Genomic DNA, 285,584 nt, shown 5'->3' on the forward strand with positions numbered 1-285,584 from the left:
TGCTTCCATTGTGGTGGATGCTTTCTGGTGGAGGTTAGCATTTGATATAAAAATTTTTATACTTTGTACCCATTCCCATCTGCCCATCCACTTGCCTCTACTCCAGAACTCTTTTCTCCAGTCACTCAGAATTTTCCTCCTAACCCCTTGACCAGCCTATCAGGCCATTCTTTACTGTCCATGATTTTGTATATATTTTCACCTTGGACCATTTCTCCTTCCACACAAGTGAATGATCAGGTGTGCCAGGTGAGGCTCCTGCCATTGTAAAGATTTTCTCTCACCACTGTCTTTCAAAGTCAATCCTGAATGGGACTGTAATGAAGTCTCCATCTATTTTCAGTTTTCCCGCACATTCAGAGCCAATCCATTTGTGAACCAAGCTCAGGTTTTTTCCTCTTGGTTCAGCTGTTCATGTGGGACCCTCCATATGACCATGAGGTGTAAGCTAAAGGAGGAACATTGGTGCAACCAAGGAAGGCAAATAGGAGTCTGAACTACTTCCCAATGCAACTTACACATGCTCTCTTGTCTTGCATGAGCTTGATCCCGGGCGTATCTTTTCCATCTTATAAGGGACTTCTGCTGGGCGGTTCTGTGCCTGGTCTCTACTATTTCAGGGACCCATTATCACTATTGCTATTTCTGAGCCACTCTCTGTGACTGCCTCTCCGACGATCAGCCCTAATCTGCAGAGGAGGACCACACTGAATTTCTTAGTGACATGGGTGCCCCTCTCCCCACAGTATTTCTTTTTTCTTTTTTTTTTTTAAATATTTATTTGGCTGCATCAGGTCTTAGTTGCCGCACGTAGGATCTTCCCGGCATGCAGGATCTTTCGTTGTGGCCAGCAGGCTCTAGTTGTGGCGCATGAGCTGCAGGGTGCGCAGGCTCAGTAGTTGCGGCACGCGGGCTTAGTTGCCCCGCGGCATGTGGGATCTTAGTTCCCCGACCAGGGATCGAACCCGCCTCTCCTGCACTGGAAGGCTGATTCTTAACCACTGGACCACCAGGGAAGTCCCCGCACAGTATTTCTAATGGCCTTTGTGAACGGTGTGTCCTATAGGTTTTCCTGTGGAATATTATTCTCTGATCGATCTTCTGGTCCCACATATATCTATGCATCCCAACCTGTCCAATTCCCTGAGGCTTTAAATGATTTTTTCCACTGCCTGCCAGGGCAACTCATGCATTTCAAATTCACTTAGCGTGGGTCATTGCTTTCTCCAGGTTTTTAAAGCCACCCTACCTGTGAGTTTCTCTCATCCCTTTGGGTCCTTGCCAGGGTGTTAAATCGTGTATTCTGATATAGTGTCCCTAAGTCAGTAAACTCTTGCTTGTACAGGAGTTAATCAAGCACACTCAAAAATCCAGTCCTTTGGCTTCTACTAGTATATCCTAGCTAATCCTTGCAGGTCCTTTAGGGTACGATCTCTTCTTCCCTTATTATTTCCAACATGTGTCCAGTTGTAGTAGGTTGGGATTTCACCCCAGTTATTGATCAGCCAAGTGAGGAGATGGGGACAGATTCTGAGGTGGGGCGCTGGTTGACTTGCAGGGGAGAGATCTCTGCAGTGTCTTTCTCATGGGGAAGTACTAACTCAGAATAGAGCCTCATGCAGGAAATGCTAAGTCTTCATAGGGAGGGGTAGGTAGCCTCTGCAGTCTCTGAGGGTTCAGGGTAGTCTACAGAGCCAAAGTCTTTTGGGGAAATCCATGCTTATCCCATATTTTAGTGTCCTGTATTTTCTAGCCAGAGCCCTGGTCTTAGCACAACAGACTTGCCTTGGCTGTGTGTTCAATAGTCTTTGAAATTTGGCTATGCTGAATTTGCTCCACAGCTGTGTCTGTTCTCTAACTGCAGGAGATAACATCTCTTTATAAGCTGTCAAAGATGTCCTTTGACTCATATGCTTAGTTTTTAAGTGTTAACTGCCTTCGGTTTCTCATTACCCCTTTGTATCCCTTAATAACCAGCCAATTCCATTGTCCTTGTATGCATTGTTCACTCTCAAACGCCTGAATTATTGCACTGGCCAGAGAAGTCTTCTCCATCAGAACACTGTCCTGTGTCAGCACTGGTAAAAGTTTAGTGAATAAGCTGTCACTTTGTGCCAGGGACTATCCATGCCACTGGGGCATGGGGGTCCTCATTTGCAGCTGGGCAATGTGTAACCTAGTCCTGAAAGTCCATTTTGCTATCTGCTGTCATGGATGGACCACTCTCAGGATCAACTGACTGAGTTTGGATTCTCCGGGAAGAAGATGTCAAGTCCAAGTTGGCAATGAAAGAGATTCATGAGAGTGACTCTGTGAATTATAAAGGGAGAGGCAACAGGGACAGGCAGGTAAAAAGAGGGAGAAGAGAGATGAATTAAATAGGAAGGACTAAATCTCACTCAGCATAAGGACTGCTGGTAGAGGGGTCCCATGTTGGGAGATGACCAGCCCCTTGCACACATGCCATGCTCAGTCATTGGCTTGGGGCTGCCAGGCAGAGTATGGCAAATACTGAAGATGTTGTAGCTGGAGGCTGTCTGCTAATTTCACTCCTTGTGCTGATTGGCAGATCCAAGTGGCACACCTCTACGGCTACCATACTACGTCAGTTATTTACATATAAACTAAGGTGGTAGGTTGATAATGACTTGCAATGATATGTCCACCTCCTAATCCCAGGAACTTGTGAATATTTCCTGATTTGGAAAAAAAGAGTCTTTACAGATATGGTTAAGTTAAGGATCTTAAGATGAGATTATCCAGGTGGATCCTAAATGCCATCACAAGGGTCCTTATTAGAGAGAGGAATATCACACACACACACACACACACACACACACACACACACACAAGGGAAGGTGATGTGAAGACAGGCAGATATTGGAGTAATGTGGCCAAGGAATGCCAGCAGCCATCAAAGCTGGAAGAGACAAGGAAAGAATTCTCCCCCAGAACTCCCAGAGGGAGTACAACCCTACGGACACCTTGATTTCACACTTTGGGCCCCTAGAATTGTGAGAGAATAAATTTCTGATGTTTTAAGCCACAAGTTTGTGGTTGTCTGTTGCAGCAGCCTCAGGAAACTAATGCACCAGGTTTATAATTTCTTTTTTAATGTAATTTTTTATTGAGATATAATTCACATACCATAAAATTTCCCCTTTAAAAATGTATAATTGAGTGATTTATAGTATCCTATCATCACAAAGTTGTACAACTTTTACCACTATCTAATTTCAGAACATTTTCATCACCCCCGAAAGAAACCCAAACTTGTTAGCAGCAACTCCCCAGTTCCCTTTACCCCAGTCCTTAGCAATCACTCATCTACTTTATGTCTCTTAATAGATTTGCCTGCTCTGAACCCTTCATATAAATGGAATCTTACAGCGCGTGGCCTTTAGATCTGGCTTCTTTCGCTTAGCATAATGTTTTCAAGGTTCATCCTTGTAGCAAGCATCAGTACTTCATTTCTTTTTATGGCCAAATAACATTCCACTGTATGGATATACCACATTTTGCTTATCCATTCACCAGTGATGGGCATTTGGGTACAAATTCTTGAAACCAAATTTCTATAGGAGAAAATTTTCTATTAGAAACTTACATTACCTGATGTCAGTTTGAATCAGCCTTCCTCTCAGTATTTTGAATAAATTTGAAATATATATTGAGGATAATATTTGAAATAAATATTGAGGATACTCAGACAATTCCAAGTCTAAGTATCCTCAATATTTCTACAGATCCTTAAGTAGGGGGTGTGATGAAGGCTTGAATTTTCAGTCATCTGCCTCCTATATTCTACATTGGCTGAATTTTTGTTCTTTGTTCTAAATATTGAAGCTGATTCTTTATCTCTGCATTGATGTGATGCCAAACTTGAAACTTAACTTCTTTCCTTTTCCTCTATATCAATTCTGACTTTAGTTGCAAATGACAAAAAAACTGAACTCAAAGGACTGGGTTTTACATTTTGTAACATTAAAATCCATTGGTCTATTTTGCATTTTGAATGAATCTTTTACCCATGCTTGATTTTGTAACATACAATGCATTGGTCATTTGGAAAATGCCATTTCACTGAGATATGCAGATATTTCAAATGTTGACCTGTTTCATTATATAATATCAAAAAATTATTTATGTTACTGCCAATTTCATCAGAAAGGTCTTTAAGTATTGGTAAACTGTTAAGTTCACAGTGTTGGATACAGTTTTCTAAAATCCTAATTTTCACTTGAAAGCTTTCATTTTATTATTGGCAACAGTATTGTCAGCTGTTTTCCGTGAAGTTAAAGGTTCATTTTGTTTATTTTCAGTAAAACGTCTGCCAGATACCCAAATCTGAATAAGCATACCTTGCCCATTTGTTGTTTTTTCAAATAAAATGGGGTTACCGGAAAAAGTCCAGTTCGCAAATCAACTACACAAATGCTCTTCCTGGAGACTATTTTACTTTAGTACACAGTTGTTCTCTTTTATTTAATTTAATTTTTTTTATTGAGGTATAGTTGATTTACAATATTACAGAGTTTTAGGTGTAATACACAGGAGTTCTTTGTGTACTTACCATTTCATCTTACAGAATATTTAAAAGACATGTACCTAACTGCCCAGATAGAATAAAATTAATTATTTTTACTGATTCATCTAGGGCATTCTTAAATGAAACTGTTTGGTTTTTTTTTCTCAATAAGTACATTTTGGTAAAGAATATAATGACCACTAGCACAGTTCGGCACCGCAATCTTGATATGTACTTAGGTGCCAGCACTTTCAGTCACTATTGTTTTGTGCTATCAACAGAAATGTTAACATGGTGGGGCAAAACCCTCAAATGATGTCTTAGTAATATTATAAAATTAAATTTTTATCTCATGACCCCCTGAAAGGGTGTCCCAGATATCCAATGGTCCTTGGGTCATGCTGTGAGAACTGCTGCCTTAGAGCATCTTTTTCTGAATGCAATACTGCTAGGAGCTTTAAGCCCCCCATCATCTCAGCTTAAGGAGCCTTGATAGTGGAGGTAGAGGCCTGCAAACTTCACAATTTTGCAATGAAGTTAGGTGTGAGACAAAGAAGGTTTGACTTGTTTAATCTACCAGTTATCTGTTTATCATCTGGCTTGTTTGCTTATTTATTTATATCACTTGGTTCACATGGTTTATATTATAAGCTACAGCAGTGAATTTTAAATCAATAAAATTTTATAAGTATTTTTATGGTATGATATAGATTGATGAGATACAATAATCTTTCAGCTTGACAAATGAAGCTGTTCAGCTTCTACAGAGCTCTAAGTGGTCCAAAGATAAAAGTCACTTATAAGAGCCAAGAACAGGGGCAGAAATCAATTCTGATATCTCAAGTTGGCAAAATCCATTGTCATGTTCCAAAATTAATTACACCAGAATCTAAGAGGATGGCGTTTTCAATATGAATTTTGTTTCTATGAATTGTTGTTCAAAATGGATAACATTTATTGATTAGTAACTTCACAGAACACAGAAGATTCTATGTTTTTTTAAACGTATGTTCAATTCAGTCCAGTTTCAGGTTAAGCATCAATAAGGTCAAAAAGCTGTTATGTGGGTGCGGAGTTATACTATAAAATGTTTATTATGGTCATGAAGCTACACAAAAGGGGAATTTCGGTGTGTCTTCCAGTGCTCTGAAAGGGCTTGCTTTATTCTAGTAGTAGCCAGTTAGAAGAAACTAGAATTCTACAGATATTACTACTTTCAGGGAACCAAGATGTGGTACGTAGTTGCCTTAAGAGAGAAATTGGAAGGTTTGACGAAATATCTGCCAAGGTTTCTTCTAGATAAAGTGCTTAAAATCTCCTTGTCAGGGAATTTATTTGAAACAGTAATCCTCAGAGTGGTGATACAGTTCATTCATTAAGACAACACATATTTATTTTTTTAAATTGAGGGCCTACTATATTCCGGGTACAGTGTACTTGATCTGATAGAAAATTATGAATATATGTCAAATCTGAGTGTTGGAATTAACCAAATGTTTGCCAATAGTTCAGTAGTTAGTGATATGATACAGGAAAGTGGAAACATGGTACAAGGTTGAATGCCCACACAGTCTTCCACTCCCTATTTATCTATTTTCACTCTTAGTAACCTGCACTTTATCCTCTTTTAGTCTTTCACCCTCTGAGTGGGTCCCAGGCGTTACACATCTCCTTCCTTCCCACTTCATTAATTTATCCAACAAATAGTTACTAGTCATTGCTTGTGTGTCAGGTTCTCTGCTAAGCACTAAGGATGCAACCATGAACAAGGCATATGGGTCCATTTGGCACTTACAGTCTAGTTGAGGAGACAAAAATTAGACAAATAGTTGCATAACTAAAAAGTACAGTTGTGATAAGTCTTACAAAGGAAAAACAGAGAGGGCCATGAATGTGTACAGCAGATCTGACCTAGTTTTGTGGGTTGGGACTTATATTCTGTCTTGTGTATAGTCAGGCAGCCAGAGTCACCAAGATGATGACCAACTGTGCAAATCCAAGGACCAGGGGATATATGGAGCCATGTTATGGTGACCAGGTTTACCTGGGACTGAGAGCCTTTCTGGTACATGAGTCTGTTAGTGTAAACCCAGGTAAACCCTGATCACCCTAAGCTACCCCCATTCCAGTATATTTTCTATCAGTGGAAAGCCAAAGTCTTCTTTGGAATTGATGGACCTTAAAGATAGTGCCTGGTAGTGATACAGAATTTCCCCTCCTTGCCATTTAAAGGGGGTGGGATGCAAAAGGATAGATTGGAAAATGTATGAACTTGGTCACAGCAGGTGAGTCCCAAGGGCAGGTCTCTGCCAGTGCTGAACATTGTTCGATGTTGCACTGGAAATTTCCAGCGGTTCCAAGCTCAGTAAGTCTTCTTCAATTACAGAGGGAGGTGCGATTAAGTGATTTTACTATGGTTACAGAGCTAGTTGAGAAAATTGGTGATGCAGGTCTGGTTTCCATGGGAACAGACTCTGAGATGACGATGCTGTTGCCAGTGATTTATTAGAGCTTGCTCTTGGGAGTGAGGAAAGCAGGACTGGGGAGAGAGAGGTTGAATTGTGATGCAGCTGTTATCATAGGCAAGCTTTAGCCAGGAAACTCTAAAGCAGGGATGGACCTTCAGAGATGTGTGGATTGAGGCAAGAGGTCTGGGTCCATGAGTCATTGTACGTAGGTTGACCCTGGGAGGAAGCATAACCTTTTGACTGAGGGTATTTTCTTTCATTCAGCTGAGGCAGTGAGTACTTAGCTCTGAACACGGGACCTGGGTGGCACATAGTCTAGACACCAGGTCTTTGGTTTCAGTTCAATATTTCCATGATACCATGTGTCACCACTTATCAAGAATTGCTTGTAGACATCTTTTGGCTGTTGACTTAGCATGTAATCAAAAAAATTTCCTGGCTTCAGAAAGATGCTGATCATAAAGATGTAAAATCATAAAGTTGTTAATAATGAATGAGTCTGTAGATGCAAATGGGATATAATTACAGTGTCGTGCTTTCACTGAAAAGACACTGATTATTTCAGGTGGAAGGTGACTTTTAAAATGTAAACTGTGATGTACCCATGAGGAAATAATCAAACATTTTTATAATGCCAGCATCTACCAAGACAAATGTCATGTGAGATGACATTTTCCTGCTAGCTTAGAAAGTATTCTGTGGACATCTAAGAAATTTCAACACAAAGTTAACAGAAAGAATTGGGAAAATGTGTCTAAAAACTTAATTTTAAAAGATTCACATGAATTCTTTTTATTAAGTAGTAAATGTCTAAGTCAAGTTTTCAGACTTCAATTTTTTGCTATATATCAATATAGCATTAAGTAAAAAATAAACAAATATCACCATGTTTTATTATATAAAATTAGTCCTTTTAGAGTTGAGTCAATTACAAACAAAAGATAGATAATTGCTTTTTTGCCTCTAAATCTGATACAGTGAAATTGCAGAATAGCAGCCTTTAAACATGGCTACATATTAGAATCACCAGGGGAACATAAAAAAAATGCTCAGGCCCCACCCCAGACATCATGAATTAGAATCTTGATGTGGGCCTTATATATAGCTTATATTTTGGCCAGGCTCTGAAAGTAATTCCTGTGTAGTTAACCGGGCATGGTCCAGTGCCCTGCATTACTTTTAGGAAGTACTGACTGTGAGTACAGCTTCAGTTGTGGGCTGTGTTTTGCTGTAGCTGACTTTTTTTTTTATTGTGGTAAAATACATATAACATAAAATTTACCACTTGAGCCAATTTTAAGTGTACAGTTCAGAAGCATTAAGTAAATTCACATGGTTGTGCAGACACCACCATCCATCTGCAGAAATTTTTCATCTTCCCCAACTGAAACATTGTACCCATTAAACAGTAACTCTCATTCTCTCCTATCCCCAGCCCCTGGCAACCACAATTCTATTTCCTGTCTCTGTGAATTTGACTATTCTAGGAACCTCATACAACTGGAATCATACAGTATTTGTCCTTTTGTGACTGGCGTATTTCACTCAGCATAATGTCTTCAAGGTTCATCCATCTTGTAGCATGTGTCAGAATTTTCTTTCTTTTTAAGGCTAAGTAATATTCTGTTGAATGTATATACCACATTGTAGATGGATACTTGGGTTGCTTCCACCTTTTGGCTATTGTGAATAATGCTGCTTGAAGATGGTGTACAGGACTTCCCTGGTGGCTCAGTGGTTAAGAATCTGCCTGCCAATGCAGGGGACATGGGTTTGATCCCTGCTCCAGGAAGATCCCACATGCTGAGGAGCAACTAAGCTTGTGTGCCACAACTACTGAGCCTGTGCTCTAGAGCCGCGAGCCACAACTACTGAGCCCACGTGCCACAGATACTGAAGCCCGCGTGCCTAGAGCCCGCGCACCGCAACGAAGAGTAGCCCCTGCTCGCCGCAACTAGAGAAAGCCCGCGCAGCAGCAAAGACCCAGTGCAGCCATAAAAAAAGAAGAATGGTGGACAAATATCTGTTTGAGTCCTTGCTTTCAGTTCTTTTGGGTATATACCCAGAAGTGGAATTGCTGGATCATATGCTAATTCTATTTTTAATTTTTTGAGGGATCTCCATAACATTTTCCTCAGCAGTTGCATCATTTTACCCAGCAATGAGTGAATTTTTCCACATTCTCACTTGTTATTTTCTGATTTTTTGATGATAGACATCCTAATGGGTATAAAGTCGTATCTCATTGTGGTTTTTGTTTTGTTTTTGGCCACACCATGTGGCTTGTGGGATCTTACTCCCTTGACCAGGGATTGAACCCAGGCCATGGCAGTGAAAGCGCCGGGTCCTAACCACTGCAACCACTGGACCACCAGGGAACTACTTCATCGTGGTTTTGATTTACATTTCCCTACATGATTTCTATATGAATTGTGATGTAGAGCATCTTTTCAAGGGCTTATTGGTCATTTGTATATTTTTTCTTGGACAAATATCTATTCAAGTCCATTGCCCATGTTTTTCCCTAGCTTTATTGAAGTATGATTGACATATTAAAAATGTATATACAACACGATATTTTGAAACACATATACATTGTGAAATGATTACCACAATCAAGCTAATTAACATATCCATCACTTCACATAGTTCTCATTTTTGTGTGTGTGTGTGGTTAGAACATTTGAGTTTTACTCTCCGCAAATTTCAAGTACAGATCTTCCTCGACTTACAATGGGGTTAAGTCTGGATTGTAAATTGAATGTCAGTATATGCAGTATATATAGCATATGTCAGTATCTCCTAAAGAGCCACGTATTTAACAATGTGCATACACTCTTGGGTTAGTCACTTGTCAGAATCCACAGTCCTAGTCACAGAATTAACCCAGGCAATATTGGCAAACCCCAGTCACAATAAAAAAAAAAAAGGATATCTAGGCAGGAGTGTAACAAGATGGTCTGACAGTCGGGACTAGGCATAAGTAGAAATATTTGCATTTTCCCAGAGACCTTCCAGAGAATGATGTAAATTAATGGAAGGGTTATAATAGTGAGGATTTCAGGTCCTATGCCAAGCTGGAAGTGCAAAAATTTAGGGGCAAATGGACCTTTCAGTATCTCTCAAATCACACCATATAGGTAGGTGACTGCTAGTTTTGACTTTATGAACAATTGGTTCCAAATCTGAACACGCAGTGTCTTACTGGGAGTTAGACTACTTCTTCCTTTATGAGGTACTTTGGAGCCTGTGTTGAAGAGTTCATTGTGCTGGAGTAAAGCCAGTGAATTGGCAGGTGAATAGAATTCTGCTTCACATCCAAGACCCATTTTCTCTGACTAATCTCCTCCCCACCCTCCCCTTTCTCTCCACCCCCTTTCCCCCTTGCTCTCAGGTCTGCCGGAACTATTTCCAGAATTCATTGTTCAGGCCAACTCGTTTTGACATAACTGGCAGGTTGACTCATGTGAATAGTTAAATTAATCATGGGTTAAAAGCCTGTCATTATGGTACCGCATTAGAGCTATCATAACTCCAATGTTGTCTTTTGCACTAATTTTCCTCCCCTGTCCTCAGCGTAACATCTCATTTTCAGTTTAAATGAGAGGGCCCTGAAACTGTCTTTTCTGTCTTGCTCACTATTCTGGTTTAATTCACTATCTTCATTGCTGAGCTAATTGGAGTTGGAATATTATTTCCTCCATTTTAGAAGAGACAGAAAGTGGCTAGACTATGATTCAGAATTGAATAAGATAGTTTCTGCAGGGTGTACCTATTTTACAGTAAACACAATTATCGTAAAAATCTTTTGGGCATATAAACTGTTCTGATCCTGGTTGCATCACAGGTCTCCAGAGCTCAAAGGAGATTGGTTTTGATTTAGTTGAGACCAAACTATTTTAGAACACAGTAATTTGGTCACATTGAAGAGCTTTTTAGTAGTTATTTAGTAGCTATCCCCTTCTCTGGAAATAAAATAAACTGAAAATCTGATGGATATATAAGATGAGATATATAAGATGGATATATAAGTGGGACTTATGTTTATTCATCTTTGAATGCGTAGTAGGTAAGTATTCACTAAATATATAGCTGATTTAAAGGTTTTTCCCTTATTTATCTCCCTTCATTTATCAGTCACCTACATATATGGTGTGATTTAAGAGTTACTGAAAGGTCCATTTGATCCCCAATTTTTGCCATGCCAGTTTGACATGGTCCTGAAAATGCTCATTGTGATAACCATCCCATTAAATCGTAGTTCTCTGGAAAGTTTATGAGAATATGCAAATATTAGTATTTTCTCTTGATACTTTCTGCCATTTATCGCCCTAGTAAAATTGCTCACATTCCTTCCTTCCTTCCTTCCTTCCTTCCTTCCTTCCTTCCTTCCTTCCTTCCTTCCTTTTGCTGAGGTGGGTCTTAGTTGAGACACACGGGATCTTCGTTGCCACGTGTGGGATCTTTAGTTGTGACATGCGGGCTCTTTTTTTTTTTTTTTTTTTTTTTTTTAATTTTATTTATTTATGGCTGTGTTGGGTCTTCGTTTCTGTGCGAGGGCTTTCTCTAATTGCGGCAAGTGGGGGCCACTCTTCATCGCCGTGCGCGGGCCTCTCACCATCGCGGCCTCTCCTGTTGCGGAGCACAGGCTCCAGACGCGCAGGCTCAGTAATTGTGGCTCACGGACTTAGTTACTCCGTGGCATGTGGGATCTTCCCAGACCAGGGCTCGAACCCGTGTCCCCTGCATTGGCAGGCGGATTCTCAACCACTGCGCCACCAGGGAAGCCCGACATGCGGGCTCTTAATTGCAGCATGTGGGATCTAGTTCCCAGACCAGGGATGGAACCTGGGCCCCCTGCATTGGGAGCGTGGAGTGTTAACTGCTGGACCACCAGAGAAGTCCCTGACCACTATTCTTGCTGCTCTCACTTTACCCATTCAAACCTTTCATATCTCCTTCCAAAGAACTTCTATAGCATATTGTCTCTTTAACCAGATGGTGGTTGTCTCTACGTCTGGTATGATCCCCATCAACCTTGAAGTAGGATTTAGTTATTTTTCACATTTCCCCAAAGAAAAAGAAAATCAGTGGCTTTTTTTAAGGAGTCTTCCAAGATTCAGTTTTTTTGAGGTGCTTTTCTAATAGATCCACTTGATACTTCTGCTTGTACCTCATTGATTAGAACTTAGTTACAGGCCATACCTATCTGCAAGGAAGGCTGGGAAATGTAGTCTTTGTTTCAGGCAGCAATGTGCTTGAGTAAATGTTGGAGTCTCGGCCAAAGAAAAGGGTGGGAATAGCTATTTGAATGCAACGAGCTGTCTCTGCCCTGTGCCTCTGTACCATCTTTGGGGTATTCCCTCTCACATGGTCTGCCTGGGAAATTTACTGCTTGGGATGGCTTGCTGAGCAGAAGACCGTATAACACGTAAATCTTCAGATGCCACATGGAAACAAAAAACCAGCTGGAGTCCCAGTCTTTCAATATGCTCTGCCTCCATGGGGAATTTTCCTGTTCCGTTCTTTCCTGCTTGCCATGTGAGGCCCCTGCCATCACCTCATATGCCTGTGATGCTTGATTTCTTTCTGTTTCCCGGCCTTATACTCTGCTTCTTGCTCTTCAAAGACATGCTTTGTTTTCCCACCATTGGCTTGTCCTCAGCTCTCTCTGTCTTATATTCCCCACAGTTACTTTGAAATTAGCAACTCCAAAATAATTTTAGTCTTGGTGATGAGGGGTGAGGAATGGAGACAGTAGGCAGGGATGTATGTGGCGATATTTTTAGGTCTTCTCCCAGAGTTACCTCCTCCACCATATCTGTTGTTTTTGTTGTTGTTGTTTTTGTTTTTCTGTAAGAATCTCTCTTTAGTCACGGAACTTGACTTCAACTCTGCCTAACAGCAGAGCCAGGCGTTACCCATAATTATCATTAGTTACAGTTCAATGAATGAATGAACCCCCTTTTACTTTCTTTTTTTAAAAAAATTAATTAATTAATTTTTGGCTGCGTTGGGTCTTCATTGCTGCACGCGGGCTTTCTCTAATTGCGGCGAGCGGGGGCTGCTTTTCCTTGCGCTGTGCGGGCTTCTCATCGCGGTGGCTTCTCTTGTTGCGGAGCACGGGCTCTAGGCACACGGGCTTCAGTAGTTGTGGCACTCGGGCTCAGTAACTGTGGCTCACAGGCTCAGTTGTTGTGGCTTGCGGGCTCTAGAGCGTAGGCTCAGTAGTTGTGGCTCACGGGCTTAGTTGCTCCGCAGCATGTGGGATCTTCCTGGACCAGGGATCAAACCCACGTCCCCTGCATTGGCAGGTGGATTCTAAACCACTGCGCCACCAGGGAAGTCCCCCCTTTTACTTTCTAGCATAAATTATTTCAGACTAGTTGGTGTTTTTGACTTTCCCTTCCCTTTCATTTTCCATGAGCAATCCCACTAGCTTATGGAATCTTTCCTGCTTTTGTCATCTTTTCTCTTCCTACTTTCCCACCCATCTGTGTCCATTCTTTCAATCAAATTCTTACCCGATTCATGAATTGTAGCTCAGTAACAACTGAACACTCCATGCTGTCTTCCCTATCTGTCCACTTTGATCTCTTTCATATGAGAATACTTTTAACATTGGCAGTTTGTTTCACACACTCAAACACTTGACTCCATACCATCTTGTATCATTTTTCTAGTTATTTCATGAGCATAACTAGCTCCCCAATTGAATTGTAAGATTTTAGAGAGTAGGGACTATGTGGTTTTTAAAAATCTATCTACCTATCTACCTATCTTTTATCTATCTTCTATCCATCTATCTGTCTGAATTCTGCTCAATATCTAAGGTAGTACTGGAAAGATAGTTGGCATTATATAAATATTGGTCACCTTGACAAAAGAACAGAGTGCATATGACTGATTTGTGAATGCAAATCAGGGAGCAGGGAAACATTTTTTTCTTTTTAGGGAAACACTTTTGCTGCAGTCCATGATGGGCCTGCTGACATTCCCAAATAGTTGGAAAAAGTTCACATGGAATCTTGCTTGTCATCAGCAGAACTTTCGAGACCTAAGTGAACTTTCCTCACGACTCTAAGAAGAGGAAAATGTAACTATATTTAAAATAGTGTTTTCTATTCAACAGCCAGACTAATTTTTACCTGTGTTTTTTGGAATCAAATGTATCCTTGAGAATTCAAAGAGAGACTCACAGGCTTTGAGAAGAAGACTCCCATTGGCTTCTAATGTCTGGTCAGAGAGGTAAAAATTGTGAGGCATGCTTTCTCATAAAACATCCAATATTGTGAGACTATGATTTTCATGAGATAATTTAAATGGGCTCTAAGATGTAGAACTACGAAATATTCTACATTTAAATGAAAGTGTTGTTCTATTCCCTCCCCACATCCACATCAAGGTTGCCTCTATCATGTTTCTGAATGCTCCTGAAGTCCCATTATTTGAAAAAAAATCAGTCTCACTTTCCCATAACAGAATGCTTATAGAGAGTTCAAAATGTTTCAGTAGGAGTGTGAGAATGAGGAATTGCCTAGTAAGAGTGACAATCAAAGAAGCTTGATTACAATCACAAGATTTTGAGTACTGATCTATCCTAAAGATTTTTATCTACTGTTGACTTCTCAGAATGTTCCTGGATTACTAAATATTATGAGTCACTTCTCTTGGTTTTACATTTCTTTTACATTTGTCTCCACAAATCTGTTATTCTTAAAAATGCCAACATGGACCTCAGCTGCATATCTCAAATGTATTCTTTCATTTGTCACACAGTATCACTTTGTTCTTTTTTTTTTAAATTAATTAATTAATTTATGGCTGTGTTGTGTCTTCGTTTCTGTGCGAGGGCTTTCTCTAGTTGTGGCAAGTGGGGGCCATTCTTCATGGCGGTGCGCGGGCCTCTCACTATCGCGGCCTCTCTTGTTGCGGAGCACAGGCTCCAGACGCGCAGGCTCAGTAATTGTGGCTCACGGGCCCAGTTGCTCCGCGGCATGTGGGATCTTCCCAGACCAGGGCTCGAACCCGTGTCCCCTGCATTGGCAGGCGGACCCTTAACCACTGCGCCACGAGGGAAGCCCCATCACTTTGTTCTTGTTAATACTTTAAGATAACCATTGAGTGTTCGTCTCAGTCATCTTTGGCACTTTGACTGCGAACAGGTTGTGAGAGCTCATAATCAGTCACTGTCATCACTGTTGTGAATGCAGTGAACATATTCCTGAGGGTTAAGGGGGGAAATCTAATCTGCATAATGATAGAAGAAATGTCATTGTCCATAAAAAGCCACCAGCACTTCTGTTCTCAAGGAGACTCATTAAGGGTTTGGGAATTAATTAAGGTTTGGGGTTTGTGGCGAGGGAGGCACCGCACGTTGTCATATAAAAGTCTTCTGATCCAACCTTAAGGACACATGTCTCTATTTGCTTGAGAAAATAACCTGGAAGAGTCAGATTACACTTTAATGAGCTATATGGAAGTGGTCCATATAGAAGGACCATAATCCTGGTGATGAGATCACCTTTAGCCGTCGTGATAGACACAGCAAAGGCAATATCAGCAGCAATGGATGAGAGTGGCAGCTGTTGTGGAAATTGCACCTGCTATTCACCACTACACTGTGGTAGAGTGGGGAGGCTACGGTGCTGGTGCTACAGAAGCAGCAGAGACTCTGCCTGGCCAATGGAGAAGATCAGAAGCACTTAAGGACCCTGTACATTTACTTGTCATGAGACACTCTGGGGTCTTCTTCATTGGCTCAGAATTTCCAAAATGTTCCAGAGTATTGAGAAGGAATAAGACTGATTCACCATTTCCTAATGTCAGTGATAATAATCCTAATGATTAGAGAGCTTACAGTGTGCCAGGAGCTGTTCTAAGGGCTTCACATATATATTAACTCATCCCGATTGCCAACCCCTCCCCATTAACCCCCCAAAGAAACCTATTGGCCACTGCCAGTCTCTCGAGACTGGGAGGGGCTGAGGACTGTGTGGGGAGCAGAGACCTGTCTTGGAGAACAAGCATGTAGATTAGGTCTTTCTTCCTCTGAACCTACTCCTGCTAAATTTTGAAAATTGCTAAGAAAACTATTTTTTGTTCAGTTCTTCTCTCTTTATCCTAAATTAGGAAGTAATTTTCATTTGGAAATGCATTTCTGGGTCCCAGCGGAGAGCAAGTAGGATAACAGAGTAGTGCTGGGCAGTTACGGCTTATATGACACATGATTTATGCATCAGTGGTTTCCAGAAGAGTGACAGGCTTAGACAAGGACCATAAAAGGAAATGACAAATTATGCTTCTAGGACTATATGCAGAGTTTTCAATAGTAGCTGACCATTTCTGCTTCTTTTCCTGTCTTAGAAAAAAGCTTTTTTTTTTTTTTAAACATCTTTATTGAAGTATAATTGCTTCACAATGGTGTGTTAGTTTCTGCTTTATAACAAAGTGAATCAGCTACACATATACACACGTTCCCATATCTCCTCCCTCCCGCATCTCCCTCCCTCCCACCCTCCCCATCCCCGCCCCCCCCAGGCGGTCACAAAGCACTGAGCTGATCTCCCTGTGCTATGCGGCTGCTTCCCACTAGCTATCTATTTTACATTTGGTAGTGTATATATGTCCATGACACTCTCTCACCCTGTCACATCTCACCCCTCCCCCTCCCCATATCCTCAAGTCCATTCTCTAGTATGTCTGTGTCTTTATTCCCATCTTGCCACTAGGTTCTTCATGACCTTTTTTTTTTTTTGAAAACAGCTTTTTTTAAGTGAAGGTTTCCCCACAGGCTACTGGGCGATTATCCATTGTTATCTGGTAAAGTGTGACCCTTAGTATACTTTGGCAAGCAAAGCAATTTTTGTATTTCACTATTTTGGCACAATATAGAGCATTATCTCCCTGGTATTTGACAGTCAAAAGAATAGTCAAAAACCTTATTCTTCAATGTAATTAAAACCAGAGTTGGTATTAGCGGAAAGCCAACTAACAGTCTGCAGAAAATTATCTGAAGAAATTGATTATATTCTTGAAGGTGCCCAACACTCCATGGCTTTTGGTGTATCCTTAAATGAGACTGAAAATTCTAAGTGTGTGGAGCAGATTCCGTTGTAAAAATAAGCATTTCCGATTTTAATGAAAAGCATCACATATGCAAGAACCAATTGAGACAGATACCTAAGAGATGGATAAATAGAGTAACCGCTAAGATTTATCCTGAAAAATTGTTTTTTCATGTTGTCCCCATGAAAAGCTTTGATTTTTTTTTAATCTTTAGAAAAATTTCCATAGATATAAAGGATAAACAAAATTAGGTAAAACTACATGAAATAAATATTCTTCACCTTTTTTGATGATTATTATCATTTTGATGATTTTTTGATGATGATGATCTTTTTTGGTTAAAATTGTTGCTGTCGTGGTTAGAGTTTATATATCCGAGACTTGAGGTTTAGATCAATATACTTTGTGTACTGGAATTTAAAATGCAAGTTTTACTGTCTTTAAAATAGAAATTTAAGTTCTAGTTATTTGTAAATGGACAATTTAAAATGACTTATAAAAATTATCTTTCTTAGTGAAGTAAAAGGGAACTCTAGTGCTGTAGTGACTATTTTTGGGTTCTAAAGTAATCCTGAGGGAAATTTATTCTGAAGACATTAAAGCTCTCTAGAACATGGGAGAATCAGCATGAAAATTAGAAGTAGGAGAGTGAGCATGGCTTATTTTTGCAATTAGAAATGAAGAAAGGAAAGTGTTTTAATTGTTTTTAAAAAACAAAAGCTTGATTATGAAAAATATCTCATTATTTGTATGCTTCTTGATACTCTGATATCCACGTAGATGGCATTTCTGCACAATGTAATTTTATGTGGATAGAAAACATCCTCAAGGGTCCTCAGATGCTGCAGTAATTTTCAACCAAATCTAGCAGACACTACGTGATGTCACAATTGTGGTAGAGAGGGGAATACTGCTCTAGGCTCCCTTCAACTTCGTGATATATTCATGGTGATTTTAAGGCCAATATGGACCTTGCTTCTATCCTGGTTGTCTGGTGACTGAGTCCACTTAGTAAAAAAAACCTTCCCTCTAGTTTTTACCAGGCCCCTACCATCTACACCTGGACTACCAAAACCCCACCTAACCAGGCCTAGACATGAAGCCGGACACGTTTCTAAAATGCAGATCTGATCGTGTCATTTCTCTTTTAAAAGCCATTCCCATCCAGTCTCCTGGGGAAGATGCAAGTTGGTACATGTCTTTTGGAAAAGTGGTGCCAATATTTCTCAAGAATTTGAGAAATTCACAATTTGTTATATTTGAGAAATATAACAAATATACCTGTCTTGTGACTCGGCAGTTCTATTTCGCAGTGCCCATCCTCAGCAGGTAGTCCTAAGCAAGGTGCTTTGAATACAGAGATGTTTAATGCAGCATTATTTAAGATAATAAAAATTGGAAACAAACAATGTACATATACATAGTTAAGTAGCCCATGGTATACCCAGTCAATGAAATATTTTTCAGCAACTAAAAATACCTAATTACACTATTTTATAGCATAGGAAAGTACCTATGCAACAAAGCTTAGTAAACATGTTAAAATACAAAACTGTATCAAAATCTAAAAACATAAAATACAGAAAAAGAGTTGAAACCTTCCCTTTCTTCCTCCCATCTCCACCCCACCCCCTGCCCCGGGTGAGGTAGGGAAGGCTAATAAACCTTATATTGCGTTCTACTACTGACAAAAGCTAGTCTTGGAGATGCCCTGCCTAAGAAAATGATTTGATATAATACAAAAGCAAGAAGGGTTTTCAATACTTTCCAATTTCTTTGTGGAGCCAGATGTGGCCATCAGAGATAGGTGGCTCTGATGCTTAAAAAAGATGCAGAAATTACAGACCTGGGAAGGGTTTGTGAGCGGGAGACTAGCAGACAGTTGTGGGGTGTTGAGGTTGACATTGTTGCGTATAATAAGGTAAAACATTATCTTTGATGTATGTGGAGGCCTTGTTAACTCACATTTAGGAAACTGTTTCTCTAAACCCTTGGTCTGAACTGAGACTGAGCTCTGAGAATTATCTTTGTCTCTGTGTGTGTGTGTGCATTTGATTCAGTGGTTATCTGCTGAATCTGTCAGGAAGGAAGATGCATATCTTTAGCTTATAATGGTAGAGACCCCTTTCGACCTCTCCAGGAATATTATTCTAGTCTGAGAAACTCAGAACTCTGGGAGATGCTCCACTGAGGGTGTGTCGCGTGGATTGCCTAAGAGGAAGAAGGCAGAGGCAGGGATCTGGGTCTGCACACAGACAGGTTTGGTGGTGACGGCTCTTCTACCCTGGACTATTAGAACAGTCACCTCTGGTGCCTGGTTTGCATTTTGCTTTGCTCTGCGGTTCCCTTCCATTACCTCCAGTCTTCCAGAAAGCCTGTTATTCTTTCAGCCTTGTGTGGTACTGTGGAAGGGAGATTAAGGAGCAGGTCAGTAAAAGCACCATGGGTCCCTTCCCACCTCACCCCTCCGACGAACTCAGTGGCACAAATAGTAGCATTGTCCTGGGAAGGACACTAGATGTGAGTTCCAGGCACTGGCGGGTAGAGGAATGGGCCATGGCCAGAGCAGGGCTGGGGGTGGGGTAGTACTATTACTTAGGGATACGGGGCTGCCAAAGGGGTGGTTCCAAAGTGTACGGAGACCATTAGCTTCTTTGCCAAAGAAACTAAACAGAGGTTCTGCTCCAGGTTGCTCTGGCACCACCTGGGAGCTCTCAAAGTCTACTGATTCCTGGGCCTCGCCTCATAATAATTGAATCTGAATCCCTGGAGATGGGGTCTGGGCATCAGTATTTTGTAAGAGCTCCCCAGGTGATTCTGATGTGCAGCCAGGTTGAAACCACTGCCTTGGAGATGGTGATCAGGAAAGGGAGAGGCTCACCTGGGTAAGATATATACAAATCTCGACAGCAATATTGCAAAAACCTGAAGCATATTAAAAAGTCTGGGAGAAAATACAGTCAATTTTCAAAACGGTAGTTACGTTCCATAAAGTCTGGAAACACTGAATTAGCAAATACTGAATCATTGCTCCTAGGGGAAATATATTCATGTATATATGTCTCTCACATAGATCATAATCTTAAATACTAAAAAGAAGTCATCATGGTAGAAAACCATGAGGTTCAGGGCTGTTAAGTGACTTGCCTGAGACCATCTCATCAGTCACAGGAACCAGAGTTGAGATTCAAGTCCTGTCCAGGTGATCCTGGAGCCGGAGCTTCTTTCGCTACACCACACTGCCCCCTACCGGCTCCATCTTCTGGCCACTTCTGCACGAGAGCTGAACCAGAAGGGAGCGTGTGCCTTTCCTCATCTGGAAACCAGTGCAGGTCCAATAGGCCACTCAAAATTTTCAGCGCTGTGTGCATGTCCACACGTATTGATTTTGGAGTTCCAAATAAATTTTAGGGAGTAGGTGCATTTGCAAATTTGGAATCTGCTAATAATGAACATCAACTGTAAATAATATTACCAGCAATTATATTTGGATATAAGATATAATTAAATGCCTTTTTCTTTCTCATTTTTCTAAAATCCCTTTAATGTGTATGTATAAATTTTATAAGGAAAAAATGTAAAAAACAAACTAAAAATCTTTTCCACTGCATCCCTCTGTCTATAGACCTATTTCTTCCCAAAGTGTGGCCTTGGCCTATTCACATCAGAATCACTTTGAGTGGTAATTGAAAAGATTGAATCCTATCCCATCCCTTCCCAAACTGCTAAACTAGAATCTCTAAGGAACCCAAGAATCTGCATTTGACAAATTTCCCCAGATCACTCTTATGTACACTAATGTGAAAAACATTTGCTTTTGCAATCTCTGAAGAGTGAGGATGAAATAAGGGTATTTCAGATAAGGAGGCTGAAAGAATTTACTTCTCACAAACCATTGCTGAAAGAACTACTGAAAGACATACTTCACTCTAAGAAAAGATTGAAACCTCAAAGGAAGGATTGGGATGCAAGAGGCAATGGTGAGCAAAACAATTGGTAAGCACGTGGTAAACCTGAATAATTGCCTATAGCAGACAAAATAAAACGAATGAAAGGGGAGGAAAATTAAAATGAGGTGAAATTAAGTTAAAAGACAACCATAACATAGAAAAAGAGGTTGTGTAATAGGTGTTAAAGCATGCTGAAACTTCGTAGAGTTTGGAAGAGGAAAGGAGATACTGATTAAACATTTTTTGGAGGTACAGGAGCATGACCTAAGGAGAATAAAAGAATAAAAATATAAAGTATAATTTTGAAATTAGTAGGAAAAAAGGAATTTAAAAACTGGAATAACCAAAAAAAGGAAGAAAGAAGAAGAAACAAAGAAGCAGAGGCAGGAGGAAAGAATGTTTCAAGAGAATGTGTGAGCAATGGCATAGGAGTGGAGAAGAGGCGTCACTGTCAGGTAAGTTTGATTTTACTCTACTTACATGCTAATAACTTAGCCTAGTATGGTTTTTTAAAATAAATTTGTTTATTTATTTATTTTTGGCTGTGTTGGGTCTTTGTTGCTGTGAGCAGGCTTTATCTAGTTGCGGCAAGCTGGGGCTACTCTTTCGTTGTGGTGTGCAGGCTTCTCATTGTGGTGGCTTCTCTTGTTGTGGAGCATGGGCTCTAGGAGCGCGGGCTTCAGTAGTTGTGGCACGTGGGCTCAGTAGTTGTGGCTTGAGGGCTCTAGAGCACAGGCTCAGTAGTTGTGGCGTGCGAGCTTAGTTGCTCCACGGCATGTGGGATCTTCCCGGACCAGGGCCCGAACCTGTGTCCCCTGCATTGGCAGGCGGAATCTTAACCACTGTGCCACCAGAGAAGTCCTATTATGGCTTCATGGGTGTTGGTAGAAGACACAAGATTCCTGGGTAAGATACAAAGGACAATATTACTCACAGCCTGGCTAATAGCGTAAGAATCAATCAGCATTATTTGTGTCAGTTCCCTTATTTCCTAAGCCCCATGACAGTGACACAGAGGGTCCAGGTGCATGTTTGCACATGTAGTGGGTTGTATTACAAGAGAGAAACACTGAGCTTGGCAACCTGTTGTTTTATAGCAAGCAGTAAGCAAGTCTGCTCTTTGTCCCAGAGGAAGACATTGCCTCATCTACAAAGGTTCTATATAATCCTGAGAAATGGTCCTGGTAAAGGTCAGTTAGGGCTTTGCATTCTTGGCACACTCAGTAAGACATGTAGGAACACGAGAGACCCATGGAGGAGTATCTCCCAGCATACAGAAGTGAGAATCTGTGAGTAAATTGTTTTGCTGGGTCATATGGTGCATTGGACTGGGAAGGAGGAAGAGGAGTGGAAAAGGAGTAGGGAGATGTAATTTAAAACCCCAGAGCTAAGGGCCTTTTATGGTCGTTTGGGCTGCTATAATAAAATCCATAGACTGGGTGACTGAAGTAACAAACATTTATCTCTCACAGTCCTGGAAGCTGGGAAGTCCAAGATCAAGGTGTCAGCTGGGTTTTTATAGCATCTTAATACAGAACAATAAACTTTTAGAGTAGTGACAAAACAAAGGAAAAGCACGTTGGGCTTCTAGGAGATGGCAAATTGTGGAAAGGTAAATATATAAAGGAAACTAATGGAAAATGTGTTGTTTTTAGCAAGGTTTGTTCTGCAGGTTTCTCTGGCGCCATCTCTGGGCTGATAAGCATCTAGTGCTGTCTCCGATGATTTGAGAATCGATCTGCCCTTCCTGGTACAGAGGGGGAGGCCAGAAAGTTTTTCTTGTGTCTGGTTGTGGTTTCTTCTTTCTATCTTTAGTTGTGGAAGATCTTTCCTGGTAGGTTCTGGTTTTTTTCACTGATGGTTGTTCTGTAAATAGTTGTAATTTTGGTGTGCCCATGAAAGGAGGTGAGCTCAGGGTCTTTCTACTCCGCTATCTTGGCCCATCTCTTAAGTGCAAATCTTTTAAATTGGACTTAACCTGTTTATATCCCATGTCAATTTTTCCTTTTGGGGAGACATATCTCTAAGAGCTCTTTGTAAATGAAGAAAATTAGCCCTTTGCTACATATGCTATAAATATTTTCCTGAATTGCCCTCCCACTTTGATTGAGGTATAGTTTAATTGGGGTACAATACTATACAAGTATCAGGTGTACAACATAGTGTTTCACAATTTTTAAAAGTTATATTTCATTTATAGTTACAAGATATTGGCTATGTTCCCTGTGTTGTACTATTTCCTGTGTTGTATATATCTTTGCAGCTTTTTTTTTTTTTCAAATGGGTCAGTTATTTAATTAGGTTCTTTGTAAGAAGTTTAGAACACTGCTTTGTGAGGATAAATTCCATTTGTGAGAGCAGATACAGAGCGGAGGTAGCCCTGGAGCTGAGGAACAGCTTTGATTCTTCGCAGAATTTGTGAGTCCGCAGCTTCCTGATCCACCTTGCTCTGCTCTGTAACCTCGTGGTTCTCTCTCTCTGTGTCGAAGATCTCACCTTCCTGGTGCCTGAGCTTACGCAGCTTCTTTTTAAAAAAAAATTTTTTTTTTAAACATTTTTTTTTTTTTTTTGAAAATATTTATTTATTTATTTATTTATTTATTTATTTATGGCTGTGTTGGGTCTTCGTTTCTGTGCGAGGGCTTTCTCTAGTTGTGGCAAGCGGGGGCCACTCTTCATCGCGGTGCGCGGGCCTCTCACTATCGTGGCCTCTCTTGTTGCGGAGCACAGGCTCCAGATGCGCAGGCTCAGTAATTGTGGCTCACGGGCCTAGTTGCTCCGTGGCATGTGGGATCCTCCCAGACCAGGGCTCGAACCCGTGTCCCCTGCATTGGCAGGCGGATTCTCAACCACTGCGCCACCAGGGAAGCCCTTAAACATTTTTATTGGAGTATAATTGCTTTACAATGGTGTGTTAGTTTCTGCTGTATCAAAAAGTGAATCAGCTATACATATACATATATCCCCATATCCCCTCCCTCTTGCGTCTCCCTCCCTCCCACCCTCCCTATCCCACCCCTCTAGGTGGACACAAAGCACCGAGCTGATCTCCCTGTGCTATGTGGCTGCTTCCCATTAGCTACCTATTTTACATTTGGTAGTGTATATATGTCCATGCCACTCTCTCACCTCGTCCCAGCTTACCCTTCCCCCTCCCCATGTCCTCAAGTCCATTCTCTACATCTGCATCTTTATTCCTGTCCTGCCTCTAGATTCTTCAGAACCATTTTTTTTTTTTTAGATTCCATATGTATGTGTTAGCATACGGTATTTGTTTTTCTCTTTCTGACTTACTTCACTCTGTATGACAGACTCTAGGTCCATCCACCTCACTACAAATAACTCAATTTCGTTTCTTTTTATGGCTGAGTAATATTCCATTGTATATATGTGCCACATCTTCTTTATCCATTCATCTGTCGATGGACGCTTAGGTGGCTTCCACGTCCTGGCTATTGTAAATAGAGCTACGCAGCTTCTTTTTGAAGTAAGCATCAGTGAGATGTTCCGGGTTTTTCATACCACTGATATCAATTTTGATGGAGGTGGCAATGACAAATTTCTGGTGTGTTCTACGCCGAGGAACTCAATTGAGGGACAGAGACCCAGTCACAAGTAGCAAGCCACTGCTCAGCTGCTTCAGGCAAATGACCCTCTTGCCTCTGTGGCGCCCAGGGAGGACGATGAGAATGGTCCCAGGAGTGATGCTAGCGCAGTTTTCTCACGTGCTTACTGAAGGGTTTTTTGCCGACTCAACAGCTTTCGAGGGCACGTCTTCAGTAGGATAATACCTAGGCATTTTGCAAAATTTAACCACTCGGGTACCACCATTCTTGACACCACCAACTGGTTTTGTGACAGTAGCAAGAACTGCCACCTTCTTTTTCTTTTTCTTTTCAACCTTGGCTTTAGCTGCTGAATACTTCCTCTTGTACAAGGCCTTTCTAGAATACATAGCCGATCGGGAATGTCTGCCAATTCCTCTGACCGGGACAGGGTTTCGGCTTCAGCGGGGCTTCCCCTTCTTAAACTTCTTCACCTTTTTAACCTTGCCACCAGCATCAGCCTTCTTGGCTTCAGGTTTTTTCTCCTTAGTATCTGGCTTCTCAGCTTTTTCACCCGCCATCTTGAAAGATGGGATAGAGCTCCTTGTAGCTCATTTATTTTATACATAGTAGTTGTACCTCCTCTTAACCCCCTACCTCTTTCTTGCCCCTCCCCCCTTCCCACTCCCCACTGAGTTGCCCTTTGTTTGTTGAATTGTTTGTGGCCTTGGAGAAATGTTTAATTTCTTCTTCTTTTTAAAAATGTAGTCAAATGTGTTAGTAGCTATTCAGTAGGTACTTATACCTGGAGAAACAAGAAGAAGGTGGGAGCCTGAGCCTCCACTTCCTTGAACAACAGAGTAGGAGCCAGGAGAGGGGACCTTAGGGTTTGAGATGTGGGAGTTGGGTTGAGGGACAGACCAGCCAAAGGGAGGTGAGTTAGGAAACTTGTAGGATAACCATGTGGTTGGGTCACTCAGGAAATATGACTAAGGGCTCTGGAATCAGCCTTTGTGGGTTCAAATCCCAGGACTAATATTACAGAACGACTTTGGCGGGGGGCAGGTAATGAGCCTCCTGTGCCTTAGTTTCTTCATGTAGAAATTATTAATATTTTATCTGAGGCTTAAATGAGATAAGGTCTGGCACAGTGCTTGGCAGACAGCGAGTGCTTCCTAGAAAAGAAATAAAGAGAACTTGGGTTAGCTTGTAGGAGGAATGGAAATGAATAGACATATGGAGAAACTCGTAGATTGTAGGTGAGTGAGCTTGAGAGGAATGAATGATCAACCCTCTTTCTGTGGTTAAAATCATGACCATATTACGAAAACAACAATCGAAGGCTGTGGCTTGGAGGTTCAACCTAGAGACTCTAGAACCAGAGAGCTTGTTCCAATTCCAGCCCTACCCCGTACTGGCTTTGTGACATTGGGCAAATCACTTATGTCTCTCTGCCTTGGTTTCTTCAACTAAAAGTGTGGAATAATAATTATACCTATCTTAGAGATGAAGAAATGAAAAGTGAGCTAAAATATGTAAAGCACCTAGAAAACTATCTGACACAGTGCATGTACCTAAAAAATAGTTATTATATTACTATTAATCATATTTTCACTGTATCAGGTGCATTTTTACTATCACCTCATTTGAGTTTTCTGAGATAATTGTTCCTTTCAATACGCATCCACCTATTGCCAAGATACTGTTCCTGATTTTACTAGGTCCTAAATTTTGGGGTTGACTTAAGTCTGCCCTTCCATCCTCTGGATCTTTGATATTCTCTGCTAAACTAATAATATTCTATGTTATTAATAGGTATTGATAACTTCATGTTATCTCTCTCAAATGACATTTGCATTTTAACAAGAATTTTCAAGGCCTTGACTCAAAGCAGTGAGTAAAGTGGTTATTTTAGGGATTCTGGCAGAGAGAAACAGTCCTTGGGCTGGGAGAGCTTTCCTAAATTCTAAATTTATATCAAGCCAGCAGCTGCCTACCCTGCTCACTCAGAATATGGAGTGGGGTTGTATTGGCGATCAGGGAGTGATTTAAATCAATTAACCAATACTTTTGTCACTAGTTATATGCCAGCAACTGTCTTAGGTAATGTGGGGAAGAATATAAAGATGAATAATCCTTGTTTCAAGGAATTTATAATCTAATTGAAGACATCAAGATGTAGAAAAATAAAAAAGATACTTATTCTCATTGCCAAGGTCAGAACAGACCTGAGAATGTTGCCTACTGATCAATATACTGGTGTGAAGTCTTGAGGGCCGGGTCAAACCAGGAAGAAGCTTATCTAGATAGGAGCTACTCATAAGATCGTTTTACTGCACAGCCATAGCAAGAGTAACTGCTTAGAAATGGAGCTGACTCTGCAGTCAGACCACTAAAGGGGGAGATACTGCATTGAGTTATGCACCGGAGGGAGAGTCTGGATGAAGCATTAACAGAGAGTGAGAGCCTGGAACAGGATGGGAGTACAGGGCAAGTGAAGGTGGAGGAACCATGTAACTTAGTGGGGACATCTTTCATATGAGTTCTGGCATGACTTGTGAGGTGAGGATGGCATTTTAAAGGAACAAAACTGGGATGAACAAATAATATCTTTCCTCATTTGTCAAATAAGGAAGATTGAAACACGTGAGTACTAAGGAATTGCCCAGCTCTAGTAGTCTATAAGTCAATCATTCTAGGACCAAACAAAAAGCAGCAATAAGTAGTATTCAAATCAGCTATATAGACCCCTGTTTCCAAATCATAGCCCATCAGAGTTCTTTTGTTCATTTGCTGTGAAATCTTTTAATTTTCTTACACTGTCTTGAATGTGTTAAGAAAATGTAGATTCTTAGTTCTCCAAAACTGAAGTGGTCTTCTTTACAAGACAGGAGAAAGAAGAAAAACAAACTTAGCTCAATTCAATGATTTAAACCTAAAGTTAAGCAGACTGAGACAAAATGATAGCGTCCGTTCTCTGTTTTTTCCATTGAGCACCAGATCAACTTTGATGTTCAGCATATTTTTCAATTATCCTTCTCTATTTTTAATAGATTAACAGCAAATCAGTTGCTTATTGTACAATTCTCTAACAAGGCCAAAAAAAAGTATTACTGAAAAGAAAAAGAAAGAACTAATGAATATTAAAAAAAAAAAACCATTTAACTAGTCTTTTTGGTCTTTGGTCTTTTAGTTTTTACCCCTCTTCTTCCCCCTTGCTTCACTCCAAGATGGTGTCTTGGTGTATTTGCTCATATAATCTTATGGTATTGAGTAGAGGGCGTCCTGTGTTCATAAACCTGTGTCTGCTGGCTCCTTAGTAATATCTGTCATACACCTGGTTGGTGCCAGGCCTGAATGCATGCCAGGGCGAAGCCGTTGCTTAGTGTAATTTGTGTTCTGGCCTCTCTGGTTTGATCAGGGCCAGTGGTTTCCCTGGCTGACTGGGTTCACCCCAGTCCTGACTAGTACTAGGGAAACCCCTTGAAGTCTGGTTATAACTCCCATTTGGCCCTGGTGCAACAACACTCTTCCCTCCCACTACACAGTCCACTTCTACCCTGACTAGTACTTTTTCTTCCAAACCCCCTTACCAGCTTTCAGCAATAACTGAATCCCATCTAGATCACGCCTCCCAAACCATGCTCACCACCTGATTTACTTTCAGAGTTTGGGTCTCTGGTGGGTGGTAGGGGGAACTGATAAGGTGATTGCATTCCAGATGTTCAACAGGAAGCAGAGCAAAAGTCTTCTGTCTGGGAAGGTCCCCAACTCATCTGGGTGTTTCTGAATCCCCCTTAGCTTCTTCACCCATTCAATCAATATATGTTAAGAACCTACTGTATGTTAGGCCCTCTGTTAGGTAATGGTGATATAATGGTGAACAAGATAGGGTCCCTGTCCTCTTGGTGCTTATAGAGTAATGGCAGGGGGGAGTACACATGATAAAGAACTCAACAAACACGTACATAAATGCAATTTTTTAAGCGCTATGAAAGAAACAAATAGGATTCTGTGTTCCAAATAATAAAGGAGACATTAAAAAACCCATTTTAGAAGGAGTTTGGTGACGATTTCTCTGATAAGACACTTAATCTGTTAATGATGAGAGACAGCCAACCATGTGAAGACGGGAAGAGAATGCAGGGCAAGGCACAGCAAATGCAAAAGCCCTAGATGGTAAAGAGCCTCCAGATGGGTTAGGAAATAATCCGCAGATATAAGATTTTCCTTCCATTCTTACAGAAAAGTGACATAATTTTCGGGGTATGATTAAGACTACAAACTAGAAACTTGCTGAGTTTTAAACAAGGCCCAGACTAAGGTAAGCAAGTGAGGCACTCACCTCAGGTACAAAATTTAAGGAAGCACCAAAAAACTAAATGGTCAAGATAAACATATTTTAAAACATCAAAATTAACGTAAAAGTCAATGATGAACAAAATATCAAATTTTAAATTAAATACAGAATCAGTATTACTGAATTTTCCTTTTGTCATAGGCTCCAATATGGCTTAGCACAGCTCTGGTATTACTATCATCTCCCAACAGAGATCATTTTACTTTTTCCTTTCCAGTTTGGATGCCTTTTATTTATTTTTCTTGCCTAATTGTTCTGGCTAGAACTTCCAGTATTATGCTGAATGGAACCAAGGAAAGTAGGTATCCTCTAACCTCTTAAAATTTAGAATTCGTAAAAGGAGATGATTGGAATGTCCATAAAGTTTGGAAGGACTGATCTTTATGAGTGCGTCATCAGTTTTGACTTGAGCTGGTTAATGGTGTTCTATTGTTATACACATATTCATTAACTTAATAAACATTTATTAACATATATGAAAAATTACTGCTAGGTTTTCCCTTTGTTAGATTTTTTTTCTTGTATCATCATCTTGATTATTCTTCTCAAATTCTTTTTCCAGTGGAAATTAGGAATGAATAAGGTAAAAGAGCTGCCATAAAAAATGTTTGAGAAGTGCCAATATAGCCCATAAATCAATGGCTGAATTGTTTTGGAAAGGCTTTATGGTAATTTAGGGTAGAAAGATGGTATCAAGATTTAAGCTGCTATTTGTTCACTTGTCACTTCGGGGAGGGATGACCTGGTCAGGGCTGTGGCCAGTAGGACTGAGACATGGAGTAGGGACTCCCAACCCAATTCTGTGATGAATCTGAAGTTAGGAATGTAAATAAAGCTGAAAAGTGTTGTGCAGGAATTCTGAGATTCAAGGGGTCATAAGGCAAGCTCTGGGGGTAGCCATGGCTGAAGGGAACTGGAAGCAGCTAGGACAGCCATGTTTGAAACAAGAGTCATGACTTCTGCGATCTCACACCCCCTGGGTATCAGTTGGAAGCCTTGACTAGGCTGCGTGCTGTAAGCATATTAAGGGTAGAACCAGACAGTATCACCCACTTAGTTATTCTCCTTCAAATCCATCTCAGCTATCGCCTTCCCTTGCTCCATCTTCGTGCCTTTGCTCAATTGTACTTAGAACGTCAAGTTATTGCAATCAGGCTATCTGCAGAAAGGGCGGGTAGACCTCCTGGTACATTCTTCACCGACTTCACCACCAGAAATCAGTTTGCTGCTAACTCCTCATTTTCTGGATTGTTGAACTACCTCCCCTGGGTAATCAGAAATCCTGAGGTATTCCCAGAGAGGAAGACTTTGGATATCGGTTGGTCAACTTCCAGGAGAAGCAAGATTCAAGACACATCACTCTCTTGATCTCGCCTGTCCATATTATAGCTATAATTAGCCTAGAAAGCCAGGGACTTTGCTGTTTTCTCCTGGAAACACAGCTGCAGTTGCTGCACCCTTGATTCTGAATGTTGTGCTGAGACTGAGGCCACCTGTCCCTATGTCTGTATTTTTTTCTCAAAGAGCTGAGTGATTGCCTTGAACAGCTGTGGGTATTTGCGTTTTATTTTTATAAGCCCTAAGCAACTGAGTGAAAAGCAAAGCCAATTATGTCATTGAGTCCTTTAATATGTATGAACAGAATAGCAGAAAACTGAGTTAGCCATGGCAAATACAAGGTTTACATAGAAGAAGAAACACTGAATTTTACTGGGAAATCAGTGAACAAAGAGGCAAAATGTTTGCTTTTTTGGGGAAAGACTATTTTTATTTTGTTTATGTTCATTTAGATAAACTATCTTTACACAAAATCTCTTTAAATCCTACAAACACTGAATTTATCAATACAAGATGGCAGAGGAAGCATGGTTGGAGGACATGTTGCACATAAGTCTAGCAAAGAGAATTAGGTTTTCATATGCAGTAACCCCTACAGATTTGTTTGTTCTTGGGACTGTTTAAAATAGCATTCCCTTTTTCTTTGAATTTTATGGAGTTTAAATGTTACTGCAAAGTTCAGTATCCCATCTGAAAACCTATTTGTAACATCATCGCAGTAAGTCAAGAATTTGGAGAGCTGGAGCCCGATTTCTGGCATTCATTTCAAATGCCAGCAGGCTTTTGGCCACTGACTATCTTTGGAGAGTCTTCAGGTTAGTGTAAGGGAGAAGGCAGTTTTACCTAGTATTGTGTAGCGTCTTATTTGGAATTACAAGTCTCTTGGATCTTTGGTGGCTACATTTTTAGCAGCAGTGATGGTGGTGAGTGGTGATGTTCTGGGAAGTTAAATAAGTGGACTTTCCTCATGGCGCAGAGGTTAAGAATCCGCCTGCCAATGCAGGGGACACAGGTTTGAGCTCTGGTCTGGGAAGATCCCACATGCCGCGGAGCAATTAAGCCCACGTGCCACAACTACTGAGCCTGCAGGCCACAGCTACCGAGCCCACATTCCACAACTACTGAAGCCCGTGAGCCTAGAGCCCGTGCTTGGCAACAAGAGAAGCCACCACAATGAGAAGCCCGGGCACCGCAACGAAGAGTAGCCCCCGCTCGCCGCAACTAGAGGAAGCCCGTGTGCGGCAACAAAGACCCAATGCCGCCAAAAATAAATAAATAAAAAATAAATAAATGAGTGGACTTTCTTATCTTGATATGAAAACTCATAAAAGCCTTTTACCTAAAATAATTGTTACCAAATTTGAGACATTTTGATCTTTTTCTCCTTATTTTCCTTCTAATTTTAAGGTGAATCCAGTTCATCTCAGTTATAGTTTTTTCTTCTTTGTTATGAAAATTCTACTTACTCTTGCTAAAATGACAGAAAATACAGAAAAACTAAAAATAAGAAAAATTTTATTCCAAAGGGCAAGTGTTTTAAGCATCTTTCTTAGTCCTGGCCCAATTTTGTGTGTGTGTGTGTGTGTGTGTGTGTGTGTTTTCATAATTGAGACTACATTGTGTATGTACACTTTGTATTCTTTAAAATATTGTGTCATAAGCTTTCTTCAGTATTATTAAAAATTTTATAAGCAATTTTACCACCTCCTCTTTTATTTCTCCTTCCCTACCCTTCCATTCTCTTTCTTAAAAAGTATTTGTTTTCTTACTTGTTTTTCTTTTTCCCTTCTTTCTTCATCAAAATGCCATTAAAGAAATGTTTGCTTTTGGACAAGATAGACTAAGGACTGGATTCTCCTTGGAGCCTATGAGGGGTTGGCAGTGTGAGTCCAGGGAGGCCACGGCAGTTGGAGTTCATGGGGCAAAGTACCAAAGAGATGACTCCTTAGAGCAATAAAGCTCTAAAGATCTGAAGAGCATATCCCTTTTGAGTTCTTTTTTAAAAAATCTTAATTAATTAATTAATTTATTTTTGGCTGTGTTGGGTCTTCATTGCTGCACGTGGGCTTTCTCTAGTTGCAGTGTGCGGGCTTTTCATTGCGGTGGCTTCTTTTGTTGTGGAGCATGGGCTCTAGGAGTGTGGGCTTCAGTAGTTGTGGCATGCAGCCTCAGTAGTTGTGGCTCACGGGCTCTAGAGCGCAGGCTCTGTAGTTGTGGCACACAGGCTTAATTGCTCCGCGGCATGTGGGATCATCCCGGACCAGGGCTCGAACCCTTCTCCCCTGCATTGGCAGGTGGATTCCTAACCACTGTGCCACCAGGGAAGCCCCCCCTCCCCTGCCCCTTTGAGTTTTCACCTGAGTACTGAGAAGCATATTTGTGTGAGGAAACTACTCAAGTTTGGGGAAAGAACTGCCTAAAAGGACTAGAAGGAAAAATCACTGGGATTCACATAGGGCTTAGAAGAGTTTGTATTCCCACCAGCCAGGGTGGATAGACCTTGTAAGTTATGGAAGTCAGAGAGTGTACTCAGAAGGGTAATGCTGTGCAGTGGTGGGACAAAATTAGCCCTAGATTAAAAGCTGTTCTGGTCTCACAGAAAGAAGTATAAAAGCAAGCCTTAAAAAAGTAAAACTGTTTCTAAATATCTTTACTCCAAGAACAAAGCTCAAGAATATTTGTAGAAATATGGAAAAAAACATCCAGCACCCAACAGGGTAAAATTAACAGTGTTTGTGATCCAATTAAAAAAATTACCAGATATACAAAGAAGTAGGAAAATGTGGACCACAATGGAAAAAAAGCAATCAATATAAATAGACTCAGAAACAGCATAGGTTATAGAATTAGTAGACAAGGACATCAAAAATGGATATTGTAATTATATTTCATATATTCAAGAAAGTAGATTAAAATTAAATACATTAAGTAGAGTCATGAAATATTTTTAAAAACTCAAAACAAACTTCCAAAGATTAAAAATATGTCTGAAATAAAAAAATATATTGGATGGAATTAATAGATTAGTTACTGCAGAAGGAAAGATTAGTGAATTCAAAAACATAGCAATAAAAACTATATAAAATGAAATGCAGAAAGAAAAAAGACTGAAGAAAGTGAACCCAGCTTCAGTGAACTTGGGACAAGTTCAAACAGCCTACTACACATATAACGGGAGATCCTAAAGGAGGTAAGTGGAAACAGAAAAATATTCAAATTCAAATAATGGCTAAAAGGTTTCCAAATTTGATGAAAACTCTAAATCCACAGATATGAGAAAAACTCCAAGAATAAGATACATGAAGAAAACTATACTAAGTCGCATCATAATCAAATTGCTTAATATCAGTGACAAAGAGAAAAATCATAAAAGCAAGCAGAGAAAAAAGACACATGGAAAGAAGAAAGATAAGAATAACCACAGACTTCTCAATGGAAACAATGCAAGTAAAAGAGACTTAACTAAATAAAGAGATACTATGTTCATGAATTAAAATACTAGATATTATTAAGATGCCAATTCTCCCTAAATTACAGTCTAGTATGAGTCCCAAAAGTTTTGTTTTTTTTTTTTGGTAGCAATTGACAATCCCATTTTCCAATTTATATGGAAATACAAAGGGCCTGGAATAACCAAACAACTCTGAAAAAGAAAAAAGAAAGTTTGGGAGCTTATACTGCTTCATTTCAAAACTTATTATAAAGATACTATAGTCAAGGCAGTGTGGTATCAGCATAGCATTGGAAAAATAGTAAAAATCTGCAAACAAAAGTGCCTCCATGGGAGTTTTGGGTACCAGGTAGGAGATTGTGAAACCCTGTCAGGTCAAGACCAAGGAGAGCTGTTTTGGCAAGACAAGCTCACAATCACGTGGCTGACTTGCTGTGGTCCCATCTACAGAAACAGAAAGCAATAGTAATTAAAACAGTATGATACTGGCATGAAAATAGACATGTAGAACAATAGAACAGAATCGAGAGCCCAGAAATAAACCCACACATTTACGGTCAACTAATATTTGACAAGGGAGCCAAGAATACTCAATGGGGAAAGGATAAGCTCTTCAATAAACAATGTTGGGAAAACTAGATATTCACATGCAGAAGAATGAAATTTGATTCCTGTCTTACACCACTCACAAAACTTAACTTGAAATTGGTTAAAGACTTAAGTGTAAGACCTGAAACTGTAAAACTCCTGGAAGAAAATATAGGGGAAAAGCTCCTTCATATTGGTCTTGGTAACAACTTTTTGGGTATGACACCAAAAACACAAGCAACAAAAGTAAAAATAAACAAGTAGGTCTACATCAAACTAAAAAACTTCTGCACAGCAAAAGTGTCAACAAAATGAAAATGTTACCTACAAGACGGGAGAAAGTATTTGCAAACCATGTATCTGATAAGATGTTCATATCCAAAATATATAAGCAGTTCATACAACTCAATAGGAAAAAACAAATAATCTGATTTAAAAATGGGTAGACATTTTCCCAAAGAAGGTATACAAAAAACCAACAGGTACATGAAAAGATGCTTGACATCACTAACTTTCAGGGAAATATAAATTAATAACATAATCAGCTATCACCTCATACCTGTTAGAATAGCTATTATCCAAAAAATAAAAGATAACAAGTAAGTATTGATGAGGTTGTGGAGAAATTAGAACTCTTGTCCATTGTTGGTGAGAACACAAATTAATACAGTGTGGAGTTTCCTAAAAAATTAAAATTAGAATTACTGTATGATCCAGCAATCTTACTTCTGGGTATAGATATGAAGGAAATGAAATCAGTATCTTGAAGAGATATCTGCACCCCCATGTTCATTGCAGAATTATTCACAATAGCCAAGACATAGAAACAACGTTAAGTATTCATCTACATGTGAATGGATAAAGGAAATGTGGGATATATACACACAATGGAATATTATTCAGCCATAAAAAAGGAAATCCTGCCATTCACAACAATATGGATGGAACTTGAGGACATTATCCTAAGTGAAGTAAGTCAGAGAAAGACAAATACTGTATGATCTCACCTATATGTGGAATCTAAAAAAGCCAAACTAATAGAAACAGAGAGTAATGTGGTGGTTGCTTGGGGGTAGGGCAAGCAACCATTGGAGGAAATGGAGATATTGGTCAAAGGGTAAAAACTTCCAGTTATAAGATACATAAGTGGGAATCTAATGTACAGCATGGTAGCTATATTTAATAATACTGTGTTATATACTTGAAAGTTGCTAAGTAGATCTTAAATGTTCTCAACACACAAACATACACACACACACACACATAACTGTAATTATGAGAGGTGTTGGAGGTGTTAACTAACCTTACTGTAGTAATCACTTCACCATATGTACACGTATCAAATCATCACTTTGTACACCCCAAGCTTTTACAATGTTATGTGTCAATTATATGAGATATGTCAATTATATCTCAGTAAAGTTGGATAAATAAACAAATAGGAAGGCTAGAAAAGTCTTCCTTTGAGTAGAAAGCCAATTACTAAAGGTAGAAGAATTGACGATATTAGAAAATCTCCATTTGGCAAAAATTAGAGTAATAATTAACATTAGTGGGTGTCAAAACTAGTAAGGGAAAGTGAGGTAAAGAATCAGATTTTACATAGTTATCTCTCCACAAAATATTTATCTATTGCAAAAGGGGAAAAACACAGCTTCACACTCTTCAGGATCTGGCAAATACTGTCTTAATCGTGTGAAGTTAACACCTCAACAATTAGCAGGGCTTTTGTACAGGTGAGATGGACCTCCTACCCGAAGTTGGTTCAGATGTCGAGACTGGTGATCTCACACACACACACACACACACACACACACACACACACACAAACACACATACCCCAAGAGGATAGAAAGAGGTTTATTACTCACATTTTGAGCCTTTTTGAAAGGAGTAGGGTAGGCTCCCAAGCATGTCTGAAAATGGCTTGCGAGAGCAGGAAGGGTGACTGGCTTTGGCTTTTATTGGGTTAAGGGGTGGAGCTACCAGTGAGGGTTCCCAGGCACAGGCAAGGGCTTGTATAGTTGGAACTTCTTATCTGAATCAAAGGAGGGAGCATCTGCACTTTCTTACCAGCTTGCCCAGATGTGGGGCAGCAGAAGGGAGAGGAATAAGACTTAAAAGCTTTTCTTTTTTCTTTTTAATTAATTTTTATTGGAGTATAGTTGATTTACAATGTTGTGTTAGTTTCTGCTGCACCGCAAAGTGAATCAGTTATACATATTAATATATCCACCCTTTTTAATATTTATTTATTTATATATTTTTGGCCACGCCGCGTGGCTTGCGGGATTTTAGTTCCCCGGCCAGGGATCGAACCTGTGCCCCTTGCGGTGGAAGTGCAGAGTCCTAACCACTAGACTGCCAGGGAAGTCCCTCCACTCTTTTTTTAGATTCTTTCCCCATGTAGGCTCTCTTCAGCCACTTGAGGAGAGCTCCCTGTGCTATACATTAGGTCCTTATTAGTTATCTATTTTATATATAGTAGTGTGTATATGTCAATCCCAATCTCCCAATTTGTCCCCTCCCCCTTGGTAACCATAAGTTTGTTTTCTACATCTGTGACTCTATTTCTGTTTTGTAAATAAGTTCATCTATACAATTTTTTTAGATTCCATATATAAGTGATATTATATATTTATCTTTCTCTATCTGACTTACCTCACTCAGTATGACAATCTCTAGGTCCATCCATGTTGCTGCAAATGGCATTATTTCATTCTTTTTTATGACTAATATTCCATTGTATATATGTACCACATCTTCTTTATCCATTCATCCATCGATGGACATTTAGGTTGCTTCCATGTCCTGGCTATTGTAAACAGTGCTGCAATGAACATTGGGGTGCATGTATCTCTTCGAATTATGGTTTTGTCCAAATATATGCCCAGGAGTGGGATTGCTGGATCATATGGCAACTCTATTTTTAGTTTTTTAAGGAGCCTCCATACTGTTCTCCATAATGGCTACACCAATTTACTTTCCCACCAACAGTGTAGGAGGGGTTATCAGCTTGCTTTCAAAAATAAGTTGTCCAATGTCTATTTTACTGTATGTAAATGCATCATTTTAGCATTGTAAACATCTTTGTTAATATGATAGACAAAAATATTACCTTGTTTAATTTTTATTTCTTTGATCTCTTTAGAGGGTGAAGTATTTGCAAATTTTGTTGCTCATTAGTGTTTCCTCTTTTGGAAATAATATTTATATCTTTTTATTGATTGAGGTAATAGTCTTTCTCTGAGAGTCTCATTTAAGTACTTTATCATAGTAGTTGCAGTATTTCCCGTTTGTGGTTTACCTTTTAATTTTGGTTATCTTACTCTTTAGGAGAAAGAACTTTTTTTTTTTTAAATGAGAAAATATGCTGCTGCAGCAAGAAGAATTGCCAAATTCAAGACTTGTTCTATATGTGGAAGGAGTTCGTAAGACAGAGCAGACAGGAAGTACTGCAAGCTTGGGCTCTGCGTTTTGTGTTCTTGAGGTATTTGGGCGTGAGGAATGTCTATCAAACTTAGTATGTTTTATTTTGTTCTTAATCATAGAACTAGATGCCTTCTTTTGAGGACTGCATTAGAGTAAATCACACACAGGCGTTATTTCTCTCCTTGGTCATAGAATATTTGGAAAATCTGATGCTAAGTTAATTGTAATGCAGCCCTAAAAACAAAAACTTGCTCAAAAAAATGAGTTCACATATAGTGCCGTGTGGGTTGGCAAAAAGAGAAAGGAAGGAATAGCAGATTGTACTATCTATTATTGAGAAAAATTCTGGGCTAACCCCAGTCATAAACACTGCAGTGTTCAATGTTTCAGGATAAGAACTCGTCACAAAATGATGTTATTTCAGAAAACGCTATAAAAAACACATCAAAAGAAGATAAATGGATTGCACACAGAGCCGAGAAATCCGTGACACCGCAAAAGCCTATTCCGCCCATCCAGGTTAGCAGAAGGCTTCAGCCACTTGGGGGAGCTCAAATCTCACTTCCCTCAGTTATTACTCCACCCGCAAAGAGGTTGATAGCAGACATTGGATTGGTCAAGTCCAAGAACACAGTTTAGGGCACCGTGCTCGGGCCTGGAACTTTCTCTATGGTGAAGTAGAGGGTAAATGCGGTTCCTGGTGGTAAATTTCTTTTTGGGTTCTCATATTGTAGGGTTTTCTTTGGTTGGCTTTTTAGGAAAACTGGTTTCCCCATACAGCTGGGGTGATTAAAGAGGGCTCTTCCTCTTTAATCAGAGACAGATGTGCTCTGTTGCCCCCTGGAAGGTCTTGGGGGACAATGGATGATTTCTAAGAACTAAGAAAAACTTTTCTTTCTTTTCTTTCTTTAATTGCAATTTGACCGGAATTGTCTTTTCTCTCCATCAGAGACAAACAATGGGGATAACTGCAGGCCAGGTAACATCTCTGGGTAATGAGACAGAACTGATTGTCCTGTGTTGGGAATTAGTTTCAAGGGCAAAGGAGGGCTCATCTCAGAAAAGAAAGAGCTTCTCTGTAGAGAATTTTGGGCTGGTAGTGCCGGCATTTGTGGACAGGAGAGTGTATTCACAATCCAAGGGTTTTGTTTTCCTTTGTATCTCCTTTTTCTCAATCTGGACTGAGATAAATCCTAATAATGGCATGGATTTTGGAGCACTAGAAGTGTCTGATAAACCAGAGCTATGAAATTCATCACTAAACAGATAAAGAGGGGTGAAAGTCCTCTCTCCTTCTTGTTACCTCTCTCCCTCCCTTCATTCATTCCTTCAAGCTAGAAAGTACCTGGGAGAAGGCTTCCTTCCTCCCTCCCTCCCTCCCTTCCTTCCTTCGTCCCTTTCTCCCTTCCCTTTGTTCATTCATTCTTCTTTTCCTTTTTGATGTGGTTCATCTAAGATGTATCAATAATTGCTTTTCTTCTTTAAAATTGATTTTTAGCTATATAAGTGGTTCTTGAATACATTCTCCTTTCAAAAACCTAGAACGCTAAAGCTGCTGTGAAGTCCTCTTGGAGCACTACCCCACTACCCCAATGCCATATCCCAAGCATTGTTATTAAAGGAGGCCTATAGCCAGATTGCCTTGGCTTAAGTTTAACTCTACCAATTAACTGGCTGTGCAACTTTAGGCAAGTTGCTCAACCTGTCTGTGCCTAAGTTTCCTTATCTGGAGAATGGAAATGTTATTAATTTCCATTCTCCAGATAACCTACCTCACAGGATGGTTTTAAGGATAAAATGTAATAATTTATGTAAAACACTTAAACACCATATCAGATTTAATAAGCTCTTAAAAATGTTTGTCATTATTACCCTGCTTTCCACTTGCGATGTGTACTTTTCCCCAGTTCCTGGAGGTAACCACTATTATGAGTTTTCAGAATATTGTTTTAGTATCGTGTGTGTGTGCGTGTTTAACAAATGGTGTCATATTATACATATTATTCTGTAGTTTGCCTTTTTAAATTAGCAATTATGTTTTGTGATTTATCCATGTTGATGCAAATAGATCTAGTATACTCCTTTTAACTGCTATATAATATACTATTGTGAATCTAATTTATTTAGCTATTTCCTGTTTGATAGACAGTTAAAATGTTACTAATTTTTATCTATTATAGACAGTGCTGCACTGAACCTTCATATAAATGTCTGTGCCGTATTGTGATAGAAATCTGTGTGTGGAACTTATGAGTTGTAGGGAATGTATAAACTGGTTGAACCAATTTATATTCCCACTAGTAATATCTGAAAGTACTCAATTCCTCTAAACCCTGCAAAAGCTCAATAAGGAAATCAACCATTTTTGGCAATCTAATGGAGAGAAATATTGTCATTATTGTTTTAATTTGTATTTCCATGGTTACTAGTGAGATCGAGCATCTTTTCATATGTTTATTGGCCATTTGTATTCTCTCTTCTGTGAATCGTCTGTTCATAACCTCTGTTTGCATTTCTATTATATCTTTAGTCTTTTTCTTATTAATCTGTAAGATAATCTTTTAAGTATGTGGCAAATACTTTCTCCTAATCAGGTTTGCTTATCTTTTAGCTTTGTTCATGGAGTCTTTGATCATATGGGCCTAAATTTGTTTGCAGTAATATGTAATTGCACAATTATTCTTGCGATTACCATTTTCATGCATTTAGGCTATAGGAGGAAATTGAAGCTCCGTAAGAGAAAACAAATTGTGTAGGAAGAACACATAGAGTGAGAAAGGGAGAAAGGTGAGAACCAAGGATTGCTCTAAAGAGCACCTTCATGTACAAGTGGTAAGTCTTGAGCATGGAGAGGAACAGGACTAGCTTTAAAAATACATTTTTGGGACTTCCCTGGTGGCGCAGTGGTTGAGAATCCGCCTGCCAATGCAGGGGACACGGGTTCGAGCTCTGGTCTGGGAAGATCCCACATGCCATGGAGCAACTAAGCCTGTGTGCCACAACTACTGAGCTTGCACTCTAGAGCCCATGAGCCATAACTACTGAGCCCTCGTAGCACAACTACTGAAGCCTGTGCACGTAGAGCCTGTGCTCTGCAACAAGAGAAGCCACTGCAGTGAGAAGCCTGCACACCTCAACGAAGAGTAGCCCCCGCTCACCACAACTAGAGAAAGCCCGTGTGCAGCATCAAAGACCCAATGCTGCCAAAAAACCAAAAAAATACATTTTTGTCTTGCAGTCCAATGGAAAGAGAACATAATGGAAACGATGTCATCAGACAAACAGTGTAATCCTACATGTTGTAGAGGAGGAATGAGACTAACTTTGGCATAGGTAGAAGTTTGGGGGAAAAAAAACCCCCCCAAAATCTGACTCTAACTGAGAGAAATAGGGATTCCTTAGGAGGGAATGGAAATGGAACGCAAGAGTAAGGAATTAGGTTGTGCTGCTGCAGAAAAAGAGGTAGAGAAAGCAGTATTTTTGTTGGCCTGAAAGAAAGCTAGAAAACCCATGGGACAAGACATATTGCTTTTTCCTATACCACTAAAGCCTTGAGAAATGTTACCAGTGGTAACTCCAGCTCAGAAGTACATCGATGGAAAGATTCTCCAGCTGGTACAAATGTGATAGCAGAAGGAAACATTAACCTAGGAAGTAGGATTGTTAGGACTAAAAAACTTTAGACGCCAGAGTCTAAAACAGCAACATCTTTGGCATAGATGCATCATAGGACCTGAAACAAACAGACATACGGCATCTGGTGGGAGACAGAGAAACAGACATGAGCAGGAAATTGGAACTATGGGAAGAATACACTGGGTGCTTGGAAATGTCTCTTGTAAATGGGCAAGAACTGTTATAAGAGAGAAGAACCTGTACTCTTAGATGGGGTTCAAACTCATTCCAGCATTTGGGCACCAGGAATAAGGGAATAAATATGAAAGCAACTTAAGAAATTTTCTATATGCAGAAGGAACACCAATAAGAAGAGAATCCTAGAAAGCACTGGGGATTGGTGGGACCCTCAGTGCAAATTTCTGAGTCATGCAATAAAAAGGACAGTTTACAGGAGTGATGGATTTTTCAATAAAATTTGGAATTTAGTATCACAATTAATCTCTTGATTGCATTTCTTCTGGGTTTAAGGTCATGGGGGGTGATGGAATGGACTCTGAAAAATTGCATGGATTATCCTGTCAATGCCTTTTTCTATTTTCCCTTTTCCTCTTTAGAATGTATCTGTGTTAGTCTTACAGTAAATATGCATTTGAGCATTATTCATTCCTCAGCTGACATGCCTGCTGCCTTTGATTAGATTATTCCCATGTCTTTGGAAGCAGGGCCTTCCTTAAGGAAACTGTGATATTCTTCGACTTCTGACTCCTGACCTACAGATTTATCTATAGCCACACCCTACTTTTTCTTTCCAGATTTCCCCATCAAGTGGTACTGTGAGTGTTTCCTTAAAAATTTCCCCTCTGCTCCAAACCTAAAAGACATAGCAATGGGGAAAAAAATCCAAACAATAACTAAACGTTTTCATGGGCCAGAAATGGAAACACTCGGCAGTAAGCCGGGACTGCAGCATAGGCCTGCTGGGCTATAGTTCCAGAAATAGACAGAGTTAGGAGGGTGACTACTGCAGTGGAATGAAAACCAAAGTGGTCCACATGTGGTAGGGCACCAGGGCCAGCATCACCGTGTAAAAGCCAAGGCTAGGTGGGCCTACCATGCCCATGAAAGGAGGTGGAAACGGCTCTGATCACTGCTTGAAGCTGTGGCTTTATAAAGCTGAGTTCCTGTGGGGGGCAGGAGGAAGTAGAGCAAGCCCAGCAGCAGGACTTGTTTAGCTCAGTAACTAGATCTAAAATAGCCCCATCATTCTGCACTTGGAGCTGTCCCTCCAGTGTAAGACCTGGTTCTGGACTTGGGTGGTGGGTCTCCCTGGGGGCTGAGTGGAGGCAACCACATAATTTATACATAGAGAGGCGTGGTCATAGAGAGAGAACATAAGACAAAACAACAACAAACCCAGTCCCACCTAAGATTAGCCTACCAACCCAAATATAAATTCACCATTATGAAAACTACCACTAAAAAAGTGAGTCAGTAAAATAATCAGATGGATTGACTCCTAGTGAAATGCAAACATATTGAATGATTTAAAAATATTAGGTTCCAGATCTTCAAAGAGATAAAGAACAAGAAATTACAAAACAGGAATAGGCAGATCTGAGTAAAGAACTGATAGATTACAAATAAAAAACAATTAGAAATTGTGAGAATGAAAATAAATTTAATGAAATAAAAAGTTTAATAGGGCAAACACTATACTAGACACAGTAAAAGAACATTCTAGTGAACTGGAATTAAATAATATTATAAATATTACATTTCCCCTCTTCCTCTGACAGTCTTGTACATGAAGGTGCTCTTTATGTTTTTTAATTAAAATTTTTTAAAAAATAAATTTATTTATGGCTGCGTTGTGTCTTCGTTGCTGCGCGTGGGCTTTCTCTAGTTGCAGCAAGAAGTGGCTACTCTTCGTTGCAGTGCGTGGGCTTCTCATTGCGGTGGCTTCTCTTGTTGCAGAGCACAGGCTCTAGGCGTGTGGGCTTTAGTAGTTGCGGCACGCGGGCTCAGTAATTGTAGGTCTCGGGCTCTAGAGCACAGGCTCAGTAGTTGTGGTGCACAGGCTTAGTTGCTCTGCAGCATGTGGTACCTTCCCGGACCAGGGTTCGAACCTGTGTGCCCTGCATTGGCAGGCGGATTCTTAACCACTGCACCACGAGGGAAGTCCGAAGGTGCTCTTTAGAGCGATCTTTGAGTCTCACTTTTCTCCTTTCTCGCCCTATGTGTTCTTCCTACACAACCTGTTTTCTCCTATGGCTTCAATTTCCTCCTATAGCCTAAAGGCATGAAAATGGTAGTCGCAAGAATAATTGTGCAATTATGTATAACTGCAAACGTGGCCGATGGTACTTGGATCACTGTAGCCTTTATTATTGGATAGTTTGCTAGAATAGTAAAGCTATTTTTCAGCCAATATAAAATATCTCACTTTCCACAGATCGGCTTCCAAAGTTTCTCCTAACTTCTCTGCCACAGGCACTATGATGAATAAGCTGCAGAGGCTCCAAGTATTCAGATGACATATAAGTTATAGAATTATTCTGACAGCTCACCTTCTCTTTTAGTGTGTTCCCTTCATAAAATTGATTTTGAATTTAAATAATTACCTGTAAGACTCTATTCTTTTTTTTTTTTTTAATTTTTTATTATTATTATTATTTATTTTATTTTATTTATTTATGGCTGTTGTTGGGTCTTCATTTCTGTGCGAGGGCTTTCTCTAGTTGTGGCAAGCGGGGACCACTCTTCATCGCCGTGTGCGGGTCCCTCACTATCGCGGCCTCTCGTTGCGGAGCACAGGTTCCAGACGCACAGGCTCAGCAATTGTGGCTCACGGGCCCAGTTGCTCCGTGGCATGTGGGATCTTCCCAGACCAGGGCTCGAACCCGTGTCCCCTGCATTGGCAGGCAGATTCTCAACCACTGCGCCACCAGGGAAGCCCCTAAGACTCTATTCTTAACTGACAGGAAGGTCATTTTTTTAAAAAATTAATTAATTAATTATTTTTGGCTGTGTTGGATCTTTGTTGCTACGCGCAGGCTTTCTCTAGTTGCAGGGGGTGGGGGCTACTCTTCGTTGCGGTGCGTGGGCTTCTCACTGCAGTGGCTTCTCTTTTTGTGGAGCACGGGCTCTAGGTGTTTGGGCTCAGTAGTTGCGGCACACGGGCTCAGTAGTTGTGACTCGTGGGCTCTAGAGCACAGGCTCAGTAGTTGCGGTGCACGGGCTTCGTTGCTCCGCGGCATGTGGGATCTTCCCGGCCCAGGGCTCGAACCCGTGTCCCCTGCATTGGCAGGCGGATTCTTAACCACAGCGCCACCAGGGAAGCCCCGAAGAAGGTCTTAATATGCATCTACTTGAATTAATCGCAGTTTTGGGGACTTCTAGGCTATAATAGTCTGATGACTAGGATGAGGAAGGTGTGGGAGATGCTTCTGGTTTCCTTCTCAATCTTCCTTCTCCCTCCTTCTTTGCTAACAGAGCCCTAATTTTATTCAGGGTGGCAATGTGCTCAGTCTTAAGCAAGAAGAATTCCCAAGTAGAACCCATGGTCCAAGAAGCCAGTTGTGACAATCCTGCTCTCTGCTTTGCCAGCCTCCCTCACCCTTCCTTGGGGATGACCATATGACCCAGTTCTAATAAATAAGATGTAAAAGGAAGTCTACGAAAAAGAGGAGCCATGTGGTTAGTGCTGCTCCTACCTCTTTCCTCTTGTCTTGAAATTAATGTTTGAAAAATGTGACAGCCATCTTGAGAATGAGGGCCAGCCCAGGAGAATCATAGAAATACCAGCCCTGTCACATTGAGCTGGGCGAGTGCCAGCAGTACCTACCATTGGACATTTTGTCATATAAGGAAAATTAGCTTTTATCAATGTACTTTAAGCCATATGCATTTCTTTTCTTTCTTTTTTTTTTTTTTAATTTATTTATTTATATATTTATTCCTGGCTGTGTTGTGTCCTCGTTTCTGTGCGAGGGCCCTCTCCAGCTGTGGCAAGCGGGGGCCACTCCTCATCGCGGTGCGCGGGCCTCTCACCATCGCGGCCTCTCTTGCTGCGGAGCACGGGCTCCAGACGCGCAGGCTCAGCAATCGTGGCCCACGGGCCTAGTTGCTCCGCGGCATGCGGGATCCTCCCAGACCCGGGCCCGAACCCGTGTGCCCTGCATTGGCAGGCAGACTCTCAACCACTGCGCCACCAGGGAAGCCCCATATGCATTTCTAATTGATACAGTGTGGAAATAAAATAGTTGGCTCCTTTAATCTATATTTTGAAAGACTAAAGTGACTAGGTCAATTCTAGGCTAAAGTAAAAGAAATACATGTTAACTGACCTGCACTAGATAAGAACATAGGCTTAAAGAAAAGAGAATAGGAAATATTTCCTTCACAACTCTTGTTAGAAGAGTTTTTCAATGAATATGCCAATCAATTTAAATATTTGAACCCCTATGATATCTAGATTGAGTTAAGTGAGTTTCTTAGCTGTTCAAACCACTGTATTTTACAGAAATGGGAGTAGCATATATAAGGACTAGAGAATCGAATGTGAACTGAGGGGCAATGTGTTGGCCATCTTTCTAGCCACTTATTACTGTCATCTATTGCCTTGCTTATTATTTTTATTTTGAAATAATTTCAAGTTTACAGAAATGTTGCAAGATTAGTACAAGGAACTTCCATATACCCTTTACTCAGTTTCACTAATTGTTAACATTTTCCCACATTTGCTTTATCATTCTCTCTGTTTATTTTTTATTTATTTATTTTTTGGATGCAAATGTATTTTATTTTATTTTATTATTTTTAATGGAAAGGCATTTTATTTTATTTTATTTTATTTTTTTTAAATTTTAAGCCTTGATTTTGGCCCTTGAGCTTCTTTTTTTTTTTTTTTTTATTGATTGATTGATTGATCGCTATGTTGGGTCTTCGTTTCTGTGCTAGGGCTTTCTCCAGTTGTGGCAAGTGGGGGCCACTCTTCATCACGGTGCGCGGGCCTCTCACCATCGCGGCCCCTCTTGTTGCGGAGCGCAGGCTCCAGACACGCAGGCTCAGTAATTGTGGCTCACGGGCCCAGCCGCTCCGCGGCATGTGGGATCTTCCCAGACCAGGGCTCGAACCCGTGTCCCCTGCATTAGCAGGCAGATTCTCAACCACTGCGCCACCAGGGAAGCCCCAGGCATTTTATTTTAAATATAGCAGTGTGTACATGTCAATCCCAAATTCCCAGTCTATCCCTCCCCTCCACCCTTCCCCGCTGGTAACCATAAATTCATCCTCTAAGTCTGTGAGCATCCTCTCTGTTTAGAAAGGTAGATATAGATGTAAATATTTTTTTCTGAGCTATTTGAGAATAAACTGTAGACCAGATGTTCCTTTACCCCTAAATTGTTCAGTGTATATTTCTAAAAAAGATGGAAATTCTTTTACATAACCATAGTACAATTATCAAAATCAGGAAATAACACTGATAGAATATTATTATCTAATAATAATATGGACCTTATTCTAATTTTGGCAATTACTCCAATAATGAGATAGATAGATAGTTAGATCTGTCTTTTGGTCCAGGATCAATTCAGGATTGCATATTGTTTTTAGTTGTCATGCACCTGCTAATTTTATAATTAAAAACATGCATGTGTCTATTTTCTTAGATGACTGTATATAGCAATCATAAAATAAGAAATGCCATATTGAGTCATACCTACTCTCAGTCAAGCTCATTATGTTGGTGGGAATGGATGGAGATGATTTGCAAGAGTATGGTTATTGTCCTTATTTTAAGTTTTAAATTTGCACTGAAGGACTTCCCTGGTGGTGCAGTGGTTAAGAATCCGCCTGCCAATGCAGGGGACACGGGTTTGATCCCTGGTCCGGGAAGATCCCACATGCTGTGGAGCAACTAAGCCTGTGCACCACAACTACTGAGCCTGCGCTCTAGAGCCTGTGAGCCACAACTACTGAGCCTGTGTGCCACAACTACTGAGCCTGCATTCTAGAGCCCGTGCTCCACAACAAGAGAAGCCACTGCAATGAGAAGCCCATGTACCACAATGAAGAGCAGCCCCCACTTGCCACAACTAGAGAAAGCCCATGTGCAGCAACGAAGACCCAATGCAGCCAAAAAAAGAAAAATTTGCATTGAAGGTTTAAACATATGTAGTTAAAGAGTCAAATAATTCCAGGGACTTACCTGGCGATCCAGTGGTTAAGACTTTGACTTCCAATGCAGGGGGTACAGGTTCTATCCCTGGTTGGGGAGCTAAGATCCCACATGCCTCATGGCCAAAAAACCAAAACATAAAACAGAAGCAATATTGTAACAAATTCAATAAAGACTTTAAAAAAAATGGTCCACATTAAAAAAAAAAACAAACGTAAAAAAAAGAGTCAAATAATTCCAAAATGTTTCTTATGAGAAAAAAAATAGCAGTCTCTACCTTGACTTTTTTATCTTCTCCATTTTTCGTTTCTCAGAAGCAAATATTTTAAAATATCTTAGCTGATTCTTTTGATATTTACCTTCATGTACCTAAATAACATGTTTATATTACTATATATTTTTAGGGGAGCTTATACAAAAATCTATTGATTTCCTGCTGTGGAAGATGCTATGGCAGATGAGAACATACCCTTCCCATATATCTGACCTCCTAATACAGTCATATCATAATTTTGTTTAGATTAATATTTGGAGTTAATGTTTTTATTGTTATAAAATGCTACTGATAGCTGATATTATATGACAACTTTTCCTTTTCTGCCCAAATTTGCTTTCCTTGGACTTAATAATTATCTTACTTTTTATGTTTGCTTATTTTTCTGTGTATATATCACTGATTCAAGGCCAAATTTCTCTAGCTGTCTTAATCTCTTTTTCTTATATTCAGCTGTATTTTGTCTTTTAACAATTTATCTTCTTGACAAAACCTCTCCCAGAGCCCTCTGACCTTCTTCAATGTGAACCAGTTGCCCCTCTCTATCTGGGACCATTGTCATCAGGCATCTCTCTTTATTGTCATTCTGAGGATTCTCATACCCTTTCTCCTTTGTTGCATCCCCATTTCCTCTGTTCCATGTCTTTCTCTTTCTTTCTTCTCTTTGTTTTCTGGCACTGTCAGTTTTTGAGATTTTTGACAGTTTTAATGTGTAAATTGAATCATGTCTTTGTCGTTTCCACTGCTGGCTTTAGATTCAGCTTTCCTTGTAATTTTCAAAGACTCGAGATACAACACATGCTACAACATGGATGAACCTTGAGGACATTATTCTAATGAAATAAGCCAGTCACAAATATCCTGTGATTCCACTTATATAAAATACCTAGAGTAGTCAAATTCATTGATATTTTATGGAAGGTAAAATGGTGGTTGCCATGAGCTGGGGAGAGGAAAGAATGGTAAATTATTGTTTAATAGGTATAGAGTTTCAGTTTCATAAGAAGAAAAGAGTTCTGTGTATTGATGGCAGTGAAGTTAGCATAACAACATAAATTAAAAAAAAATTTTTTTTTGGTCATGCTGGCATGCAGGATCCTAGTTCCCCGACTATGTGGGATCGAACCTGTGCCCCCTGCAGTAGAAGCGTGGAACCCTAACCACTGGACTGCCAGGTTATTCTCCAACAATGTGAATGTTTTTAATGCCACTGAAGTGTACACTTAAAAATGTTTAAGATAGAGCAAGATGGGGGATAGGAAGACTTCTATCATTCTCTCCCTCATGGACACACCAATTCAACACCACTACCTGGACCAATTCCCTTTGTGAGAGATCTAGAAATCAATTCAGAGGATTCTACTACCAAGGCAAGAGCAAAACCAGCTGTACTGAAGCTGGTAGGAGAATTTGAGGCTCCATTTTGCCATAATCCCTCCCTTTGGTACATGACTGGGAGGAAACCCCCAGCTCCCAGCTTCTCCCTGGAGAAGGAAAGAAAGGATTAGACTGAACGTCCAACATTCTGACCATGTACTGGTTTCTTCCTTGCCTGAATCTTAGTGCTGGTATGGAAAGACACTATGTTGGGAGCTATTAAAAGCAAAGGCAGCTCTTTGGATTAACATGCAAGCACTCACCATAGCCCTTCCTCCTGGCTCAGTACTGAGTTACAGGATGAAAATAATCTGAAATCTCAGCTTCTCCCTGGGGAGGGAAAGTGGTGGGCCATACATCCAAGATTCCAACTTTTTTGTAGTGCTGTCTGAGAGACTGATATCTGTCTCACCCACCTCAGAGCACTGGTGGGACTGGCATAATCTAGACTCCTGAAGGTGGTTGAGAACAAAGGCAAAGGCTTGGATTAGTACACAGTCACCCACCAGAGCTCCTCAAAGCAGAGTGAGCAGAAGAAAAGTCCCAAATACCACTTTCTCCCTGGGCAGGGAAAGGATTAGCAAAATGGCAATAACAAGTCCTAATCTACTGATAGTTACTTTAAATGTAAATGGATTAAATTCTCCAATCAAAAGACACAGAGTGGCTGAATAGGTAAAAAGACAAGATCTAACTATATGCTGTGTACAAGAGACACGCTTTAGATTTAAAGATACACATAGACTAAAAGTGAAGAGTAGACAAAGATATTCTATGCAAATGGTAACCAAAAGAGAGCAGGAGTGGTCATAATTACATCAGACAAAATATATTTTGTCAAAACTGTCACAAGAGACTAAGAAGGACATTACATGATTCAAGGGTCAATTCATGAAGAAGATGCAACAATATAAATATGTATATATCTAACATTACAGCACCTAAATATATAAAGCAAACATTGACAGAACTGAAGGGAGAAGTAGGCAGCAATACAATAATAGTAGGAGATTTTAATACAACACTTTCAATAATAGATAGAACATCCAGACAGAAACCAATAAGGAAACATTTGACTTGGACTGTACTTTAGACCAAATGGCCCTAACAGACATGTATAGAAATTTAACCCAACAGCCACAGGATATACATTCTTCTCAAGCACACACAGAACATTCTTCAGGATCGATCATATGTTGGGCCACAAAGCGAAGATACCCCTTCTACATTCCAAGTTACAGGTGACAGTTTTACTAATTGGTCTGCACATAATTAAGGCCACTTTTTCTCAGCTTCCAATAGCAAGTTCTTCAGTGTTCTTCAAGTCTTCACTAATTATCCCCTTGAAATCCTTCCATATTTTGCCTGCCACTGAATCCCAAAGCCAATGCCATATATTTTAGGTTTCTATTAGGGCAACATCCTACTTCTATGTACCAAATTCTGGTTTGGTCACCTATTGATATGTAACAAACTACCTCAAAACTTAGTCGCTTAAAATGACAACTATTTTATTATCTCTCATTGCTCTGTGTGTTGATTGGGAACACCTGGGCAGTTCTTCTACTGGCATTTTTTGTGGTCTTTCTCATGGCTGCAGTCAGATGGTAACTGGAATCCTTGGGCAGCTGGGACTCCCTCTCTGTGTAGTCTCAGACTCTTTTCTTCATGTGACCTCTCTATATCATCTTTCTAGTAGGGTAGCTGGACTTTCTTTCTTTCTTTCTTTCTTTCTTTCTTTCTTTCTTTCTTTCTTTCTTTTGGCTGCTCTGGGTCTTTGTTGTGGTATGTGGGCTTAGTTATGGTATGTGGGGGCTTAGTTGTGGTATGTGCGATCTTAGTTCCCCAACCAGGGATCGAACCCGGGACCCCTGCATTGGGAGCATGGAGTCTTAACCACTGGACTGCCAGGGAAGTCCCTGAACTTCTTATATTGGGTTTCTTGACTTCCCAAACTGAATGTTCCAAGAGAGAGAAAAGAGAAGCAGCCAATCCTCCTAAAGGCTAGAATTGGTATTGTGTCACTTCTGGCACATTTTATTGGAAATCTGGAGTTAGTGTAGGAGGGGACTATAAAGAAGGCATGGATACCATAGGCATGCACTTTGGCAGGTGTCTTTGAACACTAGCTACCACATAGTGTTGTGGTGAGATATTTACTATTTGAAAACAGCAAGAATGGGGTACTATTCCTTAATGAAAGACATGATTGTATTATGTTTTGCTCTAGTTCAGCTAGGAACCTTCCTACATATATTTAAGTATGTGTGTGTGTGCATGTGTGTGCGTGTGTGTGTGTGTGTGTGTGTGTGTGTAGATAGATATTTGAAAATTTGAAAATGCATGCAGTCACTGCTTTATGACAGATGATTTAGAGAACATTAACATTTTGTTAGGTGAAATGATATAGGGGAGAATGTGACATAATAAACACTTGACTGGAAGCCAAGGAATTCCTCATCTAAACTAAGAATTATGACAATACAGTAGTGTGACCTTGGACAAGCTCAAACTTTTCTGGATCTTAGTTTTCTCATCTGTAAGAACCCTTTCATGTTGGAAAGGGACTTTTCACTGATCTATATTGACATTAAACTAATGTTTTAGCACTATTTTAGGACTAATCATCTGTTGTACTCTTACATCTCTCAAGACTGAGCTGAAGTATTACATCCTCTGGGATGCCTTCACCCAGATCTAAATCACAACCTTTGTAGAATGATGTGAAGTTCTCAGATTTATGGCAGCCAAGTTATGCAAAAAAGTTTCAAATGTTGTATTCATAGAACAAGTGATTTGCTAAATCAAACAGCAATTCAAAGTATTTAGCAATGGGCTGAAAATATCAACTTTGTCATTTTTAGTTTCTGTTTTTCATCATGAATGTGAAAAATAGGTGAATTTCTCTGTGTAGATACCTCTTTTTATAGTTGCTTAAATTCATGTAATCATATCTTTTTTAGTCAGGGTAGACTAACTGCTAAAACAAACAATCCCAACATTTCAGTAGGAAATACATAATAAAACATATTAACATATGTTTTTTTAACATAATAAAAGTTTGGTTTTTGCTCATGCAATAATTCAACATAGGTGTTCCTGGACAAATAGTTCCTAGGCAGATCTCCTCTTTCAGTCCTTATGTTCTTGGGGGCTTCTTCATTCTATTGGCGGGTGAGGTGAGAGAGAGAGAGGATTGCGCATGAGAGATCTTTATGGTCCGTGTCTGGAAGTGATGTTCTTTTTTTCCGCCCGCATTCCATTGGCAGGAACTCAATCACATAGCTCCTCATAACTGCAGGGGAGGCTGGGAAATGTAGTTTTGCTATGTGCCCAGAAAAGAGAAAGATTCGATTGCTATGTGTTAGTTGGTGAGCAGCTAGCACCCTCTGTGCCAGTGTCCATCTTTCGTTATACTCCATAGGCCTCTGACATTTATTTATCTGTATGTGCTTTCTATTTTTTACCTTAATATTAGAGACGTGTGAGTAGAGGGAATAGAGAGAAGTGTTTGGATGGGTTTCAAAGGATCTTCTACTGTATCAATGAACCTTTGTGTTTATGGTAGAGTGACTGGGGTTATGGCCTCAGGGTGGGATGAGGAGAAGGAGGCTTCTTGGCGAATAGTTTCTCTGATTCACTAAATGCTCCATTGGAAAAAAAGTCTTAGTTTAAAACTGACAATTCATTACCAGCTAAAACGCTGCCTTATAGTAATTCCTTTAATTCCCAGCACATTAAAATCCAAAGTGATTGGCAGATTGTAGTCTGAAGAACAGAAAAAAAATAAATTTCACTGTTTGAATGATTTTGCATCTTGATAGCTCCCTTGGGTCCTTTCTGTTTTCACCCTAAATAGCCAGAGTCCTTAGAAACACAGAACTGCTCATTTTCTAGCCCACTAGAGGTAGTGCCAGCCAGTAGTTTGATGATTGGGCTTCCTGAGGCTCACACTGTCAGATTTATGAAGCGCAAGGAAGGTATTTCAGTAACGGGGCAAAATTCACTTCCAAGGAGGGGAAATGTCAGCCACGTTGCTAGTTCATGTCAACATAGATCAGTGGAAAGATAGTCTCCCTGACCATATGCAGAAGACTGTGTCCTTTTTTTGGCTAGCTCTCCACATCTGTCACTAATATAAATGAATCTTAGTAGAACATGTTGAAGATGAAAAAGACAAAAAGGAGACATCATATTTTTTATTGTCTTTATGTTAAACAGTGTCTTGTTTCTAGAAATGCTTTAAATTTGAAAACTGACTTAGCTGGAGTTGTTTGGGATGGAGAGGGTACAGAAAATGTCAAAATTTAACTGCCGTCCTCAAGTCTACCAGTGACTGCAGACTAGATTATGAAAACAGAATTGAATGGGGTCTTTTTCAAGCTTACAATGAGTCTGTTTTAGTCTCACTGATATTTTTGCCAAAGATTTTTTTCCTTGCATGCTAATTAGATCCTTCTCTGACTTAGCCTTACTTAATCTTCTACTTTGAAAACTCTTATCAAGTATTGCCTAATGGTTGCATTTAGAATGAAAAAATAAGGAACTTTATTGCTGTTATCAACATAAAACTAATGCCTACTACTAACTAGCTAGTTTGGGGGCAAGTTACTGAATTCTCTGGGACTTACTTTTTCTACCTCTGATACATGATGATTCTGAACTAAATATTCTCTGAGGTTCCTTTCAGTTGTAATGATCTGTGGCATTTCCGAATCTTCTGAGGTGAGAAGGAATATGGTGGACTATATTTTTCAGAGGGCCCAATTAATAGTTCCCCAGTTCTCTAACCAGATTCTGTACAAATCGAAAGAAGGCTGGAGGCCAAAACGTCACTCTATTCTGATGGAGGACTTCTGTCCTCTGTGGGTAGCTCAGTCCCAGTAGGAAAAAGGAAAGCTGATCTGCACATGCCCAGTTTATTCACCTCAAATGTACTCATCAGACAAATCACTTCTGTATCCCAGAGGTAGAGACAGGAAGGGACAGAGAGAAGCCAGGAGCAGAATGCAGTAGACTTCCACTCCCTTGGAAAGCAGCATCATTTCCTGCTAATGATATGTCAGAGCAGAAGATACAAACTGGGAGATATATGTCAGTAACTGGGGGTCAGATCATGGAGGCTCTTGAAATAAAAGGCAATAGGCTCGGTGCTTTGTGACCACCTAGAGGGGTGGGATGGGGAGGGTGGGAGGGAGGGAGATGCAAGAGGGAAGAGATATGGGAACATATGTATATGTATAACTGATTCACTTTGTTATAAAGCAGAAACTAACACACCATTGTAAAGCAATTATACTTCAATAAAGATGTTTAAAAAAAAAAGGCAATAGGGAGTCACTGTAGGTACTTGAGAAGGAGCAAGATGAAAACAATTTAAAGAAAAGCACAACTCAGTAACAAATTAAAAAAAAAGTTTGGAGAGCAAAGAGGGACTGGATGTTAGAAAAGAAAAGAAGTAATTAAGGCTTAGGCATTTTGTTTTTGGAAGACATACTTCAAGAATGAAAAAGAAATACAGGAACAGGCTTATCCTGTGTTGATCCAGAGGATAGAGTTATATAATCTAAAGTGGAAGTTATGCTAATATTGAAAATTTTGGTTCAGTATAAGGAAGAGCTCAGGATTAGAGGTGTTGAAATGTGTATTAGGCTATCAGTCAGGTTTTTCATAGGGAAAAAGTCACCACTGTGAGTCACGTCTGGTCAACTTTCATGTTTTCTTTGACTTCAGGCAGTGTTTTAAAACATTCGAATAAGCAGTTAATATTTAGTAATTTTAAAAAGTCACCAAAAGTCTGGATTTCAGGTTCTTCTTGAACTAGCACCACTGGACCTGCCTGAAGACAACAGTTGGACAGAGCTCTGTAAGGTCTTCCCCATTTAGACAAGGTATGTGCTTTACTGTTTGCCACAGTCCTCACCATTCCTTATTGTATGGCATCTACTTTTCTCATTACCTGCCTGGTCCCTATGTAGGCATTTGACTTTTCAACAATTGTTGTATTGGGAATTTCTACACTGAGAGGGAAAATGAATTCAATAGCTCTTGACTCACAGCTTCTCTGATTCCAAGTTCTTTGGCCATTTGTGTATAACTTAATCTCATTTTAAATAAGACCGGTTTCCTCCTGTGATGTGCTATTTTCATTATCATTTTTTCATCTCGTTATTTCATTTTCATTGTTCTGGTAATATTTATTTTTCCTTTAGAGCAACTATGTGAGGTTTTCAACTGGCATTAAGCATAAAAATAGGGAACAGGATCTGTAGATAGGCCTGAGCCCACGCAAGTAGGGATGTGGCCAAATTTGCTAGAGGCACTACTTCTCCCTCGCAGTGCTCCATCACTGAGAATGGGAGCTCCCCTGAATACTTGCTGTAGGTGCATTGTCCCAGCTTGCCCTCCCAAGTCACTATTTAACAAGGCCTCACAGCACCCTACATGGTTCCTGGTTGGTCTATTGGACTGCTAAGCATGGCTTAATTTTTGAGAAGTGATTCCAAAGCCATGACAGAGTGGTTATGTAGTCCATAGTCAGCACAAAGAAACCTGATCCACGAGGAAGTAGATAAGGCAGGGAATGATTCTAGAGAAGCTAGGAAAACATGCAAAGGCATGCAAAGGATGTCAGGGGATAGAAACAAGGGGAGGCCAGATGGTCAAGGGGGCATCAGTAGGGCAGAGGAGGGACTGACAGGAAAGGGACAGAACAAAGTGTGGGTGCATTACAGAGTGGGTGCAGGATAAACTTTGTCAAGTAGGGATTCTGATTACTGTTGTCACCTTTACGGATAATTTGGTACTGGGCTGGAGGTGGGTTAATTTTGTGTTTGCCTCATCTCGTTGACTGACCATGGCTTGTTATCTCATTTCTTTATAATTATTGACAGAGAGCTGATAAATTGATGAACACTTGATACTATGACAAAAGGAAAAGAAACCCTAGATACTAAGGAATATGTATATTAATAATGATAAAACCACTACAATACAACATATATATGCAGCACTTTACCTCATAGGGTGGCTTTTTTTTTTTTTTTTTAAATTATTTATTTATTTTTGGCTGTGTTGGGTCTTCGTTTCTGTGCGAGGGCTTTGTCTAGTTGTGGCAAGTGGGGGCCACTCTTCATCGCGGTGCGCGTGCCTCTCACTATCGCGGCCTCTCCTGTTGCAGAGCACAGGCTCCAGACGCGCAGGCTCAGCAATTGTGGCTCACGGGCCCAGTTGCTCCGCGGCATGTGGGATCTTCCCAGACCAGGGCTCGAACCCGTGTCCCCTGCATTGGCAGGCGGATTCCCAACCACTGCGCCACCAGGGAAGCCCCATAGGGTGGCTTTTCACTCACAAATGTTGCCCCATCTCTGGGATATGTCCCAGAAAATGAAATAGAGTATATATTCCTGAGTATCGCCAAACTAAAGCCCATGATCTGTCCCAAGGCTCATGCTACAATAAAGCCTCTTTTTCTTCCATGACATAAATATCAAATATCAGAGCCATATGTCAACCTGTTACTTCCCTTTAATAATTTATTTTTTTAATAAACATTATGTTGATGTTAGAGAAGAACTGGATTGTCAAACCTGCATCTTTATTTATTTATTTATTTATTTATTTTTTGGCCACACCACGCGGCATGTGAGATATTAATTCCCGGACCAGGGATCAAACCCGTGCCCCCTGAACTGGAAGCGTGGAATCTCAACTACTGGACCACCAGGGAAGTCCCCCTGCTTTAATAATTTATATCAACCACAAACATTTAACTAAGTGTAAATTCCAAAATATGATAATTGACAAGTTTGCAGTATGTTAGAGTTTATCTAGTGATTGCATGTATACGCCTTTTAAAATTCCTCATAACACTGTGATGAGACGTGACTTCCAATCATAAATTGCATGCTCCTGCCACTGTACTGTACTGCCTTTCTGCTGCTCTTAGCAGTTCCTGGTTTTTGCTAAAATGCATTTTCTGTAAGCCCTTCAATATAGCAAATCACCACAAAATCGATTGTGTACTCCCCAAAGAATAATGTTATAATTGAGGGCTGCCTTCTTCACTTAAAACATGAAATACCATATTAAATAAATCAAAGATTAACTACAGAATTTCCTCTTTAAAAGATAATAAAATTAAGTCCTATAAAATGGAAAGGAATGTCTATACGTGTTGATTACACAAGGGCTCAAATATAGCATAGTTTATATAAAGTTTGGAAAAATTCTAGCTCTCCTTTATCATAAATACCACCCACCTAAAGTGAATATGCTGGTTAAAGTAACCATCAATTAAGTGTGCAAGACAGACCTATGTATTTTAATGAAACAGAGTACAAAAATATTCAATGACAGGGTTTTAGGTTCTACATTGCAACTAACCTTTCAGAAACCAGCACTCGTGTAGTTTTAGTTTAGCATCAAAGACGAAAATCCATAATTATCTGAAAAGATTATTAAAAATACTCATATATATATGTGTGAGGCTGAATTTTTTCATATCCTTTAACCATAATAACAAATTAAATGCAGAAACAGACATGAAAATCCAACAATCTTCTCAAAAGACCGACAAGAATGCAACTTGCAAAAATATAAAATATAAAGAGATCCACTCTTCTCACTACACTAGTTTATTTTGGAAATAGTTATTTTTATAAAAATATACTATTTCTTTTGATATGTAATGGGTTATTAATATTATTCTAAATGAATAAATGAATATTTTTTAAAACTTAAAAAATGTAACCATCAGTTAAACATTTACTTAGTAATTATTTTCTTGTCATTTTAGATTTAGGAGAACTTTTGTGGTATTATTTTTATGATCTGCATCTTTCAAAAGTTGGGCAGAACAGATGGTTGTTGCATTCTGTTGCAGGTTGGGGTCTCTGGGAAGCAGACTCGAAGATGGAGTTTGGCATACAGGATGTTTTTTTATGGAAAAGCATTGGGATCAATGCCCTGTGGAAGGGTGGCGGGAGGAGGGAGGCAAAGGGAGAAGGAGAGCTGACCTAAGAGCTGCGTTGGCACACTCCACAGGGGGCTGTGGAGTGAAAATGGCTCATCAGAGTTTTACTGCGTTAGGGTAAATTATGGCTGCCAGATAAAATACAGGACACACAGTTAGATTTGAATTTCAGATTCAAATTCGAATGGGACATACTTCTACTAAAAGATTATTCATTGTTTATCTGAAATTCAAATTTAGCTGGCTGTCTTGTATTTTCATCTGCTACAGCTGGCAGTGCGAGCCAAAATGGGCAGGCTTTTATATCCCGGTCTGTTATTGCATGTGGATCACTCAGGGGATGGTGTGACCCTGAGCACCCCTGGGAATGGCATTACTCTCTGCTACTGAAGCAGTCCCTAAAAGGGCTGACATCTGAGGGCTGTCTGCTGACACCACTCCCAGCAGCTGGGGCAACAAGTCCTTTCTTAAGTGGCATCTGGGCAGCCCAGCTCCATGTCAGTTGCGCTACAGGCAGACCTCCGAGATATTGCCGTTAGGTTTTAGATCACCGCAATAAAGCGAATGTTGCAGTAAAGCGAGTCACACGAAGTTTTTGGTTTCGAGTGCATGCTACATCTATTTAAATTACAAAATGTTAAACAAAATTACAAAATGTTAAAAAGCACTAAAGCCCTCCCAGAACATTTAACTTTAACAGATATTACTGCGTACCTTTTAAAATAAAATGTTGTAAAAATACAGGCATACCTTGGAGATATTGTGGGTTCGGTTCCAGACCACCACAACAAAGCGAGTATTGCAGTAAAGCAAGTCACATGAAATTTTTGGCTTCCCGGTGCATATGAAAGTTATGTTTACACTACACTTCAGTCTATTAAGTGTACAAAAGCACTATGTCAAAAAAAACAAACAAACCCAACAACATACACACTTTAATTAAAAAATACTTTATTGCTAAAAAAATGCTAACCATCATATGAACCTTCAGCGAGTGGAAATCTTCTTGCTGGTGGAGACTTTTGCCTCGATGTTGATGGCTGCTGAATAATCAGGATGGTGGATGCTGAAGGCTGGGCTGGCTGTGGCAGTTTCTTAAAATAAGGCAATAATGAAGTGTGCCACATGGATGATCTCTTCTTTTCATGAACAATTTCTCTGTAGCGTGCAGTGCTGTTTGATGGCATTTTACCCACAGTGGAAATTCTTTCAACATTGGAGTCAATCCTCTCAAATCCTGCTACTGCTTTATCAACTAAGTGTATGTAATATTCTAAATCCTTTGTTGTCATTTCAACAATCTTCACAGCACCTTCACCAGGAGTAGATTCCATCTCAAGAAACCACTTTCTTTGCTCATCCATAAGAAACGACTTTTCATCCATTAAAGTTTTATCATGAGATGGCAGCAATTCAGTCACGTCTTTAGACTCCACTTCTAATTCTAGTTCTCTCGCTATTTCCACCACATCTGCAATTACTTCCTCCAATGAAGTCTTGAACCCCTCAAAGTCATCCTTACAGGTTATAATCAACTTCCTCCAAACCCCTGTTAATGTTAATATTTTGACCTCTTCCCAGGAATCGCCAATATTCTTAATAACATCTAGAATGGTGAATCTCTTCCAGAAGGATTTCAACTGACTTTGCCCAGATCCATCAGAGGAATCATTGTCTCTAGCAGCTATAGCTTTGTATTTCTCAAATAATAAGACTTGAAAGTATAAATTACTCCCTGATCCATGGGTTGCAGAATGGATGTTGTGTTAGCAGGTATGAAAACAACATTAATCTGTAACGTTGTACATCCCCCTAAGAGCTCTTGGTGACTAGGTACATTGCCAATGAGCTGTAAGGAATCTTTTTTTTCTGAGCAGTAGGTCTCAACGGTGGGCCTAAAATATTCAGTAAACCGTGTTGTAAACAGATGTGCTGTCATTCTTTGTTCTCTCATTTAGAGAGCACAAGCAGAGTAGATTTAGGATAATTCTTAAGGGACCTAGGATTTTTAGAATGGTAAATGGGCATTGGCTTCAGTTAAAGTCACCAGCTGCATTAGCCTCTAACAAACAAGAGAGACAGCCTGTCTTTTGAAGCCAAGCATTGACTTCTCCTCTCTAGCTATGGAAGTCCTAGATGGCATATTCTTCCAATATAAAGCTGTTTCATCTACATTGAAAATCTGTTGTTTAGTGTAGCCACCTTCATTAATTATCTTAGTTAGATCTTCTGGATAACTTGCTGCAGCTTCTACATCAACACTTTAAAAAAATTATTTATTTATTTATTTATTTACTTTGGGCTGTGTTGGGTCTTTGTTGCTGCATGTGGGCTTTCTCTAGTTGCGGCTAGTGGGGGCTACTCTTTGTTGCAGTGCATGGGCTTCTCATTGTGGTGACTTCTCTTGTTGAGGAGCACGGGCTCTAGGTGTGTGGGCTTCAGTAGTTGTGGCACGTGGGCTCAGTAGTTGTGGCTCACAGGCTCTAGAGCGCAGGCTCAGTAGTTGTGGCACATGGGCTTAGTTACTCCGAGGCACGCGGGATCTTCCCAGACCAGGACTCGAACCCGTGTCCCTTGCATTGGCAGGGGGATTCTTAACCACTGCACCACCAGGGAAGTCCCTACATCAGCACTTGCTGCTTCACCTTGCACTTTTATGTTATGGAGATGTCTTCTTCCCTTAAATCTTATGAACCAACCTCTGCTTGCTTCAAACTCTTCTTCTGCAGCTTCCTTACATCTCTCAGCTTTCACAGAATTGAAGAGAGTAAGAGCCTTGCTCTGGCTTAAAGAAATGTGTCTCGTTTGATCCTCTATCCAGACCACTCAAACTTTCTCTGTATCAGCAACAAGGGCTGTTTCACTTTCTTATCGTTCGTGTGCTCCTGGAGTAGCACTTTTCATTTCCTTCAAGAACTTTTCCTTTGCATCACAACTTGGCTAACTCTTTGGCACAAGTAGCTTAGCTCTCGGCTTATCTCAGCTTTCCATGTGCCTTCCTCATTAAACTTAATCATTTCTAGTTTTTGATTTAAAGTGAGAGATGTGCGCCTCTTCCTTTCACTTGAACAAGTGTTCAATGGGCTATAGTAGGATTATTAACTGCCCTAGTTTCAATATGTTGTGTCTCCGGGATTAAGGAGACCCAAGGAGACGGACAGAGATGGGAATGGCCAGTTGGTGGAGAGTCAGAACACACACAACATTTATTCAGTTCCCTATCTTATAAGGGCATGTTTTGTGGTACCCCCAAACAATTACGATAGTAACATCAAAGATCACTGATCATAGATAACCATAAAAAATATAATAATAATGGAAAAGTTTGAAATATTGTGAGAATTACCAAAACGTGGCACAGAGACAGGAAGTGAGCTAATGCTGGTGGAAAAATGGCGCTGATAACTTGCTTGATGCAGAGTTGCCACAAACTTTGAATTTGTAAAAAAAATGCCACATCTGTGAAGCACAATAAAGCAAAGTGCAATAAAATGAGGTATGCCTGTATCTTGTTGCTAGTGTTGTTGTTTTTAACATTTTGCCGTAGCAAACAGAAATACTCCTGGATCATGTCCAATTTATTTATAGGGCTTGTGCATCATAGTTTGGTGTAATTTTTTTAATAATTAATTAATTAATTTATTTATTTTTGGCTGTGTTGGGTCTTCGTTTCTGTGCGAGGGCTTTCTCTAGTTGTGGCGAGCAGGGGCCACTCTTCATCGCGGTGCGCGGGCCTCTCATTATCGCGGCCTCTCTTGTTGCAGAGCACAAGCTCCAGACGCGCAGGCTCAGTAGTTGTGGCTCACGGGCCTAGTTGCTCTGCAGCATGTGGGATCTTCCCAGACCAGGGCTCGAACCCGTGTCCCCTGCATTGGCAGGCAGACTCTCAACCACTGAGCCACCAGGGAAGCCCAGTTTGGTGTAATTTTGATCGTATTTTCTATTTGGTTATCAATATTGTTTTGTTGGCATTTTAAAATAAAGTTGTTTTGTTCAAGGACAGTCAACTCCACAGTCTGTTTCCCATGTTGGTGTGGAGTGTGTGTGTGTGTGTGTGTGTGTGTGTGTTATTGCCAGCTGTGATATGGATAATAAGCTACGTGTGCCGTGATATTTGAGAGTGGGATGTATAGCTATTTAGATATACAAATAGTTTAGATTAGTTTTTCCAAAACTTACTTGTTGATATTGAAATTCTTTTCTTAGTTTTTTTGGCCAGGTCACACAGCTTCAAAACATTTTGTTTACAGTTTATCTCAGTTCATCCAAACATTTTATTACATGGAAAAACTTCATGGTTTCTGCAAGGGCATTTTCAGCATGCAATCTATCTCTCAGATAATTTATCAGAATAACAAACACAAAGTCTTAGAATTGGAGTCTGGAGAAGGCTAGAGTTTATCTTCTTCTTCTAGAGAAGTGATTGTCTGTCTCTATCATTTGTTTTCTATCTCCAAGTCATGTCTATATCCATGACATGAATAGTCTAACACCATGACAATCTAACAGGAATAATATAGCTAGTTCAGTTTTAATGTATGTGCTGCAATATAGTAAATGACAAAATTGTGCAAAAGCAAATTATATGATTTAAGGAGCTATGTGTTAGTCGTTCTTTTTGCCTCAGAACAACAAAAGGATAAAAATATTTAATGAATGCTGATCAGGGTTTAAGCTTTCTTTGTTATGTCATTAGAAATCTGAACATGCTAATATGCTGGCAAAAGCTAATATTAATTGATAAAGGTAGATTAATAAATGTTGCTAGTTATAATTATAATTAAACTAAATTGAATAGGTGGCTATGTTGGTTAATTTAAAATTTAGAAAAAATTAAATTCTCTGGTAAGGGAGGATCTCGGCCCTCTCTTGTGGAATGCTATTTCAATGTAAGAAACAAATATCTGGACCATAATTAGGTTTTGCTTTGGAGTTATACAAATAATTGTATAGAATGGCTGTATTCAAAAGTCTGTAATGTGAAGTAAGGAACATAATTCAGAACATTTTGTGCATGAGTCAATGTGTCTGTGGTTTTAAACAGACAAAAATAAAATTAAAAATTCTATTTATAACCAAGTGCCATGATTTCAAAATGCTTTTGAAGAAAATTTCAGATCGTTTTAAGTGCTTTGTTTTGGGGCTGTGGCCAAATAAATTATACAGCATCAGTGTTTTTCAGCTCCAGTTTCAAACAAAATTAATTTCTAATTAAATGTGGAATGGGTAGAGGATTGAATTTTAGTAATTTTTTGGTGAATTTTATTACTACACTTGATAAATTGATAGGGTTTGTGAGTCATTATGTTGTGGTTGGGAGTTTATTCTTTGGAGTTAGGCAAACATGCTTCCTGACCCAGTCCTGCTTCATATGACCCTGGATAAATTATTTGACTTCTACAAGCCTCAGTTCCCTCATCAGCCAAAATGGAATAGTGGCTCCTTCATAGAACTGCATGAGGATTAAACGAGATCATTCAGGTAAAGTGCTTAACAGGGTATCTAGCACATCTTGCAGGTGCTGCATAAATAATCTTTTCTTCCTCCTCCTTCTCTTTGTTATTATTATTTCCTGTGTTCTTTTTTGTTTCTCACCAAATTTGGCACTACCTAAAACATGATTTAAGATGCTGCAGTTGTTGAATTCTTAGGATATACTGAGGGTATTACAAGAAACTCATTGGATGAGAAAATTGTCCCATGGAAATATTTGAGACACAAAAGACAAGAGAAGTAGGAGAACAATAGGTATTTTATTTGAATGAATTACCTCCAAAGATGTGTGGCACCTCTCCCCATAGTTATGCTGCCAAGCTATGGAACTGGGCTTAGAGGAACTGATGCTGTTGGGACCTAGACCTGGTAGCTATGTCCTTCTTTATCTTTACATAGCAATGTCAAGTGGAAGACCGGAAATGAATTACATTGCAGACTGACCAGGATTTTTGCAAGTCAATTTTTTAAAAACAAACTATTTACAAAGTACAATGGAAAGTACTGGAAAGCCTGGAAAAGGGGACTCTGAATCCAGTCCCAAGTCACCACAGATTGGTGTGACCTTGGGCAATAAGGTCTGCCTCTTTGTTTCTACAACAATGGGTTTGAACTCCTAGATGACTTCAAAGGTAACTTCTGGCTCAAATGTTTTCTAATGCTGTATTTTCTTAGATTTTGCAGCAGTTGTACTAAGCTAATTTTTTAAGCTTTCCTCGTTCAGGGTTAACTTGTTATAAAAGCAGAAATAGGGAAGAAGACATTGGGAACAGCGCAGGGCTTGAATTCAGGGTTCCAATTCGAGTTCTTCATGTCTTGTTCTGGTGTGTGATCTTGGGAAATCCCTCTACCTAGTGTATCTTAACTCTGCTTCACATTCAATTAAACTGGGAGGAATTGTAAAACACTGATGTTGGATTCCAGTCTTGAAGATTCTAAATACTCAGCCATCAATAGATTGTTAAAGCTTTCCAGGTGATTACAATGTGCAGCCAGGATTGAGGATCACTGCAAAAACCAGGGGGCCTTAGTGTCCTTGCATCCAAGATGGAGCTCCTAAAAAGAAAAGCAATAACTGTCTTCTCTGTGTGACAGAATTGAAGATCTAATAAAATAGATAAAAGCACTTTACGATGTGTAAACACATAGTAATGATTAAAGCAGGCTTTATTAAAGGGTTTAACTATTGTTATGCAAATGCTAGGGATTAGCACTAGTATATTAATTCTGCTGTTGGGATTCTAACCTTTTATATAAAATTTACTTGCAGTCTCTAAAAGTAGTTGAGGACTTCCTTCCCCAATTAGTACATAGCAATTTACTTCTGCAGAAACTCCAAGTGCTGCTCTGTGACCCAGAGAGGGTTTAATAATGACGTGTCACCTCAGTGATTATTCTCAATAAACACAATTCTTCCAAGTTTTGCATAGCATAGTTCATCCCCACAAGTCATCACGACATGCTTGTTTATCCCTTTGTACTACAGCTTGTAAGTGCACCAAACTGGGATAAACTAGCCGAATGTTTGCATAGTGGGGAGAAAAATCAACTGTTTTAAAAATGTATCCTGTTCCTACTTAACCTTCGTTTAACATAATATCCCTTAAGAACTAAATTTTACGTGTCTCCAGTGGTTATCTTTCTTCAGATATTTTCATGCTTTGACACTATGACACATTTTTGTCTGTTCAACTATTCTTTTAGAAATATGTCAGACTTCCCTGGTGGTGCAGTGGTTAAGAATCCTCCTGCCAATGCAGGGGACATGGGTTCGAGCCCTGGTCTGGGAAGATCCCACATGCTGCGGAGCAACTAAGCCCGTGCGCCACAACTATGAGCCTGCGCTCTAGAGCCCGCGAGCCACAACTACTGAGCCCGTGAGCCACAACTACTGAAGCCTGTGCACCTAGAGCCTGTGCTCCGCAACAAGAGAAGCCACTGCAATGAGAAGCCCGCGCACTGCAGTGAAGAGTAGCCGCCGCTTGCTGCAACTAGAGAAAGGCCGCGTGCAGCAACGAAGACCCAACGTGGCCAAAAAAAAAAAAAAAAAAAAAAAAGAAATATGTCTGTGACCATTGCAGTTTTGGTAATAAATACTTTTGCTTTGCCCAGTAGTGTTGAGTAAAGTCACACCTTGACTTCTGAAATTGGCCCACTGCGGTCTGTCTCTCAGAATGAGCAGGTGTATTTAACATAGACTTGCAGACTTATTTTTCATGAACTTCAAGGCTGCCTGCTCGGCTCTGTATACTGGCTGCCTTGCAGCCACTCTTCAGGACTGAGTTTGAGGAACACAAACGCAGGGCACTTATAGTGATGGGCTCCAGAAAGGGCTGTCACTGGGTGTGTTACTCCATCCTCTGACCTGTCATGACTGTAGCCTTCATTCAGCATCTCTCTGCTCACCAGAAAATACATCTTGGCAAAAAAGAAAAGTCTGGAATCTTTTCTGTATCTGTATTTTTTTGGTGAATGATTTCTGACATTTCCCTCCGTTGTCTAAGTCTGGAAATGATCTCGAAATGGAGGAATGCTTCTTTCTTTAGGAATCCCTTCAAGTGCTGAATGTTATGAAGAAATAAGCAATTACTGATTAAACAAATAGTAAAGTTCAGTGAAGAGCTAGCTCTTTTGCAGTTAGAGCTATGTATACTGTTGCACATGCTTTTCTACTCACAAGCATATTAATGCAGTTGATAAAAAAGTTTAACCTTAAGTCAATATAAATATATACATAGTTTAAAATGGTAGGTTGACAAACTAGGGCCTGCAGGCTGCATGATTTTTACATTTTTTTTAAGTGTTGTAAAAAAAATACCAAGAATATGCGTCAGAAACCATATGGCACATAAGGTCTAAAATATTTACTATATGACTCTTTAGAGAAAATGTTTGCTGACCGCAGAACAATGCGGAAAGTACAAATAATAGAGCTCACTTATTTTTGGCTTTTACCAGAAAGTACGCTGTCATTGTGTTGAGAAGCCGGAGCTGGGGGACTGAACTAAGAACATGCAGATTATGACCCACTGAAAGGTCGGGGCGGGGTGTGGGGCACAAGTCACCCACATGGGCAGGCAGGTAGCTCTCTCAGCATCCGAGATCCCACTTTGGCGAAGTGTAATCCCTAGGGTCATGTGGATTGATGGCACAGTTTCAATACACCCACACAAAGGAAGCAGAGTCACAAGATTTATTACTTACAGATCCCAGAAGCTGGGGGTGGGAGATAATGAGCTGCGGGAAGGGCAGTCCTCTGTCCCAGGTCACCAGTGAGCAGGAGATAAAGAGGGCAGCAAGCAGCTATCACTTCTAAGAAGGTTGGGGCGGAGGTCACTGACTTTTCACGGGCTTAACTCTAAGTAGCTATGTGAAGAGGTGCCCAGGAAAAGCACCATGCGCACTTAAGGCAGGAGTCCTGAAGTCAAGCCCTTATTCACATTGTTCAGACTCTGAGTGCGAGCAGGGTTATCATACTGTAAACTGCCTCTGCAGCAAGTCAGAGAAACAAAAGTTGTTTTTCTCATCACACTTTTTCCCTTGGAGGCATTAATTTTCACTTGTAAAATCGGTCTTCACAGCCAGTCTAAAAAGAGAATGAAGAACCTCCTCTAGCAGAGTCTGTAACGGAATTCTCTGCTCCCAGCCAGCTCTCTGGATGGAGCTGCCCTTGAATCAGAGCTGCCGCCCTTTGACCCTCGTTTGTGCAGTTGCTCTCACTCCCCAGACCTCTCCTCAGCATGATCGCCATCCACCAATTTGCTGCACACCTCCTTTGACCTTGGCTTTTTGGTCAAATGATTTTTCCATTCTAATTGCTGTTGTGAATCTACTTGGCTACATTGCCCTACTTTTTCACCTGCTTTCATCTTCCAAGGACCCTCTTCTGTGATCCTTTTTTCTACCTTCTCTCCCAGAATTTCAGCCCTGTTGAGGCAGATGCCTTCCAAATCTAATATTTCTACCCTTTTACTTGCTCTCGTGCAGGCCCAGTTTCCTCACTGGTTTCAAGGCAGGTCCGGTCTGCCCCCTGCAACAAATGATAGCAAAGAGAGGACTTCTGGTGTCTTCCCTCACTGGCCCAGCTGAACCACTTCTGGGAGTAGCACGGCTACCCTTTGTGGATGCTGTTTGCACACACCCTTCCTTGTGTTCACTTCGTATCCATATCGCTTGCTGTAATTTTCTTCCCATGGACCTTCTGGCCGCTTGCTTTCACCTACGACTACAGCAGTTTTTCGCATCTACTAAGTTCACCAGGCCACTCCAGTGGTCCCTGATGCTCTTGGGATCCAGCACACATGTCTAACCAGAGCTGTTACAGCACCCAAACTTCTGGTACATTCCTCCCTTCATTCCACTCCAGCTTGCTGAATCCCTCCCTCCTACCTGTGAGTGCCCCTCTACCCAATACGCATTTATCAAATGCTGACTCCATTCTGGGTACTATGCTAGGCTCTACAGATCAGGGATGAATGAGATGCAGCTTAAGTCTCAGTGTTTTTTGACAGGGGAAAGATGATATGCACAGACATGAATATAGAGCAAAGCAGTAGATGATGATGGACAAAATTACCAAATATTATAAGCACAGAGGAGACTATTTAGAACTAGACTCTCTAACAATAAACATTCCAAGCTACCTAATGAGACTATTACTGAATCAAACAAATTAACTGCTTAAAGAATATTTGATTCTGTTCTTAACCTCCCCTTAAATATATGGTTTAAGGGCCAAACTTCTAGTACATTCTTGTCTGAGTGATTTACTCCTTCTCTGACTCACTATCTCATTTACTAATACATTATCTAGGCTCCGGTCGAGTCTGTAAACATTAAAGTTCTGTAAATAAATGCAGTTTTTGGATTACAGTGCAAAAGAAAAACATCTTTTTTTTTTTTTTTGCAAATACTTCCGCTCCTTACTAGAAATGGAATTCAGTCCTTTTCCTGTTCCCCAAGTGCATGGGATGGTGACTGCTGACTTGTTGGTATGCAGGTGGTCTGGGTAACTCACAGCTTTATTTATTGGAAGAGGCTTTGAGAGGTTGGTTGTTACTCAATTGTAAGAGATGCCTTTTAAAGAACTTTGCCTCTGGGCATCTTTTGCCTTTCATTTCCTTTTCCCTTCTCATTCCTTGTCCACCTCATTTGCCCCCAAGCCCTTTTCCGGGATTATATCATTATATCAAATATAAATTGGGAAAACCTAGCCAGGACATGCTTGTCTAGAGGGAGACGCCCCCAAGAGCACTGAGCTGCAAGTAGGAACTATGGGGAGGTGGGCATGTTCACCAGTTTGCCCCATGTGCCTCCTGCTACTGGTACCACCGCTGGTCTATTCATTCATGACATATTTTGAGAGACTTCTCTGTGCCACAAACACCACGCTAGGTTCTAGGGATACAAACTGAGCCAAAAGGAAGACTGTTGCTGCCCACATTTGGGGGAGGTAGCATCAATGACAAGTTCACATGAATAAATGTGTGATAACAAATTGATATCCTAGCTCTGATAGAAAGAGGAAGAGCCAATATTAGTGTTTAATTCTCTAACAATTCTGAGATCTCTGGTCTCTGTGTGTGTGTGTCTGTCTCGTCTCTCTCGCTCCCCCTTCCCTCTGTTAACTGGGGGTGGAGAAGACAGCTAACAATACCAAGTCCTGTCATTGCTGTGGTGCATTATACCCACATCCTTTCTCTTTATTGTGAGATTCTTGATCCCCCAGAGTAGATGGTATTATCTCCATTTTAAATACACATAACGGAGAAAGACGACATTGTTATTACTCAGACTGTCATTGGGAGGGCGAACAAGTGAATGCTTGCATTATGGGAGTTCGGGGGCAGAAATATGCCACGGGCCCTGATTTGAAACTATCGTATTTAGTTGCTGCTCATCCACCCAATTCAGGGACTTTTTTTTTTTTCATTTTTTACAGCAGTGAGAGAAAAATCTTTCTTTCTCTGCACAAGTCAGGACCAGATCTCAAAATCTGCAATGTGCCCTCTCCGATGCACGCCCGCCCACCGGTTCGACAAATGCTGGATTTCCCATGATAGCTGCCACACACTCGGTTTCTCATCTCCCTATTTCTTCCCCGCCAGAATTTCTAAATCCTTCCGGAACACGTCCAGTCATCCTTTCTGAACTTTCGAGCTCCATCTGCTTTCCGCAAAGGCCCTGGGCACAAGCCTGGGTGACAGAGGCCCGGGCGACAGAGGCCGGGGCGACAGAGTCCAGGGCGGAGGGCCCAGCTTGGGGGATCCCTGCGCCTGAGCTCTGCAAGGCCGCTGGGCGTCATCTGGCCAGCGAGCCCGCCACGCGCCAACCAGCCCTCGTTCCCCGCGCTGCCGGCGAACTGAATGAGGAGCAGTGCTATTTTTACCTCCCCGGCTGCAATCCTTTATATATCAATATATTTGCAGGAAGGAAATAAATAAAGGATTCAGAGGGAAATGCTTGGCCTAAGTTTTACCCGAGAAGGTGGCGGTTGGAACAGGAGGGGGTATGTAAGGTCTGGGGTGGTGGAAAAGGCAGGCCGATTTCTCTGGCTGGCTGTTTCCTCCAGATCATTCTGTCCTGGAAATCCCCACACTCTTCTTTCTTCCCCTCTGGCTAATCCCTGACTGCCAGCTTCCTCTCTCCCCCGCCCCCAACTCTGGAGGTGCCACCGTCACCTCTGATGCTGCATCACTCTGCTCCTTTTTTTCCCCTCTCTCCTTTCTCTTCCACAATAAAGCATGCGCAGTGCGTCGCGTGCCAGGCAACAGCATCAGCATCAGGACGCGAAGCCGCGCTCGGGCGCGCTCTCGAGGGCGGGGCGCACGCCCGCGCCGCTCGCTCCCGCTCGCCGCCTCAGCATCCTCAGCCCCAGCGGCAGCCCCCGCAGTCACTGGAGCTGCCGCGCCCGCCGCAGGGAGGGAGGAGCGTCTGGGGAGGCTCCAAGTTGGCGGAGCGACTGGGACCCCCGGACTCTTCAGCAGCCACCCCGGGAGGGGCTGAGAGGCGAGCAGGGGAGGGGGCGCCGCCCAGCCCCTAGCCCCGAGCTCCGAGCCCCCTGTCCGCGGCCGCACCATGCGCGCCGAGCCGGCGTGACCGGCTCCGCCCGCAGCCTTCCCCGCAGCCTAGCCCGGCGCTCTCGCTGGCCACACCGAGCGGCGCCCGGGAGCTATGAGCCATGAAGCCACCCGGCAACAGCTCCAGGCGGCCGCCCGTGGAGGGCTGCAGCCTCCCCCGAGCCTCCAGCTGCTCCCTCGGCGGCCCCGCCGGCCCGGCGCCCATCCGCGCCCCGGCCCGCGCGCCGCCCTGCCGCCTGCTCCTCGTACTTCTCCTGCTGCCTCCGCTCGCCGCCTCATCCCGGCCCCGCGCCTGGCGGGCTGCTGCACCCAGCGGTGGGTATGGCCCAGGTGCCCTTTGCATTGCCTTGCCCACGGGGCCCTGCAGAGGAGAGCGAAGGGCACGCGGGTCCGTGCGCTCCGGACACGTCCAGGGCTCGGCCTTTCCGAGCCTCTCTCTGCCTGCCCACCTCTCTCATTCCCAAACCGGCGTTCATTCCAGTTCACTTTTTGAAGTCCATTTTTCTGTTGCATTCACTAAATTACTGCCGGTTCCACTGGAAGGTATTCAGTGGAGGCGGGGTCCCTAACTGATGTCTGTGCAACTTGGGGAAACCGGTGGTTGGGAAATGCAGCGAGGGAGCAAGTTTTTTCTTGGGTGGTGGAGCCTGAACGTGAGTGCGGGGGGATGTGATGAGAAGAGTGGTAATGTGTTTCCTCAGATTGCCTAGTGGGTTTATTCACTGCTGTTGGAATTAAGGTGGGGGAGGGAAACTTCGGGGATATAAACCTTTGGCTTGTAATTTCTCAAAATGCTTGTCATTATAATGAACAACGAAGATAATATGATGTTCAATACATTGATGATTGGACATCAGTGACAGCAGATAGCTGCCCATAGGCAGGAAAATAAGAAGAAATTGGAAAGCTGCCAGCATCTGCACCCCTCTATGGCAAAAGATTTTTGCTCATCTCAAAGTTAAAAGAAAAGGGAATTGTCCATTTTGTTAAATGAATCGGTTAACATTCCGTGTTCATGAGTTCAGCACTCAAGTTATCTGTGGAGCGTTCTTAGCTCTCAGGTGGGATACTCCTAGTCCCATTGAGCTTCTGTAGACTCCCAAGGGGGGCAGGTGAGGGGCAGAATCCCTGAGCATGATCGTTTAATGACCCTTCCTTCAAGTCCATTCCCCCTCAGCCCCACCACCATACTTAGAAGTATAGATTTAAGACTATAAACAGTACATTGTTGTATAAGCCTTATTGGCTGATAACCTATCCAGGCCATTTCACTGTTGCAATAACTTGCTTTCCTGTGTCTCTACGCCTTACCTGCTTAAAAGTAGAAAACTTTGTTTTTGCAATTAATGGAAAAATGCATTTTAGTACTTATGTATTTATAGGGTATGTGTGTGTTTGTGTATGTTTGTGTCCCCCACCACCCCCCAACCCCAGCTCTGCATTGGAATGAAACTGCAGAAAACAATTTGGGAGTCCTGGCAGATGAAGACAACACATTGCAACAGAATAGCAGCAGTAATAGCAGTTACAGCAATGCAATGCAGAAGGAAATCACACTGCCTTCAAGACTCGTATATTACATCAACCAAGACTCGGAAAGCCCTTACCATGTTCTTGACACGAAGGCAAGACACCAGCAAAAACATAACAAGGTAGGCAGGGTCTGGGTATGCAAAAGTGGCTGCCATGAAGAGTTAGTTGTCCTTTGATTTGATTTTCTGCCAGAATCTCATTTCACAAATGTTACTGCAGCATTTTATTAGGAAACCAATTAATATTATGATAAGGGAGAAACTGGAGGGAATTAACCTGGGATCTACTGGGATAGTGTTGCTGTTTGTCTTTCCTCTCTGACACTAAACTGGAATTGGAATTTTCTTATCGCCTTATAAGTTTAGCAGCTGAAATGTGGTCCATTTTTCTTGTAGGTGCATTGAACACTGAACAGTAGTTAAGCGAATATTTTGATGGTCCTGACTTCTATCTGTGAGGCTTTATGTAAGGGTGCAGTATTCTACGTCCCATGATGAAAACTGCTTTCAATCTGCGCCCAGAAAATTGCTATAAAAAGCTGTTGGGCTGCAGATTCCCCATCAGTCTTTCACTTAGAAATTGAGTGGTTAAGTTTAAACAACCTCTTTCTTTCTTTAGTTGGTCAGTAGGAAAAACATACTTTTTTTTGGTTATATTTTCAGTAGGTAAACAATATGACATTTTAAAAGATTATGATGAATATAAACAAACAATTTATATAATATAGAGACCAGTTTTGGTCAGCACAATCCTTCAAGACTTTATCTGCATTCATTGTGAGCAGTAGCTTTACTTGCAGATTGGTTCAGAAAGTGTCACTGATTTTTAAAAAGGCATTCAGTGGAAGATGAAGGTGCTTAATATCCAGAGAGTTCAAGGGATCTTTTTTTTCCTGCTTACTAGTCATTATTTGAGTTAATAAAATTTTGGACCCCAAGCAGATGTCCACAATGGGTTATCAGTGCCTTTTTCTTTATTAGGAGCAGAAAATAGAGTCCATATGTTAAATATTTTACTTTGGACTTGTAGGATAGGAAGAAAACTTTCCTCTACACTTCTAGGTTCTTCTGGCTGGTCCAAGAATTAAATTGACATGAGACAGATTAACAGGAGAAAATCAAATTAATTTCGTATGTATACATGTGAGGGTCAGAGGCCCCACATACCTGAGAGGTTCAGAGACAGAAAGGTAAAATGAGGCGTATATGCCATCCTGAGCTAAGGAATGGCATAGGGGCCTCGGGCTTCCAAGGACAGGAGGGTCATTCATAGGACAATAAAAAGAGCAGATGTTTGGTAATTAGATGTTTGCCCTGCCATATAGATAGGGCCACTTAGATAAAATTTACCTCTTGTAATAACTCTTTTCTAGGAAAAATCCTCAATTTAAGTTCTGCTGGGTAGTTAAGGGAGGGGCAGTAGTTTCTCTTGAACCTGCAGGGTCTTGATTGTGCCTTTAGTTCAAAATAATCCTCATGCAAAAATGACACACTTTGGGGGAGGCTCGTTCTGAACCCTTACAGATTATACCTGTTCAGTTGAGAAGAACAGTCATTGTCTAAACATCTAGAATTTAAGGAAAGTATCTATGGTTTGCATCATTGTTTTTATTAGTTTTCTAAAATATGGGTAAGTGGTAACAGTATTTATTTCTATTTTACAAATGGGGAGTTAGAAATTTAAGGCCTTCAGGTGACTTTCCCAGGATTGTAAAACAGCTGATGTAAAATTCAAGAGGCCTGAATATTTAATATTTACAAGTCAGGCTTCTGAGAAAATGCTTCCTTCATATCGGATGTTATTGGAGAACTTAACTTTGCTTCACGGTGCTGTGAAGTGGCTGCTACCCGCCTTGGCTGAGATGAAGGGAACTCTTTGCTCATGGCCCTTTTCTGATCTGCTCATATGTAACTTGACAGCTTGACTCCTGGATCCTGTCTACCCGTTTGTCTTGTTGATAGGAGGAGTGGGTGGTGTCTTTAAGGAAGAAGAATCCAAGGTCCTCTTGATAAAGGCATTGAGGCCCATTTTATGGTTTTTCTACTAATTAATAAGATCCTCTATGGTTAAGTGACAAGTTCTCAAATTCCAGTGCCTTTGCATAAGGTGCTGGAGGAAGGAAAAAAATGGCCTGAAAGCCTATTTCAAGGAATGCACAAACCCTCTCGAGTTGGGACTTGAAGGGAACTTTAGTGGAACTTCTCTAATAACTCAGCTGTCGGTGGCTATGGCTAACTCCTGTCTTCTAGTCTAACCTTATTTGGTTGCTTTGTTTGGTGGGACTTGGTTTGACTACAATATATCTGATTTTTATGATAGTAAGGTTGTTAAAACTTTACCCACCACTCATGTAGAGGAATAGATTTCTTAGTAGGGAGCAAATACTTGCTGTTGGAATGATTTTACCTCTCCACTTCCACCCCCCATAGTGGTTAGGTTTCTTTTATTTAAAAAAAAAATGTTTATGTAGAAATTATATTTGAAAACATTTTTCTTCTTTTCTTATTAGTTTGATTCAACAAGTATTTGTTGCACATTTCTCACGTGCAAAGTAGTATGCTGAATATTCAGAGATAAGAGATAAGGGGTACAAGGATGAACAAGACAAGGTCTGTCCTCCAGGAGACACAAGAATGAGATAAGCAAGATTCTAAAAAGTACTCTCATACAGGGATAAACAGTGTTCTTCCTGTATGGGTTCCCTGAAATTTCCCTCTGTGTTCTATGATTTCTCTTGCACTTCTGTTTTGAAGCATCTCTTGAACTAGTTGACAAAAAGTGTTGCATATGCTTTCTGCTGTATCTTTGGATGACTTGCCTAATCATAGTGATGGGAGATACTTCTCAATTCAGCTGCTTTCCAAATGTTTCAGTAAGAGAAAAAGTATGGAATTTCATTATTTTGCTTTTATAAAAGAAGTTTTGATTTTAATATCTGTGTATTAAGTACCTTTCTTTCTCCCCTGATTTCATTGCACCCAAGCACATTTTAATGAATGCCTTAGAAATGCTGAATCACTGTGCCGTTCTCCTGGAATCCTAGATTGGGGGGTAGAGGTGGAGAGGGAAATTCCCAGATATAGGTTATAGGGCAGAGCTCCATATTTATTTCGTAAGTATTTAAAGTTGAGCAGGCCTTACTACTTTACAGTTGTGAGACTTAAGATGTTTGTTAACTCTTTCAAAATTGGTAAGTTTAAAAGCAGACTGTGCAAAGCAGGCTGTAATACTAGTGTTTCTGAAAATCTTAAAGTTTTCTCTGTCAAAGATTGTTTAGGAATCTTTTTATCTCCAGGTAGGGTTATATATAACTTATTGTCCAAACTGTGACATTTTTTGAGAGTGAAAGTAGGCACGCTTAATAATTATGCCAGGATAATTGGCATAAACCTAGATGGTCCAGAGCAGACTGGGAACATGGTCATCTCAGATCTAAACAGTTATGTTCTTTGAGTTTTGGCACTTAACCCAATTCAGGTTTCTTTATAGACAGCTTTATTTTCTGATGATTTATTGTAATTTTTTTCTTACTAACTAGGAGGTTAATTTACCACCATGTAGAAGTAATAGGGTCTGAAATGGAAACATTTCGTTTTGCTTTGTTATCAAGACTTATCTTCTTCACCTGTAGAACTTTTACAAGCATAGATGGAATTTTATGATTACTAAACATAAGCATTTTATCAACCATTAATTCAATATTTTGATAAAATATACATTTAAAAAGAGGCAGAAACAATTTAGATTAATTAATTAATTCATTCATAGATAATCCTATGAGATCTATTCCTGAGAATGTTAACAAACCTGTGGAGGAAGAAAAATAATTTTTCTTCTACCCTTCCAGGTTCTTGGCTGAGACACACCCTGTAATAAAAGACAGGTTAACAGGAGAAAATTAGAAGTTTAATGACATGTATGCCTCCTGTGTACATGGGAGAGACTCAGGAAAGCTGAGTAACTTTGAGATGGCCCAGCCATCAGCTTAAATAACTGTCCAGCTAAAGACAAGATGTTGGGGAGCCAGTGATGGGAGGCTATCAGGAAAAGCACAGTAAATGAGGGTAAGGTTGTTACACAGATTTAAATCGTTGCCTTTTACGCTGATAATGTGTTTCTGGAGATTTTGGGTATCCTCCTCTTTCTGGTACAGAGAGGGAAACACCCTTACAAATGGAGATTTCTTATAAATATAAATGTCTCTTACAGAAGAGTAACTTCTGCTTGGTTTACAGAGCTGCTCCTGTGTCCACTGTTTCTTAAAAATAACAAGCCGAAAATAATGTTTATGCCAAAGAGGCATATTTTGGGATAGTATATTCTGCTCCCCTTCAAACCTTTTCCTGAAACTTGCCTTTAGTCAAAAATTACTTGCCTTGAATCCTACTTATTTAGATTCTCTTCTCTTGCAGTTGGGAAGGGATGGAAGAGGTGCATTATGTACAGCACAGGGTCTGGGGAAAGATGAAAGTCATCTCCTTGGACTTGAGATATGGCTCAGTCTTTTGTTACCTTCCCTACTGTGCTGGGGAGTTGGACCCGGTGTATTGAATTAAGAACATACAGATTATGGCCTGCTGAATGAGGTGGCACAAGCCACCCACACGGGTCGGCAAGTAGCACCCCCAGCATCCAAGCTTCCACTTTGGGGAAGTGAAAACCACTGGGTCGTTTTGATTGAAGACACAGTTTCAATACACCCACACAAAAGAAGCAGAGTCACAAGATTTATTATTCACAGATCCCAGAAAAGGTTGGGGGGCAATGAACGAAGAGAGGGTGGGGAAGGACAGTCCTTTGTCCCAGGTCACCAATAAGCAGAAGATAGAGAGGGGAGCAAGCATCTATCACTTATAAGGTGGTTGGGTCAGAGGTCGCTAACTTTTCACAGGCTTAACTCTAAGTGATTATTTTAAAAGGCATCTGGGGAAAGCAAAGAGGGACTTATGGTAGGAATCCCAAAGTGCAGTCCTTATCTAAATGTCCAGACTCTAGGTGTGAGCAGGGTTTCCAGTCTGTAAAATGTCTCGGCAGCAACTCAGAAAAACAAAAATTGTTTCTTTCATCACACCTATTCCCACCGCCCCAGGCTGAAGAGAGAGAAGAGAGAAGTTTTAAGTAAATTTAGATCACGATGATTATCATCACTTCCTACTCTGCTTCAGGACAAAGCTGGTTCCACGTTTCTTGACCATCCAGAAGCCAGCTGCCCCATTGCTCTTGGTGTGGATCAGCAGAAAGAAATACTGGGTCCTTAGAACTGGTTGTGTGACAACTATTAGTTTATTTGGTAATACAAACTTTGGTATTGGCCTCAGCGGCTTTCCCAAGTTTTCTAGGTCTTCCTAAGCAGTCATTACAGAATTGTAGTACGTAGAATTCAGGCTTGTAATGGTTTTCCTTGTAATGCCTGGCATATAGTAGGCTGTCAGTAAATATCTGTTGAATGAATCGATGGTTGAACACTCCTATGTTAGAAAGAGTGCAGTGCTTTCTGTGAAATTTCATATTGTAATCAAATTGACATTCAAAAGCGCCTTAAGTTACTGTTAAGCATTTTTGGCACTGTGACAGAGCGGCAGGAGAGAGAATTTTGGTCTCAAGTTATTCGCACTGCATAAATCACACTTACACTACCTAAAATCATGAGAATACCTGTATTAACAATTCTTAGATTATCCCTATCACTGTCACCTACCATTAACATGGATAATCACAAGCTGGCCACGTGGGAGATTTTGTCATTGCTACTGGTTAATTCTCAATGGTGGAGCCCAAGGTGTCCACTCATATAGTTTCCAGTCAATCAGATTTACATCTGTGAGGCGTTCAGTTCTGCTTGGCCAATACCTGTTTTGAATCAGGCACTGTGCTAGACCCTGGGAAGAGCGAGGAAGAGTAACTCTCAGTCCCGACCTTTGCTCGTGACTTGCTGGGCATCAGAAACAAGGCAGCTGGCGGTGTGTGTGTGGTTCCTGTCAGTGCATTGCTAGTTGTAGGAACAAAGGGCTGTGGGGACTCAGGAAAGTCAAAGAAAACCTCAGAGAGGAAGAAACAATGGAGCTGGCCCTAAAGAGCAACTAGGAGACAAGTTTTCGGGAGGTGGAAAGAGGATGGAGGGTGGAGGAGGTGGAGAGGGGCCCACAGTCAGCAGGCAAAGGCTCTGCCCTGCTGGAGATAGTGTGGTGAGTGTGAGAAGGGGAAACCCAAGTGTGGGAAATTTAAAAGAATTGGACATCATTGTTACATTCATGGTCAATTTTTAAAAAGCTCACTTGATTCCTCTAGAAATCCAACACATGTTTGTCAGATGTAGCAGTTGAGAGTTATAATTAGTGTCTTCAAAAAGGACAAACAGCTAGTAAGTGGCAGACAGAGTCAGGATTCGAACCCAGGTCTTTTTTAAAAAATAAATTTATTTATTTATTTATTTTTGGCTGAGTTGGGTCTTTGTTGTTGTGTGCGGGCTTTCTCTAGTTGCGGCGAGCGGGGGCTACTCTTCGTTGCGATGTGTGGGCTTCTCATTGCAGTGGCTTCTCTTGTTGTGGAGCACGGGCTCTAGGCCTGTGGGCTCAGTAGTTGTGGCTCATGGGCTCTAGAGCACAGGCTCAGTAGTTGTGGTGCACGGGCTTAGTTGCGCCGTGGCATGTGGGATCTTCCCTGCCCAGGGCTCGAACCAGTGTCCCCTGCATTTGCAGGTGGATTCTTAACCACTGTGCCACCAGGGAAGCTTACGAACCCAGGTCTTATCCTTTGCAAAGTCCAGGCTGGAGAGAGACTAGGGTGTGTAGGGTACGGCAGGCGGCGAAGGGGAAAGGCTGTGAAGACTGTGAAGAGATCAAGGGTTTGGATTTATTTTGTATCACATGGCTCACCTCCTGATGCGTCCGGAGGTGAGCCCGTGACTGGTTGAGCATTGAGTGCCAATTCTGTGGCTCCTCAGGGAGCTTACCTTCTAGTGGGAGGAGACAGACCATAAACACAAGAACAACAGCAGCACAAAGATTTCAGGTATTGACGAGCGCTCGAAGAAGATGAAATAGCGTACGTGGTGGAGAATGGTGGCTGGGATGGTTGCTCTTGAAGAATTGGAAGATGGGGCCTATGGTCTTGGGTGAGAGTAACCTACCTACTCTGGTTCCTCTTTAGATGGGGTGGGCGCGTGCTGTTTCAGTGGCCCCCACCTGCACTCCTTCTTGCCGAACGCCACCCGTCCTCATTTCTGTTACTCCCCCGGCTCTTGTAGGCATTTGAGTTTGGACCCTAGTCTTTGATTCTTCTCTCCCACAAAGTCTGGACTATTTTTGATCATTTCACCCAGCTGGATTGATTTGATGGCCGCCATGCTTTCCAGCAGTACGTCGTGCTGTCCGAGGTCTTGCTTTAGCCTGCATGTGTCCCTACGTAATATTTTCTGCTCTCTCTGCTCCTGGGTTGGCTCCTTCCTGCTAACTATATAACTACTTGTGTCATTCTGTCTTCACTTATTCTCAGGTTTTGTTAACAGATTGGGCCACTATCCTTCTCTCTATAGCCAGTCAAAAAATAACAAGAGCATTATTTGCTCAGTGGCTTTGCCTAGGGTTGGTGGCATCACGTGGGCTGAGGGTAAAGACAGGCAGGAAGAGAGCTGTCCTGGCTGCTCTGCTGACTTTTCTCAGTGGTAGTGCTATTTTCCCAGCCACCTAAGAGTGAACCTTGGGAGTCCTCGTTGACTCTTTTCTCTCCTTCATCTTCTGTCTATAAATAGTCACATATTAAGTCCTGACGTTTCTCCCAAATCCGTCCTTCCCTCCTCCTCTGTATTGTGTTCTTGTCATCGCCTCTTGTCTCTCTCTGTCTTTCTCTGTCAATCCATCAGTCCCACTGCTGACAGATTAATCTTCCTGGAACACTTAGTGCATCACGTGACTCCTTTTATCCACATGCAACAAGCATGATTTCAGCAGATGAATTTTCCTTGTGGAGTGAAGGGGAGAAAGTGAAATGCTCTGGAGGAGAGCTGTTGCCCCTGCCCCCCTTCTGAATACTACACATTTGCTGGTCCATTCTCCTTTCAGCATTTTTTCCAGGCCTGTTTACCCAGGTCAGTGCGTGGCAGGAGGTAATTTTATCTGGACAGTTCCACTGATATCTGTCCAAATTCTGGGGCTAGTTATGGAAAACCCTTGTGATCAGTAGCAGTAACCCAAACTGTCAGTAATATGTTCTCAGGCTTTTGTTTTAGGTTCAAATACTGTTAAATTCCTGTTTCAGAAGGTCCTTCCTCTCCATCTTTAGGATCTGAGTAATTAATTGCTCCTAGAGAATAAGTTTTCTGAATGAAAATATTTTATTCCTCTCAAATATGTATGTAATCATAAAGCTTTATTCACACGAAGTATTCAATTCACAAATGATGTGGGTATCCATAGTCTTATGAAAGACTCATTCATTCACATAATTCATTCATTCATAATCCACCTAGCATCTGAATTTTGCAATTTTACAAAGGAGTTTTTGTGTTTAGAATTTATATAAGTTCAGTACAATTTTAATCAAATCCAATGCTAGGAATTCTATTATAAAAGGGTAGATCCAGTTATTTTAGTTAGAATAATGAGAAGTTAAAAACAATTACATTCACTCACAGCAAATCAAGGTACAGTTTTTGCATTTCACAGAGTACGTGAGTGGTCCATCCTCCATCACCGGGTACCCAGTCTGGACAGAGCCAGACCTGTGAATTAGCTCCGTGCTCCAAATAAGGTTTTGTTATATTGTTGTCTTCTCTGGTTAAAGAGTAGACAGAGGCTACTTTCCTCATCTGGAACATTACAAATTAGTGAATTCGAACTCTATGTTCAAGTCTATTGTAAAAGCTGTTTATTTGTCAACAAGAACTACCTTAACGCTAAATGTTCTCAAAGCTTTCTATTTAGACATGGAATGGATAGAAATTCAAATAAGTCTCCTCTACTGATAGACACTAATTACAGAGAGTTAGGTTCAAACAAACCAATGAACAGAGAAGTGTAAATGGGAGCCTATAACCAGTGACTGTATTGCCCTTTAGCTTTGATCTATTATTATATAGTTGGGGACATTCATCTCTTTCTTATTTGCATGGCAGTGTCCACATGAGGGAGTCATTTTGGCACATTTTAAATCCTAGGTGGGAGGGGGAACAAGGTAATCACATGCCCTTGGACCACCTCCTTCTGCCCTCAGTGGGGCTAAAGATTAATTTTAGAAGTCAAATCGAAGCACACCTAGAGGCGTAGCATACAAAACATTTCGGAGCCATTCATTTTTGAGTATCTACTGAATTCTAATATCTGTTCCAGTGCTTCCTTTCCCTTATTGTGGATGTTCAAAAATTTGCTATATCAAGTTGTAGTCTGGATCACTTAATTGGGTGCTTTGTGCTGTCTTTTAATTGCAAACAGGCTTGTGAATACCATATACCATAATAGTTAATAGTTGTGTTGCAGATGGCCTCCATTAATAATATAAATCAGTCAACACTTAGAGGAGTCTTCCATCCTGCATGTGCCTCCTTGCCCTTTGCTTTTTCAGCTAAGAAGATAGAATGCATTAAACCAACCTGTACTCACTCAACAATACACTGGTAGTAACAAATACAACATTCACTGTGCAGTGAACCTAAACAGTTTTGTTGAGGCATTTTCATATCTATAATCTCACATGATCCTCACAGCAATAAAACAAGTTTATTTTTTATTAGATGATTATTATTTCTGTGTTCTAGATGATAAAACTAAGTCCAAAGAGGCCAGGTCAGTTGCTCTAGGTCTTGGGAATTATTGGCATGGCCAGAATGACCAGAGCCTTGGTCTGTAGACTTCCAGGCCCTCGTTCTCGTATCACAGCACATCTGGGGGTTGACTAGGGAAGTTTCTGACCCTTTTAGACACCTCTCCTCTTGATGATAAGGGCCTATGAATTAATCACACCATGGGGACACAGCCACATACACACCTCCCCTGATACTCCTCTGCAACCAGCTGGTTTTCTTGACTTTTTTTTTTCCTAAATGAATACACCAGATAAATAATCTTGTTTAAAATGCTGCCATTTTTACAGTGTTTTGCTTATCTTCTTACCTTTGCTGGTTGATCTTCCTTAACTTTCTTTTCCCTCTATCAGATTCCCCTTCTGCTTTATTTACTGAACAAGGGTATTCATGTTTGGTATTTCCAAATTATGTGTCAGACATTTGACCATTCTAGAAGAGTCTTTAAATTAAAAAAAAATATTTTCTAATATAGAAGTCTGTATGCAGCATGAAGAAATAGGTCTTCAGAACAAGCTGAATCTACTAAGAACTGGTTAATTTACCTTCTCTTTTTCACTAACACCCAACTTAAACTTTCTGCCAGCATGTGATAACCAGTGTTCCCACACAGACATGATATTATTTCAGGGCAAAGCAGGGAAATTGGTATTTTAATGATACAGTATAGGCATTTATTTGTGGGATAAATATGATTCACACTAGGCAGTTTAGAATGTCAGATTTTAGTTGATTTATCTTCAACTCCTTTCCCACATAGTGGGAGAAGAATGGATGGGGAGTCAAGGGTCAGGGGTCTGACAGATCTGCTAATAGCAGCTATTTAGACTTGGGCAAGTTACTTAGTCTTTCTGAGCTCCAGCTTTTTTTTTTTTTTTTTTAATCAATAACATGGACCTAATAATAGTGCCCGCCCCAGAGGCTGTGCTTGACCAAAATGGGATCATCCATGTAAAGTGGTTTGCACAGTGCCAGGCATGTAGGAAGTACTCAGTAAATGTTATCTGTTAACTACTGACTAGAGGCCTAGGGGATCCAAGCTGTGAACTGCTCTTTTATGAACAAGGGGTTGTTTTATTAGAAAAGAAGGTGGGTTTAGAAGTAATGGTGAGGACATTTGTGGGGAGAGGTGACTCTCAGAGTCTTCCTGGTTTTGTGGCTGCTGATGAACTTGACTGATTCACCTCAGGTGAGACTGGAGTGCTTATGCAGGAATAAATACTCAAGGATGTACTGAGATGCCTTGGAGGCTGCAACCCTCTAAACCACGTGGAAACAGCAGGGTGTATACATGGTATTTGTACTCTGTGAGGTAGAGGAGTTTTCCCTAAATCTTTGCCAATGATCAGTGCACTCAGGGCAGGCTTGGAATCAGGCATTTTGGCGAGTTGTAAGGTTTTCTCTGTCTAGCTAATTGCCAACGTGGGTATGGTGTGGCACCAAACACTATAAATAGGACACATTTGTATGATAATTTCCCCTAGAAATGTCCCAGTCGGACAGCCACCCATCTCTTCTCCCCCCAATTCGCCAAACAAAACAAAACCCAAGAAATACTTTCGGCTGCCACTGATAATTTTCTGGCTTTGGAATGGAGTGTAACAGTCATAAAATAATGACAAATAGAATAGTATGTAGTCCTCACAGCCAGAAACATTCAGCAGGGTAAAAACATCAGAAATACAATTCCGTTTTTATCGGGACACTGTGGTATTATTGAACAGGTTATGACCAAGACGTGAAATTTTGGGCTTTGCCTCTTAACTGCCTTAACCAAGGGGAGTTCATACACTGACTCCCCTTCTCTTATAAATCATGGCTAAAAATAGTTAGTGAACTCTTGTTAATTACTATGGTCTGCCCTGTACAATGTAGTGGACTTTCATCTCTCTAGAATGTTCAGACCATAGTTCGAGGCATTTATCTCTCCTGGGCAGCATAAAAGCAATCACTTGTTCCCTTCAGAACCAGTGGGACATTGGGATGATGCTGTCTTGTTATTTTTGGCTTTGCAACAGTGCATAAAACATTTTTTGGAAATAGTTAACTATTTTTGTTTCCCTTTCTAAAGAAATATATCTGTATTTTTTTTATTCTTTTATTTGGGACATTAATCCTTTTAAGATCTGCTGATGCACTTTAAGATTATTACCCGAATAGTATATTTATAAACTATCCTGTCTGTTTATCAGATCTTAAATTGTTTTTCCATTTTAGTTTTCTAGAATTTCTGGCTTTCCCCTGACATGTTTTTAACACCCTAATGTGTTACAAGTTTGGGAACTTATTTGATTAATTTGTGTGAAACACTTCTTTGTCATGTAACATTTAAAAATCTTGGTTCTTTCACAGAGAGCATCATCTCTCCCTTGATACCCAGACTATGTATCCAGCTATTTATCTTGTATCTCCACTTGGATATCTAATAGGCAACTCACACTTAATACATCCAAAACAGAACTTTTGATTCTAATATCTCCTACCCCAACCTGCCCCTTCCACGTTCTTCCCATTTGAGTAAATAGAAGATCCTTCTTCCAACTAAGCTCAAGAGACTTAACCCTTCTATTTCTTTTAAGCATTACCCCAAGCCATGAAATCTTATTGGTTCTCCCTTCAGAGCTGTTCAGAATCTGACCATTTCTCACTGTCTCCATTACTGCCAACCTGGTCTAATCTACCATTACCTCTCGCTTGTATTATTAAAATATCTTCCTACCTCTTATCCCTGCTTTTGTCCTATTCCTGTCAGTCTGGCTCTAGTCTGTTTTACACACTTCAGGCCAAGTGATTCTTTTAAATATTAACTGGGATCATGCCACTCTTCAGCTCAATAAGCTGCAAGAGCTTCCCATCTCACTCAGAGTGACTTTTTTTCTCTCCTAATCATAATGTAGTCACTGACGAAAACTAAACTACTGCTAGTTGTTAACTTGATAGCAGGAAGTGCTCTTTATGTTTGTGTGTTTAAACACACAACTTAGGAAAACTAATAAGATTTAAACATCACTTTCACTCATGGCTTAAAAATATTATAAAAAATAGGTTTACCTACTTTGTCCCATTCACATTTTAATTAAAATTTTTTGATTTTTCCTATTTTCAAACCATAGACCATACAATTAAAATGGAGTATTTTTTTATTGTAACAATAAAACACAAAACAAGAATAACACCCAAGCATATCTGTTGACCTTGTGACAAGTTCAAGATTACCTTGTACTGTGCAAAAATGCTTTTGATGTGTCAATGGCTTGTCAAAAGATGATTATTTATTTGAAAAAAGATAAATGATGCTTCTGAGGTCAGCAGACAATGGGCTGAACAAGAGAAGGGTTATGGCTGTTGTAGCAGTGCCACAGTTTTTACTTCCATGAAGAGCAGTGCTTTCTTTGCTAGCTGGGGAAATTGCTTGAGGCCAAAGAAGACAAGCTTCCTGGTGGGGACAGGAGTCTTCACAGAATTTTCGGAGGGAGCTCTTAATATCAGAGCTAAAGGAAACATTGTACTGTAACCATTGGATTTCACGGGGAGTGGATGATCACAGAAAGGTGGTTGTAAGCTGAAGCTCTGAGAAGAAAATTGCTCAAAAGGAGTATTTGGAGATGTTTTGCTGGAAGCTGAGATTTGCTAATTGTTAGATGAATAAAACAAATCTTATTTGTTTAAAATAATGTTTAAGAGAAAGAAGGATGAGTAGTTCAGTTTTTGCATGTTAATTCTTTTTATTGTGGTAAAATAGATATAACATAAAATTTACCATTTTAACCATTTAAGTGTACATTTCTGGGTATTAAGTATATTCACATTATTGTGCAGCTATCACCACTCTATCCATCTCCAGAATGCTTTTCATCTTCTCCAACTGAAACTGTACCTATTAAATATTTATTCCCCATTCCTCCCTCTCCCTGGCTTCTGGCAATCAACATTTTATTTTGTTGTCTCTGTGAATTTGACTATTTTAGATACCGAATATAACTAGAATCATAAAGTATTTGTCTTTTCTTGACTGGCTTATTTCACTTAGCATAATGGCTTCAGGGTTCATCCATGTTGTAGCATGTATCAAAATTTCTTTCCTTTTTAAGGCTGAATGATATTCCATTTTATGTATATGCCACATTTTGTTTACCCATTCATTTGTTGATGGATACTTGGGCTGTTCCACCTTTGGCTATTATGAATAATGCTGCTATGAACATGGATATATAAAATCTGTTTGAGTCTCTGCATTCAGTTCTTTTGGGTATATACCCAGAAGTGGAATTGCTGGATTATATGGTAATTCTATTCTTAATATTTTGAGGAATGACCATAACATTTTCCATAGTAGCTGCATTATTTTACATTCCCACCAGCAATGCACAAGAGTTCCAATTTCTCCACATTCATATCAACACTTTTTTTTTTTTTTAATAACAGCCATCCTAGTGGGTGTGAAATAGTATCTTATTATGGTTTTGATTTGCATTTTTCTGATGGTTAGTGACATTGAACACCTTTTCATTTGCTTTTTGGCCATTTGTATATCTTTCTTGGAGACATGTCCATTCAATTCTTTCCCCATTTTAAAATCAGGTTGTTTATTTTCTAGTTGAGTTTTAGGAGTTCTTTATATATTCTGAATATCAGTCCCTATCAGATATGTTTTTCTCTTATTCTGTGAGTTGATATTTTACTCTTAAAATTTAGTTCTTAATTTTGATGAAGTTCAACTTATCTATTTTTTTCTTCTGTTGCCTGTGCTTTTGGTGTCATAGCCAAGAAATCATTGCAAAATCCAGTGTCATTAAGCTTTTCCCCTATATTTTCTTCTAAGAGTTCTATAGTTTTAAAGCTTATGTTTAAGTGCTTGATTCACTTTTAATTAATTTTTGTATATGGTGTAAGGGTCCAGCTTCATTTTTTTTCATGTGGATATCCAGTTCTTCTTCCATCACCATTTGTTGAAAAGACTGTCCTTTTCCTGTTGAATGGTCTTGGCACCCTCATTGAAAATCATTTGACCATATATGCGAGGGTTTGTTTCTGGGCTCTTTAGTCCATTGGTCTTTATGTCTATCTTTATGTCAGTATCATACTGTTTTGATTACTGTAGCTTGGTAGTAAAATTTGAAATCAGGACGTGTGAGACCTCCACCTTTGTTCTTTTCCAAGATTGTTTTGACTATTCAGGGTCCCTTGAGATTCCATATGAATTTTAGGATGGATTTTTCAATTCATGCAAAAAATATCATTGGGATTTTAATTCAGGGATTGCACTGAATCTGTAGATTGCTTTGGGTAGTACTGACATCTTCCAGTCCATGAATATGGGGTGTCTTTCCATTTATTTGTGTTTTATTTAATTTCTTTTATCAATGTTTTAGAGTTTCAGAGTTCAAGTCTTTCACCTGCTTGGTTAAGTTTATTCCTAAGTACTTTTTCTTTTTGATGCTATTGTAAATAGAATTGCTGTCTTTATTTCCTTTTACGATTTTGCATTGTTAGTGTATAAAAATGAAACTAAGTTTTCTGTGTTGGTTTTTGTATCCTTCAACTTTGCTGAATTCATTTATTTGTTCTAATAGGATTTTTTTTTTAGTGGAATCTTTAGGGTTTCTTTATATAAGATCCTGTCATCTATAAACCGTGATAATTTTATGTCTTCCCCCCTACTCCCCCCCCCCCCCCCCAGTTTTCATGCCTTTTATTTCTTTTTCTTGCCTAATTGTTCCAGCTAGGACTTCCAGTACTATGTTGAGTAGAAGTGGCAAAAGTGGACATGTTTGTCTTGTTCCTGATCTTAGAGGAAAAGCTTTCAGTTTTTCTTAACTGAATATGATGTTAGCTGTGGGTTTTTCTTATATGGCTTTTATTATGTTGAGGTAGTTTCTTTCTAGTGCATGTTTTATCTCACAGGTTCCTTTAAAAGGGTACCAGAATATGTATGACTAGAATAATGAATTGGTTGCATATTAAGTGGGCAATTTTGGACAAGTCATTTACTCTCTGGATTTAACTTTCTTCATTTCAGAAATAATTAGATTGGGTTGATTTGGGGAATCTCAAACTTTTGTGTGCATGGGAACTACCTGGGGAAGTTGTTGAAAACATTTTGAGTTAGTAGGTCTGTATGGGGTCCAGTGGTTTGCATTTTTATATCTCAGGCTATTTTGATGTGGGTGAGTTTGTTCTCTCCCACCCTTTATTGATCCTAAAATTCTGTGAAATATCCTCCAATGAGAGGTGACTGGGCATTCATAAGAAGCAATGAAATATGGATACTGGTGGTTGAATTAGGGATTGTTTATTATTCCAAGCAATGCCTGCATTTTTGGAGTAGCTGCTTCCCGAGATTCTGGCATGTTGGAAAAAGACTAGGAATTATAAAGTGTAGACTCATTATTTGAAAGTGTGAGAAGAACAGCTGGCTACAGAAGTAGTTGGTGTGAGGTGATTCAGGGAGGAAAGAGCTTTTGGGAAACAGAGGCAGAAGAGGGCCTAGGGAGCAATTTTCCACAGAGAGGTTGCTAGTGGGGTCATAGTGCCCTTTGATTTATTAGCAAGAAGTCCTTGGTGGGATGGTTTCCGGTGGGGGAATTCCAAAGAACAGTGTTGGGAATTAGAGGGAAGAAATGTTACAATAGGTGAAAAACTGATGACCAATGTGCATATATAAACATGCACACCCTTATGGGTAAAATTAGTGTAAATATTTGTGCAAAATTAGTAGCTGCTTTACTATATTTATTTACATGGTCGACGAATTCAGAGTTCATCAAAAATAAAATGAAAAGTGTAAGCCTCTCTCCCATCATTCCCCAAAGGAATAAAAAAACTTTTATTTTTAGTTCTCTTAACGTTAAATAATTTATCTGCACTATTTTTAGATCCATCAACCTAAGACATTATCTTTTGTCTGCCTGTTACGAAATGTGAAGGATATATTATACTATGTTGTGCTCCTTCCTTTCTTCCCTCTATCTCTTGATTTTCATTTCTTATATATTTTAAATTTTCTGGTAGTTTTAGCAGGAATGTACAGTTAAAACAGACTTGGAGAGGGAGGGCATAGGTTTAGAATTATGTGGTAATTTGCTGTCTTCTACGTCTGGGGAGACCCGGAAGGACAGCTCAAACACACGTACCTCCCTTTGATGAGCTGCAAAGAGCTGCTGTCAGCATACAAGGCCGTGGAAGTGAGGGATGGAGAGAAATTTTATGAAGGAAAAAAATTGCATTCTTTCTTCTCTATTATTTTTTAAAGGTGAGAAGGGACCAGAGGATGAAGTATCTATTAGAATTTTGTTCTGGTTATAGTGGGAAACCACTGATGAGTTTTAAACAAGGCAATAACATTATACGATTTATATTTTAAGAAGATCATTCTGGCAGCTTTATAGATGGACTGCAGAGGGGCAAGAGTGGCAGCAAGGGGACCAGTTAAGAGATGCTCACAGTTGTCCAGGGCAGAGTCTGTGTGGCCCTGCACTAAGGTGGTAGCAGAGGAATTACAGGGAAGTAGTTGATTTGGGGTATATTTTAGGGGTGGAGCCTCCAGATTGTTGATGATGTGGTGGGGTGGGTGCGCTAGAAAAGGAGAGGAATCATGGCAGACAGAATGATGGCCTCCCAAAGATGTCCACATTCTAATCCCAGAAACTGTGAATATGGTACCTTATGTGGTGGTAAAAGGTGGTTCTGATCACCAGATTCTAATGTGTGGAGGAGGTTTCCCAAAGCAACAAGCAGTTCTCAGGACACCAGCAGGGTATCTGAGACTGCAACTCAGTTCTGACATTATTTACCTGGAGTTAGTGTCAGATCCCACAAGCTAAGGGCTCAGTCCTAAAGGACTGCCCCTCTCCCCCACACTTCAGATGCCAGTTGCAAACCCAGGTTATTACCTGTGCTTCTGACCGACTGGCTATAAATAAGAGGTTCCCATGACCTCCTCCTTGGGTTCGATTAATTTGATTAGAGCAACTCATAGAACTCAGAGAGACATTTTGCTTACTAGATCACTGGTTTATTATAAAAGCATACAACTCAGGAACAGCCAGACAGAAGAGATAAGAGGGCAAGGTATGGGGAAAGGGTGTGGAGCCTTTATGCCCTCTCCAAGCGCACCACTCTCCCCGAATCTCCGTGCGTTCACCAACCCAGAAGCTCTCTGAACCTCCTTTTTCTGTTGTTTTTATGGAACTTCATTGCATAGGACTGGTTGATGAAATCATTGTCCATTGAACCTCCAGCCTCTCTCCCTTCCCCAGAGGTCAAAGGGTGGAACTGAAAGTTCCAACTCTCCCTTCAAGGTTGGTTCCCCAGCAACCAGCCCCCATCCTTAGGTGCTTTCCAAAAGTCACCTCATTAACAAAAACTTAGTTGTGGTGAAAAAGGGCTTGTTATGAATAACAGGACACCTTTATGGCTCTGAAGTACTTTCAGGAACTAAGGACAGAGACCAAATATTATGACAAAAGATTCTCCTATTGCTCTTATTGCCCAGGAAATTCCCAGGGAGCTGTGAGCCAGGAACTGTGGATGAAGATCAAATATATATGAAAAAATATTTTGGTCATCTGACCAAATATACATATTTCTTATAAATCACAATATTTCACATGGCAGAATAGACTTTGTAGATGTGATTAAGTTAAGGATCTTGAGATAGGGAGTTTATCCTGGAATATTTGAGCGAGCAGTGTCATCACAGGGTCCTTACAGCAATGAGAGTCAGAGAAGGAGATGTCATGATGGAAACAGAGGTTGGAGAGATGCGAGGAAGGATTGTTACCGAGCCGGCTGCCCGACGTGTACAGAAGCCAGTACTATGGTGCTGGCTTTGGAGGAAAGAAAGAGCTTTATTGCGAGGTTAACCAGCAAGGGGACAGAAGGCAGCGCTCAAATCTGTCTCTCCCATCCAGGGTTCAGGGCAAAATTTAAGGGCGAACTTGGCAAAAGCTGATTGGCTAGTCTCAAATCAGTCCATCTGGAAGCCGATTTTCCTTATTGAAGGACTTCTCACTTTGTAAAGGGCTCCAGTGGCAACATTTCTATTCTTTGAGTTTTGCAAACTCAAGATTCTTGGTTCCGGGGTCATCCTGGAGCCGTGGGTTCCCATCTTGCACGTTCACATTGCTGTCTCTGTAAAATAACTACAGGTTTAAACAATCAACAACCTGTTTTAAGGAAGCAAAGCCAGTTTAAGCTGGTCAGTGTTTTATGTGCTGTTTCAATTTCCCCCTATTTCTTTATACATTCCTCAATCTTGAAGGAAATAGGGTGATATCACTCTAGGTGCTTCCTGCTGATTAGGAGCATGGATTTTTATAAGAGGAATGAAATTGTTTTGCACTTAATTGTAAATATTCACAAGTCCCACCTTGAACTCTTAAGTCTTAGGCAATCATCATGCGTGTAGGGAGGCCTTCTAAATATATGAGACAGACAACAAATACAAAATTTGATGAGTCCTGTGAAGGTGTCTACAAATACCAGCAAATATCTGTAATTTCACATGGCTTTGGGCATGACAGTCAAGTCTATTTGCCAACCATCTCCTGGTTCTGTCCCTCGGTTTTGCACCCCTTTTATTTTGGGGGCGGCCTGCTTTTTGGATTGTTTCTGGCCAGATCAGGCAATTTTGTATTACCCTTTCATTGGTCCTTTGCATTTGTGGACCAAAAATAAACTTCTGTAGCCAGTGATTGGTTAGGTCACGCCCCTAATGGTTTCCTTGATGTGGATGGATAATAACTCTTTCCGTTAAATGCTCAGGTATAAGCACTAGTCCCTGTTCATTATAAATCCAGCCTTCTTTGGTTGTTTGGTACTGATCATCTAAGTCTCAAGTCAGCATGAAATCCCGCTTCGTCTGCTTTCTCTAGATCCATTTCCCAATACTGAGGTTTAAACAGGGATAGGTCCACACTCGGAATGAGTGCTAGGGCCTTAGGATGGGGATTTTTGGTTCTGGCTGCCTGTTTTGTGCCCTGATCAGCCAAATTATTTCCTTTAGCTATATAACTATCAGTCTTTTGGAGGCCCAGGCAATGTAGTATGGCTACTTCTTCCATCATTATAACAGAGTCTAATCAGGCCAGTATCTCCTCTGCGTGTTTAACTTCTTTTCTTCCTGATGTTAGTGAGACCCCTCTCTTCCCATATGGCCCCATGAGCATGCACGACAGAGAAGGCATACTTAGAATCAGTATAAATAGTGACCTTTTATTTAGCCCCAAGGCACAGGGCTCTCTTGAGGGCTGTGAGCTCTGCCTCTTAGACAGATGTACCCGGAAGGAGGGCTTCCACTTCTAAGGCTTCCTGATGAGTTACTACTGCATACTCAGCCTTTTAGATCCCCTGGTCTATGAAGATTCTCCTGTCTGTAAACATTTCTATATCTGGATTTTCAGTCAGGTTGGGTCTGCTAGAATAGACTTCTTCAGTATTTGTGTACAGTCCACAAGCCACGGAATACAGGCAGCCTCTAGAAGCTGGTAAGGAAACAGATTTTCTCCTAGAGCCCCCCCAGAGAAACTGCCCTGCTGACACCTTCAGTTTAGGCTCTAGACTTTGATTTTGGACTTTTGACCTCCAGAAGTGTAAGAAAATTATTTGTATCGTCTTAAGTCACAAAATCATAGAAATTTGTTACAGCAGTAATAGGAAATTAATATAGGAGTCAAGAATGACAATAAGGCTTTTTCCTGGGGAATAGTGCTACTATTTCCCAATATGGGAAAGGCTGGGGAGGAAAGAAGGCTAAGAGAAAACTGAACCTGTCCCCTTCAAGTGGACAGTTGGTCATCATACAGATAAGTTGATGGGCGAGTTGGCCCTGGTCTCAGGGGCAGGTCAGGATACGATGGAAATGTGGGCGCCACCAACATATAAATGGTATTTAGAGACCTGGGGTTTACACCCCTGGAGAAAGCATATTACATTAGAATCATGGAAAGACAGCTTAGTAACTTCCAAACAGAGGCCACATACAGACTTATTCCCCCTCATTTCTTGCTGTTTAAATTACAGTTGTTTTCTTTTGAGTCACCAAATGACAGTTCAAAAGATAATAAGAACCTGCCACTTCGGAAGGAAAAAAAAACCCAACATTAAGCAACCTTTTAAAAGATCACATTTCTGGAGTGTGCAGATAGTTGCAGTATTTCTTTCTTCATTTTTTTTTTTTTTTGAAGAATACATATGGGCTCATTTAACAGATTTAAGCCTATAGTTTAATTTGGAGGGATTTTTATGGGTATAAATTTTTAAGAATTTGCCTCTTGTCAGGTGGATAACCTTTAACTTTTGAGAGAACCATACTCCCCTTTTCTGATGGTACTGGTTGCTTCATGTTGTTTTGTTTCAAGGGCTTTGGTGACAATTGACAGTGAGCTTTGAAATTAAGGTTAAATTTTGTGTAAAGGCAACACATCTAGAGGAATCTATATACATTCATATATCTCCTGAACAGATAGATCAAGGGTTCTCAACCATGGACAGTTTTACATTCCCCAGGGGACATTTAACAATGTCGGGAGATATTTTTGGATGTCGAGATGGGGATGGGATACTACTGGCATTTCGTGGGTAGAGGCCAGGGATGCTGTCAAACATACCACAGTGTACAGGACAGTCCCCAACACCGACCCACATCAAAGATGTACTCAGCCTAAAATGTCAGTAGTGCAGAGGTTGGCAGACCCTGTAATAGAACTTGTAAACCTACAGGTTAGGAAAATGGGAACTATTATCTTTCTGTCCCTTAACATATATGCTCTTCCTACATAAATCTGGTTGCACACTGAGCTGGCAGACTTTGTTTTGCTGCCCTGATGTAAGTACTACAACATTCTTGCAGATTCTATAATTTTTATTTTGTGAGGAACTGGCTAATTTAGTGTTAACTGGAATGGAAGGCACAAAGGAGGATTTGAAGTCAATTTAAATGGCTTTTTGGGGGGCTAAAATGAAAGTGTTAAATTTATTATAGTCATATTTTAGGAAAAAATTTCATATTCTGTAAGCAGTTTTTATTTTGGACTACTTATCAAGTAGTACTAACATTGTGCCCTTGCTAGTCATGACTAATTAAATACTGCCCTGATGTAGTTATTTGCTTATTTCAGGTAAAAAAAAAAGTCACTTGATATAACTATAATTGAAATAAAATAAAATTGTAAAAGTTGCTTTGCTTCTTATTCTTTGCCACTATTGAAATAGAAGCGTTGTGATTTTTAAAAAGTATGTTGAGGAAAAGTCTACTTCCTGTCATTTACTAACTTAAGTAGCAGCCCAAGAAACAGATGTAGGAATGAAGAGATTTGTACAATGATCTTGAGTCTTTTCATTCCTAGATTTTGCAATATGAACTTTAATTACTAAATTGGTTAGAGACTTTGAGAAACCTACATTATTTAGTAGGATGGGAGATATACCTTAATTTCTGCAATTTAAGATTAAACCCCTAAGTGTAAATTGGTGCAGCCACTACAGAACAGTATGGAGGTTCCTTTAAAAACGAAAAATAGTTACCATATGATCCTGCAATCCCACTCCTGGATTTGTATCCAAAGAAAACTGTAATTCGCAAAGATACATGCACCCCAATGTTCATAGCAGCACTATTTACAATAGCCAAGACATGGAAACAACCTAAGTGTCCATTGACAGATGAATGGATAGAGAAGATGTGGTACATATATACAGTGGAATATTAGCCATAGTAAAGAATGAAATAATGCCATTTGCAGCAACATGGATGGACCTAGAGATTATTATATTAAGTGAAGTAAGTCAGACAAAGACAAATATCATATAATATCACTTATATGTGAAATCTAAAAAATGCTATAAATGAACTTATTTACAAAACAGAAATAGACTCATAGACATAGAAAACAAACTTATGGTTTACCAGAGGGGATAGTGGGGGTTGGTGAGGGGGACATAAAGTATGAGTTTGGGATTAACATATACACACTACTATGTATAAAATAGATAAACAACAAGGACCTACTGTATAGCACAGGGAACTATATTCAATGTCTTGTAATAACCTATAATAGAAAAGAATCTGAAGAAGAATATATATATGTACACACACACATATATGATACATATAAATAACTGAATCACTTTGCTGTACACCTGAAGCTAACACAACTTTGTAAATTAGCTATACTTCGATTTAAAAAATGGTTAAAAATAAAAAAGAGAAATATTTAGAAGTTGTATGTTTTAATTTTCCAGGGGAATTAAGAAATTGAGAAAATGGGCTAAATGTTTCTTGTTAATAAAGAGAAGAAAAATCCAGTAAAAAAAAAGATTAGACCCCTAAGATGATAGATACAGTTAGAAAATTAAAATCATGAGGTGTATACCTTTAAAAATTCCTAAAATGAGGTATATGACAATGTATACCTAAAAGCAGTGACCAGTTTGAAATATTAAAAGTACTTAAGGTAGCACGACTTTCAGAATATGAAGATGACTTTTGGGAAATCAATGATAAGCATTGTATTGTTTCTTAGGAATGCTTAATATAGATACATTAATGCTTTTAACCCATGTGGTTTGTTAAAGAACTAACATCCTCATTTGCTAATCATTCTTTTGTAATTTTAACACATATATACAAGACATACGAAAATGATGTTCTTGGACTTGAATTTTTTTTTTTTTAACATCTTTACTGGAGTATTATTGCTTTACAATGGTGTGTTAGTTTCTGCTGTGTAACAAAGTGAATCAGCTATACATATACATACATCCCCATATACCCTCTCTCTTGTGTCTCCCTCCCACCCTCCCTATCCCACCCCTCTCGGTGGACACAAAGCACCGAGCTGATCTCCCTGTGCTATGTGGCTGCTTCCCACTAGCTATCTATTTTATATTTGGTAGTGTATATATGTCCATGCCACTCTCTCACTTCGTACCAGCTTACCCTTCCCCCTCCCCATGTCCTCAAGTCCATTCTCTATGTCTGCATCTTTATTCCTGTCCTGCCCCTAGGTTCTTCAGAACCATTATTATTATTATTATTTTTAGATTCCATATATATGTGTTAGCATAGGGTATTTATTTTTCTCTTTCTGACTTGCTTCACTCTGTATGACAGACTCTAGGTCCATCCACCTCACTACAAATAACTCAATTTCGTTTCTTTTTATGGCTGAGTAATATTCCATTGTATATATGTGCCACATCTTCTTTACCCGTTCATCTGTCAATGGATACTTATGTTGCTTCCATGTCTTGGCTATTGTAAATAGAGCTGCAAGGAACATTGTTTTACATGACTCTTTTTGAATTATGGTTTTCTCAGGGTATATGCCCAGTAGTGGGATTGCTGGGTCGTATGGTAGTTCTATTTTTAGTTTTTTGAGGAACCTCCATACTGTTCTCCATAGTGGCTGTATCAATTTGCATTCCCACCAACAGTGCAAGAGGGCTCCCTTTTCTCCACACCTTCTCCAGCATTTATTGTTTATAGATTTTTTGATGATGGCCATTCTGACCTGTGTGAGGTGATAACTCATTGTGGTTTTGATTTGCATTTCTCTAATGATTAGTGATGTTGAGCATCCTTTCATGTGTTTGTTGGCAACCTGTATATCTTCTTTGGAGAAATGTCTATTTAGGTCTTTGGCCCATTTTTGGATTTGTTTGTTTGTTTTTTTGATATTGAGCTGCATGAGCTGCTTGTATACTTTGGAGATTAATGCTTTGTCAGTTGCTTCGTTTGCCAATATTTTCTCCCATTCTGAGGGTTGTCTTTTCATCTTGTTTATGGTTTCCTTTGCTGTGCAAAAGCATGTAAGTTTCATTAGGTCCCATTTGTTTATTTTTGTTTTTATTTCCATTTCCCTAGGAGGTGGGTCAAAAAGGATCTTGCTGTGATTTATGTCATAGAGCATTCTGCCTGTGTTTTCCTCTAAGAGTATTATAGTGTCTGGCCTTACATTTAGGTCTTATTCCATTTTGAGTTTACTTTTGTGAATGGTGTTAGGGAGTGTTCTAATTTCATTCTTTTACATGTAGCTGTCCAGTTTTCCCAGCACCACTTATTGAAGAGGCTGTCTTTTCTCCATTGTATATACTTGCCTCCTTTATCAAAGATAAGGTGACCATATGTGCTTGGGTTTATCTCTGGGCTTTCTATCCTGTTCCATTGATCTATATTTCTGTTTTCGTGCCATATTGTCTTGATTACTGTAGCTTTGTAGTATAGTCTGAAGTCAGGGAGCCTGATTCCTCCAGCTCTGTTTTTCTTTCTCAAGATTGCTTTGGCTATTTGGGGTCTTTTGTATTTCCATACAAATTGTGAATTTTTTTTGTTCTAGTTCTGTGAAAAACACCATTGGTAGTATGATAGGGATTGCATTGAATGTGTCGATTGCTTTGGGTAGTGTAGTCATTTTCCCAATGTTGATTCTTCCAATCCAAGAACATGGTATATCTCTCCATCTGTTTGTGTCATCTTTAATTTCTTTCATCAGTGTCTTATAGTTTTCTGCATACAGGTCTTTTGTCTCCTTAGGTAGGTTTATTCCTAGGTATTTTATTCTTTTTGTTGCAGTGGTAAATGGGAGTGTTTCCTTAATTTCTCTTTCAGATTTTTCATCACTAGTGTATAGGAATGCAAGAGATTTCTGTGCATTAATTTTGTATCCTACTACTTTACCAAATTCATTGATTAGCTCTAGTAGTTTTCTGGTAGCATCTTTAAGATTCTCTATGTATAGTATCATGTCATCTGCAAACAGTGACAGTTTTAATTCTTCTTTTCCAATTTGGATTCCTTTTATTTCTTTTTCTTCTCTGACGGCTGTGGCTAACACTTCCAAAACTATGTTGAATAATAGTGGTGAGAGTGGGCAGCCTTGTCTTGTTCCTGATCTTAGTGGAAATGCTTTCAGTTTTTCACCATTGAGGACGATGTTGGCTGTGGATTTGTCATATATAGCCTTTATTATGTTGAGGTAAGTTCCCTCTATGCCTATTTTCTGGAGGGTTTTTATCATAAATGGGTATTGAATTTTGTTGAAAGCTTTTTCTGCATCTTTTGAGATGATCATATGGTTTTTCTCCTTCCATTTGTTAATATGGTGTATCACATTGATTGATTTGCATATATTGAAGAATCCTTGCATTCCTGGGATAAACCCCACTTGATCATGGTGTGTGATCCTTTTAATGTGCTGTTGGATTCTGTTTGCTAGTATTTTGTTGAGGATTTTTGCATCTATGTTCATCAGTGATATTGGCCTGTAGTTTTCTTTCTTTGTGACATCTTTGTCTGGTTTTGGTATCAGGGTGATGATGTCCTTGTAGAATGTGTTTGGGAGTGTTCCTCCCTCTGCTATATTTTGGAAGAGTTTGAGAAGGATAGGTGTTAACTCTTCTCTAAATGTTTGATGGAATTCACCTGTGAAGCCATCTGGTCCTGGACTTTTGTTTGTTGGAAGATTTTTAATCACTGTCTCAATTTCAGTGCTTGTAATTGGTCTGTTTATATTTTCTGTTTCTTCCTGGTTCAGTCTCGGAAGCTTGTGCTTTTCTAAGAATTTGTCCATTTCTTCCAGGTTGTCCATTTTATTGGCATACAGTTGCTTGTAGTAATCTCTCATGATCCTTTGTATTTCTGCAGTGTAAGCTGTTAATTCTCCTTTTTCATTTCTAATTCTATTGATATGAGTCTTCTCCCTTATTTTCTTGATGAGTCTGGCTAATGATTTATCAATTTTGTTTATCTTCTCAAAGAACAAGCTTTTAGTTTTATTTATCTTTGCTATTGTTTCCTTCATTTCTTTTTCATTTATTTCTGATCTGATCTTTATGATTTCTTTCCTTCTGCTAGCTTTGGGGGTTTTTTGTTCTTTCTCTAATTGCTTTAGGTGTAAGTTTAGGTTGTTTATTTGAGATGTTTCTTGTTTCTTGAGGTAGGACTGTATTGCTATAAACTTCCCTCTTAGAACTGTTTTTGCTGCATTCCATAGGTTTTGGGCCGTCGTGTTTTCATTGTCATTTGTTTCTAGGTATTTTTTGATTTCCTCTTTGATTTCTTCAGTGATCTCTTGGTTATTTAGTAGTGTATTGTTTAGCCTCCATGTGTTTGTATTTTTTACAGATTTTTTTCCTGTAATTGATATCTAGTTTTATAGCATTGTGGTCAGAAAAGATACTTGATACGATTTCAATTTTCTTAAATTTACCAAGGCTTGATTTGTGACCCCAAGATATGATCTATCCTGGAGAATGTTCCATGAGCACTTGAGAAGAAAGTGTAATCTGCTGTTTTCAGATGGAATGTCCTATAAATATCAATTAAGTCCATCCTGTTTAATGTATCATTTAAAGCTTGTGTTTCCTTATTTATTTTCATTTTGGATGATCTGTCCATTGGTGAAAGTGGGGTGTTAAAGTCCCCTACTATGATTTTATTACTGTCAATTTCCCCTTTTATGGCTGTTAGCATTTGCTTTATGTATTAAGGTGCTCCTATGTTGGGTGCATAAATATTTACAATTGTTATATCTTCTTCTTGGATTGATCCCTTGCTCATTATGTAGTGTCCTTCTTTGTCTCTTGTAATAGTCTTTATTTTAAAGTTTATTTTCTCTGATATGAGAATTGCTACTCCAGCTTTCTTTTGATTTCCATTTGCATGGAATATCTTTTTCCATCCCCTCACTTTCAGTCTGTATGTGTCCCTAGGTCTGAAGTGGGTCTCTTATAGACAGCACATGTCCGGGTCTTGTTTTTGTATCCATTCAGCCAGTCTGTGTCTTTTGGTGGGAGCATTTAATCCATTTACATTTAAGGTAGTTATCGTTATGTATGTTCCCATTACCATTTTCTTAATTGTTTTGAGTTTGTTATTGTAAGTCTTTTCCTTCTCTTGTGTTTCCTGCCTAGAGAAGTTCTTTTAGCATTTGTTGTAGAGCTTGTTTGGACGTGCTGAATTCTCTTAGGTTTTGCTTATCTGTAAATGTTTTAATTTCTCTGTCGAATCTGAATGATATCCTTGCTGGCTAGAGTAATCTTGGTTGTAGGTTATTCCCTTTCATCACTTTAAATATGTCCTGCAACTCCCTTCTGGCTTGCAGAGTTTCTGCTGAAAGATCAGCTGTTAACCTTATGGGGATTCTCTTGTATGTTAATTGTTGCTTTTCCCTTGCTGCTTTTAATACTTTTTCTTTGTATTTAATTTTTGATAGTTTGATTAATATATGCCTTGGCTTGTTTCTCCTTGGACTTATCCTGTATGGGACTCTCTGCGCTTCCTGGACTTGATTGACTATTTCCTTACCCATATTAGGGAAGCTTTCAACTATAATCTCTTCAAACATTTTCTCAGTCCCTTTTTTTTTCTATTCCTCTCCTGGGACCCCTATAATTCGAATGTTGGTGTGTTTAATATTGTCCCAGAGGTCTCTGAGATTGTTCTCAATTATTTTCATTCTTTTTTCTTTATTCTGCTGTGTGGTAGTTATTTCCACTATTTTATGTTCCAGGTCACTTATCCATTCTTCTCCCTTAGTTATTCTGCTATTGATTCCTTCTAGAGAATTTTTAATTTCATTTACTGTGTTGTTCATCATTGTTTGTTTGCTCTTTAGTTCTTCTAGGTCCTTGTTAAACGTTTCTTGTATTTTCTCCATTCTATTTCCAAAATTTTGGATCATCTTTACTATCATTACTCTCAATTGTTTTTCATGTTGACTGACTATTTCCTCTTCATTTGTTTGGTCTGGTGGGTTTGTACCTTGCTCCTTCATCTGCTGTGTATTTCTGTCTTCTCATTTTGCCTAACTTACCATGTTTTGGGGTCTCCGTTTCACAAGCTGCAAGTTCGTAGTTCCCGGTGTTTTTGGTGTCTGCTCCCAGTGGGTAAGGTTGGTTCAGTGGATTGTGTAGGCTTCCTGATGGAGGGGACTAGTGCCTGTGTTCTGGTGGATGAGGCTGGATCTTGTCTTTCTGGTGGGCAGGACCGTGTCCAGTGGTGTGCTTTGGGGTGTCTGTGAACTTATGATTTTAGGCAGCCTCTCTGCTAATGGGTGGGTTTGTGTTCCTGTCTTGCTAGTTGTTTGCCATGGGGTGTCCAGCACTGTAGCTTGCTGGTTGTTGAGTGGAGCTGGGTCTTAGTGTGGAGATGGACATCTCTGGGAGAGCTTTTGTCATCTGATGTTACGTGGGGCCGGGAGGTCTCTGGTGGACCAATGTCCTGAACTTGGCTGTCCCACCTCAGAGGCTCAGGCCTGACACTGGCCAGAGCACCAAGACCCTGTCAGCCACACGGCTCAGAAGAAAAGTGAGAAAAGAAAGAAAGAAAAGTGAGAAAAGAAAGAAAAGTGAGAAAAGAAAGAAAGAAAGAATATAAAATAAAGTTATTAAAATAGAAAAAAATTATTAAAAATAAAAAAATAAAAAGAGTAATAAAAAAAAAGAGAAAGAAACAAGAGAGCAACCAAACCAAAAAATAAATCCTCCAATGATAACAAGCACTAAAAACTATACTTAAAAAACCCAAAAACCCAAAAACCCAAAACCCAAAACCAAAAACAGACAGTCAGAACCCTAGGACAAATGGCCAAAGCAAAGCTATACAGACAAAATCATACAAAGAAGCGTACACATACACACTCACAAAAAGAGCAAAAGGAAAAAAAAGAAAAAAATATATATATAAAAAATTAAAAAAGGAGGAGAGCAACCAAATCAATAAACAAATCTACCAATGATAATAAGCTCTAAATACTAAACTAAGATAAACATAAAACCAGAAACAAATTAGATGCAGAAAGCAAACCCCAAGTCTACAGTTGATCCCAAAGTCCGCTGCCTCAATTTTGGGATGATTCGTTGTCTATTCAGGCATTCCACAGATGCAGGGTACATCAAGTTGATTGTGGAGATTTAGTCTGCTGCTCCTCATGCTCCTGGGAGAGATTTCCCTTTCTCTTCTTTGTTCGCACAGCTCCTGGGGTTCAGCTTTGGATTTGGCCCCGCTTCTGCGTGTAGGTCACCTGAGGGTGTGTGTTCCCTGCCCAGACAGGATGGGGTTAAAGGAGAAGCTGATTAGGGGGCTCTGGCTCACTCAGGCTGGTGGGGAGGGAGGGGTGCAGAATGCAGGGCGAGCCTGCGGTGGCAGAGGCTGATGTGATGTTGCAACAGCCTGAGGTGCGCCGTGGGTTCTCCCGGGGAAGTTGTCCCTGGATTACGGGACCCTGGCAGTGTGGGCTGCACAGGCTCCTAGAAGGGGAGGTGTGGAGAGTGACCTGTGCTCGCACACAGGCTTCTTGGTGGCTGCAGCAGCAGCGTTAGTGTCTCATGCCCATCTCTGGGGTCCGCGCTGATAGCCGCAGCTCATGCCTGTCTCTGGAGCTCGTTTAGACGGTGCTCTGAATCCCCTCTCCTCGCACACCCCGAAAAAATGGTCTCTTGACTCTTAGGCAGTTCCAGACTTTTTCCTGGACTCCTTCCCGGCAAGCTGTGGTGCACTAGGCCCTTCAGGCTGTGTTCACACCCCAGTCCTCTCCCTGGGATCTGACCAAAGCCGGAGCCTCAGCTCCCAGCCCCTGCCCGCCCCGGTGGGTGACCACAGAAGCTTCTCGGACTGGTGAGTGCTGGTTGGCACCGGATCCTCTGTGCGGGAACCTCTCCGCTTTGCCCTCCGCACCCCTGTTGCTGCGCTCTCCTCCGTGGCTCCGAAGCTTCCCCCCTCCGCCACCCACAGTCTCCGCCCGCGAAGGGACTTCCTAGTGTGTAGAAACTTTTCCTCCTTCACAGCTCCCTCCCAGATGCGCAGGTCCCGTCCCTATTCTTTTGTCTCTGTTTTTCCTTTTTTCTTTTGCCCTACCCAGGTACGTGGGGAGTTTCTTGCCTTTGGGAAGTCTGAGGTCTTCTGCCAGAGTTCAGTAGGTGTTCCGTAGGAGTTGTTCCACATGTAGATGTATTTCTGATGTATTTGTGGGGAGGAAGGTGAACTCCACGTTTTAATCCTCCGTCATCTTGAAGGCGCCCCCCGGACTTGAATTTTTTTGGAGAAATTTGTAGTGCATATTATACCTCTTGGGTTGCAAAGTGATATTGTTTTAGTAGAAAATGTTGTTGTAAACCCAGTGAGTGGGTTGCTTTGTACTGAGGTCTATAGTCCCCTTCTCTCCCTCCCCCTTTCTCCCCAGTTATCTTAGCTTTCTCATTTAAGCCCAAGTTATTTCAGACAATAAGTTATCTGCTGAATGATACTTTCCTCTTTAGTTCTTTTACTGGAATTTTTTTGTATCCCCAGCATTCATTCATTTATTCATTCATTCATATGCTCAATCATTTATTTAATCATCACTCAGTAAATGCTAATGAAAAGTTATATCTATATGCTTACATCTAACTGCTAAATCCACATATCTACTTGGATATATAATGTGCATATCAAACTTAATAGGTTTAAAACAGAAGTTCTGGTTTCCCACTGCCACTTTTTCCTCCTGCAGTGTTCCCCATCTCAATACATTGCTCGCTCCTTCTGGTTATTTAGGCTAAAAATTCTGGCGATTTCCTTGGTCCCCTTATTTCATTTATAACCAATATCTGATCTGTAAGCAACTCTGTTGACTCTGCTTTCACTGACTACCCAGAATCTGACCACTTCTCAGCAATTCCGCTGTTACTACCGAAGTCCAACCCACCATCAACTCCTGCCTGGATTATTGCAACAGCCTCTTAACTGGACTTTCTGCTTTCTCCCTTGGTCCCTCATCTTTAGTCTATTGTCAACGCAACAGCCTGAGTGAACTTTGAAAAATGGAAGGCAGATATGTCACTGTTCAGCTCAAAAACCTCAGTGACTTCCTATTTCATGAAGAGTAAAAAGCAGAGTTCTTACAGTGGCCTACAAGGTCCTATACATTTGACCCCCTGTTGCTTCCCTAACTTCAGTGCCTACAACACTCCCCTTGACTCACTCCACTTGACCCAAACTGGCCTTCTTGCAATTCTTTAACATACCAAGTATGCTCCTGCCTCAGAACTTTTGCAACCACTGTTCCCTCTGCCAGGAATTCTCTTTCCCCAGATATCCATGTGGCTTGTTCCTTCACCTCCCAATCTTTGCTCAAATGTCACCTTTTCAAAGAGTTCTTCTCTGTCCACTGTATTTAATATTATCACCTCTTTATACTATACACTCCCTTTGCCTCTTACTTACTTTATTCCTTTTACCTATAGCATTTATCACCATCCAACTTGCTTTAAAATTTATTTGTTGATTCTATTTCTCCCCACTGCCCCCTCAATACATACTAAAATGCAAACTCCAGAAAACCAAAGCTTCAGCTTGAAACATGGTAGACACAATAATTATTTGTTGAATGAGTAAATGATTTCATATGTGATGTAGAAGCCAATGAGGTCGCATATAATCTGAGGAAGTAGATGTATTTCGAAGTACTATTTTTATTTTTGTATGTCTTCAAGGTTCCATCTTATTATAAGTTCTCATTTGGAAATAAAAATGAGCTTTAATGAACCTAAAACATTCTGTAGACATAGTGAGATCTATCGTTTGCTTACTAAAATAGTCAGGATATTCTGCATAGCAGTCAGTATTCTAAATGCTAGTTTTAAAAATTATGTGACTACAGGCTGTGCAGTTGGCATTTTGAAGAATTCTATGGAAGAATTTTTCTAACATTTTTCTAACATATTAGAAAAAATGAGATCACATCAATATTAGCTTTTCCACATCTAACTTTGAATAAGGTATGTGTAGTGCACGTGATATTTAGTTGAGTAAAATTGTGTTACATGACAGTTGTGAGCCTCTATATCCGGGAACACACTTTAATGGTGTGACTTAGGAAGCCTAATGGCACCTGCATGTTTGTAAAATGGGAAAATCCATTTTTGGCGTGGCCCCCAGTTTGAAAGTTACTCTTTCCATCCAAAAGGGCAGAGTGCAACCGATCCATGGTCATAATTAAGATCAGAGCAAAGGACAGAGCCAGACACAGCTGAGAACCAGAAAACACAGAACTCTTTCTAATCCATAGATGTAGACAGAGCTGGGTTCCTGTGGACAAAAGGAGTTTCCACTCCAGTGACACAGAACTTGTGACCCACATCTTGCAGAGGGTAGTTAAGGGAAGCAGAGACCTCTTAGGAATACTGTTAGTCAAACAGCTGTGTATTTACCATGAATTCATAAGCAGAGCCTGAAACATTTCTTCAAATAGAAATAACAGAGCTGGTCTAGAGATCCCAGTACAAATCAGTTCTGGGTGAGAACGGTGTTAGATCCACCAGTGAAGATCAATAGAATCAAGGTGACTCAAGAGAAGAGAGATCTGGCCTGGACAGGTCTGCTTAACCTCCCTTGGTTATACATTTCCAGTTGTTTTTTAATGAGGGAGATCTGGAAATTAATATTTGAATTTACTCTATGTCATTTATGGTTTGCTGTATGTAACAATGCTTAAGTGAACTGTGTAATTACTGTATCATAGTTCTCATTTTGTATTTCAGACTCATTCATTCTTAACTAATCTGTATGTGGTCATCATAAAGATCCAAGTGAAAGAACCTTCTTTTGCTCTAGATAGATATTTGAGTTGACTTGAGTCCACTGGGCTGTTGTACGTAGCATTCCAAGGACCAGAGTGGGCAGGCCAAGAAAGTAGGGCTCATCATGGAGAGTTGCCTGTCAAAGGCTTTTTCCTTTCAGGAAAGTATTAAGGTTATGTAAGCAAATTAAAAAAACCTGTCGGGTAATGAGTCAACGCCATTAAGCATGGAGCTTGATGTTTTTTGTTTTCCAAACCTTATACCCTACTTCTGTTCTTTTATTTAAATTATTTAGTGGGTGTTCAATAATTCTGGCTAGAAAGACAGAATTTGTTCTTGCTTATGATGAAAGTGTCAGCAGTGAGAGACGCACTCCTTGGAGATGCACAGTTTGGTGATATAGAAACTGATGAGGAAAAAGAACAAGGTGAATCACACCTCAGCTACTAGATTAATGCATCAAATTAAATGTTACTATTCAGGAAAGACAGCAGAAAGAAACCGCTTCCATGGTAACTGTTGTCAGAGTTGTATTTTTACTCATCTTTCGGAAAATATATGAAAGCCAAATAATATAGCTCTAGTGATACTTGTAATGATTTACTCATTTTCAAATAGCAAGAGCTCTGAAGGCTTGATTTCATCTCTCTCTTGAGCTGGCATTGTCAGTTTAATATCCAGCCAACGTTAATCACTGAGGGTGAATGTATAGAAGACAGTTCATATAAATGTCCAAAGATGGTTTATCAGTGAAAGTGTATTGTTACAAAGTTCTCCTGGGTTGCCGAGTGATCACTAAGGAAGATCTTAGTGTGACTCCCTCCCCCACCCTCAATAATATTAGATGTAGCTTCTCTTCTTTGGCTGGTCATGAGGAATTTCACAAATACATTTTCAGTAGAGAGAACTCGTGATTTATTCACTGGACTATCTGTTTGGCTTATCAATGCGTATTTTCTCTCTTTCTCTTCAGTGTCTATCTTTTGTCTGTATCAGACTTTGAGAGCACTTCAAACTGAGGGGTAGGTAAGAAAAGGGAAGAAGATGAAATTGAATTCTCTTTAAAACTGGTTTATTTAGAAAAGAGCTCCGTAAAAGATTTGGTCAGAAATCAGAATTCAACCTGCTATCCTTTTTTCTGTATTATCAGATTGGATAATTGAATGTTGGCTTGATTTCTTTCAGAGCAGACGTTCTATGTTTCTTGGCTAGGCTGGCACAGAGAACAAGGTCATACAGTGACCTGCTTCCTTCACTGGGAGATGCTGATCTGCTGTGACCTGTGAGAAGACTCTGCTTTGCTGATGTTTTGGTGTTGTTTCTGTAATATGCATCTAGGCTAGGACTTCAGCTTCCTAGTTTAAGGTTAAAAGATAGATTAATTAACAAAATACCTCAGTATTTGTTGGACTTGTATGTGTTCACATGACTTACTGACCTCGTGCAATGCTTATTTTGTAATAAATTACCATTTGTTAATTCTCACAATTAAATTCTATAGTCCAAACTATAGTTTAACCCTCCAGACTGGAAGACGTCCTGTCTTTTACTTAAAGGCATGTTTCTTAAGTCTCTATTTGTTAGCAAACACTTGGAAACACTTTGAAATTTCATCCTATTAATTCAGTCCTAGAGCTATCTGAATTCTATCTTTTTTTTTTTTTTTAAGGATTTTCTTTTTAATCAATTAATTTATTTATTTTTGTCTGTATTGGGTCTTCGGTTCGTGCGAGGGCTTTCTCCAGTTGCGGCAAGCGGGGGCCACTCTTCATCGCGGTGCGGGGACCGCTCTTCATCGCGGTGCGCGGGCCTTTCTCCATCGCGGCCCCTCCCGTTGCGGGGCACAGGCTCCAGACGCGCAGGCTCAGCAATTGTGGCTCACGGGCCCAGCTGCTCCGTGGCATGTGGGATCTTCCGAGACCAGGGCTCGAACCCGTGTCCCCTGCATTAGCAGGCAGATTCTCAACCACTGCGCCACCAGGGAAGCCCTGAATTCTATCTTTAAATTCTGAGAAAGACCTCTCCAGCAAGCTTTTCTTAGCTCTCTCTAGCCCTCAGCATTCTCATTCCTCATATTTAAATGTACTTGCTACCCATACCGTACACTCGTTCATATTAAATTGAGTAATCAATCATGCTTAAATAATATGTGACATCTTTACAAATAATATTTACTATTATCATTTAATTGAAGTATTGTATTTCTCTTTGGTTTCTCATTTCATTTCTCTAACCAGATTATAAACTTTTTGATCTAAATACTAATTCTTCTATATCTGTATATCTGCCACAGTATCTCACCCAAGGTAGGGACTCAATGCAAGTTTGTTAATGGGTTAACCAAACCAATGCAAGTTTGTTAATCCTGTGAAATGGAACATGCTAGAAGTAAACATGATGATATTCTCTCCCACGAGCTACCTATTTAAATGCATCTTGGGAAGAACATTGAACAAATTACTTTAATTTGCAAAATTGCCTTCATGTAACATTTGCAGCTGTTCCACTTCTCAGGAAAATGATTCATATTATTTTAAAGACATGACAACTTGAACAAGGTCAAAGCATAATACCTAATGGTATTTAGCAATGCAAATATAAAATTTGCAAATTTTGCAGAGTCTAAATGCACATTGGATTTTCTAGGAGGTGCCCAGCTATATTGGGAGGGAGTTTTTAAGGTAGAGCTTGACTGATAACCTTTCCAAAACATTAATATAGTTTTCTTCTTCTGTTTTTCCCTTCCTCCTTTTACTTTACCCCCTCCTTTCTAAATTATTGAGCTCTTTCTATGTGGCCAACCTTTTCTAGGAACTTTTTGTTACTTTGTTATATAATTTAATCATCACATACATCCTGTTGGTAAGCTATTATTATTTATATTTTAATGACCAGGAAACATTGAGGTTTGGAGGTTTAAGGACTTCTGGCATGAACTTGGCACTTTCTCTCACTGAACCTCATCTTTCTTTCTTTGACGTGTGACCTTGGATAAAAATATCATTTAACCCCTCTGTGCCTTTTAAAAATGTTTTTCTTCTATAAGAGGATAATAAAAAAGTCTGCCTTACTAGCTATATGTTATTCTAGATAATTGAAATAAAACACAAGAAATATAGGGAATTATTATTTTTATTATATATGAGTCTTGATCACATTGGTGATCACCAATGTGCAAACTTAGAATAAGGGATTAGAACTAGATTATAATTTAAAATGTCCTATTGATATTTTCTTTTGCTCTTTAAGACTCCTAAAACATATTCCCATATTTGAGTTTTTGTATTACACAGAAAAAAGATCCACAAACTGGACTTTTATGTTTCTCTAGCTGTGGGATAGACCCAGATTGGTCATGTACAGAAAAGCCTGTATGAGCAAGAAAGTAACATATTTTCTCATTTATTTATTTATCTATTTTTGCTTACAAATCTCAGTTACACGGCTTTATTCAATAGAATATTAGATCAGTTCAGTTCTCAAGTTGTGATTTTATAAGACTTATGAGAAAATCTGTTGATAGTGGGATTGCTTGACATTTTCTTTTACATTTTGCTCCTTTCTCACTTTTTTTTTTTTTAATATTGGCGTATAGTTGATTTACAATGTTGTGTTAGCTTCAGGTGTACAACAAAGTGATTCAGTTATGCATATGTATATATCTATTCTTAAGAAAGTGGCGTATTTTCCTCAAACTGATTTCAATTTAAACTTGGTAGTTTATTTCTTATTGCAGTTTAATTATTTGGGTCACTGGATTCTGTGTCTCCTGTTTTTCTATGAAGAGAAAAACATACTATGCAACCAAGACTGAAGCAAGACTCCCTGGTGAAGGAACTCAACCCGTTCTTTCTTCAGCAACTCAACCCGTTACAACAAAGCATGCTTCTAGTATCTGATTAGCTGGTTCTCTTCCTTCCTTCTTAGTTGGGGAATTTCCAAAGCTGTCTTCTCTGAAATACCATAAAATGTCCTGGAACTCAGAAGAAGAAGGTCTTTGAAATTCTGTGAACTTTTCCCACTGTATTTGAAGAAAAAAGGGTGGAAACTCTTGAAGGATCTAGATCTATTGAAAAATCATTGAGAGTAGGGGAAAAAACCATGAGCAAAAAGATAAAGGGAGGGAAAAAATTTTCCTGAAAATGTTATAGTTTATGCACATGTGCACACACAGACACATACACCATATATGTTTGATATTTTAATGAACATAGAATAAACAATATTATCATAGCGATGAGGGAAATAAAAACAAGAAAAGAGACTTCCCATATATATGGACATATTTTTCTTTCTTTAAGTAAAAACATTGTGTATTTCATCATTTTAATGAAAATCTTTTAAAGTGTACAATACACCCTCCTGACTTCTTATATAGAGGACCCTCACTGTCATTGTGCACTTTCTAAGGAGGCAATGCTGGAAATAATACTAAACCAGGAGACCTTGCCCCGGGCTCCAGCTTCTTCTTCTACTCACCAGCCATGAGACTGTCCTGATCATTTCCCCTCTTTGGCCTCAGCTTCTTCATGTGCAAAATTCAGGCAAAATTTAGAAATATATTCTGCCCAGGTGCAACCCGCTTCCAGCTCCCTGTCTGTGAGCCAATATTGTTCTGCATTTCCTCCAATTAACTCTGATGATGTAAAAAGATTAAAATGCATCCCCCATGGCAGAATGGCACCTTGAAATTTTAACATCTGTGACTCCATAGTTTTGTGATTTCCTTCCAATTATGTGGGCCAAATTTGGTTAAGTGGGGAAAATTCTCTGATTTTTCTGACAAAAATAAGAAGAAAGAAGAATTTTTCTGCATTAAGATGTACTTTATAATGTGATGAGTATAATAATTACTTGATGGACATATTAATATTTTGCATATCTTTCTGTGATAAATATATTAGGGAACCTTATTTCCCAAAGTGATAGCCAAAAAAAAAAAAAAAAAAAAAAGGGACTTCCCTGGTGGCGTAGTGGTTAAGAATCCATCTGCCAGTTCAGGGGACACGGGTTAGATCCCTGGTCCGGGAAGATCCCACATGCCGCGGAGCAACTAAGCCGGTGTGCCACAACTGCTGAGCCTACGCTCTAGAGCCTGCGAGCCACAACTACTTAGCCCACGTGCCACAACTACTGAAGCCCGTGTGCATAGAGCCCGTGCTCCTCAATGAAGAGTAGCCTCCGCAATGAGAAGCCTGCACACTGCAACAAAGAGTAGCCCCCGCTAGCTGCAACTAGAGAAAGCCTGTGCGCAGCAACAAAGACCCAATGCAGCCAAAAAAAAAAAAAAAACAAGAAAAAATTTACCTACAGTCTCATTAGTAATCAACTGTTTACCTGTTTTACGTTTTCCATGATCCCTTCTGGCAGAGAAGACAGTTTTATTAATCTGGCTTCTAACTCTAATTATAGCATTTTTCTCTCTCAAGCACCTTCTTTCCTAGAAGCCCACAGCTCTCCTCTTTAGGAAGCAGAGCTTATATCATCCTCCTGGTGTCTGCTCAGGCTTGCTTGATACCTTCCAGGTCTTCTGCTCTCTGTCTGTAAAGCATTTTCTTGTCTTATTGCTATGCCACTCTGGATATGTTTCCCTTGTTACTTAAATGAGTGTCTCCCTAAATAAACTGAATATATCTTAGGAGCAGGGAAACTTCTTCTAAATTTTCCTCTGTTAACCCAAACCATGTACCTTATAGAGCATAGTAAAGTAAAATACATGCTCAGTGGATGTTGTGATTGATAGTGTAGACATCTCAATTCAAGTTGCTCATTTTCTACTGAAATATGAAATTCAGTCTTGTAATATTTTCTGAATTCTGAGAAAGTGTAAACTGTTCATTTTCCATATTCAGTTATGCACACACTCTGTAGAATTTACAACTCCTTACAAGTAGTAAAGAATACTAATTGAATACTTCTTATGTATTCATTTTTGCATGAAAACATATATATCCTGGAAATACCTGCTTTTTATTTCCATAAGTAGTCATCTTTTTCTCTTGTTTTCATGTCCATATTAATGTTAACTATTCTAGACTATAAGTCCCAAGAAAACATAACTGTGCCTTTCAGCTTATATAATGTACCTTACCCAAAGCCGAGCATTTATGATTGCTTAGTAGCATAACATTGCTGGATAAAATGCAAGGCCAATCTTAGGTGAGGAACCTAAAAGTCTTCTAAAGTTATTTAATATGATACCATGAGGTAAAAAAACAGAAAAACAAAAGCACACTGTTAGGATGTATAAATTGTTCTTCAGTGAAGGAGGTTTGTGTATGTAATTGAGTTTAGTTGTTTCTGTTTATAGAGCTCCTGTAATTTCCCTGTGCCAGATCCTGAGTCAAAAGAAAAATCTCAAAGTGCTTAGGCAACAGCTGTTCTCAGTCTTTCAGGGTGGTAATTCTGAGCCCAGGACTGTGCTTATTCTTGTCGTGAAATGACGCTCTTTGACTTTAAAACCCTGCATTCTTCCACAGTGCTATTACAGTGACAGGTCTTGTAAAAACATGTGTTAATCTTTAAGTCTGTTTAGCAGATAGCCCAATGGAGAAAATAGCCCATTATGACCTTACGTGTGGTTCATGAAGTCTTCTCTGAAGTAGTCCCGTGATTTTGTATCATTGAACACATTCCTAAATCTCGCTGTGCAGGTCCTTCTTTGTAAAGGAAGAGCAATACTCTTTGAGGTAGTCTTTGTGTTTTCAGTGGATTTCAGTGGTGCTGGTCAGTTAGTCAACTCTAAAATATTTAATAAACCATAAGTGATACGGCTGTATATTATAAAAACTTTCTACCCATCCTAGCCATTCTTCTAATTTTTCTATCATTTGGAAGAAGTGGGTTAATATGAAATAAAAATAAATAATATCAAAAAATGTAATTTGTAAAACAATAATGATGAGGACGCATTTTACCTGATTTGAAACATATTTAAAATTGACAATTATCAAAACTATATGCGTGGTATTTTGTTAAAGAAAAACGGATCAATTGATATGGAATAACATAGAGATACCAGAAGTTAAAACTTACTTTAATCATTTCTAGGACAGAGCAGAAATAACAGAATGGTAGGGAAATGTAACATTTGTCAGGTATTTATTTTGGTCTAGAGAAGAATCTGTCCTCTGTGTACAAGTGCAAAATGTATAGCAAAGGAAAGAGAAACGGAATGTAAGAAAAATAACATACATCACTGGATTGAAATTACTTAAAATGGATACAGATATTTTAGATGAATATACTAATTCCATTTGCTATCTATGCAAGGAAGATGAATGTTTAAGGAAATCTTAAATCATTTTATAGGAAAATGTGCTGCCTCTCAGCATTAAAGTGAATTCAAATATTAAAACAGTCTTCCCGATAAAGGTAACAAAATCAGATTTTTTTTTTTCCTATGGAGAAACAAGAATGCTGTTGATGACATTGCACTAATTGTTTCAGTTGTTGTGGAAAGTAATCTGTCAATATGTTTGAATCATAGTGTTGGTATTGATGATGATGATGATGATGATGATGATGATGACGATGTATGCCAGACACTGTGCTGAGTAAGTGGGGGACATTTAAAGGAAAGCTCTGTGTCTTGGCCACATGTGTATATATGTGAGCAGACACGTCATTGATCACGTCACACAAAGCCCCACAGTCTCCTGCCCACCTTTTCAGGTTCATTGTTTGACATTTCCTCCAAAAGCCATTTTTCTACAGGCCATATTCATTAAAAATTTTTTTAAAGTTTGTTTTCCATATTCATTTTTTACTCTATTTTTTACAGATGTTTCCTCCCAGGTCCTGAATGTCTTTTCTTCTCTTGGCAGGAAGATTCTTACTCATTTAAAAAAATTTTGTTCAAACCGCACCTTGTCACTGAAGCCTTGGTCCCTGTGGCCCCTTAGACACACGGAGGTTGGCAGCCCTGCCTGCTTCTCTGGAGGCCTCCACTTCCTTGAGGGTGGTGCTGTGTCCCAGCCATCTTTCTACACAGGGTGGGACTCAACGCGTGTGTGTGGAAGGAGTAAATAAAATAAGCAAAGGAAAATCCCAGTATTAATATTATTTGCCAGCCCTTTCACTGAATTCTGTTAAACTGAAGCTTGTCACATTGACTCGGTATAAACTTATTTCACAACGATCAAATTGTCTGACTCTGAGCAATTTCTCTAAAATGGAGTAAGCAGTTACTACTGGGCTATGTTATTTTGCAACAGGGTTTTCTTGGGGTTTGTACTTGTCTCATTGCTTATTTGCTGTAAAATGAGCCTTTTGCTGGGAGGTTCTTTACATCAATAACAGACATACAGAGATTTGCCTAAATTTGAATTCAAAACACTTTTCTTTGGAATACTCATTTGGAAGTTTTGCTTCATTTGTTTTGCTAAGTCATAATTTATGTGTAGTTTTTTGTTTTATGTGTAGTTACTCTTTTTACCACAATATATTCTTGTTTATAAAGATGCTCAAAGAAGTACATTTATCACCTCTTTTAGGTCAGGGTGCCATTAATGAACTCTTCTCTACTATTTAATATTCTTAAGAGAAATATGCCTAAGGACCTATCTTATTCTCAGGAAGTAAGGTTTTTTTTTTTTTTTAAACTTTTGGGACCCAGAGATGAAAAATTTCCCCTTGTACAAATTATTCATCAAATAAAAATTTTCATGCAAAAATTAATGCTTCAAGACACAGAATGAATTTAGATTAAAGACTCTGTGGTATTTATAGTAGATAAATAGAGGTTCTGCTACAGATGACAGAGACCATACCTGACAGGACAGAAATTTCTTTCTCTCTCAAGGAGTTGTCTGAATACAGGAAGCTCAGATCAAGGATTATGACCCTGTTCTACTGATACATGGTTGTTTGGGGTAGACATGGCGTCCCGTGGTATTAAGGATTGAGGTGCCTTCTCTCTCATTGCTCTGTATTTAAAATTTAATATGTTAATTTCCTTTTAATTTTATTTATTTATTACAGAGTGACTATCTGATCAGCAGTTATGCTTGACAAGAAGTAGAAGTCATGGTTTATTTATAGTATTTTATAAGTTTGGCATGGTAAAAGAGTCCTGATAATAAATATTTGGTTAATTAATTGAAAGTTCATGTATTTGGGGGAAGGGTTGTTAATGTACAACTGTTCGCAAAACCCTTGTGATATGAGTTGTGGAGCAAACCGTACAGGGTGGGAAGCAATCATACATCATTGTGGAGGGAGGGACAAATGCAGTGCTCCTGAAGTCCTGAGTTCGTTCCCAGCAGGCATGTGAAGGAAGCTTCCTGGAAAGTAATGGCGTTGGGCTGCCCTTGAAGGAGGAGTAAGATGTCGATAATGCGAAGTGGAGGAGAAAGGCAAAGAGGAGCATGGGGTGGCATTGAGGGGAGGGGGAGTGGAAAGTGTCTGGTTGCCATGCATGTAGCACTTCACATAAGACACCCACTGTACCTGAGGAACGAGGTCTGGAGGAAGGAGGTTTGTGTGTGTGTAGGGGGTAGGTGTTGCATGCATCCGTGTCCTTTTTTTTTTTTTTTTTTCCTGATTGGGTGACAAAAGAGAGTTTTATCTTGGATAATACTTTAACCAAACTTCATTGACTTGTTAATTTATGTTATGCAAGACGCTTCTGTGAGCTATACCAATCTTTAATACCTAGAACATATGATTCATGTTTAGATGAGATTATCTTTGTATTTGGATTAAATCACAATGAGGACAGTATTTGTAAATGTGTGACTTTCAAAGGGGGATATAAACTCTCGTTATCCATGAAGGGCCTGGTTTGAAGTGCTTTCTGAAGTTAATAGGTTGTGCAATCCCATTTTACCAGCACATTCTGCTGATACATCATTTAGAGAAAGTTCCAGTTCCTGATGAAGAGCAGAGCGCTGACATGAGTTTTCACTTAGGTGTGCAGAAAGAATCGGTTAGCTTTGTGCACAGAATAGGCTGAAATCAAGCTTTAATTAGTCAGACTTTTGCATAATTCATCATGGTCCCTTTGAAAGTCCAGTTGAATCTGCTCTTAATCTTTGTCACGATGGGTCCCTTTTAAAGGACTTTTATAGTTCCTTGCTGCACAGATATTTAGGTCTTCCAAGTAAGGCCATGACAATGCACCTGATCTCTTCTTAAAGAAATGAATTGTTACATAAGGATCCATAAAGAAATGAATCAGTCCATAAAATTTTCTTCTTATTAAATATCATTCTTGATATCAATATAATCAGCTTTAAAGATAGGAAAGTAAGCTAAGGTTCTTTCTGTCTTTTTGAATCCATAGGCTGTCCATCTGGCCCAGGCAAGCTTCCAGGTTGAAGCCTTCAGCTCCAAATTCATTCTTGACCTCACACTGAACAAGTAAGTATTTAGTTATGATCCTGTTAAGAAGTAAGTGCAATAAAACTCTACGTCATGATAATATTTTAGTCAAAATAATGTCTGTTGTGGAAGCAACTGATATTTTCTAGCTGATTATATGTCATATAGCACTTAAAGTATAAAAGTCTGAAGTTAGTTCTTTTAATAATAATAATGTCTTTTTATTCCTGAAAGAAGAGGCATTTAACATTTAATTTGTTAAAAATCTCAAATACAGTACTTAGATATTGTAATTTTAAATGGTACAAATATTTAAAGTAATGCTAGTTAATTAAGTGCTAGCTATAATCTTTACAATATATAGCAAGCATGATAAATTACTGACTCAAGTATAGTTAGACTTCAGTCTAGAAATTCCACTTTACCTTTCAGTATGCAATTCACACGACTTCTGTATGAAGAACAGAAGAACAGAAGAAAATGATGACTTGCAAATACCTATTTTGAGAAGGTTCTTTGCTTCGTAATTTGCTCTAATACAGTTTCTTAGAAATTTTGGTCCTGATGAAGATTTACCCGATTTTTCTCTGAGCATGTGTTTATGTTGATATTTAAATGCTATTTCCCAAGTTGGAACCAATTGCACAGATGTCTTTGTACAAAGCACGAACAAGAGCTGTTGCCTTAAGCAGGGCTCTTCAGCCTCGAATTGAGCCAGCAGTGAGCCTTTCTTTGGTGAAAGAGCTTTCCTGCATGGTTTTCTTTAGTTTAAGAAGCTCCAGTCAATATGTTAAACTCTCATCAGTATTTTGACCAAGACTGCATTTTTGCCAGAAAAATACCACGTAATGCTATCAGACACTATAATGTGGGTGACCACAGTCAATATCTGAGAAATTGCAGAAGACTATAAAGAACAACTATTAAATTTCTTGTGTGCCAAATTCTGTGAGCTCTGCAGAAAAAAAGATGCAGGGTCAGCTTGGGTGCTCCTTACTCAAGTGTAATTGCAGCTTTAAGTCAGAATGAATCAGCAGAACTCAGAATTTCCTGTGTTGAAGATATTGCAGGTTTTCCTCTTTGAGTCTGCTGAGCATTGGTTGAGTTCCTTTTCACCATGCTGAGTCAGCAGTGTGCCTGCAAAAGGGTCGTATGGGGGCATCCGGGGTACTTAGAGGTCTGGAGACACATCAGAAAATTATTTACCACTAATATTTAACACGCAGAGGAATCAAATTGAGCACCTACTATGAGCAGTCCTTGCTTTAAGGAGCTTGTAGTCTACTTGGGAGAGGTTAATAGATAAATGTGTAATTTTAGAGCAGTGTGAAATTGGTTGTGCTGGAGATAAACATGGAATGCTATGGTAGCACTAGAGAGGAAGCTCTCCAGGCTGGAGGAGTGTGAAAAGGCATCTTAGGAAAGGTGATGCTTGAGCTAAATCTTGGAGGGCAAGTGCTAGTGAGGAAGGGAAGTGTTGGGGATGGATGGGCGAGAGAGAGAGAGAGAGAAAATGGAGAACTGTGTTCTAGGCAGAGGAGAGAGTGTGTGCTAAGGAGGCGGGCCATGTAGCAGTGTGGCATGTTAAAGGGAGCATGAGTCTTTTGTTGAATTTCGTGGTAAATTACAAGGTTGAGGGAGGTGAGTCAGAAGAGGTAGGCCCAGGGACAGCTCAACTCAGGCAAGATCTTGTATGTCATGCTCAGTGCTGGGCTTTTATCCCCTAGACTGTGAAAAATGAAGTCAGCAGATAAACAGAAGTTCTGTTCTCAGGAAGTACTGAAAGGCATGGAGAGGGAATGCTTTTAAGAAGTCTTCGATTGATAAAAATCATTAGGATTGCTTTGATATGGGTGACAAGGCAGAAAGAAGAGTTAAAGTTAACAGGTACCTTGATTGCATAGCTGGGTGGAAGGTGGTATCCAGGTGAAATGGGCAGCACAGGGAAAAAACAGGTTAAATGGTGAAGAGAAAAGAATGTGAAATCAGAGTAGACATAATTGATTTGAGGAGCTTTGAGACATACATGAAGCCATGTCTAGGCAGTAAGTGGATATAACAGTCTAAAGCTCAGGGAAGAGGTGGGGGCTAGAGATAGTAGAGTTGAAAGTAGTTTCCATATGAATGTTAATGACAAACATGGTTGTGAATAAGACCATGTTCATTCAGGAAGGGTGGGTAAAATAAGGAGAGCATAAGCTGGGAAGATTGTTAAGGGTTGAGGAGAAGAAGAGGAGCCAATGCAGGGACAGAGAATGAGTGATCAGAGTAGTGGGAGGAGAATCAGGAGCATGATTGAATAGAGAGTTTCAAAACAGAAAGTTGTGATATATAGCCTCACATGAAGTAGACTGATCTAGTGAGATAATGGGCAAAGATTGCCTTTGTATTTACCTATTAAGTAATCACTGATGGTCTGAAGGCAGCAGTTTCCGTAAAGTTTGGGGCAGAAACCAGGTTACAGTGGGCTGGGAGTGATTGAGAGGAGATGGTTTGGAGACAGCATTACTCATTGGGTAAGTTTGGGTGAGAAGGAAAGAGAGCTAGAGCAGTAGCCAGAAGAAGACATTGGGGTCTAGGAAGGGGTTTTTAGGGATAACAGAGCAGGTGTTAGGCTGACAAATGGAGATGTTAAGAGTGAGAGATGAAGATACAGAAGAGAGGAGATAATTTATGGAGCAAGATCTGGGTGAAGATAGAAGGGAGTGAGAGCAAGAGCACAAGGGCAACTTAGTTTTGAACCAGGAGAGACAGTTCATTCCTAACTTGTATGAAGGTATTAGGGCATATGCAGGTCGAGATAAGTTTGCAGGAGAAGGGATGGAGTTCAGTGCATCTCTGAAGATTTCTTTCTTCTTGGAGACAGCATTATCTACCATTGGGATGGAGAAGGAGGGTGGGTTGGGGCTTGAGGAAAATGATGAAAGTTTAGGCTAACGCGGAGAGAAATGGGTGAGGAAGCTCACCAAGGTCATGTTAAAGAATTTATGAGCAATCTTCATTAGAAGTCATATATTATGTGTTGGTCTTTGTGTCATTGTACCTGATGGTGTTTTATTTTATTTTTTTAACCTGGAGTGCTCAGTAACTCCGTCACTGCACTGTGTGGGGGAGGAAGGTAGATTGTAGTGTGGAGCAGGGGTCATGTTTTCTGGTGGTGACTCAGAGGAAGAGCAGTGGAGACAGAGCTCTTTGAATACTGGTGAATAACTAGGGTAGTTTGCTATCAGGATCCAGTTTGGGTAAGAATGGAGATGAGGTCAAGAGGACCAGGAAAAAATGGAGGTCTCTGTAAGGACAAGTAAATGCAGTGAGAGGGAGACCATGAGACCTATAATCACATGGTATCTCCCCTGTTCAGAGCCCCGAGCCTTCTGAGCGCAGCGTGTGTGTGCAATACTCACATGACCTCCGGAGACAAGGGAACTGGGTAAGAGTGTGACAAGTGTTGGCCAGGGTGGGTCTCTAGTTTAAATAACTTTCGATGGCTGTGATTCACTAACTTTCAATGGCTGCTCCATTAGGATGAACGTAAAGAGTCAAGAGAATTTTTAAAATCAGTCATGGAGAAAGAGCTTCTGAGCAAAGAGGAATCTCATTTCCACCAAAGGGTGGTCGTTGCCACACTATTTACAACAATTTAAAATTGTTAAGGAGGGGAAGGGCAAAAGGTGTATGATAGGTATACGAGCTCAGTGAAGGAAAGAAAGCATTAAGGTGTTAACATAAACTAATCAAAGTGGTATCATCAGAATCTAAATGGTTAATGACCTCACCAGGGCTGGACTGCCAGCTTGTGAAGACTACCCTGATGTGAGTTCCTGGGAGGAGAGCTTTCTGAGTCTGTGCTTTCATGGACTGAACAAGTGAGACCTTGGCTTGCTGAGGCATCTTGTGGCAGAGGCGCGTGTTTTAATTTAGCCAACAAATATTGAGTGAGCATCTGCTCTATGCCTGCAATTGCTGTAGGTGCTGATGCTGCTGGGAGTGAAATAGACAAGTTCTCTGTCTCCCCTCATGGAGCTTTGTTCCAGGGGAAGAGACAGACAGTGAACCACTAAATAAAGACGAGCGCGTTGAAAAACATATAGCTGGGCTACGTGATGGAAAGAGACTTCAGCTGGGAGTGGCCAGTGTGGTTTAGATGTCACAGAAGCCAGAAGGTCTGTCTGAGGAGGGACATTGAGCTGAGACCTGATCATCCAAGATGAGACACCACATGAGGCTGGAAGGTGAGAAGGTTCCACTCAGCTGGGACTGTGAGACAGCAAGTGCTGAGGAGAACGTGGAATGTTCAAGAAGGACTGAGGCTGGTGTGACTGGAGTGCAGCAGGGGGCAGGGGATGGTGGGAGACTGAGGAGATGAGGTCAGAGAGGAAGCCGTGTAGCCAGACCGTGAAGGGCTGTTGTCCACGGGGAGGCATTTTGGTAGGACGCCACTGGAGGGCAGGAAGCACAGGCATCACACCATTGGGTTTACATTTTTTTTAGCCCAAAAAGTCCTAGTTGTGGCTTCAGAGGATCTTTTGTCATACTCCTTTCAGGATACTCCCCTTTTCAATTTTGTTTTGTTTTTTTCTCTAGAATGACCATTGTTCCAAGTTACATAAGGTTTAAAAAGGATTACTAGATTAACAATTCTTTTTTTTTTTTGGCTGTACCCCGTGGCATGTGGGATCTCCAGGGATCGAACCCATGCCCTCTGCAGTGGAAGCACAGATTCTTAACCACTGGACCGCCAGGGAAGTCCCCAGCAATTCTTAATGTGTATTGTTGATCCTTGGAAGCCCTCAGGGAGTCTGAAGATTGTCTCTCCGATATGTGTGATTGGAATTATGCCATATTACCTATAGTTAAATTTGCTGGTGTCTTCAGCAAATGTTAACTGGGAATAATTGTGATCAGAGTTACATAATGGTGGAGAGCATAGGTTCTGGAGTCAAACAGACCTGGGTTTGAATCTGGAGGCTGTCATTTACTAGCTGTGGGACCTTGGGCAAATTTCTTAACTTCTTTTTTAGTAATAGTTTGAGATACAATTCACACGCCATGAAATTCACTCCTTTAAAGTGTTCCCTTCAATGGTTTTTATTATATTCACAGAGTTGTGCAGTTATTACCACCATCTAATTCCAGAGCATTTTTGTTGCCCCAGAAAGAAACCCTGTATCTATAGCAGTCACACCCCCTCCTCCTCCCCTCCAAGCTTCTGGTAACCACTCATCTACTTTCTGTCGCTATGAATTTTCTTATGCTGGTATATAAATGGATTTATACAACTTGTGACCTTTTGTGATTGGCTTCTTTACGTAGTGTAATATTTTCAAGGTTCATTTATGTTGTAGGTTCATTTATGTTGTAGCTGAATAATATGCCATTGTATGGATATATTCTTAGCTTCCTAAGCTTTAGTTTCCTTCTTAAGCTATAGGTTGTTGTAAGGACTAACTAAGATAATGTGTGGTACTTATATATGTCTGCTAATTGGAAAGGCATGCTTCATGCTATGGACTGAATTCCCCCTAAAATTCCTGTGTTTAAGCCTTAACCCGCAATGTGACTGTATTTGGAGATAGAGCCTCTAAGGAGGTAATTAAGGTTAAATGAGGTCATATGGTGGAGCCTTGATCTGATAGGATTAGTGTTATTATAAGATAGACACCAGAGAGTTTGCTCCCTCTCTCTCTGCCACGTGAGGACACAGCAAGAAGGCAGCCATCTGCAAGCCAGGAAGAGAGCCCTCACCAGGAACTGAATCAGCCAGCATCTTGTTCTTGGATTTCTAGTCTCCAGAAGTATGAGAAATCGATTTCTGTTGTTTAACCACCCAGTTTATGGTATCTTTGTTCTGATTTTGGGGGGTATTTGATTTAAGATGAATATCTAGAAAATGCTGATTTAAAGAAATATATGCACACAGTAGTTTGCTCATGAAATGTAGTTCATGCAATGCTTTTGAAAGAAGAAAACAGCCACATTGATGTAGTTTCAGCTAGATTAAATAAAGACCCTGGCTTTCGTGCTGATTAGCATGGTTAATTCATTCTTTATTCAGCCAACTAACATTTATTGAGCATCTAGTTTGTGTGGTACTGTGCTGAGCAACCCAGGGAATTCAGAGCTGTGTAAAAGAATCCCTCCTCTCCAAGAGCCCATAGCAGAGAAAAGATATTAAAATATATACAAATTATAGTAAACATGATAGGAAGTGACTTGGGAAGCCTTGGTGTTGGAAGGTTTTATGGGGAAGATGAGATTTAATGTTTTTCTTAAAGGATGCTGTCTTGGTTTTGGTTCCCCTGGTAGCAGATCCTGAAGCAAGAATTCCAGGAAATACATTTAGGGAACTGAGGAGTGACAAGTGGAAGGGAAGGAAGCTAAAAATGGGTGATTTCCCACGTGCCCAACTGGGGCTCATTCCCAGTGATGAAACCCTGGGAGTCCATGGATTCATCCTCTAGAACATGCCAGAATATTATTGAACTGAGGGGTGAGGAAGCTTTGTTCACCAAGTGCCAGTCTGTTGTTGGTTGAGAGCTGTTTCTGGGGGCAATAACTTTTCAGTATGTCCCTCGTGCCTCCTCCTCTCAGGTAGAAAAAAGCCAGAAATCTTAGGTATTTCCAGTCACCTGCCTTCAGCGTGTTATGCTGAGGGCATGTGGGCAGGGCATGTTGGAGTCTGCTACAGATGCTTCGATTTGGGAAGATGTGGTAGGGAGAAAGGTGCATTTTACGTGGGGAAGTGGCAGAGCAAAGGTTTGAGAGCAGGAAAGCATCGAACCCCAGGTATGAGTGAAGACTAGTGAACCCCTTCTGTCAAAGAAACCTGAACCACCAATCAGCAGACGGAAGGCAAGCTTCCTGCTTGGAGTCACTGGATTCAGAGGGGGAATTTCAGTCTTGTTCTGTTGACTGTTTTTCCAGCTCTGCAAATTTGGAGATTTGAACTTAAAATTTGGTTTATAAGGAGAAGTGTGTGGAGGAGAGACAGGCCTCCTGCCCCATTTTCCTTTTGTGAATGAATAGGAGCAGGAGCTGTGGCTGGAGAAGAGTGAGGCAGATCCACCTGCAGTGCAGTCCGGGGCGGGCTTGTGAGTTGGCTTGACTCCTGACCTAAGGTTGGCTGGCCATACGTGTCAGTGCTGACCCCTTGCTTCTCTCCTGTTATCGGCCTATCAGTCTCACTGCTGGAACTCCTCTCACACATCTGGGCGAGGGAAGGCACTGGCTTTTCGGAATTCAGGCTTTTGGTCTCAAACTTGCTGCTGAGGCTGCCAGCTGAGGCATGTTTTCTGGGTTTGAGTCCAGAGGAGTTAGAAATGACGAGTAACCTTGCTTTCCATTTCAGAATTCTATGTCTTTAAGATGCTGCTAACTCATAGGGTAAATGCTTTATTTCCTAATTTCAGGGGTCTGTAGAAGGAAGGCTATCTACTGCAATAGTAATGACGGTAATAGATCCTGTGCTAAGCCCTTTACCCGTATTCTCCAATTTAAATCCTGTCACCAACCCTGCAAGGAAGATGTGATAATTTCCAGCAACCTGAGACCTGGTGACATTCAGTCACATGCTGGTGTGCAGCCTGGGCAGTCTGTCTGGAGTCTTCTTCTGTGGCTGCTTTGATCACAGCACTGGACTATACATTTACAAGGGAGCTGGGCATAATTCTAATGATTGCTCACCTGTTCACATTAGGTGAGGAAAAAAGAATATAACTATTTCAGTCAATTTTTAACAGTATAAAGAAAATGCAGAAGGTCCAGATAGGATTTAAAATAATCCTGTTGTTTTAAAAAAAAATTTATTAGGTAACATTGGTTTATAACATTATGTAAGTTACATGTGTACAACATTATATTTCTACTCATGTGTACACTACAGTGTGCTTACTACCCAAAATTTAGTTATCATTCATCAGTACAATTGATCCCCCTTACCCGTTTCACGCCTCCCCCCCTCATTCCTGCTCCTTCCTCTCTGGTAACCCCTACTCTGTTCTCTGTATCTATATGTTTGTTTTTGTTTGGTTTGGTTTATTTACTTAGTTAAGTTTGTTTTCAATATTCTACATATGAATGAAATCATATGGTATTTGTCTTTTTCCATCTGACTTATTTCACTTAGCATAATACCCTCAAGGTCCATCCATGTTGTCACAAACGGCAAGATTTCATCTTTCTTTTAAAAATATTTATTTATTTATTTATTTATTTATTTGGCTGCATCGTGTCTTAGTTGCGGCATGCAGGATCTTTGTTGCGGTGCGCGGGATCTTCATTGTGGCGCTCAGGCTTCTCTCTAGTTGTGGCATGTGAGCTCTCTAGTTGTGGTGTGTGGGCTCCAGAGCACGTGGGCTTAGTTGCCCTGCGGCATGTGGGATCTTAGTTTCCTGACCAGGGATTGAACCCACGTCCCGTGCTTTGGAAGGAGGATTCTTTTTTTTTTTTTTTTTTTAAAGAAATTCACGTTCTTTTATTTATTTATTTATGACTGTGTTGAGTCTTCGTTTCTGTGCGAGGGCTTTCTCTAGTTGCGGCAAGTGGGGACCAGTCTTCATCGCGGTGCGCGGGCCTCTCACCATCGCGGCCTCTCTTGTTGCGGAGCACAGGCTCCAGACGCGCAGGCTCAGTAATTGTGGCTCACGGGCCCACTTGCTCCGTGGCATGTGGGATCTTCCCAGACCAGGGCTCGAACCCGTGTCCCCTGCATTGGCAGGCAGATTCTCAACCACTGCGCCACCAGGGAAGCCCTGGAAGGAGGATTCTTAACCACTGGACCACCAGGGAAGTCCCAAGATTTCATCTTTTTTTTTATGACTAAGTAGTATTTCTTTGTATGTATATATACCACATGTTCTTTATGCATTCATCTGTTGATGAGCACTTAGGTTGTTCCAATATCTTGGTTACTGTAAATAATGCTGTAGTGAACATAGGGGTGCATATATCTTTTCAAATTAGTGTTTTCTTATTCTTTGGATAAATACCCAGAAGTAGAATAGCTGGATCATATGGTAGCTCTATTCTTAATTTTTTTAGGACTATCCAGACTGTTTTCCACAGTGTTTGCACCAATTTACACTCCCACCAACAGTATATGAGGGTTCCCTTTTCTCCACATCCTTGCCAACACTTGTTATTTCTTGCTTTTTTGATAATAGCCATTCTAACAGGCATGAAGTGATATCTCTTTGTGGTTTTTATTTGTGTTAATTAGTGACGTTGAACATCTTTTCATGTGCTTGTTGGCCATCTGTATGTCTTCTTTGGAAAAATGTCTATTTAGCTCCTCTGCCTATTTTTAAATTGGGTTGTTAGTTTTTTTGTTGTTGAGTTGTATGAGTTGTTTATGTATAAGGGCTATTAACCCCTTATCAAATATGTGATTTGCAAATATCTTTTCCCATTTGATAGGTGTCTTTTTGTCTGGTTAATAGTTTCTTTTGCTGTGCAGAAGCTTTTTAGTTTGATGTAGTCCCATTTGTTTATTTTTCCTTCTGTTTCCCTTGCCTGAGCAGACATATCCAGAAAGATATAACTAAGACTGATGTCAAAGAGTGTATTGCTTATGTTTTCTTCTAGGAATTTCATGGTTTCAGAAATTACGTTCAGGTCTTTAGTCCATTTTGAGTTGATTTTTGTATGTGGTGTGAGATAGTGGTCTAGTTTCATTTTTTTGCATGTGGCTGTCTAGTTTTCCCAACACCATTTATTGAAGAGATGATCCTTTCTCCGTTGTATGTTCTTTGCTCCTTTGTTGTAAATTGACCGTGTATGTGTGGGTCATCAATTCTGTTCCATTGACCTATGTATCTGTTTTCTGCCAATGCCATACTCTTTTGATTACTATAGCTTTGTAATATAGTTTGAAATAGATTGTTTTGGGTAAGATGAACATTTTAACATTGTTCATTCTTCCAGTCCATGAGCATGAAATATCTTTCCATTTATTTGTGTTTTCTTCAATTTCTTTCAACAGTGTCTTAATAGTTTCCAGAGTGCAGGTCTTTCACTTCCTTGGTTAAATGTATTACTACGTGTTTTATTCTTTTTGTTGTGATTGTAAATGGGCTTGTTTTTTAAAATTTCTCTTTCTTCTAGTTCATTGTTAGCATTAGAAATGCAAGAGATTTTTGTATATTGATTTTGTATCCTGCAACTTTACTGTATTCATTTATTATTTCTAATAGTTTTTTTTGTGGTGTCTTTAGGGTTTTCTATGTATACAATCATGTCATCTGCAAATAGTGACAGTTTTACTTCTTTCTTTCCAGTTTGAATTCCTCTTATTTCTTTTTCTTGCCTAATTGCTCTTGCTAGGACTTCCAATACTATGTTGAATAAGAGTGGTGAGAGTGGGCATCCTTGTCTTGTTCCTAATTTTAGAGGGATAGCTTTCAGTTTTTCATCATTGAGTATGATGTTAACTGTGGGTTTGTCATGTATGGGCTTTATTATGCTGAGGTGCACTCCCTCTATGCCCACTTTATTGAGAGTTTTGGGTGTTGAATCTTGTCATATACTTATTGGCCTGTAAATTTTTTGTGTGTTGTTCTTGTCTGGTTTTGTTATTAGGGTAATGTTGACCTCATAAAATGAGTTAGTAAACATTCTTTCCTCTTCAATTTTTGAGAAGAGTTTGGGAAGGCTAGGTATTAAATCTTCTTCAAATGTTTGGGAGAATTTACCTGTAAAGCCACCTGGTCCTGAACTTTTGTTTTTGGTTACTCTCTTAATCTCTTTACTAGTGATTGGTCTATTCAGATTTTCTATTTCTTCATGACTCAGTCTTGGAAGTTTATATGATTTTAAGAATTTGTCCATTTCTTCCAGGTTGTCCAATGTGTTGGTGTATGTAGATGTTTGTAATATTCTCTTATAATCCTTTGTATTTCTCTGGCATCCATTGTTATTTCTCCTTTCTCATTTCTGATTTTATTTATCAGAGCCTTCTCTCTTTTTTTCTTAGTGAGTCTAGTTAAAGGTTTGTCCATTTTGTTTACCTTTTCAAAGATCCAGCTCTTAGTTTCAATGATATTTTCTGTTCTCTTTTTAGTCTCTTATTTTATTTAATCCACTTTGATCTTTATTATTTCCTTCCTTCTGTTGACTTTAGACTTCATTTGCCCTTCTTTGTCTAGTTCCTTTAGGTATAAAGTTAGATTGTTTATTTGATATTTTTCTTGTTTCTGGAAAAAGGCGTGTATTGCTATAAGCTTCCCTCTTAGTAAAAATAATCCTGTTTGTTGAGCAGACCAGACCATCTGTTATGGGCCAAATTTTGTCCCCCCACCAAACTTATATGTTGAAGGCTTAACTTCCTAGTAACTCAGAATGTAACTGTATTTGGAGATAAGGACTTTAAAGAAGTAATTAAGTTACAATGAAATCTTTATGGTGGGCCCTAATCCCATATGACTGGTATCCTTTAAGAAGAGGAAATTTGGATACAGACTTGTGTGTGCACAGAGGAAAGACCATGTGAGGACATAGTGAGAAGGAAGCCATCTGCAAGTCGAGGAGAGAGGCCTCAAAATGAAACCAGTGTTGCCCAGACCTTGCTCTTAGACTTCTAGCCTGCAGAACTATGAGGAAATAAATTTCTGTTGTTCTTTGTTATGGCAGCCCTAGCAAACAAATACACCAGCCTCATCCATTTATTGCTTATTGCAGTGGGACAGTCAGCATTAAGCTGCGGCTTGTTAATGGGTAAGTCTGTTTGTTTCTGGTAGCTAATTCTGCTGCTATAATTTCAAAGTGTTGTTCTGAGAGATTATGGTCTCTTTTGCATTTATGTACTTCAGGGAGAGTAGAACTATTTACGCAATTTTGAAAAAGTTTCTGTGAGAATAAGGAACCTTAAGAGACACAGATCCCCAAAGTTGCTGTGAGTATTGATTGCCACTGTGCCATGTGCAATATGATGAAGATAAATATTGCTTTTCCTATGTCCTAGAGGCCCAGTAGTGTTCTAAGATTTGCAGTGCTGGCAGGAATGAGTTGCTGTGGGGTTTCTCTCCTTAAGTCATCCTTTCCTGTATATTTTAAAACATTTTGATTCCATAGTACAAGGTAGTTCTTTTTGCCTTACTTTCTCTGATCAGGTGAGTACCTATCAGTTCTCCCTTGGGCATTTCTGTTTGAAGAGTTAAACCTATATTGAATGCTTTGGATAATATCATTATCATTTGCTTTTGATGACCCATCTTTTAAGCTGCTAGACCAGGTCCTGAAACTCTTGAAAAGATTTAAAATAAGTGTTGCCTAAATGTTAGTAGGTTCTAATTCTATTTTTTAGGATGTGTGTCTGACCTACTTTCAAAATGGGTTGAGAATGACTTCCACAATTAAACATAATAGCAGAAGCATTAAAAGTAAAATCACAATTAAACCATTGGTATGTTTGTACTGATTCTTGATTTCCGTAGGTGGATGAGATCTAGTGTAAATGGTGAAGGACTGTGGATGTTTGCCCTCTACCTGCAGTAAGAGACTTCATTACCCTCTCCCCTTCTTGCCTGTTGACAATAATTATTATGGGTGAATGGGATCCAGGGAAATTAAACACCAGGCTGAGGAAATCATGAGGGCTATAGGAGCTAGATTTAAATTCTCTTAAGTTCTAAGAAATGAGAAGACTGTGATTGCCCAGAAATGAGGAGCTGTGGTGATAGCCTCTCACACAGAAAAGAAAAAAAAATAGGCATCTAAGAATTTCTAGCAGAATCAAAGGGATCTAATTGTCAATGGGATCACATGGCATTGTTTTTTTAATCTGGGATGTATTGAATTAAGAGACTATTACTTTAAAAAAATTTTATTTATTTTTGGTTGCGTTGGGTCTTCATTGCTGCGCGCTGGCTTTCTCTAGTTGCGGTGAGCAGGGGCTACTCTTCATTGTGGTGCGCGGGCTTCTTATTGCGGTGGCTTCTCTTGTGGAGCACGGGCTCTAGGCACGCGCGCTCAGCAGTTGTGGCTCACAGTCTTAGTTGCTCCACAGCATGTGAGATCTTCCTGGACCAGGGCTCGAACCCGTGTCCCCTGCATTGGCAAGTGGATTCTTAACCACTGCGCGACCAGGGAAGCCCAAGAGACTATTTCTTGACTGATGGATTAAAGGAAACCCTTTGCAGGTGTCCACCCCCATGCAGAATGTGGCCAAATTAAACTAGAACTTAGTTCATTCTTCAGACTACTTCTTGGTCTTTATGGTTACCGGGGTGGGTAGGATGGGGTGGGGGAGGGATAGACTGGGAGTTTGAGGTTGACATGTACACACTGCTATATTTAAAACAGATAACCAACAAGCATCTACTGTATAACAGAGAACTCTGCTCAATATTCTGTAATAACCTAAATGGGAAAAGAACTCAAGACAGACTAATGATTAATGAAGAATTACAGCAGAAGTTAATTTTGACAAAAAAATTGAAAAGCACAGAGGATTAGCTGTTATAAGGCATCTGAGATAAGTTAATTGCATAAGCTACTGATTTTAGATCTTACTTTTCTGACAGTTAAGTGGGAAAGGCCAGGTGCTGGGGTGTATAATTTCCATTATCTGATAAAGGAAGTTTATCTGTCTGTCTAGAGATATAAATGTTTTCCTATCAGGGAGAAATTTATCCCTTTGGTGCTGATGTAGCAGAACATTTGGTAGCATAATGGTTAATGTCTGCAACCATGATTTTGTGAATGACCAGAAAAGTTACATAAATGGACTTCTCATGTAGTAGCCAAGCATAACATACTTTCTAACCTCAGTGGATTGATGGATAGATTTCTATTGATTGAAGCCTTTTATGAACCATTTCAAGCACTTTTTTTCAGAAATGTTTATTGAGTACCTGCTAAGTCCCAGACAATGTTGTAGCTGCCAGAGAGAAACTCTTCCCTCAGGAAGCTTACAGAACAGTGGAGGAGAAAGACAATCCTACAGGCATCTCAATTACGTACAGTCTGAGAAGTGCCGTGGTGGGGAAAATTGAGGAAGCTTTTATCTCCCGTAGGAGGGGTGGCATTGAATAGGAAGCTAAAGTTTATGGAACTAAGTGTCTAAGCCCAGACCTAAAGTGTAAGAGTTGGCCAAAGGTTTGAGGGTTAGAGAGTGTGAGGGCCTGAAAGGTAGGCAAGAGAGATGAGGCAATAACTTACCCTGTATCAACAGCCCGTCCCTTGTATACAGCCCGTGAGCATTCCATATCAAACACTGACTCTGCAGGCTTGGAGAAATTGATAAAATCACACAGCAAGTTGGAGAAAAAATAGAAACTTTGTCATGGCAGGGTGGTATGTCTGGGGCAACTTTGTAAATACACACCTGAAAGTACCACCAATTGCTATGTTTTAAATTGTATCTTTTAAGCAATAGGATTTTTTTCTCCTATAGGAGCTGTGGGCAGGAAGGTTAATGAATTCTACATTCTTCTCATCACCTGCTTAAATTGTTTTTTGCTCTGAATAGACAGTAATTGCTGTTTTAGTACATCCAGCAGAATTTTGTCCCAACAAAGATGGTCCATGTTCCTCCCCATGTAACCTCCACAGAGGAAATGATGGACAAGGGAAGCATGGCTGACCTGCCGACAGGTTAGATTTCTTACAACCTGCTTCTGATATGATGGCTATTCTCTGTATAGTTTTCATAATTAATGGAATATTATTTCATGTACTCTATCCTGGCAGTTTATTTTATGCCATGTTCTGACTTTTAATTCATTAAATAGTCTTTTATCCTACTCTCAAAAAAAAAAAAAAGAATCCTGCAGTTAGTGACAGAACTGGCATCAGAATTCAGTCACCCACTGTCAAAGCCTTTGAGAGTTGAGATGTTTTTCAGCAATAAAGTAATCCCATTGAAGTTATGTTTCAAAAGCTCTACAAAGGTGAACCTTAGCTATAAATAAATAGAGACATAAATTTTATATCACTTGACTTTTTCATCTTGCTTCGCTTTCACTACTCCTATATTTTGCATAAATCTAGTCCCAAACAGTAATTTATTAAATTTCCTTTAAGTACTGTAAAATCTATATGAAGTAAGGGTTTGACATCAGATAAAAGAGCTCATTAAGATTCTTGGTCATCATCTGCTGCCAATAAGAATTATGTTGTTTTCTAGAACCAATTTTGTCGTGATTCATAGACTAGAATCATCATGTAGGATCATTTCCCCTAATCTTTTAAAATTACTGTAAGAGTAGAATCTCCAATATTAGAACCCAAACTATGGTTTATTATGATTTGTTTATAAAAGTGTTCTAAGTGGTCAGTTGTAACTCATCTTCCATGACGATAACCATGTGCTTTAGTATTTTGATTGTGTTTAAAGACAAAATCTATACAGGCTTTTTCATGTGACCATTCCTGCAAAAATTTCGTCTTTAATTCAATAAAAATGATTTTAAAATTAAATTATCTATCTTTCTTACAGGAATATTTTTCAAACAAGAGGCTGAAAATCTCTAATACATTGTAGAATGCACATTTCATTTCTTCTTCCTTTATTTTTTTGCCCAACACTTCATACGTGTAATAAATCAGACTAAACTATGTGACAAGAAGGATCTCACAGCATAAGGACAAGACTATGTCTCTTATAAATCGGTAGAATTTCTTAGAGACTTAATTGCATCTGAGGCTCTTCCTCATTGCTGTTAGTATTTATTCATTGAATGCTGACCGACCTGGTACTTGACCCTAAGGAGATGCTTTGCTCTTTAAAGCTATTCAGACAATGGTAAAGGGTTTCTTTATGTGACTACTGGCACTTGACCATCCTCCCCCTGCTCCATCCCTCTACACTGTCCTAGGTTAAGGGAAAATGAAGAAGAATAAGATGCAGTCTCCTTATGGAGCCCACAAACTAGGGTGGAATCAGGGAAAGCTACACAGAGGAGGGGATGGTTGAGCTGAATTTTGAAGGATGAGTAATTCAAAGATGAGTGGTTTAATATTTTTGGATGGGCAAGGGGGGCAGTAATTCTTTTGGGCACCCATTTATTTTTGCTGGCGAGTCAGTGTTTGATATGGAATGCTCACTGGATGTATACAAGTGATGGGCTGTTGATACAGGGTAGTTATTTTGCATTTTTTCCCCCACCAGTATCTCTACCTGATACAGCTTTAATAGTCAGGAGCAGTTTTATGGGCTGTGAAAATGAAGTATTGTTATTTTACTGAGGTTAAAAATTCATCTGTGCCCTTTTCTTTGGGGGAGGTTTAGTTAACCTTGTTCCCATGAAATCATTAATGTACTCGTGATGGAATGCAAACATTTAGTGACAGCAGTGCTTTCAGAAGTAAATAATACATCTACCTTTTTTCATCCAGCTTTTAATACCTGGGTTCTTTGTGCGCTTTTGATTTGGTGAACTATAAAAAATGAGCAAACTGCAATATACTATTAATTATTCTTTTTTCATAAGAGCAGTTTGAGGCAAGGTTTCCAGGTCTGAGGATTAAAGGCGTCAAACTGTTTCTACACCCGGCACCATGAGCAAGACGCCCATATTGCGTGTTCTTTGTTTTGACTGTATAGTTCTCCTCAAGATATGCTGTTTGGAAGTACTTTTTATAATTCAAATATTGCATGACTTATTTGAAAATAATTTTTTTCTGTTTTATATGCAGGATGTTTTTCTTTCTTCCTGCAAGGTTCAGTATATAAGGCTTGCTTAATATCTGGTGGTGTTGATCAGATACTGATGTCGATGTAGAGTATCTTATAGCATCGTCCCCATTGTCTTATAGTAAAGCTACATAAAAAGCCAACAGAAAACCAATATTTTTGGCTCTTTCTTTGAAGGCCACTTCCCAGTAAATAATAATTAAATTACATGGCCCTCAAAGTACAAGCCTCACAAATCCTTAGGTGTTACTCAGCATGTGTGTAGCACAGGTGTGTGGGTGGGTAGCCATGATAATGGATGATACTACTACATTCATGAAAATTGGCCTTTAAGAAGGACACAAAACCTTTTATGTTACTAAGACTTATCTCTGTCACAGCAGAGGATGATACAGGACTCTGGAATCCAAATGTTTTTCTTAGTAGAATTTCCCTAGCAGCTCTGTAGCAATGCTTTTTGTAGAGCAGCTTAGGTGCCTCTCTCCTCTCTTTTGTGCAAAATCCAGAGGGTCAGTCCTATCCTTGCTTTGCTCTTGGCATCAGGGTAAGTCCAAGAACGTGAGAGTGTGCGTCTTTGAGCTAGATGTACTTAGGTCTACTCTGATCTGCCTTCATCCGTGAGAGGAGCCCATGGTTAGCTGGGGGATGCTTTCCTGCCGCCATTAATCCCTCTGCCATCTTCCACTTCTGATTTAGGGCTTTGAATGTAGCAATCCCATATTTATTTTATTATTTTTTAAAAATAGAAAATGTTTTCTTACTATTTAAAGAAAGCATGATCCAAATTATCTTTTGAGAGCTGGACTTAATTGCATTATTTCCTACTCTGGTGTTTTTGAGAGTTAAAAGTCAATATATAAATGTCCTTTTTAAAGGTCTCGTTTCTTGAATTAAAAGAGGCTAAGAGCTAGGTGACCTTGCTTCCTCTTTTGATTTGGCTAAAGTGTATGATTTTTGAATCTCCACGTTGAAGTTGGAGGGGTTTACAAAGGCTGCTGAATTGATTAAAAGGGTTTTCACGACGTATATGTATATCAGATCATCACATTGTATACTTTAAATATCTTACACTTTTGTCAGTTATACCTCAATGAAGGTGAAATTTTTTTCACCTTTATTTGTGATCCCTGAATTAAAACTATTACAGGTATATTTGTGTATTTGGTTCCTGTTTCCAAGAACAAGTTACAGCTTCTTTTATGAGCTTCCTTTGAATCATGAGAAATTGAGGTTAGATAAATTCTTAAAAGTCAAGCAGTCCAGCTCCCTAGCTGATTCTCAAATCCTTTCTTATTCCCACTGAGTAGTCTTCTAGTGTATTCCAGAACACCTTCAGGCCTCAGGTAGCTGATTCTTAGACTGTGCTGATTTATCAAGTCCTTTAAAAAATATCTGTCTGAAATTTTTTACCTCCAGGTCTCAGATTTTGTATTTAAAATCCACTCATTCATGGAGACTAGATATTAGTCTACTTCATTCAATTATCAACACTTTCTAGAAATTGGTTCCTGTTGTCCCCCCAAAATAGCCAAGACTCTGTTCATAAGGTGTTCACCTAGAATACAAAGTAAGAATGCAGATCATTTTTCACATATTTGAAAAGTACTATTTTTTAAGCATGTAAGAAGTCATTTATGGTTTCTCCCTGCCAGTGTTCAGTACCATTAAACAGCAGGAGCTTTTTGCAGTCTAAAAAATGGTATTTTGAAGTCTGTAAGAACTTTCTGCAAGGCGAAAGCAATTCAGGTTGAATTCTGCCAGATTTTTGCTATCTCAACATGTTTTACAGATGAGCTGAACTTAATACAGTCTATTAAGAGAGCAGTTAATAACTAACTACCCATTAATCGATATACAACCCAATGTATTAAATATAATTTAGTTTTGTTTCTAAAATTGCATTGAAATATGATAAAACATTTCAGCATTCTGGTTAGAATCGAAATGCAGTAACCTAAGTATGTTTTTAGTGTCTTCTTTGGAGAAAATATTAGGCTATTTCAAAAAGCAAATTTGTTGTCCAAAATTAATCTGTATCTGATCTGATTGTACTGGGAAGGATAATATAAAAAACACACTAACTTCCTTTGCCCTAGTTTGGAGAGTGAGGGTGGTGCATAGAAGAATAATCTAAAAACTGTCAGTGTGAAATACCATACTTTTACATTTATTATTTATTATGTTTGTTATTCTTAACATATCTACCATTTAAATCTGATTGAAAATTCTCTTTTTATATACACATAGCAGGCACCTGTATGTAAGGGTGTGCCCTTTAAATTGGCTAAGTGTTTGACCATCCTCTTTATTCAAAACAGATCACCTTCTGATGAGTTTATGTTAAAAGATTTCATAAATAACTGTAGTTATTTTCTCCTGTGTTATCTGTGAACCAGCAAAAACGTTTCCTCTGGGTTAAGGGATATAAAGTTTGTTTTTTAAAGCATGTTCTTTTTCAATAGCATGCTGTTAATTGAATCTTTACCATGTAAAACAAATATTAATGGTAAAAATCAGTATTTTCCGTTGACTTTGAAGAACAGTAGAAAAGAAGTCAAGCACCTATAAATAGCATGTTTTGGTGATTATGACTGATATCTTGTTAATTTCCACATGAACTTCAGGTGCAGAGGGTTAGTGTGACACAAACACCAGACCATTAATCATCTTTCTCATTCATGTATTGGAAAAACATACGACAATGACATAATATACTGTGTCATTGATCTGGGCAAAGCCCCAGTATTGTTTGCTGTTTTCATTTTGGTCTATCTCCAGTCGCCTTCTTATTCTCCCCACCCCTGTCCAAATGAGGCAACCATTTTAAGGTATCTTACATGATCTTTTATTTGTATGTGTTCTTATCAATATATATATATTTCAGTTTTGTGGGCGTGTAATTTTATTTTATATAAATGGTGTTATGCTACTCAACACAATGTTTAAAGACTTATGCCTGTGACTGTGTATATCTAGTCCATTATACCTAACTATTGGAGAGTACCCTATGGAGTATGTCCAACACTCTTCCATTCTCCCAAGGGAGAAGTCTAGATTCCCTTCGGCTCTCTACAACCACAAGCCAGGTTGTAATGGACCTGTGGACCCATTGCCCATGGACCTGTGTAAGAATTTCTCCGGTGCATGTACCCAGGAGGAGGATGCCGGATCATACATTGTAGACAGGTTTATACATAATTTGATGAAGTACTGCAGAGTTACCCTGAAGAAAGGCTGCACTAGTCTCTTAAGCAAGGCCTGATGCTCAGTAGATCATCCCATTCATTTGTGGGATGGATTAAGTGATTTTTTTTCCCTCCAGGCATAGTTATTTTCTGTATGTTGGGAAACTGTTTGCTTGTTTTTATTGGTTAATGATTTCAGAAGTATAAGATTAAACCTTATGAGGTGAAGCAGTATCTCCTGTATAAATTACTTCCCTTGGGATTCACGAATTTGGTCAGGCCACTGTGATCCTTCGGGAAACGGACTTTTACTCTTCTAGTGCACAGTGTTTTCTGATGTTGTCATGGTGTTAATTTGAAAAACTAGCATAATTTAAAAGGAGAAGCATATTCACTTTGTAGAATTGGATTCATATTTACTTAAAGTCAAGGGTCATACCATATGCCAAGAGAGCGCCTGTACCTGTGGCATAAGAAGAAAAGTTTATGTATATGACTTCTTACAGTAGATGAGATAAAAAGGCACCTGTCTGAAAATTGGACGAGAGGAGATAAGAGGTGAGAAAAGGAAGAGGGACGAAGGAATACATGGTCCATTAGCACCTAGAACCTTGCCTGGCATGCAGTAGAGATGCAGTCAATATTTGTGTGATGAGTGAATTAGTAGTGTGGTATGGTGGAAAGTATGCTTTAGATTTATAGCTAAATGTTTTGATTTGCATTCTGATTCTGCAACTTGGGGAAATCCCAGAACTATTCTGAGCCTCAGTTTATTAAACTGAACTGAAATTGATGGGAGGACTAACCAAGTTGCCCTCTGTGAAAGAGACCAGTGTATATAATAGACACTTAACAGGTGTTCAGTTCCTTCAGTAAAGTACATATTTCTGTTTCCTGACCATTAAGAATCTTTTGAAAATATTCTGTCATAAGTTGACTTTAGTCTTGGCCTTTTTGATGGCTGGTGTAAGGGTTTCTAAACAGTCCCTTATTTTCTGTTTTGCTATTCATGGAAGTACTTGACTGAAAACTATAGTAAGGTTCTATTTAAAAACCATTCAAAATGATGACCACTTCACTTACACAATTGTGTATGCTGAAACTATGTAAATTTTGACCTATTTTTTTCCCATCACCTAAAACCTATAAAAGACTATTTTTAAAGGTCTTAGATTGTGAAACTTCATTTACACAAGGTTGCTAGGGAATGAATTGTTCCACACGAAGTGGGTTTTCCAGATAACTAAAGTTTGTTCCTTGGCATGCTAAACTTTAAAAAAAGAGTTATTTTTGAAAGAATTCTTCTAAAATGGGTAACATATCTTCCTGTTTCTTTGATAGGATATATTTTAGATGTAATTTAACTTTAGAACAATATGCAAGGTTATTGTTTTGCTTGCCTGACCAGCAATATAATAGGTATTCTGTCTGGTTTCCTGCTGTAGGCTGTAGCTTTTTCTCTCAGTGAACCTGCCATTTTAGCCCAGGTCTTACTAATTTATTGTTTTTCATATGTTACAGCCAGAATAAGAAATAACCAAAATTATTAGCATTTTATATAAAAGTTAGTAACCTTGAATAAAGACTTGAGGTCTCCTTTAGCCATGTGTAAGAGATACCCTGCCTTTAAAATAGTGATTTCAAAGACTCAGTAAGCCTTTTTGCTTTGTGTCCTGCATGCTGGCCACATTCCAGGTGGTTAAGAGTATCATGAATCTGAGGAAAATAATGGGTATTATTTTACTTTATAACAGAATAACTGTAGAAGCGTATGTATCAATTTGATACAGACTTCGTAGAGTCACAGAGTTTGCACCAAATTTCACCGCTTACAGATGAAGACCCTGAAATTCAAAAATAAGCTGTTTTGCCCAAGGTGACCCTGGTATACGTTGAGTCCCAGGACCCATAACTTCTGGCTCTTGTCATTCTCCTTTCCCAATATGGAGGGCATTGCCTGTAGGGCTCTTACGTATATGACTATGGATTATATACATGATATTATTCAACCGTACACTCTGTACCTAAATATTTCAAATTATTTAAATAGCACAGGTAAAGTAGAAGAAAGAATGAGTGTATCAGAAATTTGATGAGGATTCTGGGACTGAGAAGGTAGGTTTTGAGGTATTAAATACCAGACTTGATTCCCATGAAGTTTCCTCTCCTGACCTTGGTAGAGCCAGGTGGCTTGCAGAACAAAGAAGGGACTACCAAGCCTCCCAGTGACTGAATTTGCAAGTGGGTATATATTTGCAAACTAAGGCTTCTAACAACAATGGTTTAGATCTGGTTTTCACCTCCAGAATTATCAGCAAAGGGATAAAAATTTTAAACCAGACAGACTAAGTTAGCAGGACTTGGAATTCAGGCAAAAATGACAATAATAAATGACTTACTGATCACTTCCAGGGTGTGCTGCAGTTCAGAGTGTCATATGTGAACTGACTCATTTAATCTTCACGATAACCCAAGTGATGGGTACATTATTACCCACCCTCTATAGATGGTGAAACTGAGGCACAGAGAGGTTAGGTGTTGCACATTTAAAAAAAAATTTACTATAGTTTATTTACAATGTTGTGTTAATTTCTTTTATGACTCATTTATACATATATGTATATTCTTTTTCATATTCTTTTCCATTATGGTTTATCACAAGATATTGAATATAGTTCCTTGTGCTATACAGTAGGACCTTGTTGTTTATCCATCCTATATATATAATAGTTTGCTTCTGCTAATCCCAAACTCCTAATCCTTCCCTCCCCCATCCCCTTCCCCCTTGGCAACCACAAGTCTCTTCTCTATATCTGTGAGTTTATTTCTGTTTTGTAGATAAGTTTGTTTGTATCATATTTTAGACAGGTGTTGCATGTTAAAATCACACATCTAGTTAGTTAGTGGTAACCCTGGGATTTAATCCCCATTTTAGCTCTAGAGCTCCATTTTCTCTCTAGAGAGGTAACCCCATTTAGCTGTAAGGAAATCTAGATTTTCACCCAGCTTTTTACTTTCCTTGAGAGAGAGAGTTTGGGTATCTTGTGGGGCAACTCAGATTTACACTGATTCCTGGGAACGTCTGGCTTCAATTTACTTGTGTGTTGACATTTTATAAAATGCATCATCACATTAAGAAGGGTTAGATTTAACGTTTAGAGTTCTCTTACAAGACAGCATCATTTCTTTCCCCTGAATTAACATCTGACTCTCAGGGGGGGTCACCAGGTTGTTTTGAATTTCTTACTAAGACTCTAGACAAACCATGCATTCTTTTTTTTTTTTTTTTTTTTAAAGTAGAGGGAAGGATTTTTTTTTAAATTTATTTATTTTTTTGGCTGTGTTGGGTCTTCGTTTCATGAGAGGGCTTTCTCTAGTTGCGGCAAGCGGGGGCCACTCTTCATCGCGGTGCGCGGGCCTTTCACTGTCGCGGCCTCTCTTATTGCGGAGCACAGGCTCCAAACGCGCAGGCTCAGTAGCTGTGGCTCACGGGTCCAGTTGTTCCGCGGCATGTGGGATCCTCCCAGACCAGGGCTCGAACCCGTGTCCCTTGCATTGGCAGGCAGACTCTCAACCACTGCGCCACCAGGGAAGCCCAAACCATGCATTCTTTTTCACCACTACAGTCTCTACAAGACAGTGGTCTTTATCTACATGGTGATTCTTTGTTATATTTGAGCAAGTTTTTCAGAGGAAAGAGCTTATAGGAATAGATTTGTTACCACATGCTGAGCCCAGAGAAGGCAGGATGGTGGGGGGAATAAAGAGGGAGAGGGAGGATACAAACAGTAGTAATTTCAGCTGAAAAGTGAAATGGATGGTCTTAAATGAAGCCTCTGTTCCTGACGTTCACCAAGTGGTTGGTGTTTTTGCTAGATAGAAGAGAACCTCAGTCAGGACTCTTTCTCCAGGGCTACCTCACCTACTCACAACACAAGCTATCATACAGCTTAATATTCCTATGTTTCCACTTTCCAGCCTTTGCTCTTTCTAACTTTTCCTCAGTTACAGCTTGAATCTATATTTGCATTTCCAGGTAAACAGGCTACCTGCATTTGAATTTTGTCTTAGTGTTGAGATCCACTCTCTTTATTTTTACAGATGTTTGCTGTTGGCAGGATAAAGCCTCCTATGTTTTATTATCAACTGGAAAAAAAATTTTTAACTTCTCTGTTACTGACAAAACAACTTTTTTGTCTTTAACAGATGTGTCGTTATGTCCCTTAGTTTTGTCTAAGTGGAATGAGAAAAATTTTGTTTTACAGTCAACCATACTTGTATTTTGACACAGAAAGATAGACATTTGTCAAAATTAATGATTGTCTAAACCTAGAAGTATAAATGAAAGAGGATAGGATGGCTGAAATCATTTTTAAAAAAGTAAAAAGGTGTTCAAGGGATCTGAAAAATATTGTGGGATTATACATTATCTTGCAATAAAAGGAAATACACATCTATTTAAGGACTCTTGCTTTTCAGCATTGCCATAGTTAGAAATAAAGGCAGGGCTATTTTTTTTTTTAACAAGAAGAAAGTGTATTTAAAGTTTTGACAGTTGACAAAGTCATGGCGTTCTGGATGACAAGTTGCAGTCAGATCCTTGCCTGATAGGATTTACCGTATGAAGTTTTCCCGAGGGCTTCGTTCGAAAATGCACTTTTCTTAATGATATTTTGTCTGAATGTCCAATGCTGTGTATTTTAAAGTCATAGTCTCATGCTTGTGTTTGGTCTCGCTGATATAAAAAACGCAAACATGCTTTTACATTTGTGGGTGTCTTTAAACTTTTCAGGAGTGCCCTTTTTTCCAGGTAGACTTTATTCCAGCCTTTATTTTTGTAAGCTGGGAACAGACAGTGATTATAGAGCACAGATCTGCAGGGCAGTGATCACTGTACGGCCTGCTTGGGCTTCGTTCATTACTAGGTCTGTTCTCCAGTGGAGGTGAGGGTAGGGAGGGAACGGAGAAGAAGAGATAAAAAGATAACTTTTTTTTTTTTAATTGCCTAGTTCATTTTTAAATTACTTCCCCAACAGCACTTAGAAAAGGGCTCAGTAAAGCCTTCTGCTTTTTAGATGGCACTTAATTAAGGTAGATGTTATCAGGCACTAGCAAGTTCCAGGTGCTGACGTAAGCATTTTGTATTTGATAATAAAGATCGTGTCTTATTTCTGAGAAGTCAGTGACAACATAGACTTGTAACAAAAGCACCTTTTGTGAGTATATCACCTCACACCAGTCAGAATGGCTATCATCAAAAAATCTACAAACAACAAATGCTGGAGAGGGTGTGGAGAAAAGGGAACCCTCTTGCACTGTTGGTGGGAATGTAAATTGATACAGCCACTGTGGAGAAAAGTATGGAGGTTCCAGAGAAAAACAAATACCATATGCTTACACATATATAGGGAATCTAAAAAAAGAAAAAGAAAGGGTTCTGATGAACTTAGGGGCAGGACAGGAATAAAGACACAGATGTAGAGAATGGACTTGAGGACACGGGGAGGGGGAAGGGTAAGCTGGGGCGAAGTGAGAGAGTGGCATGGACATATATACACTACCAAATGTAAAACAGATAGCTAGTGGGAAGCAGCCGCATAGCACAGGGAGATCAGCTCAGTGCTTTGTGACCGCCTAGAGGGGTGGGATAGGAAGGGTGGGAGGGAGACGAAAGAGGGAGGTGATGGGGGATATATGTATACATATAGCTCATTCACTTTGTTATACAGCAGAAACTAACACAACATTGTAAAGCAATTATGCTCCAATAAAGATGTTAAAAAAAGAAAATTAGCTAGAGAAGTGTAACTCTCCCTCTAAGGAGCAAAGTTCCCTATAGCCTGGGCCTCCTGTACTTCCGCCTTTGCTTCAATAAACATGCATTGGTTATCTACAAAAAAAAAAAAAAAAAGGCATCTTAGTAGCTCTGCAGATAATTCTCTCACCTTTTCTCTCTGAGATTGCTGGCAAAGCTGTATTAATTGATTTCCATCCTGAAGCAGGAGTTCATTAAAATGGCAGCTTGCCGTGATGAAGTAATGGCTATCCCAAGTGATGGATCTCCCCTGTTACCTCTTAATCCTCCACACTGAAGCTACAGGTGTGCTGTTACCCAACTACCATATGAGAAGCAGCTAATGGTGAATGTTTCAGTTAGTTTCCACTTCACTGTCAGAAATCTTTGTACTTCTGAGACATAGAAGAGTAGCTGTTATATCAAAAGCAGTTTTCTGATGAAAATATTTTGTTGTTTTCATAAAATGATACTGCTCATTATAAAATTTAAAGTCAGTACAAAATAAGTGCAAAGGAAAAGTTAAAAATTACCATTCAGAAGTAACCATTACTATTATTTGTACACTCTATTTTGTAAACTCTCTATGCATACAGATAGAAGGTGTGATAGTTTGCAAAAATGGGGTTATATTATAATAATATTTTAAATATAAATGATTACACTTAACAAAATGCAAATATAATGAATACTAAATTTAACAAAAGAAAAGAAAACAAGTGAAATTAAAGAGATTTATGAAAGTCAGATGAATATTTCTTCATAACAAGAAATGTTACTTGCTAAAAATGTCTTACCAAAGTTGTGAATAACATTGTTTGGAGTCATCAAAGAAAAAAAAAGAAAAGACTTATTTCAACTAGATTGTATATTTGAATGAAGGTAAAATGAACACACTTATACTTTTTCCACTTTCCTTCCTCACCTGTTAGTTATAATACTTTTTACATCGTCAAGGTGTATAACATTTGCATTTTGCTCAGTAACCACAATTTCCATAATAAGCATTCGTTCTTTACTTAAGGGATTCAGCACCCACTGTGAGTCCTTTTACCATGGTTTCTCCATTCTTCCTGGATTATTTGTATTTTGCTTGACCGGAATTAATTGAAGAGTATAAGTGCAAGATAGATTTCATGAGTTCCTGAATGCTTAAAAATATTTATTAATCTTATACTTGAAGAATAACTGGGCTGGATATGAAATTTTTGCTCTGACCTATTCAAATTCTGGGAAGAGGTATGTTGGCTCAGATTTCCCAGTATTTATCTTCATAGTTTTTAGTAGCTTGAAATTAGGACCATTTCTCTTTATAGGGAAATGCAGTCGTTTTTTGTTCCTCTAATTTTTATTCTTCTGTTGTCATTTATGAGGAGTTTGTAATCCTTGTAAGGAATATGAACATGGAAAAAAAATCAATGATAGTCTAAGACAGAAAGTGGGAAGGAAGGGGAACATTTTCAGTCTTTGGAAGTATTTTGACCATCATGTATTTCTCTTAGGTATTTATAGTGAATTTGTAGAATGGATTTATAGTGAATTTGTAGAATTTGTAGAATGGATGACTTAGTAACAGTGAGGGTCTATTAACTAGGAACTTTCACTGAGTTATCCAACACTAGGTGGAGATGACTGGGGTTTGGGATTTGTTTCAGTGACACCTGTGGTAGAATTTAGGCAACTTTAGAAAATGATGCAATGCCTAGAATCCAGATAAAAGAGCTAAAGAGAACTGATATCCACATGCTTGTTATCTGAGCTTATGGGATAAAAAATGAGAATTATCTTTCAGTTTTTTGTACAAGCTGTTTAATATCCTCTTAAAGGATAAGCAAACTAAAATTCTTTTCTAGTTAAGAATTATAAGAATGATTGTGCCTGAGGCATGGAAAAAAGGGAAAAAGCCTCATTATGTTATTACTTCTCTCATCCTTTCTGATTTGGGGTTGAAGTTTAGTGTGGGTATTTAAGTTATTAGTCATCTCAAAACTGTTCTCTGGTTTTAGATATTCTTAGTCATCCAAAAAGGCTGTTAAGTGCCATTACATGGCCCTAGGATTTAAAAAATTGTGTATAAAAATAGAGATACTTATTTGACCCTCAGAGCGTGCATGTGAAAACACTCCTCGAATAACCTTTTTTAGAATTATTGGATGTTTTAAATGTCTAACACTGTAATACATTGTCTTTGATGAAAAATAGGAACTCTGGAGAAGATTTTATCTTGTTGAGCATAAAACGTCTAGAAGTGGCTTGTATTGTGTAACATGAGTAGGCCTTCGTATAGCTGTGACACAGGTCTTGCTTGTTCTTGGACCCACTGTTGGTGTTGTCATCCATAAATTCCACCTTCCAGTGTACAGATAAGTCTTTTAAACAATAGGAGAATGTGGGAGTGAGAAAGGGAAGATATTGTTGGCATTACGAGTTCATAAATGTGATTGTAAATGATTATCAGAACAACTGAGATTGATGTTTTCCAGCGATGTTAGTCTTGGTGATTGAAAATGAGGATTTTTTTAAAGTTAAATTTAAGTTTGAGTATTTCAGTGAAGGGTATAGGATGGTATCTTTTGCCACTTTATTTGGAAAGCAGTCATTTGCCATGGCAGTGCTCTCTATAAGGTTTACTTAACCTTATACCACACACACTCTTCACTTTTTAAGGGTAGTTCCGCAGGAAATCAGTGCGTGGAAGGATTTTCTTTGCCTCACCCTCTCATTTTCTGTTCCTTTAGCTCTTTAGTCTGAGAGTTAAATATTTTGATAATAAAGTCAGATATAGTTCAAATTCTGTCTGGTCTATTACATTTTGTTTCATTTCTGAACTTTTCTTTTCCATACTTTGGTATCCTCCAGGAACTTCTTTTCCCTTTCTAAGTTTTATTCTTTTAATAGAAATGGACTCCCACGTGAACACTGGCTCTAAAAGTGGCCTAATAAGCCTGCTATTTTTAGAGAAGGAGAAAGTTGCCTTTTCTTCTCTCTGTGCTTTTCACCTCCCACTTGTTCTTTAAAGTCTTTTTCCCCTCTGGTCTTAGTCGTGATAACTTTCTAATTCCAGGTGCCTTTTCCTTGGTCCATTTCTGGCTCAAGTTGTCTCATACTCAAATTTTTCAATGTCAGTATTGGACTAGGCTCTTCTGTTTTTATTACTTATAGATATTTTGGATTTCTTTTTCTTTATTTTACTAAAATTATAAAATGTACACATAAAGGAGTGAAAATATATTTTTACAGTTTAAAGAAGAATAATAAAATGGATATTCGTATAATGCCCACCATCCGGGTTGAAATAGAACATGGCTAATATCTTAGAAGCTCTCTGTGTGTCCCTTCACCAAAACATTTCCTCCATCCCATACCCCACCCAGGAAACTGCTCATCCTAAAGCCTGTGTAGGAGATTTGGGTTTTTTTTTTTTTTAAATTAATTAATTAATTTATATTTTGGCTGTGTTGGGTCTTCGTTTCTGTGCGAGGTCTTTCTCTAGTTGCGGCGAGCAGGGGCCACCCTTCATCGCGGTGTGTGGGCCTCTCACCATCGCGGCCTCTCTTGTTGCGGAGCACAGGCTCCAGACGCGCAGGCTCAGCAGTTGTGGCTCACGGGCCCAGTCGCTCCGCGGCATGTGGGATCCTCCCAGACCAGGGCTCGAACCTGTGTCCCCTGCATTGGCAGGTGGATTCTCAACCACTGCACCACCAGGGAAGCACATGGGGTTTTTTTTACACACACAAAAAGCAAAATAGTAATAATGAATAATCACAATCGAGTTTTCAGAAGAAAATAAAGAAAATGTGGATGCATGTTTATTTCTTGCATTCTGTAAAAGAAAAATTAGTTTAAGATTGTAAGGAGAATTAACACTCTTGAAAGGGTTCAACTATTCATGCTGTCTTATTGAAATTAGAATTAGAGTAACATGAAAGGTTCAAACATATGTCATGAAAATATTCAGTGGACTGTTATGCAACATACCCTCGTCTGATGTTATAAAGAAGAATTAGAAATTTCCTATCTTGGTCTATCATATTGAGAGTACACAACTTCTCCTTATCTTGTTAACTCTTGGTCCTTGAGGATATATATACTTGCGACATTTCCATGTCTTACTGTTTGTTGTGGATAGCCCATTAAGAAATTACACACACACACACACACGCACACCCCTTTCATAAAGCTCTAGATAGGTGTTGAAATAGTAAACAACACTGCTCTTAGAGTAATCTTACAATCATATCTGCTTTCATCCTTAATTCTTCTTTCAGCCATATATTTCCACTCTTCATGGGCTGACTACCTGGGATTGGCTTTTGACTTCATGGATACCTAGCCGTAAAAGATAGAGACATGGACTTCCCTGGTAGCGCAGTGGTTAAGAATCTGCCTGCCAATGCAGGGGACGCAGATTCGAGCCCTGGTCCGGCAAGATCCCACATGCTGCGGAGCAACTAAGCCCGTGTGCCACAGTTACTGAGTCTGCGCTCTAGAGCCCTTGAGCCACAACTACTGAGCCTGTGTGCCACAACTACTGAAGCCTGCGCTCCACAACAAGAGAAGCCACTGCAATAAGTCCGCACACCGCAATGAAGAGTAGCCCCTGCTCACTGAAACTAGAGAAAGCCGGTGCACAGCAACAAAGACCCAAAGCAGCCAAATAAATAAATAAATAAATTTAAAAAATAAATTAATTATAAACAAATAAATTAATTAATTTTTTTAAAAAAACAGACAGAAAGTAGCCTGAGTCTCAGTTTTCTTGTTACTTCTGCCACGGACTGTCTCTGGCCTCACCTTGCCTACCTGGGGGGGCTGAGCTCTGCTTGTAGGACCCTCGAGTTCCTGAGGATTCCTCTGACTAAAGTGTGACGTGCCATCTTGTCTTTTGTTTCTTCTGAGCTTCCTGGCTTGTGGACTCATCAGCCACAGAACTTGATTAGATGCTTCCTCTGTGTAGGTGGCAATACCAAGAGCTATGGATACAACATGGTACCTGCCATTTCTGTGGGATGGTAGTTTGGAGAATCTCATTTGCTTATCTGTTGTTTACATGCTGGTGTGATCTGTAGACTCTATTGCATTTCAACTCCTAAATATGCTCTTGACCCAGAGTTTTAACTCTACCAGACTATTAGCTTCTGGATTTTTCTCTGAAGGTAATCCACTCCATTTTCTATCCCTGTCGTGAATTACCAACCTTGGTACGGCTTTCTTGGATGTGAATCAGTTCAGTTAGGATCTTTCTTCTTCCCCATCATCATCCCCAACCCTAAGTACTCATGATCCTTGAATATACTATTGATACTCAGTGAATTTGCCACTATGGATCACATAGTTAATTGTTAGAATTTCCACCAGGGTTCTAAAAATGTCTGGTTTTAGGATTAAACTAAAAATAGTTTCTCTGAAAGAACCTAAATAGAATAGTTTCTTCTTTTTTCTGTGTCAGTCTCTCTGAGATTTGGCTGCTTCTAGAATCTTATAAAGGCTTTGCTTTTCCTCCAAACATTGAGAGGCACTTTAATGGTGACTGTGGGTAAGATTATCTACTTGGACTTAAAATTTTAATACAATTTAATGAAAGTTGTCTCGCTGGAGGAAAGGCCCATTTACAGAAATTGTCTTAAAACTCTGATTTATAGATTTGTTGTTCTGCTTTTTTCTACCACCACTGACTTGATTTTATTACTGGCACATTATATTTCTTAAAATAGAAGGAAGGTGTCTGTCTATACATTATTTAAAGTGAATTTTAAGAGAGAATCAAGTGCAAATAACTAATGATCTGGGTAGCTTTTGAAAGATAAAAATTCAGTTTTAGTATTATGCAAAATGTCCAGACGATATAATAAAACTGGAATAGATTAAATTACACAGCTGTAGTCACTGTTGTATACATGTCTTTCAAAATGACATCAGGTGTCATCAGATTTGCTTATCATAAGCAACTTACACTGGATAAGTTCTTATTTTTCCCTGTTTTCTTTGGTTTTCAATATCTTTATGATAAAGCATGATAGTTGATTTTAAGTTGTTGACTTATTTTTAGTTGCAATCAAGTAACAGTATTGTAATTGTGTTATCTGATTTTCAACACACCCCTTAAATAGGTTGGTGTTAATACAATGTAGCTTTAGCAGATCTTGATCATGGCTCAGTTTAATTTCTATGTAAAGGTTTTTTGTTCTTTATTAATCTAATCTGTAGGAAGAGTTTATCACTTTCCTTCTTGGAAACTGAGGTGTTATTTTTTGGTTGAGGTACATAGAAATATGTAGAATTAGAAAAAAAATTATAAAGCAGCTCTTTGCAGTATATATGGAACATGAATGCAACCATTCTTTTAGCACCATTCTGGAAAAGTTGGCCCGAAGTCATCCCAATATACAGACAGTTGATTATTTGATAAAGCAGGTACCAAATTTTTTTTTTTAATTTTTAATTTTATTTATTTATTTATTTATTTATGGCTGTGTTGGGTCTTCGCCTCTGTGCGAGGGCTTTCTCCAGCTGTGGCAAGCGGGGGCCACTCTTCATCGCGGTGCGCGGGCCCCCCACCATCGCGGCCTCTCTTGTTGCGGAGCACAGGCTCCAGACGCACAGGCTCAGTAATTGTGGCTCACGGGCCCAGTCGCTCCGTGGCATGCGGGATCCTCCCAGACCAGGGCTCGAACCCGTGTCCCCTGCATTGACAAGCAGACTCTCAACCACTGCGCCACCAGGGAAGCCCAAAGCAGGTACCAAATATTATAGATGATATGTGTGTGTTAACAATCCCAAGTCCCAGCTTAGCACAGCTATACTTTTAGGGTAGGAGATGATGGCAGTCATGCATTCACTATTTTAGACTTGGAAGTTTCCTTAGAGATCCTGTAATCCAACAATCTTGGTTTTTGTAAGGGAGAAAACTTGTTCCACAATGTTAGGGACTTCTCGAAGGACTCAGAAACAGTAAGAGTCAGGTTAGGAGTTGGATCTCCTGATTTCTGTTACCTGTTCATTCATTAATTATTCATTCATTAATTCAACCAACAAATGGCTCCTGGGTGCCTGTTTAGTTCAGGCATTCTTCCTTGACTGAGGGTATAACAGTGAGCAGAGTGAAAAAGGCCTGTTAACACTTGAATGAACTATACTGAATTGGAAAGTCCATGCTAGTTGGAAGAAATCCCCTTTCCAAAGAAGCTACAAATTAGTGGTAGTTTTTCCAATAAATTCTATAATTTTCAGAGGTCTGTTGTCATTATTTTGAAATGGTACATAATTGGGAAGAATGAAAAAATCTCTTTGGTTAGAGAAATTAGGTAAGTCATGACTTTTTTTTTAAACGATTAAAGGCCCAGTGAATAATTTCTCGATGCCATGAAATGTGCTCAGAAGTTTGAAGATCATTTTTCTACAGTGCTAATTTAAAAAATAGGTGTCACTTTGTATAAGAGTAATTTTGTAGTGTCTTGAAGAAACCACAAGGAAGTTCTCCTTTTCCTTCCTCGTCTTCTTCTTGCTATGTGGTGGTCTTAGCTGCTGTACTGGGTTGATATTACTGCAGAGCTATGTTTCTAATTGCTACATTCTGATAATTTCATAAACATATCTAGTATTTAGAAGGACCACGGTTATCATCTCTAAAGGTCCCTGTGTTCTATGTATGAAGGATCCCATGATTGCACAGAATGTTGGTTTCTGATCAGTGCAGAGAAATGACAACGTCAAATGCCTTTTCCTTTATAGGGCCGTGCAGGTTCTGTGGAGGCCTTGGGTCTCAATTCAGCCAGCAGATACCGTACATGCTCAGACTGTGTCAACACAAGAGAAAGAAATGGTTAGGCTCCTCCTTGGTAGGGTAAAAAGAGAGGAGGAGAGCACACAAAAGACAACTGTAATTGTTCTACAAAAATCTTACTCTTTACTAAAACAACATAAAATCGCTGTTCACGCTAGTATTTGCATAACTAAATTTTAGGACAAATATCTATAATTCACAGTAAAAACATATAAAGAAATTTTGCCATTTGCAGCAACATGGACAGACTTGGAGGGCATTATGCTAACGAAGTAAGTCAGACAAAGACAAATACTGCATGGTATCACTTATATGTGGAAGCTAAAAAATACAACAAACTAGTGAATACAGCACAAAAGAAGCAGGCTCACAGATACAGAGAACAAACTAGTGGTTACCAGTGGGAAGGTGGGTCAACATAGGGGTGTGGGAGTGGGAGGTACACATTATTGGGTGTAAGCTAGACTCAAGGATGTGTTGTACAACATGGGGAATATAGCCCATATTTTTAATAACTGTAAGTGGAAAGTAACCTTTAAAAATTGTATAGAAATTAAAAAATTAAAAAATAAAACTAACTGCATTAATACAAATAAAAAAAGAAATGGAAATTTTAAATAAAAATGAAATAATCTTTACTTTTTGTTAAAAATCATTTCTTTATCTAACCTTCATCTATTTTATTGTTTTCTGTTTTTTTTTTTTTGCTTCTCATCCAGTCTTCAGCCATTAATTGAATGAGTGAAGGAAAGTTAAATCTACAGGTTTTCACATGTGGAAAGGCCTTTTCTTAGTGTCTTTGCTGGTCTCATGCCATTCTCTCCTGCTGCTAATATTAATTACTTTGCAGATGGCTCTAATTGACCCAGTAAAAGAGCCATATCTGTGTTCAGTCCTCAGGCCCTAAAGACTTTGCAGCTTCTGAAGACACAAATGCAGTGCTTACTCTCAGCAATTCCAAGTGTGAGTTCCTGGTCCTAGGGTGCCCTTTCCTTCAGAAGTTCCAGCTCCTCTGCTTAAATCTGTGTACTGCCTGGTCCCAATCCTGCCTTTTAAACACCATCCACCCGTGACTTATGCCCTGGCCACTGGACTTCTGTCCGTACCCTGAATATCCTCCCTGGCTGCACACCCTGGTTCCTGTCTATGTGACCTGCTCTTTCCTGCCTGTATTTCCCTGTCTATATTCTGTCCTGAACCTGCCCTGGCCCTGCTTTCCTGATCATCTTAGTTGAAATTAATTTTCCCTTTGGGGCAGCTTGATGGTTTACTATTTATGATATTAGGGTACATGCTGTCCTGTCTTAATTTAGGTGTGAGATTATAGTCACCTTGAGGGTGGGGATTGCATTTTGTTTCTTTTTCTGTCCTCACCCCAACCTCCATGTGAGGGGACAGAGGCAGCCGGGCCTGACCACTGCTCCCAGGGAGGTTAGTGGTGGTTGTCAATGCCTGTGACTCTTTTCTTTTCCTGGGCCTGAAATTAGTCATTAATTAATTAGTTAATTAATTCATCCCCTTCCTAAAGAGCTATGTTTCTCTTCCTTTAAAAAAAATATAGCTTGTACTGTGGTTTCTCATTTTAAAAGGCAAAAAGTATGTTCATTGTAAAAACTTTAGGAATTGTGGGTAAACAAAAGAAAGAAAATAAAAACCTTTGAAAGTTCTACAGGAAGCAATAGCCTACTATTATATTTGTGTGTATATCTTTGCAGATTTTTTTTCTATATGTGAATATACACGTATAAACATACTTTTAAAAAGTTACCAGACAACATCATAACATTCTCTCATTAGCTTTTTTCAGTGAATGATGTGAACATCTTTCCCATGTTTCCAAGCATCTGTTATGTAAAAGCACATTTAAACCTACTCGCATCTACATCACCTGCAGAGAATAGCTGTGTGTGTGTGTGTGTGTTTATTTGCTCTTGTCTAGCTATTTCCTCAGGAAAACTTTATAAGTAGCTCTTATAAGATTATAAAAACTTATGGATTTAAGGTGAACATGTTTTCAGGGCTTGATGGCTATTGGTAAATTGTCCCCTAGAAAGACATATTAATTCATTTTCCCCACAGTAATGTGTGAAGTGCCAATTTTTCTACACTCTTGCCAGAGCTAGCTACTATTACTCATTTTTTATTTTCTGAGCTGATGGGGGAAAATGGTCTCATATGGCTATTTTAATTTACAGGTGTTTTATTACTAATACAATTGTAGATTTGTATATGATTGATTACCGTTAGTATTTCTGTTTTCTTTTTTCTGTGAATTGCATTTTGTACATAATATTTTGTGAATCATCTGCCCATGTCCTTTGCCTACGTTCTGTTGGGTTGTTTGTTTTTATTTGTTTTTGGCTCCTTATGTCAAAAAATAGCAACTCTTTGTTTTTCATATACTTGTTTTTTCTCAGTTTGCCTTGCAATTGTTTATGGTATTTAAAAATTTAACTTATGGAAATTTAAAAAAATTGTATAGTCTTATCGGTTATTAAAAATTATTTCTGGGTTTAAGATCATGCATAAAATGGTCTCTGCCTCCTAACATTCAACTATATTTTTATAGTAAGTTTATTTTAAAACATACATTCCTTTAAAGCATATATTATTATTTGGTGTAAGATCTGATGTAGGGATCTAACTTTCCCAAAATGTTTAGTCACTTGTCCCAAACCTATTTATTCTCTTCTTTACCAATTTAAAATGTCATTATTTTCATATATTACATTTTTTATATGAACTTGAATCTCTGGACTTTCTGTTCTGTCCTTTGGGCTGTCCATCTAGTCAGGCCAGTGCTCTGTATTTCATTTACTGTAGTAGTAATATGAGGTCCTATTGTTACTCCTCTTTTGAAAAACATGTTTGGGTTGTCATAAACATTTATTCTTTAAGATGAACTTTAGAATAATTTCATCAAGTTAAACAAACTTTCTGAGATTTTGTTTGGAATTACATTAATGTTACAGAGTACATGTACATCTATACATATATGTGTAAATATCCGCATGCATAATACGTATATAACATTTGTTGCCACTGTTGTCATTGTTAGTAGAAACTTTTCCCCTGGATTATTTCTAGGTTATTTTTGCTTGTGCACATAGAAATGTATTTTGCTTTTGCATATATATCTTATAACTGGCTATCTTACTTAATTCTTATTATTTCTGGTAGTTTTCCCATTCATTTCCTTTTTACGCTTTTGACTATTTCATGTATACCTGGGAAGGATGGACACTGTATAAACAAATGTACACTTTTTCTCTATAGACTGAAAAATGAAAGAAGTAGGGAGCTCTTGTCCTGGGAGATGGCAAAAACTAGACTTGGAGGAGAGTTTTTTTCTTCGAGACAAAGTTACCAGAAGGCAAGGCTGATAATAGATCCATATCTATTTCTCTACGATTTTACTGCATGTAAAGCCTTGTTTGATAATAGTATAAATAAATATTGGGCAGATCAGAAAAGAACCTATATTAGCAATATTCAACAAACTATAATATTCATTATTAGCTTTGAAAATGGTGCGCCAAAGCATTTCAGTTATGCATAACTGTGTTCAAAAGATATGCTATCTTTATTTGGATTCAGTTTTCCCTGTGTTTAAAATTGTTTTTGTTTCATGACATATGGGGGTAAAATTACCCATTTGTGTGAAAGTAACTACAATTCTATCATAGAGGAATCTCAAAATTACTGGTATACTTATAGAGATGCTGGCAGCCATGCTAGGAATGTGTTAGCCACTTCAAGTGGTATGGCTTAAAAGCTGAGGAGGAGAAATTAGACATCTTTTATTTTTGTGTAATTAAAAATGTCTCTATTGATGCTACTTCCTCAGAGGGGAACTCATAATTGGCTCCTCTTATCGGCTGAGCAGGTGGGGGTCCTCAGCTTTTACATCACCTCACGTTCATCCCTTATTTCTCCCCTAATTCCTCTTCTCTCTACTGTCCTACCTATTAACTTGCAGCCCTGCCTATGTTTCCTATTCTTATTATATTTGAGTGTTCTTCACTGTATTATGGTGCATGGGCCATCACTTATGAGTGCCTACACATTAAAGTACTGCAACCTCCTATGTGGTTTAGGAACTCATTAAATTCCTGTCGTGACCCTCAAAGAAGCTTACATCTCTACAAGCTGCCTGTGCTAGGAGTAGTCTCCACCTCCGGCTCTGTTCCTATGAAATATGCCCACATTCCCCAGCCCTTGCCTACCACGCCATCTTTGTTTGACTTAACACCAAACCTCAATTCAACCTATAATTACTTTCAACCACTTAACGTATCATTCCTACTCTCTTAAATCTCAACCTCTCCATGTCTACAATCTTTGAACACAGCTTTAAAACTCTTATTGTATTGTCTACACTCAAAGGAGTGTATATTTCCTAGCTGAAATAACTTTTGGCATACAAATTATTTTAGGTGGGATGGGTCTAACTTTTTCTTAAGACTTGAGAGAAGTGGTGGTTGAAGAATCATCTTACTTTTTAAGTCTGTTGTGTTCAAAAAGGAAAGCAGTGTAAGGACAGTAGGATAATAGTAAAGTTACAAGCTTCTGTTTGTATGAATGTACTAGTTTAAATTCTGTGTCTCTCCTCATTACAACTTAGAGTAATTATTTAATGAATTAAAATAGTTATGTGTGTAAAAGGAAAAATGTGAAGCTTCTAGTGGGAAGAGGGGGCAGGCATGGTGCTTCGTTGTCCAATGCTGTCATCCTTGCTGCCCCATGAAGTTGAGAATCTCCAGAGTGCTCAGCATTTGTTATCACTAAATGAATGAATGTGTTACCAAGCCAGATCCTTGGACTCTTTAATCAACAGAAATTGGTAAGAGGGCAGATGACCACATCTTGTGGTCCAATGTTTGCCATTCCTAGTAGTCTTCCTTAGAGCTCAAGGCCCTGTTCTCTATGTCATCTCATTCTGAACAATTTAATTTGTTTGATTAACCCACTCACAGCTCGCCATGACCGGGATTGTCCAAAAGAAGGCATATAGTTCTTTCTTTGAAGTAAGGGATTCAAATTATCTTCCAAAAAACTAGAAGTCATTCACTCTTCTTGGTTAATGACTTTTCCAGGCACTAGGGATTCTTGGTAAGTTACTTTTCCAATTACTCAGATCCTTGGCTTTTCCATAATGAGCCTCCTTGGAGGAATGTAAGATATAAACTTTTGGAGTTTTGACCACCTGACTATTCATGTACCTTCTTTCATTAGACACATAAATCTCAAACTCAAGGACTCCAACAAATATTTATATAGGCAAAACTTCTCTCTTTGTGTGATTTTCCAATACCTAGATCTTATAGAAGTTCTCTTTGTGTATTTGCTGATGACTCTGAAATTCTTTGAACATAAATTTCTAAAACTTTTTTTGTGATAGATGCTGGAATTAGAATCATTTAGACCATGTTTCAATAGTAAAGATGAAATCTGAGAATTAACACTGTAATATTTTGTCTCTTACCCACATTATGGTCTAATGCAATTTGAGTGGCTTTCCTAGGAAGCTCTTCTCCAGTCAAGATGTAGGAACCTAGGCTGCATTCACCTTGTAGCTATGCCATCTAGGGCATGTGGCTTCCAGGGCATGTGACTGCCAGGGTTCCAGGGAAGAGAGCTTGGATAATCAAGCATGGATTTTAATGGTCAAACTGGAAGAATAGACATTACTTCCCCCCATATCTCATGAGCCAAAATTCAATCTCTTGACCCTAACCTAACTGCTCTGAAAGCTGTGAAATATAGTCTTACTGTTCTAGGAAGGGGAAGATGAAATGGGATTTGGTGGATACTCAGCATTATTTCTGCCACAGTCCCTTTCATTGATCTGACTCTTGGCTCATTTGCCATGTTTTAATAGTCTTGCCATTCTCCTTCTCTTGGAGTTCAGCATCATTAAGGTGCTTATACTTGTTCTTCATATGCTGAGTAAAATCATATTGTCTAGTTCAAGTTCTTTTCACTACCTTTGTGATGCAGATTCACCATGAAGGTGGTGAGCAAGAGGGTTCCGTAACAATAATCAAAAGAGAATTTTCTTATTCCCATTCTTCCACTCTCTTTCACCTTGCTTTGAACTTCCATCCTACATTTATCTCCTTACTTCCCAAGGCCACCTCTCTTTCACCAGATAACCTGCATGAGAAGGACTGTAGTAGCTGGGGTGTATAGCTTTTCTGTAACTTAAATGACTAGAAATAGGATGTTTATTTCAGAACTTAGAATGTTCAGAACTTCCTTTTCATCAGTCCCCCCAAGTTATCAGACAACTCAGAACCAAACACCCAACTGGCTGATCAAGAAAGTACAATGACTATTTATAGTCAGGACCATAATTGCTAAGTAGATCAGTATTGGCATGTTAGAACATTGTATTTCCAACAGGAAGTCCTACTAGGGAAACTACAGAGAGCAGAGGTGGAGAAAGGGCCTTGGAGAACACCTGCAGGCGGAGATTGCCAGACAACTCATCTTCAGGCCTACAGAGATACAGATGACCTGTTCCTTTTCTGCAGGGTGGAGCTGGAGACACACCACCACACAATTAGCTGTTCAGTTCTTCCTTTCCAGTGTTACTTGCCCCTCACTGAAAAGTCTCATTTCAAAATTATGTTAAGATTTTTGTAATTAGATTACATTTCAGTTGACATTAATTCACTTTCAGGAAGATTACAAATAATATTCTAGGATGAGATGGCGAATCTGTACTGATTTGCTTAGTTTTGGTTTCAGAGAGTTGCATTCTTTTTTTTTTTTTAATTTTTTTTTTTTTAATTTTACTTCTTTATTTATGGCTGTGTTGGGTCTTCGTTTCTGTGCGAGGGCTCTCTCTAGTTGTGGCAAGCGGGGGCCACTCTTCATCGCCGTGCGTGGGCCCCTCACCATCGCGGCCTCTCCTGTTGCGGAGCACAGGCTCCAGACGCGCAGGCTCAGCAATTGTGGCTCACGGGCCCAGTTGCTCCACGGCATGTGGGATCTTCCCAGACCAGGGCTCGAACCCGTGTCCCCTGCATTGGCAGGCAGACTCTCAACCACTGCGCCACCAGGGAAGCCCCAAGAGTTGCATTCTTCATCCCCACTTCCCAGCACATGGTATGGGCCTGGCGTATAGTGGATGTTGGAAGATGTTTGCTCACTCAGCAAATGTTGATTAAGCATCTGCTATGCACTAGACGTTATGCCAGGTGCTGGGGACACTGTGATAAGTGAAAGAAACAGTTTTAAGGGAAGAATGGTCAGACAGGAGGGAAGGATGGTGCAAATGGGGATGCGGTGCTATTTATAGGAGGTGGGAGAGTAGAGTGTCTCTGTGAAAGGGAAGATATGGTCTTATGTCTATCTCTGTCTGTCCTAGAAAAGTAGCTATTTTTCTTCTTTAAGATTCTCAGGGCTTCCCTGGTGGCGCAGTGGTTAAGAATCCGCCTGCCAATGCAGGGAACACGGGTTCGAGCCCTGGTCCGGGAAGATCCCGCATGCCACGGAGCAACTAAGCCCGTGCGCCACAACTACTGAGCCTGCGCTCTAGAGCCCATGAGCCACAGCTACTGAAGCCCGCGCACCACAACTACTGAAGCCCACGTGCCTAGAGCCCGTGCTCTGCAACAAGAGAAGCCACTGCAATGAGAAGCCTGCTCACCGCAACGAAGAGTAGCCCCCGCTCGCCACAGCTAGAGAAAGCCTGTGTGGGACCCAACACAGCCAAAAATAAATAAAATAAAATAAATAAGTTAAAAAAAAAAAGATTCTCAAATGCGGGAGATATTAGATATAGGTATGTCCATGGTGGGGAAAAGGCCCTTGAAAAGAGAGAAATACGATAATTAAAGTGACCTTTATCCGTTTGGTGGTTAATGGTTAGAATGTTTTTATCTGCTTTTGTAATTACAAACAAAAGTTGGGGTCTAAAATAACCTTGTTTTCAACTGTTAGACATGCTCCAGTGATGGTGTGGTTGAGAATTTTGAAAATAATGAATTACCTGTAGAGAGAGGTAATTAAAATGCAGTTAGTGCAACCTCCCTGCCTCTTGGTGTTGCAGAAAGATTCCTCAGAGAAATGTTGCCAGCAACAACCCTGTTTACGTACATTCGCAGTGCTGACTTCATTAACTAGAACTGAAAGACGTTTCTGTATCTTCTCAGGTATTCTCAAGTCTAGAGAGCTAAGAACTCTCACTACTTTTACTATTATTGAGATTTTGAAAAGGGAATGAGTAGACGTACCATAATTTAGTTTCAAATGTAGAATCATCAGTAGACACACATTTGATTAGTCATTTCAGTAGGAAAACCTGTCCAAGGTACAACCACCTGCTTTATTTCCATGTAAAGGTTGTCCTTCTCCTCACACAGGAAGCCAGGCTGGACCAGGCACACATGTGGCTCCCAGTTACTCTGTTGACTGGCTCCAAGCCTCCTCCAGCCCTCCGCACTGGGTCATTTTAGAACCACATCAGGTGCAGTTCTCAAAATGATGCGAAATCATTGGGTCCTCCCATCCTTCTGTTAAAGAAGCAGTGTCAAGTTTTCCTAATAAGAAAACCTACTACTAGGCAGAATTATAGAAAATAGAATGTCAGAGCAAGAGGGACCTGAGGCATCGTCTGCTCCAACCCTTTTGCAGAAGAGGAGATGGAGGCCTAAATGCAGGGCACACATCCAGCTCGTTGTAGAACCTACTGTTTTCCTTCAGTTACCATTAGGGTTAAATGAGTTCTACCTTTATAGTCCTTAGAACAGTGGCTGGGATGTAGTAAGTGCTCAGTCAATGTGAGTGATTTCTTATAATCATTATTTCTAGTGGCAGAGCCCAGACAGGAACCCGGATGCCCTAACAATCCAGAGGTGCCTCGGAGGCACATATTTCTTATTTCCCACATTGTATAGGGAGAAATGTGTTGGAAGAAGCTGAGTTAAAAATAGTGACAGCCGCAGTGCCCGTTACTGGGCACATACTCAGCGCTGAGTTCTCATGTGCATGCTTTCATGTAATCCTCTTGGTGTGTATGAGATTCACACTCTTTGTTGTCTCCATGTGACTCATGTAAAGGCTGAGTTGGGTAACTTGCCCACAGTCACACTACTAACAAGGAGCTGGGCTAGGTTTTAAACCCCACTCCGACTTCACAATCTATATTCTTAACTGTTATTCTTTATTCCAGGAGTTAGCAAACTATGGCCCGTGGGCCAAATCCAGCATTCCTGTTTTCGTACAGACCTCAAGCTAAGAATGTTTTTTACACTTTCAAATGGTTGAAAAAAATTAAAGAAGAAAAATTTCCTGACCGGTGAAAATTATGTGAAATTCAGATTTCAGTGTCCCTAAACGAGGTGTTGTTGGAACATAACCTCACTGCCTGTGGCTACTTATGTGATAAAACAGCAGAGTTGAGTAGTTGTTATAGAGACCCTGTGGCTTGAAAAGCCTGAAATATTTTCTATCTGGTCTTTTCTCTGTGCTCTTCCTCAACGATTGTTTTGAGATCCCAATTGTTTAGAGCGTAATTGTGGGATTTATATAGAGCCTGTCTTCTCCCGTTACCTGCCTTTTTCTTTGTTCCCTATTAACATATCAATCAAATGATGAATGTGTGTATAAAAGGAGTTCATCTTTAAATTATTTGTATTTTATCTTTTTTAACAGACGGAGGAATGATTTGTTGCTGGATAACATTTGAGACTCTTGATGATAACCTGTTCTGTCCTTACTGTGGACTGGAGCCCTTTGTGCTTTACAAGGCTCTCACATCCATTTATTGAGCTGGTTATTTTTAAACCTCCAAGTGTCTTAGATGTGGAAATCACTCTATTTTCTTTCCTTTGTAGTGGTTTGCTGTCTTCTGATTATGTGGAGATTCACTACGAAAATGGGAAACCACAGTACTCTAAGGTATGGTCAATAGCATATGGACATTCTGTAGTATAAATATACTTAATCATAGAACTGTTCATTGCACACTTCATTGTTTTGTTGTCTATCTCACTAAAATCCTCTGGCCTCTTATGCAAGGCTATTATTTTTAGATTTAAAATAAGTTTAGGAGAAATTGATTAAAATTTACAAATGTTTGAGATAACATTAGAGACTCCAGCCAATAAAGAAATGATCATTGTTTTGGTTATACATACAGTATCTTGCGTAAGTGAACGGTATCAAGAGCTCTCCAGTTCCATGGCAGCACTAGGCTCATGGGCAGAGAAACTGAATGACCAGACTGGGTGGGCTGTTAGAGTGACTGTTTAGTCCAAGGGACTTTGGTACCCAAGAAGGACAGAGGACAGTTGGGGAAAGGAAGATGTCGGGAACATTCTCCCTCTCCATCTTCACAACAGTTCTCTGAGGTGGGTATTATTATTCCTGTTGCTCAAAGGAAGAAATTGAAGTGGAAAGAGGACACATAAGCCTTCTCAAGGCCACCAAGCATTGTAATATAAATGCAGTGGGGTGCTTGATTTCCTTCATTTGGAGGTTAACTGTTCTCTTCCTGGAAGATCAATAAGGAAAAGTGGGTTTAGATTAAAACAAGAGAGAGAGATTACTTGTATGTAAGGAACACAGTAGATCTCCACCAGTCAGGGTGAAAATCCCTGGAATGGCTGCATCCAGAGACTCTGATTTGTAAGAAGGCCACAGAGTGCCACTGAGCCTAAGCGGTGTCCATGGGTGCCATGGGAATGGGACACAAACAGGGAAACAAAAAAAGGGGGGAAACATTACTGGGTTTTTTCTTTGATTGCTAATGAGCACTGGCACAGAAGTGGACTTTTCATGTGTGGGTTTGTTGGGTTGTACAGTGTGGAGACCTGGGCTTGTCAGTCTGATAACCTCTCAACAAGTATTTATAGGTGGTGTGAACTGAGATTACTGCCCAGGGGTCATGGCATTTCTCAGGATTTATAACTGTCCAACTAACAGTTGGGACGTTTGTAGTTTGATGTGCGTTCCAAACCTTTGAATTTTATGCCCTAGATTAAGAACTTCCATATATTATTCTTACTAGTCTGTCAGTTCTCACCTTAGGCTGCATCTGGGGGGTTGTTGAATCTCCCTAAAAGTTAATGCTGTGGAAAGTGAACAGAAATGCTAAATCAAGCACGGGAACAGTGCTGCCTGGCATTTGTACGAAACAAAGCTTCTGTCAGCTGTACCAGTGCTGTGAGCACTGTAGGTGCTGAATCATGAGTCTGGAGAAGAGAAGATTGCATGAGACCTTTACAGACTCAGCAAATGAACCACCTTTGCAGGCTGCGGTAACCTGATCCAAACTTCTCACTAAGAAGGTCTTTTTTTTTTAAAGAAATGAAATAACTAATTGGCCTTCAGAGGTCATTTGAGGTCCCAAATGGAGGCCTTATCATGAATAAGACACGTCAAATCTTGCATCAGTTGTAACTAAAACTTAAAACAAAGGGTATTTTAACTCTGACAAAAGAAGTGTTCATTGCAGTTTGTTTTTGTATTCATTGCTTTTTTCTTATTTATGACCCATTTTCTCCAGTTTATATACCCAAACTTACTTGCTTTATATGTAATGAATGAATGGTAACAGTCTGTTTTTTATGTGTATGTATCTATACAAACACTCCAAAACCTGAGATGATATGGTACACATTATCTTGTGGGAGAATTTTTTAAGCTAACAATATTATAAACATTTTAGCATGCATTAAAAATTCTTCTAAACTTTTATTTTTAAAAAATGTATCATATTGTTTCCAATTCATTTGCTATAATTTGTTTAATCCCATAGTGATAGACATTTAGATTGCTTCTACTCTTTCCCTGTACAAATAACTTTAAGGAAAGACCTTCCAGATACATTTTGAACACTTCTTTAATAATTGATTAAGGATTAATTTTGAGAATGGAATTTTCTGGGTTAAAGAGTTGGTATATTTTTAAGGCTTTTGCTACATATTGACAGTTTTTTTTTTCTGAAAGTTTGTATAAATTCACGCTCCTACTACCATTACGTACACGTTTTTAAAAGCATGTTTTTAAACTTCACATTGCCTTCCATGGTTGTTTAAGAAAATCTTTGTATCAAGTACCAGAAAAGAAAATCAGTATGTAAGAATGGCTAGATTAAATAAACCTGTTTTTACACCCGTGCAACCTTTCTTCCAAAGATCTCAAACTATTTAGACAAAAGTACATGCGTGTGCACGTGCACACACACACACACACACACACACACACACACACACCATTATTCACATGACTAGGGAGGAACAGAATCACTAATAAGCTACTTGGCTTTGAAGTGAAATCTAAATGTGGACGTTTAAAATATTCTGGGAATTAGAGTCGAACAAAATGATGAACCACACTTTGGAGGAACCTGTCTAGGTCTTCCCATATCACAGCTATGAAACCCCTACCTAGTTCCCACTTCTAGTTAAGAAGAGGCTAAAGTCTTAGGCTTTTACTTTTATTGGACGAAAGTGGACTAAATGGGCTTCTTTCCATGTGAAGCAAATATAGGAACTAGAGAGATCAACAGGTTAAGTAGGCAGTATAGAATAGGTGCCAGGTATTAGTAAACGCACGTGGAAGAACTTTCCTTCTGCACCAACAGAGCGATAGCTTTTGTTAGAGTTCCTAGCACAGTGCTTTGCACACAGTATGTGACAAAACAACTTTGTTGATTTGTTGGTCAACTTCGTTGATGAGCCTATTAAAAATAAGCTAATTTTTAGTGTGTCAGTTCTTCTAAAGGAGTTAGGCATCAGTATGATGGTATAATAGTTATTTTCAAATTTTATATATTTCTATTAAATCCCTTTTAGGTGAACCATTAACTTTAAATGCTTACTAATACTTTGGTTTCTCTTCCTATGAAAAGAACTGCCACCTGGCCAACAGTGTAAGACTGAATAGATAGATACAGTACTTCTGTCCCTACTTCCCTTTACTACTCTTCACCCTTATGGGGTGGGGAAATGGTCCTTTCCCAGCTCTATTTTCTCACCCTGGCTTCTTCCTGTCCCCTTGCTCCCTCTTGCCCAGGGAAAGAAGAGCGACTTAACTGATGGGAAGGAGCTGCGCACAACTACATAGTCCTTTCCTCCCTTTTTTGGGTGAGATCCACCTCCCTACAGGAAGAGCACGTTTTCTCTACTTGTTCTCAGTTGTGCAGTGGCAGCCCTTGTGGGTGTGGGTGGGTTGGGGGAGGGTGTTGGTTATCCCATGTTGTCTGTGCCTTGGTGGGTAAGTCTGGCTAACTTAGGGGGCAGCATTAGTAGGCCCACTGGATTCTCAGCTGATCCTCTCCTCCAATGTAGCAACACTAAAACTGAAGGTGATATTTGGATCCCTATTTCACCTTTGTCACTCCCTCATTTGATTTTAAACTTGGATGGGTACTACTTCACACCCTCTAGGGTGGCTGTAACCAAAAACATGGACAATAGCAAGTGCAGGCAAGGATCTGGAGAACTGGAGCCCTCAAATACTGTTGATGGGAATGGAAAATGGTGGATCTGCTTTGGAAAAGAGTTTGGCAGTTTCTCAAAAAATTAAGCATAGAATTATCTTGTGACCCAGCAATTCTACATCTCGGTATATATCCAAGTGAATTGAAAATGTCTGTCCAAGAAAAAATTTGTACATGGATGTTTATAGCAGTGTTATTCATAATAGCAAAAAAATGGAAACAAACCAAACGTCCATCAGTTGGTGAATAAATAAACAAAATGTGGTGTATTATTCAGCTATAAAAAGGAATGAAGTACTGATTGATACATGCTACAACATGGATGAATCTTATAAACATTACGCTAAATGAAAGAAATTAGTTGCAAAGGACCACATATTATGTGGTTCCATTTATTTGAAATGTCCAGAGGAGGGAAATTCATAGAGACTGAAAGTACATTAGTGGTTGCCAGGGCCTGGGGGAGGTTAGGGAGGTATAAGGAGGAAGGGGGAATGACTGCTAATGGGCAAAGGATTTCCTTTTGAGGTGATGAAAATATCCTGGAATTAGAAAGTGGTGATTGTTACACAGCCCTGTTTTAATATACTAAAAACCACTGAATTATACTCTATAAAAGAGCATCTCAAAATAAAAAACTTCTCAGGTAGGTCATGGGAGTTTATCTACCCACTGTCTCAACAAACGTAAATCCTCTGGTCCTTTCAGATTGGTCTTGTCACTTGGACTCATGAAGAAGCCATTCTTATTTATCTATTAAACAGATATTGATTTCACTCACTCTGATCTAGTCACTGATCTAGGGGCTGGATGTGCATTAGTGAACCAAGCAGATAAAAATCCCTGTCCTTGTGGGTTCTATATTCTATTCTCGCCTTTGTTCTTTTGTCATTTTAATCACGTCTCCCTCCTAGAATGTTTTTTATGCTTTCCATATTAAATCATTACCATGGTTCAGCTCAAGCTCACTTCATCCATGAAGGCTTCTTGGCAGGGACTGTTGTCAGAGGCAATGGGCTTCTGCGGGCAAAGCTCCTGACTGGGAGGCTAAAAAAACTCGCCAGGAAATCAAGAGAGCAGACCACACTGGCTCCTCACAAAGCTATTTTAAATTTGAATAATATGATTTGTGTGAACTATTAAAAATGTATATAGCATTAAAATATATATAGTACAGCCAAACTGTTCTCATACCCGAACATGTTTTTCCCCTTGAGTTTAATGAAGGTAAATAATTAAACTGGTGTTTTGTTCTCAAGTTGTCCAATTCTCTGAAATATTTTTTTGTATCCTTATTCTGTAGTATTCAAATTCAGGTACATGTGTCCCATTATAGATTTTTAAAAATTTTTATTTATTTTTGGCTGCGCTGGGTCTTTGTTGATGCGCGTGGGCTTTCTCTAGTTGTGGTGAGCGGGGGCTACTCTTAGTTGCAGTGCACGGACTTCTCATTATGGTGGCTTCTGTTGTTGTGGAACGCAGGCTCTAGGCGCGCAGGCTTCAGTAGTTGTGGCACGCAGGTTTAGTAGTTGTGGTGCATGGGCTTAGTTGCTCCGCGGCATGTGGGCTCTTACTGGACCAGGGCTCGAATCCGTGTCCCTTGCATTGGCAGGTGGATTCTTAACTACTGTGCTACCAAGGAAGCCCATAGATTATTAAAAACTTATTTCTTTTTTTGCAGCCAGCCCAATGATTTATTAAACAGATTGATATATCATGCTGGTTGACAAGTTTGAAGTATTTAAAGATATGCATATAGAATAATCACTTGAGTGTAGTGTCAGAGTTTTTAATTACCATATTCAGAACCTGGAATATCATAATATACACATTGGTGAGATGTGGCCTGTGGAGTTTCTTTTCAAATGTTTATCCAGATGTACAGGAGTTGATTGAAAACATCAGTGCCTGGTCACCATGAATGCCCAGGTTTATGAGGGTTTCTTAAGCAATGACGATAATAAGAATTGGCTGATTGAACTTTACTGAAGCAGATGAGATAATTAAACAGACACAAAGGTGGGGCAATTTTAAAATAAATTATATTGAAATGATAGATTCTGATTCTAATAGGTTCTATTTAAAATGAGTAAAATCAAAGGGGAAGGTGGGGGAGGGATTAATTAGGAGTATAGGGTTAAAATATACACAGTACTATATATAAAATAGATAACCAACAAAGACCTACTGTATTGTAGCACAAGGAACTATACTCAATATCTTGTAATAACCTATAATGTAAAAGAATCTAAAAAAGAATATAGATAGATAAGCTGAATAACTTTGCTGTACACCTGAAACTAACACAACATTGTAAGTCAACTATATTCCAATTTTAAAAAAGAACAAAAAAAAGTGAAAAAAATAAAGTGAGTAGAATCAAATCATTCCTGTCATTCAGTCAATAATACCAGGGAGCCAAATCTTTTTTTTCCCTCCCCAAGTTATCACTAGACTCACAGAGCTGTTACACATCTGATTAGGAAATGTGTTAAAGGATGCACGTGACTTCGGTGTTTCATTATTTGCGGGAGTTGCCTGATGGCTTCCAATGGGGTTGTTTGAGCATTATCTGGCTTGTGGGATTTTATGTGGAAGTGGTGGGCTGAGAAAGTTGGGGAGCATGCTTACTAGGATTTTTAAGTTCCTTTGACTACCCAGTAATCTTCATTTATTAGATGTTCATTTTTGTTGAATATAAGTAACTGACTGTTTTTAATCTGAAAATGCTGATGCCCGTGGAGGCACACATAGACTTGTGTCATGTGCTGAATGAGCCCTTTTTGGTTCTCCTGCCTGCTGTTTGCCTAGTCACAGATCTGTGATCCACGCATAAGTGGTGATCTCGAAGGGTCTGGCCAGCACTCTTGAACTATCTGAGGCCTTCCTGATTGGAGAAAGAAACACTGGAGCCTGAAGTTGTGGGATTTAGTTTGGCTTTTTGCTGTCTTTGGCAGAGCCTTTTAGCACTTTGTGAGTGTCTTCCTATTTGTGCATAGAGATAGCAGTTACAGTGAGACAGTGAGGGTTCCAGATGGCTAGCTTCTTGGGCGGAGGCACCCCCAGAGCTGACTACTCAGTGTCTTCGTTAACGAGGCCCTCTGCAAGGGGCCCCTCTGCAGTGACCCGCTCCTGTCATCCTGATATCCAAGAGGGAATACGTCTTCTTAACAGGGATTTATTTAATATGAAATACCCGAAGATGTTACTTTGTAGTGGTGTTAACAAAATGCTGCATAATCTGGAGAGTTGCCAAACAGTATTTTTCTGGTAATGCTTTCTCAAAAACTTGGTATAAATTTAGCAATAAGAAACTCAGAAAATCCTCTAATGCTACTAATACTAACACTAAATTAGAACCTGCCAAATTGCTTAGAGTGCTTAATATAATTCCACAATTTAGATATTAAAGCTTTCTTATGATGACAAACATCAGGGATTAGATGTTACCACAAATATCATTTAAAGTCCAGAAAATATGGTGATCCACATCCAGATATACAGTGAACCAAACAGTTCCCTTCAGATAATATTCTGCCTTAGTTAAAACAGGTACCAATGACCTTTATACTGAGAGAGCATTAACCTTCAGCAAGTGAATGAAACTAAAATCTAAGAAAGGACTTGGAAATATTTTCTGGGGGGAAAAAGATTGTTTGTAGGAAAATCTAAAAAACAGAGCTTGTCTTAGAAAGGTCAAGTAAATATGACAGTGTTTGCTGTGTACTTCTAACAATCACCTGACTTAAGATAGCCTTTTGGTGTGACACAAAGTGCTAAATAACTGGTTTCATGGAATTTACAGTTACCTATGGTTGTTTTTAGAATCATGGGAAGAGTCTGAAATTTAATTGCCGAGTATTGACCTGGATTCTCAAATTACTGAAATGTGTGATACCATTTGTGCTTATAAGTTCCAGAGTTGAAAATGCAAATAGAACTTGACATATTATATAGAAGTGAATATTTATATACAGAGTTGCTCTTTGAGAATGGAAAAGCAATCCTTTACAAAATAGTAAAAATATTATAATACCAATTTTAGAAACCAACATTGAAACTGTGTATTATAGTTACTAAAAGGAAACAAACTGAGTTGGTTGGGGAGTGGTCATTTGATGTGTGGGTGAACCCCTTTAGGCACTTAAATAGCCTCTGAGGCTATTGTAATACAGTTTAATAAGCAGTGATCAAGATGAATGTAAATCATTAATAAAAAGTCAAAGTCAGTATTCTCTTTAAGGAATTTGTGATTAACATATACACACTACTATATATAAAATAGGTAACCAACAAGGACCTGCTGTATAGAACAGGGAACTATATTCAGTATTTTGTAATTACCTATATGGGAAAAGAATCTGAAAAAAATGAGATATATATATATATATGTATAACTGAATCCCTTTGCAATACACCTGAAACTAACACAACATTGTAAATCAACTATACTTCAATATAAAATAAATAAATAAATAAAAGAAAACAAATAGGAAGCTTCTGGTTAGGCAATGTGGATTCAGTACTTATATTTATCTCAATTTCCTGGTAATAACCCACTCAAATAACAGTTAAGGAATTTTAAAAAGGGTATAAACTCACAAGGATAAAGACAAGAGAAGAGAAGACAGCTGACCAGAGGTGTCCATAAAATTGTAGGTGATAGAAAGCAGACGGATGAGGAGTAATTGTCTTAGGTTTGAGTTTTTTCTTGCTTTGCTAAGTTCCACTGGGACAAAACCAAGCAGAACAAAGCCAACTTGTGTCCCTGCACCCAGAAAGCCCCAGGAATGGAAGGTGCTAGAAAACAGAAGGATTGGTTGAAAGTCTACATGGAGAAGGTACTAAATTCCTGATCTGCTCCCTACCCCAGATAGACAGGCAGCCATTCCTTCTCTACTCTGGTAGAAGAGCTCAGCTTGTAGAGAAAAATGGAAACGAGGGGGGTTATCAGAGAAATAATAGACGTTTCCCAGAACTGAAGCGCATGCATTTTCTTTTTTAAAATATTTTAATGGATATATTATTTATTACCTGCACTGCCACAGGCTCAAATATGTTTCATGAAGAGTCTGAGGTTTTGTTTTTTTTAATTTTTATTTTATATTGGACTATAGTTGATTTACAATGTTGTGTTACTTTCCGGTGTACAGCAAAGTGATTCAGTTACATATATTATATATGAATCCATTCTTTTTCAAATTCTTTTCCCATATAGATTATTACAGAATATTGGGTAGAGTGCATTTTCTTGATTCAAAGGTGCCACAGAGTGCCCAGTGCAATCAGTAAGCAAAGTCCCCACTGAGGCACATCCTGAGATTTCGTGAAAATGGGTGTGAATAGAATTTCCTACAGTCTTCTTGAAAGGGGAAAAATAGATTGTATAGACAATGTCAACAATTAGAATCATTTCCAGTTCTCAACAGCAACGTTAGAAGCTTTAAGACTGTGCACAATGCCTTTGAAACGCTGAGAGAAAATAATTTCCAATCTAGAATTCTCTACCCACCCACAAGATCAATCTAGTGTGAAGATAGAAAAAGGGGTTTTCAAACATGCAAGTTCTCATCAAATTTATCTTCTACAAACACTTTTTCAACAAATTACCAGGGGATATATACCTCCAGGAAAGGGGACCATGAATGGAGAAGACATGGGATCTAGGATTCAATACAGAAAGGGGACAAAGGAGTTCCCAGGATGGTGTTACAGACAAGTCCTGTAAGGCAGCTGTGCATCAGGCCCAGCAGGAGGGTGAAGCAGGAGGGGTGTCTCCAGGAACAAAATGGCTGTGATAAATTACCTGATGTGCTTGACCGTACTAGAAGAGTTGTAGATAATGTTTTAGATAATAGGGTCTATGTATGTGCTAAATACATGGAAAAGCAAAGAAGAAAATAAAAGTTCTCGAAAAAATTTAAAATGGAGCAAAAAAGACAATGTAATCAGAGTGGCACAGCTATGAACAATATGTGCATAGTCATAATACAAACACTAAATATCAATTTAACCAAAAGCCTGTGATGTGTGTTGGAATGTATGGGGGGTGAGAGGGGATTTCAAGATTCTATATTAGGAAGGTAATTTCTAAAGTGAATTAAATCAGGACATAAAAGTATAAATATTCCATTCAGAAATACATTGGTAAACAACAGAAGAAACAGCTAAAAGTGTTAAAAATGTGTCGGTGGTGAGAGAAAGCGACAGGAAATTGCTGTGTTTTTTAAAACAGTCCTCACAGTTACTATTTGCCTTTGAAAACTAAGTTCATATATTATTTCTAAGAAAATTTAAAAACTGATTTTAAAAGGTAAGAAAGCAAATCCCCAAGCTTTGTGTAGTTTTCCATAAAAAATGATTCTAAACAGCACCTTTGGGGGCCTCTCCTCAGTGATGTAGAAGACTTTATTCCCTAACAATGTCTGGTAAGTGTCTACTCCCTCACATGCTTAGGGAAGGTATATAAGTTGTTCCAGTTGCATTGGTGTCTTATTCCTCTGTTAAAGGCTTTTCTCCTTCGTTACATTGAATATACACCTGCTTCTTATAGAAAAGTTGAAAAATTGTCTAGTGCTCTTTGAGATTTCCTATCAAACAGGAGGAATTTCTAGGATCATCCTTGCCTTTCTTTTTTGCTTTACAGAATCATCCCAAAGAGTGAATCGTGATGGAGAAAGCATAATTTATCAATGAAATCTTCTTCTGCATTGCAGGGTGGAGAGCACTGTTATTACCATGGAAACATCAGAGGTATCAAGGACTCCAGGGTGGCTCTGTCGACCTGCAATGGACTTCAGTATGTGGGACTGTCATTGGGAGAATGAACTTGGTTTCATCCATTCACCCTTTGCATCTTGTCTTTCATAGTTATTTTAGTGACTCTTCTGTACCAGTCCTGGGTTACAGAGTGGATGTGGAGTCATGAACAAGGAAGGCAAAGTCCCTGCTCTCTTAACACATAGAGTTTGCCGGTGATTTAGAGATTAAACAAATGACTATACAGATTATTATTTAATTGCCATTTTGGTGGGTACTGTGAAGGGGAAGGACAGGGACTTTTGGGATGACCGACCCTAGTCCAGAAAGGTTTCCCAGAGGTATCCCCCAGAGGAACTATCACTCAACGTAACCTAAGGATAAGCAGGAGGTGGCCAGGCAAGGGTGGGGTTCGAAAGAGAGGAGCCCATGCTTCGGCTTTCAGGCAGGCTCTCAAAAAACATCTGTAGGTGCCTTTTATTTTATTTATTTATTTTTTAAATTTTATTTATTTATTTTTGGCTGTGTTGGGTCTTCGTTTCTGTGCGAGGGCTTTCTCTAGTTGCGGCGAGCGGGGGCCATTCTTCATCGCGGTGCGGGGGCCTCTCACTATCGCGGCCTCTCTTGTTGCGGAGCACAGGCTCCAGGCGCGCAGGCTCAGTAGTTGTGGCTCACGGGCCCAGTTGCTCCGTGGCATGTGGGATCTTCCCAGACCAGGGCTCGAACCTGTTTCCCCTGCATTGGTAGGCAGATTCTCAACCACTGCGCCACCAGGGAAGCCCCTGTAGGTGCCTTTTAGACTCGAACACAGTAACACTTCATGTAAAGGTCTGTTGTGGCCATGTGATAAAAGGGATCTTGAAAATCCTGTCTCCACACTTTATAAAAAATCCTGTGTCTCTCAAAATTAAATGTGATTTTCAACACAGAGTCTTAATGGAAATTCGCAATTTGCAAGCATAAAGATACTTCTGTTTGCCTCTTCAGAATCAGATGGTTTTAGCTTTTTCTTATACATGAAGAACCTATTTTCTCACAGATGATATTGGATTTGCATAACAAATTTGTGCTAGTTGTACATGGTTCTGTAATAATAACTTGAGATACTGGAACAGCATGAATAGTTCTATCCCAGTTTAATCTTCTTATCTGTCCATTTAATTTCAAAAACTAATTATGCCAGGTACAATGTGTATGCTCTTGGTGTACACTTTTTACACTCTCTGTAGCCTATACGCTGTCTAGTGCAGTGCTGGGACCACAGTGTGATTCCATGCAGGTATGTGAATTTGATTTGGGACAGTATAAAGGTATTTATTCAGATACACTCTTTATTTTTAAAGACATACTATGTGTGCTATATTTGTTAACTGTCTCCTCCTGTGGTTTCTTTTCATAGTGGTATGTTTGAAGATAATACCTTTGTGTATATGATAGAACCACTGGAGCTGGTTCATGATGAGGTGAGTCTGAGCTGGTTCATGATGAGATGAGTCTGACTGTGACATCAGTTTCCTTATGGTTTCCTTTTCCTTACTTTTCCAGCATCTTTGTTTTTGAGCAATAAAGAGACAATCCGGTAGATTTCAAAGTGCATTTATCTATAGCACCTTATTTCACACTTGGACTGATACCATGAGTTTTGAAGCTGAAGTTACACATCCCAGGCCACATGCCAGTAAGGCATGGTAAGAGGCATCAAACCTAGGTTTTCTGAAGCTAAGACCAGTTCTTCCCAGTCTACTGAAAGAGCAGAGAGGATGCTTTATTTTGTACTGACCACCTTGTTTTCCTTTAAGCTAGCTTTTATTCTCACGGTCTTTAGATAATTGTATGACTGCAAGCAAGTACATAACTTTTGTGAGTCTAAGAATCTTCAGTGGGGAAATCTGTGGGTTGAACTATGATTACATTATACAATATTAGTTTTCTTTTGAGATAGGGGAGAAAATAATGTTAGGAGTCATGTATAGGCCAGCAACCTAGATAAGAAATCAAGAAGGCATTATGCTGAGTGAAATAAATCAGCCAGGGAAAAACAAATACTGTATAATTTCACTTACATGTGGAATCTAAAAAAACTGAACTCACGTAAACAGAGAATAGATTAGTGGTTACCAGAGGCCAGTGGGGGAAATGAGTGAACGTGGTCAAAAGGTCAAACTTCCAGTTATAAGATAAATTCTGGGGATGTAATGTACAACATGTAACTATCGTTAACAATACAGTATTGTATATTTGAAAGCTGCTAAGAGAATAGATTTTAAAAGTTCTCATCACAAGAAAAAAATGTGTAACTATGTGAGGTGATGGATGTTAGCTAAACTTACTGTGGTGATCATTGTGTAATATATACATATATCAAATCATTATGTTGTATACTTTAAACTTATCCAATGCTATATTTCAATAAGATCTGAATAAAACTGGAAGAAAAGTAAATCATGTACTCTAATCATATTGCTCACTAATAGAAGGCAACCAAATTTAATATTTAATATATATATATTAAAAAATATTGTAATGAAGGCTTTCTACATACTGGGTAGTATTTTAGGTGCTGGGGATACAGTGGTGAACAAAATAGACACAGAGCCTGAGCCTAGTAGGGCTTGTAATCTACAGGGGCAGAGACAGGAATAAATAGGTGAATAAGTAATTGCATATGGTATGTTACATAGTGCATGCTAAGGAGAAAAAATGAAGCCAGGAAAGTGGAGAGGAGAGTTAAAATTTATATTTTAACACACAATGAGGTGGTGAGTTTTGAATGAAGACCCTCAGGAAATTAGGGGGCTGGAAAAGCATTGCAGGAGAAGAGCAAATGCAAAGGCCCTGAGGCAGGAGTATTCCCAGTGTGTTCTAGGAACTGTGAGGAACCCAACTAGGTTGGAGAGGAGCAGACAGGGGACAATGGTAGGAGGTGAAGGCACTAAGAGGTAACAGTAGGGGAGTCATATCAGTGAAAATAACTGCTAATGGGAAAAGAATATTTTGAAAGTGATAGAGTCAGGATATTGCAATCATTGATGGGGAGCAGAAAATGTTTTTTTTTTTAATCTTTAGAGATTTCAAATGTAGACAAAATAATTTTGAGACAGGAAACAGTCATTCAGGCTATTGACAAGAACAGTTGACAAACGTTTATTTTCTTTATGTTGCTGTGTATGTATGAATATGGGGTAATTTCAAATTTGAGGCAGAAGAGTCATTAAGTTTTAAATGTTTTATGTTTGAATAAACCAGTATTATTTTTCAACTAGTAATTATAAAAATTACCAGATAATGAAGACCATCCCACCTAGATAAAGACATTTTGATTAAGTAAAATATTTTTCCCCATTTTACTCCAATTGTAGGTAGATAACCTGTACACAGCAAAATTATTTGACTCATACAGAAAAAAATTGACTTTGATTTCTGGCATTGATTAATGGCCCTGTGAATCTAAAACAAAACAAAACAAAACAAAAACAAAAACAAAGAACAAACAAAAAACCCAAAATAACAACTCCCTAAGCCTTGAGTTTTTAAATAGGTAAAATGAGATAATTTTTCATTACCTCCCTAGTAGGACAATTTTACACATTTGATGAATTAATAAATATATGTGACTATGTCTATTAAACTCTTGAAGAGATTTATAAACTGTTATTATCATAATGTTTAAAGCATTGGTTTTGCATTGTTAAACCCATAATCATATTCTTTAGGAGCTGATTGTTATATACTTCATGCCTTTTCTTTTTTGCCTTCCTTTTTTACTGCCTGCCTTTCATTCATGATGTAATGATTACATAATCATGTAATGATTTATCCTCATTTTCTTCATGGGTAGAGGGAAAGGAACAGTGCTTGAAACTTTAGTCAGTTTTTAAAATTATGTTGCTAGTTGTGTTTCATCACTCTATGTATCTTTCTTTTCACCTGATGCCAGAATAAAGAGTTTAGTCTACTTGAATTTAGATTTTTTTAAAAAATGCAGTCCATTAAAAAAAAATTATTTATTTAGGCTATGTTGGGTCTTCGTTGCTACCCGTGGGTTTTCTCTAGTTGCGGCGAGCGGGGGCTACTCTTCGTTGCGGTGCGCGGGCTTCTCATTGCGGTGGCTTCTCTTGTTGCGGAGCACGGGCTCCAGGTGCACGGGCTTCAGTAGTTGTGGCGCACGGGCTTAGTTGCTCCGCGGCATGTGGAATCTTCCCGGTCCAGGGCTCGAACCTGTGTCTCCTGCATTGGCAGGCGGATTCTTAACGACTGCGCCACCAGGGAAGTCTGAATTTAGATTTTTGATGTTTAGTTTATTATTATTAATTTTAGTATGCTTTATAATAAGTCCAGTAATATGGATCAAGTATTTATAGTAAGAATTCATGTTATTTCTCAAGTAATAAATAAAGAGCAAAACTTTTCATTATTGTAAGTCTTTTAGGTAATCTATTAAGAACACTTTTAAAAATAACTTTTCTGATTATAAAACACTGTAAGGAATTTGGAAAAGCAAATTAAGCAAATACTTAGCCAAATAATAATTATACATCATCCCATCCCCCAGAGATAACTTCTCCTCACCTTTCAGTGTACATTCTTCCAGTGTTTCAATGATATGTTCCCATATTTTCAAAATTAAATTGGATCATTATTTTGTAATATAATTTTAACTCAACAATATATCTCTCTGAGCCTCAATATTTTAATTTGTAAAATGGGGATAAAATATGCACGTATGGAGTTCTTATGAGGATTAAATTGGCTGACACATACTATGCACTCAGTAATGGAAGCTAATAGTAGTGATGGAAATAAGACTTTTCTAAAAGTGTAGTATCTAGAGCAACGGATATGAATATTTTCAAGATTGTTGATAGAATTGCTAAATTTCTCTCTGAACTATGCTACCAATTTACTCCTACCAGCAGTGTGAAAGTGTTTTGCCTTGCAACTATCATTGACTAGAGTTATCATAATTTTTAAACCTTTGCCAACTTGATGTCAGTAATTGGTATATCTTTTTATTTGCATTTTGAAAGAGTGTTCAAGTAGTATTCACCTTTTAAAAAATATATTCATTGCCCATTTGTGTTTTTTTCTTGTGAATTTCCTATTCATGGCTTTGAAGAAAGCCAAGGTTTAAGAGTAGCTAATGAAACTATGCTTTTATCTAAACTGGGGCAATTGGATGATGCTCTATTTTATTTAAAATTCAAGTTTCAATAAACCGTCTACTTTTCATTTTTGATAACTAACACATCAGCATATAAATGTTTCCATTTTAGGAAAGATATTAGAGAAAGTGCTAACACTGTTCCGTAGAGGTATGATCACATCTTGCTTTTTAATTGACTACAATTATTTTTGTTTCAGAAAAGCACAGGTCGACCACACATAATCGAGAAAAGCTTGGCAGGACAATATTCTAAGCAAATGAAGAATCTCAGTAAGTTTTAATTAAGGAAGCCACTCTATTTTATGTACTAGGAGCCTTGACTTGGAGCTCAGTGGACATGCAGGCTTGTTGGGAAATGGAGTAGGTTTGAGATCTGGCGTGAGCAGTGTGGGTGGGCAGTGGAGTGAACTGTGGATTTCATGTAATGAAGCATGGAGAGTCATTTCTGATGGAAAGACTGAAATATGAAGCCCAGAAGTAAAGCTGTGTTAGGAACTGGAGAGTGTGGCCAGATTTAACAGAGTGATTTACAGGGAGGTTCATCCTTAGATTTTCCTGGAAGTTTGCTGCTCTTTAACCAACTTGTAGTGTCTTATGCTCTCGTCCTGCGGCATCTCAAGCATGCTGATTTGGCAAAAGCTTCTTTTGGATTATTGGAGTATGTGATGTTACTTCTGTATGTTAATACCCCAAATCTTTAGTAATTTATGCAAAAGCTTATGCCAGACACTATTTTTAATTCTAAAATGAATTAAGCATAGTAGAATTCTTCTAAATTTTCAGATATCCAGGGTCAGGTGGTTGTAGATGAAATACGCATATTCCAAGGAGTCTTGAATAGCTCGTAAAGTTTTTCATGAGGTTTGGAAGAAAATTATACCTTTGAATTATATTAATATTTGTGACTATGAAAATGTGAAATATTTAATGATTGGCGTGCTTTTTTCACCTTAGTTTATTTTGATTTTGAGATGACAAATGCTATCAGTGCTGCTATTCCTTCGTATAATATTTTAAAAACATTCTCCCATTGAAATGCAGTCAAACATAAATTTTGGTATTCTTTTTCTTTTGCACAGGTATGGAAAGCAGTGACCAGTGGCCCTTCCTATCTGAATTACAGTGGTTGAAAAGGAGAAGGAAGAGAGCAGTGAATGTGAGTGTGGCGTTGAGTCGTAGGCGGGGCTCTTTCACTCAAATTGTGTGCCTGTCATCACACGGTGGCTAAGTGTACCTAAAACGGTTTAGATTTGGGCAATTTCCTCTTACAAACAAAACCCAAAACCAAAATACCCTATGATTTGAGTCTTATGGGCATGGTGCTTTTTATTCAGCTTTCCCTGTAAGTGATATAAGCTGATTTTGATGTTCTATGAACCCTGAAGGCATCTGAAGAATGTATTGTTTTAGCTCTGTTTTCAAAGCATTTTTCTTATGAAAATTGCAGTGCATTTTTTCTATTGAAAGCAGAGCAGGCTTTCTATTTGTTTATTTTTTTCTGGTATGACTTATCATATAAAATAATCTACTAACAAAAAAGTAGGGGAAGAGTTAGGTTTTGAAATGTTGACTAATCATGCTTATTTGTATTTTCTTTTCAAATTAAAAACAGTTATACCACAGTTTGAAGCTGGATGTGTTTTTCTGAACAGAATAAATCTCTTTGACCATTAGTATCATGATAGTTACTAGATAAGAATCATGTAATTATATAATCAACAACTGTCATAGAGCTCCCATGTATTGATAAATGTATAGGGGCTTTGTAACTGAAATTATCTTCCTAGTCTATTTCATAATAGATTAGAAAGCTGTAATGATGGGGACTGTTTAGTAATTACATGGTGAATGCTATGTAACCGAAAATTAATTCCATGGCATATAGATTACATGGTAATTTGCTAGATAACTTAATGAGTAATTATACTGAAAATTGCACACTTTAGATAATGTTTTGCTGAATGTACTTTTGTGAAAAAATTAGACCACCAGCCATCAAAAACTTGGTTGTAGGTCAAATCATCCTCTCTTTTATGAGCCTGTCTTTGTATTATGGTGATTATGGAAACAATTTTTTTTAACTTAGCGATCTCTTTTTGCTTACTCTTGAAGATGCAGTTGGTAATAAGTTTTATATAGGCTATTGATGTTTCACTACAGCCCGCCCCTATCAAATACAACTGATCAATGATCATGTACTCTGCCAACTACGAAAAGGAAATAAAAGTCCAAACGACAGCTAAAATCCTTAGCCCTTGCTCTTAAAGGATTATCTAGTAGTAATCAAAGTTTAGAAGAATTCAGAATATTGTAACTGTCAACGTTTGTTCCTTTGAGAAGTTGTGAGGTTAAGAATTAGTACATTATTATGAGAATTTCACTCCACTGAATTAAGGTTTCTATATGATTACATTGGTACCTGTTTCAGATGTATTGTGCTATTCTTATTAAAGTTTTGTGCAGTGTTTCTTTGAAGTTTTGAGTAGATGTGAATATTTTTATTGTATCTTAATGCCAAAGAAATTGAGATTTATTTATTTTAACAGAATTACACTGAACATTTTTCTCTAGAATATTTTTACATATAAAAATCAAATAAAAACAACATGAGCTTTCTCTATCTGGATGAATACTTTAATGATAATTAAATACAGTTCTTTTCCAAATACTTGCATGTTTACCCACACTTTACAGTCACTTTTTTTTTCATTTCCCTGACCAGGTTTCTTTGAGGATGTTCATAAAGTGAGCAGCAAAGAGTTCTTCTGAAATTCAAAGTCAGTCTACCACTTAACAGTCAGCATCAGAGATATTTTCTATCAACCACCATTTTGACCACATATTTTTATTTTCCACAGCCATCTCGTGGTGTGTTTGAAGAAATGAAATATTTGGAACTTATGATTGTTAATGATCACAAAACGGTAAGAATATAGAATCAATGAATTTTAGATCCGACAGCTTACTTAAGAAAGAATAATAATCTTTTGTTTACTTCTGTCAAAAACGTGATTCAAAAAAAAAAAAAACGTGATTCAGTGCTTAAAAGACATATGAAAACAATTATTGTCCTCCATTGGCCCCTCTTGAAGATAAAGTAGGAACTTTCTTAACCATACTCTGCATAACCATTTCCCTTATAAAATATCTTGGTTGATACCATATGACCCAGCAATCCCACTGCCGGGCATATACCCAGAGAAAACATAATTCAAAAAAACACATGCACCCCAATGTTCATAGCAGCATTATTTACAGTAGCCAGGAAGCAACCTAAATGTCCATTGACAGAGGAATGGATAAAGAAGATGTGGTACATATATACAATGGAATATTACTCAGCCATAAAAAGGAATGAAATTGGGTCATTTGTAGAGATGTGGATGGACCTAGAGAGTGTCATACAGAGTGAAGTAAGTCAGAAAGAGAAAAGCAAATATTGTTTAATAACGCATATATGTGGAATCTAGAAAAATGGTATAGATGATCTTAGGTGCAAAGCAGAAATAGAGACACAGACTTAGAGAACAAATGTATGGATACCAAGGGGGAAAGGGGTGGGGTGGGAGGAATTGGGAGACTGGGATTGACACATATACATTATTGATACTGTGTATAAAATGGACAACTGATGGGAACATGCTGTATAGCACAGGGAACTCACCTAGTGCGCTGTGGTAACCTAAATCGGAGGGAAGTCCAAAAGGGAGGGGATATCTGTATGTGTATGGCTGATACATTTTGTTGTGCAGTGGAGGCTAACACAACATTCTAAAGCAATCGTACTCCAATAAAAATTAATTAAAAAAATATTAGAGTTAAAAAAATATCTTGGTTGAAGCCTAGAGCATTCTGAAAGGTCTTGGTCAGTACGCTATTTGCTAGTACAGTTGTATCCACAGAGGCAGATGGCCGACTGAATCCATTGTAATGTACTGCACCAGATTATATAAGGCTCTTGAGCATCAGTGGATTTTGGCATCTTTGGGACTCCTGAAACCAATTCCCCTCGGATACTGAGGGACAGCTGTATACTCAGTACTTGTGCTGTGCTGGTAAATGTTTAATACCTGGCTCTCTGAAAAAAAGCCTTGATTTATAATGTTTGTTTATTTCCATGGTGTAAATACTCCCACCGTGGCTGATTTCAAGCTACCAAAGTGAGGTCATTAAATAAGGACCTGGGAAAAGATGCATCCAGTTGAATCCTGAACTGGTGGGAGCTGGCTCCAGCAACCCACTGCCCCACTTTCCAAACTGTTTAGGCCACTTGTAATTTTTGTTGTAATTACATAATTTAATTTTTTAAATTGTATAAACTAAGACAGAGTAATTTGCTTTATGAAAACTAAGTTACATTTCTGGAGAGACTTTATAAAGGTGAGACTCTTTAAGACATACCTAAGAGTCAGGTATAGGTGAAAAACTTGTGAAAGATTGCAGCAAAAATTCTGATTGCTTTGCAAATATCTTGAAGTCCTTGTTTTTCTTTAAGGAAATCAAAATTAGATTAGTAGACTATAGAATAAGGTTGTGTTTCATACAAAAATGAAAAAGTGAAATTCTAATCAGTAGAAAAGACCTTGAAACCATACATTTTTTAAAATGATGATTTAATTTATATTTAAACTTTTGAGTCTCTACTTTAACAGGTGTTTTCTATTAATTACCAAGCACTGGCTCAATTATGCTGAACATGAAGTTATGCAATAGCATACCTCTGAGTATGGTATGCAGATTTATTTTCTGTACCAGTAGCTTTTAAGTACATTGCTTGAGATATGTCGGTAAGAACCAGAATTATTGGAATTACATACAATTAAAAAAAAAGAATTACATACAATTTAGGACAGATCTTCCCTGATAGGAAGGAAAACCAAATGGGTGGGTAGCCGTTTTAGATAATGAAGGCTAAAATATGAGTTTCTGATGGACATTAATTTCCTTGAAACCCCAAGATAATTTTTTCATCTGAATTATTTTTGTTGATTGGGACATTGAGATTTTGTCCAGCTACTTCTCAATCCTTAACATTGTGGCATGTTGTGAAATTATGGCTTTAGAAGGTTAAACTTTTTCCAACATCCAATATATACTTTTAAAGTAGTGAAAATAATTAAGATATATACAGTGCCTTTAAATTCACAAAGTGCATTCACATACAGCTGGTAATTGATAGAAGAATTCTCCAACCCATGACTTGTAATTCCAAATCTCTGTTAAGAAAATATATGAAGCCATTAATCAGAGAGCAGATTTCAGTAACTATACAAATAGGAAATGATAATTTTTTAAACATTATATATATTTTGAATTTATTTGTAAATCTTTTAAAATGGGAAGCATTTAAATAATCTTGTCTTTATCTTATGAATAGCAAAATAATGCCCTCCTTTAAAATATTGTTTTTGTAAATAGAAAATTTCTAATATTATACTGTATAGTCTGTGATAAAGTTATGTTATTTAGACTACCAAATCTTTTAATGGTAAATTTTGGTAATTTGTTTTATTATTCTTATTAAAATGAGTGAGAACTAGGAATGTATACATCTATCTTTGAAACCAGATAAAACCCTGTAATTTGTACTGATAAGTTTGGAGGGAATACATGTTAGGAAATGAAAAAAAAATGAAAGCCTTTATTATTGAGTGATAATAATGCCTAAAGTAGAAAGAAATTACCTAAGAAGACTTCTATTGTTTTTTTTAATTGAAGTGTAGTTGATTTACAGTATTTCAGCTATACAGCAATGTGATAGTTACACAGATTCTTTTCCATTATAGGTTATTACAAGGTATTAAATATAGTTCCCTGTGCTATACAGTAAGTCCTTGTTAGATTTCTACTATTTAAATAAATATTGCATCGATGCAATAGAACTAAATAGATTCCTTTTTCTTTAAGACCAGGTTACACTCTAGTCCATAATAGTCCCAAATAAGTGTGTCATTTTATAAGAATTTTTTTTCTTTTGCGAGTTGAGAAAAGTTCTTTTTTAAAGGTGTGCTTTATACGAGATGAAGATAGTTTTTGAATTTGAATGCTTCAAAGAAGGGATGAATCAGAACATGGATCAGAGTACTTAAATTCATGTGTTGAAAGTAAAACTAAACTAGAATAATTGACATCTGTTCTTTAATAACTGGAGGTTTGCTATTGGATTTTAAAATGTCATCCCACTGACAGTACTCATTTTATAATCTTTGTGCTAGATGAGGCAGCACACTTACTTTGATAACTATCACCCTCAGGTTGAAAGTCAAGCTCTAATTTTAATTTTTTTCAAAAAGCAAATACCTTAAGGATTGTGTTTATTCAGACAGGAAAAGCAAATTTGGCACTTTAAATGTAAATTATTTTCAGTGATCGGAAAATGTGGAAATAAATTCTATCATAAATGGAGATTTCACGTTTTTCTTTGTAAAATTAATTCTCATTCATGAAGAAAGTAGAAACATTTGCCTACGTTTACATTCACACTTACTGCTTTAATTCAGAGTAACCTTTCTGAAAAAATGCAGATATCTTATTTTGAACAAGCATCATATATTATCAGTAGCTTTCAATTAGAAAAGAAAAATCCCTCAATTTTGTATAAAGCATTTTAGTAGCAGGCTGGCAGAGTCCAATTTGTGAGCCAATTAAAGCCTTATAGCGGTCTGCCAAACATTTCTTTGAGCCAGTTCAGCTCAATATAAATATTAAAAACCTTATTCTATTAGAAAATTAGTTGAAATATTTTAAAGTGCATGAAAAACAAATGTTTTTCTTACATTGTTGCTATATCCTTATGTATATAGGTGCAAACATGAAAGGATAGCTCATATACTTTTTAATTTAAACCTCATTTGGTTTTCCTTATTTGAAAGCCACTATATTTTATAGGAACCCAACATATTATGATTTCTCATCAATAATCATGATTTACTAGAAGCATACATAAACTATTTTATATGACTTGTTAACTGAACAAGTTTTATCTCCTATGTCAACCCAGGGTAAGCATTGAATTTCAGCTTTGTGATCTTGGATAAGTTATTTGTCCTCTCTGAGCCTCACTTTCCACATTTATAAAAATGGAGATAATAAAACCTACCTCACTGAGTTGTGAGGAGCAAGTATTTGTTGTAGGAGAAACACTAATGATAGCCCCTAATAAATCCTAGGTACTCAATTATATGGAATTTCAAGTGACTAAATCTAGTGGTTATTCTTTGTCCTTATCGTACTTGCCTTCTCAGTAGCATGGGACACAGTTGATTACTCTTTCCTGTTTGAAACATTTTCGTAATCTTTCAGCTTCTATGACACAATAGCTTTCTCACCTCACTGGCCATTTCTTCTTAGTCTTTTATGTCTGGCCTCTAGAGTTATGGGAGTGCCCCATAGCTTGATTTGGGGCTCTCTTTTCTTTCTATAACTCTTCGTCAAGTGATCACTTCCCATCTTAAGTCTTTAAAATATATCATGACTTAAATTCATCTCTCAACTTTATACTCTAGCCTTCTGTGTTCCATAGTTCTATATTCAACTGCCTACTTGACATCTTTACTTCAGTATTGAATAGGCATCTCACATTTAACATTTCTAAATCAGAACTCTTGGTTCCCTAGTTTTAAACTGCCCTCCCCCAGTCTTTCTCATTATTTTAAATGGCAGCTCCCCCACCCCCAGCTATTCAAGTTCAAAACCTAGGAGTCATCTTTTTTTTCTTCTCTTTCCTTACCTTCCAACATCCTATAATGATGTCCAGCCTTCATTATTTTTTAACCTGGACTATTGCAGCAGTTTCCCAACAGGTCTCTCTGCATGCATTCTTGACCCTTTCTAATTCACTCACCTCAGCAGGCAGAGTGATCTTTCTAAAAAGAAAACCAGAGGTAATTCTCTGGCGGTCCAGTGGTTAGGTCTCTGCACTTCCACTGCAGTGGGCACAGGTTCAATCCTTAGTCACGGAACTAAAAAATCCTGCAAACCACGTGGCCCAAAATAAAGAAAATCAGAGAATTGGAAGTTATAAATATGAAATAAATGGAAAACATCACATTTTAATAGACTTTTAAGGTCCTCATTGTTTTTAATTTACATGTCATGTTTTCCATGACCCTTATACTACAAAAAGACATATCCCAAAAGGACAAATAAATGTTCGGAAGCAAAGTAAAATTCATTTGAATAGATATGTAACACCACTGCATTAGAATAGGTGTCAGCTAATATTTTCCCTTTCTTTTTGTGATAAGTGCTTCTTCATGTCAGGACTTTTTTTTTTTTTAAGTGTACAATTCAGTGACATTTCGTACCTTCACTATATGGTGCAATCATTACCTCTGTCTAGTTTCAAAACATTTCATCACCCCAAAAAGACTTAATGTTGAGACTTTTGCTTTTACTGTGTTGGCCAAAAAGTAAGATGTTACAGAAAGACCCGAACAAACTTTTTGGCCAACCCAATATTTTAAATATCTATCTTTGAAGTTTTTCAGCTTGTGGAATTTGCTAGGCAGCTTAAAATGCTGAGCTCTTTACAACAACTTCTTTATGCTAAGTTTAAAAAAAAACTGTTAACATGTCTCACTGTGTCCTCACATGGTGGAAGGGACTAAAGATCTCTCTGGAGCCTCTTTTATAAGGCACTAATCCTATTCATGATGGCTCCACCCTCATAACCTAAGTACCACTCAAAGGTCCTATGTCCTAATACCATCATTTTGAGGGCTGGGATTTCAGCATGAATTTTGGGGGCACACAAACATTCACACCATTGCAAATATTATAAATAGTCATAAATTAATGAATGCTACTAATAACACAATACTAAGTTATTGCACATTTATCATAGGTTGTCAGTATGCTCAGTATTATTAAAAATATATATATCAGATCTATAAGCATTAAGACATATTCTTCATTTAAAAAACATTGTAACAGGGTTAAAGAGAGAATGAAATGAAGGGGGTCTGACAAATTTATAATGTGAAAATGGGCAAAGGAGAAGAAAAGAATATCATGATATTCCAACGTGGAAGTATTTTTAATCTTTATGAAGATGCATTATTTTTATAATTATAAATGAAGTCAAATTTTAAAGACATGGTGCAAACCTGATTCAGTAGTTTTGAGGATGTTTTTCTTTTTCCTCAGCAGAGGGCATGATCCCCCTGTGATAAACTTTAGTTTTTAAGTGTCCTCTCAAAGCCATATTAATTGCAGTACTCCTTGCTAAAACTGTAGCCCTTCAGATGTTATGTAATTATTCTATTAATTTACTTTATTTTCTTAAGTGATCATAAATAACCATAAGCAACTATACACTATCAGCACACTTCAGTTTTACTTTTTGTCTCTTCTTTGTTTTGACTTCTGAGCCGTCAAAAACAAAAGGCTTCGTTTGGAGAAGGCATTCTTCTGAAAGAATATACTAAAATGTACGACAGATGCATTCCATATCATGGACCGAATCTGAAGTGTTGCCTAAGAAATTTTCTTGATCTTTGTATGCGCTTGAATTCAAGTGAGGAGGGTGTCCAGTTGGGATTAAATTTCTTGATCTAAGCTCTTTATAAACTGGTAAAGTTCATTTCTGTGAAACAAACAAATAATAAAAAAAAAGGATTGCATTTGTTAGACATTGAGACTGAATTAACAGCTTACTTCTCAAGTGTAAAGTTTCTCACTCAGAATCACTAGGCTGTCTCCATTACCTGGAACATCATGGGTATTTTAGACAGTTATAGTTTTCCTGCCTAACAGAGAAATAAAATAAGAACACCACTATATCCAAACACGGCACAAACTGAATTCTGTATTTTTAATCCCCATTTCTACTATTGCTGTCAGATTTCTGTTTTTACAGAATTTTGAAATTTATCATTAAATTATGGTTTGACAGTGACTGGTATATCTTTCCCCCTCCCAGTATAAGAAGTGTCGCTCTTCTCATGCGCATACAAACAACTTTGCAAAGTCTGTGGTCAACCTTGTGGATTCAGTAAGTATCCTGGTTTTCTTGAACCTCTTTTTCCAAGATGGAATGGTTTATATCTCTGTTTGCTTACTTGCTGCTTTAGTTCTTTCTGAGACAAAAGTAAAAATGCTATCCTTATCTCATCTGGCTAATAAGAAATTATAGAGTGGTCTGATTCACAAAGGGCAGTGTTATCAGAGTTTCAGGGGACTGTTGAGTTATTCTTGGGATCCCAAAGATGCATTGATGTTGCTTCTAAGTGATGTCTACATATTATTGTCACAAGAGTCTAGATAGGACAAAAATACTGGAGAAAATTAGCTACCGAAAAGAGTGTAAATTAAACTTGGCAAATGAGACTTCATTAATAATAATCAGATGAGCTTATCGTCTTAAATATAAGGCAGAAGAACTAATAGATTGAGGTGGATTATGTTTGGAGGATACAGGCAATACAAAAAAAATTTTTTTAAAAGAACCCAAATTTATTTTCTTCGTGTCCCCATAAGAATGCTTCAGACTTTATTTTTAGATGACAGAATTAAGTGCAGTCTCAAAATAAAGCTAATTTAAGACAGTAAAATGTATATCTTCTTTAAAAGACTTCTATAAATCTTTCTTATTGAGTTTTTTTCCTCCTCTCATTCTGTCAGTTACAGAGAATGATGGTTAAGATTTTCTTCCTTTTTCCTTTAGATAGGAAATCCATAAATGTGAATATTATTCATTATGTTCCAATAAATAATTCAATTTGACTAGTCATAAATATAGCATAGTATTTTGTGTATTCTAATGTAAAGTGCTGTTTTGCTCAGCTAAATGTATGTTTATCTGATATTTATTGTATGTTCCCTCTTAACTGGGAAAAAAACCTTTATAAATTGCTTAATATCTAAATGATACTTATTTTCTCTAAAGAACTGCCTTCTTTTCTGCCTTTTAAACAGTCCAAAAGTCTCCAATCATGTAAACACTCGTAACATATAATACCTGGTAGGCACAGCTGAGCAATATAAAATGGGTGCAGGGTAATAGAGTAGCATGTAGCGTTAGGATTGAAATTCTGAAAGCCAGTTATCACCTGCTTTATTAATTTTCTTTAATTTCAGCCCTTGTCAGTCTTCTCAGAGGAAAACTATAAGTGGATATGAAAAAGAGAATATTAAACACACCTTTCCTTCTGCCCCAGCTGTTTACTTGGTAGAATCTCTTCTTCAAATGTTTGTCATTTCACCATGATTGAACAGAATCACATCTTGCAAAGGGTCATTTTTATTTTGATTTACCATACAAGGTTCTGAAGCTGACCAACTAATTTTTTTTTAAAGACATTACACTTAACTCACTCCCTGTTGTAAAATCGTTATAGCTTCACGTTGATTTAGGCATGATAATATTTCCTCTCCTCAGTGTGTTCTAAGATCATCCATTATTTTCTTAATTAGCTTGAAAATAGGACAAAATGACAACATTCATCAAAATTGCTTACATGTGTGAATTATTTAGCTACTGGGCCAAAAGCAGAAAAAGAGAGCAGAAAATTACAATTTAAATATTGCGAGTGATGTCACCCTATGGTGAGGGTGACATAGGTAATGTAAGTCTGCTTTTCCCTCTTTTGGCCTCAGATCGTGATTCTCTTCCACTGTTATTTTACTTTTCATACAACAAGGCTTCCAAGGGCAAGCCAGCCATGGTGTTAGTGCTTGTCCAAGGATTTAGTGATCTGTTCCGATCCTCCAGGAGTAACTGGTCATATCGCACTTGCTCAGAACCAGTATATCAGGCTCCAACCTGTTATCTCCTATGAGGTTTGGAAGGGTGAGTTTACTAAACCCTGTTTTGAATTTATGTCCAGACTTTAGAATCGTGATACTCCTAGTATAGATCCCCTAGTGAGATGCCTGGCCACTAAAGGTGCTGATTTGGGATTGAAGTGACTTTGTAGGAGAGGCTGAGTTGTATGATTGTTCTTTCTTTTTGCTCTTGGAAAAGAGAAAGGAAAGAAGATTCTCTCTGATGAGCTAATTCTGACGTCGTGTTCTCCTCTCACCTCCCCCTCCTGTCCTTCCGCTGACTCTGAAACACTGATTGTGCATGTTTGACCCAGTGTTTTCCTCCTGCACCTGTCCTGTTGTATACCCTCAGATTTACAAGGAGCAGCTTAATACCAGGGTTGTCCTGGTGGCTGTAGAGACCTGGACTGAGAAGGATCATATTGACATCACCACCAACCCTGTGCAGATGCTCCACGAATTCTCCAAATACAGGCAGCGTATCAGGCAGCATGCTGATGCTGTGCATCTCATCTCGTACGTATCCCCAGCCCTTGGCTTGATGTTGATCTTTATCCCTTTAGTGTATCAGTTAGGTTATATATCAATAAGTCAATCCTGAACAAGTTTGAGGTTGATTCCTCTGTTACATAAGAAGCACAGAAGTAGGCTGCCCAGTGCTGGAGTGGTGGTTCCACAGTCATGAGATTTACTTTCAGAGCACATCTCTACCTTCAGACCTTCCATCCTTAGGGTCAACTCATGATTCAAGACAGCTGTTGACACTCCAGCCTTCATCACAGGCAGCAGGAATGCCAGGGAGGGAGGATTGCGAAAGGGCCCTCCTTCCAGCTGAGTTAGCTCCTTTAAAGCAGATTTCCTGAAAGCTTGCACACACCACTTTCACCAACAAATCATTTGCTAGATCTTTTTTTTTTTTAATTTTTATTGGGGTATAGTTGGTTTACAATGTTGTGTTAGTTTCAGGTGTACAGCAAAGTGAAAATGAACTATTGACTAAAATTGACGTTTCATCTCTAAGGAAAAGGGGTGCTTTGTTCACTTTTGATATCATAAGTTGCTCCCTTCCCCCCCTGGTGGCTAAGCTGTTTTCAGACAGTCCTCTAAGGTTCTGTCCTGGGATCAAACCAACCAAAGTCCTCCTTCCTTTCTTCTCACCTGTTAACTCTTTGCTTTTCTCTCAGTGTTTAATCACCAATTTACAATCATCAATATTTTGTATAACTACTAGATAGTCTCTACTAGAAAAAAGTCAAGGACTGTGGTCTGTTTATCTTTGTGTCCTCAGTTCCTGTATCAGTACATGATGCTTAGTTAGGTGCTCAATTTATGTTTGCTCAACTGAGATTATTTAACATAACATTAATCTAAAGGTATTTATGATAACATACATTTAAAGGTATTTAAAATACAGTTTTTGGTTTTCTAAAGGAGGGTTGGTTTGGGGTATTCAATATAGGACAATAGACATTTGCAGAGAGTTGAAATATAATGGTCACTACATTGGTTTCCTAATAGCACTTATTTTTCCTAAGGCGTGTGACATTCCACTATAAGAGAAGCAGCCTGAGTTACTTTGGAGGTGTCTGTTCTCACACAAGGGGAGTTGGTGTGAATGAGGTAAATGTTATCAATTTTCCTAAAGCAGAGCTTTATCTGTGCATCTAGTCTCTTTCTTCCCCATGGCCTAGTTTACTTCCCTTTTCAGGCCTGTTTAGAGTGATAATGACATTGAGACTATAGTATGAGTGGTTCGTATTAGTATATAGAACCCAAAGTGGTCTTTGGTGTTAGAAAAGAGGTATTGTTTCATATCATAATGATAGTTTTTCATATTTATCAGGCAGATGCAAACCAAAGATTGGCCCAGAAATTTCTTGGCCTCTATAGATAAGTTCTTATAAGCTTGTTTATCCTTCTTTTATGACTTTTTTAAAAAGTTATTTGCTCTTCTGCCTATGTTAGGTTTAACACATCCCAAAAGTCGAACCAACCAAATCTAAACCTTGGTCAGTACCTGAATCTATTATACCAGGTTATCCCAGTAGCCATCATTCAGTGGAGACCTCTCTTGACAGATTTGTAGTAAGTTGAATTTATTCTTGGTTTGGTATGAATTGAAATGGGGCACAGCCTTTTATGATTTTATGTTTCCATGTGAGAACATCAAGTTCTGAGAGGTGCCACATGGTAAGAGAGGCTTTCTGCTTCTTGGGCCCAGTTGCAAGGAAGAAGGGATAAGGAACGTAAGCCGTCTTTTGATGCTGTGAGGCTCTACTTAGGGGACTGAGATGAAATGTGGTGATGATTAAGAAATAATAACTAGCTTTGTGCCCTCTCTCAAATGTTTCCCACACACTTTCAACTCTGAAAAACAGTATGGTCTTCCAATGGCAGTGGCACAAGTATTATCGCAGAGCCTGGCTCAAAACCTTGGAATCCAATGGGAACCTTCTAGCAGAAAGCCAAGTATGTACATTGACCTTCTTACTTTCATGTGCCATTCTGTCTGTATAATGCATGTCCGGTCAATAAAGAAATATTTTTCATTCCTAAGTCATAATACCTTAACTGTAGTGTATCTCCTTCCTCTAAACAAATGATAAGATGAGCTATTTAAGGCAATTCTTAATCTGTGTGGGTTGGAGAAATGTCCCTTTCAAAGTCCATAAAATCATACTTTCTCAGGGCGTGATCAGCTCTTTCTCACACTGCAGAATGTTGGGGTGAGTGGTGGTGAATACTCACCCTCTGGATTCTAACCAGTTGAGTATAGACACAAGATGTCAGTGAAGCTCTACCACAAGTACAGTTGGATCAGAAAATAGCTTAGGCCTAGAGTTAAAAGGAGCTCAAACTCTAATTAAACTTACCCATCTACTTACCTCTAATTAAACTTACCCATCTACTTACCTCTAATTAAACTTACCCACCTAGTACCATCAGAAACATTGGAGAAGCTTCCCGTACAGGCAGTCCTGTCCTGGACCTTTTAAACATGGGGGCAGATGATAGAGGAAAACTCTCCTCTACTGGGCAGGCAGGGCCAAGAGAAGCAGCCACAAATCCCATCCAGTAGGAAAACACAGCTGGTGACTGCTGGGTGTCACTCTCCTCTTTAACCAGAGGAGATGCAGATGGAAAGACAGGGCTGAGATTCTAGGGGCGAAGTGTTGAAGGCCCACAATAATTTTAGGGGGCCCTTGAACGTTTTTAACTTCTTTTAAAATTGGTATAAAATCCAACTTGGATTATATTCCTCTTTATATCAATACACTAGTAAAATATAAGTTCTAACACACTTCTGTGGCAGAAGGCAAAAGTGCCTAGGGCACACACAATGAGATCCTGTGGAAAGAAAAACCTGAGGTATTCACTCCTAATCTGTTACCTAAGAATTAAGTTGAAATCTACTCCCCTCAGTGAACATATCAGATGCTAGGAATAAAGGTCCCCCTCTCTACCATAGCCTCCCTAAAGAAGAAGAGGACAAAAATCTACCTTAACATTATCCTATATTTTATATTTTTTGACTACTATCAAATAATTGTCATTAATACATAGTGTTATGGAAACTTGAAGCAAAATATATATCCAGGGTGTCTTGATTCCCTTTAAGGGCGTATTAAGTCATCACTTTATGGGTACATTAAGTCTGGTGGCATTGAGCAAATCTCCACAAACTTTCATCTATTAATTTCTTGCTCAGAGTATTTGCTTTCCCAGGGAAACACATAGTACACATTAAAGGAAGTGATTCAGGTTTCATTGGCTGGCATCAATACCTGAAAACCAGAAAGGAGTAGAACCAGGTTTATGTCCTTGTTTGAAAAGCCTGGAGCCAGGAAGAGGCCAGTGCTGGGGGCAGCTGAGAGATATTGCTGAGTCAGATGATGGAGTAGGGTGAACAATAGGCTTCATTACTAAAGCCGGGCATAATTCCTTCCTAAAATTCTTTATTCCTTTGTGAATTGTTTGTTTAGGTAGATTCGTTCTGTACTTTGAATTCTTAAAGATCCATTTGGAAGTCTTTCTTTAAAAATATCTTTGTCTATCATAGGAAAGAGAATAGGAAAAAATAAATGAAAAGGACAGCCCGTCACAATACCCATATGTCCATCTGTGGTATCTATGTTAAGTTTATGGTTGTTATTTAATTTAGATGATTTTACATTTCTATTTTAGATTTCTCTCTTTTGCTGAACCTTTTAGCTTAGTGTTCTTCAAGTCTCTGGCTGATTCTTGCTTTGGCTCCAGCAAATTGAATTCTCTCCTCTAACGTCCGGTGTGGTCTGTTAGCAGGACTTCAGTGAGGACTCATTGCATTTGTGCAGTAGAGCTTTGTAGTTCCCAGAGAGCACACAGACTACCATCTCATGTGAGCCCCAGAACCACTCTGGGAGATAGAGAGATGCATTCGCGTTTTAGAGGTGGAAACACTGAGACACAAGAAATGCTAAGTCACTTGCCTATGAAACTCTCTCATCAGACGGAACTCAGACTAGAACTCAGGCTTTACAATCTCTAGACCAGGTACTTTTCATTAAACATTGGCACTAGGAACTTAATTGAATTCTCTGAGTTACAAAAATGAAGAGAGGCACAAATTTATTTCTTGCAGCTGTTATCTTAGGAAGCAAGCTATACTGTTGGAAAGGAAAAAGAAATATTGATTTAAAAGAAATAGGTTTTGTTTGGTGAGACTTCACATTCTGTACCTGTCTGACATGGAATTGGTAATAAGGAACTATTTCAAGAGCTGCGATGCAAATTAAAGATGTGACTTTTGTTGTTTCCCTTTTCTTTTGTTGCTTTTTATTGTTTCATTGGACTAGAATGTGACTGCACAGAATCCTGGGGCGGCTGCATCATGGAGGAGACGGGGTAAATTTTCATTGTACATGCATTTGTTATATACCTTTTACCGAAATTGTTACCTATAATTAGATACACAGTCTCTCAGGTACTGGTCTTTTAGGCTAAGCCTTAGAATAAATTCAATAATTCAGTATCTGATATTTTAAAAAATGAAATGGCTAGTTTACTTTATACTTTAATTTTTTATTTAAAGTTGGTAATAAAAGTAAAATAAAGTAACCACTTCTACGTCTATTAACCTTAAAGGAAGCACATGATTAAATGCTTCTAAGTTTAGTGGATGCATTAATTTTTTAGTACAGTTAGGATAAAAGCTGGTTGTCTAACTGTCAGTGAAAACCAATTTAGTCAACAATTTATATTTTAAGGAACTCATAAATAGACATGTTTACTGTAATAAAATTGTACTGTATTCCTTATATAATCAATAAAGCTTTTTTAAACAAATTAAGACAGATTTATCATGTCTAGGTGGTCTTCTACTGATAGACATTTGAATAGTTGCTCACCTAACTCCTGTCTCCTATTGTGGATAATTTGGAAACTAGAGGGTTGCCTTTGCATCTGTGAACCAAGGCCTAGAAACATTGCCCTGTTTCCCAGGGACCCCTGCCCCATGGGAGCCACTGCCGCAAGGCCTCCTAAGCTAGAACCCACTCCTAATAGATAGAAGAGGTTTCCTCACTCATGTGTCTCTCCCACTTCCTTTGCCCATGCCAGACATCTGCTCAACACATCACCATTTCTGGTCCTGCCCCCTCCCTGTGATCCCCAGTTGCCAGAAGCCCTGACCTACTTTTACAGAGTCCCTTCCTTATTTGTGCACCAGGAGTCCAGGGAACAAGAGGTGTGTGAACATGAAGGCTTGAGGAGAGAGTCAGCCATTATGCTTGCTACTTTAGAACACATGTTTCTAGAAATGTAGTTTAAACTTGAAACTGTTAGCTTTCATGCTCCCCCTCCCCTGAGGCCTCCTACAGAACAGTAACACCATTCATAATACTGGTTCTATTGGGAGAGGTCTTCTGTCTTCTAAACTTCCAATTTCTAAATGGATTTTTGGACTGACTACCCATAGGATATAATAAAATTATTTAAGCTTAATTTGTATTTTCTCAAGTATATATTTCTACATAGTTCTTGTAAGAGATCACTGTCAACAATGGTAGATTTTACCTACTTCCATACACTACCCTCATACATAAGGAAATATAAATCTATTGGATCACATCCTAGATAAGTGACCTAGTACTCTCAAATCAAGTACTATGACAAATATGTCCAAGGAATCAATGTGTATGACTCAGTTTAACCTTGACCATATGTATAATATTCCCCTATGTACTGACATAGTGATAGTAATCTGATTAACTCACAAAGAGGTTCACTATATTCCTGCAAAATCATGAATATTACCAAATAGTATTTGAGGTTGAGAATAAGGAGCTATTACCTAATTGTAATTCAGAAGGCGCTTACCCTAATTCTGTTTGGGCTGTGTGTATATACACATAAAAACATATATAGTCTAACACATCTCTTTAGGGTTTCCTTGTTTACCTCAATTGTGTCGCTGAAGCCTGCAATACATAATCTTTAATCAGTTGACCCTCACAGCTTCCTTCTCCAAAGTAAAATCTAGTAGGTTCCCAAGTTCCTTTTATTCAGGACAGAGGCAAAAAAAAAAACCCTGCTTATCTTTACTGAGACAGAGCAAATAAAAGTGACTACATTTTTTTTTAACATCTTTATTAGAGTATAATTGCTTTACAATGTTGTGTTAGTTTCTGCTGTATAACAAAGTGAATCAGCTATACGTATACATATATCCCCATATCCCCTCCCTCCCACCCTCCCTATCCCATCCCTCTAGGTGGTCACAAAGCACTGAGCTGATCTCCCTGTGCTAAGCAGCTGCTTCCCACTAGCTATCTGTTTTACATTTGGTAGTGTACATATATCAATGCTAGTAACCACATTTTAATATACAGCCTAGATGAAGTTCGGGGGCGAACTTTTCAAAAACTCTTTCAAGCCTGAGCACAAAGGGGCTTGACTGCTAAGGAGATTGTAACCTAGCCCCCAAATCTGTGATTTTCTTTGAATTTCTATTTTTACAGACTCTACCACACATACTTAGCAGTTTGAACATAAATGCCTTGTCAAAGTTTGTGTAGAATCATTTGGATCCAGAGTGATTATTTTATTCTAATTCAAGAGTTTTAATTTTCTTCTCTGCTGACTGCTTTTGGTAAATTTTTTACATAATTGATTCTTTATTTCCTCAGGGTATCCCATTCCAGAAAGTTCTCAAAGTGCAGCATTTTGGAGTATAGAGACTTTTTACACAGAGGGGGTGGTGCCTGTCTTTTCAACAGGCCAACAAAGGTTAGTAATTTAGAAAGTGTAATTATTTCTCCAATTTTTTTACAATGGAACTATGCCAAATATCAGATGCTTGGCTTGGAAAGGAGGTTTCTTTCCAATCAGATTAATATTTAGTTATAAAAGGCTTTATCACGTTAAAGATTAAGTCTCGTTTAAATGAATTACCAGACCATAGTTTCACTGTTCTGAAGCTCTGGTGTTTCAGTGCTAGCTGTACCTCCTCTTGGCCCTCCCCTCCAAAAAACAAACAGACAATCCTTCAATTAAAATATCTTTGAAATTTTCATGTTGGGGTCTTCACTTGCTGCTAAGAGATAGTGGGTTAGATTAAGATACATTACTTTAGCCCATTTCTCTGACAAAAATTCTATTTCCCCTTGACATTTTCTCTAGGGGTATAACTAATTTCTAGGCTTTTCTTACTTTCTTTTTCTTTTTGGCAGGAGGGGTATGTGTGGTCCATTCTCCCAGATAGAAAGCATTACTAATATCAGCCAGCCAAAAAATGACCCAAAGTATTTATGGACCCCATCAATACAGGCGCATATATATATATATATGAAGAGATATACATATCTTTACTTGGGAAGGTCCACATTGTCAATTGGCATTTCATTAAAATTTATATACACAATGTCATATTCGCTTATCCACAATTCCTTAATTCAAAAATTCTGACAATTGGAAGTATTTTTAATGAGTTTGCAGAAAACATAGTGGACGGTAAAACTTATCCTGAACTGAAAATCTTTATTTATCCCTCGTAGTGTAAGTGTTCATAAGTCTTAGTGAACAAAAGTTACTGCACAAATGTTAATGTGTTTGATTATAGGGTGTATACCAGACCCCTCAGGGCCGTTATATAGAACAGGGTAAATGCATCATACTTTTCTAAAATCCAGCAAAGCCAGAATTCTTAAACTCACAGGCTATAGAGCTTTTGGATATGGGACTGTCGACCAATAACATGTTTAGAAACGAAGTTGCTTAACAGGCAAAAGGACAGGATTGATGTGAATTAGAAGATGGCATAGACATTCTAACACTGCACATTTCATATTTCTTTTTAAGATACTACATCATAAGTCAAATATAGTCCATTGCTATACAAAATGTTTAATAACTCTGCAAATTGAGAGAGCAGTGAAATCACGTTAGCCTTTTTTTAAAAAAATCAGTGTCTGATGTCGATAACTGTCAGAATAATTTATTCCTATCCCCATAATTAAGTGATACTGCTAAGTTAGGGATGATACTTTGATGCCTGACAGCTGTATAAAATCTCAGTAAGGCTGCAGAAAAAGAAACAGGAATTTTAAAGTGACCTTGCATCATTAAACTCAGCTCCCTGCTTTTCATGGCATCGCTCTCAATGCAACAGAAATCTGAAAGCTTCAGAGTGTTTAAAATGGGTGCAGTGAGTAATAATGAATTAATGTGAGCTGTTGGCATTTCTGAATTGCAAAGTACATGGCTAATTTTTCACCAGCTAATTATAAGCATCATGCCTGAGGAAACAACATTGAGTTGTTTGAAAATACTAAGATCTCTAGTGTGTGTATAAGGATCCATCATTAGATTTCTGAAATTGCCTGTGAGTAGAAAGCAAATTATTCGGATAATGTGGAAACTAAATAAAAATACATATACATCTTCAATTTTAAAAATTAGTGAATATGGAATTCTTTCTTTTTAAACAACATATATAGAATAATTTTTTAAAAGCTGCTATGGATTACAGTGGAATAATTTATATGTATGTGTGAAAGAACTGACTTTCTTCCAAGTGTTGTAGTCAATGGATGGATGGATGCAGATTTTATGAGTTATTTTCACATTATCTAAGTGCATCTTTTTTGTGCTCTGGGAACCTTCTCAACTGCCATGTTTGCCATATGGTTTGTGATAGTGACCTGTCTCAGGATGGAAGAAGAGTCCTGAGAATGAAATCTAACAGTGGGTTGTATGGGAGTCCTGATATAAAGCCCTACTCATGTTCCAGTCTGCCTTTCCCTTTTCCATTTTCTCCTCCCTGCTGATCAAAATATCACGGAGATGAGGACTGTTGATTTTAGTCATTGGATTTTCCCATAGGGAAGTCCCACCCAAGTATCGTGGAAAACTTCCTTGCTCCTTTTAACAATTTTCCTTTCCTGGAAATGGAAGGAGGAGCATATCTTTCTTTGGTGGACTCAGTGGAAGGCAGCTGTTCCTTGGGTGTGTACTGCTCCCTGTCACAGATATGGCTCTGAGCATTTGGGTTGGGATGTCCTGTTCTAATCTTCACCTGAGTATAGTAGATACACACAGAAAAATCTTGCCCCAGGTGATGGGAAATAGGAATGTTTCTTATAAATAATCAGCTGCCTCAACAACTGGTCTGTAATACAGTTTATTTGGCAGGCAAGTTCATAGCACCAGTAGGGTGGATTATTCTAGAAATTTGACTCTCCCATGGCTCCAGGAATGATTGAGAAATTTCTATACATCTGTGCATATGTCTGCACATTTACTTAATATGATTCAGACAGTGCAGATTTCTTTTCACTGAGAATGATGGGCATGGATTTCCAGCAACATTTTTTTTCCCTAAGTTTATTTGCATTTGCTTGATGGCATATATCACATTTAGCTGTGAATGAAGCATTTTTATCTTCTTGACAGTTTTTGTATCTTCTCAGCTGCCTGGTTATAAGTCCACAAATTAGGTATCTGTGAGTCTTATTTTAGCAGTGCATTTTAGCTCCATTAGCAAATATGAAAAGTGATCTATTCCTCTTGACAGCTTATTTCTCTGAAAAGTAGCTCTAATGGTAGAGGTCATCTCTGGAGCCCACTACCGGAGAATCCTCCAAGAGATATTACCCCATTTAAAATATGTTTTTTGGAAGTGTTATTAATAAACTAACAGTGATTCTCACACAGACACATTTGTAAGATGCCATAACAACAGATCGTAGAAGAATACCACATGATAGCTGATTATAGGGCCATGTATGTAGCCTGATTGGAGTGTTGATTTTCTGTGGTAAATTAAAATGGTTTCCCTTTATCTTTCTAATCTCTTTCAGCTATTTGAGCCCACAGAATGTGGAAATGGATATGTGGAAGCTGGGGAGGAGTGTGATTGTGGAATCCATGTGGTAGGTATAAGAGATCTTTTCTACCTTCAGCACATCTACCCAGAGTGCAGAAGAATAGCGTTAGTGGGAAGTCTGCCCCATCATTCATTGTGGTCTTACTGCCTTTATTTCTGAGCTCTCTCATCAATGCTTAATCCTAGCTCAGACACGTTAGAATTAATCATTGGCTCTGTCTGAAGAAACCTAATGGATTCTTCTAATCAAATTCGTATCTCTTAAAAATTCATAACTCATATTCATCTCAGACAAGTTTTACTAACTCATGAAAATTCTTTCTGTTTTGTATATTATTTTTGTCTTTGTAAAACTAGATTGAGTGTTAAGAATATAACAGAGCTAACCAAGGGTTGGGCGCCTGCTAAAAAATAAGCTTACTTTTTGGTAGAGAAGCCCCTTCTTAGAAGATCGTACTTTGCTGAGAAGTATAGCCGGACGGAATCTATCATTGCTTAAAGTGGTTCATTCTTTCCTAAAAGATTTGCTTACTATTATATACATCTCCTCACGTGGATTACGCATAAGTTACATGTGGAGAGAGTGTTGAATGACCAGTGGGTAGGTTTCATCACTTACTCACATGAAATGTTTTCTCTAGGAATGCTATGGATTGTGCTGTAAGAAATGCTCTCTCTCCAATGGGGCCCACTGCAGCGACGGGCCCTGCTGTAATAATACCTCATGTCTTGTGAGTTCTCTGACAGTTTCATCTTTCTTATCGTTGACATATTAGCCAAATATCTCAATGTGTACATTGAGTATTTATACAACTTGTCACACACTTGTTGATTGACACTGTGCATATTAGCCTGGCGATTTTGTAGAATCAATAAATCTATCCAAATTCTGTGGGTTACAACGATTATCTTTACTATGATTCACTACCAACCATCCTATTCTCTGGTACCTCCCTAAGAAAATATATCTATAATCCTTCCAAAATAAACATTGAGAATTGCTCTACTATCATGAGTGAAAACCAAATTAAATAGTTGAATAGAAGAGGGACAATTCTTGTGGTCTTTTTCTAATAAGCCCTACCTATAACCTTTTTCTTTAAAACTCATCCTAATTTATTTTAGACCCTGAGCAGAAAACCTAGTTCTCATATTTTTATATTTGATATTTAAAATCCCTTATAAAGGCAAGAAAGCTAGATAAGGAAGTAATATATGTATGTATGTATGTTTATATGTGTATATGCACAACTTGTGTATGTGTGGACACACAGTTACTTCCATCTTTAGAGACCTCTGTTTAATATTTTTAAAAACCGTTTTTTAAATTTTCCTTTTTCTCATCTATAAAATGTCTAATATTCTTTGAAACCATAAAAGTATATGATTTAACTCTATCCAACACCAAAGGGATATTATGCATGTGGTAATCTAGGCGATTCTAGCTTAGTTTGTACTTGCTTATGTCCCCAACCAGATTATAAATTGCTTGAAGATGATGGACTCTTTCCTTCATCTTTTACCCACCCACCACCCAGAGAAACAAAATGCCTTGTATTCAGTAGGCATTCACTGGCATCACTGAAGGAAATTCACATGAATTAATTGAAATCTGATTGTGTATATTTAGCTAAAGCAAGACTAATATCCAAGCTAGTTGGTAAATCAGTGCAGGTTGGGTGTGCATATCAGTCTTCAGAGAGATCCTAAATGTTTATATTTCAGTGTTTTGTTCTCTTGTCTTAAGCCACACCAGTGTTTCTTCTTTGCATAATTGTCATCACAATGTTTTCCAGAAATAATACTCTGAGATAGTGGATTTTGAAATCTGACCATGTAATGACTTGGTTAATGATTCATATTTACTACACAGAGTGGTATTTGGGCATTATCTCTATCCTGGAACTATCTTGCTGATTCATAAAAAGAGTTTGGCGGTGGTTATGAAAGGATGTCATGATTGTTGGTGAATATAAGAATGTTAACTCTTTGAAATATTAATTAGTACTGGTTCCTAATATTGAGTTTTGATTTGCAGTTTCAGCCGCGAGGGTATGAATGTCGGGATGCTGTGAATGGGTGTGATATTACCGAATATTGTACTGGAGACTCTGGCCAGGTATGGCAAACTGAGTTTTAGGTAATGCATCTTACTCGCAAATACATATTGTAAAGCTTTCAGTTTGGATTACGTGTGTGAATATGATTTGGTTCTTTTGTTTTTTGTTTTGTTTTGCTCTGTTTTCTAGTAATTTCTAGCTCCTACCATGCCTTTATTTTAGGAACGTTTATTGTGGTTTTTTGGACCTAAAAGATCTCTTTTCTTCCAAATTTCCCTTTCATAATTAGTTCCGTTTGTATTGCTTATATCCAACTAATTGATTTTTCTTTCCTGGTCCCCACATCTAAAACAGTACCCTCACACTGATAAAGCACTAATAGTACTATTTTCGAGCATTTTTAAGCCACAAAACCCTTTTTTTTTTTTACATCTTTAATGGAGTATAATTGCTTTACAATGGTGTGTTAGTTTCTGCTGTATAACAAAGTGAATCAGCTATACGTGTACATATATCCCCATATCTCCTCCCTCTTGCGTCTCCCTCCCACCCTCCCTATCCCACCCCTCTAGGTGGTCACAAAGCACTGAGCTGATCTCCCTGTGCTATGCGGCTGCTTCCCACTAGCTATCTGTTTTACATTTGGTAGTGTATATATGTCCATGCCACTCTCTCACTTCGTCCCAGCTTACCAACAAAATTTTGGATGGAAACCCAATGTAGAAATCTGGGAAGAGTAGCACTGCTGTGGTTGAAATGGGATTGGGAGCAGAAGTCTGCCTTCCTCAGCTCTGTCACCATCTCGCTCCACTTACGAAGCCCTGGCTTCATGGCCCACACACTTGGCATGATCTTCTTCACATTAAAGTTATCACATTATCATTAAGGCTGCCTTCCGGCATTACTTCTTTAATTTTTACATTTTTAAACATTTATGTTGTGTTGTTTTATGTCTTTATTTGTCATTCAAATGAACATTTGTGGAGCCCCTGCTCTGTGCTCACAAGCACTGCCCACAAGCACTGCTGTGAATGCTGGGATACGGGAGGAATTGAAATAGAAAAGTCCTTGCTCTTACGGGGCTTGCATTCTGCTGGATGGAGAAAGGCAAATAAATGAACAAAAAACCCAGTGAGTACAGAAGCATGGCTTCTTCAAGAGATGGAATGAAAGCAGGGATAGCTGGGGAATAGTGGAAACAATTCAGAGAGGAAGTCAGGAATCAGACAGGTAGGGGCTTGGTAAGAATTTTTGACTTCATTCTACCTTCATTTCTTTCTAACGTTATTTCAAGAGCATTTTCCCATGCTATGACACTGTTTTTATAAATACCCTCTTTACAGTTGCATGAAAGTCTGCCATGTGGATATACCAGTCACTTCTACATCCAGTGGTGGTAGATATTTCGATTGTTGGCAGTATTTCATTATTATGATTAATACGGTTGTGAATCTCTATGCATTTTTAAGAGTGTTTCTTGTTTGGAGTTAGCACCTTAGGACAAGTTCTCAGGAGTGGAGTTACCTATTGCCAGGTAGGGCTCCTGATAGAGTACAGTTAGAAGCCAAAATATCATTTTTGCTACTGCAAATAGCCAAGTTGAAAGCCATAGTTAGTGTGAGGGCTAAATGGGACTCTTTATAGATCCCAGATTCAGGCTATAGCAACACATTTTTGACAAAATTGGGCCTGGAATGACCTGTCCTTGCAGAGCCAGACTTTGCCTTGTATGCCATGGAGGAGCAATAGAGAGAGGGTGATTTATGTGAGTAGGCAAGAGAAGGATGGCAGGACCGGGCCAGAATGCCAAGTTACTCTTCTCAAGTTTATCAAATCAGCCAGCCAACCAACCCAGCCATTCACTCTACCTGCCTGGAGAATTGAGTACAGGAGCAGAGAGTAACTGGAGTTACACTGAGTTCCCCTCCCTGGAAGGAAACATGAGGAGAGGAAAACAAAGGTTCCTAATTAACCTTTTTGAAAGGTTTTGATATGTATCATCTGAGGCTCGATTCAAGTGGATATGGTACAAAGGAATGGTACAGTGAACTCTATTCAGGCTATTATTCTTTTGTGATTTTTATGTGTATCTGTTTTTATATATAAATATGTAAATAGGTTTCTCTGCAATTTTTAAATAATATAGTGGCAGAATGTAAGAATTGTGGATTCAGTGTTTTATGACAAGTGTACTGGCATTCTTGATATACTGTTTCACTGAGTTATATTTTTAGTTTTGTAGAATAATGCTATTTTTATACCCATCATATATTGTTTTGGTTCTGTGTATTCAGTTCTTTTAAAAGTATAGTTTTTTCATTTCAACCTTTAACTCTTGAATTGCCATAGACTTTACTGGAAATAAGGTTTTTATAATGAGGGCTCTGTGTTCAACTTAATATTCTATTGTCCAAATTTTTAAAATGTTCTTTTTATCTCATGTGTCCAAGGTGAAAATTGTACTGTTAAATTCTCAGTGGCATAGTAGAAAAGAACGTTTCTTTAGTAACAGTTTCCTTATATGACCAGAATGAACCTGAACTAGATAAGTGGAATAGAGGGAGTTAAACACCCACCCCAAATTCTTTTGCTTTGTAAGAGGCAGTGAACTGTGAACTTAATTGATGCTAATAATGATTAAGAAAATAGGATCTCTGAGAATCTCTGCATCTCTGAAAATCAGTATCGTTGGCAATATTATGACTTGATCTCTTTTATTTTATAGTATATATTTTTTTAAATATGATGTTTATTTATTTATTTATTTATTTATTTATTTATTTATTTATGGCTGTGTTGGGTCTTCGTTTCTGTGCGAGGGCTTTCTCTAGTTGCGGCAAGTGGGGGCCACTCTTCATCACGGTGCGCAGGCCTCTCAGTACCGCGGCCTCTCTTGTTGCGGAGCACAAGCTCCAGACGCGCAGGCTCAGTAATTGTGGCTCACGGGCCTAGTTGCTCCGCGGCATGTGGGATCTTCCCAGACCAGGGCTCGAACCCGTGTCCCCTGCATTGGCAGGCAGATTCTCAACCACTGCGCCACCAGGGAAGCCCTATATTTTTACTTAATTTTGATACTAGCGTTTACTAATGCTTCTGAGCTGCTTTTTAAATTCACAATTTATAAGAGAATAAGTAATACATGTGGAACTGAGAGAAATCCTGGGCAAACAGTCTGGATGATCTAATAAAGATATTTTTTAAAGATGTGGGAAATGTGTTTTGTTAGTACTATGAAATATGTCATCAAAGTGGGGGTATAGCACAATTAAAAATAAGTACATTTAAAGGCTATTGCACTGTGAAAGCCGGCCTCAACTGGACCTTCCTGCACAGCATAAAACTGGGGGCTCAAATGGCATTTAGAGACCGAATCCAGACCTCTGCTCACAGGCAGAATAAAGTACACAGATTCATGGTCCCTCTGCTTTAAATGTCTCCAGACAACGAGAGACATCCATAATTTCCTTTGTTAAACATTTCAGTGATAAGCAACTTGCTTTTATTAGCCTAAACGAAAAATAGATTGATTAGGAATCTTCTTCCATGTAGCTGTGACAGTTTATAACAAGAGCTTTTTTTTATAATTAGTGACTCCTACTAGTTTTTTCCTCTTGAAACATCACAAAAGTCAAATATGAAACCTGTTTAGCCCCTGATGTACCTATTCTAGTAGCAACATTTCTTTTGCATTTTTGTCCAGTGTGGTTGTGTTCATTTTGGAGTAAGTGAATAATTAATGTTAGTTGATTAATAAGAAAATGATGGTGTTTTGAGTGGATTTGGATGAAAGAGTCCCAGGGATCTCTGTTTTTGGGCAGTTGGTCCAGTAAACCAACTTCTCGTGCTGATAATTACATCTTTTGAAGAGTTACCATTAGGTTGAATGAAAGCTTGTATGAGAGTCAGTTGTTCTTTAGAAAGATGTAGAACCAAAGCATTTAATCTCAATGTGTTCCTTCCTAAGTTACTGCTTCTTCGCACTTCTAAATTAGTTCTGTTATCTTTCTGTAGTGACCATGATAAACAGCTTGTTGTTGCAGAATAGAGTAACTTAATTGTATCTGTGTGGGTCATTTATTTATTTTCTCAGTCAGTCAGTAGTCATTGAGCCAGTTTTGTTCTAGGTGCTGGGGAGGCAGCAGGGACAGAAAATCCCTGCCTGCATGGTGCTTGCATTAGGATGCAGACAAAAGACAAGCAAATACATAAAATATACGGATCCTCAGTTGGTGATACATGTTATGGAGAAGAAAAAAAATAGGGAATGGGGAACAGAGGTTGCCAGCATGGGGAAGGAGGTTATGGTTTTGAAGAGCATGGTTAGAGAAGGCTTCTCTGAGATGCTGAGATTTGAGCAACGTCCTCAAAAAGGTGAGAGCAAGCCAGGCAGAAATCTGGGGGAAAGTTTGGAGGAAGAGCAAGGACAAAGGCCGTGGGGTGGCAGCATGGCTGGTACATTCACGTAGAGTCAAGTATTTATGGTAGAGAGTAGGAATGAGGTCAGAGAGATGAAGCTGAGGATGGGGCCGGCATAGGAGCAGATCATGATGAACTTGGAAGGCCAGTGAGTAGATGGGGAAGCCATCAACAGAGGAGCAACATGAGGTGGTTTAGGTTTTTCAAGGGACACTCTGGTAGCTCTATATCCTATAAGGAGAGTAGAGTGGAAGCAGGGGAATCAGTTGGAGGCTGTTGCATAATCAGAGAGATGAGAGATGGTGGTGAGAGATGGTGGTGGTGTGGACCTGGCATTAGCGGTGGAAATGGAGAAAAGTCAGATTGCGATTATATTTTGAAGGTCGAAGCTACCAAGGTTTGTTGATGGACTAGAAGGAGAGTGTGAGAAAAACAGAGGAACACAGGATGACTCCATGGTTTTGGCCTTGAACAGTTGGAAGAGTGGGACTGTCATTTACTGAGAAGGTGAAAACTAAGGGAGGACCTCAGTGGGTATTGCTATGTTTCTTATTCACTTGCCACACCCATGTATTTTTTTTTCCTTTTTGTATTTGTTTTGAATGCTGTAGCAGAGCCTTGACTTAATTTTTTTAGCTCTCTTAAATGTGGTAAATGAGACGCACAGAAAGTAAAAATTTTAATTTACTCAGGGTAATGTTGGGGGAAAATGAAATTTTCCTTATTTTTACTTATAAAAAATAATTTGATAAATAGACCTGGAAAAAGAAAGAACTGTCACATCATGATTGTTCTAGTAACAAATCTGTAGTTCAAGAGGTCAGAAATGTAATGGAGATACAGCACTTACATTGAGTTGAAGGGCAGTGTATTTCTTCTTTCTCAGTAATGTGGCCTAGAGGTGAGTGTCATGGGTGTCCCATGCAAATTTGACATTTTCACAGGGCTGAGCGAAGTCTTGTAAATTAGCTCCTGAACGTGTCCACTCCTGCATAACAAGCTGATTTGTTCCCTTCATTATCCATTTTAATCCCTTCTACTTTTAACTCCACAGGCAAGTAAACGTAAATTATTATTTTAGCCCATCTCATGGAAAACAGAGAAACATAAAAAGCACCCACTGCATGGACCTAATTGATTCATTTTTACCAATAATTGCAGAATAAATTTGGATAACCTACTCAAAGAGTTACTCATGTTTTCCTAATTATAGAGTCACCATGCTTGCATTTTTAAAATACTTATTATAACTTTTACTGATATGAATGATCTGTAGCACACAATTCACAAGTAATAATAAAATCATGCTTGCATTTTTTTTGCATTTTAATATATTGTGCACATAATCTGAAGATACTTCACATGCTGAATGTTAACTAAAAAGGTTTTGTTTTTCAGTGCCCACCAAATCTTCATAAGCAAGATGGATATGCATGCAATCAAAATCAGGTATGCTGGGCTCTAGGTTTTAAATGGGATTTTATAAAAAGATTAGATTTCAAGGTGTTTTTTTGGATAAATGTAATTTTGATGGGGAATTGCAATTCAAACAACAGTAAACTATTGCAGTGGTCTTCTAATTCAGAGTTGCTTTATGTCATATAAAATACAAATATGTTATATTTATCTCTGGGTACAAACTGTCCAGATTGAGGGTGAGGAAAAAAATGTAATGGCTGACGAATTAGAAATCTAATTTATTGAGTTGTGACTATCTTTTAATCATTTCAGCCTGTCTCTGATGGGAAAATATGGTAATCTGTTGTAATGTGGTTGTTTGTTTGTTTGTTTTCCTGAAGCTATGTTATAACCTAACCATGCACATGCAAAAAAAGCCAAAAATCATATTGGTATCACCCAAAGGAATGTCTCAATTTTTGTTTTCCATAAAATTTCAAAGTTTAGACAGTTAGTTGGATTTGAAGAGCTGTACTATGAGGTATGTCTTGTGTTTTAAATTTTAACTGTCATTCTTACGCTTCTCTTAAGATGTTTATGGTTTTTATTTTCACTGTGAAAGTATTAGGGTACCGAATGAAAAAGAAAACAAGTTTGTCTGAAACAATGAAAAGGAGACCTTGCAGTGAGAGTTTGGGGGAAAATGGAACTGGCTGCATTTGCCTCATAACATATGTTCTGTCCTCAGGGCCGCTGCTACAATGGGGAGTGCAAGACGCGGGATAACCAGTGTCAGTACATCTGGGGAACAAGTAGGTCATGTTTCCTGCTTGCTGGTCACACACAGGTTTCTCTTAATATTCTTCACTGCCAGTCTTGCAGAAAGAGATATACAGCTTGGGGGTGATTAAAAAACAAAGAAACAAACAACTAGAAAAGGCTGAAGAGAATGGTGAATCTGAGTCACAAAACCACAGCAAACAACTGCTGATGTTGGAGACTTGTCATCTGAACCAAAAAGTGCCAATCAGTGATTGTGGCTGTGACAGAAGGGATGCTACACCCTCCTGCAAAGACCGGATTGAGTGCAGTGGTCATGCTTATTATCCAGCCACTTGGCTGATTTTCTTTGTACCTTGCATTTAACATTCACCCCCTCAAGTTAGCTTTCTGTTCTTTTACCCCAGGATAGAACCAGACTTTTTTGTTGTTGTTTTTTTTAAATCTATAATTGATTATCTCAGCTTGAAGTGAAGAAACACAAGTACTTCGTGAGACGCAGACAGATAGAGATTCGGGTACATGGTCACGCTTCTCAGTACATTTCCCTACATGTCAGTACACATATTCTCTTCCTGACATTTGTAGTGCCTCGCCAGTGAACTTCAGTTCATGAGGGCCAGGCCGGAAGAGAGAGAAATGGCTCTGCCTTGCTGGCAGAGGCTGGGTCACCCACCAAGAAAAGAAAGCACGCAAAAGGAGACTGGGACCCATGCACAAGTGATTTCAGTGTTTGGCAAATGTCATTTAACTGAAAGATTTACTTTTAGTGCTTCAGTTTTGACAAGGGAAAGATAATAGAGGCATTTTTGTCTTTTAAAAGGGTTTAAATATCAAAATCCATGTGCCAATGTAAAATCTCAATGAGCTCAGACTTTATATTGCCTACTGGTATTAATAGAAAGCAGGATTAGGAATGATATTAGTTTTCTCTGTGTCACTTCATTAGTTCCTGCTGATGATTAATCCTACCTCCCACCCTCAAACCCACCAACAAGAATTGGGAATAAATTTGTCTCCCAAGTTAAAAAGAATGGTGTGTTGGAGCTGTCCTGTCTTAGCTTAAAAGAACCATTGGTTAAATTTTCAGGAATTTTAGAAGCCAGTTGACATCATATTCTTAGTTTGAAATTAGCCATGTATTACACCATGGAAATTTACACCATGGAAATTGGCAAGTGCTACAAATTAGGAATTTTTTTTTCCTTTTTCTGAAACACCAGTTATTAAAATATTTACTGGCACACTACCGGTTATGGATAACAAAGAGAACTAAAATTAATTCTCTTTTCTTGCTCATCTCCAAAAGAGGCTTCGGGGTCTGACAAATTCTGTTATGAAAAGCTGAATACAGAAGGCACAGAGAAAGGCAACTGCGGGAAGGATGGAGACCGATGGATCCAGTGCAGCAAACAGTGAGTGGTCAGCTCTGGGAGCATAGTGAGTGGACTTGGAAACCCTGGTCCAAATGTAAAATGAGCACAAAATAAATGTTACTGATTTTTTAATAAATATTCGACTACTTAAAATTTTAAAGTATGGATTTAAAAAATACATTAGTATAGCTAGAGGCAAATGGCTATGAACTAAACTATTTCTGTGGTACAGACACCATTTCTGTAAAATTCAGAAAAGTTCTTGCGTGCTGTATTTTACTTGAAGCTTGTTTTGAAGAGATACTTTGCCAAGGTATTTTAAATTAATAGTGGGTTTTAATTCTCTACTTTTGCTAGCAGAAAAGGCCTATGAATGTACTAGTATACACAGAATTCTACAAGCAAAAGATATAGACTGTATATATAATTTGAGGGACCATTTAAAGTGAAGTAATATATATACTTAATTATTTCTCGAATGTAACACCATTTGATTGAATTAAATGTCTAATGTCTATATTAGAGTTCTGTTTTCCCTTCTAAAAAGTAGCTAGTCAGTGCATATTGGAGGCATCTTTACTCAGGAAATGAGATACTTTCAGAGCACATTGGTAATATTTTCCCTTGATTTGGTGAGGAAAGTTAAAATTGTGATTTAATAGTTTATTGAGGTTAACTCAATGACTTGGATCTATGGGACCACTAAGTGATACACCAAAGCTCCTCCGTTCTCCTTCCATAACAGTGAGGATTCTTCTCCCATTTTGAAGCAGAGCAAGGATTTAAGGGAAGTTTTATTCCTCTAGTTAATGGTCTCTAATGTACTTTAGGGAACTTTGCCATTCTGTGTAGTCTTTGATGGTAGATGAGGCCTTAGGAGGCAACAAATTTTTGACTTCTTTAAAGTTAAACAAAAATAACAGAACAGAACTTCCCATCTGATGTCTCACGAGTGAGTTATAGATGTTCTGAGCTGTTCAGTCCTCGAGGTGCCAGGGAGGAAGTGGGGACTAAAATAGTCAAAATCCATGGGGTTGGACGCCTCTGGATTTGATTAGCTTCATTCATTAAATCAATGTCATAGACAAATCTGATCATTTCTCTGTGCCTCTGTGACTTCAAAAAGTTGGGAGGCATTGTATCAGATCATTGTAGAAGATAGCTTTTGAATAGCTGGCAGTAGAATAGCCAACCACCAATGAGTTAAAGAAAATAAATGCATGTTTTTTTAAACTTTAAAAAACTGGGAAATATAACATAGAAAAGTGATTAATATACAAATATACATTTTGCCAAATAAATGCGAAGTGAACTCTCATGTAACCCCTATGTGGATCAAGAATTAGAACATTCCAGAAATGTATTTTTCCCCCTCACAGTGCCCGTGTCTCTCTGCTGGAGGTACTGTCGTCCTGACTTTTCTGGCAATTGCTTTCTTTCTTTTCTTTAGAGATTTACTGCCCAAATTTTCAGCCCTAAACCATATATTTTGCCTAAAGTTTCGGTAACTTTATATAACAGGAATCATATCTCATGTATTATTTTGCATTTTGCTTCTTAAGTTCATTATTTTAAGAGTTTTCCATGGTATGTGTAGCTGTTGGTTCATATTTATTGTTCATTTGTTTCATTTTCATTCATATTTATATACCTTGATTTCTCCATTCTATGTTGATAGACATTTAGATTGTTTCCATGTTTTGGCTATTAGGAACCATGCTGCTGTGAACATTCTGATACATGTAACTTAGGACACATTTGCACATACTTTTCTAAGGCCTTTCCTGGAAGAAAAATTGCTAAGTCATAGGGGATGTATATTTTCAGTGCTACCAGGTGATGTGACACTGTTTTCTAAAATGGTTGTACTAGTAAACCCTACCATCGAGAATTTGTATATGAGAATTTTGTTGTACTGCATTCTCACCAATACTTGGTATTATTATCAGACATTTTACTTTTAGGTATTCTGCTGGGTGTGAACTGCTTTATTACTGTGGTTTTAATTTGTATTTTCCTGATTACAAATGGAAGCTAGTACATTTTCATGCATTTCTTGGACACGGATGTCCTTTTTTGTGATGTGGCACTTTAATTCTTTGCACATTTTTTAAGGAGTTCATTGTTTACTTCGCTGGAGGTAGGTGCCCTCATGGTGGGTGAGTCGTTTAACAATGTCGCCAAGGACCCAGATGATTTCTGCCCCTCTTCTTTGTAATGCTTAGCATGTTCAATTTGTGTCTTTACATTTGTGAATTCACGATTGCAAGGCGAATGCAAAGGCTGCACACTCAAAGGCAGGAAGCAGGGGTAGGAGGAAAAGGTCTTCTCCCTGTCAGGCTCTAACCTTTTATCCAGAGCACAGAATTCTCCCCAGCAATCCCTAGCTGGCTTTTCCTCACATCTCAACACCCAGGGGCCGTTCTTAGCTCCAGGAGGGTGGGAAGGAGGGATGGCTAGGAAAGTGGGTGTAGCAAATGGGGGTACCATGATGAACTCAGACACCAGTCATGAGCCATCTTTCAGGGCTGGGCACTTTGCTACCCCGAAGAAACTGTGATCCTGTTAGCAAGGAAGGAGGGAGTCCTTGCCAACCAACAATATCTGAACAAATATTTTTATTTAGAAGAAAAGGGAATATTTCCCATTTAAAAATATTTGTAGACTGAATAGTTTCGATTTTTTCAGTTTGATTCCTCCTGTCTTGTTCTTCTTTTTTTTTTTAAATATGTTCAGCGATGTGTTCTGTGGATTTTTACTCTGTACCAATCTTACTCGAGCTCCACGTATTGGTCAACTTCAGGGTGAGATCATCCCAACTTCCTTCTACCACCAAGGCCGGGTGATTGACTGCAGGTAACACATTAAATGTTGGAAAACCTAATGAATCGTGAGAATTACAAATTTAGAAAAATCAAGGGAAATGGTGACTTAGATTTTATTATCACCTTGCATGTTGAAAGTCATTTAAAAAATAAAGTTATATACTGATTTGCAAATTATATTTGCTTAAAAATTATACCAGTTATTAGTAGGGAGACAGTCCTCGTAATTATAATCTTAAAAGTAGAATTTTAGGGCTTCCCTGGTGGCGCAGTGGTTGAGAGTCTGCCTGCCAATGCAGGGGACACGGGTTCGAGCCCTGGTCTGGGAAGATCCCACATGCCACGGAGCAGCTGGGCCCGTGAGCCGCAATTACTGAGCCTGCGCGTCTGGAGCCTGTGCTCCGCAACAAGAGAGGCCGCAATAATGAGAGGCCCGCGCACCGCGATGAAGAGTGGCCCCCACTTGCCACAACTAGAGAAAGCCCTCGCACAGAAATGAAGACCTAACACAGCCATAAATAAATAAATAAATATTTTAAAAAATAGTGGAATTTTATGGTATTCATTTTGACACATGATTAAAGATTTGAGCATTGAAATATGTCACTATTTGAACACTGTGTGTTTCATTTTTTGTGACAAAAAATAAAGAATTTAAGCCATACTCTATGTAGCATGTGTCTGGTTTAGAAGATGGCTTAATTAATGCCTAATCACATATAGAAAATATACACTAAAATATTATTTATAGCTGTAGTGAGACATTGATGTCCAGTTATCTGTGAGTACAAGGCACAGAAGATATGAGGCTTATTTTTGAACACTGGGAGTCATATTATATTTTAAATAAATATTGTTCCCGTTAAAGTAGTCGTAATTCTAAGATGCTATGCCCTCATTCAGATGATAACTGTCGTTGCCCAAAACACTTTTGGGATTTCCCCCTACAGAATTGCCTTCAGGGTCTGCAATGTTTATCCCTAGTATTCCCCAAATAGCAAACCTTCATCTTATATGAGTGAATGAAAGATTTGGAAACATCCCAAAGTAATTTTGAATAGAATTTAGTAAATTGATTGGGTAACCAAATAGGATATTGCTGTCTTGGTCAAATGGTTGCTGATTTTCTGTCTTTTAAATGGCTCTAAAGGCTATTCTAACAGTGTCTTAGACAATAAGATCCTTACTGGAATAAATTTGTAGTCCTCAGATCTAGTTACTTTGATGCACAGAAGCTTCCTTTGAATGTGTAAATTTTTGCACGTCTTTAGATACAACAACCTTGTTAAATTATATTGTTTTATTCTAAACTAGTATATTTTAAAAATATTCAGCAAGGTACTTAATTAGTAATTATAACATTGATCATTATTCAAATTCAAGCTGTCCTTCGTTTTGAGGTTTTAGAATTATATGTATCAATAGAGAGGAACCGGCTTATTTTTTTCAATCATGAATAGTCTAATCCTCTAAAGTAATAATTTAAAAAATATTTTCATTTGCTATTTATGCTCAACATCTGCCTTTTTGCATCATGAAACAGCTGAAAATCTTGAAAAGCTAATGATAAGATTGCTTGTCTTGTTCTTATGCACACCTCTCCCCTAGTTTTAATGTTGGTCTTGAAAACAAGGGAAGATTTAGAACACACTTTGTGAAAATTACATTTTTTTTGTTCTGATGAACTGCAGTGTAATAATGATAGTGAAAGACAGTTTCTTTTATTTAGGGGAGGTGGGGAAAGGGGGAAAGGAAGAGAAAAGTGGAGAAATGCTAGAAGAAATCCATGTCCTCTGACAGCCTCTTCAGTTTCCTAAAGAACAAAACCTCATTCACTTTGATGTTATATTTCCAAGTCTGGTGCTAATGGTTGTATGACTATTTTTCTCTTTTTAGTGGTGCTCATGTGGTTTTAGATGATGATACAGATGTGGGCTATGTAGAAGATGGAACACCATGTGGCCCATCTATGATGTGTTTAGATCGGAAGTGCCTACAGATTCAGGCCCTAAATATGAGCAGCTGCCCTCTCGGTTCCAAGGGTAAAGTCTGTTCCGGCCATGGGGTAAGTAGGCATCAGTGTCCAGCCCAAATCTGAAGTTGGAGGATGGCAAACATTGTCTGGCATCCTCCAGCTTCACAGTGATTGGACTTCCAGTTCAGCCATTCTCCTTCCATGACTTGTTAATATCTATACACTGACTATGATTATTTCCTTAGTGTCCTTATCTGCTAAGAATAGCTCCTGTATGTGTTGATATGGTTTTATTTTTGTTGTTTCTTTTACCACTGGCTATTTGTATTCACTGCAGTCTCTAGAGATAGCTTGGCATCCAAGGAGTTGGAAGCAAATTGATGTGGTTCCTAAAGAAACTGTAGACCCCATGTGACTGCTTTGTACCATTCACAATAATTTACACCCTCTCAGTAATTGCCTTCCGGCTACTCAACATGCATACTGAGTATCTATGTGTGCAAGATCACACTAGACTAGAGGTTGGGTCACTGCTATAATTCACGTGTTTAAAGTTGTACGGTTATGCTTGGACCATTGGCAGCCAAAGAGAAGATGTACTCTCTACTCACAACTGCATGTAGCTTTAATTCTATGCACAAAGTGTTTGGGCAGATGCTTCCTGGCAAACCGAGGTTTAATACCTAAAAGCACATTTTAATAATTATTTAAATTGGGTTTAGTAAAAGAAAAGTAGTTCAGAATTTAAACGGCCTTCTGAAATGGAAAAAACAGACATGAAGAAACTCAGAGTGATCATCTCAAAGGAAGATGCTGCAATGAAGGTAAAAATAATCCAAAATATAGATAGCTAAACAGGTGATATGTCGTAGAACAAGGTAGAAAGACATAAGAAGCTTATGCCCAATGACTATGATTTCATGTTTGGTTGAAATCATAGGCTCATGGGGAGGCAGTACAGCCTAGTGATCAAGAGCATGGGTTTTGTGGCTAGAAAGAATCCTGGGTTTGAATCCTGGCTCTGCTTCTTTCTATCCCAGTGACTTTGGGCAAGTCACTCAACCTCTCTCAGCCATCAGGGTGCTAGTGTGAGTATTAAATGAGATGCTATACACAAAGCACTGAGCATAAGTACCCAGCACATAGTAAATGTAGTAAATATTCAATAATTGCTACAGTAAAGTAAAAGCACTGGGCAGACCTCTCAGTTATTCAGTTATTGTTCTGAAAGCATTATAAAATTTAATGCCTTTAAAAGGCCCATGAGTCTCCACTACCCCTCCCACTTTTTCATCTTGTTAAAAAAAGGGTTAAATTCAGCCTGTTAATCATAATCATGATGTTATGTCATTTCAGATTAAAAAGCTCTTATACCAATAAGCCTAAATTCGATTTTATCATCTCTAAATAATCTATCTCCGAATGTATTTCACAGGCAGATGAGGATTTAACCTACTCTGTCTCTAGTTTGTGGATGGTTATTTATTCATCTAAATTACACATCCATTCCAGCATGCTGCTTGGTCCCCAGAGGAAGAGAAAGGGACAAAGATCGCTCTAGGAGGGTCTTCAGCCTGGCTGACTGAGAGAGGAGTGATACCACGGGCAGGCAGGGAAGGTGGGAGGGTGTGTGTTTGGCTGGCAGAGTGCCACCTAATGACTTTTGTGTTGAGCATGGTGAGATAATGCAGTGCATTGGTGATTTATGCCTCCAGGTATTTAATCTCTGGCAATGCCTCTTAAACCCAGTATCGCTTAATTTCTTGAATTAAGCATGTATGTTTCTACATTGTCAGACATTTGTGTACTTAAATAATATCGACATGAGTAATTAACATTTAATTTAAAAATTTCTTCCTTTTATTCTTGATTTTTCTATAATTAACTGAAAAGAACATCATCCAACTATTGGATCTATACTTGTTTCCCCTTGTCTAGTATTCAAAACCATGGGAGATTTTTTTAAAATTCCCAATGGGTTTTAAAGCTTCTGCCTTGTTCCGTGTCCCTTTTACATTTATCACCATTATTCCACCAAGTGCAGTGAAAATGGTGCATCTCTGTTCTTTGTTCTTCACAGGTGTGTAGTAATGAAGCCACCTGCATCTGTGATTTCACCTGGGCAGGGACAGACTGTAGTATCCGGGATCCAGTTAGGAGCCTGCACCCCCCGAAGGATGAAGGACCCAAGGGTTTGTGTGATTTCAGTTTCAATTCCTTGCATACTGAATTCATTGGTACTCTTCCAATGGCGCCAATATAACAACTTCATAGATTTGACAGGAGACACATAAGAATATCTCTTTTTGCCATTAAAATGTATGATTCATATTACTGGAGAATTAAGGGTTCTTGTAATATAACATTGAAAAAAATGTTTAAGGTACCCCTTAGCCTAGAACTGAGATTGGGAAGAAGTAAATATACCGATTTCCTTTCTTTCCTTTAAACCTTGTTCTTCTTCTATAATCACAAATGTTAATCATTTTATAGTTTGTCTAAGCTATGCCAGTTTTTTAATAGATAAACTCTTTTTCACTGACATGAGACTCTGGTCATTCCTCACTACTTGAGTCCTTCCAGAAGGAAGTTGTAGTCTTCCATGCTCTGTTTAAGTACACTTTTGATTAGGAAGAAATTGGAATACTTCACAGACCTTTAATACTTCAAAGAGAAAACGTGAAAGATCTGAACCTTTGTTTTAACCAGCCATTAAAAGGAGGTTAGAGTTAGAAGGAGTCTCAGTGGCCATCTAGAACCACCCTCATTTTTTTTTTTTTACATCTTTATTGGAGTATAATTGCTTTACAATGGTGTGTTAGTTTCTTCTTTATAACAAAGTGAATCAGCTGTACATATACATATATCCCCATATATCCTCCCTCTTGCGTCTCCCTCCCACCCTCCCTATCCCGCCCCTCCCGGTGGTCACAAAGCACCGAGCTGATCTCCCTGTGCTATGCTGCTGCTTCCCACTAGCTATCTATTTTACATTTGGTAGTGTATACACGTCAATGTCACTCTCTCACTTTGTCCCAGCTTACCCTTCCCCCTTCCCATGTCCTCAAGTCCATTCTCTACGTCTGCGTCTTTATTCCTGTCCTGCCCCTAGGTTCTTCAGAACTTTTTTTTTTTTAGATTCCATATATATGTGTTAGCATATGGTATTTGTTTTTCTCTTTCTGGCTTACTTCACTCTGTATGACAGTCTCTAGGTCCATCCACCTCACTACAAATAACTCAGTTTTGTTTCTTTTTATGGCTGAGTAATATTCCATTTTATATATGTGCCACATCTTTATCCATTCATCTGTCGATGGACACTTAGGTTGCTTCCATGTCCTGGCTATTGTAAATAGTGCTGCAGTGAACATTGGGGTGCATGTGTCTTTTTGAATTATGGTTTTCTCAGGGTATATGCCCAGTAGTGGGATTGCTGGGTCGTATGGTAGTTCTATTTTTAGTTTTTTAAGGAACTTCCATACTGTTCTCTGTAGTGGCTGTATCAATTTACATTCCCACCAACAGTGCAAGAGGGTTCCTTTTTCTCCAAACCCTCTCCAGCATTTATTGTTTGTAGATTTTTTGATGATGGCCATTCTGACTGGAACCACCCACATTTTGTAGATGGGAACTCTCAGCTCCTGAGGTCAGGTGACATACTATGGTTACTCAGGTAACCAGAGGCAGGGCTGGGACCAGGACCCAAGTGCCCAATCTCAGGCCTATTCTCTTTTTTCACATCGTATTATAATGTAGCCTATGTCATCATAAATATGATAGTCACTTTCTCACTATTCTTCCCATTCCCAACCCATTTTATGATTTTCAAAGATCTAGAAAAGTCATCAGTTAAGTAGGCTTACTATAGCATCTATATAGCATTGTACCTGAGAAACCAAAAATTTACTAGAACGAATGTTGTGCACCAATGGGCATTGTATATCAGGTTCTTCTTTTTCATGGTACTGCTAACAGTATTTTGTAAATAACTATCATGCTTTTTTTTCCTGCAGGTAGGAAAAATACATATAGAAATAGTGTCATTTTGATCTGCTTAGTTTTGGATGAAAGTGCCTTTAAACTCTGAGCTTCAGTATTGTCCATATAGGAAACTATGACTTCGAAAGCATATGAAGTTCCATAGTCCTCAATTCCTGAAGAGATTTAGGCTGATTTGGGTGCATGTGTAATGTTCAGTAGGAGTGGGTGTGTTAAAACACTTCTCATGAGTTTGCTTAATATGCCATGATATTAAGATTCTATAAGAATCACAAGCACACCCTCACAGTCTATTTCTGTTCTCCTTCTATTTCTAAAAAGGAACCAATTCCACTTTTACATTTAGTCTTTTGTTACTTTAAAATTAGTACAAAAAATTCTTGGATCCACCTTCAGAACTTAGATTTAGAGAAGATTTAGGCTCTGACAAGAAGGAGAGATTCATTCTTTCCAAATTTTCTCGCCATAGCATGTCTGTGATTCTCTTAAAGATCTAGATGCTGTTTCCTCAAGTGATGTATAAGGATGCCCGAACAGATGAGCAGAGCTAAAGTGGCTTAGACTTTGTCCTTTTTCATTATGTAGGATAGGGGATTATTAATTGTCTGGTTCTCTCTATTCCCCGTTCCTTCACTCACCTGTGCCTAGAAAACTTATTTGGAAACATAAAGTAAACGACTACATTCTAGAGAAGAGAATATCCATAGCTGCCTTTTGTTTTGTTTTGCTTTCTTCCCATTTAATGTGGTGCTAGTCTTCATTATCTTCTAAAGATAACCTTTTTGATCATTCAAGTTTATTGTAGGAAAATTTGACAATACAGAAAAGATTAAAAAGAGGAAAAAAATCATTCTTAATCTGGTAGCTCAGAGGTAATCAATGTTAGCATTCTGGTAAATTTCTTTCCTATTGCATATTTTCTTTTTTTTAAAATTCTTAATGAAGACAGTGGAATCATTTGAGTAAACCTACCAATTGGCTCTAAAATCCTCATGAATCTCTAATAATCTTGATTCATTTGAAAAAAAGCCATTAATTGATATAAACAAAGAGCGGTTATTATTGTAAATTATCAGATTTCCAGAAAAGTCAAGCAATCTTAGAACAACTAAATAATGGCTCTATCTGTAACGGTCGTTTATATATTTGCAGCCTCTATAGGAAACTCCAGTAATACACTAGGAAAATGGGAAACAACAGAAATAAAAATTTAAACACTTGACTGTAGATTTTTGATATTCTGTTTAAAAGAAGATGGTAAAAGAGAAACTAGGTACTTTACTTCTATTTTTTAATCCAGATAGCAAATATTTATTGATTCTCTACTATTTAAAAGTCAGCACATCCTTGCACATAGTAGGCATTCAATAAATATCACATCCCTTCTCTTTGGAAATATATAAAGGAAGTGAAATGGTGCATGTAGCGCTGATTTTCCGTTTATCAGAATCCATTTGTTGTATTGCCTTGCTGAAGAGTAACAAGTAATGAACTCAAGGTATTGAAACAATCAGTACTTCCTTGACTGTAGGTTCAGCAGCTGTATGAGGTGCCAAAGTTTTTCTCTATAACTTTGTGCACTACATTCTTTCTCATGATTGAATTGGTCTGGTGTTGGATCAAGACCAAATTAGTAAAAATTAAAGGTGAATTCTGTGACTCTGTTTCCATTGATTTGAGGAAGTCAGAAATGAACCAATGTGTTTTGGGTATTCCTTTCATTTTAACTATAGGTTCCTGGAAGAATAAAAATTCAACTTCTCCATCTAGGTAGGGATGAAAAACCCACATGAAAGTATTGCCATTTAAGTCACTCTGTACTCGCTAAAGTTGTCCACTGTTAACCCACTGTTTAAAGCATGCTAGACTATTTGCTCCAACTCTCAAATCAAAATTACTAAAAGACAAGAAATAGGATCTCAATGCAAAAACCATGTGGGCGAGGATTTTTTTTAAAAGATTTTCTATCACATATTACTTCATTCATGTTTTCTACATTGTCATTCATTTTACATATGAACACTTTTCTGGGTCCCTCTTCTCCCAACCTGTTTCCACTGAACTCCCTGAAAGAAGTTATTTTGGTTTGTTCTACAAGGGTAAAATATGTTCGAACTCTGTTTAGAAGACCTAGAATTTCCACCTGCTGTAAGGAGAGCCACGTTGAGTACCAGTAATTTTTGTAATGTGGAAGCATCGTTGCACAGTGCTTATTATGAAATACAGTGGAACTTTTCTCACTGGTTGGTTTGCAGCACCATTGTAGGAGGAAAGAGAAGAAACTGGAACATATCACATGTTTTCATTGATATATATAAGGGCAAAGAATGGTCCTGGGAAGCTTTGGTCAGACCCTTTCATCATGACAATAGTCATCGGATCAGAGATGGAGGGGCCTTAGTGGCAATTCAGTTCAGACCCATTGTTTTAAAAATGAGAAAACTAAATTAACAAGGTTAACAGCTAGTTAGGTGCAGAGCCAACAATAAAACGTAGATCACCTGATCTTCAGCCCAATGTTTTTTTTTTCTGTTATTGCACACAGCCTGAGTTAAAGCTGGGTGTTAAGTTATGCTGCTAGTTTTCATAGCAGTACTAAGTAGAAAGGGTGAAAAAAATAAACAGGCAATGATTAAGCTTATTAGCTGATCCATTGCTTGTCAAAGGAAGCATTATATTATTAACATTCAGCAGTATGTTTTCATTTTTGTTTTCTTCTTTCTGTTGTTTGCTGGATTATTATTATTATTTTTAATCTTGGTCCCTGCTATCATATGTGATAAGAGGTAGAATTTTTGAGACGTATATAATATCAAGATACGGACTATGAAATTTTTCCTTTTCTTAGGAATTTCTATTTTATACGTAGAATTCTTCCACAGACTAGTCATGCTTCAGACACTTTGAAATTGTGTTTTTGAAACTGAGCGATTGGCTTTTTTCTTTTCTTACTTTTAGAGACTTTCTGAAACAAAAAGCTGCATTATTTCATCTATGTGATTCCAATGAACCAAAAGGGGCTATAATCCTGCATCCTTTAATACTTCAAAGGCAGGAGGCATCAAAGCCATCATTTGTACTCTATGCACCAAAGTTCTTTCTGCAGAGATTTATTATCTTGTTAAAATTTAAGATTAGAAATAAATACTATACTTAATCTTTAACCAGACTGTGTTCTTTGCTCCCTTACTCTTACACTGTATTTTCTGGAACCAAAAAAAAAGGCATTTGGTAGATAACAAATGAGTGAGTGAATGAACAAATACAGTTACATAATTAATAAATTATTACAGAAGTGAAACTAGATCATAGACCCCTAAAGATCCAAGGAATTTTTTTTCAATGAGAAGATAAATTCTTTGTAGCTGTGAAGAGCAGCTGAGACCTTGGTTTCTGAATATTTTCCCCTGTACAAATCCACCCACCTGTGAGCCACTCAGTGAATTCATGCCAGTTTGAAAACACGTTGAGTCGCTACCTACTGAAAGAGATAACCCTGTCAAGTATCATGATAAAGAATCAAATGGATTTTACATATATTTTTAGTATACCACCATTAAAAGTAGTGGGAGGGAGGGAGAGCAAAGACGGGAGAGGATACCTTTGAAAAAGCTATTTTTCCACTTACTTTTATGTTGCTTTGGTGTTGACTACTCATCAGTTAAGAATTGGAGATAATTGTTCTTGCTCAGGGGAGATTACAGACTATATCTGTTTATCTTGAATACATATTTGAAGCATCTGTAGAAGTCTTGTTCCTCTGGTTGTTTCTAACACCTGCATGATTGATTGCCTAATTCTCTCGGTTCTGCAGTGAGAAATTACATCCATAGCAAATACAAAAAGCCTTTTAAAATAGCTATTTTTAGTCATCATTCATACAGTTACTATAAAGATAACAAATATTCATTTATCATTATGTTTTACAGAGATGTGTGTGTGTTTCCTGTAATTTAGCACATAGAGCTTATACGAGAATTAACAAAGTAATAGTACTCTCACGTACTTTGGGTCTGAGGGCCAATGCCTAAAACTTACGCAAAAAAAGGAAAAAAAAATGATAACATGATGTATCCTGGTTAATTTAGTATTCTGAAAGCAATGATTTTCTAAGGACTCAAAAAAAGAAAAAATAAGGCACTCGATCTAGAATACCTTTCATCCCAATATTTACCTCCACAATTTGAAAATCTGAGCCATCAGTTAGGTTATTTTGAATTATAATGTACTGTCATATTTGGAAAACATTGCCACCACCTTATATGTTGGTCTTCTTTCTTTTCCCCTCAATGCTCTCCATAGACTTTCTCTGTTTTCTGTTGTGTCCCCCATCTTCTTCGTTATTTTAAGAACAACTCAGGTTGTACTTAGTTAATGATAAAACTAGAATCTCTCACTCAGATTATTTGCTCTGTGATAAAATGAAGCAATTGTACAGTTGCTCACCAAGGTCCTCTCTCTTCTTTGGGAGAATATTTAGCTCAAAATGTTAACAAGCCCAATATTAAGCCTTAAAAAATTGTGACTTCGAGTCATAGTTCTTTGTTTGCCATAACACACAATCCGTGTGAATGCAGCCTTGTGGAAGCTAATTTCGGTCTTAACTGGTAAAGTGATTGAAGCCAGTACTTTTGATTCACATAGAAATGTGAGTTAAAGTGCATTTTTGTCCACAGGTTTGCATGTCACAGTCGCACAGACACGTTCAACCCTGAATAACCTGCCTTCTTCCTTCAACGCTAAACTTCATCTTGCCCATGCAGAGAACGCTGGGGACCTGTGCTCATCCCAGGCCCATTTTGCAACATGCTAAAGCTATTCACAGAAGTCGTGATGTGCAGGGATGGAGTGTCTCCACTCAGCCATCCGCTACTGCATTGTTTGAAGCAATTAAGACAGTTGCCCGGAGACCCTAACTTTCTCTCAGTGCATAGTTTATACACTGGAGACTATAAACAAAAACTAAATGTCCCAATGCAATGTATGTCCCAAACATTACAGGTTATTTGAGATACACTTTTCCTTTAGATAAAGTAACTTTCCAGGTAAAAATGCGGTTCATTTGAAATATATTCTGTTTTAAATTTGTAAGGATTTTCACAAAATTGGAATAAGATCTGAATTTTAAAAAAGATATAGCTTCTTAGGCATATTTCACGGTTTGAGAAGTTTATAAAAAGCATAGTAATGGTTTATTACTTTCATAACCAAAATACAGATTTGCTGTTATGCAATTAAAATTACATTTTAATTTTATCTCACTCCGTGTAGGACCTGTAACTCAAATTGGATTACTTACACGTTTAAAGTATTTATAAAAGATTATGTTTTTAAGTAGCATTTGTGGAATTTGATCATAAATTCAAAATCATCCTCAAATATTTGCAATGTGTATGTAGATCTTAATTTCAAATCTTAAAGCAAAGATCTCAATCTTTAACTGACTTTCAAAGCATTTCCTGAACGGATTATATGTATGATAGTGAACTCAGTGTGTAATTAATTTCCTTTGTTAAAAAAAATCTCCGTTTTCCCTCCACACAGTGAACATGGCCACAAGCAGGCTAATAGGTGCCGTGGCCGGCACCATTCTGGCCCTGGGGGTGATTTTTGGAGGCACAGGGTGGGGAATGGAGTAAGCATCTTTCTGCGTCTCAGAGTGTTTCTGTTTGGTTCCTGGCGTGTGAGCTGACCCTTGGCATCTGACTCCCCCATGTGTTGTCTCCTTGCTGTGTCCCCCGTGGTAGTGCCCCTTGTGGTGTGATTTGGATGTGTTTGTGTCCTGTGGTTTTCTCGTGCAGTGGAGAACCTTCTCCTGTCTGGAACAATGTGGGGCATAAAATAATACTGGGGTGCTTATGATGTCTTCACAATTAAGGCAATGGTCCAAAAGCTTCCATTGCTTCTCCATTTGTAAAAGTAACTTTAAGATACAGACTTTGTTTGGACAAACTATCGACAAAAATGCTTTTATATGAGAGTTTGTTAGGATTCTTATAACAAGTGTAATCTTCACCGGTCAAACAGATCCACGTATACAGCTAGGAATTATCAACAGTTGTAGCTCCTTTTAAAGATAATCCAAATGTAGCCACTAATATTTCCTCCATTTATTTAGAGTGATGTAGGAGGCTTCAGCTTAATTTTTTTTAAAAAAGAAGATATTCAGGATACTGCCTTTATTTTCTTCTTATAGAATAGGTTAATCATTCAAATCAGAAGTTTACAGAAATATTTGGAAACAAAGAGCCTTAAGAAAGGGAAGATATTTAGTGCAAACCTTAAGTGGACAGTGGCAAATTATCTGGTGGGTTTGTCTTAAAAATAACCAGTGTATAAATAAATATATTGTGTGCCACTTGCCCTACACAGAAATACAGCTCTCCTCATTGGTGCTTTAATTTAGGTTGCCCTGTACTTGATCCACATCCTCACAAGTGCTGTCATTTCTCCACAGGATATTGCTTTTATGAGATTGCCAATCTGTAGACTAAAAGATTATCCTGATTTTTTTCCCCCTCTAATTATAGGGAGAGCATTTACAAATAACAGAAATACCCCCACACATGCTGTCTTTTCTATTCAGTGTAGTGGTGGTAACATCCCCCAGTGGCCCAGGAATGATTTCCTAGTATCTTAAGGAAACACCAGATAAACTCTATTCAACCTCTGCAAACCACGGGCATGTTGCTAACATCACACACGTTCCGCCTTAGTCCCATTAGTTGCTGCACACAGTACAGTACGGGCCTGGGAGACCTAGGCACCAAAATAGCATTAAGAGAGGAAGGAGTCCAGAGGTCTCACTTTGTGTTGAAGATTACCTAAACTTTCTCTCCCCTTGACTGAAGGGCTTTGACTACACTGGGATCTTCTAACTCACATCCAATCTGTATTGACTGTGAAGCTAATTAACCCAAGGGAAGCTAAAATACTGGAAAAGATATTTTATTTCTCTTTACTTGTTAGAAAATAAATATTTTATCTCTCCTTACTTACTTGTATATGACAGAGGTAAAATATTTAGAGAAAACAAGAACTTTGTCCTGTAAAATTTCACTTTGGGTCTGTTAACTGGATTATATACAGAAGCAACATTCCTTTTCCAGGAGAAATTCTATATACATTTATGTGAAATTCCTCCTTGAAGAAAGGTAGTTTTCTAAAAAATCATCCCAATTCTATTTTTTATATTATTTTATAGTATATAAATTCCATTTTTACATCATTTTATATTATTTATTGGCCATAACTGCAATGTACTAACAGAAGGGATGAATTTTAATAAATTTCCCTTGGAAAAATTTAGAGCTGGGCAAAGTCCAAGGCCTTTGCTGTAAAGCATAGTCTTTGTTACCAACCTTTGTTTCATCTACCCTTGCACTGTTGTCAGTTTGTGGCTATTTCTGGTTGTGACAGGTTAAGTCCATATAAGCATATATATATATATTTTAAATAGATTTATTTATTTAACTTGGTTTCTGCACTCTTTTTGTCTATTAGTTTACTGATTTTTTTCCTTCAAATTCTAAATTTTGCCATAATTGCTAAAAACAGAAATATAGCTTTTTAAAAATAAAATCCATACAGATGGTTTTAACACTTTTTGGTTCAACTGATAGTATTAATGTTCATTTAGTCACTGAGGATTCCACAGAGCTTTTTTTTTTTGGTTTTGTTTGGGATTTTTGCCTTTACTTCTACTCCTTAGTTTATAATTGTAAATCAGGAATCATTTCTCATGGATTATGTATTGATTCTAATCCCGACCTATGCTTTCTGAGCTAGTAAAGTACAAATCATTTCTAAAGCATACAGAATGTAGATGGTAATACAAAGTTTTGGAAAGTTTGTTTCAAAATTTGATTCCTTATTAAAATGCGGGAGTTTGGGATTGACATATACACACTGCTATATTTAAAATAGATAACCAACAAGGACCTACTGTATAGCCCAAGGACCTCTGCTCAATATTCTGTAACAACCTAACTGGGAAAAGAATTTGAAAAAAAATAGATACATGTATATGTATAACTGAATCACTTTTCTGTACACCTGAAACTAACACAACATTGTTAATCAACCATACTCCAATATAAAATAAAAATTAAAAAAAAAAGAACAAGAGCAGAAAAAAATGTGGGGAGGAGATACAGCTAAATGGGATAATGTTTAGCAATCTTAAAGACAGTAAATTGTTTTGGCTTTGCAGGCCGCAGGGTGTCTGTCATAGCCTTGTGCGTACCTCTGCTGTCTCTGCATGAAAGCAGCCATAAACAGTATGTAAACCAATGAACGTGGCCATGTTCCAATAAAATTTCTTTGCCAAAAAAAGCATCGGGGGCATATTTGGCCTGTGATCTGTAGTTCGCTGACCCCCAATTTGTAGCATAAGCTTGAGAGTCAGACAAATTTGTGTTCAGATTTTGCCTCTGTCACTTATTAACTTCTAGAAGCCTCTGTTTCTTCATCTATTAAGCAGGGATAATCATAGTTCCTATCTCATAAGGTTTTTGTGAGGATCAAATGAAATAATATTTGTCAGGAGCTTAGAACTTCACCCGGCATGTAGTAAGTGCTCAATATACAGTAGGTAATCTGCTTTTCCTGCACTCATTATTATTTATTATTTTCAGTGTGTCTCTACAGGCCACTGAGATTTGTGTTCTGTAGAACCTCAGTGGTTAGTCCTAAGAGCGTGTCACAGCCCAGGAGCCTGTGAAGACCACATCCCCCAGCCTCCCATTGTCCCCCAGACTCACTCATCCTCCACCTCCCCACTCATGCCCACAGCCCTGGGTGGTCTCCGAGTAAAAACACATAATGCACACAATTTTGGTGCTGCTAAAAGTGGCATCCATTTATGTACACAGTTGAGGGCACTGATGTGAGCAGAAAAGAGAATTTTTTACACAGAAATGAATGTATACACCAACTCAGGATTTTAGGGGAGCTATGAAAATTGGCCTCGAGACTTCTGGAACAGAGATGTATAGTTAGGACTGGAAGTGGCTTGCTGTTAGGAGCACTGGACCTGCATATTAGCATACTGGAGGTTGTGATACTTAGAATAATTCGTGTGCTGAAGTTAGCGTTTCTTACATTTAAAATTAGTGAGCTAAAGTGTTTTCCACGTGGGTGGAGAGGATTTACTGTATGTTTCAACTCTTAAACAACTGATAGAAGCTCCACCTTGCATTTTCTTTCTTGCTGTCTTTCCGACTCTCTCTCTCTCTCTTTTTATTTTATTTTATTTTTTACTATCTCTAAGCCTCAGATTTCTCTTAGCAATAACTAGAAAATTGAAGATAGATTCAGTCGAACCTAAGGAATCTTTTTCCCATTTCTACAGAATTACCCGAATGAATTTTATGCTTCCTTTATATCTTGTCTTTGGAACCCCATGTTGCTATGTAAACACTGTATAGGTCTGTGCAGTGAAGCTCTTTGAGAGCTTCAAAGTTTCTATTTATTTATTGATACCCTCCTTCCGACTTCTAAATGTTAACTGTCTCCAACGGGGGATACAAAATTTAGCATTCAGACAACTTTATGTGCTGCTTGAAAGAGCATTTCAGTGGAATAGTTTTCCTTCTTTTCATGCCCTCATTTGCCAGTCAGATTGGAAGAATTCTAACGCAGTCGTGTTCTTTATTTGCTCTTCTACTTGTTTGATTCGTGATACTGGGAAAGGGGAGGAGAAGAAAGGTGGGCAACGGCAGCCATTGGGCATGCATAATTTGCTTCAAAGTCTGAAAAAGGTGAATGGAATGAATTGTTCTGTCAGTGGTGCAGAAACTTTAGATTTCCAGGGAGATGAATCCAAGCAGTAGCTGTCTATAAATAAAGGCGATTTAAGTGTTTAGCGATCTTTTACGCAGGGGACTTAACTTCGTGAAACCGCTTATCTGCCTGTCCCTGGTGGTAATGAAAGTGGTCTGCTCATATGACTTTCTTCCCATGATCCTTTGTCACAGGTCCTAGTGCCACCAATCTCATAATAGGCTCCATCGCTGGTGCCATACTGGTGGCAGCTATTGTCCTTGGGGGCACAGGATGGGGATTTAAGTAAGCAATGCCGCATGTCTTCTTCTCGGTGGCTCTGGCACTTCTCTTTTCTGCTTACATAACTACGTTTTGAGTTCCTGCTACCAGATTTCGAGTTTCAACGGTAAAACTGCTAAAAAATAAATATTTTTGTTCAGAAATGGGTCAGAAAAGAAGAAACGTGGAACCTCAAATATCATCTTCGGGCAAGTGGGAAAACATGGAATGTAGAAGGCGGTCACATGCACTGCGTAAAGGAGAAGTTCTTTGATAAAAGAACTTTTAGGAGCAAGCATCCTGAGAAACATTTATTTATAGGCAGATTATCGAGGAAACTGTGTCATTGGAAATAAGTGGATGTACGTTCCTTGTATCTGTTTAAAACTGCCGTATATGCCATTGACATTTTGAGATTTTCACAGCCTACGTAACCATTTGGTTCTTATTTTTCACATGTAACATGTATAGCTCTGTGATTTGAAAAGCTTCATTATTTTATAAAAACAGATTTTAAAATAATAGTTTTATTAATTCCCTAACCTACTGAATTAGTTTCTCATTGGAATTTGAAGTCTGTGGCTTTGTGACACTTACTATTTTCTAATGAACTGTTAATATTGACATGACTGATAGGCCTTTGTGTTTTCATATGACCTTTCAGTTTGGATTGTACATTGATCACTGAAGTAAGTTTGTTTAAATAGACACACCAGATAATCACAAACAAACCTTAATTGTGGTCCAAATTTTTGGACCTAATTTATCCAGTTTGGATGTTTCCATACCTTGGATTCATTGGATAATTGCCTTTTATACCTTTTCGTGCTGTGATGACTTGATTATTGTGGTTTGTAGATAAGACCTCCTGTGCCAAACACTCCCTGTGATAAATTCAGTTTCAGTTAGCTCTAGGGAAACAAATTTAAGCAGGAAATAAGACCATTACCCAAATTCAAAACCCACTTTGCCTCCCTCTGGTTATTTAACAGAGGAAGTTTTTGACCTAAATTGAAACTGAAAGTTTCAATTGAAATTGAAAGTTTCTGACCTTGAATTATCTGAATAATTGCCTTAATTATGAACTTTATTCTATTTTATGTTTGGAATTCTGAATTCAATATATTTAAACCAGGTAAAATGTTATTATTAGAAACTGATTATGAAAGAAAAACAAACCAATAGATGATTTAAATAAATTCAACATTTTCTAATTTTGTTATTATATTAAGATTTAATGCATAAGCCTACAAGGTTTTGAGTGGCTTCAACTTGGAAAGGTGTTATCAGATGGGACTTCTTTTCTACAGAGATATTTATAAACTTGAACTTGTTTGGTGAAACAGTAATTTTGGCATCAAAATGCTTCGAAAAACACACACACACAATGTAAGCAAGTCCTGTTTAAATTTCTTGTACGGTATGAACAAAATATTGCCCAGATGGTGAGTCTCTCACATGGTACCTAACAAAAGAATATATGTTTGTTTGGGCTGACCTAATTCCAGCAAAAACTTTTTAGTGTCTCACTACTGTAAAAATGTCATTGTACGTTGCAGTAGTTCCATGATCTGTTATCATTCTAGAATGCTCCTTTGAACTTTTTCATAAATATGCCTCAAGAAAAATAAATTTGGCTCATGCCCAGGCTTATGCCTCCTTAGTGTTAGGAAACCTCAGGTTCAAAGAAAGGGCTGGAGAAGAGTCTGCTGGGCATCTTTGCCATCCAGCCACATGCAGTGACAGATGTACCGCTTCAGCATTTGGAGATAAGAGCACTGTTCTGTAGCAGGACCTCAAAACAGTGGCCTGGCCTAGCTCACAGCTTGAATTGCATGTTTCTTTGGGGAAAAACAAAAAAGCCTTTATCACTGTGTATATAAGTGGATTAGGCCCGTACAGTTTATTTATATCTGAGAGAGATGTCTAATCATCAGAAGAACACACACACACACACACACACAAAAAGAGGGGGAGAAATGGATACTTAGTGAGGTGAGAAAAACAGCCTTTGTGGGGACGCTGTGCCGACACATGTGCAGCTGGGCTGTGTCAATACCCCTTCCCATCCCTATGACCCTTATATATAGGAGAACATTGTAGGAGGCACACAGTAGTGCGAAGTATGTATTTGTATGCCCTGAAACAAAGAAAACAAATGAAGGCAGAATTCTTGAACATGTCACTTTAGCCGTTTAAATTCGGAGAAGCTGCTACTCTTTGTGCTATTGGTTGCTCCGAGGAGCTTTATATTTTCAGAGTTTAGATCTTTAATAGTAACCATGTGGTTTGTATTAAACTTTAAATAACTGCTTACACCTTGCAATAAAAAGCTTTGGGTGCTGAATGATAAAGCTTAGGTTTTCCCACCATTTGGACAGTTTTGGAGATGATTAGTCTAGAGGTGATTTGGAAATATAATTATTTGCTAGTTGAACTGAAACTTCGAGTTTTTTCATTGAGTTCAGTGTAGACACAAAAGAGCTTTCTTTAGAATCAGAAGTTGAAAACAGTTTTTAAAAAGGATTGCTCTAAACACCTTTATTGGAAATCCCTCCTGAAATGGGTTTTTATTACTAGACGGGAAATTAGCAAAGTAGCCTGAAAAACCTGAGGGTACATAAACTTTTAGATTAAAGGAAAATATATTAACTGCTCAGGGGAAGTACTGCTTTTTCCTAATGCCACATTTCTTTAGGTATAACACTGAGTAACATAGATGTGGAGGAAGTATCATACCAAACATAATCTGTTAGAGTATGCATGAGAAATACAGCTGTACTCTGACTCCTGACACTGTTTGCCGTTCTTTATGGTTCTTTTTTTAAACCATATTTCCCCTGAAACAGGTGGTAAAAGCATAAGCATATGTGAGTGTACATGCATGTGTGAATGTGTACATATTGTGTGTGTAAAAGCATAAGCATATGTGAGTGTACATGCATGTGTGAATGTGTACATATTTGTCTGTGTAAAGTGATAATGAAGCTTTATCAAGATTGTTGTGGTCAAAAAAATAATATGAATTTAGATTACTTCTTTTTAGCAGAATAGTAGAGTCTGAAAGTTTTGGTTAACGTAAGTAAGACTTGCATGAGCAAGGTTGTGAAACTCTTAAAAAGAAAAAAATGCTTCATTTGGTAGGTTTTTTTTTTTTTTTAATATTCTGATGTATTGGATAATGTGGTAGGCATACCTTAGTAACTTCAGTTAATTGCATATTCCAAGTATGAAGATGGCTAAGGGATAATTCAATCTATGAACTCTCAGTCTTTGGGGGTGTCAGGATTTTTCTCTGAGAAATCCTGTGAAAACTGAACATAGGCCCTTGGCACACCAGTTTGTCCAACTTTCCACCACATCTGCTTCGATTTACGCTCACCCCATGCTCTTTTTTTCTCTCCATCCCTACACACACTAAATAAAGCTACGAATTGTGATGCAGAAGATTGCAAACCTCTGTCCTGGTTGACTCATGGAGACTCATGGCCCCTATCCAGTGCTGAATAATAATTCTACTCCACTAGGTTATTAGAGCTGTTGCTTTCCCTGGACTTTGGAAAAAATCGAGAAAATGAAGGATCGTTTTAGTAGCATTTAGGGTCATTCTCTAAAGCTCAGGAAAAGTGACAAATATATAAAAAGAAAATTTCCTCTCTCCATCTAAAAATGAACAGAATTGCTGTTATTAATCTAGATATGGCTTTCTAGCTGAGTTCCTTAAATTTGAAGACAGGAATTTTGACGTGAACAATATGGTCATTTATATGCCCATAAAGTATATCAACATCATAGGCGATGGTAGTAGAAAAGAGGAATTCTAGGTGACGCTAGGAAAAGAACTTGAAGGTAATAGATGGTGTCATAGTTTGTTGACAATTCATATCACAAGATTTTAGGAGGAATATTGAGTTCTTCCAACCATATTATAATCTCAGTCTGTGGAAGACTGTTGCCATGTCCCATTATTCCGCTGCTTCCTCTCTGCATGGGATTTGGTGGCAGGAGTGGCCGTCCTAGCCTGGCAGGGCTCCTCCTGACATTAAAAGTGTTAATTTAATAAGTCTGTGGAATTACATATGTGGTTTCCTCTCTACGAGAAGTTACTTGGGATACAAGTCCTTACGGAGCCTGACTTGAACTCTAGGAGATGCTGTTTGGCTTATGTTCCTTGTCATTGGAAGTGCTAAAGAAAAGACTGTGTAGGTGCTTGCAATAAATGAAATTTAAAGGGCCATATCTGGATTATCACAAGGAAAGTTAACTGAATTGTTTGAATGTCACCTTGGATGAAATCTGAAAGGAACTTAATATTGCTAATTATGTTTTCTCAAGAAAGCAAATGTCCTTTTTTCTTTTTTTTTGCTTTTCATTTTTATAGAGTTAGGAAATGGGATCAATTTTAGGTAGTCTTTCCATGAGGAAGATAACCAGATTGCCGCTTACCTGAATTCCATGACCATATCCCAGTGCAAAATAAGGAGCCTGATTCCTCTAGTACCTGCGACTCTTGGGTTAGGCACTTTCTCACTCAGACCCCACAGGTGGTGGTGGTGTTGGGTTGGCCAGAAAGACCCAGTTCAGCTCCCTGACTCAACCCCCTGGGGAAGGGAACTCAGTCTAAGGTGACCAAGGAGGCGGGGTTGGGCAAAGGGTTCTTGGTGGACAGGTGATGACTCATCATGGAAAGAAAAGAAGGTCTTAGTGGTGGATAAACATACCCTTAAAAGAAGACCTAAGACTTTGCAATTCCAAGATGGTTATTGCTACCTGAAGTGCTTTTTAAAAATTTTGTATAGATGTATATATAGTATAATATATAGTAGACAAAAGTACAGGTTTTTCAGAAATAGTGAAAATGGATGAAAACTGGGTCAATGCAGGATTTATGGATTACACTAATATTTTATAATGATCCAGAAATGCCTTGCAGGTTATGATGAAAAAGTGAGCTGCCTTCAGAATCTAGTGAGCAGAGATATTCAGAGGAAACACTTGTGGAAGAAAAGCAGCAAGCACCTACGCACGAGAGTAGTGCTTTCACATTAAAATAGAACAAAAAGACTTGACAGGCAGTTCTCAACATATAGTAGCCCATAGTGGTTTTACAATTTACCCCTGAGGAGCCCTCAAAATCAGCCTGGTGCAGGAGTATCCCTCTCTGTCTTCATCACAGAGCTCCGCTTTCTCCCTGCTGGGACATCAGTGGAGGAAACGTGGTCCTGGAACTCCCCATTAGTTTCTAGAGTCCATTTTCCCATAGACAGGAGGGTGGCTTGGCCTCCTGGTCTGCTCTGGGAGTCCAGTCATACTGTAGAACATTTTTTTATAAAAAATGCAATCTAAGCTTCAAAAACTGACTTTTAAAAGGAGCACAAGCTTTTGGACACTAGAGGTTGCCTGTATGCCAGGCTGAAATGGAATTTCATATCTCCATTTAAAAATGAACCAGGGAATTCCTGGTTAGGACTCAGTGCTTTCACTGCCGTGGGCCCGGGTTCGATCCTTGGTCAGGGAACTAAGATGCTGCAAGCTGCACGGTGCGGCCAAAAAAAAAAAAGGACCAGATTGCCATTATGACCGTAAACGTGGCTATTTATCTGACGTTCCCTGAATTTGAATGAGGGCAATATAGTCATTTACATGGGTAGCATGAGCACACTTGATCTTTCCTCCACATCCGCTTTTAATTGGGGAGACATTAGTTTAACATTTCTCATGCGTTCCAGCAATACATATCTAAATAGGCTGGGGCTCCTAGTCCTTCAGGGTCATTTCACAAGGTCAAGCAGTCCCGGTTTTTCCCCACCTGACTCGCAGGACGTGTGGTTCCTTATACATCTACCTTCAAGGGCAGTGAACGTAGGTAGAGACACAGGTCCTGTGCTCTGCAGGAAACTAGCTCAGTGACAGACACATCTCGGGAGACTTCCTGTTTGTTCTCACCCCTCTTTCCTGGGCAGCGTCAGTAATGGCTGCTTTTAAGAATACTGACCCAAAAGAGGGTTGAAGGGGTGGGGAATGGTGAAGAGAAAGAAGTAGCACTGTTGGAAATAGTGTTTGCACTCCATGTTAGCCAGTGATCCACATGTTTAAGCCATTAATGAAGATGCCATAATGAAAACATTAAAAAAGAGGAGGGAGATTTTCTTGAAAGATTTTTATTTTTGCTATTTCAAAAGAGAAGCATAAAAGTGGTCATCTTGGAAAAAAAAAAAGAATTTTGCAGGATGTCTTTCTACATATTTTGAGCTTTGGTATTGTTTTTATTTTGAATTACCTATGGGCGAGGAGGAATACACCGTAATCCTTTTGGTACTTAGGGCTGTAAGGGTATCCAACTGGCCCCAAGTGAGTGGGCAGGGGAATGAGGGATCCTGGGGACCCCTTGGTGTCCAGTTTTGCATGATGCCGCGGTGGCAGCTGCGTTGCACCCGCCCAGTGTGCAGACTGAATGCATGAGCCCCCTTGCTTGATGCCCCACATGAAGCCAGACCACGGGGAGGTTGCAACTAACTTTTGTTGTTGCCTTGTAGTGTCTTGCTGGTTCTTTCTTTTCTCTTTTTAAACGTAGGAACCTCTTTTTAGGAGACCGGACACCATGAGCAAGGCATTTTAACTTGCTTACTTCAAACTAAGCTAAGCTGCTGCATTTGCTTAACTAACCCAAGCCTGTGTCCATTCTCCCTTGAGTGTACTGTCTTACTGTGCACTCAGGTTTTCAACTTTCTAGGTAAGAAAAATGCTTGTTCCAGAGTAGGGTAAGAGCTCACACCACCAAGGCAGCAAGATAACTGAGTAGAGCAAAGTTGGGTTTTTTTTTTTTTTTTCCACTTTGACAAAGGCTGATCCACTGATATAGAACTCTCAAGTTCTGGAAGGAAGTAGCTCTAAGACCTGCAGAATTTTTCTTAGTTTTGCTAATAGCCCCCTCAGTGGGAGAGCCTCCCTGGAATAATTTACATCTAGTTAAAATTAGCCATGTCATTTACTTCTGAAATCGACAAATTGGGCTGCTGAGGCTTTCTGTGATTTACAATGAACAACGTGAAGCTTCTTTTGGTATTCATAAATGAATATACACTGGCAGGGAGGTTGTAACAACATCCAAAAGTGTGAGCCATTCTGTGTTTCAATTTCAAGTTATTTTGGAAAATCTGCCTCGGGGGGCCAGTTGATTACTTTGCTCTGGAACTAGCATTGTTGTCATTATCATTACCCTTCTCTCATCACGATCTGATTAATATTGTGGATTTTTCCCCTCTGCTTGCATCTTCTTTTGACGCACTCTGGAAGAAATGTCAAGAAGAGGAGGTTCGATCCTACTCAGCAAGGCCCCATCTGAATCAGCGGCACTGGATGAACGGCATCTCGCACTGTTGGATTCTGGGTATGACATACTTGCAGCATCGTTGCCGGAACTATTAAGTCTGTAAACAAAAACACTGGGTGGTAATGACTACAGAACTAAAGTTGGGGTGACAGGGATGGGGTAAAAGAAAACTGTCCTTTTTGGAAATAATTTCAAAGAACCCCCTCCCACCACCTGTCAATAAAAGGGAGCAAAAGACAATGTTATAAAAAGAACGATTTCAGAATCTTTTTTTTTTCCAATGAAAGGAAGAAGGAACAACAACAAAAATTAAGTGCAATAAAAGAACCATTAAAAAATAGCAAATGTTTTTTTCTTTCCTCAGCCTGTTGGCACTTTATATCTTCTAAATGGTTTGGCATGATTTGTTTTTTCTTTTCCTACCAATGACACACTCCGGTGGCATGAAGATCAAAGGGCAAAATCTGCATGGCATATATACAACAAGCAGCTAGCAAGCCAATCCACAGCAAAACCTGCAACTGAATTCCTAAGGTGAAGGTGACAGATGAGCCCATGGAAGCTGCCTGACCCCCAGCCCCCTAGTCTAGACCAGGCCACGAGGAGCTCCACACACCCTTGCTCTTGTTGATTCACTTTCCCGTTGTCTTTTCTCCTGGACCGAGCATCCTTTGGAAATGGGAGCTGGAATTTGAACAATGAAGCTATTGTATAGTTCTTTTATAAATGTAAATATGGAAATAAGAGATTTTGACACATCATTTTCACTTGTCTGTACTGAAATATTTCTCTTGTAAAGGTTCTCTGTAAATTTGAGTTTATTGTTTGCTCCCCATCTTTTTGGGTTCTTTTCTCTATTTCTTTTTGTCTCTGTCCTTCTCTCTTGTAACATGTTGTACAGTGATTCCTAGGTTTGCTTAAAAAAAGACAGATGTGGCCACAGATTCAGGGATTTGGGGCACAAAACAGGTACAATTAAAAAATGAAATGCTTGAATGAGCTGAAATGCTTGAAACCAAAAATAAACAAAGGGTGGGGGACACAAAGAACAAAATAACCCATATGAAAAATATAAAAATTATGTAAATGCAAATATATGTACTAAGTCTTTAAATTTTTTTGATGTCATTATAAACATATGTATATAATGTAAGAAAGTAGACACCCTCTCAAATTAATCACAAAAGTGCCAAGCTCATGATTTTAGTTTTTGGTTCTGACAGTTTTCTTTCCCTGTCTTCAATGTGAAAGGAGGATAAACTTAAAGCCTTAAATTAAAAAATAATTTTTAAATGTTGAAAGCTTGAGGAAGAAGTTAAGCTTTCCATTTTATTCATATCTATTATTGTCAATATTTCATTCATGCTTTCAACTTCCTGCCTCAAAATATATATGGTAGATACCCACTGTAAAGCTGGTAATGGGGACAGAAACAACAATTACCTTCCTGTGAGCATTGTTAAAATAGGCTTTACTTCTGTGTGTTGTATTTTCAACAAACCATGTTTGGCCCACAGTGTATGGCCAGTCCGTGGAATGTTGCGCTGGATTACAACAGGATTCTACTATATACAAATTCACACCCTTCTTTGCCCTCCAGGCAGATTTGCAGATGTAATCTGGGTTCCCAGGTCCCTCTAAATTTAATTCACTGTCATTGAATTCTTCTTCCATTTATGGTCAAGATAGCTTTTGTTCAAGTGTTAAGTATATACGTTCATAAAGAAATTTGGTCCCAGCTTTGTTTTGAATGTAAAAACTTGTACATGATCCTTTCTGTGAGCATTCTTCTAGAGATGAGTTTTACTGAAGGCCCCCAAAGAGCCCACACTTCTTTAATGTCCTGTTTTTAGAAACAGGACATCCAATTGTACTAGTCACTTCTTCATGACAACCAAATTAGTTGCTAGATTGAGCTTTAAATTCCTCTTCAGCGAGATTCATGACACTAGTCTCACCACTCTTGCTTGGACTTTGCAAAGGATTAAGTCCTAAAAATGTACTGCTTAAACAGTGGGGGTTTCCCCAAGTTATCTTTAATTGTGGAAGTATCACAATCATAGAGCAGAAACCTTAATTTCTATATGCTACAATAAACCATAACCTAACATCTTAATCCTGTTACTGCTTTCTGAGTCCTAGGTGCTACACAGGTATGCAGTCTTTCTCTAGAACTAGCTGTATGTTTATATTGTACTAACAGGGCTACCTACAAGGTTTATCAGCCTTACTCTTGGCTTCATAAGACACAGGGTGTATCCCTCTACCAAGCGGCATTGGCTCTTAGAGGAAGCTTGGAGGAAACTCAGATTACTCGGCATCTCTTCCTGTCACCACATTGTTTATATCTCTCTGTTGCTGGGTCCTATTCATTAGTGGATACTTAGCTGCTGCTGAGTCCACCGTACACATTTCACTGCTGTTCCAGAGGCACCACTGGTGACTTAATAGATACAAAACCATGGTAGTGCAAACAAGTTAAATCTATTGTTAACTTTTGAGCATTTCACAAACAACATTGTAAATGTGCGATGTTATGTTTTAAATCAGACCACAGTGGTCCCCAAATATTATGTACATATGGCAAATGTCAGTGTAACTTTTTGTTAGACTGGCAATTTCATAGGTAACGAAACCTATGCTCCAGTGTTAAATTATTTGTGTGTATATGTAAAATACACAAGCTTTAAGCTATCTGTGTATGACTACGAAAGATAATGCAACCATACCAGTTGTGAACAGTGGATTATAGTTATTTTTGATGGTATTAGGTTATGTAGTTTCAAACTCTGTTGTATTTTCTCTTGCATATGCCATTCATTTGCTGATTCTTGTGGTGTGAATATGCCTTTTTATTCCTTTGAGCTCAAAACACAAGCATATCACTGTTTAATGTTACCCAACAAGAGTTAGTGTTAAGTGATGACACGTTCCCATTTCACCTGCTTACTTTTGCTACATTAATTAATGACACATGGATGAGGAGATGTGCGCTGACTTCATTGCTCACCCTGGGATACTGCATGAGCCCATCAAATTAGAGCTACTCCTATTAGATAAATGAGCAGTACACATAAGTGCATGTTATAAAACATGAATCACGTAGAGCTGTGGAGTTCTACCAAGTGGTATGTGTGTGGGTTTAGTTTCTGTTTTTCTTTTTTTACTATGCAAAGATGGGGAATGCACAAAATTCTCAAAGACTAGTGTCTGCAGAACTTTCCAAACAGTACTTGAACCCTTTCTTTAAAGTAATCCCATCATATTTTATAGCCATTATTGCTTCCATTGTTAATTTTTATTTTTAAATAGTTTCCAGTTTTTTAAGTGCACAACCTGAAGTTTTGTTGGAAGTTAATAAATTCATTCATACCTTGTTGGCTGTCTATGGATGGAGATTCAGTAGTCATTGTATGCATCTGTAGTCAAGTGTATATTAAAACTTTTGTTAACATTGAGTGTTGTAGCTTTTTACTTTGATCATTTTTCTTAAACCCTTTTTCTGTGTTCTCTTGTATTGTTGATTAAGTGGCTGTGCACGTGACACGATCAAGAGTTTTAGCACTGGTCTCTTAATCAAAGGCTGGCTAAAAATTTAATCAGTCAATGGAGCAAAATAAAATCTCTGATGAATGATAAATATATTGCTGACTAGGATTCAGTTTCAGTGGATTTATTGGAAATGCTTTGCTTTTTATAAGTCAGGGGAAAAAAACCACCTTAGGATTATACCATTACCATTTTTTTTCCTTTAGTGTCTCTCTTCTGGGTTTAAAGAGGGGATGGCTAGTCATAGCATCCACACTTTTGACCTGGTACCATTAGAATCAAACTAAAAAGAAAATAGAAGTATTTGGTTATCTAAATTGTATGATCAGAAACATTCAAAGAAGGAAGGTATTTCCTCACACCTTGCATGGGATTGGTCATCAAATAATATTCATTCTTCATGAAGGTCTCTCAGTGTTTCCTCTCCCTCCCTACTGCCATGCTTTGGTGTGTGCTCAACAGCCACATGTATCTCACGTGTACCTCACGTGTACCTCACATGTACCTCACATGTATGTACTGCACTAACACGGAAAGAGCCTAATCTGACCACATCATTCCTCTGGTAGAGTTTGCAGGAGCTCTTCAGTTCCTATAGGATAAAGTCCAAACTTAATAATGTGACTTAAAGTGCTGGCTGCCTTTCATGGCCTCACCCTTGTTTATTTTTCTAGTCTTCATCAATTCTTATCCTCTCATAGTCACCCTACTTACAGGTCCCCTCAAAGAGCCTCTTCTGCCCAGGTCTGAACAGTCTTATGTAAATTTTATGTCCACTCACCATAGTTCACTTGTTTCTATGTCATTTCATGTAATAAAAGAAATGTGAAACACTTAAAATAACATGAATATTATACTTTAAATAAGAAAGAACATTAGAGTACAATTTATATTTGACTTTTAAAGGAATTATCTGATTTTTATATGTTTTCCTTTCTCATTCTTTTTTTGAGTTTGACATTGTATTGGATTCTCCTTGCTCCCTTGGTAACTGACTGTGAAAGGTGACCCAGAAACCAAAAACTTCCTAGAAAATCTAACAGCAGTCCTAGAGTCAAAACTTTGACATGAATAAATAGGTAGATAATCCATATGCTCACAATGGGATCCGAAGTAACTTTTCAAATTTAATGTAGGCCCCCTTTAGGTTAATGTACAAAAGTTAGGGATTTCTACTCATTAATTTATTAATTCGACAAGCATTTATTAAGCCTCTATGCCAGGAACTCTTCCTGGGAATTGAAGGAACAAAAGAAAATTCTTGGCCTAAAGTTGTTCACAATTTAGCAGGGAGAGACATGTGTTGAAAATCACAAAATCAAAAACCTCTGAGCCCAAGGTGATAAGTAAACTAAATCATGTAGGAAATGAATAGAAGAGAACTGATGTGGGAAGAGGGATGCAGGAAGGCTTTCCCAAAAAATGAGTGTTGAACTATCTTGAAAGATGACAAGTTCACTAGTCTAATAAAGTGGGAAACACTCAAGGCACAGGAAGCAGCATGCTTCAAGACCCAAGAAGAAGAGCTCAGACGCTTCGGGTAAGTAGTGCTAAATGTCTGTTTCCTTCCACCTGGCCCGTGTTTCCTTCCATTTTGCTAGCCCGCCAACCCCCTTCTCCCATCCCAGCCCCCACCTTCTTCTTTCCTTCCTACCTTTCCTGAACTTGATCTATAAAAATTCTACAGTACTGTGCCAGGTCTCAAGGACACAATGACTCTGAGCTCTCAATCTTTTAAATGTAACATTTACATTCGATGTGATAAGTGCCCCAATAGACGTTAAGTAATTAAGTGCCTCAGAAGAGAGGAGGGAGACTCTATCCCTGCCCTTGAGATCAAGGAGGGTTTCACAGAGGAGGTGGCACTTGAGCGAAAGGCCGTGCAGTTGGACCTTCAAACCATGATCACGTATTATGTTTAACCAGGGCTCATTTTGGTTGACAGAAGGAAGTCCATCTACAAACGCCATGGGAGTAGAATAACCTGTAATATTCAGATCTAGTTTTCTGCTTCAGATATCTGGATTTCTTTTGCTTGAGTGATGATGATGATTATGAGGTTCTCTGTCAAAACCTTATATTTTTAGATATTTTCCCACTGATGAACTCATCATGGATCAGTCTTTAGTATTTGGGGCTGTCATTAATGACATAGAGGGCTTCTTGACCTGACCTGTAAACCTCTAATATTTTCTGCGCATAAAAATCCCTGGCTAATCTCAGTCTGGCGTGAGGGGGTGGATAAGAACCATAAATGCTTCTAAAGCAACATTTAGTAAGTCTTCCAGTTAATGAGGGGTCAAAATCATTTTTCAAGTTCAGCTTCACTTCCGGTCCACCAAAGTTGGTGTTTATCTATCTTTTATGCCTTGGAGAGAAGGTTAACCTTCCTCAATCTTTTCAAAAACCTATTAGCCTCTCTGGCTCCTTGACTAGAACAAGTTATTGGTCACGTACCTGACTTCCGGAGAGAAAGGAAATGCCATGATCCCTCATTACCGGAAAATAGTTGTCCTGCTGGGATCTGCTGATGCACCTTTGCCAGCTGATGTTGTGAGCACACACACTTGCCCAGGTGTGGCTGCAAAGGCTGCACTTGTGACCCCGCGGAGTTCACTCATGAGGACATTTATCTGACTGTGATGATCACTGAAAGCCAAGTCGGCTCAGGAAATTGAATGGTCCTCCAAAAACAAGGCAAAACAAAACAAAACAGAAAAATCTTCATCCTGAATGATCAGGAGGGTATCAAGAGTTCTTCAGATCTCTTTGGAGCTTTAAATAGCTTCCAGCCTCAGGAGGTAAATGAGCTTACAGCAAAGCTCCCTGCTTCTTCAGACCCAGGTGTCAGGGAGAAAACTGAAAACGGTAAATGACATCAGGGAGGCCTTTGCCCTGCAGCAAGAGACAGCACTTCCGCTACCGAGCCAATGTCACTCCCGTAGAGATAGTGAATGGACGGTACTCAGTAGGTTTAAACTGCTCTTCCTACATAGGTGAAATGGCTGTGAAGCAAGGGTGAACCATTTAACGTCTGCAGGAGCCAGTTCCCCGGATGAGCAGGACAACTCAGTCTAGGAGATGCGAGAGTGAAGGAGCCTGAGCTGAGCCGGAGAGCACACACCCTGTCTCTGCTCAGCTCCAGCCAATCGTCACCGTGTGGAAAATTGGACCCCTGGTTGCCCCTCCCATTTATCTTTCTAGAGAAGCCCTAAGTCTAGATATGTATCTAAAATTTCCTAGTTTTTAAATCATGCAGCCAATTCATATTTCAAAAACACTGTGTGGATAAAGGCAGTGCAAACAGAACTTGTCTTTGCACAGGATTGAGCCTATGGCCCCTAGTGGGTCCAAGTTCTGCATCAAATAATGAGACGTTTTCACATGTGGCCCCTGCAATCATCTGACAGTTCCAGTGAGTGCGCAGACGTGGCCTTGACCCCAGTCAGGGCTGAAGGTGGCTGTGTGAAGGGTCACAGAGGCGTTCTCATGAGTTGCCCACTTATATGTCAACTTACTGCTGTTTCATGTGGATGTGAAAGCCACAGAGAATCAAAGACAGCCTGCCTGAAGCTACTTCCTTTTTGTGGTTCTTCGTGTGCTAAGCTTACTCAGATGTGCTCATTTGTGGGAGATGAACTGGTCCAGTGTAGGCAAATAGGCGTGTCTCAATGCTTGCTAAAGCAGCTTAGTGGCTGCCTGGCTCCTAAGCTGTATCTACCATTGGTTAGAAAGAGTGCTGAGGTTTCTGCCTATGTTTGTGGGCTGATTCTGCTGGGAACCACAACTGGAACCACTGCTGCCGCCACTAGAAGAGAGTGGGAGTGTCCCAGTTTAGAGGATCTGTATTGTAATAACTTTACTCTCTAAATGTACATTCTGGACATTTGTTAGAACTAGAGAGAGAGAGACAGAGAGAGAGAGAGAGGATAGCAAGACCAAAGGAAAAGGTTAAAAATGTATTCCTACAAAATTTACTCCACCTGAGAAGGAATGTGTTAATCAGCTTGCAAATCTGCAGGATGTCAAGTGAGAGAAGAAATGGGATTTTTCTGTTACCTCTGTTGAGTTAAACCATTTTCTGTTACAAAACTAAGTGAAAATTGACATGAATGTCCCTTTTCATCCTATATTTTAAAAAAACTTCATTGAGTCAACAAATAATACAAACGTCTACTAAATAAAAGATCTTTGCTAGATGCTGGATCAGAAAATATGACACCCAGATGCTGTTCTACAGGACATTATAGTTCAGTACAGGAGCTGAGAATAGGGAAAGAATGAGCATTTCTTTTTTTTTTTTATTGAAGTATAGTTGATTTATAATGTTTCAGCTGTATAGCAAAGTGATTCAGTTATACATATATATGTATCTATTCTTTTTCAGATTCTTTTTCATTATAGGTTATTATAAGATATTAAGTATAGTTCCCTGTGCTATACAGTAGGTCCTGTTTGTTTATTTTATATATAGTAGTGTGTATATGTTAATCCCAAACTCCTAGTTTATCCCTCCCCACCCTTTCCCCTTTGGTAACCATTAAGTTTGTTTTCTATGTCTGTGAGTCTATTTCTGTTTTGTAAATAAGTTCATTTGTATCATTTTTTTAAGATTCCACATATAAGTGATACCATATGGTGTTTATCATTCTCTGTTTTACTTAGTATGATAATCTGTAGGTCCATCTGTGTTGCTACAAATGACATTATTTCAAGAGTGACCATTTATGATAAAAGTGTCACACTAGGTAAAGGAAAAATAGATAAACTACCATGGGAGATCAGCAGAGGAAAATACTACTTCCTGCTTTGGGGTGTAGGGAGATCAACAAGATTCTCTGGATGAGGAAGCATTCAGTTATCTGAATAACTGGTGAACTATGGACATATGGAAATGGGGAGAAAAGTGTTGCAAATTGAACTAGGTAGATGTACAATTTCAGCTGAAATAACAAAGACCAAAAGGCCAGTAGCTTAAACAAGATAGAAGTTTTTCTCTCTCACATGAGCCATCCAGAGCTAGTAGATGGCTGCACACACCCTCCATCTTCTTGCTGTGAAATCCTTGGCACACATCTTCCGTCTCATGGAACAAATTCTGTGCTTCAGCTCCCATCAGCCTGTCTACCTTCCAGGAAGCAAAGGAAAGGAGGAGACGTGGAAGGCCTATCAGTTCCTCTGGGTACCAATCTGGCAGTTGCATATATCACTTTTACTTTTCAGTTCCCATTTCCAAGCGGCCTTTTTATTTGCTTGTTGTAACAAATTCAGTATTTATGAGAGTCTGGTCAGAAAAAGGAATATTCGTGTTTTTCAGTCTACCATGCAAGGTGAGGGAAACCAAGTAAAAGTGCTGAAAAGAACACTGGGCTTCGTGGTGACAAACTAGTCACTAATTAGCCAAGTAATTGTGAATAGCTTTCCTAACCTATTTTTAAGGTCATAAAGTCCAAATATAAACCTGTAATTACAAATCAGCCTGATAAATACCCAGGTGTCTGTGAAAACAGAAAATTGAGAGTTGAAAAGTACGCTATGAGAAATTGGAACTTAGTCACACCTAGTTGCAAAGGAGACTAGAAATTTAACAGGGGTGGAGGCATATTACTACTAAAGAAAAAGTTTAGAAATGGGCACTGAGAGACAGCTCTCAGCCTGCCACTGAGCTTATAGAAAAGTGCCCTTGGGCGGGTGCATGATGCACTGCTCAGATCTGCTTTGAGAAATAAAGAGATTATATAAAGGGTTTATTCCTCTATCTGCTGGGAGTGCTGCTGGAAGGCAGACATCAGCTGTTGGCCCTTTTGGAGGTTTCCCCTAATGAAGAAAACTGCCCTCAAAGTACGCTACATCCAAAGATGAATCAGTGTGGGTTCCTCAAGGCCCAGCCTCCTCACCCCAACTCAGGACCAGACAGGCTCCAAAAGCTCCTCCTGTGTTGGGCCTTCATGGAAGCTCATCTTCCTCTGCCCGGTCCTACTTCCGTCTGTCCCCTTTCACAGCTGTAGAAAAGCACTCCCTAATAAACATTCTGTCCACTAACCTCTGCCTCAGAGTCTGCTTCCCAGGGAACCCCATCTGGGGCAGTTGCCAAGCAACTAGTTTGATTTGGAGCATAGAGTGTATAAAGGGGACAGCAGGAAGAGAGGAATGACCTGCAGCTCCAGGTAAAGTTGTAGAGATCTTGAGCTGTCGTGCATGGACTTCGCTGCTGCAAGCAGGTTTCTGAGGCTTGGAAGAATGGAAGTTGTCCGGCAGCAGTGTATACGATGGGCTGTGGGTAAAAGAGGCAGGAGGTGGGCAAACCAGTTAGGATACCAGGGTCACACCACAGATCCAGGATAATGAAGAACTGAAACAGGGCTGTGGAAATGCAGAAAGGAGTGGGACAGATCACACACGTAGAATCAACAGAACTGGGCAGCTGGTTGTGGAACATATGAAAGAGAGAAGGGTAAATGCTAAAGGCCAGGTTTGATACTTGGTGATTAGGGGACCGTTTTTCCTCAAAAAAATTTTGAGGAGGGACTTCCCTGGTGGCGCAGTGGTTAAGAATCCACCTGCCAATGCACAGGACACAGGTACGAGCCCTGGTCCGGGAAGATCCCACATGCTGCGGAGCAGCTAAGCCCGTGCGCCACAACTACTGAGCCCAAGTGCCACAACTACTGAAGCCTATGTGCCTAGAGCTTGTGCTTTGCAACAAGAGAAGCCACCACAATGAGAAGCCCCTGCCTCGCAGAAACTAGAGAAAGCCTGTGTGCAGCAACGAAGATCTAACGCAGCCAAAAAAAATTTTTTTTTAATTTTCCTCCTCAGGTTAATAAAAATACCTTTAAAATATTTTTTGAGGAAAATTGGGATGGTTACACTTAAACTTTTGACCATATCTCTGTGTAGCAAAAAATGAATTAAACAAAAACCTCTTACTTCCATGACTATAACCATAATTATACTATTTTGGTCTGAAACTGAAATTGTAAGCATTCAGCATTTCAGAAACAAGAGATGAGAACGACACTCCCATACTTATTAGGAGCCGAATATTGATTTGTCAGCAGAGCAGCTATTTATTAATAACATCATGGTAGCTCTCTGCAGAAAAATATTATTCCTGAGCCATTATGACCTAAGGTGGAACACAAGAAAGGTGGTAACTGTTATTGAGTCTCAAAACTACATTTTCAACGCCATGCAGAGAGATAAGATGCTTAAGGCATTTTATCAGGCATTTGGTATTTTGAGAAATGGGAGTTGAACCTAAGAAATAAAAGGAGCCAATCCAAGTAGAAACTCATGGTTACAGGTAATCAAAATGGCTCTATACGTCACTGAGTTCTTGTGTAACCTCTCCTTTCCTGGTGATGTGTTGCCTGGAGGCACATTTCATTAGTTATGGTTAGAAACAAAGAAATAATGTTTTCTTTACTAAAGTTAAAAAAACTCTGAGAAAGCCTTGTACTCAAATATTTATATGGACCAAACACTCAGATGAAAGGAGGAAAATGTAGACATTCAGTCCATTTTTGCTTTGTTCTCAGGGTCTATACCGACTAGGTAGCTGCCCATATGAACTAAAAAGCCTTTGACTTTTTACAGACAAATGAACTACAGATGAACGTTTGTGGAAGAAATCCTTTGACTATCAAAGTTTGTAGGATTTCCAGTTAGTTACCCAGAAAGGCAGACAATTCATATGTCCACAAATCACATATCACTTATGTTAGCAGACTGTTACAAATATTTTGTGACATAAATCATCTCTCTGTTTGGGTGACTTTCCTGCAATAATTTGAGAGTTAGCTAAATAGCTTTGCAATTAGTTTGGTTAAAAAGCTTTATATATAGTTACTTTTATTATAGTGAAAGAGAAGGATAAGTATTGAATTCCTTGCACAAAAAAGTGATTGCTATCTAAAACTGAACTTCTTGCACAAAAAGTGGTTGACAGCTAAAAATGATGTTGACATCTTGCTTTGGAAACAAGAGATTTTGTTTCTACCATGGAAAAATTAAACCCTGAAAGCATCCCTAGTGGAATAATCCCAACCCCTCATAATACTGTTCTTCCTCTTTTATAGATTCTCTGAGGGCCTGAGAACGCATTAACCTTTCTATTCAATGTGAGAAAGACTGTACTATACAATGTGTTAAATGGGGCTAACGCTTGTTCTGGGAACCATTTCAGAGAAAGGGAGAAGCGTGGTATCAGACACCTACTGACAACCTGGTTCTGGACACTGGTTGAACTACAGTGATTTAGAAATGAAGTGGGTCATATTTGTAAATATGAGTTTTCAAAAGTGGTGAGAGACAGAGTTTGGGTCTATTAGCAGATGAGCATGACTTTAACTTTATTTCGTTTGCTCGGGTTCTCTCCCGTGGTCTAAGGTTTTCTGTCTGAAACATTTGTAACTGGGGAAGGTAAAGTAGGGGTTCAACAGTCTTTACAACCAGCAGGACACTAGAGCGTTTCCAGACCAGCTGGGCATTTGATAAATTGTTTAATGCAAATGCTTCTGGTGTGTGGTTTGTTGCTTGATCTTTCTGGTCTTGAACTGGATCAATGCAATGGTTGTATAATAGATCTTTTGGACAATTCTCTCACTTATGCCTGTTACCTAGTGAGGAAGAGGTATTGAACTCAAGAAATCTGTTCCAAAATCAAATTTCTTTTTCCGCTGGTGATGACAACCTATGTTGGGTATCAAGGGCAGATGTCATGTTTGAGAGCAGAGGGGGTCAATTTTCTGATAGCAGCTCTGGATCAGGCTTACAAGCTGGAAAAAATCACGAACTTATATATGAGAATTTGTAAACGTCTCACTAAGATTTAATCAATGACTTTGCTGATGTCGCACATTTGTTGGAGTCTAGATATTTTCTTGCATGATTATTAATTCAAAGCCATGTGTAAGTGGATGCCCCAAGATGTGTGTTAGGTATGAAACTTCATCAAAATATGGGATCCCAAGATAGGATGGATATACGTATACATACATACAAACATAGATGTGTGTATATATATTTGAATATGTAATATGCTCTTCTAAATCTATGCCTATAAAAATTATGTATAAATTTAAATTCCCCTAGGATATCACCCTCAGATATGTCAGAAGCATGGGGCCTGTTAAAAGAAATTTACTCTGCTTCAGGAGCTGCTGGTCATTACAGGAGGGGTGGTCACCTCAATTTCTGAAGGTTTTTAAGGAAGGGGTGAGGGGAGGGTTAAAAAGGAGCCTGATTGCAGAGTGGCTGAATGGTGAAGCAGTGTGTGCTCTCCGCATATTTTAGTAGGTTTCAGTAGCTTCAGATATGTGTGCCTAATGACACTTGAATTTGGTCGATACAAGTCAATTTTATAAGCATAAGGGGCTGAAGTTTTGTTCTAATGAGTACTGATGCAATTTCAAAGCTTGCATGGATTGAAGATCGTAAAAAGTTAGAAGTCATTTGTGCTTTAAAGCAATGTTTTTTCCCCTTAGTCTCTATGATGATACATGATTTTATTTCCTTCATTTCACTTTTGCTCTTTTAAATTATCTTGTTTATTGATTTGTTTACTTAAATATTGTTAGTCTTTTCCAGTAGAATATAAGTTCTAAAGAGCAAAGACTTAGCTTATTTTGTTCATTGATGTATATCCCCCATGCCTATAACAGTAAATGTCACAGTTGTGTGTGTGTGTGTGTGTGTGTAATATAGAACAAATGAATTGCTTTGGTTTGGGCATCTGTGTCAGTACATTTCAACGTCTTGTTCTTTGCCTGTCTTCATCTGCTGTGTTCCTCATTATTTGGGGATTCATTGTGCTTTGTTTTTTTTTTTTTTTTTTTTTTTTCATCGTGGTTTAAATCATATCCTGATAATCTCTCATTTCACCCAGTAGAGGACATGCTTTGAAATACCGAGTATTGGGTCATTTCAAAAACCTCCTTTCTGCTCAGGAAGATGCCGTGGATGGACCCTCATATCTCAGGGTCCTGACCTCACTCCAGAGAAGGAGCGCAGGGATGAGACTGGTGATAAAAGAGAATAGTGACTGTTGTCATCCTTAGAGGGACTGGATTTCAGGGTAGGGTGTGGTATATTTGTGATTTCCTTCCTTGTTTTATTAGCACTGATTAAATGACTAGGTGGTCTAATAGAAGACATCCTAAATAACCAAAAAATTCTACTATTTTTGGTGAGTGAATTTTTACGTCATTTGTTTTCTATAAGGAATGAAAACATGAGCTTAAGGTCTTTTCTAAAATAACTTCCATAGATGATATGGACTTATAATTTTTTTTTACTTGAAATTTAAGTAAACAGAATGGGATTAAGCGTAATCCTTTGTTCTTGATATGATCTATCAGTCCGTTGGCCTTTTGTATGCAAGTATGTATTTATTTATTCACTTATTTATTTAAAATCCTATAAAAATATCTATGAATCTACTACTCAGTGTGATAATTAGAACATTGACAGTAGTTAACATTATCTGTGAAACTTTTCCATCTTATCCATTGGACTCTTCACTCTTCCCTTCTAATGTAATTACTACCTTGACTCTTACAATAATCATTTCATTACCATTTGAAAACATGCCTAGTTTTATATTTTTACATATTTCTAATAAATGTGTTGTTTGGTTTTAGTTATTTTAACTTTATAGAAAGTGTATTGAAATTTTATATATAATCTTTGGAGACTAATTTTTCCTTCTCAATATTATATTTATAACACCATACATGGTGTTCCAACTAGCTGTACTTCATTTTAACTCCTGTGATAGCCAATTGGGTGAACATACTACAACTTAATTATTTATTTATTCCCTACTTTTTTGGCATTTGAATAGTTTCTGGGTATTTTCTATACGAATGGTATCTCTGTAAACATTCCTATATATATTTATTAGTGTACAAGTGAAAGAATTTCTCTGGTGTTTATACTGAGGGGTGTAATTGCTTACTCATGGGGTATATCAATGTTTAAGTCCTTTCTACAGGGATTGTACCACTTTTAATTCTTAATTTCAATAATTTTCTAAACTCCAGGATTTCAAGACGTTTATTCAATTAATAGATTATTACCACAAATCATAGAATAATAAATTGGTAAAGCAGAAAAGAATTTTGAGATTATCCATTTGGACCCATTTAATTTGCAGAGAACATTGATATGTAGGAGAGTTGAAATTATTTGCTCAAAGTTCTAGAAAGAAGGGGCTTTCAGATCTATCACCAAGTAGATTATGCAACCATCATTGTATTCTTTTTTTTTTTTGAACATCTTTATTAGAGTATAATTGCTTTACAATGGTGTGTCAGTTTCTGCTTTATAACAAAGTGAATCAGTTATACACATACATATGTCCCCATATCTCTTCCCTCTTGCATCTCCCTCCTTCCCACTCTCCCTATCCCACCCCTCTAGGTGGTCACAAAGCACCGAGCTGATCTCCCTGTGCTATGCGGCTGCTTCCCACTAGCTATCTATTTTACGTTTGGTAGTGCATCATTGTATTCTCACCAGCATTTTCTGTTTCTCAAGTATGCAATGTTTGGTGAATAATATTGAAACTTCTATTTTTAAGGTAAAGAAGTTAAGATCTAAGAAAATAAAGATAAACAGTAGTGGAGTTATGTCAATTTAGTGTTAAAGTTGAATTTATTCAACGTACAGTTTTCCATCAGGTCACATTGCCTTATGGGACTGACTTTGCTGATTGCTTCCCCAACAGCCATTCCCAACTCCCTGGACAAAGTACTTTACTGTCTTACACTGGAGTTCTTTCCCTCAGACTTACTTGTATCTATAAATGACCATGTAACATCTTTGTAGTCCATGAATTAAGACTTAGTCCACTGATGAAGGTCGTAGAAATGCTTTTACTTTCTTGATTAAAAAATAACAGATGGGGCTTCCCTGGTGGCACAGTGGTTGAGAATCTGCCTGCCAATGCAGGGGACACGGGTTCGAGCCCTGGTCTGGGAGGATCCCACATGCCGTGGAGCAACTGGGCCCGTGAGCCACAACTACTGAGCCTGAGCGTCTGGAGCCTGTGCTCCGCAACAAGAGAGGCCGCGATAGTGAGAGGCCCACGCACCGCAATGAAGAGTGGCCCCCACTTGCCGCAACTAGAGAAAGCCCTCACACAGAAATGAAGACCCAACACAGCCATAAATAAATAAATAAATAAATAAATAAATAAATAAGATGCATTTCAAATAGTAAAAAAAATAAAATAAAATAACAGATGTGTGGGGACTTCCCTGGTGGCACAGTGGTTAAGAATCCGCCTGCCAATGCAGGGGACACAGGTTCGAGCCCTGGCCCAGGAAGATCCCACATGCTGTGGAATAGCTAAGCCCATGTGTGACAACTTCTGAGCCTGTGCTCTAGAGCCTGTGAGCCACAACTACTGAGCCTGCGTGCCACAGCTACTGAAGCCTGCATGCCTAGAGCCTGTGCTCCACAACAAGAGAAGCCACCGCAATGAGAAGCCCATGCACCGCAACGAAGAGTAGCCCCTGCTCGCCGCAACTAGAGAAAGCCCGCGTGCAGCAACAAATACCCAACACAGCCTAAATAAATAAATGAATAAACTAACAAATAAATTAATTAATAGAAAAATATAACAGATGTGGCTGGGTGAAACAACCCTTTCACCTACTTCCTGCCTTGAATGTAGATGTGATGTCTGGAGCTGTGGCAACAACCTATGAGTCCAAGGAAAGGTTAAGGGAATCACAGAAACATGGGCCTGATATCCTTGGGCCACTGAACTAACATCAGCAGCCAAATGTTTCCAGATTTCTTATTAGGTAAGAAAAATAAACCCCTTTTCATTTAAGCTAATATATATATATATGTATATATATGTACATACATATATACTTAGGTTTTCTTTTACTGGTAGCTTAATGAATTCCTAGTTAATACACCATGTTACAAAAATGATCTCAAACTAGATTTCGAATGATTCCCTTTTTCCAACGACTGAACATGAACATCCTGTCATTGGATGAGCAATGCTTTTTCCCCTCAGGGGAAATGATTTTATACTTTTATGCTTAACTTCTACTTTTAGATTATAGTCTTTCAATCAAAAACTCCATTTCAGAGGATGTGTCCATAATCACATCAAAGCAATATTTCCATTCAGCAAAAGCATGATTTAAAAAAAAAAAGGGGGGCACCAAATAAAGAAAAAAAACAAACTCTAAATTGGCTGATGGACATTTTGATTTCTTTTTCCAGACATGAAAAAGAAATTTCATCAGTGCAAAGCTGACTAATGACACTCATTACTCCAGCCTTGGGTTCAAAATGAGACTATTCTCATAAATAAATTCAACCAATATTAATTAAGAAGTTATATGTGTGTTGGACTCTAAAGCTGAGAGTAGTCAGACATGATTCCCAGTCTGAAGGAGCTTGCTGCTGTTTAGGGTAGGAGGGGGATGGTGAGGAGAGACAGATAAGCATACATAACAGAATACAGTAAGCATATAATGGAAGTATGCACAAAATTGTGTAGGAATCTAGAGCAGAGTATAGCTAACTCCCCTAGACACACACAAGTCAAGGAAAAGTTTCTCATCCCAGGAGCCCTTCTCATACTGTAAGATGTTTATGCCTTCAACATATAGGTCCATGTCCTTATTTGTCCGTTCACAGATGTTTTCTTCTTGGCAGAAGTCCTTAATTGTCAGTGGACCTCTGGCTTTCTGAGCTGTAAATCCCTCTGCTCCAGCTATTATGTTGAAGTAGAGATTATATGTTGTTTTTTGATAGTCCATCATAACTGAAGCCTTGGGGAAAAAAACTTGCTATTGCTAAAAGCTTAGATCTTGTCATTGTTGCCGTGGTATGTAAAACAAATAGAAAACAAATCACTTGTAGTCTCCTTTGGAAATGAGTAGCCCAAAAGATGGGACAATTCTGAAAAGCCAATACTTACAGTAGTCACTCTTAAAGTGCTGGGGTTATTGCAAAGACATACACTCATCTCTTGACAAAGCCACAGGAATCCCTATGGGCTTTGCAACCTACTGGAAAGAATGGGAGAAAGATGAGTGTATCTTGAGAAGTACCCTAGAAAGAAACCACCACTAAACCTGTTATCATAACCATAGTATTTTCACTTGTATAAGTAGGAAAAATATGAATGAACCATTCTTTTCTTTCTTTCTTTCTGGCTGTGTTGGGTCTTCGTTTCTGTGCGAGGGCTCTCTCTAGTTGTGGCAAGCGGGGGCCACTCTTCATCGCGGTGCGTGGGCCTCTCACTATCGCGGCCTCTCTTGTTGCGGAGCACAGGCTCCAGACGCGCAAGCTCAACAATTGTGGCTCACGGGCCTAGTTGCTCCGAGGCATGTGGGATCTTGCCAGGCCAGGGCTCGAACCCGTGTCCCCTGCATTGGCAGGCAGATTCCCAACCACTACGTCACCAGGGAAGCCCAATGAACCATTCTTGTATTCCCGAGTAGCTTTTCTTTTCTGCACATTTTAGACTCAATGTCCAATATCATCTGACTACTTACTTCAACTTGTCCTTATGAATTTGATGACACTTAAAGACTAATCCACTTATCCCAATGGGCATTCCAGGAAATTGTCCTTGTTTATTGCCATCTTCAAATGATAGAATAGCATAAAAAAATGAGAGAAAGTAATTATTTTTACTATCTGATCCTAAATGTTAAAGAAGCACCCTATTCTTAAAGGCTGGCCCCATCATTTGCAAATTAATGCACTGCTGAAGATGCAAACTATCTATATAACTGCTCTCGAATTTCATTAAAATTAATCGGAAGTCCATTTTAATGTCTTTGAGAATTGCTTCAAGTGGCAAAAATCAGAAAATCTACCCATGGGTCACATCAGCTAATTGCGATTTACTTCTCCACTAGTCATTCTTTCAGCCTAGGCTGCAACCGCACAAAACTGAAACAACTCTCCAGATGACAAATGCCAGTCAGACCAGTTATTTAGCGTCATGTCATTTTAAATGACCTATTGGTTTCCTGAATATTTTTTAACAAGTCAGAATGATGATGTAATGGATTGATTCCAGATGTAACTTGTTAAAATTATTCTCTCTGTAAGTTGTACCTGCCATATGCTCCCTCCCAGTTGGTATTGGGGAGCCAATAGGGGAAGAAGGATAGACTACTGTGAAGAGAATAGAGAGTGACAGTCAGTGTATGTGTTTGTACAAGCACACTGTTTAGGGCAGATAAATGACAATGTGTAAAGCTAAGTTTTGGAAACAGAACCATGTTCTAATTCTTACCAACTAACTTACTCAAGGAAAATCCCTTAGCAGCAAACTGGGGGGAAAGAGGAGAATAAATGTGAGACCATATATATGAAAATAATGTTTGGTAAAATGTAGGTGCTAATCAAATGTGTGTCATTGTTAGAGAGAGGCTAGTCTGTGGAAGTGAAACCACAGGGATAAGATATCAAACTAAGCAAACTTATATGTTTAACAGAGTATTAAATGTTTCATTAAAATGATTTGATGGTGGCTTTCTTTTTATCGAAATGCAGGAATTAGTGTGTCATTTTCCTCCTGCAATTATTAGTAAGGTTCAGATTAAAGATACATATTTCTTTCCAAGAATCTCTCCAAATTGCCCTAAGCAAGGAATTCTAAATGTATGTTACAACAGAATATATAGTTATTAAGATCTTCTAAATAAAAATATTCATAAGATGACTACTTAAATTTCAAGTGCAAGTTGGTAAATTGTATTTAAGAGAAATGTTTAATCAAAGTATTATTTTCTAGACTGGCAGTATAAAAAGTTTTACTAAAGGTCAAAACTTCCAGTCCCAAGTAGTTATACTGAAAGGAAAAGAAAAAAAGTATATGAGCAGACACTAGCTAGGCTTTTAAAAATATATATTTTTAAAGTCTTAGCTCCCATTGGCAAGAGTTGTCCTAGGATTTCTGGTTGGGACGGCAATGCCACACACCCTCAGCTGCTATAAAGCTGGGGTGACCATTTCAATTTATTATCTTATTATACTTACATCTTATTATTACTTATTATAGTACAGCTGGAGCCCAACTACAGTGGTCTTTACCTTCACTTCGCTTCAGCCTCTCACTTCAGAGGCTGTGCTCAGAATACAGAGCTGCTCCACCTCTGAAATCTGAAGCCTGAATATCCCTCTTCCTGACTAGTACCTTTCAGTGTCCCTTTTTTCTCCTCTAACACCTGTTTTTTCCCTTCAACAGGGCTTCAGTTTTCTTCATTTCCAACCAGTCTTTCATCTCTCTACCCCTCATCTCTTTTTTTCTAACCTGTGTATACCCTTGATTCCTTTGCATCCCTCTCCTTCATCAGCATTTGCCCAAAAAAGTTCTAACACAGGATCAATATAATCATGACCATTCTTTTCTCCTACATTCAGTCAGATGAGCACTGAAGGATAAAAATAATAACTAACATTTAACAAACACTTTGCTACATGCAGCACCATTCTAAGTGCTTTGCATGTATGAACTCATTTTATCCTCACTAGCCATAGGGAGATTTTTGCCCATTTTACACGCAATAAAACTGTTTCATAAGGGTTAGGTAACTTGTACAAAGTATTACATCAAATAGAAGACACCGTCAATTGTAGACATCTCATTATCTGAAAAAAGCAAAAGAAAATATTGCAATTCTGATTGTAAGGTGCCTTCAGTTGATAGATAAAACCTGATTTCAGTGGTGTTAAATGTGAAAATTTGCATCTAAGAATCAATCAAATGTGACACATGAGGGAGATATGGTGCAAACCCAGGCAGTTTGGAGCTTCATCCATATGCTATTCTGCCTCATAAAAGCCAAACAAGCATGCAAAATGGTCTGTTACAAATTCATGGTCTCAAATTTTGCCTGGGCATTTAGTACTTCCTTTAGTCTCTTTCTCTCCCTTCTTTTATCTCCTCTCTTCTTTCTCTTCTTTTCAAAGATTATTCAAAGCCTTTTCACTCTCCTTAAATTCCTTACTTAATACCTCCTCTCATTCACTTTTTGTGAATGACTACGGACCATAGTTCATTAAGAAATTGAGACCATTGGTCACCATCTGTCTCAACTCCTGCTCTCCATCCAACATACCATACACTGATGTATCCATATCCAGAGGGAGCCTTTCTTTCTCCTTGTTCAGAGAGCAAAGCTATCCCTTCTGTGTAACGCTGACTCTTCCCTATTCCCTTATCCTTATTGCTTCTGAGTCTTCTGAGATTGTTAGTTATCCTTCTATCTTGAATTTAAACTCCTCCCTGTCTGTTGGTTTCTCTCCCTCAGCTTGTGAACATGACAAAGACCCAACCCTTAACCTCCTGTTCCAATTCTTCTCCCTCTTCTTTTCTAAACTTCATAGAAAGTGCTTCTCAGGGGCTGTCTGCATTTCCTTGCTTTCCATTTCGGCCTCAGCTCACCATTTCTCCCCCAACACTCAGTCAAAATTGTTCTTAATAAACAATTTGGTGACGTACTATTTTTTAGAGCCAATGGAAAATTCTTTGTCTTCATTTTATGGGCTCCCTTTTCTGAATCTGTGTGCTGTGGTTTATTTCTTCCCTCTGTGAAAATCTTTATCTCATTGGTTTCCAAGGCACCACATTCTCCTGGTTCCTCTTAACTCTACTTTTTAATCACTTAGATATTGACATTTCCCAGATTCTATCCTTAGGTTACTATTGTACCCACTTTACATACTTTCCTATGAGGTTTTTAACTATTGCCCACAGGTTGACAAAATCCCGAATTTAGAATTCTTTCTTGAGCGCTATGTATGTGTTTATCTTTAGTCCCCTCCTCTTCCTTGACTATTCAGCTTCTCCATTTGGATGTCAGTCATCTCAAACTTAACGTGTTGAAAAGCAAATTCTTTCTTTTATTAGTTTCAGGTGTACAACATGGTGATTCAAAATTTTATCTATTGTAGTCTGTTTGAAGTTATTATAAAATATTGGCTATATTCCCTATGCTGTACAATATATCCTTGTAGAAAAGCATATTCTTGAGTTTCCTTTCCCAAACCTATTCCTCAAACCATTTTTCCTCTCTCAGCTGATGGTTCCAAACCTCCATTTGCTTAGCTCCCAAAACCTGAAGTAATCTTGAATTTTTCTCTTTTTCTTGCACAATACATCCAGTCTATCAATAAATCCTGTCCTTTCTACCATCAAAATATATTCAGAATCTGATCACTTTCACCAACTGTACTGCTACCACCCTTATCTAAGCCACTATTACATCTCATCTGGATTATTGCAGTAGCTCCTAACTGGACTCCCTGCCTCTGCCCTTGCTCCCCTCTAGTCTGTGCTCTACTGAGCAACCAGAGTGGATTTCTGACCACCTTTCTGACCTTATCTCCTACCACAATACCCAGAAAACATTCTTATCACACCACATATGTTCCAAAGCAATTATGCTTCCCCAATGCTCTACCTGGAGCATTCTCTCACATGCATATGCATGACTCACTCTTTCACATTAATAAATCTTTACTTAAATATCTCTTCCTCAGGAAGGACTTCTCAGTATTCCATATAAAATAGCTCTTCCCCCATTATCCTTTCCTAGTCCCACTTTACTTTTCCTTGGTGATCCTTTGTTTTTTTCTTACCATAACTGACACATTACACATATACTTTTCCTCGGGCTTCAGAATTATAAACACTCATTATTGACTCATGACACTATTTGTTTATTTAATTAACTAGTTGTGTGTTTGTTTTTGATACACAGCTGTAAACTCATCATTTAACACAGAAACTAGAAACACAAATCACTATACATATGTAATTTTTAAATTAAAATATAAATTTTCTTCTCCCACCCCCACTACAGTATAAGCTCCATGAGTACAGGGACTTTGTTTTATTCCTTCTGTGTGCGCAGCATCTAGAATAGTGCCTGACACACAGGCACTTGAAAATAAAGTAAGCACTGCATATTTATATACCAATATTTTCAAGGGTAATGTAACTTTCAACATGTCTAAAACCAGAATTAAATCCCCACATCTTTACCTCTGTTCTCCTTTCTCTCTCTGCACTCCTTCCCTTGACTTCCCTTCTTCCTATCACTTGACTTTGTTCCCCAGAAGCACAGGACCACTTGGATGCTCCCTCCCTGCCTTTGATCATGCTAACTTCTCTGCCTGTAGGAGACCATTCCCTCCCTTATGGCTCCAGGAAAACTGTATAACTTTTTCTTCAAGAAGGTCACCAGTCACCTCCTCAAACACACTGTCTCTGCCCCCTCCTTTCCCTTTCTCTTTCTCGGGGTTCTCCCACACCAATCTCTATCCCTTGTGCTCACACACTATGCTTCTGTAATTATATTCTCCAAGAGGCTGAGAGCTCCTTGAAGTTCAGGAAGCAAGTTGAAGCCCTCATTTATGATCTTTTCCCACTTCCTCAGAAGATAATTAGAAGCAGACATTAGTATGTTCAGTTCACAGATTGAGAAACTGATTTCAGAGGAAGAGAAAAAGCCCACAACCCCTAGGAATCCTCTCGAGATCTCTTTCTTCCTACCACTTGGGTAGAGGGAATGTTCCTCATGTCTTTGGTAAACCTTGCTATAAGCCTGGGTTCCTCCCTGTGCCCCTCTGGAAGGTAACCATGGATACTATTGAGCTGGCACAAAAGCCTTCAGTTAGTGGAGACTACCAGTGGTTTTCAGGATGCTTAGAGGGTTCTGAGGTGAGGGGGCAAAACCTGGAAACCGTGGCAAAGGTAAGACTTTTGCCTCAGGTTCTTGGTCTGGGTGTATTTCAGTTAGGGTGGGCCCTAATTCTCAGCAGAGCCCCCAAAAGGTGACAGGACTGACTAAGATATTAACTAGCTTTGAGTTGAGAACCGAAGAGAATCCCAGACGTCTCCTCTTCTCGGAAAGCAGGAACCCCTCTGTGAAATCTTGAGCAGTGGGCTGACGCAAGCAATACTAGCAGCAGCTCGGGCTCCCGGGGTGATCCAAGCCACAGAGCCTGGACATAATGGGGTCTCCCATCCCCAGTCAAGGGGAGCTTCCAGTGGTGCCTTGTCCCTACCCACATTCTTGCCTCAAGGGTGTGTTTCTTTTCAGAGCCCAGGACCACAGGCAGGCAGGAGAAATTCACACCCAGGATGTCACTGGGATGCACCTTAATTTCCTTACTGACCGCTGGGAGGGCACCCACGTGCATTCTCTGACCCTAGGAGTCCTGGGTCTTCCCTGCTATCACTTTATTCTCAAACAAGGAACGTCTGGAGAGTAGAGATCTAGGGAGCCTCACTTGCTCCTTGAAGGGCGCGGGACTGGGTCCCAACTTTCCAGTTCCCGCCAGCAGTGTCCCGCCTCCCAAGGTAGGACCGGGAAGCCCAACCACACAAAGGCTCAGTTCCGCTGGTGGAGGCGGGGGTGTGGGTCAGTGTCAGTGAGGTGTGTGCGGCTAAGCCTGCTTGTTTTCTGAAACGAAATCTTCAGGGGAGGGAGGGAAGAGGAGGGTGCAGGAGATGGACTTGGGGACGAGAGGTGGCGGCCGTTTCCCGGCGTTTTGACGTAGACTTGAAGAGGCGCCGAGCACTCCCGCTGCTTAAGAAGAGGCACCGTAACCTTCAGGACGCTGAAGGTGGGGACCGTCACTTGCTCGGGGAGCAGTCAGCATTTTCTCTCCACGCACTCCAAGGAATCCAGAGAGGGCTGCGCAGGTAAGTGCGGAGGGGCTCCCTTCTGTGACCTGGGAGTAAAGCCGCGGAGTAAGGAGGCTAATGGGGCACGAAGGACACAGGGTGTCCCAGGCAGCTCCGCCCTGAGGAGGGAGAGGCGGTGGAACCAGGTGCGGGATCGAGCCGTAGGGAGCACAGCGCGGGGCTTGTGGCAGGACGCACGCAGGATCCCAGGGTTGAGGAACTTCCAGGCTTGGGGAAGACTCTCCGAAGGGAAGGGAACCTGACGGAGCCAATGTGAGCGCTGCGGCGCGAGCAGGCAGAGAGTCCCAGACTCGCCAACTTCAGCACCCTGGACAGTATCCCGCCCTTGGTCTTCTAATAAACTTAGCATTGACAGCTTCGACTTGTCCCCTAAGGAAAGACAACTTTTACGGCCCCTCGACTTTGATATTTTAGTTCAGAAGAGGACATATTAAATTTGATTTTGTTCAGGTAGGTATCCTGTGTAAATAATATGAAATATAGAGGAAATATTTTTGAATAACTTTGTATCTCAGCGTGCCTCTTCAGGAATGTGCCTGTTCAAAGACAGTTTCTGAAATACCGATTTAAGGGAGACTCAATATGTTTTGCTGCTGTACAGAAGAGAAAGATTCCATCTCATGGTGTTACTATGAAATGTTTCCAATATAGACATATTCTCATGAGAATTCCCATGAGCTGTGCCTTGCTTGCCTTCATGATACTAACATCTAAAAGATTTGGAAATATAAAACTGAAAGTCAGCTGTATATGCCCTCCTGCTTTTTCTTTACACTAGAGTTGTTTAAGTGTAATATACATTTTGTATATCATATACATTTGTGAAGATTCAGGTAAACCTTTTTTTCTGGGAAAAAAAATTGGTTTATTATTATTTTAAGTACATCATTTCTCATTGGACTTGTCTGAAGTGTAACATAATAATTTCAAAGTGTATATGGATGTCTTGGTTTTATTGCAACCAGCATTTTGAAAGCCAGAAAAGCTGAATGAGAGGCAAATAATTTTTGTTGAAATTCTTGAGATTTATAGCAAGATGAGAAAAATGAGAAAAGATCACCTTTATGAAAATTATGTCAGAATTGCAGAACATTTTAGGTGTTTGTAAAATGTTTATTAATTCTACTCTAATGGGTTGAATATACCTTGGTTCCCATACTTTTATCACACTTTCTTGTGTTTATTTTTATTTATAACATTTTACAATTCTTATGCCTTTTTTTAATAATAAAAGGAACCATAATAGGAAAGTATCCAAGGGTAAAATATGTTCAAATTCTTAATTGCATGGGAGTCCTGGTTTAGGATAGCTAGGCTAAATTATGCAATTATAGAATAATAAAAGCCATATAGCAAGACTGAAAAATTTCACTTAATACTCTTTTAAACTGTATTTCTCTGTGCTACAGAAAAACAAGTTTACTTATTTATCTTACAAAAGAGCACATCTTAGGAATAAATCTTTCTTAATCTAAACATCTTGGTTTTATACTACCTGGCTTGACAATGCATCATTTTAGATAGAATGGGGCTTGTGAGATGGGAGGTAGGATAAGACTTTTCCCAGAGATGATGGTATGTTTCCTTTGCTGGCACCAAGGTTCTTAAAGCCATAATTATTTTCTTTACTGAGTGGAGCACAAGCAGGAACTCATATGAAATATTTCCATCTTGCGCAGTTTCAAGGCCATGGCCGATCCTGGGAACAGAGGAGGGATCTACCGCCCCTTGAGTCTCACCTGCTCCCTGCTCATTGTGGGAATGTGCTGTGTGTCTCCTTTGTTCTGTCACAGCCAGACAGATCTGCTGGCTCTTAACCAAGCTGATCCTCAGTGCTGGGAATCTTCTTCAGTACTCCTCCTAGGAATGCGGAAGCCTCGAATTTCCAACACTGTTTCAGGTTTCTGGGATTTTATGATCTACCTGAAGTCATCTGAGAACTTGCAGCATGGGGCATTGTTTTGGGATCTGGCCCAACTCTTCTGGGACATCTATGTGGACTGTGTCCTCTCCAGAAACCATGGCTTAGGAAGGAGGCAATTGGCTGGAGAGGAAGAGAAGATCTCAGCAGTGCATCCAGAGCACACAGGGAGAAAAAAAGGTGGTCAACCCCAGGTCCCATGTCTTTTGAAAGGATCAATCAAGTATGAATGTGCTGAATTGTGAGGAAGAGGGAAATGGCTTTAGGGGAATCCATTGCCACACATAGCCTCCTCAGGGGTGAGCCCAAAGAGCGCGCAAGTGATAGGAAGATAGATAGCACTTCCTTTTGTAATTTGCAGTAGCTGTTTTTATCAGCATATTGTCCTCATCTTCATACTTCAACAGCAGCAAAGAAGAATCAGAAAGACAAGTAGGAAAAGAGAGGATCCCTAAAATACAATATCAAGGTATAAAGGGATGCCCCCAAATTAACATTATTTTTTTCAGTTAGGCTGAACATTGGTAGTCATAACCTGTGTTCACTTGCTATGGAATTGGGAAGATTTGAATATAAGCCTGGGGAAGGCTCACAGCGCACAAGCTCTTGCCCCTTTTAAATAGAAAAACAAAAACAGAAACAAAAACTAATTGCTTTCATGTAAATGGGAAGGACTCCTTGAGATGTACTTACTTAGTTGATGGATAAATGGTAGAAAAATCAGCTGGCTTGCAAATTCACCCTTCCTTGTTTTTTTGAACAAATTGCAAATAAGTAATTAACTTCCAGCAAGCTGAGTAATTAATTTTTAGAAATCTGGAACTTCCTACAAATTTAGAGATTTTTCACTGAAGTAAATATGGTAATCAAATGCAGTCTTCTCCAGGGGCACTAGAAAAAATATCCTTTATAGAATTAGAAGGAGGGTGAATAAATCACTGTAAGCTGAGAATAACAGCCTTATTCATACTGTTTTTGTTCCTTTTTTGGTGTTGTTTCAACCAATGAGCTTCTAAAGCTTGCAGCAAGGGCTGTTTGGGTGGTAGTAACTATTTATGCACTAGTGGAAAACTGAAGCATAAATAATTTTTGCAGTTGTACATTTGATTGTGAGAACTGTTATATATTCCTGTAAAAAATCTATTAAAATAGCAATTAACAGTAATAGTTATAGATCAATCTTTTCCCAAGATATTGTAGAACCTTTAAATATCTAGTTTGTCTTACAGTAACAAAAAATATGATTAGCTGATCCATAAAGCCAGATAATCAGTAACAAAAAATATGATTAGCTGATCCGTAAAGCCAGATAATCCACCGCAATTATTTACAGATAAATTTATTATTTTGGCAAGTGTTATTGTCACTTAAACCAATTTCGTTTTTTAGAGGAAATATTCTTTTAGCAGCTTAGCTACTAAAGCAGAAATACAAAATGACTACCTTTAAATGCTGGTTACCAATATTTTAAAAATATTTTGAACAGAGGCTTCCCAGGCATCAGCATCAGTAAGGACTGTATATTTTCTTCATCTGTACTGTAGGCTCTTTTTTCCATTCTTACTCTACTTAACAGTGGTACTCAAATTACTACCACTATTTCTTGTTTTTGTATTTTGCACTCACTTTGAATTACTTTAAGTATCTATAGAATAAATGAAAATAATATTTGTGTTCAACTTAACAGGAAAATAATTATCCATAATTATATATTATAATTAATTAAATTAATTATATTATATAATTTAATTGTATATTAAAATTACATATATATATAATCTCAAAAACAGCTTTCAGTTTGCTTGCTTGCAACAGGCTACTATAATAGTCTGAGACAACATGTAATTTTCTGAGCATACTTCAACATGGCATTTCTATCTTCTTTTTTAAAATAAAAAAGTAGATTTGTCTTCAGCTTTGGAAGTCACTTCCTTCATCTTGCTACAGAGTTGCTATTGACCCAGCTGGTCTGCAAACTTTACTAGGAGTTGCTTTGCAAATATTAGGGGCAAACATTTCACTTTATTGAAGTTATTTTAATGTTTGACATAAACAATTGTTGCAGACCAGGAAATAAGACTTTCCATTTGTATTGTATAATCAGTCAAAGAGGGTCTTGGGTCAAGAAGACACCCTGTCTGAAAGTTAGTTTCAGGAACATGAGATTTCATCTCAAGAGGCTTGATTAAATCTCTAGTGGCTCAACTGGGCTCTGGATGTACCTGCACAGATTCTTCACTAATTTTTTCTTTTGTTCCTGGGGAATTAATATTCTACTAGGTTGGGATGGGGGTGAGGGTGAAGGGGTGTTTGTCTCCATAGTTCTCAGGGAAATCACATCATCAGAGCAGAAGGGAAAAACTAAAATAAGTGTCTACATAATACCCGGAAAGGTTCTTGCTATTTTGATGTCTTCAAGTTAAATAGTTTAAATTCACTTGAGAAATGTTGCAATGAATCATGCCTTATTAAAAACACAAAACTCCTATATAACTTTGTATGTTAATATATTTGTTAATATTGAGTCAGCAAATATGAACACAAGAGATATCAAATAGCTACGTAACCTTGGGCAAGTTAATTGACTTATTTAGCTCTCAGTTTCTTCATCTGAAAATGAGGGATATGGGAAGAATTAGAAGACCCTTAAAGTCTCTTCACATTCTGTGTTCTGAAGTTCTGTGATTCTATAAACAATAAATGTATGAAAAGTGTGGATTTAACTATAGAAAGAATCTGGAAGAGCTTTACTCCAAGGACAGCTTACTGAGCTGAGTGATGACCTAGACATTGTGGTGGTTTATAACTTTAATAAGCAGAAACAGAGGCGATCCAGAAATGAGAATTCCAAAAATTCTGAGGGCCAAAGATATCATCGTTTGAGAAGACTCAAAAGAACATTGTTATTTTGTCTAGAAAGATACAAGCTAAGAGCTGAATGCCGAAATAGTCAGAAGGCTGAAGAGGCTATACCCAGGCTTCACTACTAAATTATGATGGATTCTGTGAAGGCACAGAGAGAGAGAGAAATTGATTTAGGAAAAGAGTAGGCTGATAATATCTCCCAAATAGAAAATAACAGAGTTGAGGTTAACACAAGGGTTAGTAAAGGCTTCAATACAAATGAAAGGATTTTGAAGTATATCCTTGTTTGTGTCAAAAATGACGATCTCTTCCCTCAACAAATCTTGCTCTGCCTCTGAGAGGAACAGAAAAACTTGCCTGCCTGAGCCTGGCAGTTTGGATGGTCTAGAAAAATTGTGAGTCTTTGCTTTCCTCCGTGACGTGAAAGTTAAAATTTAGATTTATAATTTGATGATGTTTGCAGTCAGTGTCTAACTAGCTGGCAAATGTTCATAATGCTTATTTTTTAAACATTAAGCAGAAGAGAAAACAATGCTTCAGAAATATGTCAGATTCACAAATGCTTGATTTTCTACTTTACTCACTCCGAGAAATTTTGTAAGCAACACATTAAGAAATTACCAATCTAGAAATCTATTCTAAAGAATCATTCAGAGCTGTAGCCAATTTTGCAGTATAAGGTTCTTCACTGCAATATTATTTATAGCAACAGAAAATTGGAAATAATCTAAATGTCCCATAATAGGGTAATGGTAAACTAAATTATGGTATAAAGTATGTATGTGTAAAACTATGGTTCTCTCTGCAATATTATATTATGGGTGGTTTAAACATTTTTCTTCATATTTTTATATTAAAATTATATGATGACAATTTTAAACTTTTTTAGTCAGAAAAATATATTTTAATACATATTAATCAAATAGGAAATGTATTTATTATAATCTACTTAATTCATATTATATAATTAAACTTCATAGGACACAAAGTTTTGCATAAAGAAAAATTTCAAATATACCTCTGCAATAAATTTATATAGAATATTAATAGCCGAGTGGCAGAAACAGCAAACATTCTTTTAAAAACCAAGTCATTGATACTTAATTAGCCTGAAAATAATTTGGTGACCTAATGACTAGTTGCTTTTCTCTACTTTCAGGTGTATATCCTCAGCAACCAAGAATCCCTTCCCTAAAGAAGAAACAGTTGATTGAAGACTTGATAAGCATGCATGCACATAGGAGTGGGTCTAAGTTCATTGGAAAAGTGACCAATGTCCTGGAAATAAAGGGAAAATAAATTGAACCTCAGAGCTAATGCACATCTTGGAATTTAAATATATATATATATTTTTCTTGACTACTGATCATTTATCTACTTGAAATGGTGGGAGCATCCAGAGACAACTCTTAAGCCACATTCTCTGAGTACTTAGTTTCATTCTTTTAGGCTGCTAGCATGTTCCTTCAAATGGAGACACTACTGCCAGACTATCCCACTGTCTGAAACAGTTAAAATAGCTTCCAAAGATGAGTAGGGGATCGTGCTACTCAGATTCTTGTATTCATCTTGATCATTGTTTTGGGATGCTTGACATTGTTAATGAACTAGAGTGCCACACATTTAACTTGAATACACTGCATGACTTTGAAATATTAACCACTGGATTGCTTATTAATTACCAGTTATTGGTGGTAGTTACCTGAATTTTGTTTGAAAGAATATTTTTGAGTATTTTGAACTGAGTGAAGCAAAAAACAAAACACAAAACTGGTGAATAAAGCATTCTTCTAATATAAACAAAATTAATAAAAGCTCTCGACCCCAAGTAATGTTATTGGAGTCTTTTTATTTCAATATTTAATGTTACCATTAATGATAATCCAAACTCTAATAAAATAGCAGTAGGTATAAATTTTTTCTCAGCATATTTTCTATTGGATTAAATATTAAGATTATAACTGGTTACACTTTACATTGAAAAGAAAACTAAAAATCAAATGAACAGCATTATGAGAAAAGAACCCATAAAAATATTTGCTCTCCAAATGACCAGGCTTGAATGAGGTTCATAGCAAAGAAGTCCAATTAACAAATATATTTGAGTTCCAGACACAATGTTATTTTTATCTCTAATTACGCTCATCTCTCCAACCATTCTATTATAACTGATGGTTGACAACCAGTTTGAATTTCAGATATGTTAGCATTTCACTTGTTTTTCCCAGGTCCAAAGGAAGCCTCAGTAAGTGTTTTCACTGAAGGTTTATGGCCCTCCTTAAGCGAAAAATCTTATCCAAAGGGTTATTATTAGAAGACACAGCTGCATCTGAAGATTAGCCAAATCTTAACAATAGGGGAAGCAAATCTGGGGAAGGAACTGGGGAGGGGGTCCAGCCTCAGCTTTAACTTGATTAGAAGAATAAGCGCATTAAAAGCTACCACTCTTTGACTACCATTTCTACAGAGGCTCATGGCTTCGCTTCTGTGCTACTTTCTCTAATGTCTTGCATCATATTCTTAAAAACCATTATATAAACTCATTACCTCTTATAAATCGCTGAAGAGATGCCTGCCCCTTGCTCCTCCCACACCTTGGTACTACACAATAGGGGCTGCCAATTTTTTCTGATGCTTTGTGGGCCATCCAGTCTCTGGTGCAACTAATCAGTTCTGTCTTTGTAGAATTAAAGCAGCTGTAGATAATATGTAAATACATGAGCACGGCGGTGTTCCAATTTTAAAACTTTGCTCGCGGACACTGAAATTTGACTCCATGTCATTTTCAACTGTTACAAAATATTATTCTCCATCTGATTTTTTCAATTATTTTTTTAAAAATGTAATAATTTCACAGCCTGCACAAAACTGGCAGTGGGCAGATTTGGCCTGTGGGCTGTAGTTTGCTGACCAGTGCGCTGGGGCATACTTACCAAACTTGTAAGGAACAAGCTGGAATGAAGTAAGAAGGAGAGTGAATATGTTGAACAACAAAACCAAAATAAAAAATTCATGATAGGCTGAAAAGCAAATTCAAAAAGATTAGGATGAGATTGAACAGGGGTAACCTAGTCTTAATCCTACCCAGTTGGACATTATTTCACTCTGGAAACATTACTAGAAGTTATGGATCATATAAATCAGAGCCCAGAGCCTCTCTGAATGTAATACGGACTGCACATCAAGAAAACAGGTGAAACAATGGAACCATAACAATATTTATTTAGAGAAAGTGTAAGCAGTGGTTAGAGTACAGGCTTAGGAGCTGGGTTCGAATCTCAACTTTGTCAAGTAGTGACCAAACGACTTTGGACAAGTTACTGACCCTCTTTGTGCCTCAGTTGTCTCATAAAAAGAGATATCTACTTACCAGGTTTGTTGTGAGATTTAAATTAGTATTAATACATACATGGTGCTTAGAAGCTAAGTGCTCTCACAGTCAAAAAATGTTAGCTACTACTTTGGACATTATTAAGTTAAGCATCTATACCCTAATCATACATACAGAGGATGGAAGCACACAAGTACTTTGGCCAAATTCATCGAATGTAGGGTTTTAGTAAGAAACATTCATGTTTTTAAAATAAGTTTATTTTGAGATAATTGCTGATTCATATATGTTGTAAGAGATAATACAGAGACATCCTGTATACCCTTCATCCAGTTTCCCTCCATAGTAACATCTTGCATAACTATAGTATAATAACACAACCAGAAGATTGACATTGGTACAACCCACAGAGTTCATTCAGATCTCACCAGATCTGCATGCACTCAAGTGTGTGTCTGGTATGCACATATGTGTGTGTATGTATGTTGTGTGTGTATTTAGTTCTTTGCCAAGCCTATTCTCCAGCAGGAGCATGTAGATAGAAAATTAGGTCATCAATTTGGTAATTCAGATATTGAAGAAGATAGTTGCATGAATTCCTGTAGATCACACACTTGAATATTACTACCAATGTATTCAAAGAAAGGGCCTCTATTGGAAATGCAGCACATCTGGATTTGACTCGGCTCCTTTCCATTTTCCTCTATCACTCCTCACTCCCAAGGCTCTACTCTGAAGAACTAAGACACATGAGTAGAGACATTAAAAAATAAAATTTTCTTCATGCTTCATGCCAGACTATTGAGAAAGAGGTAGAAGGTTTAGTTCTTTTACTACAGATTTTGAAAACACGTTTCATCATCACCACAAGGGGCCTTTGAGCCTGGACTCTTTTTCACTTCAAGTTGGGCAAAGTGATCTGATCAACAAGTGCAGAGAAGGCCCTGCATACTCGCTCAGCTCCACAATACAGGTCCATATTTACTGAAGATTGCAGGTCTGAAAACAACAAACAGGAAAGTCCTTCAGAGAAAGCACCTGTAGGTTCTCAAGCTGATCTTAATAAAGCTCTAGCACAGAGAAGAAATAAAATCCATCTCTCTGCAGTTCCTGATGGCAATGCCCTTTCTCTAAGCTAGCTTGTAAATGAGATGGGTATCATTTACCATGATCAATTACTAATTCAACCAAGTTGTGGGTTCTTAAAGAGCATTTTCCCATAACTTCAAGCACGAATCTGAGTAGCCAGAAAGCCCACTCTAGAGCAGTGGTTTTCAAACTCTGGTGTATGTTAAAATCATCTGGACAGTGTTAAAATAGATTGCTAGGTCCCACCCTCAGAGTTCTGATTCAGTATACATGATGGTTAATTTTATGTGTCAATTTGATTAGACTGTGGTGTCCAGATATTTGATCAAACATTATTCTTGGTGTGTCTGTGAAGGTGTTTCTGGATGAGGTTAACATTTGAATTGGTAGACAGAGTAAAAGCAGATTGCGCTCCCTAATGTGGATGGACCTTGTCCAATCAACTGAAGGCTTGAATAGAACAAAATGTCTGAGTAAGAGAATTCCTTCTGCCTTACTGTATTCCAGGCGAGACATCAGTTTTCTTCTGCCTTTGGACTCAAAAGGAAATATCAGCTCTTTCTAAGGCTCGAGCCTGCCTGCTTTTGCATTGGAACTACACATTGGCTCTTCTGGGTCTCCAGCTTGCTGACTACTGATCTTTAGACTTGCTAGCCTCTGTAATTGTGTGGGCCAATTCCTTAAAATAAATCTCATTCTATATCTATATATACATCCTGTTTGTTCAGTTGCTCTGGAGAACTCTGACTACCATAGTACATCAGGGATGGGGCCCAAGAAATTGTGCTTCTAATAAGTTCCCAGGTGATACGGATGCTGCTGGCCTAGGGAAGATGCTTTGAGACCTCTGCTCTATAGTTACTGATTAATGGTTTGAGTGGTCCCCTATGACCTATTGTAATAGGAATTGTGTTGTAGAAAGCTCTACAATTTGGCAGTTATTAACCAAAAGTTGGATACGCATAATTTTTAAGCTAAAAGTTCCATTTCTAAGAATTGATCCTACAAAGATATTTACATATGAGTACAAAGATATATGCTAGAAGAATACTCACCAAAACATTCTTATGATAATAAAAAAATTGGGAGCAACTTAATTACACACCAATAAATAAATTATGGTATATTTATACCCTGGGATATTATGCAGCACTTAAAAAATGACACTGCCCAGTGTCTAAGATATTTTGTCAAGTGAAAAAAGCAAAACAAGTACAACCTAACTTATGTTGAGAAAGTAAAGACACATATATGCAAAGAAAAAAGTCTGAAGGAAAAACTGCCAACATTTTTTACCTCTGAGAAACAGGTGGCAGGGAGTGAAGGACATGATGATGAATTCATTTTTGAAAAACATGTGCACTTAGGCATTTTAATTTTACAATGAGCATGCTGTATAATATTGTTTGTATAATTAAAAAAATAAGATCACAGGAAATAAAAACATGTAAAGGCTTAGTTTGTTATACACTTGAGTTACATGATTTATTATGGCTCCACCTATGCTGTTTTCTGTTGAACATAAGAGGAGAGGGTTCATGTCTTTTTTACTGTCTATTCTCTAACACTGCCCCAGAACTACAAGGACCTTGAATAAATAATATTTTATTGCCTGAATAAAAAACCTTGTCCAGAGGCAAACTTATTTTAGGATATTCTATTCCTCAGCCCACAGTTATAAAAAGTTTAAATACAATAAAGAAATAGAGAAGCAATAATTCATTTCATACATCGGTTCTTTTTTTCTTGTTTGGTTGTTTTATTTTTAAGCTCTAGTCCCTTGAAATGTTAAAACTAGCCAAAGATATGCACCTAACACCAAGCATGTTGCTTGGCATAAACTTGGAATTCCATACATATAGGGACTGAATTAATATAGCATATAGTCAGAGGCCTAGTGAGATGTTAGATAGACAAACCTGTGAAATCAACAGTCCAGAGGAAATCACAATGGGAGAATAATTCACTTGAATGTAGTTAACAATCTATCTGGTCTCTGAATGAACTTGGGATGTGAGAGAAGGCTATCAGAATGATGGGTATAGAGGTTTAAAAGTATTAGATTATTTACTCGATGATTACTCTTCTGGCAATTGAAATACTGAGCCCATGTCTTCCTTACAATAATAATTAATGAAGCAAACCAATATGCATTGAATATCTACTCTGGACTAAGACCTTGAGCTCCAGATTGTACATGTTGACTGCCACTCTGATATTTCCATCTGGATGTCTCCAAGCAATTCACACTTAATGTGTTCACAACAGAATTCTTGATTTGCTGACCTCCATCTCAGCTTTCCCAGCTTTCCTTATAGCAATAAGTGTATGACAATCTACCAAGTCCAAGCTGCCACCACCTGCCCTTCTCCAAGCCACTTTCTACACAATGACAAAGTGTTTTAAAAACATAAATTTACCCCTTTCAAAATGAATGCCCAGCATCAAGCACAGCTCTTGGCACAAAATTAAATCTTGATGACTATTTGTTGAATGAATGAATGAATGAGTGAATGAAGGATGAACCAAATAGACATTTTTTTCTACCTTCATGGAGCTTAATGCTGGAACTCTTGTGTATCTTTTCCCATCAAGAAAAATTACTTCTACTTTTTCATATATATGTGTGTGTGTATATATATGTACATATATATATCAGAGAGAGAAAGATTCACTAAGCATTCAGTATATATCCTTAAGATTCCCAGGCAGCATTTGAGAAGTCTACCTTCTAAATAAGTGAGATAAAGATCCAGTGTTGAACTTCTCTTACCTGTGGTTGCTAAAGCACTGCTCCTTATTTTTCTACAACCTGCTAAAGTCCAAACTTTATCTTCTGATTATTTAAAATAATAGTTTAGATGATGGTTGCAGGTGGGGAAGAAAGGAACAGGAATAATTCTCCCACACCCCCACCCTTAACCATGCCCTCCTAATCCCATCATCACTCCCTCGCCTTCCCTTCTCATCCTTGAAACCTACTGTGGTAAACGGATGGCAAAGAGGGATGGAAGAGAAGCTGGGGAAAGAATTTCAGAGATGTAAGTAGGAAATTTCGCTCAGAAAGGGAAAGAAAATAATTTAATGAGAAAGTAAGACTAGAGCATTACATTTTTTTTTTTTTTTTGTCACCACAGAAGCAAGTAATGTTAGATGCTCTTTCAAATCTAAATCCTTTACTGCAAATTTGAACAAAATGTTTGCTACTGATTTTCAGTCCAACATTTGGAATTTAAAGAGGTTTGGGGAACCCCTTCTACACACTTTTTCTTTTCCATTAAGCCCTCAGGGTCTCCTGAAATCCTATTATCCTAGATCTTGATATTGAAAGACTCTATTCAGTTAATGTCAACAACTGCCCCCAAACTGACCATCATGCTTGCCGTTTTCGTCTCATTAAGTCTTAGGTCATATAAAGTTCATCTTAATTTCTAAAATGTGTTGACTCCTTAGCAAAGCTCCAATTCAAAAGGCTAGTCAGTTACTAGGATAATCACACACTGGGTGAATATGTTGACAGTCTGAGCAAATCTTACTATATTACAAACAATAGATCTTTCTAATTTTTCCAACAATTCTCAAATTAAAAAATAAAAAAACAGGGGCAGTAAAATGATTAGAAACTTCCTGCTGTTATCTGATGCATCTGTAACAGAGATAGAAATAAAACAAAAATGACCAATACCTTAATTTAGTTTGTTTGCCTTTCCACATCTTCATATGTGTGGTTATCACATTTCTGTCTCTGATTACGTTTGCTGTGATTTTGATAAGCATGCATAAATTATGGGGTGTATTTTTATAATCCATATTGCCAGTGGCTAAGTAGAGTTTACAAACAGAATCATATTCAATACCTGATTGAATAAGGATACCAACTTAATAAGAAATATTTGAGTGAAGAATGGCAATGTTTAATAAATGTAGATATTAGCCATGAAGATTAACATAGATTCTATGCTTAAAAGCCTCAAAGAAATAAAACTGATATAAAAGAAATGACTATAAATTTAAATCTTGTTGATTAGTACTCACTGAATTATCACAAAGTATACAATGTAGCATAATAACAAAAAGGGAAAGGTGTACTTCCCTGCTAATATCATAAGCACTTTTGTATAATAATGCATACTACCTACAGAAGCATCTCAATGGTTCTACTTAAATTGTAAATGGAAGCAGAGGTAAATTTTTTGAGAATATATTTTTTATATTATCTACAAGATTGGATAATGCTAACTGCATCTTTATACATTATTGCATTATCTGAATTTAAAAATAAACTTTGCCTTTTCATGATTTCCCTTTAAATGATATAATGATGGGTATATATATAGATACAGATACATTTATATGTATAGACCTTGATAAAGTTACTTAAAATATGCATGGATCTTTTAGGTATCAAACTGCACGCAGTGCTGGGATATTGTCTCCCAAATATGTGTAGTAGACCTAGTCTATTAGGAATCTGAAATGTACAATATAGCCTACTACATTTGTGAGGGCTGACCCAATACAATATTTTAAAAATCAACAGCTTTCATAAACTCAATTGGAGAAACAAAAACAAAAAATAAAAATGAGATGAATATGTGAAATCCTAAAATAGTTTCTAAAATAAAAGTCAAATTTTTATGTGAAATTTTCCTAAAAAGGTCAAGTGGATATTGACTTTGCTTTGAATACTCATCATGACCCCACTGATGTTTAGATGGAAATAAGTGGGTGGAATCTTGTGTTGGCCTAAGAATCAGGCACAAGGAGTTCTCATACAGTCTTTGTCTCAGGCAGCCTGAGCATGCTTCTGGTATCTTTGTGATCTTGTTTTCTCTAATACAGGATTATAATTCCAACTCTCGTCACAGTAGATATTTTTAGAATCACCAAGTAATTACTTCATTGACTTGGCTCTACCAAGTTCAATATATAACTGACATTATCATGTTCCCATTTTATAGCTCACCAACTATTATGGGCTGAATTGTGTCTCCCTCCCCAAAGTCATATACTGAAGTCCCACTCCCAGTATCTCCAAATGTGACTATATTTGGAGATAGATTCTTTAAAGAGTTAATTAAATTAAATGGAGTTTATGTGACTGGATCCTAAACCAATATGAGTAGTGTCCTTACAAGAAGAGGAAATTTGGATAGGGACATGACAGAGGGAAAATGGTATGAAAACAGAAGGAGAAGACAGCCATCTACAGCCCAAGGAGAGAGGCCTCAGAAGACACCAACGCTGCTGACACCTTGATCTCAGACTTCCAGCCTCCAGGAGCGTAAGAAAAAAAATTTTTTTAATTGTTTAAACCACCTGATTTGTGATACTTCATTATGGCAGTCCTAGCAAACTAATACACCAACTCAGAAATATTTTGGGAAGGCCTTCTTTGATGCAGAAACACATGAGAATGTTATCCTTGTTTTATCACCAGTCTCTATATGATCACTCCAACATAAAAGATCTTACACTTTCTTAAAAAGAAATGGATACAGATATAGATATATTAAGATGACAAAATACTCTATAAATAAGACAATGTCACTGTAAAACAGAAGAAATAGCTGTAATAAAGAAGTATTAATAAAAAGAGCCTTTAGATTTAACAATGAGACATAGCTTATGAAGGTGATGATGATGATGGCATTACTAATAATACAGAGACCTTAATCAATTATCTAGAAAGAGAGCATCATTCTTACTCCCATTTTAAAATGGTAACATCAGGCTGCCCAGTTATATATGTTTTAGTACTATTGATAATAACAATTGCAATAACAAAATAATAGGTATTTATTGAATTCTTGGTATGCACCAGGTGCTATACTAAAACTTCATATGGCTTATCACTTTTAATGCTCACAATAACCCCATCAATTAGGCAACACTAGAAATCAAGTTCAGAGAGATTACTACTGTCCAAAAGACTCACAACTCCGTTACTCACTAGATGAATCGTAGCTGTAGGGCTAATACAGGGCTATAGAATCAAGTGTTTGAAAAGGCAGCCTGACTCCCGGGCCATCACTATCTCTAGGGATTGTGAAAAATCTTACCTGAAGGCATTTCTAGAGTGAAGGCATCCGTAAGTTTTGACAATAATTCTTGCAGTTCCTCTTCCTCCAGCTCATCCTTTCCCTCCTGGATGTTAACTGCCCCTTTCCTTTCCACAGGTGCCAGGGCAGGACTGTTCATTTCAGTAGGAGCAATTTGGGAGGTGTCCTGCAGCAGTCCTTCCTGGGAACTGGATAGGGAACTAAAGATTTCCTTCGATGTCTTTTGTGCTTGGCTTCGTGCCCTGGTGCTTTGCATTGACCCTGGCTGCAAAATGGCCTCTGGTGATTCTGAGTTTGGTAGAACATGTTCTGCATGTACTGGACCTTGGTAACTTCCGTCAATCACAGTGGACTTAGGAAGTGTTTCCTCTTCTGAATGATCCTCAGTGGCACCCTTGATCTGGGAAGACTCTCCTCCCCTCTGAAAACTTTCTTCACCATTTCCATGGTCACGCTTGGCAGCCATATTTTGCCAGGAAGATGAAGGATGAAGGGGCTGCAACACTGCCTGGATAAAGAAAACTTTATTTATGAAGAAATGAACATTTATCTTACTTTTTCATTATGCATTAAATTTTAATATTCCAATAGGAAATTTTAATGCAAGATTTTCATTTTTGTCTCTAAATACATTGTTATTAATTTTATTTTATGCTGTTGATTCAATGTCAACCTAAAGGTAGAACAGCTCAGATTCTAAAATATCACAGGGAATAATCACAAGGAATTTGGGAAAATGCTAGGTTCTGAAAGCTCAGGTTCTAAAAATATCATAAGGAATATCTGAAAATGTCAGGATATCTTGGATTGATAGATAAAAAGTATTACAATAAAACAGTCATAATGATCTATTTAGGTAGGTATGTTGTGAGGGGTTTCATAATAAGCCATAGGAATAAAATCTGGGGGGTGTGCTCTCTCCAAAGCACAGCCCTCAAAGTGTGGTCCACAGACTCCTGGAGGTCCCTGAGACCCTTTCAGGGGTCCATGAGGTCAAAATTATTTTCACAATAACACTTAGAGGTTATTTGCCTCTTCACTGTGTTGACATTTGCACTGATGGTGCAAAATCAATAGTAAGTAAAGCTAAAGTTGTTGTTGTTTACTGCACATCAAGGCAGTATCACCAAGCAGTGGTAGTAGTGATGGTATTCTTACCATCGTGCACTTGCAGTTAAAAGAAAGGCAGTTCCTCTTAAGAATATCCTTGATGCAGATAAATGGATAAAGAAGATGTGGTATATATACACAATGGAATATTACTCAGCCATCAAAAGAATGAAATAATGCCATTTGCAGCAACATGGATGGACCTAGGGATGATTATGCTAAGTGAAGTCAGAGAAAGACAAATGTCGTATGACATCATTTATATGTGGAATCTAAAAAAAAAATGATACAAATGAACTTATTTACAAAACAGAAACAGACTCACAGACATAGAAAACAATCTTATGGTTACCAAAGGGGAAGGGGGGGAGGGACAAATTAGGAGATACACATGACTGTAAATAAAATAGAGAAACAGCGAGGGCCTACTGTATAGCACAGGGAACTATATTCAATATCTCGTAATAACCTATATGGAAAAGAATCTGAAAAATAATATATGTATTTATGTATAACTGAATCACTTTGCTGTACACCTGAAACTAACACAACATTGTAAATCAATTATACGTCAATAAAAAAGAAAAAAAAGACTATTCTTGAAGGTGTAGCAAAAATTCTTATTTTTCTTAGTAACACGTCTTCTTAATATTATATGTGATGAAATGGGAGGTATGCATAAAACACTTCTTATGTTTACTGAAATATAAAAGTTGCCTCTTGTGCAAAAGAATTAGACGGGTATTTTGCAAACATTTTTTCAAAAATGAATGAAGCGAGACTGTGACAATAAGGAAAGCAATGATATGTGTTACCAATCTTAACAGTTGAGCTTTTAAGCAAAAATTAGAATTTTGGAAAACTTGCATCCGCTACCATGAGCTTGCTTGCTTTCCAATTCTTAAAGACTTTTCTGATGACATTCATGGTAGTATTAATGAATATGATTTTTTATGATTTTTTAATGATTCTTTAAAATCTTGTATAATGAAATGGGTGAGCATTAGGAAGTTTGGCATAGCTTGGTGAACTTCCAAATGACCAATGTATGATGGTATAAAATCATGCCAGGATAGAAGATTCATTCAAAAAGCACAACAGAATATTGTATTTTAATGAAACAGGGTGTGAAAGAGATATGGTTTCAGATTCAATACTGCAACCATCCTTTAAGAAACAATCATTTATCATGTTTTGGTGTAGTATCAAAGAAGAAGATCTCCAATTATCTGAAAAGGCTATTAAAATACTCCTCTCTTTTTCAACTGCAAATCTGTGTGAGGCCCTATTTTTTCATATTCTTCAGCCAGAACATCTTGCAACAGATCAAATGCTGAAGCAGTTAGGAAAAATCTAGCTGTCTTTTCTGAAGCCAGCCATTAAAGAGATTTGTAAAAAACGTAAAACAATGCCAGTCTTCTAATTAAATATATATAAATATATATAATTACTGTTTAAAAATGTTCCATATATAATGGGTTTATTATTTACATTTTCAAATTAGTTAATAAATTTATTTTAAAACCACTTATTGGTTTTAATTTTGATTAGGGTAAACAGCAATAGATATAACCCACAGAAGCTCCTTGGGATCCTCAAAAAACTGTAAGTTTCTAAAAGGGATGCTGAGACTAAAGGTTTAAGAATCAATGCTATAAAGAACCTCTTTGCACCAGGTCTATTGTTTCTAAATCGTACCGATGCTGTTCTCTCCCAATGGCATTTCCTTCACAAAAGTGGAAGATACCGTCTGGCTGATGAAAAGGGGAGTTGGTCAGGGTATGGAGAGAAGAGGGAAAGGGAAGAGGCTGATCAGAGTGAGGTGCAAAGGCTCAGGCTGCAGCCGACCCTCAGCCAGAAGATTCTAGGTCAGACTTCCAGACGGCCAGTGTCTCCCACATTCTATACCTGGAGGTTCTGTCCCATTAGCTGTAGCTTCGTCCACAGACTGTCCTGGTTGGTTGTGAGTTCGTGAATCTTTGTTTCAAATCTGCAACTTTTGTCTTCCTGGCAGGCATATATGGCTTGCAACTTGTCTTTGTATTGGTTTAACTGTTTTCTAAGGAGCCTGCAAAGAGGACAGGTCTGAGTGGGTTGGAAGGGCAAGAGGTCAGCACAGCAAGATGCAAGAGCCCTGGCGAGATGTACTCCGGGTCCTCTCTGGGAGAAGATGCCGGAGTAGCCTGTGCCTCGACTATTACCTAATATTGATCAATCCTGCTTTAAACTGTTTGTTCGCCATGCACAGCTGTCCTTCGTGTCTATTATACACACAATTCCCCCAAGAATTTCATTGGTTTTAGAGGTGTTTTCAAAAACTCATCATGCATGTTATGGATTACTTTTTTTTTTTTTTAATTTTTATTTTATTTTATTTATTTATTTATGGCTGTGTTGGGTCTTCGTTTCTGCGCGAGGGCCCTCTCCAATTGCGGCAAGTGGGGGCCACTCCTCATCACGGTGCGCGGGCCTCTCACCATCGCGGCCTCTCCTGTTGCGGAGCACAGGCTCCAGACGCGCAGGCTCAGTAATTGTGGCTCACGGGCCCAGCCGCTCCGCGGCACGTGGGATCCTCCCAGACCAGGGCCCGAACCCGCGTCCCCTGCATTGGCAGGCAGATTCCCAACCACTGCGCCACCAGGGAAGCCCATGGATTACTTTTGACGGCATACCTTCAGCAGCTCCTTAAATGCGAATATTGACTTTATTCATTATCTTTTTGTCCAGAAACACTCCATTTAGAATGATAGCATACATGTCATGGCTAAATACCTAACACCGGCCCAAGACCACGGGGAGGGAACAATGATGCAATTTGTGAATTGTGGGTCTTGGCTTCTCTTCCTAAGTCTAGTTGTTCATTGGTTTCAGAATGAACCAAGTAGTCAGGGTAATTCTTTTAAAACATGAGGCAGAGGACTTCCCTGGCGGTCCAGTGGTTAAGACTTCGCCTTCCAATGCAGGGGATACGGGTTCGATCCCTGGTCAGGGAGCTAAGATCCCACATGCCTCGTGGCCAAAAAACCAAAACATAAAACAGAAGCAATATTGTAACAAATTCAATAAAGACTTTAAAAACGATCCACATCCAAAAAAAAAAATCTTTAAAAATTTAAAGAAAAGAACAACAAAGAAAACCCATAAATCAGATCATATTACTCCTCTGCTCAAAGACCTCCAATGTTCCCCTCCTTATTTAGAATAAACCAAAGTCCTTATAGAGGCAGCCAAAGCTGAACAAGATGGCCAAGGCCCTCCGCTTCCCTCCCTGACCTCATCTCTGCTTTCTCTTACTCACTGTCTGCCCTTCAGCCATGCAGAGCTTCTGGCAACTCATTGAACACACTGGGCATGTTCTCCCCTCAGAGTTGGCTCTTTTGGCCCCCAATGCCTGGAATCCTCCTTCCCCCAGGTTCTTACTCAGCCCACCCCCTCATCTTTAAGTCTTTGGTCACCATCATACTCTCAGTGAGGCTCTCCCTCACTGCTCTACTTGAAACTGCAAACCAGAACCCCCAACTTCGCCTCCATCACCTCCCATCTCCTTCCCTAGTCCTTCCCATCTCTTTGTCTCCATGGATTTTTGCCATGTCTAATTGCTACAGCACATGATGCGATCTTAGATTTTGACTTAGCCTTGAGCCTTCAGACTTCTGGACAGTCACTTTATATGACATGCTACCTGTTTTACTTGTTATTTTACTTATATCTTACTTACTCTATTACTAATTGTTTATTGTCTCTTTATTCTGGCAACTTTTTTTCTGTTTTGCTTCTTGCCATATCCCCAGGCCCATGCCTAAAATAGTTCCTGTTACAGTGTATGTATACAGTGAAAGTTGGCTTTCTAAAGTACAGTCTTATTCTTTGACCAGTGCGGTTGTCATATTTGTGGAAGTTGTAGAAATTGGCTCCCTGGTAGGAAATGCAACAACATTTCTCAATGTTAGAGCCTTTGAAATTCTTAATTGCCACAGATCTTGGAGAGGTCTTGGAATTTAGCTGGGGCTCCTATCCAAAGCAGGTATCTCTAAAAGATGGCCCTCAAACTTCCAGGCAGTCACACAGGTGAAAGAGGAGTCTGATTCTAAAATCCTTGATTGTAATCAGAGTTTCAAGTACTTCTTTATGATGGACTTTTCAGAAAGGAGTCAACCCAGGGATTTTATATAGCAGACAACAAAGAAACATTCTCAGAAGGCCTCTCTAGACAGTATTTTCTATACTTAGAGTGTTGTGCTTGTTATGACCAGTAGTGACATCAGTTTATCTTTCTCCCATGCTGTCTATCACCCACATCCCCTTCCTCCTTTCTGGCCCATCCACCATGCTTGAACATCTAGAAGACATGCGTTCCCATCCTTCCACAATCCAGGTGAAAGTAGGGAAAGCCCTATCAGAAGTGCAGCTCTTTTCTACTCTGTTTTTTGTTTGTTTGTTTTAATGGAGAAATTCTTGGAGAGTCTCCAGTGAACATGATTTACCCAATGCCAATATTTCCAGCAACTGGGAGCCCCATACTTTCAAGGTAAATATCCACTGTTAACAAAACAGTTCAGATTATTTGAGAAATAATTCCTTTCAAATGATCTGAAATCTGTCTTTCTAAACTTTTACATCTGTATATGTAGTTCTGCTTCCTGGAGCTAAGGAGCTTGAATCTCCCACATACCAGGTCTTCAAATACAACACAAAGGCAAGTTAATTCACCAGGCGAGTTAATCACGCACAGAGCCGTGGAACATTACTTTTCTTGATCAGCACCTAGCATAGAGTAATAGATAACTAATAATTGAATGATACTCTTTCTTGTAATGTAGTCTGAGACTGCACTGCTTTTTAAATCATCAGTGACAAATTGTGGGCTGTCACTGAACTTACAGTTGACTATGTATCTCAGGTCTTTCCACGCTCTTTGTTGTGAACCTGGGCCTATAATTGTAGGATTTGCATTTAATCTTTTAAAATTTGGTCTTTATTAATTGCCTCACTATTCCAGACTATGATATCTTAGTGATTCAAGACTGTCATTTAGCTTATTATCTATGCCTCTTGGTATCATGTCACACACATTTGAGAAGCATGCTCTCTACTATTTTATCCAAATCATTGATAAAAATAATGGGGCAGACAGGAACAATGATAAAGCCTTCACATAAATTTTACTCACTAATCAGGCTCACACTGGTATTCTTTGTGTTGATAAATACCTTATTAGGAGACCAATGGTGTATGTAGTGGGTATGAATTATATAAAAGGGAATCATCTAGTTTAAAATAATTGTTTGAGGTAATTATTTTAAGAATTAAGTTTTAAAGAATTAAATTTCAAAATTTCCTTTTTATTTCTACAATTTAAGTTTCAAAATTGCCTTTTTATTCCTATACCATTTTCCTTAATTTTATTTCTAATTTATTTTTCTTATACCATGAAAAAGATCAAAATTGTTTTTAACATTTTAATTATTATTAAATTACTTTAAAAGTGTTATTAAGCTTCTTTTCATGAGTTATCACAGAATTTTTAAATGTTCGTTATCTTTCATACCTTTGTATTATGAAGCACATCTCATCATATATATATATATATATATATATATATATACACATACACATATATATTAGATGCTCAATAAATTTATTGATGACCTATTTTAATTTTAATACATATTTATTAATATATATTTACTCATTAATTTATTGAGCATCTACTAGATACCAAGAATTGTGCCTGCAAAAAAAGGTCTTCCCTCAGGGGGACCTTCTCATTGAGGAGCCAGGAATTTTGTCTTCTAAGGGAATGACAACATGATACAGGAACTCAAGGGATGATTAGTCCTGGGACTTCCCTGGTGGTCCAGCGGTTAAGACTCCACGCTCCTAATGCAGGGGACCTGGGTTCCATCCCTGGTCAGGGAACTAGATCCTGCATGTCGCAACTAAAAGATCCCACATACCACAACTAAAGATCCCGCTTGCTGCAACTTAGACCCAGCACAGCCAAATAAATAATTTTTTTTAAAGGAATAATTAGTCCTTTGAGACACAATAAGATGGTAGACAGTTTCCAGCCAGCCTAGTAAATCTTCAAGAAAGTTAGATACTGTTGGAGAAATGTACTGATTTATTTTAGAAGCCATAAGACACACACAAGACACACACAATACTTCACTGAAAATGCTTAACCAAATTTCAAGGAATAAAATCACTTAGTCAAAACCCCAAACTTAATGTAATTATCTGGGTGGTTTTAGTTATACTTAACTACTCAAATAGAGTCAAAGCCCCCTTTTACCTTCATACTGGAACCATAGCATTTCTCTGTTTAAGGAATGTCTTCCAAATTAAAGAGAAAAAAAGAGCACTGTAAAAACTTTGTAGAATTTCTTCCTCTAAAAGCGAAGCAAAATGCTATTGCTGTGTCTCTGCTGTTGGTATTTGTTCACACGTGGTTCCTACCTTCTGTCCCTATGGAGAGCATTAATGGATTCGTGAGTCCTCCACAGTTCATTCCTAATGCTGACTATGGTCTAGAGAAGCGAGAAATAGAGAAAATAAGTTTTTGGGTTGAATTTAACCCATATTCCTAAAAATTCATAATAACATGATAATGATATTTCAAAAAAATTTCTTTTTCAAAAAGTGACTGGTGTTCATATGCTCAAAGTGCAGTCACACCATCTTATTTTTACGAGACAGTTTTCTTAAAGGTATGTAAACGTGAACAAGATTTTTAGATTTTAAAAATAAGTCACAGTAGTCTTTTGCCCCAGTTAGGCTGCTGCTCAGAACGTCTCCTTCTCTAAAGGCATCTGCAAAAAGCAGTTGGGTTATTTTATTTCTCTTGGCTCAAGAAATCTTTCACTTCTACCTTCCACCTTCTACTGAGAGTTCCTTATCTTTCCATTGCTTGTGTACTGGGAATCATCACTATCTTCGCATTCACCAAGTCTCTCTGAGTTAATAATGATCAGCTCAGTTCTCATCTAGGATTTTCTCACCAAACGTTATCTCTCAAATCACAGTCTGGTTCCTAAATTGCACCCCAAGAGCGAGAGTCCTGACCTGACCCAGCCTGGACCAGGCTCCTGGGGCACCATGTACCAGCCCATGCCACCCACTCATATGAATGGGAGGTTGGATTTCATTACTCTGCATTTATAAGCAGCTGTGGCTATACTCGGTGGCCTTTTCTCCTCCCTACAAATGATCTGAAGAGGGACTGGCCACCTTGAGAACATTCTTCCATGGGAACAGCCTACAAGAGGAAGAGAGTAGGGAAGGGAGAAAAAAGTGAGCTACAGACTTGAAGTCACGTTCTCTGGTTGTTACATGTTCTTTGTGGCCCTTCTGAGTGACCGGTGCCTGTCTGCCTCTTCATTCAAATATTCAAACAATTTCTACATGCTTAGCATAGATCACTTTGAATCAGTGAGCTTTACATCATTAATATCAATGTTATCGTATGGTACCTATTGTTATGCAACTGAGAAGCATTTCAGGTTAGCACATATGGACCTACCATGGTATATCCAGAGAATAGATACCATGGTTAATTTAGTCATTTGCAATGGAAGGACATTAGCCTGTTTTCAACTTTTCAGAATTACAAGCAATGTTGCAATGAACAAAGTGGTACATGCCTCCTTGTGCATACATGTGCAAGGTTCCCAGGTTTTAAGTTTAATAGATACTAACAATTTGCCCTCTTTGGGCACACACATGTATGGATATTTGAATATTTGGATACATAGTATAAGGTCTGCAAAGATATACCCCAAAGAGATTACCTCTGGAAAACTCGGGACCAGGTGTGGGCTGGGAATTATGGCTGAAAAGGACTTTACCCTTATCTGTAATATTTTAACTTCCTATAAGGCAAACAGATTCAGGTCTTATTTGTATAATTAAAAATGTTTTTCTTTTTAATCAAAGAAAGAAATGTATTACATACAAAAGATAGGCTGTAGCAACTTTAAAAATGAGAAAGAGGTGACAGGGAGTAAAAAGAAAGTGAAATAAAGGAGGGAAAGCAAAACCTCTTTTAAATTTCTTGCCTCAGAACAAAGCAATGTTAAAGTGAAACAAACTGTCGCATTGTGAAAATGGCTTTTTTTCTTCTTTTATTCGAAGCAGGAAATGGAGCAGATCTTCATTTGTCCCCGCACAAGTAACTCCTGCTCTCTGCCCGGCACTCCAGCCAGAGGCATTCTTGGATGTGCAGTGAGGGGTGTCTGAGTGGTGCAGCTGCATGAGCTGCTGATGAAAACGCACACAGACCTGAAAAACCTCACCCAGAGGCAGCGCACAGACTGCTTCTTCCTGGGCGGTCACAAGACTTACTCTCCTTTTCACACTTCTACCAGGAACAGCTGCAATATGAGGACTCTGATTTCTCTTTGATGATTGAGAAACATCACAGATGATCGTATTTTGAAGACCTCCCTTAGGATCTGACTGTACTGATTACAATGACGAAGGGACACCTACAAGTGGAGTTGCACACGGGAGGGCAAGTCAACAACTGATTGAAAACATGATAAAGGAGTTGCAGACTGTACGCTTAAAAAAAACAAAAAACAAGAAGCATTTCTAATTCCTTTGATGAAAAAAATTTCACTGGGTTTTTTTTTTTTTAAAGTTTCTTCCCTCTTATGTTTCTTTCACTTTCCTCTCTCATCTCTTCCCTTTGAAAATTCCTGAACATTTTCTTTATGTACGGATGAACTAATTTTCCCTTTTTCCCTACTTTTTAATTACATTGAATCTTAGGATACTGAATAGTCAAGTTAAGGTAATTGTGGGCAGAAGAAAGCCTTGTCTGTAAGTAAGCTATATTTAGAAGTTTCGGGCAGAGACTTAATATCTATGGACACTGGAGTAATTTAAAAATATCAAAGTTGAATACAGCTTCCCTTTAGGATGTAGACTTGGGAAGAGTCCCCTCAAAGCTAAACTTTATCCATTAATTGTGCCTTAATTGTTCTTTTCCCCTTCAGACTCACCTGACGATGTGCGCTACTGCCGTTGGTTTGTTGAGCCAGAGATACTCTTTGAGGTATTTGTTTGAAGGCCTCTGTGGTGGTTGTTTCTACTGGTCTAGTTGGACTTACATACCTTGGTGCTTCAGATCTATTGTACTGAATGGAGAGCCTGTTATAAAAGTAGAATTTTATGATAGGTTGTAATAATTTTTAATGATCAGGTATGACATTGAGGAGAGCCTTTTTAGAAAATGTCAAATCAGCTATTCAATTTAATATCCAAAAATAGCAATAAAGTAGTTCAACTTTTTCCTCTGTGATCTTTTCCAACTACTTAGTTGATATAGAACGAATTAGCCAATAATAGGAACAAAAATTCCATTTCCCTCCTTCTTGATAATCTAGAAATGAGAATGCAGAGAAGTTCAGGGATGACTACAGAAAATCTCCCAGGTCATCTCGTCCAGGTCAGATACAAGGTGTTCTAAGTGCAGATGTGTGTTTATTATGTCATATCTAAAAGAGCGTAGAATAGAGTAGACTAATTTAAGGTCAGGCATATCCATTTTATACAATTCCATTTAATTTCGTTCCCTTATTCAAAAACTATTTGAAGCATCTTACCATCTTGAGTTATTGCAGATAAAAAGACTTTTTTTTTAAAAAAAGCAGAGAACTCCCTGCTCACAGAGACTTTACATGTAATGAACAGACAAATACACAATCATTTCTGACATAGTGCGATTATTTCTACAGAATGCAATGAGAGTATAGGGAAAGAAGCGATTACTCTGGTACACTTTAATTATGTGTTTAAGGAGTGGGCACTTTGGGGTAGAAAAAAGCGTAACCCATGACTTCTTTGTCACACAGCTTCTGAGTAGCACACTCTATTCCTACCCCGTCTCAAATCATTTTAACACCTTGGGGTTGTTCAACACCATTTTCTGCATTCATACAGATGCTTGCAAACAGCAAAATACACATTGAATTTGTTTTTGAAACAAAAATGGCATCATTCCATACACATGATTCTGCCACTTGCCTTTTTCTCTTAATGTATGATGATGAATGCCCTCTAGTGTAGTAGATAGGTGCTAAAATTTGTCCTTAAGTAGATTCACTATGTTCTCTTGTATGTTGTATCATATATAATCGACCATTTTTCTACCAGTGGATCTTCAGTTTTTTTGTTTAGTGCCCCACCCTCCAATGCTACAATGTTTATCTTATTTTCTATGTAGTAGTGCTCTTATTCCTATAGGACAGAGTTCCAAAAATGGATCAAGGGCCAAATCTTGTGTACATTTTTATGTTTAGTAGGTACCATTCTTCTAAAGCCAATCTCTCCACATGTACATAGATTCCATCCCCCCTTGGCTGCCGAATGACATTGCTCCAACAATTCCCCTCTCTTGCACCAGATCATCAAGTTTTCCTGCTACAAACTCATCCCCTTCAGTATACCAACATGCCGTTATTTTCCGCATCATAACCAAACATTCTCTTAACTTCAGATACTCTACTACCTACGCTATCTCTTTGTTCCCGCTATAGTAAAAAAAAAATCCTGGAGAGAATTTTCTTGTTTGGTATCTTGAATTCCTCAACTCCCATTCTCTCTTAAACTGCCTCCAGTCTGATTTTTTTCTACAACCACTGTCCTACAATACTCTTTTTGAGGTCATCAATGAGTTCCTCAGTGCTAAATCCAAAGGTCAATTCTTACTTGACCCAGCAGCAGCATTTGACACTGTAGACCATGCCCTCCTTCCTGAAACACTCTCTTTACCTGTCTTCCAGGATTCCTCATTCTTGGTTTTCCTCTTACCTCATCCATCACTCTTTCTCAGCCTCCCTTGCTGGTTTTTCACCTTCTCCCCAACTGTGTCATGTGGAGTGTCCCATGGTTCAGTTCTCGGTTTTCCTCTCTTCTCCATCTACACTGTCTATTTGGTGATCTCATACAATCCCACGGCTTTAAAAACCAGGTATGTCAAAAATTCACAATTTGGTCTCCAATAGACTTTCTCCCAAATTCTGGACACGAATAGAAAACTGCCTACTCAACATCTCCACGTGGATGTCTAAGAGACATCTCAATCTTAACATGTTCCAAACAGAACTCCTGATCTTCCCCTATGATCCTGCTCCACTGAAAGCCTCCCCCATTTCAGATGATAGCAACTTTATCCTTCTACTTAATATAGCACCACCATGACCATACATCTAGTATATGCACAAGAATTGACCTCTAGATCTGAGGAAGAGAATATAAATTTTATTAATTGATTCAAGTATATAAGGAAACCTAATATGTGACAAAGTTGGTATCTCATTTAAGTGGAAAAAGATAGATTGGCTATCCATCTGAAAGAAAGCAAGCTAGACCTTTGCTAAAATAAATTTCAAATCGGTTGAACATTTAAATTAAAATTCAAAATAGAAACATTAGGGAAAAATTTAGGAAAATATTTATATAGCCTTGCTTCTACACTGCCCCCTTTAGGCTATTGTCAATATTTCCTCCTTCATTCCATTCAGCCACACTAGCCTCCTTGCTCTTCCTTGGAGCTGCCAGGCACACTGCCGCTTTGAGCTGGCTGTCTCAGTTAGCAGTATGCTTTCGCAGGTACCTGTAAGATTCACTCCCTCACCTCCTTCAAGGCTTTGTTCAAATGTCACCTCTCACTGAGGACCACTAAGACCACTCAATTTAAATTTGCTACCAACACTCCTCTAAGTCTGGCTCTCTCTTACCTGGCTTTTCTTTTACTTTAGTACTTTTAACTTCTAATATATTATTATAATTCACGTATATGCCTATTGTTAATTGTCTAGTTTCCCCAGTAGAATGAAAAGCTCCATAAGATCTTCATCTCTTTTGTTCCCTGATATATCCCAAGTGCCTAGAAGAGT

General features: G+C 38.7%; 3 protein-coding genes and 1 pseudogene across 5 annotated transcripts in view; 2 read left to right on the forward strand and 2 right to left on the reverse strand.

Moving 5' to 3' along the window:
- Positions 1 to 23,331: 23,331 nt before the first annotated feature.
- LOC102997737 (60S ribosomal protein L6-like) lies at positions 23,332 to 25,140 on the reverse strand (annotated as a pseudogene).
- A 45,372-nt stretch (positions 25,141 to 70,512) lies between these two features.
- On the forward strand, positions 70,513 to 236,684 carry ADAM23 (ADAM metallopeptidase domain 23). 3 transcript variants are annotated; one of them, XM_007190594.3, is made up of 26 exons: positions 70,513 to 71,039; positions 72,159 to 72,376; positions 115,898 to 115,974; positions 159,173 to 159,236; positions 169,500 to 169,582; positions 170,942 to 171,005; positions 174,904 to 174,976; positions 175,786 to 175,862; positions 177,565 to 177,630; positions 184,629 to 184,700; positions 186,825 to 186,988; positions 188,008 to 188,092; positions 188,851 to 188,941; positions 191,308 to 191,356; positions 193,639 to 193,738; positions 196,810 to 196,881; positions 197,477 to 197,566; positions 198,874 to 198,954; positions 204,710 to 204,760; positions 205,458 to 205,521; positions 206,799 to 206,904; positions 209,602 to 209,721; positions 211,587 to 211,755; positions 213,746 to 213,857; positions 225,645 to 225,735; positions 233,008 to 236,684. In XM_007190594.3, the coding sequence occupies exons 1-26, from the start codon at positions 70,826 to 70,828 to the stop codon at positions 233,054 to 233,056; spliced, it is 2,502 nt and encodes an 833-aa protein (XP_007190656.2). In that variant the 5' UTR covers positions 70,513 to 70,825; the 3' UTR covers positions 233,057 to 236,684. The 3 variants fall into 3 exon arrangements, with proteins under 3 accessions (XP_007190656.2, XP_057407841.1, XP_057407842.1); XM_057551858.1 differs by lacking the exon at positions 225,645 to 225,735; XM_057551859.1 differs by lacking the exons at positions 225,645 to 225,735; positions 233,008 to 236,684 and adding an exon at positions 218,626 to 218,693.
- Positions 236,685 to 258,992: 22,308 nt separating this feature from the next.
- On the forward strand, positions 258,993 to 263,388 carry FAM237A (family with sequence similarity 237 member A). The gene is made up of 2 exons (XM_007190595.2): positions 258,993 to 259,404; positions 263,249 to 263,388. Exons 1-2 carry the CDS (start codon positions 258,993 to 258,995, stop codon positions 263,386 to 263,388), a joined length of 552 nt encoding a protein of 183 aa, XP_007190657.2.
- Positions 263,389 to 266,315: 2,927 nt separating this feature from the next.
- DYTN (dystrotelin) overlaps positions 266,316 to 285,584 on the reverse strand; it is a 51,495-nt gene continuing 32,226 nt past the window's right edge. Inside the window, exons 10-12 of the mRNA XM_007190596.2 lie at positions 275,590 to 275,749; positions 272,572 to 273,079; positions 266,316 to 266,419 (exon numbers count right to left, since the gene is read on the reverse strand). Of these exons, the coding sequence (XP_007190658.2) occupies positions 266,316 to 266,419; positions 272,572 to 273,079; positions 275,590 to 275,749 (772 nt within the window). The remainder of the gene's footprint in view (positions 266,420 to 272,571; positions 273,080 to 275,589; positions 275,750 to 285,584) is intronic.

This window comes from Balaenoptera acutorostrata, chromosome 8 (genome assembly GCF_949987535.1).
Source record: "Balaenoptera acutorostrata chromosome 8, mBalAcu1.1, whole genome shotgun sequence".
In the NCBI taxonomy this organism is placed as follows: Eukaryota; Metazoa; Chordata; class Mammalia; order Artiodactyla; family Balaenopteridae; genus Balaenoptera; species Balaenoptera acutorostrata.

What these genes read in the sequence shown, in the direction of transcription:
- ADAM23 (XM_007190594.3), top strand. Translation starts at nt 70,826, where the DNA reads ATGAAGCCACCCGGCAACAGCTCCAGGCGGCCGCCCGTGGAGGGCTGC. An exon ending in CTTGACCTCACACTGAACAA is followed by an intron (nt 115,975 to 159,172) that starts GTAAGTATTTAG and finishes TTTCCTTTGTAG; the next exon opens with TGGTTTGCTGTCTTCTGATT. An exon ending in GTGATTGTGGAATCCATGTG is followed by an intron (nt 196,882 to 197,476) that starts GTAGGTATAAGA and finishes TGTTTTCTCTAG; the next exon opens with GAATGCTATGGATTGTGCTG.
- FAM237A (XM_007190595.2), top strand. Translation starts at nt 258,993, where the DNA reads ATGGCCGATCCTGGGAACAGAGGAGGGATCTACCGCCCCTTGAGTCTC. An exon ending in GCACACAGGGAGAAAAAAAG is followed by an intron (nt 259,405 to 263,248) that starts GTGGTCAACCCC and finishes CTCTACTTTCAG; the next exon opens with GTGTATATCCTCAGCAACCA.